The sequence below is a fragment of the Schistocerca cancellata genome, chromosome 2, assembly GCF_023864275.1.
Source record: "Schistocerca cancellata isolate TAMUIC-IGC-003103 chromosome 2, iqSchCanc2.1, whole genome shotgun sequence".
Classification (NCBI taxonomy): domain Eukaryota; kingdom Metazoa; phylum Arthropoda; class Insecta; order Orthoptera; family Acrididae; genus Schistocerca; species Schistocerca cancellata.
The window spans coordinates 203,667,671-203,956,028 of NC_064627.1; the positions used below are offsets into that span (position 1 = coordinate 203,667,671).

At 43.2% G+C, this 288,358-nt stretch overlaps 2 protein-coding genes and 1 pseudogene across 2 annotated transcripts; 1 reads left to right on the plus strand and 2 right to left on the minus strand.

The window, feature by feature from the left end:
- Window positions 1-12,754: 12,754 nt before the first annotated feature.
- On the plus strand, window positions 12,755-126,276 carry LOC126161530 (UDP-glucosyltransferase 2-like). The gene is made up of 7 exons (XM_049917450.1): window positions 12,755-12,951; window positions 50,762-50,931; window positions 71,544-71,722; window positions 77,321-77,780; window positions 86,994-87,216; window positions 109,229-109,448; window positions 125,831-126,276. Exons 1-7 carry the CDS (start codon window positions 12,933-12,935, stop codon window positions 126,108-126,110), a joined length of 1,551 nt encoding a protein of 516 aa, XP_049773407.1. The 5' UTR covers window positions 12,755-12,932; the 3' UTR covers window positions 126,111-126,276.
- Window positions 52,633-52,750, minus strand: LOC126163446 (5S ribosomal RNA; annotated as a pseudogene).
- A 49,631-nt stretch (window positions 126,277-175,907) lies between the features above and the next one.
- On the minus strand, window positions 175,908-281,475 carry LOC126161529 (UDP-glucosyltransferase 2-like). Its single transcript, XM_049917449.1, has 7 exons — window positions 281,355-281,475; window positions 264,547-264,725; window positions 224,398-224,576; window positions 220,980-221,439; window positions 201,132-201,354; window positions 193,332-193,551; window positions 175,908-177,086 (listed from the first exon to the last, which is right to left on the minus strand). Exons 1-7 carry the CDS (start codon window positions 281,371-281,373, stop codon window positions 176,807-176,809), a joined length of 1,560 nt encoding a protein of 519 aa, XP_049773406.1. The 5' UTR covers window positions 281,374-281,475; the 3' UTR covers window positions 175,908-176,806.
- Between the last annotated feature and the right edge of the window lie 6,883 nt (window positions 281,476-288,358).

Genomic DNA, 288,358 nt, shown 5'->3' on the forward strand with positions numbered 1-288,358 from the left:
TCACAAATTTGTTAATTTGTAAAGAAAACAAAATTATGATTATATGCTGTTAAATAAACAGGGCCGGCCGGTGTGGCCGTGCGGTTGTAGCCGCTTCAGTCTGGAACCGCGTGACCTCTACGGTCGCAGGTTCGAATCCTGCCTCGGGCATGGTTGTGTGTGATGTCCTTAGGTTAGTTACGTTTAATTAGTTCTAAGTTCTAGGCGACTGATGACCTCAGAAGTTAAGTCGCATAGTGCTCTGAGCCATTTGAACCAACCAAATAAACAGGTTGTGTGAAAAATGTTACATTCGTGGGTCCTCCCCTCGAAGTTTTTCTTAATACCAGTAAATATCACGTCTCTTCGACTTCAAGTCGTTTTTGACTGATTAAAAATGCCTATTTTGCATCAGGAGCACTATCTGTAATCACGTGAGTTGACAGTGTTAATAGAACAAAAATTATTTAATCTTTATCTTCGGAATGTCGTTGCTAAATATTAGCTTTGGAATTACCACAAAGTAGCGAAGTAATAGAAAACCAACGTCCTCTGCATAAATCGTTACGTCAACACACTTTGTTATGTAAAACTACGTAAAGTTCTGATATCGATCTAGTCTCTTACTGTCAAATGTAATTTCCATTTGATGTGTTACTAGAGGACAACTGTTAAACCGTAAGTCGAAAACTAATTGGAGCCTATGTAACGCTCTTTAACAGTATTTGTCATTTGGAGTTTGTGTTGATGCTCCACAGCAGTGAAATGTCGGTTGGCAGTCGACAGTGAAATTGCAAAGATGTGTATTCTACAGCTTCCTACCTAAGACAACTGCTCCAAGATCTCTGGTGCCGAGGCTCCGTTGTCTCGATGATCGCTGACTTGGCGGCAATATGGCGATGAAAATCTAATGACTAAGAGAAAATTATGCTGAAAATTAAATAACGCTCATTGCGTCTGCTCCGAAGTGTCACACTGTCAAAATAAACCATAAAATAAACTTTCGCTGTTCGAAACGCAACGGGAGGGGACAGATCGGTTTAACTGAATATTATGAACAATGATAAAATTTTCTCGCGCTCCCAGCCGCGTCCAGTGGTTTAAGAATCACGAGATTTCGGCCGAGTTCTCCTCGGCCATTGTCAATGGCCGAGGAGAACTCGGCCGAAAGCTTGTGGATTTTAAAGCACTGGACGCGGCTGCAAGCCCGAGAAAATTTTATCAGTATATATCGCAGCGAAACTATGCATCCGTGTACTATGACCATTGCTTTTCATAAACAGCAGTGGACGGCTAGTTGAGTATGAACTTTGTCGTGCAGTTTGCCCATTTATTTACACATCACAAAATTAAATTGTTTAGAAGCTCGGCCCACACACATATTTAGATACAATTTTGAGGATTCTGGATCAGACAATACACAGTTCACTGCTACAAATGACGACAGTCCGTTTTACCCGTAGTAGTCTGTTTCACTCGTAGCTGCAACGCAAAGTATCTAAAAGTCTGTCTAATTAACAATAACATGTAGACAACTTTTACTAGACTGCTCGTAATGAACTGTAGTGCAGCACAATTTTCAAAGCTCGCTTGCTGTTGTCTTTGAAGAGTTCTGTTTCTGTGATATATTGTAAGTCTCCTTGGTGTGTTCTATGATAAATATTCCAGAGTCTTCTTTCTTTCAAACTTCTCTCATCTCCTTCTCCCATCTTCTTGTATTACATTCTCCGCCTTACAAATTCAATGACCAATATTCCTCAGAAAAGTTCTACTCCTTCTACCACTAATAAACAGCTCTTTCTCAGAACTTTTCGACAGCTTAATTCTGCAAACACTACCGCGACATTAGCACAAGTCCTCGTCTCTCCTTGAACTCAGTTGCTCCTCAAATGTCTCTCCGTTCATAAAGCTATGCAAAGATATTAATTTTCCTACAGGACCGAAACTCCTAGAGTAACACCATGGAGGTAAAAAAAGAAGGGAAGTGTCATTATGTCACAAACTTGAAGCCGATGTCCGCCATGTTAAATAGCCCAACTGCGGTGATTGGGTACTTCCCGTGACGTCACTGACGTGCCCGTGCCCCATTACGACAGTGTTGGGTGGTGCTTTGACTGTATGCAGACGTAGCTGTTTCATCAAAAATGCCAGCCTGCGGTGTTTATGGGTGCACTAATCGAACCGATCGTAATATAAAGTTTAAAAGAATCACATTTCATTCGTAAGGGTACATTCATTATTGCTGCACTGTTTACTTTTTTTTAATGGTTTTATTTCTGTCATTAGATTTTAGGTTTGTCTTACTTTCCTCAGTGTCCTTTCTATCCCTTCTTTCCTGTGTTATTCATTTCCTTTGTAATGCGCCACACCGGCTTCAGCCAGAAAAAAAGCGCATCACTTGGAACACCTCAACTTGTTATCGATTTTTGTGTGCTAGAAGAATGAAGAAATTAAGTTGTTTGTATAGTTTTCTTATATTTTTATGAAGCAGTTATTTAGAAACACATTATCGGCTGGTGTAGAAAATGATTATTTCGCCCAATTTGGTATAGTGTAGATATAGGAAAATCTCCAACTTATTGAAGTGTGAGATTAATGTTGCGTTGCGCTGCTTAACTGCCACGCGATGGTAGGCTTAGATGGTGTATGTGAAAAGACGCGTTCACGTGCGGTCGTTTAGTTATTTTGTGGTTCAGGATTAAAACACGCACTGAGGGATAGAAGCGTTGCATTGCATTATTGTGGTTGAAAAGGTGTACGCAAGCACCGCGGGGTAGTGACTTAGCGATATTTGGTTAGGATTGAATGTGTGACTTCGGCGTGAGCGTCGCAGTGTAGTAAACTCCGGAAATCTCATTGGACGCACTGAATGTGTAGTCTGTATTAAAGAGAACGGTCGTCCTACGTAATATTTATTTATTGAGAAACAGTCAGAAGTTTACTGAGAATATGATGGCTTTCCCCCTTGACCCTAAACGATAAATGGAGAATCATTTACAAGAGAACACGCTAACTCTTTCTGAAACTGATAATCGAGTGCTGTGTTTTGAGTTTAAAATATTAGTGGGTCGCGGAAGTCAACACCTGAAATCGTTCAGCTTTGCCTGATTATTTGAAATTCCTATAGCTGAAAAGTGGTGGTGACACTCAGGTTTTTTGTTTCTTTGTTAACTACATTTCCGCTTAGTAGGACTCAGAATAGAGAAGCAACATCAATAAAACGTTGACTCATACCTGTGGATGGTGTAATTGCAGGAAATAAAGGAACCAGTTGTAAACTGGAAAAAGTCAGTACCTGACTTGTCCTTTACCCCCAAACTATTAAAAGAAAAAAAATAACCCAAGGCTTGTTTGAAAGCAGAGTAATATCTTGAATATATCTTTTCGAAATAAAGTAAATCCAAAGGCCAATAAATTAAGACTGGAATATTGGTAAAAGCGAAGTTCAGAAAATTAAAGAGAAGGAATAGCATTTGTCAGTGATCGAGTTGCAACGAAAAGAAAGGTAATTAATCTTTAGACTGGAAAAGCAAGTTTGCGTATTATGGAAGAGTGATAAATTATAGATAAAAAGTTATTCTATTTAATTCTGAAAAGCTGAGATTAGCGAAATAGTTTATTAGGATAAAATTTCATCATAGTCAAGGATATTGTTGCAGCTAGGAGCTACTTATCGAGGTTATCGTTGATTGACAACGAGACATAAGCAGTTCACACTGATCGTGTGTATACACAATTATTAGTCGAAGCTTTAAAAAAGGAGGAACTACAAGAGCAACGGATGTTTATGACGTATTTATCGCTTATATACGAAAGCTATCGTTTCTGGTATCCACGTTGTTGAAAAAGTGTTTTGGTAGTGTTCTCAGAGTATACAGGGTAAACTTCACTGCAGATTGCTGTTATTGGCAAAGTAAATACATCAGCCCTACTCCCCGTAGGCTCTCGCATTTATTATTTTCCTGGTTATTGATACTAGCTTTGGTAGTTGTTTATCTGTCGAACCTAGTGATCCCTGATAGACGCGTTTATGTAATTAATATCCAGATAGCTACCACTGACTCATTATACCACGAAAAGTGTTAGTGTCCATTCTTTCATACATAGTGATGTCGTGTAGTGTAATTTATAGCGTGAGAAGCTGAATATCAAATCTGACGTCACATCGTAGTGTTAGTACAGACGATTATTTCGTCACACAGATAACGCTCCTACGATCGCAGGTTCGAATCCTGCCTCGGGCATGGATGTGTGTGATGTCCTTAGGTTAGTTAGGTTTAAGTAGTTCTAAGTTCTAGGGGACTGATGACCACAGAAGTTAAGTCCCACAGTGCTCAGAGCCATTTGAACAGATAACGCCGTTGAGTGTAGACAAGGTTTTGTCAGGACAACTTACTGTAGTATTACGAGAATGATCTATGTGGCATTTTCACCCACGTATTGCAGGGCTAATACAGCGTACAGTATATCTCCTACGACTTAGTGGTATCTAAAGGGTGACAGTACATCTTCAAAGTCTCAAACGCTCAGACATCCGAGCCACACTTTATCAACGGCCTCGTCTCCTACACAGGGCTACGTAACCGCTCTGATTGTTGGGGCAGCTTTTGATGCCCTAAATTCCTCTCGCCGATAATTATTATTCATTTTTCACATTTCCTCGCCCTTTGAAAAAGATCCTGACTAGGACAGCCGGAGAGAGCGGTCATATGCGCGTGAGTTTTGTGTGTATAATTGTATAAATATGTATGTGTGCTGTGCTTCCTTTCTGAAAAAGACTTTGGCTGAAAATTTATGTGAACACTCTTTTTGTCGTGCCTGCCTTGCGCTCTGCGTGTGAGTAGCAATCTATCCGTTTCACTGTATAGTTATTCCTTCATGAAGTTCGTTGTGCGCCGGCCGAAGTGGCCATGCTGTTAAAGGCGCTGCAGTCTGGAACCGCAAGACCGCTACGGTCGCAGGTTCGAATCCTGCCTCGGGCATGGATGTTTGTGATGTCCTTAGGTTAGTTAGGCTTAACTAGTTCTAAGTTCTAGGGGACTAATGACCTCAGCAGTTGAATCCCATAGTGCTCAGAGCCATTTGATCCATTTGAAGTTCGTTGTAAATAATCCACTGCGCTTCAACAGGAACGATGATGTACGTAATTACAACACCAGAAGGAAAAAATGACTTTCATTACGCCACATTAAAGTTGCCTGTAGCACAAACAGGAATTCACATTGCTGCAACCAAAATTTTTGATCACTTAACCATTGATATTAAATGGCTGACACACGGCAAAGTAAATTTTGAAACTAAACTAAAAATGTTTGTCTTTGTTAACTCCTCTTATTCCGCGGAAGACTGTTATAGCTGTAATATGTAAATGATAATGGGTAGGAATTACTAACATGTCTGTATTTAATTAAAAAACGAAAAAAACTAAAATGATCAGCGTGGAAGCATATTTAAAAAAAGTTGGCCGTATATAATGACCCGTTCCATATCATTACGATTCATCGTGCAAGTGAGACTATGGAAAACGAAACTAAGTAACTACTGGTATATCATAAAATATGGTACCGATTTATATACACGGTGATTATAATTAAACTTTCAAACCGTTGTAGAAATAACACGACTGGTCAGAATGACGTCAAATTCCAGTGAAATATTATCGGAGAAGGGGGAAAAAGTATGGCAGAAAAAAAATAGTTACAAAGTGTAGCAATAGATGGCGCTGTAAGTGTCATAATTTAATAGTAGTCGACTACAAATGAATCATAGATCAATTCCTAAGGTGTACGTTTGACGTTAAACCAGCTGTACTAATCAGTGTGGATGACTGTACAGGTGTGCTACTGTTAGTTACATAAACCTATCCATCACGGCAAGGTCGTATCACATCGGATGGGAAAACTCTGTTTTTAATTGTCCTGAGGCCAAAAACTGCATAAAAAGCATCAGTCACATCGATTTTAATAGTCCTGTGGCCAATAAGGGCATAAAAGGTATCAATCAAAATCAAATCTCATTATTAATTTCCGTGTGACTGAAGCAAAATTTGTTGAAATCGAGAAACAGCATGTTCCACAACTGATCGAAATGTTTCCGGACTCACATTCAGAATGTGAACACATCTTTCGAATATCCCCACAGCCAGAAGTCACACGGATTAAGATCAGGCGATCCGGACGGCCAAGCTGTAGGGAAATGGTGGCTCATTTCCGAAATGGCGCTTCAGCAGCTGCTTAACTGGATTTTCAGTGTGCGGAGGTGCGCCATCTGGCATAAAAATAATCCCATCCACGCTGTTAGAGAGCTGGAATGACGTGGTTGCGCAAAAGTCACTCATAGTGCTTACCAGTGACGGTACAGGTAACAGGACCGGATGCACCTATCTCTTCGAAAAAATATGTCCCTATGATAAGTGATGCCGCAAACCCGCACCAGACAGTGACCTTTTCATGATGAAGTGGTACTGTTTGATTTGCGGGTGGATTATCCGTTGCCCATATCAGACATTTCTGTATATTGACATATCCTGTCAGATGGAAGTGGGCTTCGTCTGTCCACAAAATCTTCCACGGCCAATCATTGTCCAATTCCATGCGAGAAAGAAATTCTAAAGCAAAGGTCCCTCTTGCTGGCAGGTCAACAGGAAGCAACTCGTGCACATGGGTAATTTCGAATGGATAGCAAAGAAGAATGTCCCGTAGGATTTTACGTATCGTGCTCACGGGTATGCCAATGTTTGGGCAATCCTCCGTGCACTACACGTTTGCACACCACCACTCGTCTCCTCCTGCACTGCTGTGGCCACTGCTTCCACTGACGTCCAGTCAACTCGTTTCCTCCCTCTACCAGGTTGCACACCAAAACAACCCGTCTTATCGAATTTTCGAATTATTTTCTCCAGACCCACAGAGGTCATCGGACCAACGCCTTTTTTTCAAATCCTTCAGTGTCCGGAACTTCTTCAGAGCGACGTGTGCATAGTCATCATTTTTGTGATAAAGCTTTACAAGTAGAGCGCAATCCAGTATTGAGACCGTCATGGCGAACGTCGCAGACACGAAATGAGGAAAAGCCGTGTACCTGGCGTGTTTGTACCAACTTTATCGGGTTGTGCGCATGACAACCGTTTTCATTTACGTATTCTGATACATACGGCACCACATATCGATCAATTTTCACACTATGGTTTTTTTTCTTCTGCCACACGTTTTCCTACTCCTCCTCCTCCGATAATATTCCGTTGCAATTTGACGTCATTCTGACCAGTGATGTTATTTCTACAGCGTTTTGAAAGTTTAACTTTAATTATAACACCATGTACTTTGAAAACATCAAAATGAAACTAAAAAGTAAAATCAAACAGATGACCATAGTTGATGTACATTACAACTGTGCTTTTTTTATTGTTCCTGAAAAACTGACTGTTACTGGCGAGAAATATTCCGGGAAAAGAAGCAAATAGGCTACTGCTGGAAAGGTATCCCTACATCTTATACAGGTCAGGCTATCAATACTAAAAGTTATCGAACACTTGTTAAAGCTAAATATCAATTTTAAGGGATCTTAAGCGTTTCAGACCATTCCCTTAATCGCATTTATAGTATTCCACATGCTGGAAGATCTTAAAAAGATTATATCGTTTCTTTATCCTTTAAGTTGCTATTATTGGCCTCTCATCATAGGTAAGATTTCAAAGTGAGAAGATGGGTAAACTACAGTGAGACTAATGCACTGACAATCCAATAAAACAAGAATTCTATTATACGTGGAGGTATACCTCTATGTAGTTCTGTTTCTTTGACATTTCAATAATAATTCACTTTGTTGACACGCACAAGATACGAAAGCATGCCTTGCTTCCTTCCTCATTGCACACGTGTACGGGCTATCAAAGAACACGTTGTGCATACGAGATGAAAGCTGAAAATGTAACGAACAAGAGTTTCAGAGTTCCAGTTCGTATGCTATCGATACAAATACAGTAAAAGTGGACTTAATGGATTACGAAAGAATGCTTGTCACAACACTTCCTTCTGTTCTGGTTATCCGAAATACAGTAGCAAAAAACAAGTTACGTTAACGAGGCCAAACGTTCCGTATTTCTAGAACAAATACGCATTCAAGAACAGAGAAACGTTCAAAATTGCCTTCCTGACACTATATTATTCACGAAGCTCTATAATTTTTAGTATTTAAAACAGTTGTTGTGCGCGTACGAAAGAAATAATGAACAAGAAGCAGTCGTAAACAGTAGTCTTCTAGTGTTCTGGTCTACTTAAAATGGTGGCAGGCCCCGCCCACTCTGACTTCAAAACAACGTACAGCGTAAGTCGGCAGCATAGACCGTAGACCGCGATGTCCGTATCACTGCCTTGTTAAGGGTTGAAATCACCATCTAAGTCACGTGACTCGGGCAGAAAACAGAGTTCTGTCTTTACGCGCGGTGTGAAGTGGAGCTGACAGTTACAGGCTTTCTCATTTATAGCTGAAATCAAGCACTGATTTTGGCAATCCAACGAACTGTAATACTACCGTTACACATGTAGTAGTGTAGTTAAGTTAGTTTCTCTGAAATTCCTGGTAATAATGCAATGGTTAACATTTTTAGATGTGGTCAAGTTGAAACGTATTGACAGCTCTTTTTAACAAGCGACAGAATCACTGTTCTTTAATGAATATATTTTTCCTTTTTTGCACGGTGAGTTCTTGTAGTTCACCTCTTCCACAGGAGTGGAAGACGAAACAAAATGAAATGATCGTATGGCAGTGTTGGCCGGGAGGCCCCATGCGGGGAAGTTGGGCCGCCGCATTGCAAGTCCTTTTTATTTGACGCCACTTCGGCGACTTGCGTGTCAATGATGATGAAGAACACATCACTAGGCAGAGAACATCCCTGAATCCGCCGGGAATCGAACCCGGGTCCCCGGAAGCGGGAAGCGAGAACACTACCGCAAGACCACGATCTGCGGACAGTGGAAGACGAAATAACAGTATCTCACGCACCATTAGTTTTCTAACGATTTGACAAGAATATGTGCGAAATGTTTTAGTATGCTTCTGTAAGAAAGGAAATTCCTTTATGTGCATAATGTCAGGTATTTACACAAAATTAGCGCATATATTTTCCGACTTTCTCTTAATCCAGTACAGATACCGAAAAGATATAAAAATAGGAACCGTAATGTATTACAAAACGTTGCTTATACTTGTGTATTGAGCTAGATATTAACAATATGTCATCTCAAAAATTCATCAATTTTTACATCCAAGGACCAATATCCTTCTTAACTCTCAACTCATGGAAATATATCTGCAAGAATTTTGAAATAGTTCCCTTTCACAATTGAGATTTTCTTCTGTTTGTGAATGTGTAGGGTTAAAAGAAGAGTCTCTCTGCATATATGAAGGTCATTTATTATGCTGCTTATACAAAGCACAAAATTTGATCTGTAACGAAATTAAACTATAGATGGAGAACCCTTAGAGATGTCAAATGAGTCAAGATCTACAGTAACAACAAGCAAGTTGTAGACAATCTGTATTAACATTGAAATAGCTAACTCTATATTGCATAGTTATAGTCATACCTACAACAGCTAATTAATTAAAGCAAAAAGAAAGTTACTTATATCTGCAAAAACTGAGTCTTGCTTGCAGTGCATTACTGTTTGACTTATAGCTTTACAACATACATTCGTACTCACCAAGTAACCATAAGATCGAGAACTACGATGTAATTCGTATTAAAAATGCAAGAATCCGTGGTAATGAGTATATTAATTACAAAGGGAATATTTTTCAAGCACTAAAAACAGGGACACCATGCTCGTACACTTGATTTATTTATCTTGAAATACCTTAGATCTAGACAGTTCTATAGGTTTGTGTTGTAGGTTATGCTTCAGTTTATTGCGTTTTGTTGATCTACGTGAACCCTAACTTACAATTACCCTATACCTTTAAGTCTTACATTTTTAAACTGATTTTAAGCGCAATGGGACTAACGTATTCTGCATTTTGTAGGTGCAGAATGAAATGTTTCAACAAGTTTTCTGAGCAGGACCAAATTGGCATTCTTACCAGAGGCGGAAGCTTTGCAAGCAAAGATGAACAAATTTTATAAAAGCCCATCCAGTGAAAAGTAGAACGTCTAGGTTGAAACATAATCACACAGATGACAAAGAATAGTTTGCCAAGCCTACGCATTCTATTGAACATGTGAACGGATTTACGTTTCTCGTTATGGATGGTAGACAACGAGTTAAGGTTTACAAAAAAGTGTTTCTGAGTTTTTATGCCATAGGGGATATTAAAGTTAGGAGACCGAAAAAGCTGATTTTAAAAGGTGAGTCGCTTGGAGATTTGAGAGGGCAACATAAGAACCGTAAGACTTTTCCAGAATATTATACCGACGAAATCAAAGACCACACTGTCTTTCTCCCTAAAAATTAGTCACTACTCGTCGACAGAAATACAATATTTGGAAGCAAGGCTTAACATAAAGAAAATGTACAACAAGTTGTTAGAAAAATATCACGGTGATGCAAAACATAGTCTTTATCATAAGGTGTTCAACGAACATTTTAACTGCTGGTTTGGAAGACCCAAAACTGACACTTGCTGTCAATGTGAGATGCTTAATACGCGAATCAAAAACCCTCAGCTTAATGATACAGCAAAACGAGTAGCTGTTGCACAGTTACTCGTGCACAAAAAGCGGGGTAACAACTTTTATACTTCGTTGTGTGAAACAAAACAATACTGTGCAGAACATGATAATGTTGTGCTTTTGTGTTTTGAGTACATGGCAAACATTTCTTTGCCCATAATCCCAGTTCAGGATGTCTGTAACCTTAGAAGGCTGTCAGTTTATCCATTTTGTATCCACAACAGCAGTACTGACACAACGTCCTTTTAGTTGTACCACCAACGGCTTGCAGGATATGGCAGCAATGAAGTTTGCTCTTTTATAATGAGGTATATCAATGATAATATACCACAAAATGTTGATGAATTGTACCTGTACAGTGATAACACACAATTATTAGGTTCCTACTTCCTCTTACAGACAGTGGAAGAAATGGTTCAAATGGCTCTGAGCACTAAGGGACTTAACTTCTGAGGTCATCAGTCCCCTAGAACTTAAAACTACTTAAACCTAACGACATCACACACATCCACGCCCGAGGCAGACTGTGGATGATTCAAAAAGATTGTGTACAGACCGCCCTTAAGGGGCCACTTTCATCTGCCCTGTAACAGAGTCTTTGGCTTTATCAAAAGAAAAGTAGGGAAACGTGACCGATATTACACAATAAAAGAAGTATGTAAAGTGATATTAAGGTGTACAATACAAAGTTTAGCGTTGATTTGATAGAAACAGAAAATATTTTGGATATTCACAAATAGTGGCCTCAGTTCTATAAAAGTACTGCTTCAGAAGAAACCAAATCTGAAAAGAAGGGAAAAGAGAATATTTTACTATTTCTAAGTACCATGAATTCTCGTTCCGGCAATCAAGTAAAGGAAAAGAAACAGTATCAGCTTTTGTTAATGGAATCCTCTACAAGACATTCAGACTAGCTATCCCGACACACTCATCTTTTTCTCTACCCACACACAAAGCATACACTGAAAGAATACCTATTCCTAAAAAGAAAATGGATGATCTAAAGAATCTTGTCCAGTTCGTCCCTGAGGAACATGGTTTCTTTTATGACGAAGTTGAAAAAGAACTGTGAAATTTAATTATATGAGACATTAATGTTAATCTGTGTTGAAACTTCCTGGCAGATTAAAACTGTGTGCCAGACCGAGACTCGAACTCGGGACCTTTGCCATTGTGTTTATTAAAACCCCATTCTCATGTATCTGTTACAGCCAATCTCAGTTGTGTATACAATGTTTAGTGTAAAATAAATAGCCTTCAAAAAGTCTCAATCATTCATTGCATTTTTTTTAACCTTTGTCTCTATGAATGTGCTACTGTCAGCCCTTTAGTTATGAAAGGATTCTTGTCAGACAACTTTGATAGGCACTATCATGCAATATAAACAATACAATTGTTTTTAATCATCGTAATTACTAGCGGTTTGTAGAATCAAAATAACTAGAATAAAAAACTTATCGTATTTAGTAATCTCAGGAAAAAAGTCTTTTTTTTTTAAATTTCCCAACACTTTTCTTTTAGTAACAAGAGCCCTTTCATAAATAACCGATTCAAATATGTAAATATCTATATGTATGAGTTACGTAATTTTTGTTGTTCTTAAATTGTAATGTCGTAAAATGCCCAATATTCTTGTAAAAATAATACTCGGATGAATCAAACTACTACTATTATTATTACTACTATTGCATATTGTAATTCCGCTTATATCTTTTGTCACAATCCTCTATGGACGTTGAACACTGTTACTACACCCTACTGCAAGCGTTATTTTCGGTAACAGAAGCTTAATTTCGGAGAGGATTAATTGCATATTTTCCCGTGGTTTCGTACTGCAGTCGGTAGCCTGGACTACAGCATGTAATGGAAAGTGCTGGGCATCCACTGCGATAAGACCGCCGTTCGTCTGTTCCGTATCGATGCTACGTCACGCACATGCAGCAGCAAGCGTACACAGCCGATGCGCGCCGTTATGTAAAGGTCGTTGATATCGGCCTTGTACCGATGATTATCGCGCTAGAGAGATAACTCATCGGAGACTTGCTTACAAACGTTACTCGTCTAAAACGGCGGAACGAGAAAATGTACTGTGCAGTGGAGCCAGGAGATTAGAAAGCACAAGTCATAGTGTACTGGCACGCCGCGAAAATTCCATGGAGACACGATGACCTAGCTTTCAATTAGACCACTATCTGAGACTCCTGAAGTTCAACAGAGGAAACTGCCGCGCGCCAGAAGCTTGCTGCGTGTGGCTCAGTCCGCAGTGGTATCGGAACACGCAGAAATGGGAGGTGCCTTTTCAGGTAAGAAATCCGATATCTAATTTTGTCTGACGTCACGTTACAGCATGAAAATCTCTTAACCGGCTGCGGCGTATACAGAGAATTTAAACTTCTTGACACACCAAAGGGCATTGTACGCGAAGGACAAGGGCCGCCGGTCGAATATAAGTAACGTAAACAAAGTTAATGCTTTCAAACGATGACGGTTGTTGTACTTCCTACGCTTTTTAGAGGTACAATAGCACCAAAATGTTATGTGGTACGTTTTTATATCGCGCAGTTCACAGAAAACGCGTTCAAGTCTATGTGTGACGGTTATTTCCATCAAATTTATTGTCGACAAAGAGAAGGGAATAGAGCCTATTAATGAAAACACGATGGAAGCTGCTTCAACTATCAGTATTCGTGTACATAAGGTCACGACACCGTGGCGACTGGAATCCGAAATATCTATCCCAATGAGAAATCAGAAAACGTTTAAATATAGTTTTTAACCTTACGTATAAATTGTGTTGTAAGATAGCTGTTTTACGATGCTTGATACGTAGCAACGTGGAGCATTTCGTCTTGCTATGCTACCACTCCCAGGGTAAATAAACGCCGTTTTTAGGGTAACGTAGCTCAGTCGATAAAAATAGAACTCTTATAGGATCAGTTTCTTGTTCTTCTGTTAAGACCGCTTTTTCTCAGGAACCGGTAGAGGTATCAAGTGTAAATTGGTGTCAAATATTAAAGTCTACGCCGGCCGGTGTGGCCGAGCCTTTCTAGGCGCTTTAGTCTGGAACCTCGCGACCGCTACGGTCACAGGTTCGAATCCTGCCTCGGGCATGGATGTGTGTGATGTCCTTAGGTTATTTATGTTTAAGTAGTTCTAAGTTCTAGGGGACTGATGACCTCAGATGTTAAGTCCCAAAGTGCTCAGAGCCATTTGAACCATTTGAACTAAAGTCCACCGTTGCTTGGCGGTGTAAAACATTCAAGCTTCGAAGTCAATGCAATCACAAGATAGGTCATTAATGTCACATATTTTGATAGTCGAAAACTCACTCATCAAAACCTACAGATAAGCTATCTATCTACTCGTACATAATTGTGAACGATACCCCAGAGCGCGAGCCCTTCTCGCACTCGTCCGTCTTTTTTTTCGCAATATGTTTGTTTGCAAGGCCAACATAACAGCTGATATAAATAGTCATTATTAGTTTTACTGTTTAAGCTTACTTCAATCACGATTACTTTTCATGGAACGTGTTTCACTTTTATTTATACGGCGTATTCTGTGGTCGTTTTGGAAATATGGTATACGTAGTATGTCTCTACAGCTTTGTCTTTATACATTAAAAACATTATTTATTTATAAACTTGGTGCACAATTTACTTACGGTAATTTTTGCTCTTGTTGTGCTGAAGTCCTGTACTTTTTCTTTCGTTGATAGCGTAGGTTGATATCGAAAAACGAATTACACGTGGTGACACAATCACTTACTCAGGCACGCGGGGCTCGAGAAGAGGAGTGGCTGGCAGTCGGTGAAAATAAGCTGCGTCTGGTCAAGGCCACCACGCGGCCATGGCGTACGTCCTACCAGTCATGCAGGCGGGATGAGGTTCTCCTCACTCGCCTCCGCATCGGGCACAGTCCTTTAACGCACGGTTTTTACTCCGGCGGGAGGACCCCCCAATCTGCAGTGCTTGTGGCGTCCAGATTACGGCCCGCCACATTTTACTTGACTATCCTTTATTCTCTGACCAGAAGGCGGTGGTTTCCTTGCCACCGGATTTGCCCTCTATTTTGCAAGGCGACGCAACGACTGTGGTTAAGGTCTTCCGGTTTTGTGTCCTGTCTAATTTGTTGCCTCGGATTTTAGGAAGAGGATTTTAATGTGCTGCTGTGTGACTGGCTCACCCAGGCTTTAGGTAAGAGGTCCGCCACTCACGATTACCTACTTGTTTCACTTCGATTTCTGTTCTCTTTTCCTTGTGTTTCCTTTCCTGTTTTAGTGCGTTTCTTCTCCTCTTGTTTTGCCTCTGTATGTGAGGATTTGGAACTGCGTCAGGTCCGTGTCTTTTAGCCGTTCTCCCTGTTCGGTGTCCGTCTTCATCCCTTCACTGCCTGTGTTCCTGTTTCTATGCGTTTGGGCGCTGATGACCACGCTGTTTAGCGCCCGAAAACCTCAAACCACACACACACACACACTGTCTGAGCGGACCTTTAGTTCCCTAGCTGCTCGTGGGACCACAATGGACCCTTCGACCTCTACATTTCCCCCTACCAGTGGATTGGATGGGCCACTGGTAGGAAAACACACCCCATTGAAAAAGCGACTTCGTGCTGCGAGTCCTCCAGCGCCTGGTGTTACTAGAGATTTATCAGACTGTCGTAACAGAGCACATGCTGATAACCAGAGTGTGTTTTTGATTGTCAAACGGAAGGAAGGTAGCTTTGAGAGAGTTTCTCCCTTTTACAGCCACAAGGGTCTTGAGGGAATTGCAGGAACACTGAAATCTGTGAAGCGACTGCGTAATGGGACTCTGTTAGTTGAAACTTCTAGTTCCCGTCAAGTCACTTCGATACGGAAAGCAACCTGTCTCGGAGAGTACGCTATCGAGACCGAGTTCCACTCCACTTTGATCTATAGTAAGGGTGTTGTGACATGTAGGGACTTGGTGGATATCCCCAAGAACGAGTTGAAATCTGAGTGGGCTGACGAAGGTATTGTCGACGTGCAGCATATTATGAAACGAGTCGATGGGGACCTAGTCAAATCCGTCTCGTTTATTCTCACGTTCAATTGCCCGAGACTTCCAGAGCATCTTAAAGCGGGTTTCTTACGTTTGTCAGTAGGGCCATATTTCCCCAACCCAATGCGCTGTTTTAAATGTCAGCGCTTTGGGCATACTACGTTGGGGTGCAATGGGATAGCCACTTGTGGTAAATGTGGTCAGCCTGCCCATGAAGGAACCGATTGTTCATCGCCTGTGAAGTGCGCGAATTGCTCTGGGAGTCACCCTGTCTGGAGCCGGGTCTGCCCCATCTATCTAGAGGAACGGAAGATACAGGAGATCAAAACATCTAAGCGTATCCCCTATGGTGAGGCCAAGAAGCTCTTTAAGGCCATGCAGCCTCCTGTGTTTACAACATCTTTCGCTTCCGCTCTGCAGAAACCGGTACAGTTGGCCACTGTTGCTACACAAACATAGGTTGCTAGTGTCAGCACTAATACCTGCGTTTGCCAGTGCACTTGTGCTGCTGCGGATGTTTTGCAACCTGCAGCTCTCCCCACAACGTCGGACAAGGCCGTGGTTGCTGACATTGGGGTACTTCCTGCCCCTCCTCATATGGCGCCTTCTGCCCAGGCGAGTAAAGCTCCAACTGTTGACAAGGTTCTGCATTCTAAGCCCCCCAAGACGAAGACGCCGAAGGTGAAGGTTTTGCCACCTGAGGAGACTAGTCAGGGTCAGTCCGATGCCATCGTACTGTCTGACATCTCCTTTAGGACGCTATCGGAGCTGATGGACAGTGACGTCGACCGGGGGCGATATTCTCGCCCCAGGAATAAATCTCCGGCCAGTACGGGCTCTCCTCCTAAGCACAGAGGCAGGGCGAAAATTCAGCCACCCTGATCACTGGCTCCCATATTACAGTGGAACCTGAATGGGTTCAGGACGCATGTGGCCGAATTACAACCCCTTGTACGAGAGCGCCCCTAGTGCTTATGTCTCCAAGAGACACATTTTCGGGCCACTGATGCTCCTTCTTTACGGGGCTATACCGTGTATCGAAAAGATCATCTGACGGGGAAACGGGCAAAGGGTGGTGTTGCGGTTTTTGTCCGTGAGATGCACCACTCATCTGAACTCCCTCTCGTTACGGACTTGCAAGCAGTTGCAGTTGACCTTCTTGTGCGGCGGAGGCTCACAATCTGTTCCGTTTATTTACCGCCTCAGGATGCAATAGACTCGGAGGCTCTCACAGACCTTATTAGCCAACTCCCCCGCCCATTTCTCCTTCTGGGGGACTTCAATGCTCATAATGTATTATGGGGCTCCACAACTACTTGCCCCAGGGGTCGCGTTCTGGAAAGCCTCATGGCGTCCGAAGAACTGTGCATCCTCAACTCTGGTGCTCCCACTCATTTCTGTACTGCTTCTGGGTCGTCGTCAGCTATTGACCTTTCCTTTTGCTCTCCAGCACTCGCGGATTCTGCTCTGTGGGAAGTTGCCGCTGACCTCCATTCTAGTGACCACTTCCCCCTTTGGATTCGCCTCCTGGATGAGGCTGTGGCATTACCAGTGCCGCCCAGGTGGCACCTCTGCAGAGCTGACTGGACACTTTTCAGCCATTTAGCTGTTTTGGAACACCGTGCTAGCATCCACGAATGGGTCGACCATGTTACAGCCGTGATCTCCCATGCTGCTGAATTGTCGATCCCACGGTCCTCATGTCATCCCAAGAGGCGTCATGTCCCTTGGTGGACCACTGAGTGCCGCTCAGCCATCCGAGCCCGCCGTGCAGCTCTGCGCCGCTTCAAGTGCCGTCCCTCAGCTGACAATCTCGCGGCCTTTCGGGTGGCAAGGGCCAAGGCGCGGCGAGTGATTAAAGAGAGCAAACGACGGTCATGGCAATCGTTCTTGAACTCCATCTCTCGCTCCACTAGTTCTACGAAAGTATGGGAAGCCATCAGGAGGATTTCCGGGAAACGCAGCCAACTACCTGTCACGGCATTGCTGCATCAGGGTTGTCTACTCACGGCGCCGAGAGACATTGCCCAGACACTGGCCATGCATTTTGCGGAATCTACTGCCAATATTAACTGTGATCCAGATTTCTGCCACTACCGCACTGCCAACGAGAGGGATCACTTGGACTTCCGGTCTCCAAATTCTGAACCCTACAACTGCCCCTTCACAGTGTGGGAACTGGATTCGGCGCTGTCTGTGACTCATGGTACTGCGCCAGGTGATGATCAAATCCTGTACAGCATGCTGCAGCACTTGTTGCTGCCATCCAAGGAAGTTCTCCTGAATTGTTTTAATATGATATGGTCATCCGGCACGTTCCCTGACTCGTGGAGGGAGGCGATTTTGATTCCCCTCCTCAAACCGGGAAAGGACCGAATGCATCCCAGTAGTTATCGGAGTATTGCTTTGACGAGCTGTGTTGGGAAGACATTGGAACGCATGGTCAACCGTCGCCTGGTTTGGCTGCTCGAGACCAGGCAGCTCCTTAGCCACTCTCAGTGTGGCTTTCGGAGATGTCGTTCAACTATAGACAACTTGACCCTGCTTGAGGCGGCCATCCAGCAGGCCTTTCTACGTAATCAGCATTGTCTAGGTGTATTCTTTGACATTAATAAGGCGTATGACACTACTTGGCGCCGCCTTATCCTCAATCGTGTCCATCTCCCCATCTTCATTCGGTCCTTTCTTTCCCGCCGGCTCTTTCGATATCGGGTTGGTAATGTGCTATCTGATTTGTACGTGCAGCAGAATGGTGTTCCTCAGGGCAGCGTTTTAAGTGTCACCCTCTTTGCCATCGCCATTAACAGTATCACGTCCACTATCCGGAGTCCGGCCCAGTGCTCCTCGTTTGTGGACGATTTTGCTGTTTTCGGTTTTTCCTCCAGTCTTGTCACTGCTAGTCGGCAGCTGCAGTTTACGATAAAGCGATTAGAGGCATGGACTGCGAAGACGGGTTTTACCTTTTCTGCAGACAAATGTGTGTGTGTTCATTTTAATCGTTCTCGACGTGCTTTTCCCTCCCCTGAATTGCGTCTGAGGGACACCATTCTTCCTTTTAGAGACACTATGAGGTTCCTGGGCCTCACTTTTGATTCCATGTTGTCGTGGTTGCCGCACCTTAAAGACCTCAAGGTGCGGGCCCTGAAGACACTGAATATTTTGTCCGCAGCTCGTGGTCGTGCGGTAGCGTTCTCACTTCCCATGCACGGGTTCCCGGGTTCGATTCCCGGCGGGGTCAGGGATTTTCTCAGCCTCGTGATGACTGGGTGTTGTGTGATGTCCTTAGGTTAGTTAGGTTTAAGTAGTTCTGAGTTCTAGGGGACTGATGACCATAGATGTTAAGTCCTATAGTGCTCAGAGCCATTTTTTGAACTGAATATTTTGAAGTGTCTGAGCCATCGGTCCTGGGGAGCATCGGGTGCGTCTGCTGCAGTTTTATAGTGCTTTCGTCTGGTCGCGTCTTGACTATGGATGCACCGTGTTTGGGTCAGCGAGGCCTTCGTATCTGAAGATCCTTGACGCAGTACACCATGAGGGTATCAGGCTGGCCACTGGGGCCTTCGTACCAATCCCATCCCCAACCTGTGTGCTGAGGCAGGGGAACCGCCGCTCGCCATCCGGCGGAAACTCCTCATGGTGCGACGGGTGTGTCAATTCCTTGCCTGTCCTACCTCCCCTGCGTACCCTACTGTTGCCCGACCGCCTATGGAACGTTTCTTTTTCCAGTCGTCCCAGGGCAACGAGACCATTTGGGATTCGTGCCAAGCATTTGCTCGAGTCCCTTGGTGTGGAGCGTGTGGCACCCCAACTCCAGGGTTTTACCCGTCTGCCTCCCTGGTTGCTCCAGAGGCCCAGCGTCCTTTTAGACTTGTCAGAGTACCGGAGGAGCTGCACTCCTGCCTTTGTTTTTACCTCCTTATTTTACGATATTTTAAACCAGCATCCCGACCATGTACCAGTATTTACGGATGGCTCTAAACAGGGGAACTGTGTTGGTTGTGCTGTTGTTTTCCCTGATCGAGTCCTTAAGTTACGGCTTCCAGCGGAGTTTACCATCTTTGATGCCGAATTGTTTGCGATCTTGCGGGCATTGGAGCGGATGAGATGTGTTCCCAGTCTTAAGTTTCTCATCTGTTCTGACTCCCTGAGTGCCCTTCAGACCATGCAACACTTGTACCCAGCGGATACGGTCGTCCAGAACATCCACGATGCCCTACTCCACCTGCAACGGCAGGGGAAGGAGGTTTCTTTCTGCTGGGTGCCGGGGCACGTGGGTATTAGGGGAAACGAACTGGCGGATGTGGCTGCCAAAGATGCATGTTCCCTCCCTCACGTTGTTGAATGTGCCGTCCCCCTCCACGCTGTTACCTCCCTTTTGCGTTTTCGTGTTATGCGTCAATGGGAAGAGGAGTGGCTGGCAGTCGGTGAAAATAAGCTGCGTTTGGTCAAGACCACCACACGGCCATGGCATACGTCCTACCAGTCATGCAGGCGGGATGAGGTTCTCCTCACTCGCCTCCGAATCGGACACAGTCCCTTAACGCGTGGTTTTTTACTCCGGCGGGAGGACCCCACAATCTGCAGTGCTTGTGGCGTCCAGATTACTGTCCGCCACATTCTACTTGACTGTTCTTTATTCTCTGACCAGAGGGCGGTAGTTTCCTTGCCACCGGATTTTCCCTCTATTTTGCAAGGCGACGCAACGACTGTGGTTAAGATCTTACGGTTTTGTGTCCTGTCCAATTTGTTGCCTCGGATTTTAGGGAGAGGATTTTAATGTGCTGCTGGGTGACTGGCTCACCCAGGTTTTAGGTAAGAGGTCCGCCAGTCACGGTTACCTACTTGTTTCACTTCGATTTCTGTCCTCTTTTCCTTGGGTTTCCTTTCCTTTTTTAGTGCGTTTCTTTTCCACTTGTTTTGCCTCTGTATGTGAGGATTTGGAAGTGCGTCAGGCCTGTGTCTTTTAGCCGTTCTCCTTGTTCGCTGTCCATCTTCGTCCCTTCACCGCATGTGTTCCTGTTTCTATGCGTTTGGGCGCTGATGACCACGCTGTTTAGCGCCCGAAAATCTCAAACCACACACACACACTTTTCGCAAATTTTCGCCTTTTATGAACCCACTTTTTGTTACGTTTCATTTCTCATTTTTCCATTTCAACTCACTTGTCAAATTTCACAAGAGAACACTACTGCAGTTTTTTCGTGTTCACCACTGAGCGCAGAGTTTACGTTTATTCATTTGTTTTAGATGTATATCGTGAGTAATCCTGTTGCCAACTTTAGCAATATAACTTTGTGTGTGTAGGGGGGGGGGGGGGGGGTTGTATGGAGGGGAAAGTTTGAGTCTGTAATTAGAGATGTGTAATAGTTTAACATATTTTGATATTTTGAAGGGAAATGGGGCGGGGGGGAATGGGGACACGGAAAACAGAAGAAATCGAGTTTAGAGGTTAGGGGGGGGGGGGGGAAACACTGATTATATGTTATAGATGCAGGGTCAGCAACTGAGGCGAAATGATAGGTAGGTAGAGGTGTGATCATGTTTCTTTATTTGATATTATGCTAAGTGGTCTATTAATATAAAATGTGTATATTTCATTTTAGTATTAAATTTCCATATATTTTTAGGTCATAAAAATTCGGGCCATATGGTTACAGGTGCTTTTCGATGTTCATAAACTACATTAATTCTCGCTGGGGGCCGGTGCTCTGACTCGCACCCCCACTCCCCCTGTGGGCGCATCTGTTGACAGTATTTTGTTAAATATTTGTTCTTTGCGACTCTTAAATATGTTTGCTATGGTTCCAGATACTGAGGATCCTTATAGTAATCCTTCACATTGTAAATAGAATTCGTTATTGAACTGCAAACAGTTGTGTTCTGTTATTTGCTCTAGCAGTTTGAGTGTTTCTTTGACGTGATCATATGGTAGTGCATTGCGTCTTTTAAGTTCTTGTATAGTGTGTATTGTTCCTGTTATTGCTCTATTAAAATACATGTTCTCCACATCAAATGAGAGGAAGGTGGCTGCGTCTGGAATCTGTATATCTTTTATGTGTTAAATCAATTATGAAGCGTTTATTATAGTCCTATCTTCTTGTAATTTGTAATGTTAATATTTCCAACATATGTCTTGCAAATAGTTACCTACGATCATTTCAATAGTTCTCCCAGTCAGCCGGCCACTTGTGGCCGAGCGGTTCTAGGCGCTTCAGTCTGGAACTGCGCCGCTGATGCAGCCGCAGGTTCGAATCCTGCCACGGGCATTGATGTGTGTGATGTCCTTAGGTTAGTTAGGTTTAAATAGTTCTAAGTCTAGGGGACTGATGATCACAGATGTTAAGTCCCATAGTGCTCAGAGCTGTTTGAATATTTTGAACCTTCCAGCCATACTTACAGTGAACTACAGGAATGGTCCCACATCGTGATGTAAAACTATTATATAGAATGTTTCAGTAGATTTATATACATAATATATTTTCTTAGATAAATACACTCCTGGAAAAAGAAATAAGAACACCGTGAATTCATTGTCCCAGGAAGGGGAAACTTTATTGACACATTCCTGGGGTCAGATACATCACATGATCACACTGACAGAACCACAGGCACATAGACACAGGCAACAGAGCATGCACAATGTCGGCACTAGTACAGTGTATATCCACCTTTCGCAGCAATGCAGGCTGCTATTCTCCCATGGAGACGATCGTAGAGATGCTGGATGTATTCCTGTGGAACGGCTTGCCATGCCATTTCCACCTGGCGCCTCAGTTGGACCAGCGTTCGTGCTGGACGTGCAGACCGCGTGAGACGACGCTTCATCCAGTCCCAAACATGCTCAATGGGGGACAGATACGGAGATTTTGCTGGCCAGGGTAGTTGACTTACATCTTCTAGAGCACGTTGGGTTGCACGGGATACATGCGGACGTGCATTGTCCTGTTGGAACAGCAAGTTCCCTTGCCGGTCTAGGAATGGTAGAACGATGGGTTCGATGACGGTTTGGATGTACCGTGCACTATTCAGTGTCCCCTCGACGATCACCAGTGGTGTACGGCCAGTGTAGGAGATCGCTCCCCACACCATGATGCCGGGTGTTGGCCCTGTGTGCCTCGGTCGTATGCAGTCCTGATTGTGGCGCTCACCTGCACGGCGCCAAACACGCATACGACCATCATTGGCACCAAGGCAGAAGCGACTCTCATCGCTGAAGACGACACGTCTCCATTCGTCCCTCCATTCACGCCTGTCGCGACACCATTGGAGGCGGGCTGCACGATGTTGGGGCGTGAGCGGAAGACGGCCTAACGGTGTGCGGGACCGTAGCCCAGCTTCATGGAGACGGTTGCGAATGGTCCTCGCCGATACCCCAGGAGCAACAGTGTCCCTAATTTGCTGGGAAGTGGCGGTGCGGTCCCCTACGGCACTGCGTAGGATCCTACGGTCTTGGCGTGCATCCGTGCGTCGCTGCGGTCCGGTCCCAGGTCGACGGGCACGTGCACCTTCCGCCGACCACTGGCGACAACGTCGATGTACTGTGGAGACCTCACGCCCCACGTGTTGAGCAATTCGGCGGTACGTCCACCCGGCCTCCCGCATGCCCACTATACGCCCTCGCTCAAAGTCCGTCAACTGCACATACGGTTCACGTTCACGCTGTCGCGGCATGCTACCAGTGTTAAAGACTGCGATGGAGCTCCGTATGCCACGGCAAACTGGCTGACACTGACGGCGGCGGTGCACAAATGCTGCGCAGCTAGCGCCATTCGACGGCCAACACCGCGGTTCCTGGTGTGTCCGCTGTGCCGTGCGTGTGATCATTGCTTGTACAGCCCTCTCGCAGTGTCCGGAGCAAGTATCTTGGGTCTGACACACCGGTGTCAATGTGTTCTTTTTTCCATTTCCAGGAGTGTATATGAATATATGCTAAACATTTAAAAGATTGAAAATAATGTTAATTTACATTTCATAATTACATGCAACTCCAAGGGTAAATACACACACACACACACACACACACACACACACACACACATACAAATGCTTATAGTTCTTGTATGCATTATTTGTCTAGCATTTTTAATGAAGCCATAACAGTTTGATTTGACACACAAAGACAGTGTAGGATATGCATTTTATGAATAAACGTCTGTCGAATGTCTGTGTTTCGGTTTTTATTTCCTATGTCTTTCGGAGCGAAAGCACCATCTTCTGGGTGTCGAAGTTTCACTTAAGGTTTTTGTTATTGCTTGTGAAGCAACCTGACTTGATGGAGATTGTATCGTTTCTTTTCATTTTCTCTTTCTACTTTTCTTTTCTTCCTCCCTCTTTCCTTCGCTTTTCTTTCGTTTCGTTTTCTTTCTTTACCTTTCCTCTCCATCAATGCTCGATGCTTCTGGACCGAAATTCCTTGAGTTATTGCAACATATATACTGCGTGTTATATTGAGGGTGGTTTCTGTTATGACTGCTTGTAGTCTATTGCTATCTGACATGTGTTACACATGTTTGCAAACTGGATTTGACCCTGTGCTTTCAATCAATTTGTTTGGAAAAAGTAATAATATAGGGGCGTCTCAGCAACAGTTTGAAACATGTTGTCTACGTTGATCATGTTCTCGTTACCATAATACTGGTGTTTTTAAGTAATTATTTATAACAATCCAATGCATTCACGCTAAAGGTGAAACTGTCACTTGGGAATATAAACATTAAGGAAGTCGCTGAGATACCTTAAAACATAATGTAGGCTGTAATGATTCAGAAATGTAGGTTTTAGGTTAGAAATGTATCTTAAGGGGCCTGGGCATAATCGATAGTAGGTTGATGTGCGGTGAGGACACTTTTGATATCAAACTGATATGCAGATAAATTGAATTGCTCAATAAGAAAGAAAAACATCTATGTTAATTGATTTCCTCTAGTTTGATGGATAAAATTACATGGTTTGAGAGTGTCCCTGGCTTTCAGCCCATTTCCTGAAAATAAATTGTCATAAATGTGTGTATTGCAAACATTTCAAATAATATTACAGAATACATCCTCTCACACCATTTGCTCACATATGAGAAAAAAACGATCAATTTATGTTAGGCAATAACAAGCTGTAATTCAAATTATGATCTCTTGTACACTATGACAAATCCCATTTTGTTAATGTGGCGCTATATCGCACTGGCATTTGCAAAATGTAACAAAATCAAATTGTGAAACCATGCCTTGTAATAGAATCTCCGAATGTCACCTAGTAGAGCACCCTATAAGATTCCACTGATACATTGAAAACAAATACTGTTGTTGTTGTTATGGTCTTCAGTCCTGAGACTGGTTTGATGCAGCTCTCCATGCTACTCTATCCTGTGCAAGCTTCTTCATCTCCCAGTACCTACTGCAACCTACATCCTTCTGAATCTGCTTAGTGTATTCATCTCTTGGTCTCCCCCTACGATTTTTACCCTCCACGCTGCCCTCCAATACTAAATTGGTGATCCCCTGATGTCTCAGAACATGTCCTACCAACCAATCCCTTCTTCTGGTCAAGTTGTGCCACAAACTTCTCTTCTCCCCAATCCTAATCAGTACCTCCTCATTATTTACGTGATCTACCCATCTAATCTTCAGCATTCTTCTCTAGCACCACATTTCGAAAGCTTCTATTCTCTTTTTGTCCAAAATATTTATCGTCCATGTTTCACTTCCATACATGGCTACACTCCATACAAATACTTTCAGAAATGACTTCCTGACACTTAAATCTATACTCGATGTTAACAAATTTCTCTTCTTCAGAAACGCTTTCCTAGCCATTGCCAGTCTACATTTTATATCCTCTCTACTTCGACCATCATCAGTTATTTTGCTCCCCAAATAGCAAAACTCCTTTACTACTTTAAGTGTCTCATTTCCTAATCTAATACCCTCAACATCACCCGACTTAATTCGATTACATTCCATTATCCTCGTTTTGCTTTTGTTGATGTTCATCTTATATCCTCAGTTCAAGACACCATCCATTCCATTCAACTGCTCTTCCAAGTCCTTTGCTGTCTCTGACAGAATTACAATGTCATCGGCGAACCTCAAAGTTTTTATTTCTTCTCCATGAATTTTAATACCTACTCCGAATTTTTCTTTTGTTTCCTTTATTGCTTGCTCAATATACATATTGAATAACATCGGGGAGAGGCTACAACCCTGTCTTACTCCCTTCTTAACCACTGCTTCCCTTTCATGTCCCTCGACTCTTATAACTGCCATCTGGTTTCTGTACAAATTGTAAATAGCCTTTCGCTCCCTGTATTTCACCCCTGCCACCTTTAGAATTTGAAAGAGAGTATTCCAGTCAACATTGTCAAAAGCTTTCTCTAAGTCTACAAATGCTAGAAACGTAGGTTTGCCTTTCCTTAATGTTTCTTCTAAGATAAGTCGTAAGGTCAGTATTGCCTCACGTGTTCCAACATTTCTACGGAATCCAAACTGATCTTCCCCGAGGTCGGCTTCTACCAGTTTTTCCATTCGTCTGTAAAGAATTCGTGTTAGTATTTTGCAGCTGTGGCTTATTAAACTGATTGTTCGGTAATTTTCGCATCTGTCAACACCTGCGTTCTTTGGGATTGGAATTATTATATTCTTCTTGAAGTCTGAGGGTATTTCGCCTGTTTCATACATCTTGCTCAACAGATGGTAGAGTTTTGTCAGGACTGGCTCTCCCAAGGCCATCAGTAGTTCCAATGGAATGTTGTCTACTCCGGGGGCCTTGTTTCGACTCAGGTCTTTCAGTGCTCTGTCAAACTCTTCACGCAGTATTATATCTCCCATTTCATCTTCATCTACATCCTCTTCCATTTCCATAATATTGTCCTCAAGTGCATCGCCCTTGTATAGACCCTCTACATACTCCTTCCACCTTTCTGCTTTCCCTTCTTTGCTTAGAACTGGGTTTCCATCTGAGCTCTTGATGTTCATACAAGTGGTTCTCTTATCTCCAAAGGTCTCTTTAATTTTCCTGTAGGCGGTATCTATCTTACCCCTAGTGAGATACGCCTCTACATCCTTACATTTGTCCCTGCTTAGCCATTTTGCACTTCTTGTCGATCTCATTTTTGAGACGTTTGTATTCCTTTTTGCCTGCTTCACTTACTGCATTTTTATATTTTCTCCTTTCATCAATTAAATTCAATATTTCTTCTGTTACCCAAGGATTTCTACTAGCCCTCGTCTTTTTACCTACTTGATCCTCTGCTGCCTTCACTACTTCATCCCTCAAAGCTACCCATTCTTCTTCTACTGTATTTCTTTGCCCCATTCCTGTCAATTGTTCCCTTATGCTCTCCCTGAAACTCTGTACAAGCTCTGGTTCTTTCAGTTTATCCAGGTCCCATCTTCTTAAATTCCCACTCTTTTGCAGTTTCTTCAGTTTTAATCTACAGGTCATAACCAACAGATTGTGGTCAGAGTCCACATCTGCCCCTGGAAATGTCTTACAATTTAAAACCTGGTTCCTAAATCTCTGTCTTACCATTATATAATCTATCTGATACCTTTTAGTATCTCCAGGGTTCTTCCATGTATACAACCTTCTATCATGATTCTTAAACCAAGTGTTATCTATGATTAAGTTGTGCTCTGTGCAAAATTCTACCAGGCGGCTCCCTCTTTCATTTCTTATCCCCAATCCATATTCACCTACTACGTTTCCTTCTCTCCCTTTTCCTACACTCGAATTCCAGTCACCCATGACTATTAAATTTTCGTCTCCCTTCACTATCTGAATAATTTCTTTTATTTCATCATACATTTCTTCAATTTCTTCGTCATCTGCAGAGCTAGTTGGCATATAAACTTGTACTACTGTAGTAGGTGTGGGCTTCGTATCTATCTTGGCCACAATAATGCGTTCACTATGCTGTTTGTAGTAGCTTACCCGCACTCCAATTTTCCTATTCATTATTAAACCTACTCCTGCATTACCCCCATTTGACTTTGTGTTTATAACCCTGTAGTCACCTGACCAGAAGTCTTGTTCCTCCTGCCACCGAACTTCACTAATTCCCACTATATCTAACTTTAACCTATCCATTTCCCTTTTTAAATTTTCTAACCTACCTGCCCGATTAAGGGATCTGACATTCCACGCTCCGATCCGTAGAACGCCAGTTTTCTTTCTCCTGATAACGACATCCTCTTGAGTAGTCCCCGCCCGGAGATCCGAATGGGGGACTATTTTACCTCCGGAATATTTTACCCAAGAGGACGCCATCATCATTTAATCATACAGTAGAGCTGCATGTCCTCGGGAAAAATTACGGCTGTAGTTTCCCCTTGCTTTCAGCCGTTCGCAGTACCAGCACAGCAAGGCCGTTTTGGTTATTGTTACAAGGCCAGATCAGTCAATCATCCAGACTGTTGCCCTTGCAACTACTGAAAAGGCTGCTGCCCCTCTTCAGGAACCACACGTTTGTCTGGCCTCTCAACAGATACCCCTCCGTTGTGGTTGTACCTACGGTACGGCTATCTGTATCGCTGAGGCACGCAAGCCTCCCCACCAACGGCAAGGTCCATGGTTCATGCTTGCTGATATCTGAAATTTTTGCTTCGTAACTCGCCTCTAGCGACTTGTGTGTAAAGTTCCTATCAAAATAGCATCAGATTCTTGTGTTGTAGTTTCGTAAGTAATTTGGTCATCACAGAACAGCCTCTTTCATGTACTCTACTCACATGTCTGGAAAAACACTGTCAGTTCTGGGTTCCACAAGGAACTATAATTCAAGTTGTGGCTACTTTATAATTAGAGGTTATGAAGTATGTAATAACACAGGACTTAGACATATTTTTAAACGCACAATCGATACAATAATACTAAAAGCAGTCGTCAGTACACGAGAATAGATATAGTCGATTTCTATTAGTTTTATGAGCGAAATCTGTGAATATTGTGAGCATTCCACATGTTCAGATTACAAATTGTCATCCATGAGGGCATTACATTCATTTCAGACATATAAAATACCGACAGAGATCAGCTTCTTTACAGTCATAGGAGTAGGACCATATCCCACAGACTATCAGTCACAAGAGAGGGTTCCTGCATTGGTCTTTCATAAGCAGTTTGAGACATTGCTTTTCAGCTGTAACACAACTAAGCAATGTATGACAACAGGTGTTGTGTGTCAGGTGCTACCCCGACATTAACACATTTCGATCGATTGGCTCTCACAGAAAGCTGGGCATTGCGTGGGGTAAACTATGCTGCTACTACAACATACAAGATGGTAGAAATAAAACAAACAGCCAATGTTTCTTTTTGAGAAAAATGTGGAAGACATCACAATATATGGAAACTGCAAGAGGTTGAGGCATTGTGGAGTGTTTCCAAACAGCTGTCTGAAGGTGATGACCTATACATCTAGTAACACCTTCCACAGTGACAGGGTAGCAGATGTGTTCATGTACCATTTTGAAGAGAGCAAGAGCATTGTTTCCCCAATTTGAAGTCATGTACTTGATCACAGTTCCAGCCCTGACCATTCCTGGAAGGTGCTGATCACAACACGTGCCGTAGAAATAAAAAGAGGCACTGATATCTTACTGGTGAAAAAAATTGTGGAGGGTATCACAGCATATGGAAACAGAATGACTCTGCAGCATCATGGTATTTCGCCAAACAGCTGTCTGGAGGTCATGACCCCTACATTTAATCTCAGGTTCCACAGTGACAAGTAACTTATTTCCAGTGTTCCCCCGAAGCTCTCTCCATCTCAAACAAGTGGTGTCAGTCAATCATTATGTGGTATTCATCAGAGTACCAGTGGATGGATGACATAGAAAAGACACCATCGCTATGAGACAATGTACTGTTACAAGCACTGCAACTGATAGCGTGATCAAATTTAGCAATTTTATCAGTAGTTTTGTAATTTCAACAGCACCCAGTGACACAGCACAATACTCTCTAATTTCTGTATCATCGCTAAACGACCCCTCCTATATTTTGCCAGTACCCAATACTAGACTCCAAATGCAGATAGATGACTGTGCAGTAAGTCCACTTGGCCATATACACCCAAGCATACCAGTGTTCTTTGCCTGTGCAGTAATCTACGTATTTCTAGGACATCGCACACAGTGTGGATTTTATGATAACGACTAGCCATTTTTCCCTGTGTGGACAGGAGTCAGAGAGTATTACCACATTGATAGGACAAAGTAAGAGACTGAAAGATCCCCTCGCATTCTTCTTGAGCAACCCTCTATGCAAAATGGTGGTCCATTTAATCTGCAACTGACCAGAAGTAGGAGTGTATTACGTTCACAACATTCCATATCTTGTGAAGTAACAGAGCAAACCGTGTCCGTAACTGCTGTTTGTTGAAAACTGTTCCACACTAGTCTTCCTCATGGCGCCCATCCAAGTACACAAGATCTCTCCAGATGCATGTATGTCGGGGAGGTTAGCACCCCTTATTGGAGTATAGTAGTGGTGTGGTGATACAGCAGATGGTTAAGAAGAAAAGCCCCAGAAAGATGGAGTTTGAAACATTTTACATAAATCAATTATGCTATCAGTTCTGGAGTATTAGAATAAATTTATTTTATTTCACATCTATGGTCACAAATTTGTTGGTCCTCAGACTTTCGATCAAAAATGACCACCTTCAGATCTCCTTTATAAAGATGTCATTGCTGACTGAAACCGGTAGTCCTCAGACTATCGGATTCGATCAACAATGACCATCTTCAGATCTCCTTTATAAAGACGTCACTGCTGACTGAAACCGGTAGTCTGAGGACCTAAAAGCTTGTGACCATAGACAAATTTTAAAAAATTCATTCTAGATTTTTGAGTTACTCTTTCCTTCGACACCATGTCGCAGCCTGTGAAATCTGGCGTATTATTCCAGTGCCTGGAGTCAGTAGTAAGGAGTTACTGGCACGATAGAAATGACTGTTGAGGATAAACACATACACTCCTAAGGCTACAAGATTCTCCACCTAAACACGCTATATTGTTAACGTCATATGGTTTCCAAAGTATTAGTCTTGTGGAATGCAATGCTCTTAATATTCTAATGCAGGACATAATGTATATGTCCAACATCTGACATACAACACGCTGCAAGTTTTCTACCCCAATCACTTTGGTGACAAACTTTAAGATGGTAAAACTACTACCTTCCACCCTATTCTGGTGTCTACATCTACATACACATCCATACTCCGCAGGCCACCTAACGGTGTGGCGGAGGGTACCTTGAGTACCTCTATCGGTTCTCCCTTCTATTCCAGTCTCGTATTGTTCGTGGAAAGTAAGATTGTCGGTATGCCTCTGTGTGGGCTCTAATCTCTCTGATTTTACCCTCATGGTCTCTTCGCGAGATATACGTAGGAAAGAGCAATATACAGCTTGACTCCTCGGTGAAGGTATGTTCTCGAAACTTCAACAAAAGCCCGTACCGAGCTACTGAGCGTCTCTCTTGCAGAGTCTTCCACTTGAGTTAATCTATCATCTCCGTAACGCTTTCGTAATTACTAAATGATCCTGTAACGAAGCGCGCTGCTCTCCGTTGGATCTTCTCTCTCTCTTCTATCAACCCATCTGGTTCGAATCCCACGCCAGTGACCAGTATTCAAGCAGTGGGCGAACAAGTGTACTGTAACCTACTTCCTTTGTTTTCGGACTGCATTTCCTTAAGATTCTTCCAATGAGTCTGTCTGGCATCTGCTTTACCGACAATTAATTTTAAATGGTCATTCCATTTTAAATCACTCCTAATCCCTACTCCCAGATAATTTATGAAATTAACTGATTCCAGTTGCTGACCTGCTGTATTGTAGCTAAATGATAAAGGATCTTTCTTTCTACGTATTCGCAGCACATTACCCTTGTCTACATTGAGATTCAATTGCCATTCCCTGCACCATGCGTCAATTCGCTGCAGATCCTCCTGCATTTCAGTACAATGTTCCATTGTTACAACCTCTCGATACACTACAGCATCATCCGCAAAAAGCCTCAGTGAACTTCAGATGTTATCCACAAGGCCATATACACTCCTGGAAATTGAAATAAGAACACCGTGAATTCATCGTCCCAGGAAGGGGAAACTTTATTGACACATTCCTGGGGTCAGATACATCACATGATCACACTGACAGAACCACAGGCACATAGACACAGGCAACAGAGCATGCACAATGTCGGCACTAGTACAGTGTACCTTTCGCAGCAATGCAGGCTGCTATTCTCCCATGGAGACGATCGTAGAGATGCTGGATGTAGTCCTGTGGAACGGCTTGCCATGTCATTTCCACCTGGCGCCTCAGTTGGACCAGCGTTCGTGCTGGACGTGCAGACCGCGTGAGACGACGCTTCATCCAGTCCCAAACATGCTCAATGGGGGACAGATCCGGATATCTTGCTGGCCAGGGTAGTTGACTTACACCTTGTAGAGCACGTTGGGTGGCACGGGATACATGCGGACGTGCATTGTCCTGTTGGAACAGCAAGTTCCCTTGCCGGTCTAGGAATGGTAGAACGATGGGTTCGATGACGGTTTCGATGTACCGTGCACTATTCAGTGTCCCCTCGACGATCACCAGTGGTGTACGGCCAGTGTAGGAGATCGCTCCCCACACCATGATGCCGGGTGTTGGCCCTGTGTGCCTCGGTCGTATGCAGTCCTGATTGTGGCGCTCACCTGCACGGCGCCAAACACGCATACGACCATCATTGGCACCAAGGCAGAAGCGACTCTCATCGCTGAAGACGACACGTCTCCATACGTCCCTCCATTCACGCCTGTCGCGACACCACTGGAGGCGGGCTGCACGATGTTGGGGCGTGAGCGGAAGACGGCCTAACGGTGTGCGGGACCGTAGCCCAGCTTCATGGAGACGGTTGCGAATGGTCCTCGCCGATACCCCAGGAGCAACAGTTCACACGTAGATGCCGTGTTTCTTGACTTCCGCAAGGCGTTCGATACAGTTCCCCACAGTCGTTTATTGAACAAAGTAAGAGCACATGGACTATCAGACCAATTGTGTGATTGGATTGAGGAGTTCCTAGATAACAGGACGCAGCATGTTATTATCAATGGAGAGAAGTCTTCCGAAGTAAGAGTAATTTCAGGTGTGCCGCAGGGGAGTGTCATAGGACCATTGCTATTCACAATATACATAAATGACCTGGTGGATGACATCGGAGGTTCACTGAGGCTTTTTGCAGATGATGCTGTGGTGTATCGAGAGGTTGTAACAATGGAAAATTGTACTGAAATGCAGGAGGATCTGCAGCGAATTGACGCATGGTGCAGGGAATGGCAACTGAATCTCAATGTAGACAAGTGTAATGTGCTGCGAATACACAGAAAGATAGATCTTTTATCATTTAGCTACAAAATAGCAGGTCAGCAACTGGAAGCAGTTAATACCATAAATTATCTGGGAGTACGCATTAGGAGTGATTTAAAATGGAATGATCATATAATGTTGATTGTCGGTAAAGCAGATGCCAGACTGAGATTCATTGGAAGAATCCTAAGGAAATGCAATCCGAAAACAAAGGAAGTAGGTTACAGTACGCTTGTTCGCCCACTCCTTGAATACTGCTCAGCAGTGTGGGATCCGTACCAGATAGGGTTGATACAAGACATAGAGAAGATCCAACGGAGAGCAGCGCGCTTCGTTACAGGATCATTTAGTAATTGCGAAAGCGTTACGGAGATGATAGATAAACTCCAGTGGAAGACTCTGCAGGAGAGACGCTCATAGCTCGGTACGGGCTTTTGTCAAAGTTTCGAGAACATACCTTCACCGAAGAGTCAAGCAGTATATTGCTCCCTCCTACGTATATCTCGCGAAGAGACCATGAGGATAAAATCAGAGAGATTAGAGCCCACACAGAGGCATACCGACAATCCTTCTTTCCACGAACAATACGAGACTGGAATAGAAGGGAGAACCGATAGAGGTACTGAAGGTACCCTCCGCCACACACCGTCAGGTGGCTTGCGGAGTATGGATGTAGATGTAGATGTAGATGTCCCTAATTTGCTGGGAAGTGGCGGTGCGGTCCCCTACGGCACTGCGTATGATCCTACGATCTTGGCGTGCATCCGTGCGTCGCTGCGGTCCGGTCCCAGGTCGACGGGCACGTGCACCTTCCGCCGACCACTGGCGACAACGTCGTTGTACTGTGGAGACCTCACGCCCCACGTGTTGAGCAATTCGGCGGTACGTCCACCCGGCCTCCCGCATGCCCACTATACGCCCTCGCTCAAAGTCCGTCAACTGCACATACGGTTCACGTCCACGCTGTCGCGGCATGCTACCAGTGTTAAAGACTGCGATGGAGCTCCGTATGCCACGGCAAACTGGCTGACACTGACGGCGGCGGTGCACAAATGCTGCGCAGCTAGCGCCATTCGACGGCCAACACCGCGGTTCCTGGTGTGTCCGCTGTGCCGTGCGTGTGATCATTGCTTGTACAGCCCTCTCGCAGTGTCCGGAGCAAGTATGGTGGGTCTGACACACCGGTGTCAATGTGTTCTTTTTTCCATTTCCAGGAGGGTACATATATATATATATGTAATACGTGTTCCAAAATTCTACAGCTGATCTACGTTAGAGATATAGGTCTATAGTTCTGCACATCTGTTCGACGTCCCTTCTTGAAAACGGTGATGACCTGTGCCCTTTTCCAATCTTTTGCAAACGCTACGCTCTTCTAGAGACCTGCAGTACATCGCTATACTGTGAATATCAACGGTCCTACGACACTCCCCTGCGGCACACCTGAAATCACTCTTACTTCGGAAGACTTCTTTCCATTGAGAATGACATGCTGAGTTCTGTTATCTATGGACTCTTCAATCCAATCACACAATGAGTCTGATAGTCTATATGTTCTTACTTTATTCATTAAACGACTGTGGGGAACTGTATCAAACGCCTTGCGGAAGTCAAGAAACACGGCATCTACCTGGGAACCCGTGTCTATGGCCCTCTGAGTCTCGTGGATAAATAGCGCGAGCTGGGTTTCACACGATCTTTTTTGAAACCCATGCTGATTCCTAAGGAGTAGATTTCTAGTCTCCAGAAAAGTCATTTTACTCGAACATAATACGTGTTCCAAAATTCTACAGCTGATCTACGTTAGAGATATAGGTCTATAGTTCTGCACATCTGTTCGACGTCCCTTCTTGAAAACGGTGATGACCTGTGCCCTTTTCCAATCTTTTGCAAACGCTACGCTCTTCTAGAGACCTGCAGTACATCGCTTCAAGAAGGGGGCAAGTTCCTTCACGTACTCTGTGCCAAATCGAACTGGTATCCCATCAGGTCCAGCGGCCTTTCCTCTTTAGAGCGATTTAATTGTTTTTCTATCCCTCTGTCATCTATTTCGATATGTACCATTTTGTCATTTGTGCGACAATCTAAAGAAGGAACTACAGTGCAGTCGTCCTCTGTGAAACAGCTTTGGAAAAAGACATTTAGTATTTCGGCCTTTAGTCTGTCATCCTCTGTTTCAGTACCATTTTGGTCACAGAGTGTCTGGACATTTTGTTTTGATGCACCTACTGCTTTGACATAAGACCAAAATTTCTTACGATTTTCTGCCAAGTCAGTACACAGAACTTTACTTTCGAATTTGTTGAACGCCTCTCGCATAGCCCTCCTCACACTACATTTCGCTTCGTATAATTTTTGTTTGTCTGCAAGGCTTTGGCTATGCTTGTGTTTGGTGTGAAGTTCCCTTAGCTGCCGTAGCAGTTTTCTAATTCGGTTGTTGTTCCACGGATGCTCTTTTCCATCTCTTACGATCTTACTTGACCCATGCTCATCTAATGCATATTGTAAGATGGTATTGAATTTTGTCCATTGATCCTCAACACTATCTGTACTTGAGATAAAACTTTTGTGTTGAGCCGTAAAGTACTCTTAATTCAGTTTTTTGTCACTTTCGCTAAAGGGCAAAATATTCCTACGTTTTCTAATATTTCTATTTACGGCTGAAATCACCGATTCTGTAACCGCTTTATGATCGCTTATTCCCTGTTCTGCGTTAATTGTTTCAAATAGTTCGGGTCTGTTTGTCACCAGAAGGAGTAATATGTTATCGGCACGAGTCGGTTCTCTGTTTAACTGCTGAAGGTAGTTTTCAGATAATGCACTTAAAAAAATTCACTGTATTCTTTGTCCCTGACACCCGCTACAAACGTTTGAGTCTTCCAGTCTATATCTGGTAAATTAAAATCTCCACCCATAACTATAACATGGTCGGGAAATCTACTCGAAATATTTTCCTTCAGGTGTTCTGCCACAACAGCTGCTGAGCCAGGGGACCTATAGAGACATCCAATTATCATGTCTGAGCCTGCTTTAACCGTGACCTTCACCCAAATTATTTCACATTTCGGATCTCCCTCAATTTCCTTCGATGCTATTGCACTTTTTATCGCTATAAACACGCCTCCCCCTTCACTGACCAGCCTGTTTCTGCGGTACATTCCAATCTGAGTTTAGAATTCCATTATTGTTTACATATGGTTTCAGCCAACTTTCTGTCTCTAATACTATATCGGCATTGTGACCGTTTATTAATGAGAGCAGTTCTGGGACCTTTCTATAGACGCTCCTGCAGTTTACTGTTAGCAGATTAATATTGTTATTCCCTGTTGCATTTTGCCTACTCCTACCTTGCCGCGTCTCAGGAGGCGTCTTGTCGCGCCTAGGGAGGGAATTCTCTAACCTAAAAAACCCACATGTGCACTGCTACCCTTGTAGCCGCTTCCTGCGTGTAGTGCACGCCTGACCTATTCAGGGGGACCCTACATTTCTCCACCGATAGCGGAGGTCGAGAAATTTGCACCCCAGATCTGCGCAGAATCTTCTGAGCCTCTGGGTTAAGCCTTCCACTCGGCTCCAAACCAGAGGACCGCGATCGGTTCTGGGAACGACACTACAAATAGTTAGCTCAGATTCCACCCCGCGAGCGAGGCTTTCCACCTTCACCAACTCCGCCAACCGCCTGTATGAACTGAGGATGAGCTCTGAATTCAGATGGCAGGAGTCACTGGTGCCGACATGAGGAACAATTTGCAGTCGGGTGCACCCAGTACTCTCTATCGTCACCGGCAGGGCCTCCTCCACATCTCGGATGAGACTCCCGGGCAAGCAGACAGAGTGAACACTAGCCTTCTTGCCCGACCTTTGCGCTATTTCCCTACGAGGCTCCATCACCCGCCTAACGTTGTAGCTCCCAATCACTAATAAACTCCTCCCCCGTGTGCCTGCTCGGACCTTGCTGAAGGAGCGGCCACATTTCCACTCGCAGGCACAGCGGCGATGCCACACGGCCAGCCTCCACATTGACCCTCCGCCTCGTGCGACGCGAGCGCCGTTGAACCCGCCACTCCCCTTGGGGAGAGGGTGGCCAACCGCGCCCGGTACCTGCGAAGATGTCTCGACAGCAGGGAGAGTGGGTGAAGCATGTAACACCTGGGAGGTACCATGCAACGCACCAGACTCCCCACTGCCGCAACACTCCGAGGCAGCAGCCTGAAGACGGCTGACCGCGGCCATCAACACGCTCAGCTGTTCGCGAACAGTTGCCAGCTCCTCCTGCGTTCGTACACAGCAGTCACACATCCTATCCATCCTAAGAAATCAACAATTTACTGTAGAGAGTTAAGTTGCCAACTTTTAACTAGACTGCTAATTCACTAAAGGCGGTTGATAGTTGACTAAACTGTGGTTAGTAGACTCTTCTTGTTGGAAACAATGAAAATAAGCACTAACTGTCTCTGGACTGTATTCAAAACAAACACGAAATCTGTGGATCACTATTACTAGTACTCAAAAATTAAAGCTTCCTAAAAGCAAAAACACACGGAAAAAGAAGTGACAAGTAAGAAAAACACAGTTAATACTTAAATTTACTTAGCTTGCTGCACAGGAGATGTGAAGCAGACGGCAGTTACGACGACACTGTCCTAGGAAGTGACCAAGTTGTTCCTCGGTGTATATCGACCGATCGAACAGCTTATGAACCAACTAAAGAGAAGTCGGGAGACTGCTGTTCTGTCTCTTAGGAAAGTGATGGATTTTATACATCTTTTTAAGTCAGAAGTGTACATACCCTCAATAACATTTGCCATGTCAGACAAGCTTATTAGCAATAGTAGTAACGGTTTTGGCAGATGCGGCTATGCCTTACTAGGAAACGGAGCGAGGAAAAACTGACATAAATATTGTCGATTGTTGATACGCCCTCCTGCACGAAAATACACACAAAGAAACAGCGAATTTTTACGAGAGAGAAAGCACAACGATCAGTAGCCCCAGGGGGCTGTAAACAGTCTTATTGTTGTTTACAGTAGCATTACCATGGCCATGGTAGCATTCTTCTTGCACGCAGAAGTCAGGTCTGATGTTAGGTAGTTTTGCTCTTGTGTAGGATAATTAGCAATTTCGTCCTGACACCACGTCTCTAGAGTAAATTCTTGTCACACTATTAAGGCTGAAATATGTGGCATCAGTCCACTCCCATATAGAAAAATTGAAATGAGCGTATGTCATCGTTGGTCCGGAGGCCCCATCCGGGGGAGTTCGGCCGCCAAGTGAAAATTCTTCTTATTTCAGTCGACGCCACATGGGCGGTTTGTGAACCGGAGATGATGATGAGATGATGGTTGAGACAACACAACACCTACTCCCCGAGCGGAGAAACTCTCCAACCCGGCCGGGAGTCGAACCCGGGCCCACTTGCATGGGAGGCGACCGTGGTACCATCCAGCTAAGTAGGCGGACTCTCTTACAGAACATGGTACGGAATGGCGTAAGTCTGATAAACACATTGATTCTTCTCCTTAATATTTACGGAATAACACCGCTTGTGAGGACCAACCATAATTTGGTAACATCTATATTCGAAGGAATGTTTGAGAACACAGCCCTGGATTGGGATACGTATATTTCGCCTTCTTTAATAAAGCGCTTCTGTGTAATACTTATATCACCTTTGTTGAAGTATGTGTTACAGGGGAGGAGTACATTTAAAACTGAACGCAGACAGAGCATAAATTTTAAGCTTTTCTCGTTCTTGAGTGTCTAGTTATCCCCACCTCACCTCAATTTCCCGCATTTCTTGGTCCTCTGCCAATGCACGTAATTTTGCAAGTTTTTAGCTATTTTACATATTTCGTCGTATTTCCCTCCATTTTACGCATTTACCACTAATTTTTCGCAATTATACCAGGTTTTCCTCGATTTTTGCAGAGCATATGTGATCTTTAATGTTTTTTCGATAGTTTTCCGTATGTATATGTTCATATTGCTGGCATACCCAAGTGTTGTTTAGTTTTATACCAAGATATTTGCGTGTCTTATACACCAGTCCACTAAAAAGTGTTAAGAATTCTCCTCTTCCCGGTGATCTATAGGTAAGCATTTCGGATTGGACGATCATGGAAAGCATTCGCTTCGTACCTAGATATTCAACGAGTGGTGCAGTTTCCACTCGAAGTCTGAACACAATTCTGTGCACTGCTTCGACACATCAGAAGGCTTGTCTGCAGACTCTGCAACATGCGCACAGAGCTAATTTCTGCTGCTGCTCTGATATTTTTTCCGATTAGTATACGGTCTTATTGCTTACCAGATGATCTTTGCTACTTTTGTTTATACCTTCCAAACACTGATGCGTTCCCGCAACCCTGTATGGACACCTGCAAACTGTAGATTTCGGTTTTTTTTATCCTAGTTACAAGTTTTGGTTACTTGACAGTGTGTCGACTGCACTTAGCATCCTGGACTGTAAGAGTTCCCCCTTTTCCCCACCTACAGAGTGCAGCGTAATTTATAAATGAACAGTCGTCAAGTTATGCATTTGCACCGTCCGTCGCCTACAGCTCTACAACCATACATATATAGACTATGCATGCATATTAGCAATCGCGAAGTCTCCATTTCCACCACTTGTACATTATTTTGGATAGTGCTACAGCCCTGAAAATAACGCAAAACACTTCACAAAACGAATCTGTAGAGGTTTAAGCACGTTTAAATTACTCCTGCTAAAGAACATAACGTCTTCGATGCAATTTATGTTACCGATATCTAGTAACAATATAGTCTAGATTCTCCAGTAGCAACAACAAACCAAAGCGTCCTGTTGCGCCTATCACACCTCCTTTTATACTCTTAAAGATGCACGGCGCATAATCATCCCAATTCCGCTCTTTTGTGTGCTAGATGTCTTTGGAAGGATGAAGACACTCCTTCGTAAGTATTATTGTTATGTACAACATAGAACAGCACATTAGTCGGACGGTGTAATATAGCACTGTACTCGAATGCACCCAGTCACTTACAACCATATATTCTACAGATGCAGTGCATTAGCTCTATTTTCTGTATGTCTATGTCTATGCAAGTGTCGTGGATGGCTCCCATAAACCTGACCCAGTCCTCTCGCTGCTGGATCCACCTTCGAACCCCGTCTCGCACGTAGCGGATTGTGGATCCACCTCTAGACAGCATTCTGAATATAACGCGGATTGGATCCACATTCGAACACTAACTCAGGCCTATCCTGGATCATGGTATCAATCCGCAACACAAGCATAGACATATACATGTAGAAAATAGAGCATCTGCAGAACATATGGTTGTAAGTGACTGGGTGCGTTTCTGTACAGTACTGTACTTCACTGTCCGACTAATTGATCTATTTAATTAATTTTTACATCAACTTGACATCAAAAGTGTCCTCAGAGCCCCATCATCCTACTATTGTCATGGCCTTCAGATTTTACAAGTATTTTGAAATTTAATAACTCGAACACCTTAATAGATATTGGAATGAAACTTTATTCAGGTAACTGGTATATTGTGACCCCTATGTGAAAAAAATTTAAAAATTGTGTTATGCGTAGTAGAGTGCCACCAATTTTTATCTCACGTATTGAGTTACGTATAATTTTTATTTTAGATACGCTGTGCGTCTACACTATTCAAAATAAAACGTCAAAACAAATTTTACTCTCGTAATTATTAACTTGTTTAAACAGCAAACTTGGAATATTCATCAGTTTGTTGTTTTGTGTATTTCTAAAAATTGGGTTTAACAGTCAATTTTTCTCCTAATAATTTAAGACTACATGACATTTTCCAGCTTAAAATAGTCCATTGCTGAATAATGCGGTTCACTTTGTAGGCAAGCATTGTATTATTATTTGCGTAAAATTTTGTTTTTATAATTGTAATATTGTATGAGATAACGATAACTGAATAACCAAAAACGCAGATTAGTGGAAACTGAAACTAAAGATTTCCATGTCATTTTCTTCTCAATGATCTCCATAATCTTGTTGATTCTGAGTGTAATTTCCATCTTCTTTAGTTTTCTTTGTTTGTCTGACTTCAGCGTTTTCAGCTTCAGCAACATGTTACTTTTCCACTCGTAGCAGTCCACTTTTCATTTCGTCCCCAGTTTTGATGGCCGGTGTGCTCATGATTTTTAATTTGCTTGTTACTCCGTCACCAAAACGTATTAAAACTGGCATGCCAAGAACAACAGTTTTTGGCAAATATTCCCTAATGCATTTACTGAAGCTTTCATTCGGACTCTATGTTTTACCATGTTAACGTTTTTACAGGGGCTTAGAATCTGAAAAGTCTCTATATATTGGCTTTAATTCTACCATAATAATTTCTGACGTGGTATGTGAATATGTACGTCTTTTCCCGTTTGCCTCACACCTGCTGCACTTGCACTATGAAGTGTTTCCTTTTGGGTAGACGCCACGCTATGGCTGTTCATCAGTGATACTCTGTGGAACTCTGTGGAACAGAATTTCGATCATCTTGCACCATTTTATATAGTCAAACGCTTTTTACAAGTCGACAGATACCATTAACGTATCTTGAATTTTCTTATGCCTTGCTTCTATTATCAACTGCAACGTCGGAACTGCCTCTCTGGTGCTTTTACCTTTGCTGAAGCCAAACTGCCAGTCTCATACGTTTCCAATCTCATACTCCACACACAAACGTGAATAGTAATTCTGTTGCCACTTCCCCTAATGATTTTAGAAATTCCGATGGAATGTTACTACCCCTTCTGCCTTATTTTATTTTAAGCCTTTTTTATGTCTTCCAAAGCTCCTTTAAATTACGATTCTAATACTGGATCCCCTATTTCTTCTCTGTCGACACCTGCTTTTCTTTTCTATCACGTCATCAGACAAGTCATTCCCCTCATAGAAGCCTCAGATATAATCCTTTAACCTTTCCAGTCTCTCATTTGCATTTAATAGAGGAATTCCCAGTGCATTCATAATGTCATCGCCCTTGGTTTTCATTTAGCAGAAGACTGTGTTAATTGTTCTATTTGCTGAGACAGTCCTTCCGTCAATTATGTCGTTTTCTGTTGGTTCATATTTTGCCTGCAGACATTTCACCTTATCTTCTCTGCAATTCCTGTTTATCTCATTCATAAGTGACTTGAATTTTTGTTTCTCTGAATTTCATACTACATTTTTGTACTTCCATCTTTCGTCGATCAGCTGAGGCATTTCTTTTGTTACTCATAGTTTCTTCTCAATTACCTTCCCTGATCTTAACGTTTTCTTTCCTATTTCTGCGATTGCCTTTTGTAGAGATGTTCATTCCGCTTCATCTGAACTGCCTACTGAGCTACTCATCATCGGATTATCTATAGCCTCAGAGAGCTTCTGGGGCATCTCCTCATTCCTTAGTACTTCCATACCCTGCTTCTCTGCGCACTTATTCTTCCTGACTAGTTTCTTAAACTTCAGCCGCTCTTCATTACTAGCAAATTGTGAGCTGAATCTACATCTGAAATTGGGTACGCCTTACAATCAAATATCTGATTTCGGAAACTCTCCCTGATCTTGATGTAATCTAACTGGTATCTTCACCTATTATTCGGGCTTTTCCAAGTACTCCTTCTCCTCTTGTCATTCTTGAACAAAGTATTCGCTATTACTCGCTGAAATTAATTATAGAATTCAATTAGTCTTTTTCCTCTTTCATTCCTACTACCAAGTCCATATTAGATACTAGATTTTCATCTCCCTTTACCCGTTAAGTATTCTCATAACCTTTATCTATCTCTTCATCTTGTGCTTTCTATGTCGCCATATACACTTGTGTTGTGGTTTGCTGATGATTCTGATGAGAACGACCCTATCACTGAACTCTTCCCAATAGCTCACTATGTGCCCTGTCTTCCTGTTCGTAATGAATCCTACTACTGTTGTATCAGTTTCTGCTGCGGTTGATATTATCTTGTACTCGTCTTAACAGAAATCTTTGTCTTCTTTCCATTTCATGCCATTGACCTCCACTATATCTAGATGAGCCTTAGCATTTTCTATTTCAGATTGTCTAATTTCCCTACCACGTCGAAACTTCTCAAAACCACGCCTCCACTCGTGGAATTTCATCCTTTTGTTGGTTATGCATGGGCACCACACGTTTGGCAGTCGACTACCTGAGATCCGGATGGGTGTTAGCCCGATAAAGTATGTCAATGAAGAGATCATCATTACACTTTTTGAAATTACAGGCCAAATGTCTTGTGGATACATAGTATGTGTCTTTAATTCGGTGCTTTGAGTTACCTTCTGCATCCTCACGCCGATGATCATTGCTGATTCTTTCACCTTTTAGGGACGGTTTTCAACCCCAAGGGTAAGAAAGTGTCCTGAACCTTCGTCCGTTCCTCCGTCGTTGGTGGTATACCACTGCATAGCGGAGAAGTCTTAAAGACGAACTAGATGCATTTAAGGTATTTCTAATCAGTTTTGTAGGCAAGAAAGAAGAACTGGCAAAGAGAATAACTATTGACAGTGAGAAGTGACAGTGTAATGGGACACATCTTAAGGAATCGGGGAATAACTTCCATGGCAGTAGAGGAAGGTGTAAAGCAGGGGAGGTGAAGAATTCGCGTCGTGAGCCATGCCCATGCACGAGAACCATTGCTGTTAGCGTGGCTTCACATTCTCCCCACCGCGCTGTGCGAACACGAAGAGGAGGAAGAGGGCAAAATGGCGAAAGCTCTGCATTTAAATGGAAATACAGTCGCGCTGTGTGCGACTTGGTTTTATATTTCACATTTCACAACAGCACTGATCACAAGAAAAATAAATTTTCAGATTATTTAATTATTTTTGGCATGCTGAGGACATAATATAATTTTATCTGGTACAAACTGCTAGCACAGCGACAGAAGCAGACAATTTCACAGATTTTTACCCTCAGATTACCACTTAATCGTGACTTATTTGATTTCATAACGGAAAAAGCTCCTTCACACACATATATTGATCGAAATATTTTATCGGTTTCAACCTCATGTCGAGATATCGAAACTCTTCCTGAGGAAATCGACGTAGACCTTGAGGTCAGTTTTAACGTAAAAGAATGTTCCTTGTAAACGGGAATTAGACCGAAAGTCAATCAGTTCCGTCTACACATGCACAGGGGCGCAAACGGTCTCGGTAACAGCTCGAAGACAGATGTAACATTGGTAGTGTCCTCAAAACGTTTAAAAGCTATCCTAGTTATCGTCTCAAGTCCACAATGTATTCTTCGAACCTCACGTTGTTTTTAACGCAAGTGAGCCTAGCGAACCATTAGTCAGAATGGGTCCCTTCTACAATGCGATTTTCTTTTTAAATGTATCCCCATAAGATCACAAATAAGTTGTTTCACACCTTAAAATGTCTTACAATGGGCAGGGTGCAGTGAAACCTGTTTAAATTGTGGCGTCTGGAACCCATTCCTGTTGTCCTAATTTTCGTTCCTGCCTCCTTTTTCCTTCATAAATTCAACGATGATGTGTTTTAAATTGAAAAATCGTTCCAGGCATGCCCCCTCACTTAACCAACGCACTTTGCAGTAGTATATAAAGTCTCCATACTCTTCGTTCAATTTCATCGGAAACTGTCGCAACTGGAAGTGAAATAGTGCGGGGGATTTGAGAATATTTACGCACATCAAAAATTTTTTTGCATCATCCCAGTTCCGAGAACTCCTGAAGATAGACGTTGACTGTGGATACTGTATCAAAAACACAGTCTCTTCACTGTTCAGAGATGTCGCTAAGCCCGCCCAAAGATGTAAGCAACCATGCATGAGCAGCGCCTTTTGACGGAGGGAGTCCGACAGCTTTTCAGTTCCAGTCATTCCACCAAGGAGGAGGTACACGGCTCGTGTTGTCTGTAGTTCAACCATGGCTAGACGGTCAACACTGCGGTTCGATCGCGTACGCATTGCTACTGTGTGCCACGAAGGGCTCTCAACAAGGAAACTGTCCAGGCGTTTCGGAGTGAACCAAAGCGATGTGGTTCGGACATGGAGGAGAGACAGAGAGATAGGATGACACGTCTCGTTCAGGGCTACTACACAGAGGATGACCGCTACCAACGGATTATGGCTTTGAGAAATCCTGATAGCAACGCCAACATGTTGAATAGAGCTTTTCGTGCAATCACAGGACGACGTGTTCCGAACCAAACTGTGCGCAATAGGCAGCATGATACGCAATTACACTCCCGACGTCCGTGGCGAGGTCCATCTTTGCAACCACGACATCATGCATCGCGGTTAGATGGACCCAACAACATGTCGAATGGACCGCTCAGGATTGGCATCGCGTTCTCTTCACTGATGAGTGTCGCATATGCCTTCAACCAGACAATCGTCGGAGACGTGTTTGGAGGCAACCCGGTCAGGCTGAAGGCCTTAGACACACTGCCCAGCAAGTGCAGCAAGGTGGAGGTTCCCTGCTGTTTTCGGTTCGGATTATGTGGGGCCGACGTACGCCGCTGGTGGTCATGGAAAGCGCCGTAACGGCTGTAAGATACGTGAATGCTATTCTCCGGCGGATAGTACAACCACATCGGCAGCATATTGGCGTGACATTCGTCTTCATGGGCAACAGTTAGCGCCCCGTGAACATCTTGTAAATCCTTCAGGATAATGACGTCGCTCGACTAGAATGGTCAGCATGTTCTCCAGACTTGAACCCTATCGAACATGCCTGAGATAGATTGAAAACGACTATTTACGGACGACTTGACCCACTAACCACTCTGAGGTATCTACGCCGAATCGCGGTTGAAGAGCGGGACAATTTGCACCAACAGTGCCTTGATGAATTTGTGGATAGTATGCCACGACGAATACAAGCAAGCATCAAAGCAAGAGGACGTGCTACTGAGTATTAGAGGTACCGGTGAGTAAAGCAGTCTGGACCACCACCTCTGAAGGTCTGTACGGTGGTGCAACATTCAATGTGTGGTTTTCATGAGCAAGAAAAAGTGCGAAAATGTTGATCTGTATTCTAATTTTCTGTACAGGTTCCGGAGCTCTCCGCGCCGAGGCGATGCAAAACTTTTTATGATGTGTGTATTATTGATACACTAATTTCTTCACGTACTCCATACTTGCAAGTTTAGCGCGAAGATCTAATTGACGTAGCGAACAATGCACTTTGTCTCTCGACCGTAATTTTTTGCCCTTTCATTGTCAACTAGAACATTAAATTGTTCCTGCATGGAATGGTAATATCGCCTCATAGCAAATTTGCGGTCCACGTCGATTGTGCGACAGTGTTGTAGATACTCTCTCTCTCTCTCTCTTATGTCATTCCCGTTCAGTTTTAAAGGCTTCTCATGACACATCGCTAGACTGTCTCTTTTTATGCAAACAGCCACTGGACCTACTTTGAACATCCTTAACACCACCAACAAATAGTGAAGCGTAAACAGTGCTGACACTACGACTTTGTAGAACTTAAGAGAGTTCTGCCGGCCGAAAAATGTCCCACCGCAATGGCAAATGAAATGTCGCGCTGTACCGGGTACTCACAAGCAGGACAGAGCAGAGCTGAGACAGGTGGAGCATCGGCCCGCACGCTGCCCGCACAGCCGTCTCGCGTGTTGTTTGGCGCACCGTGGCTGGCAGTGCTGCATGGGGTAAAAACTGTAGGGGAAGGCAAGAGATCCGAATACATCAAACCAATTAACTGAGGACGAAGGATGCAAGTGCTACTCTGAGATGAAGACGTTAGCACAAGAGATGAAATCGTGGCGGGGTACATCGAATAACTAAAAAAGGGGTAAGTATTTTATTTCACAATAATTGGTAGAACATATGAAAGAAATTGGTGAACAAATCGTACCAGAAGAACGAATAATTCAATGAAGCATCTGATACCATTGTTATGCTTAGAAACTTTGTGGCAGATTAAAAAAATATGCAGGACTGAAACTGGAACCCAAAAATTTACTTTTCGTGTGCAGATTCTCCTACTCTCCAAATTTCTCAGAAGTTCTCCTGCCTGTTTTGCCTCACCAACACTTCTTGAAGACTGAATATTGTGAAGAAATGGATTTTGACAGTTTTAACGTGTCAGGAAGTTCCAAACCAGCGCACACTCAACGGTAGAGCTAAAATTCATCTGGGAGCATTCGTGATTAGTTATAGTGACCATACACGAAGCTTTAGAGGAGAAAAATCACAAGTAAAGACTCTGATTTGAATAAGAAAATCTTACTCGATAATTTTTCAAAGGCTTGAGCTTAACATCAATGTTTTCCCTATAATTTAGACAAGGTATAACATTATGATGCAGCAAAATTATTTTGGGTATTAGGCAGCGTCGTTACGAAACGATAAGACACCTAAAGTACCTACTTCTCCGTGCGGATGTGTCTAGCAACAAACGAAAGACTGAAAGAATACATTTCCGTTGCTCCCTTATGTTATATGAGAGGCGTAGAGACTGCGTGTACGATGCAGGCCATGTGCTTAGCCGCAGAGGAATGAAACCAATACTCCAGAGCAGTCGCAACATCAGAAATTTGTTGCGGCCCACGATGCTCTCGACAAACTTCGATGTGAATGCGGCGAAGTGTATATCGATGAAACCAGGAGACCGATTAGCAATGGAGTGTCGAAGCATGAACGCTACGTGCGACTGGGGCAACACAGCGAATCAGCTGTAGTTGAACATCTCGAGGACTCTGACCGATCTGTTAATTTCCATGTGGTAGCTCGACAGTCGTTTATGCAGGTGCGAGAAACTGGAGACACTATTGAAATAATTAAACGCCGTAATAGCATTTACGGGGAGGATGGGTACGAGTTAATGACGGCCTGGCTGCTAGCGATCCCAGTCCATCGGGCCGCATGCATTCGCCTGCCAGTAGCTCCACATGGGGCGGCCACAACACCATCACCAAGCGGCCGTAAGACAACTGCCGTGCAGCATCTACGTCTCGCTACAGGAAAACACTATCCTTGGGTACAAGCTGCCGATTAGTTGGTGTCTACCAGTCACCAGACAGAGTAACACAGGCAGTAGCCTACTACGCAGCCGCCCACCCGTAGCAAACTTTACTTCGAACTGTCCAGTGGTATCGCAGAATGTGGCTTCTGTAGCCACCTGGCAACAGAAATAAGACACTAAATAGTGTTTCATAATGACACAGCCTGATACCCTAAATGTTTCTATTCATATTGGCACTGCCCGTGGAAGCTCACGAACTTCTACTAACATTACAGCTTTGTTCTGAACTACCCACCTATGCTCTCCGTCAACGTGAGTGGTTGCTCTCAAACAGCAGGTGGAAGCACTAGAAGGGGAGGGTATATAAAGCGTGTCGGAGAACAGTGCAGCCGTTGTCGCAATGTGCAAACGGAGCAGTTTATCTGACATTCAAACGGGCATGATCATTCCGAAACGAGTAAGTCTGTAAACCGTTCGCGTGCCGCAGTGGTAAAAGTGTACCGTCCTGGTAAAATTGCGGTATCCGAAACTGGAGCCGAGGAAATTGTGCCTTATGGGCCATAGATGACACGGGTGAAAGACGGCTTCGGAGATGTGTACGAGCTAATGGATGTGCATCTGTTGAGCAACTGACCGCCCTGATGAACCAAGGTGCTATCAACAGTGTCTCCTCAACAACCGTTCAGCGACCGTTGCTGCGTACGAGCCTCTGCAGCAGGCGGTTTGGTTCATGCAGCACGATGACTCCTGTTCATTGGCGATGAAGGCAGAAATTTCCACGCCAGTAACGCAAATGGACGTCCAGTGAGTGACGACAGATGAATAATGTTCTATCTACATCTACATCCATACTCCGCAAGCCACCTGACGGTGTGTGGCGGAGGGTACCTTCAGTACCTCTATCGGTTCTCCCTTCTATTCCAGTCTCGTATTGTTCGTGGAAAGAAGGATTGTCGGTATGCCTCTGTGTGGGCTCTAATCTCTCTGATTTTATCCTCATGGTCTCTTCGCGAGATATACGTAGGAGGGAGCAATATACTGGTTGACTCTTCGGTGAAGGTATGTTCTCGAAACTTTGACAAAAGCCCGTACCGAGGTACTGAGCGTCTCTCCTGCAGAGTCTTCCACTGGAGTTTATCTATCATCTCCGTAACGCTTTCGCGATTACTAAATAATCCTGTAACGAAGCGCGCTGCTCTCCGTTGGATCTTTTCTATGTCTTGTATCAACCCTATCTGGTACGGATCCCACACTGGTGAGCAGTATTCAAGCTGTGGGCGAACAAGCGTACTGTAAACTACTTCCTTTGTTTTCGGATTGCATTTCCTTAGGATTCTTCCAATGAATCTCAGTCTGGCATCTGCTTTACCGACAATCAACATTATATGATCATTCCATTTTAAATCACTCCTAATGCGTACTCCCATATAATTTATGGTATTAACTGATTCCAGTTCCTGACCTGCTATTTTGTAGCTAGATGATAAAGGATCTATCTTTCTGTGTATTCGAAGCACATTACACTTGTCTACATTGAGATTCAATTGCCATTCCCTGCACCATGCGTCAATTCGCTGCAGATCCACCTGCATTTCAGTACAATTTTCCATTGTTACAACCTCTCGATACACCACAGCATCATCTGCAAAAAGCCTCAGTGAAGTTCCGATGTCATCCACCAGGTCATTTTTGTATATTGTGAATAGCAACGGTCCTACGACATTCCCCTGCGGCACACCTGAAATCACTCTTACTTCGGAAGACTTCTCTCCATTGAGAATAACATGCTGCGTCCTGTTATCTAGGAACTCCTCAATCCAATCACACAATTGGTCTGATAGTCCATATGCTCTTACTTTGTTCATTAAACGACTGTGGGGAACTGTATCGAACGCCTTGCGGAAGTCAAGAAACACGGCATCTACATGTGAACCCGTGTCTATGGCCCTCTGAGTCTCGTGGACGAATAGCGCGAGCTGGGTTTCACATGACCATCTTTTTCGAAACCCATGCTGATTCCTACAGAGTAGATTTCTAGTCTCCAGAAAAGTCATTATACTCGAACACAGTGCCCCATCTGACTCAAAACAAAAACCCTGCAACAATCGTCGGAAGGATCCAGGCTCGAAGAAGGAGCGTTGTGGTCTGAGAAAAGTTTTCGTGGCATTCCCTGGGTGATCTCGTCATTCTGGAAGGCACACTGTACCAACCCAAGTGTGCATCTATCCTTGGTACCACGTCCATCACTAAATGCAGTCTGCTTTCCCTCGGCACGATGGCCTCAACCAGTAGGGCAATGCTACGTGTCACACAGCTCGCGATGTACGAGGATGTTACTCACATGGCCATCAAACCTCCGGATGGAAACCCAATCGAGAAACTGATGGACCACCTCGATCCAGATGTTCGCGCCATGGATCATCAGCCGAGAAATCTAACGTAGCTGTCCACGGCACTGGGGTCGACAAGGCTCCACATCCCTGTCGGTACGTTTCAGTACCTCACAGAGTCTCTTCCTGAACGTCTCGCGGCGGTGCACGCTACAAACGGTCTTCATTCAAGCTTTGACAGATGGTCACATTAATGTGACTGTTCTAATGTTTCGAGTCACAATAGTGCAATTGTTTGTACCATTCGAGAAGAACCTAATGGTCTCTGAACTGTTGCTTACAGTGGCGTATTCTTGTACTATGGTGTGTTATATCCACAAGTGTTTAACATGAAGATATTACAGTTCACATGTAGCCCTCTTGACGATTTGTTTCAGGAACAGTTCTTCTGGTGCTCACCATGCTGGCTAGCGGCTGCCTGGCCTACAACATACTGGTGTTGGCTCCAGCACCGTCCTACAGCCACCAGCAGCCGTTCCGGTACCTCACGAAAGCTCTGCTACGCAGGGGCCACCGGGTAACGTTCTTCACAGCAAACCCACTCAACGTAAGTCTGTTAACCGACACTTTCCACATTTAAAGGTAAACAAAATATATCCACAAAAGATGTCGGGATCTCTTTTTCCTATGTGTGAATTATTATTATTATTGTAGTTAATTCCCCGCTTAGGAAAGCATTAAAACGCAATCAATTTTCATGGCACTTCTTTTTCTCTTTCTTTTCTCTTCCCAAAAACCTCTAATTTTTCACTGTGTTTCTTCTTCCTCTCTTCTATCCACTTCTTTCCTGGTTTCTTCTCTTTTGGGGTTTTCTCGAATTTCTGTTTCCTGATTTTTTTCTCTGTATTTTTCTCCGTTGTTTCTTCTGTAGAGATGTTTAGTTTCTTGATGTCTTCCATGGTTTCCTTTCCCCAGTTAGTTTTCATCGTATTACTCATCACTATGTTAAAAATCTTCTTGATCAGCGTATTTTCGTTCATCCTACAAATGTGCCCATAGACTTTAGCCCTTCTTTTTCTGATGTTGTCTGTAATCGTCTCTGCCTGTTTGTACAGTTGTTTTGCCGCTCTTTTTATCCAGATCCCCTGTCTCTGAACTGGCCCATAGATCTTTCTTGTTTTTCCATTTCCTTGATTTTCGTTCTTCCCCTGATTACTGTCGTTTCTGAGGCATACAATGCTTCTGGTAAGAGTATTGTTTTGTAATGTCTTAATTTGGCATTAACGCAAATAATTATTTTGTTGTAACGGTTCCATGAGGTATGTAAGATTTTTGTAGCTCTGCAACTCTTTCTTGATTGGCTGTAGAATTTAGTCCTGTTTTCTGTATAATCTCTCCCAGGTATTTGAAACTTTCTGCCTGTGCTATCTTTCAATACTTTGTTACCAATGGGTTTCTGTCTATGGATTTTGTGTCCAAGTACTGGGTTTTTGTCATACGAAATTTGTAGTCCTGTTCTAGCTGCGATTTCGTGTAGTGTCTCTAGGGTTTCTTTGGCTTCTTTTCTGTTATTTTTTTATAATGGCTATATCAGCGACGAAGGCCATACTCTTTATGTTGACGGTTCTGTTTTTTGTGTCTCCCCTTCTTTACCCCATTGGCTCCTTTGTCCCATGTCCTGATTATTTTCTCTAAAATTGCGTTAAATAAAATGGGTGACAGGCCATCTCCCTTTCTCACTCCTGTCTTGATTTCGAACTCTCATGAACTTCACTTTGGATTTTGTTTTTGTTAATGTTTCCTGGATTAGTTTCCTGGTCTTGTTGTCTGCCTTCATTCCTTTCAAAGTACTGAAAAGTGTTTCTCTGTCTATGGAATCGTAGGCCATCTTGAAATCAACAAATGTTTTGTGGTGTTTCTGGACTTTCTTGTTGTTAACATTGTTCTCAGGCACCCGATCTGTTCACTGCACGATCTTCCCTTTCTTAACGCTGCTTGGTACTCTCCGATACGTGGGTCTATCCGAGGTTCTAGGCGATTTAACACAGCTATGGATAGAATTTTGTGTGTCACAGGCAGTAACCAAATTCCTCTACAGTTATTCAAGCACTCAGTCTTCAGGCCACAAGTGGCCCATCGGGACCATCCAACCGCCGTGTCATCCTCGGCTGAGGATGCAGCTAGGAGGGGCGTGTGGTCAGCACACCGCTCTCCCGGTCGTTATGATGGTTTTCTTTGACCGGAGCCGCTACTATTCGGTCGAATAGCTCCTCAATTGGCATCACGAGGCTGAATGCACCCCGAAAAATGGCAACAGCGCATGGCGGCCCGGATGGACACCCATCCAAGTGCCGGCCACGCCCGACAGCGCTTAACTTCGGTGATCTGACGGGAACCGGTGTATCCACTGCGACAAGGCCGTTGTCCTCTATAGTTATTAGGATTTGTTTTGTTTCCTTTATTGTGGAGAGAGTATTAAGACTGATTTCCACTCTTCTGGCACCTTTTGTGTTTCCCAGATGTTTTTGACTATTCTGTGTATTTTAGGTGTAATGCTTTCACGGTTTAATTTCCATATTTCTGCAATCAGTCCATCTTCTCGTGGTGCTCTGTTATTTTTCAATGATTTTATTATTTTCACTATTTCTTCGTGTGTGGGTTGTTCCGAGTCTTGGTTAGGTTCTGGTTTTGTAAACTGTAATCACTGTTTTGGTTTGTCACAGTTGAGCAATGCGTCAATGTATCGAACTAATATTTCACAAATTTTCTTCGGATTTGTCTCCAGTGTTCCATCTTGTCTTTTGAAGCATAAGTTTGGAGGTTGATATCCTATTTTCTCGGAATATTCTGTAAAAATTACATGTGTTGTTTCTGGTGAAGTCCTCTTCTATCTCCTTCAACTTGCTGTTTTCGTAACCTCTTTTTTCTCTGCGGATTATTTTTGAATTATCCTGTATCCTGTTGAATTCTCCACATTTTCCTGTGTTCTATGGCCGTTAAATTTTTTCCATGCTTGTATTCTGTCTTCTATGGCTCTGTCGCATGTCATGTTCCACCATCGATGTTTCCTTTTTCTCGGTGGTTGCCCCCGTTTTATCAGTTCTCTCCTTTTTCCGACGGTTCTGTCCAGTTATTGTTGTTGATTTTCGTAATTTCTTCTATTATTTCTTTCTTGTTTAGTTGCAGGTATTCTGGATCTGTCCTGAAAGGTCTGTTGGTTCTCTTGATTTGTCTGTTGGGTATAAATTTTGCTTTGATTTGGAGAATGTGATGATCAGACTCAAAAACTCCTTTCCTAGTTCTTACGTTCATTCTTACTCTAGCGTTTTTCATGGGTATTGCTACGTGGTCTATTTGAAATTCTCCTAGATTTCCAAGTAACTAGTTTCCTGTGTGGTTTACGGAATTGCGTTGACATGATTTTATGCTCAAAATTCCTGCAGAAATTTATCAAGTTCTCTCCTGTCGTGTCTAGGAATTTTCTTTCCTTGCCTAACTGGGCATTGAAATCCCCTAGTAACACATTTACGTGATTCTTGGGGATTTTGCTGGTAGTTTCTTCCAGATCATCTCAGAATTCCTCTATCATCTCTGGGTTCTTCTTGTTATAATTATTTGTGGGGGCATATGCACTAATTAGTGTATAGGTTTTGTTTCCAAATCGTACGTGAGTGTCGAACTTTTTTTAACTTTGAGGTGAAATCTATTACAGAGTCCAGTATCGATTTATGTAGTACAAATCCTGTTCCGAAGAGTCTGAGATTACTTCCTGGAATGGGTATGGCTGGTTTCCCCTTATATATTCTATAATTTTCCGAATCAGAGATGTTCTCATATGCGAATCGCGTATCCTGCGTGAATTAATTACCCCAATTTCGTCTTTGATAGAGCCTTCAGAAGTATATGCTAATCTTTGAAATAATAGTCTTCTACTTTTCCTTGTGAGCGGAAAATTTTAAAAGTTTCTCTTTTATTCGTGAATTTGGTAATAGCTTCTTTTTCACCACATATATTTTCCATTTCCTTTCTATTTAACTTTTAAAATCTGTCTAGTACTGAACTGGATATTTACACTGCCATAAAAATGCTACACTCTCAAGGACTGTGTTCAACGGGACCATAGTGTAATATGTGCGTACTGAGACGTTGTTGTGTTAGTGATTCATTTTTCACAGTCATCGACGATCAGATACTGCTCAGGAGGCCTGTCTGTTGGCCTTCTATTTTGACTTTGCAAGCAGTAATCGTGCTGATTTGGAGGTAAACAGTGTTTGTCTCATTCGTTATAGGATAAAACCACGCTTCACGGACTAGTGAGACCTCCTGTTGAAAGGCTTCAGCCACCTGAATGAGAACACGTTGACAGTATTCAACATTGGTCTGTGGAGCATTCCCACACCGTAGACCAGGTTGTGGATGTCCATGTAGTACAGATGCATACCAAGATCGACGCATTTTGCGACGAGTAGTGGACGACCGAACATCAGACAAGGACGACGTCTGGTCACCTGGTGAACCAGCTATTTAATCAGGGACCAATGGGAACCGTCTGCTTGCAGCAAAACTAACAACACATGCGAATCCGATCTGGCAATCACTGACACCACGACACCGCCAATCCTGGCTACTCTGGTGTCGTGAAAGAGTTCATTGGGCCTCTGTTGTCTTCAGTGATGAGAGTAGATTCTGTCTGTATGCGAGTGGTGGACGTAAACGTGTATGGCGCAGACCTGGTGAGCTGCCTATTCCACACAGCACTCACTCACGACAAAGAGTTTCTATTCCAGACTTCAGGGCGTAGGGGGCCATCAGTTACAACTCTCGGTCACATCTGGAGTCTCTGCAGGGCAAAGTAACCAGTGTCCTCTATACAGGGCTATTACAAATGATTGAAGCGACTTCATAAATTCACTGTAGCTCCATTCATTGACATATGGTCACGACACACTACAGATACGTAGAAAAACTCATAAAGTTTTGTTCGGCTGAAGCCGCACTTCAGGTTTCTTCCATCAGAGCGCTCGAGAGAGCAGTGAGACAAAATGGCGACAGGAGCCGAGAAAGCGTATGTCGTGCTTGTAATGCACTCACATCAGTCAGTCATAACAGTGCAACGACACTTCAGGACGAAGTTCAACAAAGATCCACCAACTGTTAACTCCATTTGGCGATGGTATGCGCAGTTTAAAGCTTCTGGATGCCTCTGTAAGGGGAAATCAACGGGTCGGCCTACAGTGAGCGAAGAAACGGTTGAACACGTGCGAGCAAGTTTCAAGCGTAGCCCGCGGAAAATTGGCTCATGCCACAACTGGAGACCGACAGCGCCGACTTCATCTTTCAACAGGATGGTGCTCCACCGCACTTCCATCATGATGTTCGGCATTTCTTAAACAGGAGATTGGAAAACCGATGGATCGGTCGTGGTGGAGATCATGATCAGCAATTCATGTCATGGCCTCCACGCTCTCCCGACTTAACCCCATGCGATTTCTTTCTGTAGGGTTATGTGAAAGATTCAGTGTTTAAACCTCCTCTACCAAGAAACGTGCCAGAACTGCGAGCTCGCATAAACGATGTTTTCGAACTCATTGATGGGGACATGCTGCGCCGAGTGTGGGAGGAACTTGATTATCGGCTTGATGTCTGCCAAATCAGTAAAGGGGCACATATCGAACATTTTTGAATGCCTAAAAAAACTTTTTGAGTTTTTTTATGTGTGTGCAAAGCATTTTGAAAATATCTCAAATAATAAAGCTATTGTAGAGCTGTGAAATCGCTTCAATCATTTGTAATAACCCTGTATTGCACAGGCTGCAATCCCAGTGCCGTTGCCATTTATTCGGTAGTAAAGTGGTGTGTTTTTTTCAACAGGACAAAGCACATCCACTTATAGCTTCTGCGACATAGCGTGCCCTTCCCGGTGATTAGATTAGATTAGATTGGTTTTTCGTTACATAGATCCGTGCTGAGGAGATCCTCGTGGATGTGGAACATGTCAATTTCTTAAAAAATAAAAGCTGAAGTAACAATACTAATAGTACGAGTATATACAACACATCATTTGTTTCTATCAAAAAATTCGTCAATGGAGTAGAAGGAGTTGGCTCCTTTTAAACTGATCTTTATTTGAAACTAAATTTCTTTTGTTTGCTGGCAAATTATTGAAGATGAGTGTTCCTGAGTTGTGGACACCTTTTTAAACTAAAGTAAGTGCCTTTAAGTCCTTGTGCCGATCATTTTTGTTCCTGGTATTGTATGTATGAACTGAGCTGTTTGTTGGAAAAAGAGATATATTATTTAGGACACATTTCATTAAGGAGTAAATATACTAGAGGCAGTAGTTAGTATACCCAGTTCTTAGAAGAGGTTTCTACAGGACGTCCGTGAATTTACTCCACAAATAATACGTATTACGAGCTTTTGGACTCTGAAAACTTTTGTTTGACTTGAAGAGTTACGCCAAAATATTACACCATATGACATTATGGAATGAAAGTAGGCAGAGTATGCAAGTTCTTTCATGTTTATGTCGCCTATGTCTGCTAACACTCGAATTGCAAATACAGATTTGTTAAGGCATTTCTGCAGTTCTGTGGTGTGCTCCTCCCAACTGAATTTATTATCAAGTTGTAATCCCAAGAATTTAAGACTGTCAACTTCTTCTATCTGCTCTTCTTCATACTTTATTCATATGCTGGGTGGAAACCTCTTTCAGGTTCTGAACTGCATATAGTGAGTCTTTACGAAGTTTAATGTCAGTGAGTTGGCTTTAAACCATTTATTAATATCCATGAAAATATCATTAGCAGTACTTTCTAGAACTACACTTGACATACTTTTTATTGCAATACTTGTGTCATCTGCAAACAAAACGAACTCTGCTTTTTGCAGTGTAACTGATGAGAGATCATTAATGTACACAAGAAAAAGCAATGGCCCTAAGATGGATCCTTGTGGGACACCACATGTAATTTCTTCCCATTCTGATAATGACTGATGACTTAATTCACTAGTCCCTTGCACTGACACCCTTTATTTCCTGTTAGCGAGGTATGACTTGAACCATTTTACAGCACTGCCTGTGGCACCATAGAATTTTAATTTATTTAAAAGGATGTTGTGATCACACAATCAAATGCCTTTGACAAATCACAGAAAATACCTGCTGCTTGTAATTCGTTATTTAATGAATTATGTACATTTTCACTGCATGTGTAAATAGCCTTCTCGATATCAGAACCCTTCAGAAATCCAAACTGTGTTCTTGATAATATGTTATTTGTGGTCAGATGGTTGAGAAGTTACCTGTACATTACTTTTACTAAATTTTTGAGAATGCTGGCAAAAGTGAAATCGGTCTGTAGTTTGATACTATCTCTTTATCCCCTTTCTTGAATAGAGGCTTGATATCTGCATATTTTAGCCAGTCAGGAAATGTCCCAGTTATAATTGACTGTTTACACAAGTAACTTAGAATTGTACTAAACTCACAAGAACGTGCCTTAATTAACTTTGTTGATATTTCATCATAACCACTAGAATGCTTTGTTTTTAAAGATTTTATTATGGAAGTTATTTCTTTTGGTGAAGTGAGTGACATATTCATGTACCTGAAGCTATTTGTGACAATCCCATTCTATCAGTAATGGATATAAAGTACTTGTTAAATAGATTTGCCACACTATGCCCGTCGGTTACTAATGTGTCATCCACAGTATATGCTATTTGCTCCTGTTCCTTTCTGGTTCTACCAGTCTCCTCTTTCACTATATCCCGTATTGTTTTTATTTTGTTCCCTGACATGCTATCTTCTCGTAGTTCATTTGTTTAGATGTCTGAATTACTTTTTTTAATATTTTACAGTATTCCTTGTATTTAGCTAAATCATCAGCATTGGAGCTATTCTTGGTCGACAGACACATTTTCCTTTTTGTCTTACAGGAAATCTTTATTCCTTGTGTAATCCATGGTTTTATTGTAGAATTCTGTTTAATTTGAGTAACTTTTAGAGGAAAAGTTTTCAAACATGGTACTGACATTGTTCATGAATGTGTTATATTTTGCATTCATGTCATGAGCACTATAAACATCTTTCCAGTTCGTATCTTTGAGCAGTTTTCTAAAACACTCAATTTTTGGTTGATTGACTACTCTCCTGTATCCAGATTTAGCAGTCTTGATAATCTGCTTAGACTTTACATCTAAAACAAGGAGCTGCATGTCATGATCTGATAGTCCATTTATTACAGGTTTTATGATATGATTTTGTTCCTTTGATTTGTCTATAAAATGTTATCAATGGCTGTCCTTGAGGATTTAGTGATCCTAGTTGGAAAGTTTACAGTGTGAGTTAGATTGAAAGACAGCATTACTAATTGCAATACATGTTTACTGGAATATTTCATTAGAAAATCTGTATTAAAGTCACCAGCAATCAAAATTTCTTTGTTTCTTCCTGTTAAATAACCCAAAAGAGCTTCTAGATCATTTATGAACAATTTGCTCTGGCCAGCAAGATCTCAACATCTCTCTACAATTGAACTCGTATGAGACGTGATGAAACGAGAACTTACTCGTTCTACAGTGCCTGCAAAAACCGCTGCCGAATTGCAACCAAAAGCGTAGAGTGCTTATAACTGTTCATCGCAGGAAGCCGTCCGGCACCTTTATGATCGTTTTCATGCGGGGATACACCCTGTGTGCCCCAGATAGGGTACACTGTGTACTGTTTGGGCACTCTTTACTGTGACACGTGCGTTTTATTTGGTCTGAATTTATCATATATTCCTAGAACGATGTACTGCGGTCATCTCACTTCCCAACAAAATGATGTTTTCCTAGAGGGTGTTGTATTTCTTTTCTGGCAGTGTAACGTATATAAGATATGAGGGCAGGGGTATACCAGCCAGTGACAGAGTTACGATAGTTTATTGTATTGTTCATTATACAGGGTGTTTCAAAAAGGACTTCATAATTTTGAAAATTCATGTAAGTCAATTCACAGAACTTACAGAGGTGACTGTAGTGTCAGATTGTAGGGAAATACAGTATATCAAGCTTTGTCCCGCGTAGTTGGCTAATGCCGGATCGCACCGTAAGGAGCGCCAGAGGCAGTTGCGTTAAAGATGGCTGTCGTCACTGGATCCGAGAATTCTAGCTGTGTTTTGCTTTGAAGAATCGAAGTCGGCGACAACAGTTCAGCGTAATTTCCGTACCAAGTACGCTAAAGATTCTCTTAATACGTCCATAATTTATGAGTGGCATAAATGTTTTATAGAAACAGGGTTCTCCGTAAGACACGGGAAATCATCAGGTCGCCCAAGCACATCTAACGACATCATTGATCGAGTGAGACAACGTTTCATCAACAGCCCTACGAAATCGACCCGGTGTGCATCTCGTGAACTGCAAATCCCACATACGACTGTTCGGCATGTGTTGATAAACCGTTTGCATTTGAAACCGTACAGATTGACGATTATACGAGCAATAAAATACACTGATAAAATTGCTCACAAGAACTTCTGTGCTGATATGTTAAATCGATTACGTGAGGACGAACATTTCTTGGACAAAATCATCTGTTCTGGCGAGTCGACCTTTCACTTAAGTGGCAAGGTTAACACGCACAACTGTAGGATTTGGGGCAACGAAAATCTAAATCAAACATTGCAACATCTTCGTGATAGCCCTAAACTGAACGTTTTTTGTGCATTGATAAAGAACAAACTGTGCGGCCCCTTTTTTCCGTGAGGGTGCAATTAACGGGATAGTGTATCTGGATAAGTTACAACAATTTTGATACCACAGATCGATGAGGATGACCGGGAACGAAGTTTTTACTTCATGCAAGATGATGCACCACCCCACTGCCTGGCTGACGTCAGGGATTTTCTCAGTGACCGCTTTCCAGGTCAATGGGTTGGCCACGATGCGCCAATTGTACGGCCCCCAAGTTCCCAGACCTGACATCACTCCAGTTTCTTTTATGTGGATTCATCAAGGATATCGTGTTTGTACCTCCTGTGCCGTGTACACAACCCGCACTTAGGCAAGAATTTACGCCGCCACTAAGCAAGTTATACTTGCAGTGTTACAGCGAGTTTGGGAGGAAATTTATTTCCGATGGGATGTGTGGAGGATAACCAACAAGCTACATACATCTTTAGTTTAAGGTAAAAGAACGTGATGTGGTTCCCTACAATATAACACTAAACCCAGCTCTATATCTTCTTTCAATAAATTTATATGAATTGTAAAGTCGTAAAGCCCTTTTCGAAACACCCCATAGATACCTTCAGAGTCTGCCTCTGTGGCGATTAGGCTAACGAGCTGTTTCGTCTTCACATTAGCAATTTTTCTCTGATGCTACCAATCCTTCTGTCTCTTCGTGGTACACATCTTTGTGTGTGTACACGGACTCGCATCGGGAGGACAGGTGTTCAGCCTCCAGGTTTTCCGTACGTCGATTTGCAGTACGAGTTTTGCACATACAATGTGCTCGAACATTATGAAATACCTCAAATAAAACGCTCCATTGACTCATAACCAGCACTGACTCAGAAAACATCGCTCTTGTGAAACACATGTGACTCTTTAATCACACTAAATAATGAGCGCTATCAACAGGGGATGTTAACCTAATTCCGTATTCCTAGAGTTACAGAAGGATTTCAGCACCATTCCTCATAAGTAGCTTCTATTCAAATTGCGAGCATACAGACTGTCGTCTTAGCTGTGCGTCTGACTTCGTAATGCCCTGTCAGAAAGACTACAGTCTGTAGTAATTAACAGGAAGTCATATGGTGAAAGCGAAGTGATATATGGGATACCCCAGGGAAGTGTTATAGGCCCCCTGCTGTTCTTAATCTATATAAACGATTTAAGAGACAATTTGAGCAGTCTCCTTAGATTCTTTGCAGATGTTACGGTATAGTGAAGACATTAGCAGATCAAAACGAATCGCAAACTTATTTAGATAAAATACCTGTATGGCGAGAAAATGACTATTGGCCTTGAACTAAAAAATGTTTAAGGTTCTCCACTTGCCTACTAAAAAATATTCGTCAAATTTAGGTTACACAATAAATAACACAAATTTTAAAGTTGCAGATTCAACAAATGTCTAGTGATTACCATTGCAAACGAATTAAAGTGAAACCATCACATAAAAGTTGTTATAGTGAAGGCGAACAAAGGCTGTGTTTTACTAGTCGAACACTTAGAGAATGCAACAAATTTACTAAAGAGACTGCTTGTACAATTCTTTTTCCTTCTTCTGAGCATTTCTGCGCTGTATGGGATCTTTATCTAATAGGGCTCACAAAGAACAACGTAAAAATTCAAAGAAGGGGAGTTCTTTTTGTATTATCGCGAAATAGGGGAGAGAATGTCACAAGTATCATAAACAAGCTGGAGTACCATTCACTAAACTACAAGGGTTCTTCGTTGCGGCAAGATCTTTTCGTCTTCTTTCGAAATGTAAGAACATTTCATTTGACTGCCACCTACATATAGAGAAAATGCGATGGCAAGAGAATAAGAGAAATCAGAGGTCGCACGGGAATATTTAGGAACTCAGTTTCGAGAGCGGAGAGAAATATTCTGAAAGGGTTTCGGTGATAGTCATGTAGTTATGGTTTATATTCCAATGCGTCACTGAGATCGTGCTCCTACGCTAATAAGCACGTAGTTGACGGTTCTCTGAATGTTAAATTTTCCTTCTTTTCCATATCAATATGACAAAGTTTTCGGTGGGGGGAGGGGGAGTGGGGGGGGGGGGGGCGAACTCAGAAAGGGAACATTCCTCCGGGGATGATCCCAAATATTCTCTATGAATTTCAGACCGGACGTTTTACGGACTTCTCTGTATGTTGAATCTGTTGCTACTGAAGATGTTAGTGGAACATACAAGCCCTGCCATTTGTGATCAAGCTTGGGTGTCATATTGAAAAATTACACTCTATTACACCAGTGTAAGAGAGCGTGTTAAAAGCACCATCGATGTCATCTGTGCAGAACTCCAGCCACAGTTGCAAGTGTAGTTTCAAGGGGGACTGTGGGCGTATTAGGAAAACAGCACCCTCTTCATCCTGCACCTTTCTTGTCCCCGCTTCAACGTACAGCTTACTGCACAGGCATCTGTTTCACGGTTGTTTACTGTTGTGCTTGCTAAATCATAACAAGCCTGCGTCAGCGCAAGCTAAAACAAGAATTTGTGGAAGGAGAGGTGTGCCTGACAATCGCCGCGCGCAGTGGCCGCTCGGTTATAGGCGCCATGTCACGAATCGTGCGGCCCCACCCTCCAGAGGTGCAGTCCTCCCTCGGGCATGGTTGTGTGTGTTGTTCATAGCGCAGGTTAGATTAAGTTAGTTTAAGTAGTGCGTAAGTCTAGGGAGCGATGACCTCAATAGTTTGGTCCCTTAGGAATTCACACACATTTGAACATTTGCCTGACAATCCAGTCCTCGTGCTGAACAAGTTACATAAATGAAGAACATTGACATGAACGTAACAAAAAGCTTGTTTTTACGATACAGTCAGTGTTCTGCGTATCTTCTTCAGTCCTTTAAGGATGGTACGATAGTTTACAGGAGAAGATAAACTTCCCCCTGAGAATGTCACCATTGTGTCCATTGACCTCAGCTGTAAGGGCAAGGGAAGTGTGTGACCTCCAAAGCACAGAACCGCACAAAAATGTGCTTAGAATATCAATTGCTCATCCCAAAAACAGCGGTGTGATCCACTCTCATACAAAACTGCACTTTTCACCAGGAGAGACATTTAAACGATCTCGTGTTCAAGATCTAAGAGAAGAGTTTTGGTAGTGTGAAGAAACATAATATCAATATAACTGGGCCAAAAACACATGACTTTTGCTAGTCAACACAGTCTACTATTATATTGAAATTTGATTTACTTCGGATGCATTTATGGTGCCTCATAAGTCTGCTATAGGAGCTGAAGCCAGGATGTAATAGTCTTCATAAATGTTCTCCTGTTTGTTCTCTTCAGTATCCTGTAGTATACTGATCCTAGACATTTTGACCAGCGTGGTTCCTACCGACTTCCACTTGAACGTTCCTGTTGCTCTGGCGGTGAAAGCCTGGTACTGCTGCATGAGCCAACTCCAGGTACAAGCTCTTCGTATCTTCATGCATTTTTGCGTCGTCTCGATTGTATTTATGGATGATTAACCCATATAACATATTAGTGAATTCCATAACATATAGTCCTATTACGTTTCTTATTAGCAGATCGCAACATTGGATATAACATTTTGACAACATTCAAGGGTTTAATTTGCCTCCAGATACCTCTAAACTCTCTTCTCACTCTAAACCACAAGCGAACACTCCGACAAACAGTCTCCCACTGCAGCCGTGCGATGCACAGAAGTAAAGTACCTGCTAGTTCAGATACAGCATGGCACCGTCAGATAGCGCATTATGCATGGGACTGGTTCATAACACTATTTCTGGGATGACCGATTTATATTCTGAGCACATTTTAGTAAAGTTCTTGAGCGTTCGAGCTTAGACACTTCATAGTGCAGTTCGTGTGGGGGACGCAGTTGGACCTTAACGATTCGGAAAAGAAAGCAATGTTTTGCAAGTTTTACTAACATAAGTAGTTTGTCCCGACGCAGTGATAAGCGAGGCGGCAGTTCTGGATCAGATATTGCTGTCTCAAATGGAATTATACCGTACATGACACGGATATTTAGACTTAGGCAAACAACGTTCACAACGTAGTGGGCTCACAATGATCAGCGATCTACAACTCATACTCAAGATTATTCATACATGTTCCGATAACACTTTTTTTATACACAACTATCTGTACCCGGCCCCGTGGTGCTGTGGCTCAGTCTGCTTAAGTGGAAAGGAAAACAAATACAAAAAATCGGCTCCTAATATGCACGGATATTAGATATACGTTTTAATCTCCTCCTCCCTGACTCTGCCGATCTCAAAAAAATGTTCAAATGTGTGTGAAATCTTATGGGACTTAACTGCTAAGGTCATCAGTCCCTAAGCTTACAAACTACTTAACCTAAATTATTGTAAGGACAAACACACACACCCATGCCCGAGGGAGGACTCGAACCTCCGCCGGGACCAGCCGCACAGACATTGACTGCAGCGCCATAGACCGCTCGGCTAATCCCGCGCGGCCTGCCGATCTCCCCGTACCCATCTATTTGCCCATCTCCTCTTTGCGTCTATTTGTCCATCACCGCCTCCCCCTTCATTTTCTATCTTTTTCCGCCCCCTTCCTCTGGCCATCTTCTCCATTTCCTGCTACCCTCTGTGCATCTCCTCTTCCTCCACGCTCTGACAACGAGCCTTTTTTGTTGTTACTCCAAGAACAGATTCTGTAGTATTAATCTGTCATATGCCGACAAGCCATAACACAACACCCCGTTTTCTCTGAAAATCGTCTGCAAGGAACAAAACAAATACAATTTATGTTTAAAAATATATATGAAAATGAAATGAAGTCCCATGCTTCTTGACAGAGCGTAGGGGAACGATGCGGGAGACCCGCACCGCCGTTCTAGGTAAGATCCTAACGAAGATGATTTTCCGTTGCCTTCCACCGACCGTAATGGGGATGAATAATGATGATGACGACGACACAATACCACCCTGCCGGGAATCGAAACCGGGACGCCGTGCTCGGGATTCGAGAATGCCACCGCGAGGCCACAAGCTGCGTACGAAAACATACATAATGAGAAAAAATGTATATAGCAAAAAAATTTGTCTAATGGTTTAAATGCAGCAAACTGCACATTTTTACAGTGGAGCAATATCTTTTTCGCAGTCGATTTTGCCAGATTCTTTTTTTTCCTTTTTTAGGTATGTAGGCTGTGTCTGTCTGATTTATTTAAGTGTTTTGTGCAAAAATTTGAATGGAGTAAGGCAAGAACTATTCGAGATTTTTGCAAACAACTTTTTCTATTATACGTACACAACTTTGAAAGTTTTATCAAAAATTTTTTAATCTTCTTAACCTACTGATTTCAAAAAGTACTTGACTGCTTTTTTCACGTTATTCTAATAAACATTTGGACGAATGTGGGCTACATATGTATACTATTACAATAGAGAAAAGTTCACATCAAATTTATGTTTCTTTAATATTCTGTATTTGTCCAAACGTAAAATTTCAAGTCAATCGACCGACTTCTTTTCCAGTTCTGTGAGCACAAATATACGTAGCGTGAGGCTATATATATTAAGATCATCACCAAAAACTTTACTGTTCACTAATTAGTCCGGGTCGCTCGCATACTAGCTCCATTACGCAGCCACACATCTGCCGGCATGCCACTCCGATACACATTGCCAAAACGGATCTGTTTCTGTTCGTGACAATCCAACAACGGACAAAGCGAATCAGCTAATACGTATTCTTATTTCACAAAAGTCATAGTGACAGTACTTTAATAAGTAAGAGGGACGTTAAATAAGAAATCCAACACAATTTTTTCTGAAAGAATGTTTGTTTTATTCAGCATTCCTATAAACCATATTATTCCCCACTTTTTTGGCTACTAAACCATGTTTTCATTTTGATTTATGTTCTGGAGGCCTGTATGACCGAATGGTACTACTATAATGGTCGGCGACTGAGCCAACGCCTTGCTGCCTCGATAGCCTCCCCATCATCTAACAAGGGAACCTCCCCATCGCACCCCACTCAAATTTAGTTATAAGTTGGCACAGTGGATAGGCCTTGAAAAACTGAAGACAGATCAATTGAGAAAACAGGTAGAAGTTGTGTGGAACTATGAAAAAAATAAGCAAAATATACAAACTGAGTAGTCCATGCGAAAGATGGGCAACATTAAGGAAAGAGTGAGTTCAGGAGCGTTGTGGTCCTGTGGTTAAAGTGAGCAGCTGCGGAAAGAGAGGTGCATGGTTCAAGTCTTCCCTCGACTGAAGATTTTAATTTTTTATTTTCAGAGTACTATAAAAGTTCGGGCACTCACACATAATCAACTTCGCTCTCCAAAATTCCAGGACATGTTCAGATTTGCTTGGACATATGCAGGATTTGACGATCTACACACGGAAAAATTTGAAAACGTTAAAAACATATCTTTTCACAGAGCACAGGGAAAACTGTCCGACTGTGAAACTGTTGCATTCATTTGTTGCAGTTTATGTGACAAACTCTTATGTTTTCATCACTTTTTTGGGAGTGATTATCACATCCACAAGAAAACCTAAATCGGGCAAGGTAGAAGAATCTTTTTACCCATTCGCCAAGTGTACAAGTTAGGTGGGTCGACAACATATTCCTGTCATGTGACGCACATGCCGTCACCAGTGTCGTATAGAATATATCAGACGTGTTTTCCTGTGGAGGAATCGGTTGACCTATGACCTTGCAATCAAATGTTTTCGGTTCCCATTGGAGAGGCACGTCCTTTCGCCTACTAATCGCACGGTTTTGCCGTGCAGCCGAAAAACGCAGACACTAAACTTATTACAGTTAACAGAGATGTCAATGAATGAACAGACAGATCATAACTTTGCGAAAATAAAGAAATTAAAACTTTTTAGGCGAGGTTAGACTTGAACCAAGGACCTCTCGTTCCGCAGCTGCTCACGCTAACCGCGGGACCACGACGTTCCTGAGTGCACGTTGTCCTGGGTATTACCTATGTTGCACATGGACTACTCCGTTTGTATATTTTGCTTATTTTTTTCATAGTTCCACACAACTTCTTCCATTTTTCTCGATTGATCTGTGTTCAGTTTTTCAAGGCCTACCCACTGTGCCAACTTATAACTGAATCTCAAGGGGGTGCGATGGGGAGGTTCTCTTGTGAGTACTGCTTCCTGCGGAGTGCATCCTTCGTTGGGCCAAACAGATGAAAATCGGAGGTGCGAGATCTGGGCTGTAGGGTGTAGGGTGGAAGAAGGGTCCAGTGAAGCTGTGTGAATTTCTCTCGGGTGCGCAGACTGGTGTAAGGCCTTGCGTTGTCATGGAGAAGAACAAGTTCGTTTGCATTTTTGTGGCGACGAACATGCTAAATTCCTTTCTTCGTTTGCTGTGGGTAGCATAATACACTTCGGAGTTGATCGTTGCACCGTGGTTGAGGACATCAAACGGAATAACCTCTTTAGACTCCCAGAAGACAGTTTCCATGACGTTGCTGGCTGAAGATGTAACTTTGAACTTTTATTTTGGAGGAGAAGTGGGTAGATGGTGGGGCGCCACTCCGTGGATTGTCGTTTTATTTCCGGTTCGAGGTGATGAACCCACGTTTCGTCACCTGTGGCGATGTCTGACAAAATTTGTCACGATCAGCCTCGTAGCGCGCATGAATTTCCACACAGATAATCCCTCGCTGCTCTTTAGGGTCTTCTGTGAGGCGGAAAGGAACCACGCAGACACACTTTTCAGTACGCCAACGAGGGCGCGTGTGTCAGTGTTACCAAGAGAAAGGTCCAATTGTGCAGCGAGATGTTTGTGATCAGTTGATCACCTCGAATGAGTGTGTCCACACGTTCCGACATCACAGGAGCCGCGGCTGTGTGCGGCCGGCCAGCACGCGGGAGATAAGACAGGTTTGAGTGACATTCTTGAGATGATGGCAGACGTCTCGCCCAAGACTCATCCTGCTTCTGTGCACTGTCAATTCTCCATAGACATTCCGCAAGTGCCTATGATGTTCTGATTTCCCGCCAAATGAATGTCAATGACAGCCCTATCCTTGTAAAGCCCTTCCGAGGCAGACGCCATTTTGAAGGCTACATATAACACCGGCACCTATCGGAACTTCATGAAACTATAGAGGCTGAAGGGACAATATTCCACGTTGTCCCACAGCAAATTCCGCATTTTGCAACCAAAATTGGCTCAAAAACAAAAATGTGTTTCATTAAGTACTGAACGCCCTCGTACATACTAATGAGTTCATTGAAGAGAAACGTTTTACACTCGCAGATTCTGATTGACGTCTTATGCAATTAATAAATGTACTGAAGCTACAGGTTTTGGCACGCAACCGGTACTCCAATAGATAATCAAGGCGTTGTATTCTCCGCTGTTTCCTCGTCAACCAAATGCAGCTTACTGAATCGCAATGTCGTGTGAAAACAAACGTACACTCGGCAAGTTTTCTTGGTAAGAAACAACAATCAATAGCTTTCTGCCTGGATGACTATAAAATCACCATGGCTCCAAGAACTGGAAATGTTACAGTGGATGTCCATGCATCAGATACTGATCACAATATTGTGCGCAATTTGCCTATTTACCGAGGAAGTGTCTGTAATGAGTACAACAATATTCATCCCAGCGTTCACGCCCATGCGTCCAATACTCGCCTACTGTTAAAACAATTTCTGAGCACACTAGTCGACGACATGATGATCTCCATGTCTGCAGAGAGTGCAGAGCATAATTGGGATTAGGTCCAAAATAATTCCCTCTAGCCATTAGCAACAAATATCGGTCTTCGACGTACACACATCAGAAACAGTTTTGCATCACCTCGGTTCAAAAAATGGTTCAAATGGCTCTGAGCACTATGGGATATACTTCTGAGGTCATCAGTCCCCTATAACTTAGAACTACTTAAACCTGAGTAACCTACGGACATCACAAACATCTGTGCCCGAGGCAGGATTAGAACCTGCGACCGTAAGGTCGCGCGGTTCCAAACTGAAGCGCCTAGAGCCGCTCGGCCACTCCGGCCGGCCATTGCCTCGGATTCGAGAGTTCCGGAACCTTTAAAAAAAATTGGAAAAGAGCTCAACATAAACATCATTTCCGTCCTTTCTATTGCTGATGAAAACCATACATTGCATGTTGTACCGCCATACAGCGAGACTTTCAGATTGATGTACACACCGGTGGTACCTCTAATACCCAGTAGGAAGTCCTCTTGGATTGATGCAAGCCTGTATTCGTCGTGGCATACTATCCACAAGCTCATCAAGGCACTGTTGGTCCAAATTGACCCATTCCTCAACGTCGATTCGGAGTATATCGCTCAAAATGTTTGGTTGGTCACGTCGTACATAAACAGCTCTTTTCAATCTATTCCAGGCATTTTCTATGCTGGCCACTCTAGCGACCGATGTCGTTATCTTGAAGGAAGTCATTCACAAGCAGTTCACGATGGGGGCCCGAACTGTCGTCCATGAAGACGAATGCCTCGCCAATATGCTGCCACACTATCGGTCGGAGGATGACATTCACGCATCGTACAGCCGTTACGGCGCCTTCCATGATCACCAGCGGCGTACGTCGGCCCCACATAATGCCACCCCAAAACAGAAGGAAACCTCCACCTAGCTGCATACGCTGGACTGTGTGTCTAAGGCGTTCAGCCTGACCGGGTTGCCTCCAAATAAGTCTCCGACGATTGTCTGGTTGAAGGCATATGCGACGCTCATCGGTGAAGATACCGTGATGCCAATCCTGAGCGGTCCATTCGGCATGTTGTTGAGCCCATCTGTACCGCACTGCATTATGTCGTGGTTGCAAAGATGGACCACGTCAAGGACGTTGGGAGTGAAGTTGCGCGTCATGCACACTATTGCGCACAGTTTGAGTCGTAACACAACGTCCTGTGGCTGCACTAAAAGCATTATTCAACATGGTGGCGTGGCTGTCAGGGTTCATCCGAGCCGTAATCCGTAGGTAGCGGTCATCCATTGCCCTTGGGCAGCCTGAGCGACATCGACATTCCTGTCTCTCTGTATCTCCTCCAAATCCGAACATCGCTTTGCTTCCCTTTTTGAGAGCCCTTCCTGGCGCAAAGTAACAATGCGGACGCGATCGAACTGCGGTATTGGCCATCTAGGCATGGTTTAAATACAGACAACACGAGCTGTGTACCTCCTTCCTGGTGGCATGGCTGGAACTGATCGGCTGTCGAACCCCCATCTTCTAATAGGCGCTGCTCATGCATGGTTGTTTACATCTTTGGGCGGGTTTGGTGACATCTCTGAACAGTAAAAGGGACTGTGCTGTGATACAATAACCACAGTCCACGTCTATCTTCAGGAGTTCTGGGAACCGGGATGATGCAAAACTTTTTTGATGTGTATGTCTTGGATTGTCCGTGGCTGAAATATCTAGATACTAACTCTATACTTAGAAACTATTGTAATAGTCTTTGAACAAGGAAACACGTAATATTAAATATCTGATTTGTCTCCAATATGACAACCACCCGCCACCTCAGTTCGTCCAGTGAATGACACTTCGGTGCACTGTGACCAAATTAACAGACTTCCCACACTCTGCTGCATCGATATACAGCCGTTAAGATGCAGTCGTCAACTATGTACAGACGACGCAAATAGTAAGAGTTTCATTTCAATCATTTTGTGTAATAATTAATCCTTCGCAATTTGGAAAGACTAGTGATGCCCATAGCTACAATGCTGGACAATAGAAAAAGGACCTTAGCTGTGAGTGGCTCACAACGGAGTTCAATAGGCAGCCACTAAAGTCTTCTGTGATTTGCTCAATAATGTAAAATATCTAACAAGCACACACTTTAATCTAGTGTAAAATCATTTCTTCTGGACAACTCCTGTTCAAAAATGGTTCAAATGGCTCTCAGCACTATGCGACTTAACTTCTGAGGTCATCAGTCGCCTAGAACTTAGAACTAATTAAACCTAACTAACCTAAGGACATCACACACATCCATGCCCGAGGCAGGATTCGAACCTGCGACCGTAGCGGTCGCTCGGTTCCAGACTGCAGCGCCTAGAACCGCACGGCCTGCTCCGGCCGGCTCAACTCCTTCTGTCCTGTAAGTGAATATTTAATGAGAACTGGTAGCATTTGTAGCTGAAAAGATGATATTTTGAATGTGTCGCTAGTTACATGCACTGTGTTGAAGGCTAATATATTTTCTCTTATTTAATTTTAACCAATATGCTGTTCAGTAACCAGTAAGTGGCCAGCTTGTATCGATGCCCACAAAAACAGCAAGAAACGTAGCTAGTAAACTGACTCATTCCATAACATTTCGAAAAAGTCGTACAAATTGTTTTCGAAACATGTAACTAACTAACATTACTACAATGATAAGAATCTCCGCTTTGCATAATTTTGTTTATTTTTCGAGCGAAGTTACTGCAGTTTTGTGATTATGCCTCATTTTATAGAAGCCAGTGAAGTAAACACTGTTAGGACTTTTAAATTTTGTGTCATTGTGTTTTTCTATTGCAGATATCTAACGAGAATCTAACAGAAATTGATTTGTCTGTCGGGTACAAAGTATACAAGACCATTGACCAAGTAGCACTAGCTCAACAGCCGCCAACGCAGAGCCTCTCATTGCTTCGGGATCCCCCGCCAAAATTTATTCCGTTGCTGTTTAAGGAACCGGCAGTTCTGGACTTCATGAGGTGAGTATAACGCAGATACAACATCGATGAACGAAGTATTTTTATGTAATTTTATATGAACGTCCTTCTACCACACTCCACATCCTCACATGTCTCCTACATCCATTTTCCTTTACAAGAATCCCTTCCCCCAGTCCTCATACGTTCGTCTAACTAGAAATGCCCATACAACCGAAACTCACCACACAACCACAGCAAGACGAGTTACAAGAAGAGGAGCAACGGAATGATCCCCTGAAAACACATAGACTCTACAACACTGCCGACTTGCGGAACTCTTTGAAAGCGACTCGTGCCACATGCACATAAATATTTGAGGCTAGAGCGACACAAACATCCCACTCCCCTCTCCACCTTCATCAACCACACCATCACGTCTTTTCACATCCTCAGCCTTCTCCTATCCCACAACCCATCCTATTGTCTCTACGTAGCTTATCAATCGACTCATCACCGTCAAACCTCTAAACCTATACGCCAAATATGGATAACAAAAATCAGTATCCACCTGTAGCTTCAACCTTCACTACCGGCCATTTTCTCCTCTTGTTCCACCTGGACACAACATTTGTCAACCCAAAATTTTTAGCTCAAGAAATCAGAAAGTTTATCCTGACTTCTGCCATTAAACGCATGTAAAAAGATCCGCCAAATGAAATCTCTCAACCCGTAAACTCATACGAAATATATGATTTCGCGACAGATTGTGTGGTATCTCGTAGCGGGGACTCGAATTCGTACTGCTGCAATACTCCTTGCCTTCTGCAGCCAATACTGCTGTTCACAGATCTCCGTGGGTAGACCTCGCTGTTTCACAGCTTCAATCTATCGGTCTCTTAGGTTCTGAACTCTTTATTAGCTCTCATTGCATCATTCCAGGGAGAAAGGTTGTGATCAATAATAATGGCTCGGTAACAGTCTAGGATCTGAAACTCACTGGTAGATTAAAACTGTCTGCCGGATCTGGACTTGAAAATGTAATCTCGTCTCTCGGGGAAATGCTCTTACCTAGTGAGCTATCCGGGCACGACTTACGATCCTCTCCCCTTCTCACTCCTTTAATTCCCCAATTCCTTTTTCTAATTTGCAAACATCAAAGAAGCTCTCTTGAAGGCCTACGTCTCGCCAGACCAGCCCTCTTGGAAAAAAGGAATTTTAATTTTGAAAAAATAACCATAGTGTGTGAATAAATCATTTTCTCCGCGATATCAATTCTTTTCCCTCAAGGTTTGCACGAGAACAGACTGTGAAATTCGAAAAGCAGAGGAGAGGTACTTCCTACGAATGCTGAGGTCATGTCCCGGTCCATCTCACAATTTTAATCTGCCAGGAAGATTAAAACTAGTGCACACTTCTCTGCGGAGTAGAAGAGTCATTACGGAGACTAGGGTTTGTTTCCGGGCATTATTCGGTAAGAATATTAATCCCTTCGAAAGGCAAGGGTTGAGTTTTAGTTGCCGTTTGATAGTTTTAACAGGGAGCAGCCTTCTTCAAAAAACTTCCTTGTAACATCTTTGGTCCAAATACCACATTGACGCCTATTCGCTGTCTGTAGGCAAAACAAACTCATCGCTGTCATCTGTTGTCGCAGTGTTATCATGGGGGTTACCTTGAGACTACCTCCCAGGGTAGAAATCACTAACGTCTTTCACAACATCACGTCCTACATTTGACCACGCTCACCCGCAAATTCAAAGAGTCCTTTTCACAACAGACATTTCACTTGTGATTACATAATTATCTATTCGTGTTGAAATTAAATCTAATCCTCACAAATCCATCCCTAGTGCTACTGCTGCCGAAAGTGCCATGACCAGAATTGTTACCTGACTGGTAGACTAAGAATAACCTCAAGCATATATCGTTACTGCACACCTCGCCACTTTCTAATAGTTTCCAAACTTCACTTCTCTTCCATGAAATACTTGTAACCAAATCATTTCATCAGCTTCTACAAATGCAAACCGACGACACAATTTAACAGGCCATAATTAACTGTATTTATCTGAATCATTGCTACTCCTTCTTCATCTCACTTTTGAAGATAATGTAAGATTCCTTATCAACCTCCAACAAGCATTTGTCACCCCAAAATCTTCAAATGCTGTAACAAAGTTCTCTTGATGTTCGTTTCAGATTCCGACTAAACATTTGAGCACCATTTTCATGTCAACAATTTCACATCTTTTTAAACAACTCATCTACCTAGTCTAAACGCGTCAGTTCTCACTTATATAAAATTTGATCTGTAACCATGCACCATGGTCATGCTATAGCAGTGTATTCTATTCCGCCACAATCGTTCGTACAGAACAAATGAAAGGTAATTCACATATTCCCTCTCCCATCACCATTTCCATATTGCACCTACCTATATTTATCACGACTTACGTCCTGCACCGTTCAGACGACTCACTGCCTGTAGATAGTGGGAACGTAAAGAACATCACCACTGGACCACAAATCCCTGCTCATCACTCTTAGTGAAAATCGCATCCTTATTCTTTTGTTCAAACTCTCAATTATCATATATTCTACTATATATGTGCTAACAAGCCAGGCAGAATTGATATGGGGACAGTCCCATTGGGTATCATCATCAACTGATGCGGATGCTCAGCATGGTCAAATGGTTCAAATGGCTCGGAGCACTATGAGACTTAACTTCTAAGGTCATCAGTCCCCTAGAACTTAGAACTACTTAAACCTAACTAACCTAAGGACATCACACACATCCAGGCCCGAGGCAGGATTCGAACCTGCGACCGTAGCGGTCGCGCGGTTCCAGGCTGTAGCGCCTAGAACCGCTCGGCCACCGCGGCCGGCCAGCATGGTTAAGCGTAGCTTACTGTCACTATTGCTCGTGTTGATTCTGCATTATGTTCATTGGCTACAAGTTCGCCTTGTGATTTGATTGCTCACCAAACATTTATGCCTATGCAGTCCGAAGTGGCGTCTAGAACTGATACGTCAGGGAATCTTTTTATTGATAAACCTATGTGATAAACCTAGGCTGACTTTTGCCTAGCACTTCCTAAAGTTTCTGGGTACGTTAATGAAACATTTCTCGAACCAAATCAAAGCAACCACATACCTGTCCTATCCAACCCCGACATCCAACGGAGTGTCTTCTAAGAGTATTATCAATCCAACTGGAGTCCGTGTCAGGAATTGGCTCCTAACCTATCGCTGCTTTTTTCTGTGCCACACCTTACGAGATCCCTTCCCAGCAGTGCCTATCAATTATGACTGCACCACATTTCCCCCGCAAGCTCTACGTCTTATTGTGAAACCAGGTGATTTTATTCTATAAAACTGGATAAAATGACGTGTCAGCGGCAAGTCCTAATACCCATAATTCTACGAAACACTGAGAAGCGCCAGAACGGATGTATCAAGCGTAACGCGTCATTCATATAAAATTCCTCAATAATTGGCAAGCACTCCAATTCCTCACGGTCAGTAATTATCCGCCATTCTACTCATTCTTCTACAACAGCCTCCCTCCATATTACAATCTGATCAAATCTAACGATTTTGTATCTTTCTGAACGCTTCGTATTTTCTTATAATCATCACTTTAACTTTCACTTTCGTAAAGAAGCAGTGACCACACCAACACTGCTGTCGCATGACTTATTTCTAACTTCCAATACGTGGGCAACCTCGAGAGGCAGACAGAATCACAAAAATCACACAACATGACATAAAAATTACTCTACATAAAAAACAACAGTGAGCCTAGACACGACCACAGCAATAGACATCTGAAAGAAATTATGGTTCCTTCTTGCAGTTCTTAAAGCCCTATGCAATAGTCTCATCTTAACCAGCATCTCTAATTCTTACGACGCATAATGTTCTTTGAACTTGGAAAAGACTACTAGCTATATGACATTTTGCTCTGCTCTCCGTGTTGTTGTTTTTGGGGGCGGAGGGCCGCTCAACAGCCAGGTTGTCAGCGCTGCTTTTCGAATGCATTTCCACATGTTTCTACTGAACTCTCTCTCTCTCTCTCTCTCTCTCTCTCTCTTCCTCTCTCTCTCTCTCTCTCTCTCTCTCTCTCTCTCTCTCTCTCTGTGTGTGTGTGTGTGTGTGTGTGTGTGTGTGTGTGTAATACATCATCATTTCTATCCAGTCACTCGGGTAAGTGGATAGCTATTAACAGCAGCAATTCCCATATCGTCTACTCTGTCTGTGGCATATCACAAGTGTCTTGTCTCTCGTCTACTCTGTCTGTGGCATATCACAAGTGTCTTGTCTCTATCTACTCCTGAATAGCTCTAAATTATCAACATTACAAAACCACCTCTGGCTATATGCTCATGACGTCATTTCCAAAACTTTTTGTTCTACCCTCTAGAATTTCAAACAACTTCTAAAATCCATTTCAACCGGTTTCCAGTAGACTGTGTTGATGCACTATCCTTAAGACCTGCAAAGGATTCTCCTTAAACATTGTTCCCTACATTTACGCTTCATTAAAAATGAAATGTATTCTTCCAATTCCTCGAATGTCATGCACTTCAACCTTTTCTTTCTAAGTTCATCAAACACACCTCGATCCGCACTGTACACAATTTTCTATTTCTTTGAAAACATACACCTATCTCTAATACTGATATATTGGCTAACTTTTACCAATACGTACTTCGAACTTCGCATTCGCTTATCGTTGTCCAACACAACTGAAAGCAACTGTACCAACAAATCCTACCAAGAACAAAAATTTTAGACATTTTACCCAAATCAAATTTAACTGTCTCCTTAAACAGACTGCATATATTCATCCTAACAGCTAGAATGTACAATTCCTTTACAACTAGAAATCAGGGGTCCTCTCCCCTCCATATCATTCATTAAAGTTTGCTTATGACCCATATCTAAATTATATTATTGTCTTATCATCAAAATCCTTTATGAGGATGGAAGGTTTTCGGTTAATTTCATTGATTAAATCTTCTCGGAGTACCAGCCGAATCATAACATCGTCTTGTCGTAACATTTAGACGAGTTTCCTATTTGTCAAGCAAAGTCTGAAAGTGACTGGCAGGAAACTCGTCGAAACGTTACATTACGACGCCCCGACACGGCTGATAACACGAGAGATTCCGTCAATCAAAATCCTTTTTAATTCATAATAAACACAGACTCCATTGTTGCTACACCCAATGGCATTAGAAGTATTCAACTGCTCTCGTCCATTCATCCAAGATATCCAAACGTATGATGCAAGTCCTCGACATATGACCATCTTCATCATTATTTTGAATCGTATCACCGGCTCGTGATACTGTAGTTACTGTTTATAATGTTCAATATTTGTTTCGTAAGCGCAGAATCATAATTATTATAGTTTCTTAATCGTTCATTGCTCCTTAAACAACAGAGAGCTTGTAACATTTGTCCTCAATTTTAGTGTCGGGCGCACTGGTAGGAGTGGAAGATGACGTAAGAATTCTTCTTTGGAATAACTGTTGCAAACAACAGTTTAAATATTGCAAAATTGTTCTAAGGTAGTGAAGCCTTGTAGAAAGCGTTGACAATTTGTTTCGTGTCTTAGGATGTAATTGCCCAAATTTGTTGTATTTCTTTCAGGAGGAACCACAGTTTCGATCTCGTAGTCATGGAGTGGTTTCCGTACCATGCTTTTTACGGGCTGATCCACAAGGTTGGATCGCCTCCCATGGTAGGCGTCATCACGCTGACGCCATTCGCTCCCATCTACTACGCTATGGGAAACCCGATGAACCCGGCGTACATGCCGGACGTGTGGATCGGCTACTCCCACCACATGGGTTTCTGGGAGCGCGCGTACAACGCACTCTTCTACCTCTGGATCCACTACGTGTGGTTCTACGACCTGATGGCCGGCCAGGAGGCCATCATGAGGGACGTGTTTGGGCCGGACCCACCGTCAGTGTACGAGACGGAGCGCAACTACAGCCTCCTCATCGTCAACAACCACTTCTGTCTGGAGTATCCACGCCCGCACCTGCCAAACATCATCGAGATCCCTGGCATCCACGTGAAGACTGACGTCGAACCTCTACCCAAGGTGAGTGCAGCGTACAGGGTGAAAAGTTCAAATGGTTCAAATGGCTCTGAGCACTATGGGACTTAACTGCTGTGGTCATCAGTCCCCTAGAACTTAGAACTACTTAAACCTAACAAACCTAAGAACATCACACACATCCATGCCCGAGGCAGGATTCGAACCTGCGACCGTAGCGGTCGCGCGGTTCCAGACTGTAGCGCCTACACCGCTCGGCCACTCTGGCCGGCAGGGTGAAAAGTATTTAAACCGACAAACTCTGGGAGATTGTAGGGGACATCAAAACAAATATTTTTCCCTGATGTCATTTTTTCCTATGAGGAGAATTTAAACCGGTAGAGGAAGATTTCCCTGGCGGCATATTAATTAAACCAACAAACACTTTTCCATTTTTTTATGATCAAGAGACAACACATTTACACAGCCCAATTTCAATTACAGTAGATTTTCAAAAATGCCTCCATTGACACGTAAACAAAGGTCACACCGTCGGATCACGTTCTGTCTGACGCGGGCAAAAACCCCAGGAGTATCCTGAATTGTTCCTGCTGCTGCTACTATCCGGACAACCAGATCCTCTTCTGATACAACAGGAGTTACGTAAACAGGGTTGCGCATCTCTCCCCAAACAAAAAAGCCCAGAGGGGTCATATCTGGAGATCGAGCAGGCCATGGTACAGGACCACGTCTGCCAATCCACGTTTCTGGGAACCGTCGGTCCAGGAATCGACGCACACGACGACTAAAATGTGCCGGCGTCCCGTCATGTTGGAACCACGTGCGTTGTCTTGTTGGGAGTGGGACGTCTTACAGCAATTCTGGCAATGCTCTGGCAACAAAATTGTAATAGTGCCTGCCATTTAATGGCCTAGGTAGCAAATACGGCCCAATTAAACAGTCCCCAACACCACAGACCCACACATTAACTAAGAACCGCACTTGATGAGCGCTAGTAATTGTGGCATGTGGGATATCCTGACTCCAAACATGCGAATTGTGCATGTTGAAGACTCCATAACGCCCGAACGTTGCTTCATCGGCAAACAACACAGAGGATGGAAATGTAGGATGCCTTTCATACTGCTCCAGGTACCACTGCGAAAACTGTGCTCTGGGTGGATAATCGATCGGTTCCAGATTGTGGACACGCTGGAAGTGAAATGGACGTAACAATTGCTCTCGAAGGACTGTTCTTACATTTGTCTGATTCGTCCCCATGTTACGTGCAATTGCACGAGTGCTGATTGAAGGATCCCGCTCCACATGCTGCAAGACAGCTTCCTCAAATTTCAGCGTTCTTCCCGTGCGACGGCGTCCCTGTCCAGGTAATCTGCTAAATGACCCGGTCTCACGCAGACGTTGGTACACAGCAGCAAAGGTCGTATGATGCGGGATACGGCGATTAGGATATTGTTGTTGATCAACCCGCTGTGCGGCTCGTCCGTTGTGGTGCGCTACGTAGTACGCACCAACCACATCAGTGTACTCACTCCAGGTGTATCGCTCCATTAGTAAACAGAGACAATGCAGTACTACACTGGTGGACAGCAGTTGCCTACAACAGAAGAGCTAAATACGCCCTCTAACTACTGAAGATCGTAATACGGCCTCTAACAAGTGAAGAGCGTTATACGCCCCCAGCGGTTTAAATAATCCACATAAGAAAAAATTGACATTAGGGAAAAATGTTTGTTTTGATGTTCCCTACACCCTCCCAGAGTTTGTCGGTTTAAATACTTTTCACCCTGTATAAGATCCGTAATGCTGCGATAGCAGAGAGGAAGTAATTTTGGAATGGGATCAAATTTGATATCGGTTGAAATTACATGTTAACTGTTGCCAGTTTCAATTTATTTCAACTATGCTTTTCAGAGATTGAAACCTCCTTCGTCCAGTGGATTTACGTCAATTAATATTACATGATCTGATGGGCAGGGTGAGCACCAATCTGCGATTGTTTGCTAATGATGCGGTAATGTACAGTCGTCGTTGAGCGACTGTATGAGGATATAGGATGATTATTTTTGAAAAATATGTTTGCTATAATCACTGGCAGGTTGCTTTAAATATAAAAAATGTAAGTTGATGGAGATGAGCAGCCAAAACGACCCTGTAATTTCCGAATACAGTATCAGTGGTGTGCTGCTAGTTACAGTCACGCCGATTAAATACCTAGCCGTATCGTTGCAAAGCGATATGAAATGAAATATCCACGTAAGGTCGGTAGTAAGGTAGCTGAATGTTCGACTTGGTTGTATTGAGTGAATTTTAGAGAAAGAGGAGCCGGTCAGAGTGGCCGAGCGGTTCTAGGCGCTACAGTCTGGAACCGCGCGACCGCTACGGTCGCAGGTTCGAATCCTGCCTCGGGCATGGATGTGTGTGATGTCCTTAGGTTAGTTAGGTATAAGTAATTCTAAGTCTAGGGGACTGATGACCTCAGCAGTTAAGTCCCACAGTGCTCAGAGCCATTTGAACCAGCCATATCGTAGAGGAGATCGCGCATAGAGCACAAGTGCAACCCTTTCTTGAGTACTGCACGAGTGTCTGAGATCCCCACGAGGTCGGATTAAAGGGAGACATTGAAGCACTAAGTTACAGGCGGGGTCGGACAATACGCAAATATTACGGAGATGTTTCGTGAATTCAAATGAGAATCCCCGGGATTATGACTTTCTTTTCGCGAAAAGCTATTGAGAAAGTTCACAGAATCGGCAATTGTGACTCATTGCGGAACTATTCTACTGCCATCAACGTACATCTCCCGCAAGGACCACGAAGACAAGATAGGAAAAATTCGGGCACTTACAGACGCATTTAAGTAGCAGTTTTCCCTGAACCATTTGCGAGTGGAACAGAAAGGGGAATGGCTAGCAGTGGTGCAAAGTATACTCTGCCTTGCCCGCCCGGCTAGCCGTGCAGTCAAACGCACTGATTTCCGGGTGGGAAGGCGTCCCGGTCCCCGGTACGAATCCGCCCGGCGGCTTAGTGTCGATGTCTGCTGTGGCGGCCAGTCTGTGGATGGTTTTTAAGGCGGTTTTCCATCTGCTTTTTTGGGGGGGGGGGGGGGGGGGGCGAACGGCACAATAACCCTGGGTTCGGTGAGGGGCGGCGGTGGGGTGAGTGGACTGCTGTAGCCTTGTGGGGTTGTGTACGACTGAGGGCTACGTCGGGGACGAAGCCTCTCCGACGTTTTACGTCCCCAGTTCAATACAATACAATACAATGCAAATCCTCCGCCTTGCTCCATATCATGGGTTAAAGAATATGTATGTACCTGTAGATGAAGTATTTACGACTTTGAGTAATCTGTGGCGTTGTCTCCAATGGTATCTGGTCCTCTTTCTGGCGTGTTACACCACATACACATAACATACACCTATTAACCACTGAAGTGAGCAAAGATGAATCACATAAGTTAACGAAGATGACCGCAAGTTTCCTTAAGCTGCATGCACATGTACTTATCCATATAAATCCACCTGTTAGTGAAGGTTTAGCTCTCTGAAACGCGAAGTGGAAGCAAAATAAGTTTTTATTGGTAACAGGAAAATTGATCTTTGAATCGAGGACATGACTCTATCCTCACATATACGAGAAGAAATGATACATTGTTTGTAATATAATGGTTTGTAACATTCAGAGAAACAAAAATACAGAATATTCTTAGTGTTCAAACAGTAATGTCAAAAGCTATATAGAATTTACTAACAGTCTTAAATTGATAAAGTATTTACAGGGAAGAAAACATGTAATACAGCTTGCGCTACAAGAATTTACTCTGAACACCATTGCTCATCAGCACTCATCCAGTTGATCACGTGTCGTATATCCGCAAATACGTGACTGACTCGAAAAATATTTGATTAACAGAACACACGGAGTATGTACGGCGATTGTTCCACAGAAATGAAACATTCGACCAAGTAAGTATAAGAGCACAGCTCACATTCTCAGTATACATACACGATTTACCAGGCACGATCAGCAGTGCTGTAAGATTGTTAGCCGGCGATGCCGCTTTTACAGGAAAATATCGCCGCTGGACAGTCCTAACGACGTGGATAAAATTTCCAGTTGATATGATAAAAGGTATCTCTCTTTAAACGTGGATAAATATAAGATAATGACTAAAGCTAAGCGAAAAAACTCGCTCTACTTACGTCACCCCAACTTTCTTAGCTAAGCAAGAACCGGTGAGCATTAGTTATCAGGAGACAAGCTGACGCGCCCGGGTTCCCGGGTTTGATTCCCGGCGGGGTCAGGGATTTTCTCTGCCTCGTGATGAGTGGGTGTTGTGTGATGTCCTTAGGTTAGTTAGGTTTAAGTAGTTCTAAGTTCTAGGGGACTGATGACCATAGATGTTAAGTCCCATAGTGCTCAGAGCCAAGCTGACGTGCGCAGGGCCTATCTTGCAAGCGTTGTTACGCCATTCCAAAACTTTACAAGATGAAATGAGATTACAATTATCGTTGTCCACTAATTGAGATTTGGTCGCAAGTACTGTAATATTTAACTAGCAGTCTGTATAAACAATTACGCTTCGATAATTTTCGTATAAATGGTCTGATAGTTTAGAGTAGTGGTCGTCAAACTGCAGCCCGACTCAACTATTCCAGCGGCCCACGACTCTCAACCGTATTGTACAACGTGCGTCTGAAAAATTCGTTGAATGGTCTCAAAAAATAAAGAAACAATACTTACAAACAGAATACGTTTGCTAGCCTTCGAAGTAATCAATGTTAAATAGAACACACTTCCGACAAGGGTTGTAAAGGTCTTGGCAAGCGTCAGCAAATGCTTCTTGTGGAGTCGCTCGGAGCAGCGTGGGGACGAGCAATGTCTGCGAAGCGTAAGCCTTTCAGAGGCAATTTAAGGAAGAGGAACAAAAAGAAGGTTTCCGGCGCCATACTTGGAGAATTATTAGGGTACTAAAGACCAGTTAACTTGGGCCGACTGAGACCGCTGAGAACGCAGACGTGGTGGATATCCAAGAACGGATGACCACGTGTGCTGCGAAAGATTTCGGAAGAAGCGTTTCCTGACAGTTTCCAACAACTTTACAACCGGTGACAGAAGTCTCTCCTGTCTAACGGTGATCACTGTGAAGGCCAGTAAAGATATTTTGTTTGTAATTATTGTTTCTTTTACTGTCTGAGATCATTCCCCGATCTTTTCAGACGTTGTTGTTATTGTGGTCTTCAGTCCTGAGACTGGTTTGATGCAGCTCTCCATGCTACTCTATCCTGTGCAAGCTTCTTCATCTCCCAGTACCTACTGCAACCTACATCCTTCTGAATCTGCTTAGTGTATTCATCTCTTGGTCTCCCCCTACGATTTTTACCCTCCACGCTGCCCTCCAATACTAAATTGGTGATCCCTTGATGCCTCAGAACATGTCCTACCAACCGATCTCTTCTTCTGGTCAAGTTGGGCCACAAACTTCTCTTCTCCCCAATCCTATTCAATACTTCCTCATTAGTTATGTGATCTACCCATCTAATCTTCAGCATTCTTCTGTAGCACGACATTTCGAAAGCTTCTATTCTCTTCTTGTCTAAACTATTTACCGTCCATGTTTCACTTCCATACATGGCTACACTCCATACAAATACTTTCAGAAATGACTTCCTGACACTTAAATCTATACTCGATGTTAACAAATTTCTCTTCTTCAGAAACGCTTTCCTTGCCATTGCCAGTCTACATTTTATATCCTCTCTACTTCGACCATCATCAGTTATTTTGCTCCCCAAATAGCAAAACTCCTTTACTACTTTAAGTGCCTCATTTCCTAATCTAATACCCTCAACATCAACCGACTTAATTCGACTACATTCCATTATCCTCGTTTTGCTTTTGTTGATGTTCATCTTATATCCTCCCTTCAAGACACCATCCATTCCGTTTAACTGCTCTTCCAAATCCTTTGCTGTCTCTGACAGAATTACAATGCCATCGGCGAACCTCAAAGTTTTTATTTCTTCTCCATGGATTTTAATGCCTACTCCGAACTTTTCTTTTGTTTCCTTTACTGCTTGCTCAATATACAGATTGAATAACATCGGGGAGAGGCTACAACCCTGTCTTTACTCCCTTCCCAACCGCTGCTTCCCTTTCATGTCCCTCGACTCTTATATCTGCCATCTGGTTTCTGTACAAATTGTAAATAGCCTTTCGCTCCCTTTATTTTACCCCTGCTACCTTTAGAATCTGAAAGAGAGTATTCCAGTCAACATTGTCAATAGCTTTCTCTAAGTCTACAAATGCTAGAAACGTAAGTTTGCCTTTCCTTAATCTTTCTTCTAAGATAAGTCGTAAGGTCAGTATTGCCTCACGTGTTCCAGTATTTCTACGGAATCCAAACTGATCTTCCCCGAGGTCGGCTTCTACTAGTTTTTCCATTCGTCTGTAAAGAATTCGTGTTAGTATTTTGCAGCCGTGGCTTATTAAACTGATTGTTCGGTAATTTTCACATCTGTCAACACCTGCTTTCTTTGGGATTGGAATTATTATATTCTTCTTGAAGTCTGAGGGTATTTCGCCTGTTTCATACATCTTGCTCACCAGATGGTAGAGTTTTGTCAGGACTGGCTCTCCCAAGGCTGTCAGTAGTTCCAATGGAATGTTGTCTACTCCGGGGGCCTTGTTTCGACTCAGGTCTTTCAGTGCTCTGTCAAACTCTTCACGCAGTATCATATCTCCCATTTCATCTTCATCTACATCCTCTTCCATTTCCATAATATTGTCCTCAAGTACATCGCACTTGTATAGACCCTCTATATACTCCTTCCACCTTTCTGCTTTCCCTTCTTTGCTTAGAACTGGGTTTCCATCTGAGCTCCTGATGTTCATACAAGTGGTTCACTTATCTCCAAAGGTCTCTTTAATTTTCCTGTAGGCAGTATCTATCTTACCCCTACTGAGATAAGCCTCTACATCCTTACATTTGTCCTCTAGCCATCCCTGCTTAGCCATTTTGCACTTCCTGTTGATCTCATTTTTGAGACGTTTGTATTCCTTTTTGCCTGCTTCATTTACTGCATTTTTATATTTTCTCCTTTCATCAATTAAATTCTATATTTATTCTGTTACCCAAGGATTTCTACTAGCCCTCGTCTTTTTACCTACTTGATCCTCTGCTACCTTCACTACTTCATCCCTCAAAGTTACCCATTCTTCTTCTACTGTATTTCTTTCCCCCATTCCTGTCAATTGTTCCCTTATGCTCTCCCTGAAACTCTGTACAACCTCTGGTTCTTTCAGGTTACCCAGGTCCCATCTCCTTGAATTCCCACCTTTTTGCAGTTTCTTCAGTTTTAATCTACAGGTCATAAACAATAGATTGTGGTCAGAGTCCACATCTGCCCCTGGAAATGTCTTACAATTTAAAACCTGGTTCCTAAATCTCTGTCTTAGCATTATATATTCTATCTGATACCTTTTAGGACCTCCATGGTTCTTCCATGTATACAACCTTTTCAGACGTACCTTGTGTAATAATATGATCTAGCAACCAGCAGCCGAATTCAACTACCAACGTAAAGAAATGTTTATCCCTCGCAGTACCAAGGAGGGTAGGGGAGTGAGGGTACTTTGAAACCACCTTTCGAATATATTGTAGTCTAGTCAGTTACTTCACATTTTAAAGCTTAGAAAAAACATATTTATTGTTTGTAATAATTTCTTCTTCCAAATTTCATAAATTTCTTAAATTTTTCAGTTAAATTTAACTATAAAATTTAAGTCTTAGTAGTGGTTGTCAGGTTTCCCAGTCACTGTCATATTCAACATTCTCAGGTTCAGGACGTTACTCACACATCAACATATATTTTTTGAATAAAAAATTACTGAATTTTGCATTTGTAATTATTTTAAGGCGGGCGTAGGGTACCCTAGCCCCCCCCCCCCCCCCCCATGTCGATAGTACACATTACTGGAAGTATGTTGATACTGCTCAGAGAGTGCTAAAATATATTTTCAGGTTATGAACCCTACTTAGCCATCAGTATCACTTCAAAAAACATGTTTTTAACATAAGGCAACAACAATTAACGAATTTTTTCAACTCTTTTGTAGTGTGCATGAAGTAACTATGCTTGGTAATTCGCGTTAAAGAAAATGCGTTGGTATTTCTAGAGTAAAGAGGGTAGATTTCCTATTCAGCAACAGACAAAAATACAGAGACAGTAATATTTTAAGATGTGCTTAATTTTAGTTGATGTTGACGAATTTGGTTGTAATCTAAGGACAGGTGGTCGCTAGCTCAGGAGCAGCGGCGTAAGTAGTGGTCCCGCTGGAGGTTACAGTATTTGTGAATTGGAATATTTTGTTGCTTGTCTTACTGTACTGACAGCTCACGGACGTGATTGGCTCGTAACGATCAGCTGGCATGGTATAAATATCAGATGGAGGTAACATGGATTCGTGAATGTGCATTACAGAGACGGTCATCTTCAGCTGCGCTTCATATTTGTAGCAACGAATATGCAGTAAAATTAAGGCTATTGTAGCATAACGCAATGAGTAGAAGCAAAATGACATTTAAAACATTTATCAGACATCTGTGATGGTGTCACATGTTTCATACAGCATTTAAAAATAAGTAAAATTACTGTTCTTAACCAAACAGTCGCTCCGGCAACACTTCGTCGGCAAGTATAATGTCAAAACTTTGGGGTCGCTGAGGGTGGTAGCACACTGAAACACAGAACAATAGACAAGAAGTGTTCCGCCTTTTAACAATCAGTGGCTTGGGACCGACAGCCAACTTTTCGCGCCCTTCTTATAAGTGTCCTGTTGTAGCTCATCATATATCAGTTTATGTAGGTTACAAATTAACAAGATCGGTTAATATAGGGCCGAGTTGCCGTCCTACAGTGTCAGTATTGGCACTTGAGCAAAACGATTGACGACCACTGGTCTAGAGACGTCGTCAGTGTGAAACAACCAGGAATTAAAAACATGCAAAATCGGACTACTTTGAAGAGCTGCACAGAAATTCCGTCCCACGCTCAACTAGGTAAACCATCTCCTGTACGCGATCTGAAAATTGAAAAGCTCATTCATAAGACCTTTTTCGCTTTCACTGACCATGAATTCAGTAAATTTTAATCATTCTTTAAGGCACTTTCGAACTGCTTTCGCAACATTAGAAAGACAGAATCTGTCCGTTGAGTGGCGTCTCCTGCAGGTACTGACGTGCCCTGACGATTGCAGGACATCCAGGAATTCCTGGACGGCGCTGAGCACGGGGCGGTCTACTTCAGCCTCGGATCCCTCGCCAAGAGCAGCTCTCTGCCCTGGGAGAAGGTCCAGGCCTTCGTGGAGGCCTTCCAGGAGCTGCCGCAGAGGGTCCTCTGGAAGTGGGAGAACGAGTCCCTGCCGGGGCAGTCAGCCAACGTGATGGTCAGCAAGTGGATACCTCAGCAAGACGTTCTCCGTAAGTTATCATTCTCCATTACACTAAATCTGTCTGAAGCAGGGATGATCGATTGTTTTTGTGAACTGTGCTAAAATGAAATCAACATTTTCAAACTGCGCTCTGTGCTCCGAAGCAATAACACAAATTTCAATCTCAATTTGAAATCAAAATATGGGTTTTCCAATTCGTCTAGAAGACAGGAAATATTTTTCTGAGATGTAAAATATAATTTGCTAATAAAGGAACAAATAGTGTCTACATCAATTGAAGGTGGTGCGACGGACGCCATAAAGTTGAGGGAGTTGAGGCAAACCATTTAGTTTTCATCCTTAGCGAGGAACAGGATTGGCAGTAGTGAAGGGGGATGATATAAGAGGCGCAGATTTGGCATAGAAGCGATGGTCTACAAGTGGTAGCTCTGAGCAGGACGTTGAGAATTTTTGTACATCATTGACACAAGCGGATATCCGGTTTCCGGAAACTGTAAGGTGCAATTAATTTGCGGAGACTCATCTCAGCCGAGAGAGTGAAATCGTCTAACAGTTCTCCCTGAGAATGCAAGAAAAATAAATTGGTAGAGACTAATATTTGCGACATTGCCTTTATTCTTACTTTATACAACCCGTGGTCTAGGGGTTTGCCTTGTTGGTTGGTAATCAAAAGTTCTCGGTACCTGATTCGAACCCCGCCATCGTTTAAATTTTGAACAAAAATCATCGGCAGTGGCGGCCGAAGACTTCCGGAACAAGAAGTCACCATCATTCTGCCAACGGTCTGGTCAAAGAGGGTGGAGGAGCGGACAGAATTCAGTGTACTCTCTCCCCCTTGGGATAGGAAACTGTGGAAGAATCAGCAATAATCAACGCCATGAGGATGCAGAAGACAGTGGAAACCACTGCATGGAAGACACATAATGTCTATCAACAGTACAGCTGGCCGGGGTGGCCTAGCGGTTGTAGGCGCTACAGTCTGGAACCGCGTGACTGCTACGGTCGCAGGTTCGAATCCTGCCTCGGGCATGGATTTGTGTGATGTCCTTAGGTTTAAGTAGTTCTAAGTTCTAGGGGACTGATGACCTCAGATGTTAAGTCCCATAGTGCTCTGAGTCATTTGAACCAACTGTACATATGGCCTGTAACTGAAAAATGTCATTATGATCTCTCCACTGGAAAAAGATACCGAAATAAACGGCCATACACGTCTCCAGGAGGGGCTCCCAAGGGGGAGGTGATCATGAGAAAAAAATTGAATAGTCAACGAAAACCAACGAGTCAAGGCGTACAATGTCAGAAATTTGAACGTAGTAAGGAAGCTACAAAATCTGAAAAGGGAAATGCTAAGCCTCATTCTAGAACCAATGAGGGTCAGTGAAGTGAAATGGAAAGAAGACAAGGACTTCTGGTCAGATGAGTGTAGTGTAATTTCAGTTGCAGCAGAAAATGGCATAAAGGATGTAAGATTCGTTGTAACTAGGAAGGTAGGGCAGAGAGTGAGTTACTGTAAACAGTTCAGTGATAGGGCTGTTATCATCAGAATCGACAGCAAATCATTACCAGCAATGATAGTTCAGGTACACATGCAGACGTCGCAAGCTGAAGATGAGGAGATAGAACAAGTATATGAGGATATTGAAACGGTAATTCAGTATGTAAAGGAAGATGAAAATCTAATAGTCATGGGGGATGTGAAAGCTGCTGTGAGGGCTTAGAAAAATGAATGGAAGAGGAGCAAGGCTAATTGAGTTCTGCAATAAAATTCAGCCAGTAATAAGGAATGCTCTGTGCGAGAACTGCAAGAAGAGGAGGTATACTTGGAAAAGGCCGGGAGATACGGCAAGATTTCAGTTAGATTACGTCATATTCCGGCAGAGATTACAAAATCAGATACTGGATTGTAATGTGTACCCAGGAGCAGATACAGACTCTGATCACAATAAAGTAATGATGAAGATTAGGCTGAAATTAATAGACTAGTCAGGGTTGGGTTGGGTTGTTTTTGGGGAGGAGACCAGACAGTGAGGTCATCGGTCTCTTCGGATTAGGGAACGACGGAGAAGGAAGTCGGCCGTGCCCTTTCAATGGAACCATCCCGGATTTTTGCCTGAAGCGATTTAGGGAAATCACGGAAAACCTAAATCAGGATGGCCGGACACGGGATTGGACCGTGATCCTCCCGAATACGAGTCCAGCGTGCTAGCCACTGCGCCACCTCACGCGGTAGACTAGTCAGGAGGAATCAGTGTGCAGCGAAGTGGGATACAGAAGAACTAATGAATGAAGAGATATGCTTGAAGTTCTCTGTGGCTATAGATAGTGCGATAAGGAATAGTTCAGTAGGCATTTCAGTCGAAGAGACATGGACATGTCTAAAAGCGCAACGACGGAATTTGGAAAGAAAAACGTAGATACAAGGAAGCTAACCGCGAAGAAATCATGGGTAAAAGAAGAAATACTTCAGTTGATTGACGAAAGAACGAAGTACAAAAATGTTCAGGGAAATTCTGGAATACAGAAATATAAGTCACTTAGGAATGAAATAAACAGAAAGTGCAGTGAATCTAAGACGAATGGCTGCATAAAAATGTGAAGAAATTGAAAAAGAAATGATTGTCGGAAGAACTGATTGAACGTATAGAAAAGTCAAAACAACTTTCAGTGAAATTAAAAGTAGGGGTGGTGACAGTAAAAGTACAACGGGAATCCCACAGTCAATTGCAGACGAGAGTGCGGATAGGTGGCAAGAGTACATTGAAGGCCTCTATGAAGGGGAATACTAATCTGATAAACTGATAGACGAAGAAACAGGAGTCGATATAGAAGATATAGGGAATCTAATATTGGAATCAGAAGTAAGGAGGTTTGGACGATTTAAAATCGTGTAAGGCATAAGGGGTAGATAACTTTCGATCAGAAATTCTAAAATCATTGGGAGAAGTGGCAACAAAGCGAATATTCACGTTGGTATGTAGAAAGTATGAACCTGGTGATATACCATCTGACTTTCGGAGAAACATTATTCACACAAATCTGAAGATATAAGAGCCCATAACTGCCAGAATTACCTCACAATCAGCTTAGCAGCGGATGCATCTAATTTGCTTACAAGTATAATATACAGAAGAATGGAAAAGAAAATTCAGGATGTGTTAGATGACGAGCCAAGAGGGAACAATACGAGTACGAGAACAAGAACGAAGTGCTCGGCTTAGAAAGGATGTAAGACAGGGATGTAATATTTCGCCCTTAGTTTTCAATCTATACATTGAAGAAACAGTGACGAAAATAAAAGTAAGGTTAACAAGTGGAATTAAAATTCAAAGGAAAAGTATATCAGTGATAAGATTCGCTGCTATCCTCGGTGAAAGAGAAAAAGTATTACATGATCTGCTGAATGGAATGGACAGTGTAATGAGTACAGAATATGGTCTGAGAGAAAATCGAGGAAAGACGAAAGTAATGTGAAGTAGCGGAAATGAGAACAGCGAGAAGCTTAACATTAAGATTGGTGATCACGAAGTAGATGCAGTTCAGGAATTCTGCTACCTAGCCAGCAAAATAGCGCGTGACGGAATGAGCAAGATGGACATAAAGAGCAGGCTGACACTGGCGAAAATGGCATTCCTAGCAAAGAAACGTTTACTAGTATCAAACATTCGTAGTATCAAACACTCGTCTTAATTTGAGGAAGAAATTCCTGAGGATATACGTGTAGGTCATGTGTGTTAGTGAAACATGGATTGTGGGAAAGCCAGAACAGAAGAGACTTGAAGCATTTGAGATGTGGTGCTACAGAAAAATGTTGAAAATTAGGTAAAAAGAAGGAATGAGGAGATTCTCCGGAGAATCGGCGAGGAAAGGAATGTATGGAAAACACTGAAGAAGTAGGGACAGTATGGTAGGACATCTGTTAAGAAATCATGGTTAAGAAATCCATGGTACTGAGGGCACCTGTAGAGGTAAAAACTACAGGGGAAGAGAGAGATTGGAATACATACAGCATACCAAAGAGATAGGTTGCAAGTGCCACTCTGAGATGAAGAGGTTGGCACAGGAGAGGAATTCGTGGCGGGCCGCATCAAACCAGTCAGAAGATAGCTGAGTACCCAGCATTGCCAGAGTATATATTTATTCCAGTCTTCTTTTACGTCTCCTTCTTCAGCATATCTCTGACCATTTCCTCCTTCACGTCTCTCTGTCTACCGCCTTCTGTTTTATTTCTCTGTTCATGTCATTCTCTCAGCACTCTCTGTCCATCTCATCCTCTTACCTTTCTCTATCCATTTGCTCCTCCCTCTCTCTCTCCATTCGTTTCCTCCTTCCCTGTGTCTCTGCCTATATCTGCTTCTCCCTTTCTCTTTCTATTTCCTCCTCTTTGCTTCTCTGTCCGTCTCTTCCTCTCCCCCTCTCTCTGTCCATCTCGTCGTCCCTCACCCTATTTGTATCCACCTTCTCGTTCCCCACCGCTGTCTCTCCAGCCTCTCTGTCAACTTTCTCACTCTCAACCCAGCAGGAGGCTGGTGATTCCTACACCCGTAATATTTCTGTCTAGATCGTAATTAATATGTGTACCAAACTTTGTTTCAATTATCACAGGGAGCTTTTTACGTGTGGCTTTGCCCGCGTATGCACGTGTTAAACATATTTCAAATATATTTAACTTATTTCACACGTATTTCTATACAAATTTCACCTGTATCTTACGAATTGCGCCCTGGAGTTTCATTTACACGAGTTCAATTTTTCTGACGTCTTATCGCTTGAATTATGTGGTGTACTGTGATACAATTTTGCAGGTACATCCAGTGGTATTATGGCTACTGTCTGCGAGGTATGTTGTGAATAGAATCAGTAGTAAAGAAGTAATAAATTAAAACATTATATATGACACGACACTTTTTACGCGTCTCCGTATTTGACGTCATATCTCCGGAGCTATGTGTCGTACAACGATATAATTTTGCTGGTACATTCAATGGTATATGTCAATACGGACTGCAAAATGCGTCGCGAATGCAGTTAGCAGTAAAACAAACAAACACCGTCCGGACAGGCTTTGAATGCCCAACGGTACCGGCCGTCCGCCGAGTCATCCTCAGCTCTTAGTCGTCAGCGGATGCGGACACGGAGAGGCAACTGGTCAGCACACCGCTCTCCAAGCCGTTGACAGTTTTCGTGATGGGTGGCGCTACTTCTCCTTCAAGTAGCTCCTCAATTAGCCACACAAAAGCCGAGTGCACACCCCTTGCCAACAGTACTCGACAGACCCAGACGACGATCGATCGATCGGCGGCGCTTAACTTCGGTGATACGACGAGAATCGGTGCTAGCGCTGCGACAAGGCCGTCGACTACAGTCAGTAGTGAAGAAGTAACAAATTAAGACGTCATGCTTTGTCCAGGAAGTTTTATTGCACGAACAGACGAACAGCGAAATTGTAGTAAGCGTTAATTTTTTTTTCCTTTTATCGTTATGTGGGGCTCACCGGATAGAGGAAGTTTCCCGACGATTCGAAATTATTTGTAAAGTTTGTTGTAAGACTCTAACAGCTCATATTCTGAAATACTGGTTGACTAAAGGATGGGTAATAGCGCGTCGTGAGTTGCATTGCTTTTTGACGCCCACTCCCACCCCTTTGTTAGGTACGTAGTTATGAACCGCACGGCGATGAGTTGCAGTCAGTAAGTGATATCTGTACCAAGTTTGATTGAAATCGGTCGATTGGTTTAGGAAGGATATTTGTAACATACATACACTACTGGCCATTAAATTTCTACACCAAGAAGAAATGCAGATCATAAACGGGTATTCATTGGACAAATACACACTCCTGGAAATGGAAAAAAGAACACATTGACACCGGTGTGTCAGACCCACCATACTTGCTCCGGACACTGCGAGAGGGCTGTACAAGCAATGATCACACGCACGGCACAGCAAACAAACCAGGAACCGCGGTGTTGGCCGTCGAATGGCGCTAGCTGCGCAGCATTTGTGCACCGCCGCCGTCAGTGTCAGCCAGTTTGCCGTGGCATACGGAGCTCCATCGCAGTCTTTAACACTGGTAGCATGCCGCGACAGCGTGGACGTGAACCGTATGGGCAGTTGACGGACTTTGAGCGAGGGCGTATAATGGGCATGCGGGAGGCCGGGTGGACGTACCGCCGAATTGCTCAACACGTGGGGCGTGAGGTCTCCACAGTACATCGATGTTGTCGCCAGTGGTCGGCGGAAGGTGCACGTGCCCGTCGACCTGGGACCGGACCGCAGCGACGCACGGATGCACGCCAAGACCGTAGGATCCTACGCAGTGCCGTAGGGGACCGCACCGCCACTTCCCAGCAAATTAGGGACACTGTTGCTCCTGGGGTATCGGCGAGGACCATTCGCAACCGTCTCCATGAAGCTGGGCTACGGTCCCGCACACCGTTAGGCCGTCTTCCGCTCACGCCCCAACATCGTGCAGCCCGCCTCCAGTGGTATCGAAACAGGCGTGAATGGAGGGACGAATGGAGACGTGTCGTCTTCAGCGATGAGAGTCGCTTCTGCCTTGGTGCCTATGACGGTCGTATGCGTGTTTGGCGCCGTGCAGGTGAGCGCCACAATCAGGACTGCTTACGACCGAGGCACACAGGGCCAACACCCGGCATCATGGTGTGGGGAGCGATCTCCTACACTGGCCGTACACCACTGGTGATCGTCGAGGGGACACTGAATAGTGCACGGTACATCCAAACCGTCATCGAACCCATCGTTCTACCATTCCTAGACCGGCAAGGGAACTTGCTGTTCCAACAGGACAATGCACGTCCGCATGTATCCCGTGCCACCCAACGTGCTCTAGAAGGTGTAAGTCAATGTTGGTGGTAGGGACAGAGCATCGAGTGACATTATACTGAGTGCACTATCCGAAAATTACCTCGAGCAATTAAACAGAGAACCGACTCGTGGAGATAACATCTTGGACCTACTGATAACAAACAGACCCGAACTTTTCGACTCTGTAAGTGCAGAACAGGGAATCAGTGATCATAAAGCCGTTGCAGCATCCCTGAATATGGAAGTTAATAGGAAAAAAAAAAGGGAGGAAGGTTTATCTGTTTAGCAAGAGTAATAGAAGGCAGATTTCAGACTACCCAACAGATCAAAACGAAAATTTCTGTTTAGACACTGACAATGTTGAGTGTTTATGGAAAAAGTTCAAGGCAATCGTAAAATGCGTTTTAGACAGGTACGTGCCGAGTAAAACTGTGAGGGACGGGAAAAACCCACCGTGGTACAACAACAAAGTTAGGAAACTACTGCGAAAGCAAAGAGAGCTTCACTCCAAGTTTAAACGCAGCCAAAAGCTCTCACACAAACAGAAGCTAAACGATGTCAAAGTTAGCGTAAGGAGGGCTATGCGTGAAGCGTTCAGTGAATTCGAAAGTAAAATACTAGGTGCCGACTTGACAGAAAATCCTAGGAAGTTCTGGTCTTACGTTAAATCAGTAAGTGGCTCGAAACATGATGTCCAGACACTCCGGGATGATGATGGCATTGAAACAGAGGATGACAAGCGTAAATCTGAAATACTAAACACCTTTTTCCAAAGCTGTTTCACAGAGGAAGACCGCACTGCAGTTCCTTCTCTAAATCCTCGCACCAACGAAAAAATGGCTGACATCGAAATAAGTGTCCAAGGAATAGAAAAGCAACTGGAATCACTCAACAGAGGGAAGTCCACTGGACCTGACGGGATACCAATTCGATTCTACACAGAGTACGCGAAAGAACTTGCCCCTCTTCTAACAGCCGTGTACCGCAAGTCTCTAGAGGAACAGAAGGTTCCAAATGATTGGAAAAGAGCACAGGTAGTCCCAGTCTTCAAGAAGGGTCGTCGAGCAGATGCGCAAAACTATAGACCTATATCTCTGACGTCGATCTGTTGTAGAATTTTAGAACATGTGTTTTGCTCGAGTATCATGTCGTTTTTGGAAAATCAGAATCTACTATGTAGGAATCAACATGGATTCCGGAAACAGCGATCGTGTGAAACCCAACTCGCTTTATTTGTTCATGAGACCCAGAAAATATTAGATACAGGCTCCCAGGTAGATGCTATTTTTCTTGACTTCCGGAAGGCGTTCGATACAGTTCCGCACTGTCGCCTGATAAACAAAGTAAGAGCCTACGGAATATCAGACCAGCTGTGTGGCTGGATTGAAGAGTTTTTAGCAAACAGAACACAGCATGTTGTTATCAACGGAGAGACGTCTACAGACATTAAAGTAACCTCGGGCGTGCCACAGGGGAGTGTTATGGGACCATTGCTTTTCACAATATATATAAATGACCTAGTGTCGGAAGTTCCATGCGGCTTTTCGCGGATGATGCTGTAGTATACAGAGAAGTTGCAGCATTAGAAAATTGTAGCGAAATGCAGGAAGATCTGCAGCGGATAGGCACTTGGTGCAGGGAGTGGCAACTGACCCTTAACATAGACAAATGTAATGTATTGCGAATACATAGAAAGAAGGATCCTTTATTGTATGATTATATGATAGCGGAACAAACACTGGTAGCAGTTACTTCTGTAAAATATCTGGGAGTATGCGTGCGGAACGATTTGAAGTGGAATGATCATATAAAATTAATTGTTGGTAAGGCGGGTACCAGGTTGAGATTCATTGGGAGAGTCCTTAGAAAATGTAGTCCATCAACAAAGGAGGTGGCTTACAAAACACTCGTTCGACCTATACTTGAGTATTGCTCATCAGTGTGGGATCCGTACCAGATCGGGTTGACGGAGGAGATAGAGAAGATCCAAAGAAGAGCGGCGCGTTTCGTCACAGGGTTATTTGGTAACCGTGATAGCGTTACGGAGATGTTTAACAAACTCAAGTGGCAGACTCTGCAAGAGAGGCGCTCTGCATCGCGGTGTAGCTTGCTCGCCAGGTTTCGAGAGGGTGCGTTTCTGGATGAGGTATCGAATATATTGCTTCCCCCTACTTATACCTCCCGAGGAGATCACGAATGTAAAATTAGAGAGATTAGAGCGCGCACAGAGGCTTTCAGACAGTCGTTCTTCCCGCGAACCATACGCGACTGGAACAGGAAAGGGAGGTAATGACAGTGGCACGTAAAGTGCCCTCCGCCAAACACCGTTGGGTGGCTTGCGGAGTATAAATGTAGATGTAGATGTAGATATACCCTGGCCAGCAAGATCTCCGGATCTGTCCCCCATTGAGCATGTTTGGGACTGGATGAAGCGTCGTCTCACGCAGTCTGCACGTCCAGCACGAACGCTGGTCCAACTGATGCGCCAGGTGGAAATGGCATGGCAAGCCGTTCCACAGGACTACATCCAGCATCTCTACGATCGTCTCCATGGGAGAACAGCAGCCTGCATTGCTGTGAAAGGTGGATATACACTGTACTAGTGCCGACATTGTGCATGCTCTATTGCCTGTGTCTATGTGCCTGTGGTTCTGTCAGCGTGATCATGTGATGTATCTGACCCCAGGAATGTGTCAATAAAGTTTCCCCTTCCTGGGACAATGAATTCACGGTGTTCTTATTTCAGTTTCCAGGAGTGTATTATACTAGAACTGACATGAGATTACATTTGCACACAATGTGGGTGCATAGATCCTGAGAAATCAGTACCCAGAACAACCACCTCTGGCCGTAATGACGGCCTTGATACGCCTGGGCATTGAGTCAAACAGAGCTTGGATGGCGTGTACAGGTACAGCTGCCCATGCAGCTTCAACACGATACCACAGTTCATCAAGGGTAGTGACTGGCGTTTCGTGACGAGCCAGTTGCTCGGCCACAATTGACCAGCCGTTTTAAATTGGTGAGAGATCTGTAGAATGTGCTGGCCAGGGCAGCAGTCGAACATTTTCTGTATCCAGAAAGGCCCGTACAGGACCTGCAACATGCGGTCGTGCATTATCCTGCTGAGATGTAGGGTTTCGCAGGGATCGAATGAAGGGTAGAGCCAAGGGTCGTAACACATCTGAAATGTAACGTCCACTGCTCAAAGTGCCGTCAATGCGAACAAAGAGATGACCGAGACGTGTAACCAATGGCACCCCATACCATCACGCCGTTGATGACGCGATGACGAATACACGCTTCCAATGTGCGTTACCACGATGTCGCCAAACACGGATGCGACCATCATGATGCTGTAAACAGAACCTGGACCACCCGAAAAAATGACGTTTTGCCATTCGTGCACCCAGGTTTGTCGTTGAGTACACCATCGCAGGCGCTCCTGTCTGTGATGCAGCGTCAAGGATAGCCGCAGCCATGGTGTCCGAGCTGATAGTCCATGCTGCTGCAAACGTCGTCGAACTGTTCGTGCAGATGGTTGTTGTCTTGCAAACGTCCCCATCTGTTGACTCAGGGATCGAGACGTGGCTGCACGATCCGTTACAGCCATGCGGGTAAGTTGCCTGTCATCTCGACTGCTAGTGATACAAGGCCGTTGGAATCCAGCACGGCGTTCCGTATTGCCCTCCTGAACACACCGATTCCATATTCTGCTAACAGTTATTGGATCTCGACCAACACGATCAGCAATGTCGCGATGCGATAAACCGCTTTCGCGATAGGCTACAATCCGACCTTTATCAATGTCGGAAACGTGATGGTACGCATTTCTCCTCCTTACACGAGGTATCACAACAACGTTTCACCAGGCAACGCCGGTCAACTGCTAGGAGAAATCGGTAGAAAGTTTTTACATCAGTCTCAAACTCCACCACATTACCCCTTCAAACCTTTCCGTCAAATGAATAAAAGAAATAATGATTGAACTTAATGTGTTTATACGATAACCTTCCAGCAAAGAACAAAATAATTTAACTTACTTTCCGTCTAGTGAAAAAAAGAAAGAGAATTGAACTTTTTGTGCCTTGCAGCTTTCTTGCCTGGACTTGCTTTTGACAACATGTCTGATCTGATAGTCTTTAGCATACACAATGTTCTACGCCTTCTGCCTTTATTGATAACAATATTAATGTGACTGATCAGAGGAAGATTAATTCGACGTGAACACATAAGCATACGCCCTGGCCCTTTAGTACTGGTTGTCTATGCAGCGAACCTGAAAACGTACATATACATTTTCTTGACCTTTTATTTTACTGGGTAGCCTCTGGATAAGATCATCTGACTGCATGTCGGAATATACTCACTCTGATCTATTGTTGATAATTATTTGGGTTGGCATTCATTTGCTAGAGTTGCAAACATGTTAGTTAAAACTATACTTATTACTCATTTGCCTTTTTCATTGAAGTTACTGGTGCAATATTCAATGCCGTTATTGAATTTAAAAAATTGAGAAAACTCAAAATAGTTAAATCTTGTGGTTACTGGGTTCAATGAAAAATAATACGATATTGACTGAGATAAACTGATCTATTCTGAAAATGAAACCTCCTGACAGATTAAAACTGCTTGCCGGACAGAGACTCGAACTCGGGACCTTCGCATTTCGTGGGCAAGTGCTCTACCAACTGAGCTACCCGAGCACGACTCACAAACCGTCCTCACAGCTTTAATTCCGCCAGTACCTCGTCTCCTACCTTTCAAACTTCGCAGAAGTTTTCCTGCATACGTTGCAGAACTAGCACACCTGGAAGAAAGGATATTGCCGCGAAAGGCAAAGGATCCTAGTTCGAGTCTCGGTCCAGCACCATCTTCCAGGAAGTGTTGTATCAGCGCACTCTCCGCTGCAGAGTGAAAATCTCATTCTGGAGACACTCCCCAGGCTGTGGCTAAGCCATGTCTCCGCAATATCCTTTCTTCCATGAGTGCTAGTTCTGCAAGGTATGCAGGAGGCTTCTGCGAAGTTTGGAAGGTAGGAGACGAGGTACTGGCGGAATGAAAGCTGTGAGGACGAGTCGTGAGTCGTGCTTGGGTAGCTCAGTTGGTAGAGCACTTGCCCGCGAAAGGCAAAGGTTCCGAGTTCGAATCTCGGTCCGGCACACAGTTTTAATCTGCCAGGAAGTTTCATGTCAGCGCACACTCCGCTGTGGAGTGAAAATTTCATTTTTGTATTCTGAACATGATTGAATATAAATTTTTAACTCTTTATAATGAATCAATTTATAAAACTTTAGTTTGGGGATAGTTTACATAAAATAGATTAAAAATGTAACAACGAACTTACAATATGCAGTCAGCACTTAAATACCTTTCATGTCTTCATGACGTCGATTTTTAATAAATCATGAATAATTACCAGTTATATAATTATAGTATTCCTCAAGTAATTATAGCTGTTGGCGCACAGGCACACCGCTCTGTTTCTACACACAACTTCACTGCACAAAGGTTGACTCAAGAGTGTTCTGTCGACAATGCTGCGCGCTTCTCGCCGCGCTCCCTATGTATCAATGCGTGGGCTCTCCCGCCAACAAAGAGCTTGGTGTGGATACTTCACTGTCACCATTGACATGCAAATAACTCAAATGAATTTCACAAAACGTTTTTCTTAACATTTTTCTTACACACTGTATTTGTTATTTACATATTTCTTAGCTTATAAATATTTTCAATAGTTTATTACTTTGATTATTTATGTTTTGGCCTGGTTGATTTTCTGTTGACATATTTCACTGTTGTGCACTGAAGAGCCGAAGAAACTGGTACGCCTGCCTAATATCGTGTAGGGCCCCGCGAGCTCGCAGAAGTGCCGCAACACTACGTGGCATGGACTCGACTAATGTCTAAAGTAGTGCTGGAGGGAACTGACACCATTAATCGTGCACGATTGCCCATAAATCCGTAAGAGTACGAGGAGGTGGAGATCTCTTTTGAACAGCACCTTTCAAGGCATCCCAGATATGCTCAATAATGTTCATGTCTATGGAGTTTGGTGGCCAGGCGAAGTGTTTAAACTCGAAAAGTGTTTCTGGAGCCACTCTGTAGCAATTGTATGTGTGGAATTTTCCAAGTCCGTCGGAATGCTCAATGGACATGAATGGATGCAGGTGATCAGACAGAATGCTTACGTACAAATCACATCTCAGAGTTGTATCTAGGCGTATCACGGCTTCCATATCACTCGAATTTCACACGCCCCACACCATTACAGAGCCTCCTACAGCTTGAAAAATCCCCTGCTGACATTCTGGGTCCATGGATTCATTAGGTTATCTCCATAGCCGTACACGTCCATCCACTCGATGAAATTTGAAACGATACCCGTCCGACTAGGCAACATGTTTCCAGTCATCAACAGTCAAATTTCGGTGCTCACGGGACCAGGCGAGGTGTAAAGCTTTTTGTTGTGCAATCATCAAGGGTACACAAATGGTCTTCGGTTCCGAAAGCCCATATCGATGATGTTCCGTTGAATGGTTCGCACGCTGACACTTATTGATGGCCCAGCTCTGAAATCTGCAGCAATTTGCACTTCTGCCACGTTGAACGATTCTCTTCAGTCGTCGTTGGTCTCGTTCTTGCATGATCTTTTTCCTGCGGCAGCGATGTCGGAGATTTTATGATTTACCGTATTCCTGATATTCACAGTACACTCGTGAAATGGGGGTAAGGTAAAATCCCCAATTCTTCGCTATCTCGGAGATACTGAGTCCCATCGCTCGTTGGCCAACCATAACACCACTCTTAAATCTTGATAAGCTGCCCTTGTAGCAGCAGTAACCGATCTAACAACTGTACCAGAAACTTGTTCTCGTATATTGGCGTTGCCGACCGCAGCGCCGTATTCTGCCTGTTTCCACATCACTGTGTTTGAATACTCATGCCTATACCAGTTTCTTTGGCGCTTCAGTGTATGTTGAGTGTGCTGTGGCAGATGGTTGAATACATGTGCATCCATTTCAAAATCAACCTCTCCATCATGCACAGAGACTATAACATAATGACGGACACGGCAACACGGTCTAACTGTCTATTATTTTAGTATTTGAGAATTTTAAGTATTTTATAATGTGACCTGACAATACACCCAGAAAGGTTCACACCGGACGCAGAAGCCTAGGTATTTATAACACACGTACGACGGCCAAAGTAAAAACCATACTAAATACATGCTGACAATAAGAAGGAAAGCGTTTCTCAAGAAAAAAAAATTGCCAACATAGAATACAAATTTGTTAGGAAATCTCTGCTGAAGATGATTGTATGGAATATAACCTTGTATGGAAATTCAATGTGAACGATAAACAGTGTAGAGAAGCACATGAATCGTGGTGATACAAGGGACTGTTCAAAATTAAAAATTAAATGGATACATCGAATAACAGGCGAGATACTGAACCAAACTGCAGAGAAAAAAAAAGGGATTTGCAGCACAGCTTGATAAAAAGAAAGGATCAGTTGCTGTGATCCATCCTGAGGTGTCAAACAATCATTAAGTTGGTAATGGAGGGAAGTATGGGTAGCAATGAAGGTAGAGGGAGATCATGGTCTGAGTATATGCACATCAGCAAAAGTGTCCCGTCTCCTCGATATGTGGTGCATCTGTGTTGATTTTGTGACTGCTCCTGTGCCAATCGAAGGGTCACCGCTGACGTTGTTTGTAAGCATACACATCGTCACCATAGCGCTACCTGCGGGTAGAGCGCCACACTCGAATGGATTTCAGGATTTCACTTGCAACTAAATCGTCAGTAGCGTCACATTAGAGACGTCTGTGGAACAACAGAGTGAACCCCATCATGCCATGAAGGAGAATCACATACAATGAACGAGTTCGCGTCTTCACGTTACATGCGGAACACTTGTCAAACACGGACGTCACTCGACATATGTACCGAAGTCGAAGTAATGTGGTTCTCACTTCAAATCGGTTTCCAATTGACAGATACTTTCACCGCACAGGCTTCCACGTTCGACAGGTGCACAGTATGATCGGTTTCTACGAATTTGGATTCAAAGAAATCCTGGGCTAAGTGCTTCAAATCTTAATTCAGCGTTCGAAAAGGCTACAAGAAACCATTTATCTCGTCATACTGTTAGCAGATGATTGCTAGATGTGAATCTCCATACCCGACGAGCATGGTCGTGCAGAAGAGAAGCCCCAGGACTGGCGTCGGGTGTTTACAGGCGAAACTCGTATCTGTTTGTACACTGATAAACGCAAACAACGTGTTTCGAGACAACTCGGTAAAATGGAAGAACTCCAACACCGTATCCCATACGTGTAACATGGTGGTGGTGAGTGATGTTAGGGGGTGGCATTACACGGTGCCACCGTACAACTCTCGTGGTTGCAGGGGGCAATCTCAATGCTCTGTGCTACAAGGACGAGGTTCTGCAGCCAGTAGTAGGACTGTATCCCTAACATTTTCGTAATGATTTAATGTTGATGAATAATAATTAGCGTGCTCATTATGCTGTTCTCGTGAACACACTCATTCAGCATGCTAGGATCAACGGAATGGAGTGGCCTGCCAGTTAACCGGACACTCACCCAATCGAAAATGTGTGGAATCGATTGAAACAAGCTAGTTTGGGACTTCGCAATGACCACACACCATTCGCGATATGCGTAGGATCGCCATTGGAGAGTGGGACAGTTTGCACCAGGGCTGGCTCGATAATGTGTCCGACGGTATACCACGAAGGATTCAGGCATGCATTCGAGCAAAGAGACAGTCAGAGAACGTATTTTTTTATTTTTTATTTTTAATCTGGGTGCTTCGAAAATGAACAAATGAAATTGTACGCATGGCACATAGCCAACTCTTGTATTCTGTGAGATGAATTTCAAAATAAAAGGATGATGCAAAATATTCCGAGTGTATGTAGCAGGTTCATATGGATGTAGGTTTCAGTACTTATGCAGGGATGAAGTGGCTTGTACATGACAGAGTAGCATGGAGAGCTGCATCAAACCATTCCTCGGCTGGAGCCCATAACAAAAACAATGGTGCACCCTAAAAATAAATAAATCTTTCTGAACAGGACAAAGGTCTGTATGTAACCTCACTGGCACACCCAGGAAATAGACCTCATCGTACTCCACAGGCATATACAGTATATTTCAAAGTTTATGTGAGCTTAACTGTAAAGCATCCAAAAAAATGCAGCATGCTGTCATGGCGAAGAATATAGGTAAATAAACTTGAATGAAGCTGAAAAATTGATTTATGTATTCTGTTTCTTCGTTTGTCTGTCAGTATAGGATATATGTTTGGCTCCTACAAATTGTTTGTGAGAGCGTCTTTTGGAATTGATTGAAGCATTAACATTATGCGTCCTGGAATATTAGTATATCTGCAAAATGTGTGTCTCGCTGCATTACCATCAGAAGGTATGGAGTACAGTGCATGTTCGGTGATAGTTTTGTGCTGCTTAGTCAAAAAGGTGCGCTGAAAGATCGGAGTATGTCCTCATACAGCAGACCCCCGTTTTCGAATCCTACATAGCTTTGATCGAACATCTATGTTACAATATAAAACTGTTGTGGAGACTTGTGATTTGGTCACTGATAACTACAGTCTGCTTTCTAAAAATTTGTTTACCCATTTCGGACAAAGCTTATCATCAGAACACCGGCCAAGAAGGTCATAATTTTCATGAAAGTACAAGCACAACGAACATATGTGGTAGCATACTCGAATACATTGACAAGTAAGCTACGTACCTTATAAGAGGACCTAATACATAATATTGTGTCACATGAATTCAGTCTTGAGATTGGTGCTTAACTGACCATGGACTACAGTTAAAAAAACTAGCTACAAGTACTTGCCACTAGGTGGTCCTATGGAGCGGCGTTGGAACAGCTTGCCTTTATGGAATGGCTGGCTTCATCATTTTCAGAGGGTGTCCTGGGTGAGAATGTCTATAGACTCGCTCTCTGTGGTTTGCATCCTTCCGTCTAAAATGTTCAGAAAAAAAAGCTCGATGGCTCTTTACTCGCTATGTTCGATGTTCGTTCCTTTGTCCTGACCTGCCGTATCGTATAATAAAAACTGATCAATACACATACGCACGACAACTAAAAATCCGCTGTTTTTGTATCCCTCTACGTTAAAAAATCCGATGACCATGTATGACGTTCCGGTCGTCTTTTCAAAATCCACTTCCACTTCATAATGTTCGCCTCATTCCAGCCTTACTACTTAATTGCCCATCCTTTGTCACTATTAACAATGCCAATTCCTGTACCTTCTTCTTACTGCAAGAGCGCCCCAAGGCTCCATCCTCTCTTCTCTCGTTTATCTCTGCTACACTGCCGACATGCCCAAACACCCTCCATCAGTTCACTTCCTTCAGCACGCTACTGACATCTTACTGAGGCTAATTTTGTATTCAAATGGTTTTGCCCTTCAGTAACTGAGGCTAATTTTGTATTCATATTATTCACGGTCTCCGTTAACATCTGCATCTGCCTCATGATAATGACCAATGGGTCTAATCCATGTTGCATACTGGCTGTTACATCTCCAGCCGTGTCTACCGGGCGTTCTATTGCGCTATCTGTAGCGATCGGTTCTACAACACTTCTTACTACATCATTATCATCATTCCTCACCCTTTACCATAGACTCGAAAAATTCCAATGATCCCTCCAAATTCACCTTAATCAATTTACTTCCTAGTGCCACCAATGACTCCTCCAGGTCAACTCCTCCAAAACCTACACAATAACCATAAGAAGAACCACATACAGTCGCTGCCTCCATGAATACTACCTCACGATTTAGTACCGTCCTATGCAATTAACTAAGACACTAAAATGTCTTAGACTAACACTCGAATGACAACCAAAATGGACATTTCAGGTACAAATCATCCAGCAAAAGACTACAACAGATTGAGACAGCCAACACTGCCAACTGGCTAAACTTCGGAATTATATCACCCGCTACTCTCCATGCCTATAAAACCTTGATCCGACCAGTCCTCTCCTATGCGAATGCAGCATGGACATACACTTCAACTAAGGTCTATTAGTCTATCTAAGTCTTTGAACGTCAATTTTCCGCCTCCCTTTCCGCATATCCTGTGCTATCCGCAAACTACACCATTAAAATTGCTACACCACGAAGATGTGCTACAGATACGAAATTTAACCGACAGGAAGAAGATGCTGTGATATGCAAATGATTGGCTTTTCAGAGCATTCACACAAGGTTGGCGCCGGTGATGAACCAACAACGTGCTGACATGGGGAAAGTTTCCAACCGATTTCTCATACACAAACAGCAGTTCACCGGCGTTGCCTGGTGAAACGTTGTTGTGATACCTCGTGTAAGGAGGAGAAATGCGTACCATCATGTTTCCGACTTTGATAAAGTTCGGATTGTAGCATATCGCGATTGCGGTTTATCGTATCGCGACATTGCTGCTCGCGTTGGTCGAGATCCAATGTCTGTTAGCAGAATATGGAATCGGTGGGTTCAGGAGGGCAATACGGAACGCCGTGCTGGATCCCAACGGCCTCGTATCACTAGCAGTCGAGATGACAGGCATCTTATTCGCATGGCTGTAACGGATCGTGCAGCCACGTCTCGATCCCTGAGTCAACAGATGGGGACGTTTGCAAGACAACAACCATCTGCACGAACAGTTCGACAACGTTTGCAGCAGCATGGACTATCAGCTGGGAGACCATGTCTGCGGCTACTCTTGACGCTGCATCACAGACAGGAGCGCCTGCGATGGTGTACTCAACGACGAACCTGGGTGCACGAATGGCAAAACGTCATTTTTTCGGATAAATCCAGATTCCGTTACTTCATCATGATGGTCGCATCCGTGTTTGGCGACATCTCGGTGAACGCACATTGGAAGTGTGTATTCGTCATCGCCATTCTGGCGTATCACCCGGTGTGATGGTATGGGGTGCCATTGGTTACACGTCTCGGTCACCTTGTAACGGGACTTATTAAAGGCTTTATTATAACGAAATACGCGATAACCTCCTAATTCAACCAGTTTAACTAGCAATTATGGTAATAGAAAAGTAATTGTGTATTTTAGCAATGACTGCATAACATGTCTAGATAAACAGTCAACCCATTAAAATATAATTAATAACTGACCCACACAAATGTTAGCATCACTTGAACACTGATACAGCAGATGTCATTATGTAAAAACACTATATTCAACTGAAATAATTAATATGAAATACGAATAATATTGGTCAATTTGCGTATTTTGGATCTCCTCAGATAAAAATTACCCAGTGAAACCTATTTATCCACTAGGACTGTTTTCACTCACTACTCACGTAAACACATCTATTTTAAACCACTGTAATTTTTAATAATTCAAATTATTTACTTATGTATGCAAATGAGAGAAGTCAATAGATGTACCTTTGAAATACGGCCTTTTTGCAACAAAGAATTGTTCTGACAAGTTGACAAATCTGTCTGTCATTTTAATGACCTGTTAAATGATGTCACACGATGTAAATTAATAACATTTTTGCACAAATTACGATAACAGATGGATGCCTGACTTATAAACCACATCTCTTCTTAGCAGTTCTTTGACAAGGTTATAAATGCAAGAAGCCTCGTCAGCTCAGTCTTGATAGAACTTTTGTAAAGTGTGTATGTTATTGTCTTATGTGGAAAAACAATGCAAAGATGTTGTAAAAGAAGTGTTACTCTGTACTGTGAAACGTCTTTGGGTGGTCAGCGGAGTTAAGATGGCTACCATGCCAATAAATAGTTGAAGTTCACTTATGTTGTCGTGCATTATTTATGAACAAGCACATCGATAACACGGGACCTCATCTTTTTACCCCTAGACGATACATATAGAGCCAACATTCACATCAAGATACAGCAGTGAACCAGCCAGCAGCAGCAGCAACTACTACAATACAATTTAATGGCGCCAGCCCAATTCTCTACATCAAGTGCTAACAAGCTTCGTATATTGGAGTGATATAGTGCGAATTTAGGAATATCAACGATTGGGTGACCATTGTAACCTCTTGATCGCACTGACGGCACTTTGAACAGTGGACGTTACATTTCAGATGTGTTACGAGCCGTGGCTCTACCCCTCATTCGATCACTGCGAAACCCTACATTTCAGCAGGATAATGCACGACCGCATGTTGCAGGTTCTGTACGGGCCTCTCTGGATGCAAAAAATGTTCGACTGCTGCCCTGTTCTGCACATTCTCCAGATCTCTCATCAATTGAAAACGTCTGGTCAATGGTGGCCAAGCAACTGACTCGTCACAATACGCCAGTCACTACTCTTGATGAACTGTGATATAGTGTTGAAGCTGCATGGGCAGCTCTACCTGTACACGCCATCCCATCCATATCAAGGCCGTCATTATGGCCAGAGGTGGTTGTTCTGGGTACTGATTTCTCAGGATCTATGCACCCAAATTGTGTGAAAATGTAATCACATGTCAGTTCTAGTATAATATATTTTTCCAATGAATACCCGTTTAGCATCTGCATTTATTCTTGGTGTAGCAATTTTAGTGGCCACTAGTATAGATTTCTATAACTGCGTTGTTCCCCTCTGATCACCACACCTGGTATGCTGACTTGACTTTACAAACAGATCCGACAGTCCCTGCATCTGCACACACTCCATACCCTATGCCATACCAACTTCAACCGACTCATTCTCCCAAACAATGAAATTCGCCCCAATGTTGATCCATCCTACGAACTATTACTCTCCCCAACGTGTCCCATTCCATATCAGCCCCTCCTCCTTATCTTTTCCTTCTCCATCTTGCACCATCCTTTCTCGTCTTGACAGCACAGATGTGTCCCACCCACCAGCCTCCTCTTCACTTTCTGTCTCCCCACTTTCCGCACCAACACCTACGTTCCATAGTTTCTACCTAACGGAACTCTATACTTCTTACCCGCACCCTTCAGTTCTGTAGAACAAATCTTCTCCTTCCCAAATCCTTTTTTTCCCAGGGAAAGTCCTTCAGCTTTTTGGTAAAAGTACAATACTGTGGTTAGACGAACGTCACCATTTCTGCACTGCGTTTTAAACATATACTTCTGTTTTTATTTTTTATTTATTCGTTTTTAAACAGAAGCAACAAAGGAAGATACAATTTTAATATTTTTATGTGAACACCAAAAATTCTTTACTTTAATGGTTTTAGAAACATCTGTAAACCTTCACCTTCAAATTATATTTATTTTCGTGTTTCTTTATATTTTGAGGCTGTTGGTTGAAGACCGGAATGGCATACTGCTGAAACACCAACCCCAGCCCTTGTGGGACGAGAGGGATGAAGTAACAATAAGAAAAAGAAATAAATAAAATAGTTTTCATGAAGATACTACTGCAGAATTATAGTAGGCCTGATTTTTAGGTAATATACCTGAAAAATAAACGTATTAAAAGTTCAATAAAATAGTTACATTAAAGAGTAATAAAATACGTGATTCCATTGAGTGTCGTATTGACAGTACTGGTAGCGCTAAGTCTCATCTCGTGCAACGACATTATCCAGAAAAAAATTTGTATGATTCCTCCGTAGTGAATTCCACTGTCATCACTATAGTTTCAGCATCTGCTCCGTTCGGTGGATGTTGTCTGTACGGACGCGATACATCAGTAACTTCCTGTTGATCCGGAAAGCGTGTGAGCAAGGGGTAAGGACCCTTTCTGTCCACGGTTTCAGTTCCACAGAATTATATATAGCAAATGACTCGTTAGTTTATAATAAATTATGATATTTACGCTTTACTACATTGCTGTATCAGTCATATCTTCATATTCACTATGCTCACAACTAGTAGATGACGAATCTGTGATTAGATTTGTATTTGACATTTTTCAATATGTCGTCCGGTGCTGATTCACTTTTAACACGCATTGTCGTTTAGATATTGGGCCATTCACGGAGTATTTTAGATGTTGGCCAGGAGACGTCCCTTGTAGTTCTGGTTCGGAGTGCACTCAGAACAAGAACCAGTGAAACCATGACCAACCCATTACATAGATATCATTGAATAAAACCAAGCTGCTACGGATTTTTTTACTCTCATAGAGTTTAAGTCACTGTTCTGCTGCAGCCTGAATACAGCGATGTTTCCGTTTCACAGGTCATCCAAACGTGCGTCTCTTCATCATGCAGGGAGGTCTTCAGAGCATGAACGAAGCAGCGTACCACGCAGTTCCGTTTCTGATCATCCCGTTCTTCGCTGATCAGAAGCACAACGCGGCTAAGGTGGAGGAAGCAGAGATCGGGCTGAAGCTACTACTGGAAGACATCAGCAAGGAGACCGTCTTGCAGCGCACACGGTCCATCCTTGATGATCCAAAGTAAGTACTTTCGTGTATGGAATTCAGTCAGTTTTGACACATCTATGCTAATTTATGATAATAACCAGTCATTCTCGTGACTCGGCACATATTTCATGTTTTAGCCCCTACGAGTCATCATCATCATCATCATCAGTTATCTGCTATATTAGCAGGTCCTTTGCCTCTCCATTTTCTGCGATCCATTGCTTCCTTCTTAAGGCTACTGTATGTTGTATCGTCCATCATGTCAGCCAGTATCTGGAATCTCTTCCTTCCTCGCTTCCATTTCCCTTCTACATAACCTTCTAATACTGTTTTTATCAGTCCGTCATTCTTTCTTTGTATATGCCCAATCTAATTTCTCTTTCTTCTCTTTATTACATTTAGTAACTGTCTTTTCTCTCCCATTCTTCTAAGTAACTCTTCATTTTTTTACTCTGTCCATCCAACTTATTCTTTCCATCCTCCGCCATGTCCAAATCTCAAAAGTCTCCAGCCTTTCTCTGTATTTTTTCCTCATAGTCCATGTTTCAGCGCCATATAGAAGAACACTCCATACAAGACATTTTATGAGTCTCTTTCTGAGTTCTCTGTCCAGACCGCTGCAGAAAATTCTCCTTTTCTTATAAAACGCCTCTTTTGCCATTGCTATCCAGCCGGTGTCTATCCTGCTTCCAAGATACTTAAAATTTTGCACCTGTTCTAGTATTTCTCCATTCAGCATAATTTCTATTTCCTTATTTCCTCCTAGCGCCAATACTTTTGTTTTATTTGTATTAATTTTCATTCCATATTTTTTTCCGATAGTTGCAATGGTGTCCACCAAATCCTGTAATTCTTTTTCCCCTGTGGCTAGAAGGACCATGTCATCAGCAAACCTCAAACACCCTACTCTTCTTCCTCCAATTTCTACTCCTTTGTAATCTAATGAGCATTGGTCAATCATTTTTTCCAAGTAGAGGTTGAAAAGAGTAGGTGATAGACAGCACCCTTGTCTTACTCCTTTTCCTAGTCTGATCTAGTTTGTACTTTCTCCTTTGACTTTAACTGAAACTTTTTGATTAAGATTACGAGCAATCGCATGGCAATTAGCAGTTGCACTTGACAAAATTTTGTCACCTCGCTAACGCGGTAACACACACACACACACACACACACACACACACACACATATATATATATTAAATGAAAAATATTGATATGCGTAAAAAAACTTGAACACATGAAAGATCAATTCGACATGAAAACGTAAACAAACACATTAGAAAACGATGTTACTGTGTGTGAGAGGTTCCGGCAAAGTACAGAATCACTGCAAATAATTTAAGCACCATACTTCACACTGCTTTGCCCGCTGCTCGTGGGCAACTGGTTAGAGTCGCCGCCTGTAGGTCGCGGAGCCCCGAGTTCGATTTCAGGCGGCAGCAGAGAGTTTCTTCGGTCGAGGATTGCGTATTTGTATTGTCCTCATCATTTCCCATTCATCGCAAAGACACGCAAGTTACCGGAGTGGCGTCAAATACGAAGGGCGTTTAGTAAGTAGTGCAGCACATGTTTCTTTTCGGCTAATATCAGGAGGAAAAAATGTAGAGTTCGTTGCGCGACATAGTAGAATGTTCCCGCTTCAGACCCTATAGTTTCATGAACTTCCGATAGGTGGCACTGCAGTACGTAGCCTTCAAAATGGTGTCTGCAACGGAGGTGCGTTCCAGTCAGAGTGCTGTCACTGCTGGCGGAAAACTAGAATATCGCAGACATTCATAGGCGCTTGCGGAATGTCAGCAGCGACCTGGCAGAGAACAAAAGCTCGGTGAGTCGTTGGGAGAGGCGTCTGTCCTCATCGCAACAAGGTTGCGCAAACCTGTTGATTCTCCCGTGTGCCAGCCACACCACCTCGCCTCCGAAGAAAAAGTTAAAAGACGCACTCTCAGCCGGTGAAGTCACGGTTACGGTTTTCTGGTACACTGAAGGGGTTATTCTGTTTGACGTCTTCCATCGTGGTGTCAACGATCAACTCGGAAGTGTATTGAGCTACCCTCAGGAAACGAGTTCAGCGTGTTCGACGTCACAAAAACGCAAACGAACTTCTCCATTACAACGCAAGGCCTCACACATGCCTGTGCTCCAGAGAGGAGCTCACTAAACTCCATTGGACTGTTCTTCCTTATCCACCCTACAGCCCCGAAAATTGGAAATTTGTGGCAAGTTCTATGGGAACAAACTTATGGGGTCATCAGTCCCTAGGCTTACACACTACTTAGCCTAACTTATATTAACTTAGGCTGAGGACATCACACACACACACACACACACACACACACACACACACACACATGCCCAAGGGAGGACCCGAACCCCCGAAGGAGGGAACCGCGCGAACCGCGGCAAGACGCCTTTGACCGAACGGCTACCCGGCGCGGCTACAGCCTCGATCTCGCCCCTTCCGTCTGTTTGGCCCAATTAATGATGCATCTGGCGGAAAGCAGTACGTATATGGTTGGGAGGCTATTAAAGCAGTAAGACGTTGGCTCCAACGTCGAACAGTAGAGTGATACCATGAGGGCATGCAGACCCTTCCAGTAAGGTGGAGTAAGACCGTCACAATGAACGGAGATTATGGTAAAAAATGGGATTCTACAGTCAAAAGAGTTGGAAATTTTATTATGTGTTTGAATCCTGAATAAAACCAATCTGCGTTCAGAGAAAAATGTTGCATTTCATATTGACCAACCCTCGTAGAAAAACTTGTAACAGCCGACCGGAGTGGCCGAGCGGTTCTAGGCGCTATAGTCTGGAACCGCGCGACCGCTACGGTCGCAGGTTCGAATCCTGCCTCGGGCATGGATGTGTGTGATGTCCTTAGGTTAGTTAGGTTTAAGTAGTTCTAAGTCCCACAGTGCTCAGAGCCATTTGAAGCCAAACTTGTAACAGGTGGCCGAATAACTCAAGACGGGAAGTCTGGGCCAGTACCGCCATACAACCATTTCATTTTTTTCCTTTGCTTTGATACCATATGCTACTACTACTGTAGTTTTTATTCCGTCCTCCATCTTCTTTCTACTGTTCCTATTCCTGGTGACAGCGGCGTTTGTTCCCTTAACTTCTCCTTTCTTCTGGCCAAGGTTTTTCACATATTCTTTTTACTAGCTATTCATTCTATTAATTCCTCATTTTGTACTGTTTCCATTTAATTATTATCTTCGCTCTGTTGCACCCAGTTTCTAATACTTCCAGTTTCTTCTTCAGGTTTCTTACGTTCAGCGTTTTATTTGTTCTCCGCTGTGACTGTTTTAAACCATTTCAAAGAAACTATACGGCCAGCATCACGGAAATACCCAGATTACACAATATTACCTGGAAAAGACTTTAACATACCGAGTAAAGACTGGGACGTCTATGGACTCATTGCCGGGAGTACAGTCAGACAGTGTTGCGACGTTCTTTCGAACACATTTTCCAAAAACTGTCTTGAGCAGCTAGTTCCACAGCCCCCACATGATGGATATATTTTCGATCTTGTGGTTACAAACAGGTCTGACCTAGTCGACGGCGTCAGCCTAGAGACAGGGATTAGTGACCATGATGTCATCAAGAGACTTTGGTTACTAAAGTTAATAAAACAATCAAGATAGCTAAGAGAGTATTTGTACTAGAAAGAGCAGACAAACAGTTGTTATCATCCCACTTAGACAATGAATTGATATTATTTAGTTCCAATACAACGGACGTAGAGGAATTGTGGGCAAAGTTTAAATGGATTGTAAATTATTTTCTCGAGAATTATGTACCAAGTAAGTGGATTAAGGACGGGAAACACCCACCGTGTTTTAATTACTAAATTGGAAAAATGCTGAAGAAGCAAAGGTTTTTTCTCTCTCGGTTCAGAAGAGAACGCTCAGATGACGAAAGACAAACATTAACAGAAGTTTGTGCGTCTGTAAAAAGATCGATGCGCGGAGCTTACACAATTATACCACCGTCATACCTTACCAAAAGATCTTGCCGATAACCCCAGAAAATACAGGTCCTATTTAAAATCGCTGAGTGGGTCTGGGGCTTCTATCCTCTCTTTCGTTGATGTGTTGCGGCAGTAGAAGACAGCAAAAGTTAAGCCGAAGTTTTAAATTTCGCATTTAAGAAATTATTCATGCGGGATAATTTTACCAACGTACCGTCGTTTGACCATCGCACAGACTCCCGTACGGAGGACATAGTAATAAACATCCCTGGCCTAGCTGAAAGAGTTGAAAGCGCATAAGTCGCCAGGTCATAATCCAATTTCTACTCAGTTTTACAATGAATACTCAACAGCACTGGCCCCTTACTTAGCTTGCACTGATCGTGAATCTCTCGCCCAGCGCAAAGTCCCAAGTGACCGGGAAAAAGCGCAGGTGAAGAAGGGTAAAAAACCGGAGCCGCACAATTACAGACAAGTATCCTTCACATCGGTTTCCTGCAGAATCCTTGAAAATATTCTCTGTTCGAACATAATAAATTTCCTTGAGAGGATAAAACTACTGTTCAGAAATCAGTAAGGCTTTAGAAAGCAGCGCTCGTGTAAAATTCAGCTTGTCCTTTCCTCACATGATATACTGTGAACTATGAAGGTAGGTTAGAAAATTTAAAAAGGGAAATGGATAGGTTAAAGTTAGATATAGTGGGAATTAGTGAAGTTCGGTGGCAGGAGGAACAAGACTTCTGGTCAGGCGAATACAGGGTTATAAATACAAAGTCAAATAGGGGTAATGCAGGAGTAGGTTTAATAATAAACAGGAAAATAGGAATGCGGGTAAGCTACTACAAACAGCATAGTGAACGCATTATTGTGGCCAAGATAGATACGAAGCCCACACCTACTACAGTAGTACAAGTTTATATGCCAACTAGCTATGCAGATGACGAATAAATTGAAGAAATGTATGATGAAATAAAAGAAATTATTCAGATAGTGAAGGGAGACAAAAATTTAATAGTCATGGGTGACTGGAATTCGAGTGTAGGAAAAGGGAGAGAAGGAAACGTAGTAGGTGAATATGGATTGGGGCTAAGAAATGAAAGAGGAAGCCGTCTGGTAGAATTTTGCACAGAGCACAACTTAATCATAGCTAACACTTGGTTTAAGAATCAAGATAGAAGGTTGTATACATGGAAGAACCCTGGAGATACTAAAAGATATCAGATAGATTATATAATGGTAAGACAGAGGTTTAGGAACCAGGTTTTAAATTGTAAGACATTTCCAGGGGCAGATGTGGACTATGACCACTATCTATTGGTTATGACCTGTAGATTAAAACTGAAGAAACTGCAAAAAGGTGGGAATTTAAGGAGATGGAACCTGGATAAACTGAAAGAACCAGAGTTTGTACAGAGCTTCAGGGAGAGCATAAGGGAATAATTGACAGGAATGGGGGAAAGAAATACAGTAGAAGAAGAATGGGTAGCTTTGAGGGATGAAGTAGTGAAGGCAGCAGAGGATCAAGTAGGTAAAAACACGAGGGCTAGTAGTAATCCTTGGGTAACAGAATAAATATTGAATTTAGTTGATTAAAGGAGAAAATATAAAAATTCAGTAAATGAAGCAGGAAAAAAGGAATACAAACGTCTCAAAAATGAGATCGACAGGAAGTGCAAAATGGCTAAGCAGGGATGGCTAGAGGACAAATGTAAGGATGTAGAGGCTTATATCACTAGAGTTAAGATAGATACTGCCTACGGGAAAATTAAAGAGACCTTTCGAGATAAGAGAACCACTTGTATGAACATCAAGAGCTCAGATCGAAACCCAGTTCCAAGCAAAGAAGGGAAAGCCGAAAGGTCTATACAAGGGCGATGTACTTGAGGACAATATTATGGAAATGGAAGAGGATGTAGATGAAGATGAAATGGGAGATACGATACTGCGTGAAGAGTTTGACAGAGCACTGAAAGACCTGAGTCGAAACAAGGCTCCCGGAGTAGACAACATTCCATTAGAACTACTGACGGCCTTGGGAGAGCCAGTCCTGACAAAACCCTACCATCTGGTGAGCAAGATGTATGAAACAGGCGAAATACCCTCAGACTTTAAGAAGAATATAATAATTCCAATCCCAAAGAAAGCAGGTGTTGACAGATGTGAAAATTACCGAACTGTCAGTGTAATAAGTCACAGCTGCAAAATACTAACACGAATCCTTTAGACGAATGGGAAAGCTAGTAGAAGCCGACCTCGGGGAAGATCAGTTTGGATTCCGTAGAAATACTGGAACACGTGAGGCAATACTGACTTTACGACATATCTTAGAAGAAAGATTAAGGAAAGGCAAACCTACGTTTCTAGCATTTTTAGACTTAGAAAAAGCTTTTGACAATATTGACTGGAATACTCTCTTTCAAATTCTAAAGGTGGCAGGGGTAAAATACAGGGAACGAAAGGCTATTTACAATTTGTACAGAAACCAGATGGCAGTTATAAGAGTCGAGGGACATGAAAGGGAAGCAGTGGTTGGGAAGGGAGTAACACAGGGTTGTAGCCTCTCCCCGATGTTATTCAATCTGTATATTGAGCAAGCAGTAAAGGAAACAAAAGAAAAATTCGGAGTAGGTATTAAAATCCATGGAGAAGAAATAAAAACTTTGAGGTTCGCCGATGACATTGTAATTCTGTCAGAGACAGCAAAGGACTTGGAAGAGCAGTTGAACGGAATGGATGGTGTCTTGAAGGGAGGATATAAGATGAACATCAACAAAAGCAAAACGAGGATAATGGAATGTAGTCGAATTAAGTCGGGTGATGTTGAGGGTATTAGATTAGGAAATGAGACACTTAAAGTAGTAAAGGAGTTTTTCTATTTGGGGAGCAAAATAACTGATGATGGTCGAAGTAGAGAGGATATAAAATGTAGACTGGCAATGGCAAGGAAAGCGTTTCTGAAGAAGAGAAATTTGTTAACATCGAGTATCGACTTAAGTGTCAGGAAGTCATTTCTGAAAGTATTTGTATGGAGTGTAGCCATGTATGGAAGTGAAACATGGACGGTAAATAGTTTAGACAAGAAGAGAATAGAAGCTTTCGAAATGTCGTGCTACAGAAGAATGCTGAAGATTAGATGGGTAGATCACATAACTAATGAGGAAGTATTGAATAGGATTGGGGAGAAGAGAAGTTTGTGGCCCAACTTGACCAGAAGAAGGGATTGGTTGGTAGGACATGTTCTGAGGCATCAAGGGATCTCCAATTTAGTATTGGAGGGCAGGGTGGAGGGTAAAAATCGTAGGGGGAGACCAAGAGATGAATACACTAAGCAGATTCAGAAGGATGTAGGTTGCAGTAGGTAGTGGGAGATGAAGAAGCTTGCACAGGATAGAGTAGCATGGAGAGCTGCATCAAACCAGTCTCAGGACTGAAGACCACAACAACATGAAGGGAAACAGGCAGATTCCATATTGCTAGATTTCTGGAAAACGTTTGGCATGGTGCCACACTGCCGACTGTTAACGAAGTTACAAGCACGCAGAATCGGCCCCAGCCGCGTGAGTGACTCGAATGCTTCTTAAGTGACAGGACCCAGTATTCTGCCCTCAACAGCAAATGCTCAGCAGAGCAAGGGTAGCCTGAAGAGTGTCCCAGGGAAGTGTGATAGGACCGCTGTTGTACTCTGTTTACATAAATGACGTGGCCCACAGGGTGAGTAGCAATCTGCCGTTGTTTGCTGATGATGGTGAGCTGTATGGGACAGTGCATGTGCTGAGTGACTGTAGAGGATACAAGATGACTGAGATAAAATTTCTAGTTGATGAACGGCAGCATGCTGTAAAACTATAAAAATGGAAGTTACTGCAGATGAGTAGGAATAATAAGACAATAATGTTTGAATACAGCATTAGTAGCATGCCGCTTGACACACTCACGTCGACAAAAATTCTAGGCCTCAAGTTGCAAAGCAGTAAAAAAATGGAGTGAGTAAGTAACTACTGTAATAGGGAAGGCGAATTGCGGACTTCGATTTATTGGAAGAAAAAGTATGATTCACCTCTAAGGAGACCGCATTTAGCACATTAGTGCGACACGTTGTTGGGTACTGTTTGAGTGTTCGGGATCCGCGCGAGGTAGAATTAATGGAAGAGATCGAAGCAATTCAGAGGCGGGCTGCTGCATTTGTTACCGGTAGGTTCGAACAACTTGCAACTATTGCGGAGATGCTTCGGGAACCCACATGGGACTCAGCGAACGGAAGGTGACGTTCTCTTCGAGGGACACTATTGGGGATATTTAGAGGACCGGCATTTGAAGTTGACTGCAAAACGATTATACTGCCGTCTACGTGCATTTCGCGTAAGAACCACGAAGATAAGATTAGAGAGATCAGAGCTCGTGGAAGGCTTAGAGACAGTCACTTTTCCCTCGCTCTATTCGCGAGTGGAACAGGAGAGGAAATGACCGATAGTGGTAAGAGTACCATCCGTCACGCACCATGTATGTATATATGTATACGTAGATGTACACTTTGGTGAAGACGTAGATTTCAAGAGATGTCAGTTTACTGTTTTTTGTGGAAGTAAGCTTTTTCTTCGTTTCTGCTAGCTTCATTAGGACGTCATCTTTGCTTCGGGCATCCGATGTAATGTTCTACACACATAACTGCGTCGAGACTCTATAAACCACTTTGACGTTTGTGGCAGAGAGCACTTTTCACTGTACCACGCATGAGGTTTTCCCCCGTTTCTTTCCTGTTCGGAGGATGGAAAGAAAGACTGCATAATGCCACTGTGCGCGCTGATGTAATTTAGATAAAAAGATTTGAACAATGTTAATTGAAACCGAAATCGTTTATTAACTGTACATGAAGTGTAGACTTCTAAATTAGTGAACAAAGTAAGAGAAGCTCAAGTATTATGAATCAGAGGTCTTGCTGGTAGCTGGCTTTCATGATATCTAACGAAAAGGATTGACTGTGTCGCATTAAGTAAACGAAGATGTGTACAGATCGAAACAGCATCTTCAGAATGACGAGTAATCACTACATATGTATCACAGAGATAGATGTTGGATCCGCTATTATAATTCTTAAATTCAATTAAATATCTTGTGGTATTTCTAGCTGAGATATCACACAAGGTGGCTTTAGTCGCTCAGATGGAAATGGGGTTTTTCTTCTCCACACATTGACTCCTTTCCTCGATGATACGCGAGAACTGCATTACACATGTATTTGTGCAGTGTATATACATGAGTGTAATGAATGCGTGTATAGTTTAGTGTTAAGTTTGTTTTAGATGATGACGATGATGCAAGAAGGGAGGTAGTGAAATCTGGTGCTAGTGCTTTGCCTACTCCTCTGCATAGCTCCCAGAGGGTCGCCAAGTTTAAAATCCCCATCCGAAGGACATATCACCATCAACAGTGCCACATGCCTTCATTTTACGAGGCTCTGCAGACCAGTTTGGAACTTAATCCAGTAAATAGGCGTAAAGACTAATGTTCGAAAAGTTTACGCTCCACCCACCTTCTCCCTTGCCCCACACCGCTCCTCTTGCTGGCCAAATACCGGCAGTGAAAAGTTCATCTGTCAGCAGGATTCAAACCGCTGTACATCCGGGTCGAACACCACTGTAAAGGTGTGCGTCTGCAACATCGGTTGTGGAGGGTGTATCGTTATTAAGGAAAATATTATAATCATGCCAAATCTGGAGACTTTAATACAGGGTTATTACAAATGATTGAAGCGATTTCACAGCTCTACAATAACTTTATTATTTAAGATATTTTCACAATGCTTTGCACACACATACAAAAACTCAAAAAGTTTTTTTAGGCATTCACAAATGTTCGATATGTGCCCCTTTAGTGATTCGGCAGACATCAAGCCGATAATCAAGTTCTTCCCACACTTCGGCGCAGCATGTCCCCATCAATGAGTTCGAAAGCATCGTTGATGCGAGCTCGCAGTTCTGGCACGTTTCTTGGTAGAGGAGGATTAAACACTGAATCTTTCACATAACCCCACAGAAAGAAATCGCATGGGGCTAAGTCGGGAGAGCGTGGAGGCCATGACATGAATTGCTGATCATGATCTCAACCACGACCGATCCATCGGTTTTCCAACCTACTGTTTAAGAAATGCCGAACATCATGATGGAAGTGCGGTGGAGCACCATCCTGTTGACCGTCGGCTGTGGTACGTTTAGCTCCCTGCTTGCTTTATTCGTCGACTTCCGCAGGCTACGCGTGAAACTTGCCCGCACGCGTTCAACCGTTTCTTCGCTCACTGTAGGCCGACCCGTTGATTTCCCCTTACAGAGGCATCCAGAAGCTTTAAACTGCGCATACCATCGCCGAATGGAGTTAGCAGTTGGTGGATCTTTGTTGAACTTCGTCCTGAAGTGTCGTTGCACTGTTACGACTAACTGATGTGAGTGCATTTCAAGCACAACATACGCTTTCTCGGCTCCTGTCGCCATTTTGTCTCACTGCGCTCTCGAGCGCTCTGGAGGCAGAAACCTGAAGTGCGGCTTCAGCCGAACAAAACTTTGTGAGTTTTACTACGTATCTGTAGTGTGTCGTGACCATATGTCAATGAAAGGAGCTACAGTGAATTTATGAAATCGATTCAATCATTTGTAATAGCCTTGTACTTCGATATATAAATGATATTTTCTTGAAAACTGATAACTAGGTCTCAGGAAACTGGCTGTTACTGATTTCAGATAAAACATAATAAATACAATTCAGAACAGTACAAGTCCTGAACATACCTTTAGAAATAGTACCTAATGGTAGATCAATAAATGACTCAAAATATTCTAAATTAAGATACGTGGAAAAGGTTAAGAACCTGAATTCGAAAGCATAAGGAGCACATCGCCTTAGACTAAAAATAATAGTAACATGCACAAAAATAATACGAGAAAGAGAGATGAATCAGCCTTAGAAAGTTACTGGAAGGCGTGAGGCATACAGCCACAAAAATATTTCTTCACCTGCTATGCGTGCGTGTGCACTTGTGTGTGTGTGTGTGTGTGTGTGTGTGTGTGTGTTTTTTTTTTTTTTTTTTTTTTTGTTTAAGTGAGAAAGATTGAGCATAGTTAAATATAAATCACTGTACGATAGTAAAAAGAACGTAGCTGAAGATATTCGTGTAAATGGCCAGCATTTTGTCATATTTCTGTACTGGAAATTGTAATACAATTGTAAAATAGACTCAGTTTACATCTTAGCGACAGGTCGATATTATTAACCATGAAACTTACAATTAATTAACTAACTTATCAAAATGTTATCGTTGAAAAAGGTAAGTGCTTTTACCAGCTGTAAACCCAATTCTATAAGATTCCCCTACAGGTGTCTCCTCTTTAAACATATTTTCCGTCTGCTGTCATGTCTTGTACTTTCTGGAATCGATGCTTCATCTCTTGTGCGTTTGAAAGTTTAACAATACTTCTTAGTCCTTGCATTTCAAAAAATTGTCTTGTCTCTCTTAATAGACAGGCTGCTCCACATTCGTCATATGGGAGCGTACAATAAGTAATGCAAAATATATGTTTCTTTTAAGGTAGGTTGGTTTTGCTCACGATTCCAACACACCGTATTATTCCCCACCTTTTCTTTTTTTCTACAGAAACCTAGTTTTGAACGTGTTCTTCGTGGAGCGTAGTACTACGGTACCACTGCGTGTGCTCGGTTTAACACAAAATGTTCAAATGTGTGTGAATTCCTAAGGGACCAAACTGCTAGACTTACACAGTACTTAAACTAACTTATGCTAAGAACAACACACACATCCATGCCCAAGTGAGGGCTCGAACCTCCGGCGGGAGGGGCCGCGCAATCGCTGATATGGCGCTTCAAACCGTGTGGCCACTCCGAGCGGCGGTTTAACCCATTAGGAATGGTGCGATCGTGGAGGGGTGAATTGAGAATTATTTGTTTAAAACATTTTTGAATTTATTGGACCACAAAATTATTATTATTACAAATGTGAACTGAGCACCAGGCAATTATCGTGTATTAAAGTGAGTTTAATAAGGGAATCATTCTTTCATTAGAAATAATATAAAACAAAACAATCAAAACTTTCAAGATAGTAACAGAATTTGCGTGCGCTTTCAGGAGTCTTTTAGGTTTCATCCAAATGTCCTAATAAACAGGTTTAAGATTCTGTAGTTAAGAAAATAAATAAATAAATAAAACACGCACATAGTGAACTTCACAAAGAGTAGAAGATAAAAATACCAAAGATAACGGGCAGGATAGAGAGTGGTCCCTGTAAAGCGTGACCCCTAGTAGCGTGTTCTGAAAGCGGTCGAGGCTCTCAGCCGACACGTCAACCAAAACAGGCACGCACAGGGTCCACCCAGGTCACGCAGGCACAGGCCTAAGGGACCAGATTATAACTGACTTCTGTAACACACCAAAACACTTGAACACAACCGCCATTTCTAACGCAATTATAAAAAAGGGTGCTTCCAGAAAGGTTGCAGCGTTTACCAAATTCAAACATGAAATACCAAAAGGTGACAAATAGCCAAACACCCATCAAAAAATTTACAGCGGGGCACTAGAACGGACATGATAACACATAAAGCCGGCCGCTGTGGTCGAGCGGTTCTAGGAGCTTCAGTCCGGAACCGCGCTGCTGCTACGTTCGCAGGTTCGAATCCTGCCTCGGGCACGGATGTGTGTGATGTCCTTAGGTTAGTTAGGTTTAAGTAGTTCTAAGACTAGGGGACTGATGACCCCAGATGTTAACTCCCATAGTGCTCAGAGCCATTTGAAACATTTTTGAACACCTAAAGCTCAGTCAACAGGTGAACACAATAAAGCAGAAACGCTTTGCAATAGAAGCCAAAATTACATCCAAGAGGGAGGCTGAATATGGCGTTGCTAGAGCGACATGAACACGCCACAAGGGCACTAAATAAGCAATATGAGTAAATGTCGAAATAAAGAACAAAGTGATGCACCACAACGGAGCAAACGGACAAGCTGCCGAATAATATTCCAAGAAACGTGCTAAACACTCCACTTCCCGGATCTGAGAAAAACCACCAACGCACGCGGATAATTACGGCACTCACCCAGTTTCAATAAGTCCAGGAGCAGCAAGGCTTCGTCCTCCGGGTAAACCGACTCCACCAGCGAAATCTGGAAAACAGACGTTGACACAAAGCCAGCAGGTCTGCTGGTAACGGCTTGTCCTCAGCGGAGGAACGTCCTCCTTGCCGTGCGGCTTTTCTGATTTAGGTTTTCCGTGATTTCCCTAAATCGCTCCAGGCAAATGCCGGGATGGTTCCTCTGAAAGGGCACAGCCGACTTCCATCCCCGTCCTTCCCTAATCCGATGAGACTGATGACCTCGCTGTTCGGTCCCTTCCCCCAAACATTCCAACCCAACACTTGCCGTGTTTACACTGTTTCTTCTTACTTGCCCAGAGAACTCCAACGGAATTTTTCTGTACCGAGCGCCTCGTAGCCAAACCAGACCACCAGCGACCTCTTTCATCGACAACGACCAGAAATCTAGCTCAGCCCGCGGCACCAGCCTGGTCTGTCTAAGCAACTGAAAGAGAGCCTCACATCGCAGCACCACAGACGTACTCGAGAATCACTCTGTCCTATGTCACGGCGTTAGGTCACTTTACTGGGAGTGCCTTTGACCCATATGGTACCACTCTGCTAGATGGTCTGCAGCTCGTGGTCTCGCACTCGCGTTCTCGCTTCCCGAGCACGAGGTCCCGGGTTCGATTCCCGGCGGGGTCAGGGATTTTCACCTGCCTCCAGATGACTGGGTGTTTGTGTTGTCCGCATCATTTCATCATCATTCAAGAAAGTGGCGAGTTTGGACTGAGCAAGGTTGGGAATTTGTACAGACGCTGATAACCGCGCAGTTGAGCGCCCAACAAACCAAACATCATCATCATACTCATCATCATCTGCTGGATGGCGTCGACGCCAATGTCTTGCTGCATCAGTAATCTCTCCATCCTCCAAGTACTGCTGCCCATGGAGTGCATACTTCATTCGACCAAACAGATGGTAGTCGCAAGGCGAGAGATAGCTGTAGGGTGGATGAGGTGGAACAGTCCAATGACCTTACCAGCTGAGCGTGCGGGTTGAACTTTTCCTTCGGCAGAGAGGTGGTGTTGCACCACTCCATGGATTGCCGTTTTGTTTCCAATTGTTAGTGATGAACCCATGTTTCATGATCTGTAACGATGCTCGACAATAAATTGTCACCATCAGATTCGTAATGTGCAAGCAGTTCCACACAGATGGTCTTCTGCTAGACACCAAAAAAAAAAAAAAAAAAAGCAGCGGGCACTCTCCTTTGAGTCCCCCTCCGGTCTTGGACGACTGTGTCAAGGCTACTACTAGAGATGTCCATTTCAGCAGCGAGGTGTTTGTGATCCATCGATCACCTCCAGTAAGAGTATCCGGACATTCCAACATGGCACAGCTGTGTACGAGCGGCCGACACGCGGAAAATCGGACAGGTTTATGTGATCTTCTTTCGAAAATAATACACTACTGACCATTAAAATTGCTACACCACGAAGATGACGTGCTACAGATGCGAAATTTTCCGTACAAGAAGAAGATGCTGTGATATGCAAATGATTAGCTTTTCTGAGCATTCAAACAAGGTTGGCGCCGGTGGCGACACCTACAACGTGCTGACATGAGAAAAGTTTCCAACCGATTTCTCATACACAAACACCAGTTCACCGGCGTTGCCTGGTGAAAAGCTGTTGTGATGACTCGTGTAAGGTGGAGAAATGCGTACCATCACGGTTCCGACTTTAATAAAGGTCGGATTGTAGCCTATCGCGATTGCGGTTTATCGTATCGCGACATTGCTGCTCGCGTTGGTCGAGATCCAATGACTGTTGGCTGAATATGGAATCGGTGGGTTCAGGAGGGTAATACGGAACGCCGTGCTGGATCCCAACGGCCTCGTATCACTAGCAGTCGAGATGACAGGCATCTTATCCGCATGGCTGTAACGGATCCTGCAGCCACGTATCGATCCCTGTGTCAACAGAGGGGGACGTTTGCAAGACAACAACCATCTGCACGAACAGTTCGACGACGTTTGCAGCAGCATGGACTATCAGCTCGGATACCATGGCTGGGGTTACCCTTGACGCTGCATCACTGACAGGAGCACCTGCGATGGTGTACTCAGCGACGAACCTGGGTGCACGAATGGCAAAACGTCATTTTTCGGATGAATCCATATTCTGTTTACAGCATCACGATGGTCGCATCCGTGTTTGGCGACATCGCGGTGAACGCACATTGGAAGCGAGTATTCGTCATCGCCATACTGGCGTATCTCCCGGCGTGATGGTATGGGGTGATATTGGTTACACGTCTCGGTCACCTCTTGTTCGCATTGGCGGCACTTTCAGATGTGTTTCGACCCGTGGCTCTACCCTTCATTCGATCCCTGCGAAACCCTACATTTCAGCAGGATAATGCGCGACCGCATGTTGCAGGTCCTGTGCAGGTCTTTCTGGATACAGAAAATGTTCGACTGCTGCCCTGGCCAGCACATTCTCCAGATCTCTCACCAACTGAAAACGTCTGGTCAATTGTGGCCGAGCAACTGGCTCGTCGTAATACGCCAGTCGCTCCTCTTGATGAACTGTGGTATCGTGTTGAAGCTGCATGGGCAGCTGTACCTGTACACGCCATCCAAACTGTGATTGACTCAATGCTCAGGTGTATCGAGGCCGTTATTACGGCCAGAGGTGGTTGTTCTAGGTACTGCTTTCTCAAGAGCACTGCAATTGCGTGAAAATGTAATCACATGTGAGTTCTAGTATAAGGTATTTGTCCAGTGAATACCCGTTTATCATCTGCATTTCTTCTTGGTGTAGCAATTTTAATGGCCAGTAGTGTAGAAATCACGCCCAATGACTCACCGTGCTTTTGTTCATTGACAGGTCTTCGTAGACATTCTTGCAAGCGCCTGTGATCTGTGATGCTCTCGTCTTCCGCCAAAAGAAACTCAGTGACAGCTCTCTTCTTGGAAAGCACCCCTGTTGCAGACGCCATTTTAGGGGTTACTTAAGCACCCACCTATCGGAAGTTCATGAAACTATAGGGGCTAAGCGGAAACGTCCTCTATGTCTCACAACGATTTCCGCATTTTTCTACGGAAATTATTGGAGAAAAAAAGTGCAACACTACTTATTGAATGCCCCTCGTATTTCCTTCCGGTCCCCTTGTTAATTCTAACAGTCATCTCCTCTCCCCAAGAGTGTTGCTTGTTTAGGCGATATGTGACGTCTTGCAGCGTCACTCACAGAGATAACAATCTGCCTTTGTTCCTCGGCCTCGTTACAAGTTTTAATCTTATTCAGATACTGTATCCCTCTCAATCGGTTTTACACACACTTGCATTTCATCCGCAGGTACCGAGACAACATGAGGAAACTGTCATCCATATTCCGCGAGCACAAGGCGGAGGCAGAGGAGCGCGCCGTGTGGTGGATCGAGTACGTGGTACGTCACAAGGGGGCCCCGCACATGCGCACTGCAGCTCGCGACCTGTACTGGTGGCAGCTGCTGCTGCTCGACGTCATCGCCTTCCTGCTGCTGGCAGCGGCTGCCATCTTTTGCGCCGCATTCTTCATTGTGCGGCGAATAATAGCAGCGGTGAAACGCAGTAAGCGCAAGCACAAGAAGCAATGATACTGTCATTGAGTTTAAGGTCAAGTGCATTTCAACTTACAAAAATTGTACGCAGAGTTTGAACCACGTGTTTTTGCTGTATCGACCATGTCGCATAGTTCATAACTTACACCGACACGATAGCGCAGTATTACTCTAACAGACTGTTCTTTTCTGAGACTTGCAATGAAGACTGTATTCAAAAATCAAATAAAGTCTACTGAACTGAATGTGGGTGTAATTTTTCTGCATTCGAGACCCAGCGTTTCACTGTCCAATGCGGGGATGTACTCAGAAATCAGCATTATTCACGTTGATAATTTTATTTTGTGAGTCGTACAGATTACCCTCAGTGATAAAACTTTCGCCGTTTCATCGTTATTTTATTTGGCGAGGTGGAGCAGTGGTTAGCACACTGGACTCGCTTTCGAGAGGACGACGGTTCAGTCCCGCGCCCGGCCATCCTGATTTAGGTTTTCCATGATTTCCCTAAATCACTCTAGGCAATTGCCGGGATGGTTCCTTTGAAAGGGCACGGCCGACTTTCTTCCCCGTTCTTCCCTAATCCGATGAGACCGATGACCTCGCTGTCTGGTCTCCTCCCCCAAAAACAACCCCCCCACCCTTTATTTGCTTTTGGACAATTCTGGCTTTAGAGTCATTTGCAAGTGGTTCCTTCACATGCAGTACTAATTAAAATTCTTCCTCTCATCACATTTCGCCTACATTTATTCATCATCCACAGTAATCTCACATACATTCTTTAATTACCCTTCCACGTAACTCCGTTCCTAGAAGTTCTGACTGCCCCACTGATCTGAGTCACTGAGTATAGAAACATATAGACATTTCAAGAGCAGTCAAAGGGCGTGGAAGGAAAGCGGTAGTTGAGAAGGCAGTACGGCAGACAGAATTATAGCCTCTTCTTGGTGTTGTTGGATCTGTACACTAAGCACGCACTAAAGAAAACTAAGCAGAAATTTCGAAAGAAATTAATGTTCACGGAGGAGAAGTAAAAGCCTTTCGTTTTGCCTAGTGCATTGTACGACGGCGTGCTCAAAATTAAAGCCTCCGAATTTTTTTATGGAAAAAATGTTAAAGTTATTTAAATTTAAAAAAAACGTTATTAACATTCTGCCTCTTTAGTTTCCATGTCGTCTTATTTATTTCTCAATGCAGTCACATTGGCAAGGAACACATTTCTCCCAATTCATTGATACCATCACTGTAGAATATTTGTCTTCGATAACAGCGCTACCTCCTCACCTCTGCCGTGAACCACTTCATCGCTATCGAAGTGAAGTACTCAAAGGTGTTCTTTAAATTTTGTAAACAGATGAAAACTGGATGGGGCCGAGATGGGACTGTATGAAGTATGATTGCTGACAGTGAACCCAAGGCGTCGGATTGTCGCAGATGCAGCGCTCGTGTGTCACCTGGCACTTTCATGCTTAAGGAGAGGGAGCCCCATATGAGGACAAACACTTGGAATTCGAAACTGAATTGCAGCATAATGTTTGTCACGCACTGGCATATAGTTGAGACAGTGTAAGAAGTCATCTGACAGCACGCAGCGCTGTTGCCAGCTATCAACTGTGAAATGCTGACGGCTGCAAGCGAAAACAGATGTGTCAACGCTGAGGCGTTGCCATGGGGACGTTTACAAAATAGTGTTACGTTATTGATTGAGGTATGTGCGCAAGACTGCCATGCCCAGACCACAGCAATTGTCAGAGATCATTATTCATTGGCGACTCCATGGACTGCTGTGTGCACAACGACCATATGCTGTGAGTACCGGACGTGAGTCGTGCTTCGGTAGCTCAGTTGGTAGAGCACTTGCCCGCGAAAGGCAAAGGTCCCGAGTTCGAGTCTCGGTCGGGCACACAGTTTTAATCTGCCAGGAAGTTTCATATCAGCGCACACTCCGCTGCAGAGTGAAAATCTCATTCTGGAAACATCCCCCAGGCTGTGGCTTAGCCATGTCTCCGCAATATCCTTTCTTTCAGGAGTGCTAGTTCTGCAAGGTTCGCAGGAGAGCTTCTGTAAAGTTTGGAATGTAGGAGACGAGGTACTGGCAGAAGTAAAGCTGTGAGTACCGGACGTGAGTCGTGCTTCGGTAGCTCAGTTGGTAGAGCACTTGCCCGCGAAAGGCAAAAGTCCCGAGTTCGAGTCTCGGTCGGGCACACAGTTTTAATCTGCCAGGAAGTTTCAACGACCATATATGTTAAATTAAAAGGAAGGTCAGCGTTGGCCGTAATATTGATGTTTTATTAATAGCAGAATCGATTTTCGATCACATAGTGATCAATTTCGGTGCTGTACACATTAAACTCAGACATTGGTATCAAGTTATCAGTAACCAAAACTGAGAAGCGATCACAATAACTCGCTTCTCAGTTTTGGTTACTGATAACTTGATACCAATGTCTGAGTTTAATGTGTACAGCACCGAAGATGATCACTATGTGATCGAAAATCGATTCTGCTATTAATAAAACATCAATATTACGACCAACGCTGACCTTCCTTTTAATCTGTCAGAGATCAACTTACACTATAGCTATGCAATGCACCGCCATGTTACACGCTGAAAGTCGGAGCCCCCCTAGCGGCAGAGGGCTGCAAATATGTAGACAGGAAGAATGAAGATGTAGGCCGTTAACAACATTTAAAAAGCTTTAAGAGTTTTCACATAAAATTTCGGAGTCATTACTTTTGAACACATACTCGTAATTCTGTCAGAGACGACTGAGTACTCGCGAGAGCAGCTGAACAGAATGGATACCGCCTTGAAGAGAGATTATGAGACTAAATAAATCAATGGTAATGTAACGTACTCCAATTAAATCAGGTGATGCTGATAGAATTAGATTAGAAAATGAGACCCTAAAAGCAGTCGAAGAGTTTTTCTGTTTAGGCAGCAAAATAAATGACGATGCCCACAGTAAAGACAAAATAAAATGCAGATTGGCAGCAGCAGGACAGAAGTGTTTTATGAGGGTATTTCTATGGAGTAAATCCTTGTATGGAGTGAAATGTTCAGCAAAAGTTCAGACAAAAAGAGACTTAGAGGTTTTGAAATGTGACAGCCGTGGTAAAAATTGCTGTTTTTAAGAGCGCGCCGCAGCGCGTAGTGTGAAGTAGTCGCCCTCCGTTTCTGGCGGTGGCGCCGCTGTGGCAATCGCAGCTTTGGTGTCTCCCTCTGGTGGGAAAGGGGAAAGGTGCATTTAAGAGGCGCTATGAGCTCGCCAGTCACCCATGCTCTCCCCTCCTTTTCCATCCTCTCTGACCTTTCCCTCGGCAGCTCCCACCTGGTAGTTTTATTCTTTGTCGTGTATGCTCCAACTGGGTTTTAAGTGTGTTGTTTCGGAGTGTTTTTAATACTGTGGCCAACTTTTAACCTGTGCATGGGCATCCAGTGTCTTCTCTGTGTTTTAAGAATCGCCAACTGTGTTTTTTAACTTTCTGGTGACTTTTTTAACTGTCCCCAATGAACGTCTACATGTCAGTGTATTTTTAACTCCATTTTCTCCCCTTACTCTGTTTTATGTTCCCCTTTTTTATCTCCTTATGTATGTATTATTTTATTCTTGTTTTAGTTGTCGTGTCACTCGGCTGAAGAGCGGCGGATTGTGCTGCTGACAGCCCTCCCCTGCCCATATGGGGCAGGGGAATGAAATCACAATAAAGAAAAAAAAAAAAAAACTCGCCAGTCGGTCAGTCAGCTTGCTAGTCTGTCTTTCGTCCACATTTGTGAGGCAGTATGTCTGTCGTTCGGGTAAACCTTTGAAGCAGGCAAAATGAGAGTCTTTCCACTCCGCCAGTAAGAGAACTCAGCGAGTGGTCGCCCGGTCGGGGCTTAGTATCTGAGTCTGCGCGTTAGGCCGCCAGTCTGCTCGATTTTGCTCAGGCAATGGTCATTGGCGGTTGGATCGGTCGGTTGGTCGGTCGCGCACTGAGACACAAGATGACTGGTCCGTCTTGAGCGTCGGCGCATGTGAGGTCCCCACGTGAGTCCAGTGGGCCGCGGCGTATACTTAAGAAGTAGTGGCTTCGCGGCCGGCACGAGAACAACAGGAGTCAACCCACGACACCAGTCTGTCCGGTGCGAGCTGCGACGCCGTGAGACGGGAGATCGGCGCGCCTTTCTGCGTCCGTTGAAGCGGCTGGCAGCGGACGTTTCGGGAGAGCGATTTGTGGGGTGCTGCGCCAGGTCATCTCGAGAAATCTCAGTTTATTAGAATTTAAGTGATTGGTGATATGTTGTTGATTTACTCTTGTTAAATTCTACTTGTTTTCTTGGTGAGGTCACCAGCCGTTTTCTTTGGGGTCGTCCCACCATTCTTCTCCGTTTGCCCACCCGCGGGAAGGTGGTTGTTTATAAATTGGGTGGTCCGTTTTTCCCTTGTGAAGTAGGGGCGGGTTAGAGCAATCTGCGGTTCGGGCTGTTCGGTAATCTCCCTATCAATCTACCGTACGTTAGTAGCTGCCTCTGTCATGTTTGTCGGATTTGGTGTGTTAACGAATTTATTGCTTGGAGTGTAACGGCCTAATACCTGAAATATGTTTTGATCTTTGGAAACTTTGTTATTATTCCCTACGATCTTGAGAGGCAGTATCTGTGTACTGTAGAGCATCTTAACTATTGCTTGGCCAACCTTGTAGAATTTTATATAAGATTTCATTTCATGGGCTTTTATTTAAATGATCATTTTAGTATATACAGTTGCCACCCTTTCACCATAAGACTTTTCTTAGAATTTAAAATCAGGTTGCACCTTCGGTGGCAAGGTTAATATTTTATTTGTTAGTGTTTTGTACCATTTCCGTCCCTCCTACAGGGGGGTGCATTGTTTGTGTGCTTGTGTAAATTGTTAAAACTCTCAGTTTAAAGTTATCTGGTGTGCTGCAGATTTGCACCAGAGTAGTATTTCAGAGGCTGTTGTGAGCGGTTGTAACTACGGCTGTGTCAAAAGGGAGCGTCAAGGTTCTCTGCCCAAAAGCTCATACAGTCAAAACTTGTTTCTTTCTGCCTCTGAATAAATTGTAACTTTGATATTTAGAGGGTGCTTTCTGATTATAATTTTAAATCTGTTTCTTTTTTAAAAAATGCTTTTAGGCACTTTTAAAGTTGTAATGCCGGAAATGCGTATCCTCCTATTTCCATCTATTGCAATATAATTTTTTTTCCTTGTTTTGTTAACTCAAGATATGACATTTCTGTGTCTTTGTATATTGTAATTGTTTCCCTATTTGTATATATATGCATTTATGTCGATTTATAATTGGTTTGTTTTGTGAATATTATTTGTATTTATACGCTGGGTCTGGTCTAGGGAAAACTATGCTATCGAACGAATACATCGATAGGTCGTGTAGAGAACCAAAGTGTTTAGGATCTTTGGTAGTGTTAACTCTGTCGCGTGGAGCGCGGGCAGAGGGGAGTCTGGCTGGGGTGGTGCAGTGGAGCAGGTGTGTGGTGTGACGCTCCCGCGAGTTGCCGCGCTTTCGGGGTTTGGCAGCATGTAATTGCGCTCGACTTGCGATGATAGTTTCTGACACGGTGTCGCGGACGGGAAGCATTAGCTGGCGCACATCAAGAGCCCGTTCCGCCTGGTGACCGTGTCAAGAAGGCGCGCCAACATCCAGCTTCTGCAACAGCGACGGCCGACAATGAGTGACTGTCGGTCGCCACCTCCTCGATCGACGGCTTCAAACCTTCAATCAACCAACAAGGAAGACTGGAAGCACGTAAAGTTTTAGAACTGTATGGCAGACCTCAGCTTTTCAAACTGATCCATTTTCATAACTAAATGACAGCAACGTAGCATGAACCTTTGTTGCTCATTGTCCCAATTGCATTACCAAGCAGGGTCCCTTCCTTTTCCGGAATGAACCCGAGTGTCGCTGAAATTCAAACGCCAGCATCATTCGATTTCACTGCTTTAATTTCAAAGTTCAGTTAAGGTATTCATAGCTGGCTGCAATATTTAGATTACACAAGCACAAATTATGAGAGCGAGTTTTGTTAACGTATTTTATCTTACCTGTGACTGCAGCTCAGCTTGGTATGTACTAAATTTTACTATTGTTAATTGTTCAGAAGCATTTAATTCAAGTTCAAAGTTAAATCTCTTATTTCTAAATTGCGTAGATTCAAGTAGCTTTTGAAATGATTGTTGAGGTAGTCCAAGACTAACCGTATTTTACTGAATTTCGATGGGCTTCAGAAAGAAAGCTCACTATTAACTTCAGTCACTAAATTATCTTTCAATTTTCCGGTTTTATTAATTCTTTTGCTAAATTAAGTCAGAGTGTAGCGAAATTTATTACTTCTGACAAACTTTCAGTTTTCACACTACACGTGTCAACCTTCAGTTGCCACGCTTCTAGTACTGATTATATGTGTAATAACTTTTCTTTTTCAATTACTATAGTAATTGTCCATAGGACTGGCGACCGTAATTTCCCCCAAATCTCAAATATCTAATTACCGCTAGTTAATTGTTAACGTAACGGCCGCACATTTACTTTCTTTATTAACTTTACCCCTTTTCAAAATTAATTTCCATAAGTTTCATTTGCATTCTTCCTTTCCTTTAGATGTAACCTTTTCCTCCCTCTTTACCGACAAATTAACTTCGGTGACGATTGCTTTTCCCAAATTTCCATTAGGTACACGTGGTTTAATTTTTCACTGTCATTAAGGTCGATAAGTGAGGGGGAGGTTACAAAGTGAATATAAAATTCCCATTTGTTAAAAGGAATTTGGTTATGATTTCATCAGTTACTCCCTGGCAACTATTTCCATGCTTACATAGTGTGATTAAATGTGTTAATGTTCTTGATGAATCGCTAGTAAATAAAATAAATTCTTAAGAATATTCTTTGAAAATAAATCACGGTTCAGTGACGCTACAGAGGAGTGTTGAAAATTAGATGTGTAGATCGAATAATTAATCAGGCGGAAATTAATCGAATCTGGAGAAAAAGAATACGTGGCACAACTTGAATAAAAGGAGTCAGTTGATAGGACACATGGAAGGAAATGAGGGAGCAAAAATTGTAGGAGGAGGCCACGGCCCGAATACAGGTAGCATGTGAAATGGATGCAGGCTACAGTGGGTAAGCAGAAAAAAGTTGCATTACAACTGCTTTATAGTTAGTTGGTCCAGTGAGACATGTATATTATTACTGCATGAATCTCATGCATAGCTGCTTGTCAGTTGTGCTACAATTAATTAAAAGAGAAACTTCTGAATGTTTGTTCTGTCATATGAGACCTGTCTATTAATTTTTATAACACTGTGAATGTCAGTTTTTCCTTTTATTTCCGTAAGGGTTTTCACTTCTGTGTGATTCAGTCTGACTGCAGAATGAGATATTAGTGAAGGAGCCTGCGACTTCTAGTATTTGTACTTGCGCCATGATTCCTATAGTCTGTGTTGAAAGTTTTTCGTGGTCCATCTCCTACGTATGAAAACATGGTACAGGCAGCATGTGCTTTGTTTTACCTTCAGGATGGCTGTGCGCCTTGATTGAGTGCGTTTGCTCCTGACTTGTCAATGTTTTGTGAGAAAGTTATTAAATAAAAGAAGAGACCCTACGATTGTTTGCTGTATGCCGTAAATTACTATTACACTTTGGTTGTCGGTACCAATTGGTAATATATAAAACTAGAACCGACTTAACCGCTTGGACTAACATGTCAGATGCGCTCTTAAATGTAATTATTTAAACATTTGACTTGCGACACACACATCTTTCTTGCACCATCGATATTCTATCCCAGATGCTAATTTTATCATTTTTACGCACACTTCCATACTATCTGTCGTCAATTCCTTCACTTCTACCGTCCAATCCACATTTAGGTGGCAACACTTTCCTTAGGTGCGTCCATGTGCGACACACCCCATGCTCACATGCACAGGAAGCGGGGATTAACTCCAAGCCTTTTACGTTATACTCTTAAGGACCATTTCTTTTCTTTATGGCGGTCGCGTGATCAAACAGTTGCACCGAAGAAACGCTGAGCTCAGGGTCTAATTTAATCATCTACGCATAAATAAAAATGTCAGGTCGCTGGACTGGAGCTCATAACAGCAGCATGCAACACATCCGCATGCTCGAACGTCTTGCAGTGCCACTTAGATGGCATATTAAATCAACATTAGGTTGCAACTCAATGGGTTGTGTGTTGGACTGGTTCGGCATTGGTAGCTAATGTTCGTTATACATACCATATAACTGCATAGATTGTTCACTGTGTGATCGACTGTTGAATACAATGTTCTTGAAATTATTTGTGACGAGCAATGTGCTTAATTGCCGTTGGATGACAATAAACAACATGCGAATGTCTATACAGCCAAAATGGCAATACTGCTCAAAATGTTAACTGTTGTTAACTATTGAAAGTTTCATCATTTAGACTGTTACTGAAGAAGTTTCCAGGATCTTTACGTTAGACTGCTGACACGTAAAATCCTTGGATTATCATTTCGCAGTGATGGAAAAAGTTTTTGCATTGATTACTCTATCAAACATTATTCTTAGTTTCGGTACCACCAAGTACCAACAAACTGTCATGCAGAATTATGCGGTACCGTCTATCACTTTCTTATGAAAATTTTCCTTGCCTATACAGTGTAGCTAGCCGCATTCTTCCATGAAGTAGTGATCCAAAATTCATTTTCCTTCAATAAATTATTGCAATCTATTCAAATTTACAAAAGGACACTGTTAGATTCCAACTTTATACACCATAAACAAAAGTAATCCTGAGGAGAACGCTTACTTGGTAATTACCAAGAATGATAGCCTATCGAATGTGTGGGTTTAGAAAGATTTGAGTATATATCAGACGTACGATTCTAAATCTACCACGCGGCTGTTGCCGCCCGAGTTGTGAACGCTGTTTACACCCGTCACTAAAGCAACGACAACAGAAGAACGTTTATCAACTTACAAGCAGTTACAAATGAAAGTAGTTACTGTACTTACTTCATTCGTCAGCGACGTCGTCATGAACTAGTCCATTTGTCGTGTAAGCCACCGGAAGAAATCCTTTTATATCGCAACAGGACACACTCTCGTTATAACACAGAGAAGTATCGGCAGAGTATCAGCTGCGACAACTTTTCCACGCAACCTCAATCTGTGGACACAGAGCTATTGAAACAGGTAATCTCTCTTAATCGAAGATTTTAATGGTTTCACGGCCGCTCTGTATTGTGGGTGTGGACTGACGGATCGACCGACGACTCAAATTCCACAGAACGACTCACGAACTCGTGATCAAATCCTGCTGTACGATTTGAACCCGTCTGAAATGACTTTAGTACCTGGCAGTATGAAGTACTTTATGAGACTGACAAATGTTTGCTTGCCCCTTGAATAAACTCTTGCTACGAAGCACTCGCGAGGCTCCCATTCAATAATGCGAAATAACCAAGTATGTTCCATTTAATTTTTTAACGGACGTCCTCTCTGGTTTTTTATTGTTGCTACATGGGACGCATCTACTTCTACAACCTTGTTTGGTCCACCGATGGGAACACACTCGTTGGTCACTATCACATAACACACTTCTCGGTAGAAGTCGAAATAGCGTCATACGGTTTTCGTTGATAACTGAGTTTCAAAAGCTGTCGATCGCAGCGTGTAGTCTCTAATCCAGCAAGAAATTAGTGGTATGCTTTTCTCGACTGATAACCTCGAAAAGCCAAACATCTACTTTTTTTCACAGATGTTCTCTTCCCACAGCAGTCTACACAATTTCTCTTCTCCTCGACTGGAAGTTACCCGAATTTCAAACAAAGAACTAAATTTCTCCACGTCAAAGAATCGGCGCAAGAAACGTCAATGCTATTAGACGTTTATACCCACAAACGAGATCTTTTAAGTGCGTTCCCATAACAACGCATTAAACACAGCCGCGTGGTAGATTTATAATGGCACTTACGATGTATAGGGTGTTTCAAAAAGGACTTAACAAATTTGAAACTTCATATAAATTAATTTATAGTTCCCACAGAGGTCATTGTAGTGTCAATTTGTAGGGGAATACATCAAGTGTCTCGCCTAGTTCGCTAGTGCCGAATCGCACCGTAAGGATCGCTAGCAGAACGCTGCCTTAACCGGAGCGTGCTGGCGGTGTGTTTTGCTTTGAAGAATCGAAGTCGGCGACAACAGTTCAGCGTAATTTCCATACCAAGTGCGCTAAAGATCCTCCTAGTAGGCCTACAATTTATGAGTGGCACAAATGTTTTGTAGAAACAGGGTGCTCGGTAAGACGTGGGAGATCATGACGTCATCCAAGCACATCTGACGACGTCGTTGATCGAGTGAGATAATGTTTGTCAACAGCCCTACGTGCATCCCGCGAACGGCAGATCCCACATAGGACTGTTTGACGTTTGTGTCGAGAAACGGTTTGCATTTGAAACCGTACAGTTTGAATATTGTACAAGCGATTAAAAACACTTCAAATTGCTCGCAAGAACTTCAGTGCGGACATGTTAAATCGATTTCATGAGGATGAACATTTCTTTGACAAAATCATCTTTTCTGACGAGTCGATTTTTCACTTAAGTGGCAGGGTTAACACTCACACCTGTAGGATTTGGGGCTATGAAAATCCACATCAAACATTGCAATATGTTCGTGATAGCCCTAAACTGAAGGTTTTTTGGCGCTTTAGCAAGAACAAAGTATGCGGACCCTTTTTTTCCGTGAGAGAACCATCAACGGGATAGTGTACGTGGATATGTTACAACAACTTTTGATACCACAGATCGATGAGGATGACCAAGAACGAAGTGTTTACTTCATACAAGATGGTGCACCACCCCACTATCTGGCTGACGTCCGGGATTTTCCCAGTGACCGCTTTACAGGTCAATGGACTGGCCTTGATGCGCCAATTGCATAGCCCCCACATTCCCCAGACATGACACCACCCGTATGGGGATTCATCAAGACTTCATGTTTGTACCCCCTGTGCCGGCTTCTCTATCTAGAGCAAGAATTTACGCCGCCACTGAGCAAGTTACACCTGCAATGCCATGGCAAGTTTGGGAAGAAACTGACTTCCAATGGGATGTGTGTAGGATAACCAACAGAAACCACATACAATATGTTTAGTTCAAGGTAAAGAAAACTTGATGTGTTTTCTTACAAAATAACACTAAACTCAGCTCTATATCTTCATTCAATAAATTTATATATGAAATAGAGATCCTATTGCGATAGCATTTGTCTGAAGCTATATCTCCGACAATAATAACTTTCAACAACAAGGTATAAACAACAAATTAATATCAGTAATTATTTCGCTTGAATGAACGGTCAAAATTTACGCTATGGCCACACACAAGCTGAATCATGCACGTGTATTTACTATTTCCTTTTTATTACAGTCCGGAATTCACAGTCTATACTCCGTCGTTTGCAACAAGTAATTAAATCTGAAGAATAAAGACCTAATTATCAATCCGTCAGCGATACAGCATAAATCTTTCAGTAATTTTTTAAACGGGAGAAAGTAGTATTTCCATTTATTATTCTCTTTCTTTTCACTTATCAAAGTAAATATTTCCAGACGTACCACTGCTATTAGTGTCTTTAATTCTCCTTAATGTTATTAGCTACTAGTACTACTTGCATATCAGTCTCAAAGGATGTGTCTGATTATGCTTTATTTCGAAACTAATCTCTCTTTTAGTGACATGTCATACCTTCGTCTTTCCTTTTGGTATTTTTATTGGCCTTTCGTTTCCAAATATATTAGGAGTTCGTAATTTTTTTCTTGGGGAGACAAATATATTACTGCAGTGCGTATTTTTCTCGGGACTTTTCTCTTTTTTAAATTTCCGCAACGAACGTGCTTTATTTACCATCAACAAATACATATAGTACGTAGCTGCGCATGAGTGCCCGTATTCCACCAAATACTACTAATAAGCCGGGACACAAAAAAAAAAAAAATCCACCACCACTCTAACCCTAAATTAACATGATTAATCGAAGTTCTGCCTCTTTAGATGTTGACAGATCTAGACCTTGTGAAATAAAGTGCAATCCTATGTTGAATCACAAAATCACGAATTAAAAAGTTCCAAAAATATTTATTTAGGGACTGCTCAATAAATTTACCACGTGATTCGTCCCATGATCTCATGGCTATCACACTCACAAAAATCCACAGTATTCAGATCTTTCTCTTCCCTGGGAGAGTGTTCTGTAAGGCCTCCAGTGTCGATAACTGGAACGAAGGCGGAAACTACGCCGATTCAAAATACCAAACATTCGAATCTCAGTCAAAAACGTAATATTAGTGATAATACAGCTTCACTTTTAAGGATCGCGATAGAATGCAGACCAACACTACACGCCTTTGCTTAGCTCCAAAGCCGCATAAGACCGACAACTAAGTTCCACACTTTATATGAACCTTACGGAATCTGGGTAAAATCAGAAACGGAAGCTTGTGATATCCACATGATCTCTCTCTCTCTTTACAACAATATGCATAACGCACAAGCAGAACGTCATAATAAACTATTCTACAATAACCAAGTTTCAACCATACATTTGGCTGTGAATCTGTCCGAAATGAGCATAGTAAATTTGTCCGAAGTGAGTTGAGGCGACGGCTGACCCGTAATCTACTGCACAAAATGTTATTTTGGCACGTTACAAACGCCGCATGTGAAAATACTGAGAATTTGGTTTTGCAACAGATCTTGCTCCAGTCCAATAACTGGATTTTACAACAGCTTAAAGCTCCACGTATCAGGCCACCAGTGCTCTAGAATTCCTACAAACGAGTGCCCGCAAGACCCCATACGGTGTGAAACTGCGTGAAGACTCCCTTGGTTGCCCAATGTCATTAGTGTGACTTTACGTCCTGTTACAATATATTAACACTCTACTCCAGACCGTTTTGGGTGAACTGTGAAATCGTTGTAGCATTGGCAGCGGCAACTCGAGACCCGCACAGATAGATACTGTGTGAATTGAGGATCTAGAAACAATAACAGCGCAAACCAATTTTCGCTATTATTGCAGTATCGTCTTTTTTTAAATGCCTGTAATCCCTTCTATCCGGAAATCTGGGTATTAGTCATGTATATCTCCCCTAGAAGTCAGCAGCTTACAAAATTAACAACTGTGCGTGCCACTGTTGTTGTACGGAATCAAACAATGTCGTATCTGTAGCGTTAGTTGCAGCATGTCGTGAGATGTCTGAAGATCGTGAATCCTCCACAAATGAGGGTGATTCACATAATATCAGTAAAAAGGAAGACACAGATGTTGAGACCCTGATGTTTGGAGAAGAAATATCGCAAAACGTGACAGAAACAGCGGAAAAAGTTACGTTCCTCTTACGACTGGAAATGAAGTGAAAAAGAAGAGATTCCAAAAAGTGCACAAATGCTGCACAATAAGATAAAATTGTTTCTGTTTCGATATTTTATTAGCTTTCAGTTGTAATACTAAGTGTAAAAATATATATTAGTGATAATTTTTAAATATAATCTTTTTACCTGTTTTCAGACTACTGACTGCAATCGGAAAATGAAATACTTCAAACTGTATTGGGTTACTGGGGATAAATTATAGCAAGATGCAATGTTACAGGGATGTACCAAGAAGAAAATAAAGTTTTTCAGAACAAAGAATGAAGAAAAGAGAGGGACTATTTGTGGAGTTACCCCAGCAAGTCCAAAAGGACGACAAGCCCATTTGCAGACAAATTTTACTCTCCACGTAATAAATTTCACAAATGAGACTGAGAAATATAAACAATTCTTTAAAAACGGGTTAGTCCTTTCATTATGATTATTATTATTGTTATTATTATTATTTACAGAATTAATTCTGTATATTTAAGCCAGAGGCATACTCGATTTAGCATGTACACAACAGTGAAAACATACCAAAAGAAAATAGTGTAACACAGGAATGTAAAAACAAATAAAGGGACAGTTTTGACAGTGGATTAATTTTTCTAAGTGGTTAACTGAAACGCTAAACGTTTTCAGGTGGTGTTATAAAAGAGTGCAGAGCAAAACAATGTGTTCGCTCCAGGAAAGTAACTGAATATGTTTGGCAACTTATAGAAGAACACTAGATGCAGATTCCTTCATGAAGAAGCTCGCTACATCAGATCAAAGGCGGGAAGAAAATGTTTTGAAAGTCCTGCCTTAAGTGTTGTAAAGCTATATAGCACTTCAAACATTATTTTTATTATAAAACGGGGAAGCCACTGAACATGAGTTATATGGTATGTTTCATAAACGTATCAGGGAACAGTGAGTACTCTTTTAGACAACCAAGAACGGACATTGGTGATTGGCTGCCAAAACTTTTAAAAGTAGGTGTGGAACATATTTTCCCTGACAGAGGACATTCTTACTGTCAGTGTGATAGAAACTTTGGTAAATATGGCGAACAATTAAAACAATTAGAGAATATAGAAACATATGAGGAGTATGTGAACATTACGAAACACCCTTTGTAATTCCAACACTTCATCCTTGGTTTTCCATAGTTTTTTTCGCTCTTGGTTATTGTATACATTGCATATTACCCATCTTTGCCTACGGCTTACACCTATTTCTCTGTGAATTTCGAACACCTTGCATCATTTCTCATTCTCGAACCATTTTTATAGGTCGACTAATGCTATAAGCGTGTCTTGATTTTAAGACTTCATCAGAACTGCCTTTCTAATCCAGGTACATTTCGTAATTCTTGTTAGCAACCTGGATGCCATAAAAGTTGAAATGACTGTTCAATGATTCTCGTGCTTATCTAGGAATTCTATCTTTGGGGTTGTGTGGATGATATTTTTTGTGAAAGTTCGATGGCATGTCTCCAGTTTGATAGATTCTAAAAACCAGCTTAAATATTTGATTGTCACGTCCCTGGTGTCAGAAATTGCGCAGGAAGGTTGTCTATGCCTCCTCGCTTATTTAGTAGCAAGTCTTCCTGAGCACTGTTAAACTGTGACTATAACACAGTATCTTCTACGTCTTCCACATCGACTCAGATTTCTTCTACCGTCAATCATCAGCTAGCTGTTCCCCCTCGTAAATGCCTTACACTCTATGCATTCCACCTATCCGCTATTCCCTATGAATGTAACAGTTAAATTCTCATTGCACTCTTGATGTTGGAGCATTTGCTTTTAATTTCACGGAATGGTGTTTTGTCTTATCTGTATACTGAATCAGTCGTACCAACAAGCTTTTCTTTTTACATTTCTTCGCAGTTTTTCTGCAGCCATTTCACCTGTGCACGGCAACGACCTTTTTATTTCATTCCTAAGTGATTCCAGAATTTCCATGAACACTTTCGTGTTTCCTTCTTTCGCCGAACAATAGAATCACTTCTTATGTTGTTCCAAATTTATTCACACTTATCTTCCTTGTAACTATGTTTGTCTGTCCAACCTCTGATTCTATCCTTCTTAGAGATTTTAGTTTCTCTCAACACAATTGCCTATCGCGGTATTCAATATAGCAGCACGTACAGCCCAAGTAAATTCAAATGCACCTTCAAACTCATTCCTCGGAACTGCTATGTCCCACTTCATTCCACACAGATTCTGCTTGACAATTATCTTAAACATCAGTCTATTCATCCCGGTCCATAGCGCATCCGATTGACGCTGAACATACGTGGCTGCGTTATTAAGGAAAGCACGGGCGAGCTAGCTAGCTTAACGGTTGAGTTGTGTCGCAGTATTGTGGAGTAGTTCGTGAAGGGGGCGTTGTGTCACAGCGGAATGAGCAGCTTAGATAGTAGATGTGCCGCACAGAGATTTCTCTTTGAGATGTTCCATGATGTGTAATCTCAGGATGAAGGACAATACTTAAGATCGTAAGTAGGTTGTTTAGGTTTTTATGTTGGTAACGCCACGTAGCGCTCTGTATGAAAATCACTGACTGTGCTGTGTGCAGTCTGTGGCTGGTTTGCATTGTCGGAATATTTGCTATTGTAGTGCTGGGCAGTTGGATGTGAACAGTGTCTAACGTTCCGCGGTTGGATGTGGGCCGCCAGCAGTGGTGGATGTGGGGAGAGAGATGGCAGAATTTTGAGAGCGGACGATCTGGACGTGTGTCCATCAGAATGAGTAAATTTGTAATACTGTATATCATGAACTGATATATATATGATGACTTTTGAACATTATTAAGGTAAATACATTGTTTGTTCTCTTTCAAAATCTTTCATTTGCAAACTATATCTATCAGTAGTTAGTGCCTTCAGTAGTTAGAATCTTTTATTTACCTGGCAGTATTGGCGATCGCCGTATTGCAGTAGATCGAGTAACGAAGATTTTTGTGAGGTAAGTGATTCATGAAAGTTATAGGTTATAGTTGGCCAGGGCCATTCTTTTGTAGGGATTATTGAAAGTCAGATTGCGTTGCGCTAAAAATATTGTGTGTCAGTTTAGTGTTGATCAGAATAAGTAAAGAGAGAAATGTCTGAGTGCGTTCAGTTCTGCTCAGCTGTTTGAAAATCAAATAACGTAGAGGTTATCCAGCACAGTAAAATATAATTTTTTCCAAGGGGATGTTTCAAGATGACTGGATAAACTTATATTGAGTTCCTTAGTGGCAAGCGCGATTTCGGTAATTATTGCTGTGCAAAAATTTCGTTGTGTCCAATAATATCTACGTGTTGACATTAAGGAAGAACTACAAATCCTGTGTTCATTATTCTAATTAGCCATCCCCCATGTAGTTAAGTTAAATAGTACTGCATTACGAATTAAAAAAAGTAATAGAAATTTATTTTAGGAGCAGATAATATTGATTGTGACAATGTGGAGAGAGAGAATGTCGATTGTTTGTATTAGTTGGAGTTCAAATTTATGTCATTAAAACAATTTTAGATGACTTCCTCTCGTCATTTCTCCCTGCCATTGATATTACACAAGGCATGTACCCACTGTTCGAAGAAAAAGTTTAGTAAAATTGGCATTGTCATGGCTAGCAGTTTTTCGTGAACGATAATCGATCATTTTGAAAAGACAGTCAAAAACTAATTTGCTAAACATCAACTTAAAAGAAAGTATGAATACGTAGGCAAATTGCCGCGCAGTGATTTATTTCACCTCCTAATCTGCAGTGCTACCAGAGCAGAGTCCAATCATCCGTTGCAAGGTAAAAATTTGTTGTAGATCCTAAATGAACTTTTGGCAGAATATTAGCAACAGTTTTCAATTAGCTAAATTTGATGTAAATTCAACAGATACGTTTTCGTAATACGGTACATTTAAATTAAGTAACTTAGTCAGTCTGAGATACGCTTGTAAATAATTCTTTCTGCAACCTAATTTATACGTAGTCAGATGCATTTCAGGTTAATTAATGTCACATTCCTAAAAAGTAATTTGAATAAATAAGTTCACGTTTCGAAGTAGGTTAGCTATGCTGATTCCAGATCCGAATCTGTAATCGGTATTTTTAAAAATCAGGCAGGTTTCAGATTTTTACCGAGAAATTCAGTTACACACAGTGTCATCGTACCACCCCCAGTTATACAATTACCTTTCACAAGCAGACGAGCCGACCGGTGTGGCCGAGCGGTTCTAGGCGCTTCAGTCTGGAACCGCGCGACCGCTACGGCGCAGGTTCGAATACTGCCTCGGGCATGGATGTGTGTGCTGTCCTTAGGTTTGTTAGGTTTAAGTAGTTCTAAGTTCTAGGGGACTGATGACCTCTGTAATAAGCCAAGCAGCGACCACTCTAGCTAGCCGCCTCTACAGCGTTCTATCTTTGACATCTTCTTCTCTTGCTCCAAATATCTGAAGATCGTTTGCTACCTAGTCTACCCAACTAATATTCGTTCTGTCTAAACGTCTTCGTCCTGCAGGTTTTTCCCCTAACACATCTCTTAATTCTAATCCCTCCTACCTTTTATAAAAGTGGCCAGCCCATCTCAGTCTCCTCGTCTTGGCTTCCGCAACAGTATCTGATTATTATGTATCTACCAGACCCCCTGTTCTTTCTTCTTCGCCATTCTTGTCCTTCACCAACTGGTTGAAATATCTTTAGCAGAATCTTACATTCAAGAACCTATTCTACTTATTTATGCTCCTTTTAGTAATGCTGGTATGATTACAGTTTTAGGTATCGTTAGGTTTTGTACTTTTAATAAGATTTTGTGTGACACTGATTTATTTAGTGAATATGATGCTCTGGATGCCGTTTTGGTCCTCGTCTCTATTTCTTGTTTCTCGTCAGGACCAAATGCTTAAACTGAGCTGCTTCATGAAAAACATGGTTAATAATCTGCAGGATTCCCATCACTTTCATCTTGTAATTTCTTTCTACCTTCGTGGATTTTGTTAGTCTGATGTCTTTTCTCCTAAATCAAATCATTTGCATTTTTTTAAAATGGCTTTCTATGCGATAAGCGAAAATCCAGGTTCGAGTCCCGGGCCGGCACAAATTTTCATTCTCGTCTTTCCATTATTCAGCTGATCATTGTTCGTATTCGCAACTGCGAATACTTTTCACGTATAGTAGCCGCAGTGCCTGCTGCTTCGGACATACATCCATGTTCGAAGGACCACTGCATCGGCTCTTTTTTTTTTTTTTTAACACAGACAGTGAAATACCGTAATGCTACACTATGTAAAAAAGCACGTACATTAATTTTTATTCCTACGATAATCCTTTCTATTGCTTCGCTTGCTCTGTGCGGCGTTTTCTGCATTACTGTATTGAACAAGAGTAAGTGATCTTCTCTCTCCTTGCCTGGATCCTGTTTTTATGTCATGACCTATGGAATACTCTCCTTCAATTTTGACTTCCCCTTCCGAGCCTTTCGGTGTAGTTCGTACAAAATTTGTAATCTTGTTTGGTCTTCCAAACGTCTGCTTTCTGCTCCTGTAACTTTAGTGTATGCTGTAGTAGGTATTCTTAAAATCAACAAGCAATGTTGCCACTGTTTAACTGTATTCCAAATATTATGATACTGTTTCCTTTAACACAAATATATGACCAGTGACGGATCGGTTCTTAATAAATCCCACTTTTTTCTGATCTTTTACCTCTTTTAGATATGATTCGAAACTTTCCTGGGGAATCTTGGTGAACAGTTTATAGGCTGTACTGAATAAAATGTTCTCGATTTTCCAGCCGCGTCACTTCGAATATAATGCTCGAGCTTTCGATGGCCATCTCCGCCATCGTCGTCAGAAGTTCTCTGATTGTCGGGGCTGCTACGGTTTCTCGCTTATATAGGCATGATGACATCATCGGCAACCAATCAGATCGATCCAGCGTGGCGCGCGCGCGTAAGTTGACCCGGGCAGCTAGTGGAGCTATATTGCCCGTGGCAGCACCGGTGACGTCAGGTGGCGTCAGGGGCAGGCGCCACGCTTGAAACTGCCGCTCCCGCGTCGAGCATCTGTCTCTGCTTTCTTTCGATGTCCAACGCCCGTCCCCATGCCCTGCTGAGTGTGTATCCCTGGTCTCTGTTGAAATTGTTGTTGTTTAAACGAATCTCGGCCGCTTCCTTTATAACGGAGTCCCAATATGTAGACGCATGAGCCAACACTATTGCGTCTTCAAACTGTATTTTATGTCCGTTTTCTAGGCAATGCTCCGCTATGACCGACTTGTCAAGCTCCTTTGTTTCATATGGCGCTTGTGCTCAGTACAACGCTCCACAACCGTGCGAATTGTTTGTCCAATAATCATGCTGCCACATTCACAGGGTACACCATACACACCAGACACTCGAAGAGCAATGTCGTCTTTAACAGTGCGCAACATATCTCGTATGTTGGAAGCGGGCCGGAACACTCCTAGAACATATAGTCTGTACTAATTAACAAGTATCGGGTAATATCAACAGCAGCAGAAAATGGTATAACAGGTGTAGGATTCGTTATGAATAGGAAGGTAGGGCAGAGGGTGTGTTACTGTGAACAGTTCAGTGACCGGGTTGTTCTAATCAGAATCGACAGCAGACCAACACCGACAACGATAGTTCAGGTATACATGCCGACGTCGTAAGCTGAAGATGCACAGATAGAGAAAGTGTATGAGGATATTGAAAGGGTAATGCAGTATGTAAAGGGGGACGAAAATCTAATAGTCATGGGCGACAGGAATGCAGTTGTAGGGGAAGGAGTAGAAGAAAAGGTTACAGGAGAATATGGGCTTGGGACAAGGAATGAAAGAGGAGAAAGACTGAGTTCTGTAACACGTTTCAGCTAGTAATAGCGAATACCCTGTTCAAGAATCACAAGAGGAGGAGGTATACTTGGAAAAGGCCGGGAGATACGGGAAGATTTCAATTAGATTACATCATGGTCAGACAGAGATTCCGAAATCAGATACTGGATTGTAAGGCGTACCCAGGGACAGATATAGATTCAGATCACAATATAGTAGTGATGAAGAGTAGGCTGAAGTTCAAGACATTAGTCAGGAAGAATCAATACGCAAAGAAGTGGGATACGAAAGTACTAAGGAATGACGAGATACGTTTGAAGTTCTCTAACGCTATAGATACAGCAATAAGGAATAGCGCAGTAGGCAGTACAGTTGAAGAGGAATGGACATCTCTAAAAAGGGCCATCACAGAAATTTGGAAGGAAAACATAGGTACAAAGAAGGTAGCTGCGACGAAACCATGGGTAACAGAAGAAATACTTCAGTTGATTGTGATAGGAGGAAGTACAAATATGTTCCGGGAAAATCAGGAATACAGAAATACAAGTCGCTGAGGAATGAAATAAATAGGAAGTGCAGGGAAGCTAAGACGAAATGGCTGCAGGAAAAATGTGAAGACATCGAAAAAGATATGATTGTCGGAAGGACAGACTCAGCATACAGGAAAGTCAAAACAACCTTTGGTGACATTAAAAGCAACGGTGGTAACATTAAGAGTGCAACGGGAATTCCACTGTTAAATGCAGAGGAGAGAGCAGATAGGTGGAAAGTGTTGTGGGTTGGCAAGAGAGCCAACCCGGTACTACTAGAGGAAGCCGAAAGGCACGCGTTTTAGCTCACGCAGGCTGGCGTGAGGTCTGGAACAGTACAAGGAAATTAGACTTAGAAAAAACTGACGTAGCTGGTGGAATACTTATCTTTAATCCATAAATGGTGAACGTCGCTCTTGACGATACATGTTTTACAGTTTCAATAGTAACTGATAATGGCGCCTTGCTAGGTCGTAGCAAATGACGTAGCTGAGGGCTATGCTAACTATCGTCTCGGCAAATGAGAGCGTATTTTGTCAGTGAACCATCGCTATCAAAGTCGGTTGAACAACTGGGGCGAGTGCTAGGAAGTCTCTAGACCTGCCGTGTGGCGGCGCTCGGTCTGCAATCACTGATAGTGGCGACACGCGGGTCCGGCGTATACTAACGGACCGCGGCCGATTTAAAGGCTACCACCTAGCAAGTGTAGTGTCTGGCGGTGACACTACAGAAAGAATACATTGAAAGCCTCTATGAGGGGTGAAGATTTGTCTGATGTGATAGAAGAAGAAACAGGAGTCGATTTAGAAGAGATAGCGGATCCAGTAATAGAATCGGAATTTAAAAGAACTTTGGAGGACTTAGGGTCAAATAAGGCAGAAGGGATAGATAACATTCCATCAGAATTTCTAAAATAATTGGGGGAAGTGGCAACAAAACGACTATTCACGTTGGTGTGTAGAATATATGAGTCTGGCGATATACCATCTGACTTTCGGAAAAGCATCATCCACACAATTCCGAAGACGGCAAGAGCTGACAAGTGCGAGAATTATCGCACAATCAGCTTAACAGCTCATGCATCGAAGCTGCTTACAAGAATAATATACAGAAGAATGGAAAAGAAAATTGAGAATGCGCTAGGTGACGATCAGTTTGGCTTTAGGAAAAGTAAAGGGACGAGAGAGGCAATTCTGACGTTACGACTAATAATGGAAGCAAGGCTAAAGAAAAATCAAGACACTTTCATAGGATTTGTTGACCTGGAAAAAGCGTTCGACAATATAAAATGGTGCAAGCTGTTCGAGATTCTGAAAAAAGTAGGGGTAAGCTATAGGGAGAGACGGGTCATGTACAATATGTGCAACAACCAAGAGGGAATAATAAGAGTGGACGATCAAGAACGAAGTGCTCGTATTAAGAAGGGTGTAAGACAAGGCTGTAGCCTTTCGCCCCTACTCTTCAATCTGTACATCGCGGAAGCAATGGTGGAATAAATACATGGTGAAAGGATATCAATGATACGATTCGCTGATGACATTGCTATCCTGAGTGAAAGTGAAGAAGAATTAAATGATCTGCTGAACGGAATGAACAGTCTAATGAGTACACAGTATGGTTTGAGAGTAAATCGGAGAAAGACGAAGGTAATGAGAAGTAGTAGAAATGAGAACAGCAAGAAACTTAACATCACGATTGATGGTCACGAAGTCAAGTTAAGGAATTCTGCTACCTAGGCAGTAAAATAACCAATGACGGACGGAGCAAGGAGGACATCAAAAGCAGACTCGCTATGGCAAAATAGGCATTTCTGGCCAAGAGAAGTCTACTAATATCAAATACCGGCCTTAATTTGAGGAAGAAATTTCTGAGGATGTACGTCTGGAGTACCGCATTGTATGGTAGTGAAACATGGACTGTGTGAAAACCGGAACAGAAGAGAATCGAAGCATTTGAGATGTGGTGCTATAGACGAATGTTGAAAATTAGGTGGACTGATAAGGTAAGGAATGAGGAGGTTCTACGCAGAATCGGAGAGGAAAGGAATATGTGGAAAACACTGATAAGGAGAAGGGACAGGATGATAGGACATTTGCTAAGACATGAGGGAATGACTTCCATGGTACTAGAGGGAGCTGTAGAGGGCAAAAACTGTAGAGGAAGACAGAGATTGGAATACGTCAAGCAAATAATTGAGGACGCAGGTTGCAAGTGCTACTCTGAGATGAAGAGGTTAGCACAGGAAAGGAATTTGTTTCGGGCCGCATCAAACCAGTCAGTACACTGACGACAAAAAAAAAAAAAAAAAAAAAAAAAAAATTAACAAGATGCCGCTATAATTTCCACATTCTTGTTTTTATCAGTGTTGGTGTTTTTATTATGCGACTCACTCTTTATGTACTATTTTCTGCGAAGGACTGTCGGTGAATGACGCTGTGAAGCTAGTCGCCAAAGCTGAAAGATAACAAAAATAAAATAAACAGAAACATCTGTTTCCAAAGCAGATAATTTATGATCCTGGTTCCCGAGTGTGAAATTCTTCTTTAAAAGTAATGTAGAATATCACAAAAGAATCTGATACTTTTTAAAGGGTCTAAAGGGCGCTGTTACGGGCGTGGCGGAGCGCCCTTGAACCCGCACGTGTGCCTGCTGCCATGCCTACTCTGCAAGGACGGCAAACGCTGCGTCAGTGCTCTGCAATTAGTGTCGCCAGCGTCCTCCGTCCATCAACTGAAAAAAATTCTCAAGAGACACGCAACAGATTTTAAAAAAAAATTGACAGTAATTACTTCTGATTGCATACAATTCCACTCAAGGACGTTTTGTGTAGTGGAAAATAAGAAACAGTCTGCTCTGTTTAGTCTGTAGGCACACAGCGAGGAGAAAATATCGATACATTTTCTGACAGTTACTTAACATGAGCAGGCCATCGCTCTCTACAAGAAGGATAGTAGAATTGATCCATATAACTAGGGTCGAATGAACTTGTCATTTATGTGTTTCAGAACCTCTGGGGTCAAGCGTAATGAAATATCTCGAACAGAATACCGTCTTCCATGCCAAGCGTCGTGGTTTCCGAAAACATCTGTCTTGCGAAACCCAACACATGACTTGCTGAAAGCTCTGGATCAAGGTATTCGGGTGGATACAGTAGTTCTTGAATTTCGAGAAGAGTTTAACACATACAGTTATTATAGAAAGTGGGACTGTATGGGACATCAAGCGAAATTTGGACAGGATTGAGGATTTCTTCGTAGGGGGAATGCAGCGTGTTATCTCGATTGGAGAAGGAAGGGAGGAAGATTGGGGTTTAACGTACTGTCGACAGTGAGGTCATCAGCGACGGAGCCCAAGCTCAAGAGTGTTTCAAGAGTAGAGAAGCAAATCAGCCGTTCCCTGGCAAAGGAAGACTATCAGCATTTGCCTGATGAGATTTAGGGAATTCAGGTAAAAGCTCCATCTGGATGACCAGACTGGGATTTGAACCGTCGCGCTTCTGAATGCGAGTCCAGTCTGCTGACCAATGCGCGGCGTCGCTTGTTTGAATGAAGGGTCATAAGCATATGTAGAAATTGTATATGAATGCGTGGTGTCTGTTCTTTCGGGCATGTTCGAAATATCAGACACCACGGATTCTTATATAAGTGATTTGCCTCAATGGGCAATGAATCGACCACCTCCAGTTACGATGAACAATTAAGTTCGCCCGCCTGCCATCATGGAGAAAATGGACAGGACTGCGGATAGGAGATACTTGGTGGGGTTGTGGGTCGGCCAGAAGGGGTGCTGAGACAGATGTCCTGATGGTGCAGTACTTAACGCAACTCCCTAATCAGCAGGATACACTGGGTTCGAATCCCGGTTTGGCACACATTTTCAACGTCACCACTGAGTTCCCATAAAGTCTCGATGCAGCTGACATCAACAGTTCCTCTACATAATGTGTAGAAATAACTTCGGGAGTACACCAGGAACGTGTGTTGTCGTTCGAGTTGTATATTAATGGCTATCAGAAAATATCAATAGTACTCTCAAGCATTTCCCAGATGATGCTGTTATCTGTAATGAATTACTGTACGAAAACAGCCACACAAATATTCAATCAGATCTTGACAGTGTTCCAAAGTGTTGTAAAGATTGGAATCTTGCTTCAAACGTTCAGCAATGAGTATTTGCGTGCCTCACGAAACGATAAATACGTAATATCCTATGACGGCAATATCAGTCAGTCACTACCAAAATAGGTGAACTGGTACAAATACCTGGGCGTAACTTTTTTTTTTAAGAGTGTGAAATGGAACGACCTCATATGCCTTCTCATAAGTAAGGCAGACTGCAGAATTCCGTGCTTTCGTAGGATAGTAAGAGCATATGGACTATCAGACCAATTGTGTGATTGGATTGAAAAGTTCCTAGATAACAGGACGCAGCGTGTTATTCTCAATGGAGAGAAGTCTTCCGAAGTAAGAGTGATTTCAGGTGTGCCGCAGGGGAGTGTCATAGGACCGTTGCTATTCACAATATACATAAATGACCTGGTGGATGACATCGGAAGTTCACTGAGGCTTTTTGCAGATGATGCTGTGGTGTATCGAGAGGTTGTAACAATGGAAAATTGTACTGAAATGCAGGAGGAACTGCAGCGATTTGACGCATGGTGCAGGGAATGGCAATTGAATCTCAATGTAGACAAGTGTAATGTGCTGCGAATACACAGAAAGATAGATCCTTTATCATTTAGCTACAAAATAGCAGGTCAGCAACTGGAAGCAGTTAATACCATAAATTATCTGGGAGTACGCATTAGGAGTGATTTAAAATGGAATGATCATATAAAGTTGATTGTCGGTAAAGCAGATGCGAGACTGAGATTCATTGGAAGAATCCTAAGTAAATGCAATCCGAAAACAAAGGAAGTAGGTTACAGTACGCTTGTTCGCCCACTGCTTGAATACTGCTCAGCAGTGTGGGATCCGTACCAGATAGGGTTGATACAAGACATAGAGAAGATCCAACGAAGAGCAGCGCGCTTCGTTACAGGATCATTTAGTAATCGCGAAAGCGTTACGGAGATGATAGATAAACTCCAGAGGAAGACTCTGCAGGAGAGACGCTCAGTAGCTCGGTACGGGCTTTTGTCAAAGTTTCGAGAACATACCTTCACCGAAGAGTCAAGCAGTATATTGCTCCCTCCTACGTATATCTCGCGAAGAGACCACGAGGATAAAATCAGAGAGATTAGAGCCCACACAGAGGCATACCGACAATCCTTCTTTCCACGAACAATACGAGACTGGAATAGAAGGGAGAACCGATAGAGGTACTGAAGGTACCCTCCGCCACACACCGTCAGGTGGCTTGCGGAGTATGGATGTAGATGTAGATGTAGAAATTCAGTCTACAATCTACAAAGGAGATTGTTTACAAAACACTCGTGCGATCCATCCCGCCATGTTGCTCAAGTGTGTGGGAATCGTACCAAATAGGATTAACAAGGGGTATGAAACGTATACAATGAAGGAATTCACGAATGGTGACAGTTTTATTCTCCCAATGGGATAGCCTAACGGAACTGACTGGCAAACGCTTGATGATAGAGGCTAACTTTGCCGTGAAAGCCTAGTGGTAAGTTTTCAAGATACAGCTGTAAGTGAGGAATCTAGAAATATACCACAGTCCCCTACGTAATTCTCCCGTATGCATCACGAAAATAATATTAGACTAATTACAGAGAGCACAGAAGTGTTTAAGCAATCATTCTTTCAGCACTCCATTAATGAATGGTACGGGAACAAGCCCTAATTACTGGTACAATGGAAAGTACGCACTGGCATGCGCTTCACAGAGGTTTGCAGATGTGGATGTATAAAATAATCATTGCAGTAATAGTAGAGTCATCCATTGGCTAACCTCGTATCTACTTTTTCTACGTAATATTTAACAGTAAAACATGGAAAGAAATGTCACTATTGTGTAAATACGCGTTATTCAAATTGTTTGTCATCAAATGAGCAATAAATTGTGTACCTCATAGGCAACATTTTTTTCTCAAATATGATAACTTAATTTGAACGGACAGGTACGCATTGTCGTTGTGAAACTTCAACACTGCCCTGTCAATAAGGTTAGGCCACCATACATTACACAGTTCAGTCCTCGTCCAGCTTTTAAAACTCTGGTGGGGTGCTGCATAGCAATAAATGGTTTAAAAAAACTGGCTCTGAGCACTATGGGACTCAACATCTTAGGTCATAAGTCCCCTAGAACTACTTAAACCTAACTAACTCAAGGACATCACACACACCCATGCCCGAGGCAGGATTCGAACCTGCGACCGTAGCAGTCCCGCGGTTCCGGACTGCAGCGCCAGAACCGCTAGACCACCGCGGCCGGCAAATGGTTTAAAACTAAATTCATCCAGACAACGAACAGAGCTTCAATAAGAACGAAGCACGCTGCAAATTACACGCGATTTTGCTCGTGTAAAAGCACGAGACGACGAATACTGCAGCTGTGACAGCGCGTATTGTATCACATCGATTTAGCTACCAGCATATGTAGGATATTGTTCAGAATTTTAAATACACTCCTGGAAATGGAAAAAAGAACACATTGACACCGGTGTGTCAGACCCACCATACTTGCTCCGGACACTGCGAGAGGGCTGTACAAGCAATGATCACACGCACGGCACAGCGGACACACCAGGAACCGCGGTGTTGGCCGTCGAATGGCGCTAGCTGCGCAGCATTTGTGCACCGCCGCCGTCAGTGTCAGCCAGTTTGCCGTGGCATACGGATCTCCATCGCAGTCTTTAACAGTGGTAGCATGCCGCGACAGCGTGGACGTGAACCGTATGTGCAGCTGACGGACTTTGAGCGAGGGCGTATAGTGGGCATGCGGGAGGCCGGGTGGACGTACCGCCGAATTGCTCAACACGTGGGGCGTGAGGTCTCCACAGTACATCGATGTTGTCGCCAGTGGTCGGCGGAAGGTGCACGTGCCCGTCGACCTGGGACCGGACCGCAGCGACGCACGGATGCATGCCAAGACCGTAGGATCCTACGCAGTGCCGTAGGGGACCGCACCGCCACTTCCCAGCAAATTAGGGACATTGTTGCTCCTGGTGTATCGGCGAGGACCATTCGCAACCGTCTCCATGAAGCTGGGCTACGGTCCCGCACACCGTTAGGCCGTCTTCCGCTCACGCCCCAACATCGTGCAGCCCGCCTCCAGTGGTGTCGCGACAGGCGTGAATGGAGGGACGAATGGAGACGTGTCGTCTTCAGCGATGAGAGTCGCTTCTGCCTTGGTGCCAATCTCCATTGAGCATGTTTGGGACTGGATGAAGCGTCGTCTCACGCGGTCTGCACGTCCAGCACGAACGCTGGTCCAACTGAGGCGCCAGGTGGAAATGGCATGGCAAGCCGTTCCACAGGACTACATCCAGCATCTCTACGATCGTCTCCATGGGAGAATAGCAGCCTGCATTGCTGCGAAAGGTGGATATACACTGTACTAGTGCCGACATTGTGCATGCTCTGTTGCCTGTGTCTATGTGCCTGTGGTTCTGTCAGTGGGACATGTGATGTATCTGACCCCAGGAATGTGTCAATAAAGTTTCCCCTTCCTGGGACAATGAATTCACGGTGTTCTTATTTCAATTTCCAGGAGTGTAGCTTTTAAGTTGACCATATCTACGGTAACCTCCGATGTGACCTTCCATTTCATTCACTGACAAGCAACTAACCTTTGTTTATTTGAACTGATATGTTAATTAACCATGAACTCAAACACTAGAGTATGAAGCAGTTTAATTATAAGATAGCACCACCTATGAAACTATATTACTGAAAAAGAATTACATTCAGCTTTATATAACGACGAGAAGTTTATTATAATAACTTGAAATCATCACAAATGAAGTAGGGACAGCACCCCAGGGCGTCAGCGGACAAGGTTTACTGTTGGAGAACGATGTGATGCAGAGCAGTTGAAGGCAACTGGAGACGAGAGACAGTAGGGACTGAACATCGTGAGTAGTGGCGGGTGAGGTTGAATTATGTGAAGGAATGGTATGGTAACAAACCATTTGGAGACAGAATAATGAGGTCGAAAGATAGTGCCGAATATTCAATATAAAAGTATTCAATGGTTCAAATGGCTCTGAGCACTATGCGACTGAACTTTTAGGTCATCAGTCGCCTAGAACTCAGAACTAATTAAACCTAACTGACCTAAGGACATCATCACACACATCCATGCCCGAGGCAGGATTTGAACCTGCGACCGTAGCGGTCGCTCGGTTCCAGACTGTAGCGCCTAGAACCGCACGGCCACTCAGGCCGGCTATAAATGTATTCGAACAAGTTTATTTTTGATGAATTTCACCATGTTGAAACGTTGTGCAATAGGTAATAACAGTGTATGCTAACAACTGGTTCCGTATTGTAAAAGACAAAATAATAAAGATGTGGGAAAAGGAATGAGTGCAAGTCTCTGTTATTTAAATAAATCATTCACCTACAAACTTATATGAAGAAAGGATCAATTGCACTCCAGCGCACCTCAAATCGTCTTACCGTGACAAAGAACTGCTCTCTGTTGCAGCATAGTTCTGCAGAAGAAGAAGTAGACGAACACCTGGAAATATAACTGTTGTTTTGAGTGTTGCGGACTCTATTAATAACTTTCATTGCAGGAAGATTCAATTCATGAACACAGTGAGAGTCAACAACGTCGGCAGACGTATAAATGCTGTCGCGCATAAACATTAACGTCTAACAGACAGGTAACAGTAGCCATATTATATTTGTCGGCCCATGCCACTGTAGGATAGAGGACATATTGTGCTTGTCGTACCATACCATGGTAAACAGTAGCAACGAAAGGGCATGTAGCCTAATGCGCGAATTCACTTCAGAATTTAGAAAATATCATATGCATCTCACCTGCCTCAAATAAATTGTGGGTTCGAGCTTTTATTCTGATTCAAAAAACCAAGTTCCTCAGTGGTAACTGATAACTTTATCTACAGCTAAAGTTTGATAAAAATTGTTTATGAATGCAGAATAGGTTATTAGCACTATTAATGAATTTTACAGTGGCTATTAGAAAATCCGTAACTGTTTTGAACTGCATTGCACACAGTAGGTTTTCGAGTATATGTGGGAAAACAAAATTACATTGTTCTGACAAGTTATTTATTGATCTATGTAATAATGATTAATGTGTATGAAAGGCTACTTGTAGGTAAGTTAAGCGCGTATCTGTTGATATGACTGATGAATTTTGTTACGGCATAAAGTCAGCGCCGGCAGGCCAGTCTGGAATGACAGAGAAGAGAAGGCTATGAGAAGAGGTCAGCCAGTCGCCCGCTGAACGACATCCATACAGGACGACAACGCGGCAGTAGCGGTCCCTAGGCGAAGGCGACACGAGCGCCGCGCCCGATTGGTGGCAGCCCTCTTCGATAGCAGCTTCAACATTACTCACTTCGTTAGCTGACGCATCGTGGCCTCTTCAAGAACAATCTCTACGTAGCTCAGTTAGAGATCAGCAGTCACTGTAGTTCAGTTGACAGACTGTTGTTAGTAGCGGTCGCTAGGACCAGAAGTCTTTCTTGTGTTTACCTATTCTGAAGAAAACTGATAATTTTTATGTCGCCCTTTGCTGTGTAGTTGCACTGGTGGATGATCACGTACAAAGGACTAAAAGAATTCTCATATCAGATTTAACTATTTGTATTTGTCTTGTTGTAATAAAACTCATTAATACGGGTTGCTTGATTGTTTGTCTAGCGAACCGGGTATGGAGGATTCCAAGACACAACACATTTAATTTAGTCTTTATGTCTCCACTTGTGTGAAATTTGATAGGCCTTTTATGATACGATAGCTTTGTGACAGCGCCGTAATAGCAGTGCTCTATGTTTGTGCCTGTTCCTCTGTTGATTACCTGACACTCTCAGCTATGTTGGAGGCGATCTCAGAATCTAAACACGCTTGTTCTTCTTATTATAGACGTTTATTCGCCAAGATCGCATAAAATACCCAATACTTAATAGTTTCAGCGATATGAAATCACCGTCTTCAGATCATTTGTAGAAAATTTTTTACAGTGATAATCCCTTTCGTCGTCTGTTCATATTCATTGCACAAAGCTTATAGAGATATTATTCCATAGTACGGTCTCTCGTCATACAGTAACACAGTAGCTATGTGAACAAACTTCTCTAATAAGAAGAACAACACCTTTTGTACCTATGCTGTTTCGTCAGTGTTTGTACACTTTTAAGTGCAATTTCGAGCGAAAAAAAAATTCTAACGTGAAGATTAGGTAATTACCTTTAGATGGCACTTTACCCGAAGGCACAAGTATCTGTTAAGAGACTTAATAAAAGGGTGTCGTTGGTGTGTAGTGACTGTGGCTTCCATGGGCCTACAATTTAGTTGCAGAAGGCAACAAATACAGTTGCTTATCATAAACTAGATGCTGGTATTTGCTCTGTTCCACTTTTCCGCGAGTATTTGCGGAAGGATAACTAAACGTGTAGGCCACCGTCACCACATCCTTCGGTAGGATAGCAGAGCTGGTGTCTGCTCTCTTCATAGTCAACAGGTATAATTGATTTAGCTTACCTGCTCACGCTATTAACTCCATTGTAATTGGTATTTTCCTAGTAAATACGTTTCGAAGTGGCTTCTGTATGATTTCGCCAGGTACCAACACTGTGGTTAAAATTTAAGTATTAAACCAACATTTCTTCATCTCTGACATCAGATATGTAAATATAGAGTATTAAATATTTGACGATGGCACTGTAGAATCAAACTGGTGAAATGTTAGTTGTTGTATAACTAAGAAAATAATGAAGTGCTCATCTGGATTATTCGATGAAATTCGTGATCAGTTCTCTGTCCAAAAGTTCTTAGGGGTGCGTTTATTATTGAGGTCCAGATTCTGGATATTTTCATAAAGATATAAATGTGTTCAAAATAAATTTCCATTGTATATTTGCCACTTCACCATATTCATGCGTCTCCTTCTCATTACTGACGTGCAATAAATTGTAGATCGTATATAAAACGGCCCTTTCAAAATAAACACTATCTTCATGACTGATGAATTTGTACTTCCTCTCAAAAATGATATGTACAGGATGGGAGGTTGGGAAAGCGGTGGGCGTTATGGAATGAATAGGATAATATTTAGACAAAGGCCATTTATTGGCGAAAGCATGTTAAAAAGGGGTCACATAGCGAGGCCTAGGGAGGCGAGGGTGAGCCAGAGCGTAGAGTTAGGCGGAACATAGTTCGCGAAGCTAACGAAAGTTGGCATCTGCCAATTGGACCAGTCCGAGCAGCATGCCGGCTGCGAAAGCTAAGTCCCTGACGCCGCAGCACCGGCAGAAGCGGGAGATGTCCACGGCTACACGGCTACAGGGCGGGCGTCCAAGAGAGCGAGAGGCGACGGGCGGCTGGGTATATTCGAGGCACCATGCGGCTTCCTTCGCCCTGATTGGTCAGGACTGAGAAACCCGTGGGGGCGTCAACGGAACATTCCAGATCGTTGCCTGCTAAGCGACGCCTAGGGCGGCGTTACCTCGTCGGCACATTAGGGAGGTGCATGATCAAGGTGCCCTTCCTCGATGCTTACTTCCTGTTACTAGACCGTGGGACTAAAGAATTTACAGGCAGCTACCACTACCGGCCGTGGATTGGCTGCAATGGAAAAATGAAGTTACCGTTTGGAAGCTCATATAATAAAGTGAAAACCCTTACTGTCTGGCTCATCCTTTGCAGTTATTCGCAAAAGTTGACTTCAACGTTACGTACGATCTTCATAACAGTCGGTACACAGGATAGATTTACTTTGTCTTACTTAAAGGCATATCCCAGACCCTCCTTCCCACGTCCGTTCACAGCGTTTCTACAAGGACTCCCTCTAACCAAGTGAAACAACATGACTGAGTTGTCATTTGCCAAGAAAGCTTACAAATATAAAATTCATATTTACTATAAGAATGGGTGTGTATGTGTATGTGTGTGTGTGTGTGTGTGTGTGCGTGCGTGCGTGCATGTGTGTGTGTGTGTGTGTGTGTGTGTGTGTGTGTGTGTGTGTGTTTTTCCACATCTCTTCCTAAATAGCTCTATCGATTTCAAACAAACTCAGGGCACATATTCCTTACTGTCAGGCAACAATCACTATTGTAGTTCAGGAGATATCATGTCATAAACAATGAGAAGCATGAAAAACTGCCGCAGCATGGACGACGTTTAAATGAATTACTTCTGTGCCACTAATAGCATTCGTAGTAAAATTTGCAGGCAGTGTCCACATATGGCGCTAAATGCACCTACAGATCATGGTACCACACATACTTCAGATGTATGATGTCATAAACACTGAGATGAGTGAAAAAGTTCTATATTGTGCCTTATGTTCAAATTTATCACTTAGTTTCTGCTACCTAATTTCGCCACGCATTTTCGAAACCGTATCCACACATACTGCTGAATGTACCTACAAAATTATAGCACTGTACAACACATAGTTAAAAAGGTACGGCGTAATAAACACAGATACACGAAAAAAACATATCATCTTTACTACTAACAGACGCCTTCAGTCGAGTCAAGGATATCCTGGACATCTGGCACCGCTTTTGACAGCTTCCACTGCGAAGTGCAAACGGCTGTAGGCGTCTACAGAGCTATGAAGAAGCACTGTAGAGAAGTTTACAAACTTGCGTTGTAAACATGCGAAGCAGCTGCGCCGAGCGTACAGGGACTGTACAGGACCATGTTTCTTAATTTGGATGCTGCGCTTATACATTTATATATTATGCATATTTCTTTGTACGAATGATACATAATTTCATATATGTTTTCACGAATACATGGAATTGACTTTTTTCGATACTACACTACAAACACAGTTAATTTTTTGTTTTCATTTTTAATACAAAATGGGCAAAACGAACACCTGAAGAATACCGGGTTTGTCAGCTAGTAATTAAATGTACATTCTTGAACATAATTTTGTTGTGAAGTTTTGGTCTCTAAATAATGTTAACTGTTTAAATATCTGCCAGTTACTGACGTCCGAAAATGTTGAAAAATTATAGAATAATTAACGGTATTAAAAGTTGAAAAAATGAAATAAATTATTCTTCAGAATTAATAGAACAAATGTAAAAAGGAGAGAATAAATTTCATCTAAACATTTCCAGACAACAAATAGATCCTGAAAGCACCCTTCAGGAACGTAAGTATGCTAATTTCGAAGAAACACTTAAAAAGAAAAAAAAAAGAGCACCGTTTGGTATCGGAGGGTTCATTAATCTGGAGATGTATCCTTATCTGCAACAGAACAGAATTCCCTTTGGTACAGATCCATTATACAGGTCAGGCGAACGTGCAGGTTGTGCAGGTTGAAATACGGCGTATGGAGGTGCACTATCTTGGGGTTTATAACCTCTATGTCAGAACGTAAGTGAGAGTTGCTTGGAGTAACCCTAACATTTTTTATGAAGAGTAAAATCTACATCAAGATTGGTACCGAAATCCCCTGGCGGTGTTATGATGGATGGAATATTACTGTAACCAAAGTTATTTAATCAATTCTGTGACATGCAGACAACGCTGACATTACCAGAATGTTGATGAGGTGATGTAGAGCAGCAGTCCTCATAGTAAGGGGGCGGCTCCAAATACGCATCCAGTGACGCCTGTGGGCTAAGGATGACACGGCGTTCGGTCGGTACGTTGAGCCTCCAAGGCCTGTTCGGAAGGAGTTAAGTTTATTTCACAAGAACTGACCAGTAGGTCTTGTCAGTAAGAATGCTGAGAAAAGTCGCGAATAATATTTCATCAGCTCTTGTCACCAGTCACCCACAGGATTAGCTACTTACCAAATACTTAACAACTACATATCACAACAAGCCGCTTGACAATGTTACCGCCACTTCCTTGCAACACTCACTACAAGAATAGGTTGTTAATCATAACCACTGTGACTGTTTCAGCCAGGTTTCCGGAGTCAGCTCAAAGGTAGTGAGTTACCTAGATTTTGAATTCTACTAGATATTCACTGGGAGCAATTTTACCACATTTAAAATAACGTGACAGAAGTTCACCACTTCCATGAATAAGTGATTGATTCGTGGTGGTAATAAGAGATCCCATGGATGTGATTCACCGATTATTCCTTCTCCTTCGAAAGTATGCTTCCCCTTCGAAAGTATGCAGCAGACATTAGGCTTTACCACCGATCTTTTGAATAACTGTTCTTTGTCTGCATATATGAGTGAACTTTATCTTGAAGCCTATAAAAGAAATGAGATTCCCGCGGAAGAACATCCAGACCATGTAAGTAACCCCATCCTATATTTTAAGCATCTTGAGCAACAACTAATAGGATATGTCAGTTTCCTCAAAAGAGAGGTATCTGTTTCTAAGAGAGCCTTAGAACATCCATAGACAAATCACATTTAATTGCAAAATTCATATTACCACACATTATGGGTGAGAAATAAGTTTTTCACGCGGCCTTCAAAATTGCGAAATCATGCATGGAGAAATGTTTGGCGAGAGTCAGTTGTCGATATTGCTCTCAAATGATTCCGTGACTCGTCGTGCTGAATAACTACTGACACGATCAATCAGTTGCTGCCACGTCTTCACTGTAGCTCAAAATTCACCGTGCATCTGATGAAAATACTGATAATACTGTCAATAAAGTGCTGAACGATGAAGTCAGTGTAAACTTTGTGAAAGCACGAGCTTTAAACAGAAGGCTATTTTGCATTCGTAGCGAGGAGATGAGTTCACTCATGATTCGTTTCTAGTGCACACGGAAGGACGTTAGTTGTCCCGCGATAAAGTTCTTCATCCTGTTGTGGATATGAAGGATGAACTTCATTTTTTTTCCTACAGCCCTACACTTGTGGCTTCTAATACTGTGCTACTTGGCTGACGTTTCTAAGAAACTGAACGATCTTAGCGATTCACTTCTAGGTCAAAATAGCGATATCATCTTTCCAAGTGCTTTCGTTTAAGAGAAAGATTAGTTTAATGTAAGTAAAATTAGTAGAATGGATGTAGTACATCTCTAAACACATAGTCAGAAATTTGAGGATAAATTTCCAGAAGCTTCATTTGAATATGTCTGGACCGACTATCCATTCGATACCATCGTAACAGACGGCTTGTCAACAGCAGAACAGGAGGAGTTAATAGAATGAATTTAAATCGTAGTCTCTTGGAACTTTTTGGTTGCATACGCGAAATTTATATCGCATTTTAGAGAAAATGTGGACCTATTATTACATATCGTATCGTTTTCCGCAATAGTATTAACCAAGTCAAGTGACTTCAGTTGAAAGGAGGCCTTTGAGTTGCTGTTACAATGGGCCGACCAAGAATGGATCTGCTTTCTTCAAAAATTCAAGCACACATGACACACTAAATAGTCAAATGGCAGAACATTTTCGAATTTTAAACTATGTGCATTTTCCTCTAGCTTACTTCCTTTTTTGATGATCAGTTTGGATATATGCGTTTTCAAATTGCCGTTTAAATGCTGACTATTGTTCTGTTGTCATTTTCAAGTCGTGATCTTTCAAATCCTAAAACACCCTTTATAAACTAAAAGCAGTATGGATGGAAAGAGTTAAACCTGAGCTAACCATTTTGTGAACTAATTTGTAAAAATATATGTAATGAAATACACATATTTTACAAATTACAGTAACGGCAGATGATGCCGTGGTTATTTATAAACTAGTTACAAATTACTAATTTTAACCGCCTTTGAATGATAAAAATGTACGACAATTTAAAAAAATAACTCTGGTGTGCTCTAAGGACACTCATTATTATTGTTATTGTAAATGATACTTGCAGTAAATAGACAGAAGTAAATAGATACCGTGAGCAATTTTTGTGTCAAGAATGAGAAGTGCTGACAAAGAAAAGAAAAATATGGAGGACGGGGCGGGGGCAAAATAATTTATGTTTCAGAAGGGGGACACTACGGCAAAACTTTATGAATTCCTACTCCATGACGTTCAGAACGTCTAACCCCTTTAATTTCGTGATCGCCATTTGATCCTATAGTCAGTTAAAACTGTATGCCTACCCTTTGTACTTTACCTGCCTTCTTCTGACGTTTAGTGCAGTCGAGTCGTACAACCCTCATCGACAACGAATTCAGCTTTTTTTGTGTTAACTATACTACACTGCCTGGCCGCTTCTACTCACTAAGATATTGAAATATAATTTGTGCTACGATAGCACAGCAATACTTCTTTTATTTTACTTTTTGGATAATTCCATTCAGAGGGTATGCATCCTGTAGCATCACTTGAACAAATACCGCGAATCGACACAAAGCTTCATGTGACGTACACAGGAACAACTGACTTGTTTTTAATTAGAAAAAGTCGAAAAAAGATGTTGCGCTATTTCATTCTTTACAAGATCCATCTGAAAAGAAGTCTGATTGGAAACATGATAGCACACTTAAAGGGTTAAAGGTGGACATTACGTGAAATACTCTATCAGAGGATGGAGCGAATGCAGTCAATGAAGAAACACTTATTGAGTAGGTGGATATACTTAATTGGCAATACCAAGGAGGAAGCGTTAATCCACTAGGGAAACAAGGAAAGACGAGATTCTCTGTTCTCGAACCAAATATCAGCGACAACATCTGCAGGAAGCCTATGACGGTCGGCAACTACTAGATCGTGACAAGAAATGTTATGATGCAAGGTACCACAAAAATAAACAGTAAGCATACTCATATCTTCTATAAACGATTTTTCATCATAGTTTTCTAAGTGTGAATTAAGTTACACCCTCCAAAGCAGCAATTTATGTGGCAATGAGATAGCCAGCGAGTGTTTCAGCTACAGATGATCAGAACGAAATAGAAAATTAGTGACTTTAAGGTACCACATGGCTGTTCCGTCTATTGGGTTTTACCGGCTTACCTTATGGAGCTTCTTGGGAGCTTAGGGAGCGTTTTGGAAGCAAGGCCTGCCCTGAAAATCAGTTTAAAGGTTAGGGTTCATTGCAGAAGGTCTGACTGAGGCTATCAAATGAAACAAGTTCTTGTCGAAAACGTCTGTGCCATATTAGTTTTAACGTTAAACGACCGGATGCCAAAGTCGGCCATTCCACAAGACTCTTGGCGTAAAAAGCGTATACTTGCTCGTGGTTTGTATCATCACTGTCATATAGACAGCACATTTTGTCCACAGTAGACAAGGGAAGTACAGAACTTGCGGTCAGTTGTTCAAACAACCGCAACTTTTTCCAGTCAGTAAACGGTTGGAAAGTTGGGACAATGTCAGTTTTGTATGCACGCTCAATAATACACTGTTCACCAACGTTCAGTAATCGTAAATTTCGGAACTGCGACAGCACAGAATGCCACACGGAATTATTTAGCCTGTGTGAAGGAAATCTAAAATTGTCTGAACTATACGGATCTCATCATTTTCCGAACCTCTCAGATTCTTAACGAAAACTCATTGGAATGGTACTTGAACTGAATTACGACCCAATAAGACGAGTGCAGGAAAATCTATCTGTTTTCAAAACACGCCATCGTTCCCTGATCTGATTGGCAGGAACACACTGTAGCAAATAAGCTCAACAGCTTTTCGTAGACATTATGGTGATTTTCCTCCTTGGGCAACCTCAGTTCCAAATTTATTATAATAATTTTTCGAATTTAGTAATTTCCTAAAAGAACATAAACTGAAATAACTCCACCTTCACTTTTCTTAAGGGACTCCGGAAAGGCTCAAAATCATGAAAAGTTCAATTTTTACTTTTTTGCGTTTTCTGAATCTGCAGACTATTACCTTTTAATAGATATATAATTTATTCAATTCCGAAGACTACAACTATTTTTAAATTTTTTTGGAAATGTGTTCTACATGGGCGTGACCCACTGTACCGCTGTTAAACTGCTGGCAAATGGTGTTATTTTTAACGTCCGTGTTCATCAGGTACATTTTAGTGATGTGAGATAAAGTATGTGTTGTGGCTAATCTATTTTCAGAGACTTAGCAGCACCTGAACTGTTGAAAAAGTGTATTCACGGAAAAACTCAAAACCCCAATGAAAGTGTAAATAGTGTTATATGGTCGAGAATCCCCAAGACTGTATTTGTTGGAATAGAAACACTTCTTTTTGGTGTGTATGATGCTGTTGCGACTTTCAATGATGGCAACATTGTAAGGTGCAAGGTATTTAGAAATATGGGAATGAATATAGGTTCTAACATGGTACGAGCGATGCTTGCTTTAGACAAGGAACGTCTTCGGGCTGCAGACAGGGCTGTAAAGAGTCTAGAAATACAAGCAAGAGTAAACAGGAGGAGGAACAAGAGGAAGCTGGAGGAGGAGTTTGCAGAGGATGAAGATCCTATGGACCTGGAATGCACTAAAAAGTTAATCCAATCTTTGTCGCTCGATTCCCAAAACTTTTATTTTCTCATACTAATTACATGTTTTCTAAGGATCTTCCAAACATATTTGTTTCAAACTTCCAGTAAATGTTACACAGTACCTTCTGCATAATTTAACACAGCCTTTTTCCAAAAAACTGTATATTTTTGAATATATAAATAAAATATTGCAAAAAAATGTTGTGAATTTTCATTACAATTAAAAAAAAATCATCTTTAAAAAACTGAACTCAAATTTTGTAAAATCCCTGTGTTAAGTTGTAGCCCATATTCCAATAAATAATCTGTAAATAGTTCAACTTCCTACCTCAAATACTTTGTGAGGAAAGATGTAATTTATAAGCGTTATTTTAACATTGCAAGTATAGGGCGTTCCGGAGCCCCTTAAAGGCAGAAATATAGTTTTAGCTTCCAGAATCCTTAAACTGGCTACGTTAAATTAAGTATAGTGGACCATACATGTGAGTCACACAGTGTCATTCACGGGCTCATTCATTATTAATCGGTAATAAATTTCAGGATCCATACGTCACATACATACGGAATTCGCCCCTAACTCTCTCTGACAGCATAACAAATAGTAATAATGTCAGGCAAATGAATACAATGATTATTTACGAACTTTCAGCATGCTGCAGGTGAAAAAGAAATAAATGGTTGTAGCTCCGTCATAAGCTGCACTGAGGATATTTTTTGTTTCCTGGTGGTAAATTCGGACACCTGTGTCCATTTTCAAACCATCCATATCGTAAGTGTGACAAATACAGGGATAGCCAATGTATGAAAAGTGCCCCTGTAGTGATGATCAAAGCGGCGCTATGGCCGACTCAACAACAGTAAATACGCTATATGGGACGGATACTAGAGAACTCATGGGCAGTTTTTGTACATAGGCTATATCTGTATTTATCACGCTTACGATACGAATGGTTTGGAAATGGACACATATGTCCGAAACTAGTCGGCGTCTAGAGAAAAAAATCGATACCTCTCAGTGAAACTCATGACGGAGCTACAACAGTGATTATTGCTTCAAAAGTAAAAAGTTACGTAAATTTTACTATTATACACAAAATACTAGTTAAGTATGCATTAACAGCAACGAAGTGTTTAGTTTAAGCCATCGCCTGATGTATTTACAAAAATATATTAATGCTTCACGAAGTTTTCCATGAGAACTCGTAAAATTTAGGTCTTAGGTAATTTTGAATGTCTCCGAAAATATTTCAAGTACAGAACTGAAACGTGTGCAAGACTATGTAACGTTTCATTTCGATTGCACTACGGTAAATGATTTTAAGTCACAGGTCTGTCTGTGGTTTAAACGACCTGTAAGTGGACATGCTCGTGGCTGGGCCTGCTAGTAGTGGCCACAGATAGACAGATTGCAGCTTCACAGCGGGTCACTGAACAGCAGCAAGAGGGGTCTTACACACTCCTAACGGTCAATTATATCGCTTTACCGCAATGTGGTGCAGACCAACTCTTCTTCTTCTTTTCTTATTCATCTTCTTCTCCTCCTTTGCCTTTCCCCGTATCATCTACTGGATCGGCCTTGCTGTATGAGTTGAGGCAGTGTTGTGGTTGGTGGCCGGATGCCCATCCTAACACCATAGAGAAAAATAAACTCTACTTGCAAGGCAGTAATTCGATTTAACAGAGGTTTGACGTTGCAGTTTTTTGGATTACCTCAACTCAGTCATTAGTGTGCTCTGGTTTCTTGTCATCACTTTTTGATAGAAAATATCGCAAACATGCCTTAGTGTTGCATAATGGTCTATTTTACGTAGTCCAACAGTAACTTGAACGGAAACGACGCGATTATCTGTCGGTTGACCTTTTGACGGATCAGCCTGTAATCTACGATTTACGATATCAGTCATGGCGTAACGCATCGTAATGGAGGATAAAATGCCCCAAGGCACATCCACAACAATGAATGCGTCATTTAATTACTCATTAAGCGTATAACGTCCAGCCAAATAATCAAATTTTGCAAAATGAATTCTTTTTATAAGAACTGAGAACAACGACTGGAGAGTTTCTTTACCACAGGTATGAAATATCAGATAGAAAAAAAGACATATAAATTATTGAAATATGACGTTATAGGGAAAATATTCATGAACGTCACAATGGAATCGAGGCTACTCCACAGTTTAAGAAGCATTCCAAGACAAGAGACGCAAACAAATATGACGAGAGAGCTGCGGAACAGTTGTCATTCAGAAGGTTCTACCATGATCTATCAGATGCAATAACTCATAAAACCATCTTACCTTTCTGAGACAAGAATTAAATGTCGATTAATGGTTTGCTTTTGGAAGTTCAGTCAAGTTGCTGATCCCATATTTTCGCACCATATTTCCACCAAGGACCTACCGCTCTCCTTCGGGTGCGGAAAGCTGTAGTTTTATGCGTGCTCCCTGCCTGTGATCCAATAGCTTTTGTTTTCCTTTTCAAGGTTCCATACCTAAATCACTAAAAATAGAACCCTTCCAGAATCACTTTGTCGTTCATTCGTCTGTCTTTCTGTCTGTCAGAATATTAAAGATCATTTTCATATTCACAAACTGACTCATAAAAACCTTTAAGGTGCTTCCCGTTGAAGCAGAATGGTGAAATTTGGCAAGAAGCAAGTTTTCACAGTACAACTACAGGAAAAAAATCAGACAATTTTTAATTTATGATTATATCATACCAAAAATTTTTTTGTCATTTGTTATCTTTCTGTTAAGATACCTTTAGTCAGGAATGATATCATGTTGAAATTTGTCACATCCTGAATTTATGGCCCTTTACCAATTTAATAAACTTAACCTTCTCAGTCAATGTTATCCAAAGACACGGCCATTTATGTCACATATTTCGATACTTGCAAACTGACTGATTGAAGCCTATAAGGTACTTACTGACGCCCTAAAAAGATGAAATTTGGTAAGAAGCAAGGATTCACAATTCAGTGAAGGAAAATATTCGAAATTTGTTAATTTGAAACAATGTCAGACGATCTTTTTATCAGAATTTCTGTTTGTCCTTACGCGGGTTAAAAGCTTTTCTTCTCCCGAACGGCTAGTTGTATCAAGTTGAAATTTATGTCACGAAATAAGGTCAACCGTTCCCTAGCGGTGTAAAGAAGTTATGCTTCTAAGCAAATGTAATCATAAGACAAGACAGTTTCTGTCACATGTTTTGGCACTCGCAAACTCACTCATTTGAAACTATAGGGTACTTCCTGTTGACCTAAAATCATGAAATTTGACAAGAAGCAAGATTTCAAAGTAAAAGTAAAGGAATACACAGAAAATTGTTAATTTGGAATTGTAGTACACGAAAAACATGTTTGATCTGTCATTTGCTATCCGAGTTGAAACTTAAACTTCTCGAAAGTCTTGTAATTTCCGGGACAGATATCTTACCAGCGTCAATAACAAGCAAAAATCGTCAAGATTCCCAGTCCCTGGGATGGATGAACTGTCTGTATACGTAATTACGTTTTTACGGAACCCTCACACCGTGAGTCCTGTTCGCACTTGGCCACTCTTTTAATTTGTGCCCAGTTAATTATTTAATTTTTGTTTTTCGTCCCCTACTCATAGAGAACTTGACGGAATGTTCTAGAATATTATTATTTTCAGCCAAAAACACAGTAGGTCAAATACAAAAAAAGTCCAAATGTGTGTGAAATCTTATGGGACTTAACTGCTAACGTCATCATTCCTTAAGCTTAAACACTACTTAACCGAAATTATCCTAAGGACAAACACACACACCCATGCCCGAGGGAGGACTCGAACCTCCGCCGGGACCAGCCGCACAGTCCATTACCGCAGCGCCCTAGACCGCACGGCTAATCTCGCACGGCAGGTCAAATACATAGCTTGTCGTTACACAAAGAATGTTCAAATTATTTTTGGGGACGTTTCGTCATCTCGGGTGTGTATTCCAGAAACACTTTCTCATTTTATGTTTTTCAGGGACTTGGTTGAGTAAATGGGGTTGATACCTGTCTCGTATCACCGTAAGTTATTTTTCTCTCTCATTTCTTTCCCCCAAACCCACTGCATTGAGATGTTGGCTAATATAGCGTAAGTAATGAGTACAGTGCAAATTTTTTTTATTGTCTCTGCAGTACAGTAAGCTAACAGCAATGCTACTGTAAAGTAGACGCAGAATGAACTTTTGTTGCAACTTTTTAAACAGGCATTTCGGGTACTGCCTTATAGCGCTTTTGCAAACTGAAAAACTATGAATGGCGCAATTGACAATTTTCCTCACGTAAACTTGGACGTGATCCTTTAGTGACAATCAGATAAATACAGAAACTGTGTGTTGCTTTGTCTCGAGCAACTTATTAAACGAGGAGCGTGTTCTGTTCCAAACGTCTGCGAGCATAATAGCATGAATGTAGGAGATGGTAAGTTCATTATCCGATCTAAAGTATCCGGGCAGCTACCAGTGAGCATTACGAGTGTATGGGGTGGGTATAAACTTAGTCTTAATGACGGCTTGAACTATTCTGCCGACACTTTCTATGTGGTGTCCGAATGTTTTTGGAGGAATTACAACCCCGTTCCCATAAGCTGAAACCAGAGAAGTGATCGCTGGGATCTGGAGCGAAGTCATGTTCTAACTCATCTCGAAGGAGCTTCATTGGGGTGTACCGTGAGGTGCGGCATTTTTAAAATCTCCATGGCTAGGGTCGGGGTATTGATAGGTTTTGTATGGAGTGCTACGCTAGAAGACTCGCTTTGTACACGGAATTCAACGCCAGTGCCTCCCGGGCCAGGCTGGAGGCACAGAGCGACGCGGAGAGCAGAAGTTGGTTGGTGACCAGCAGCAAAGAGGGAGTCAGTTGTGACATAGTGTGCCATGGAGCTGGGCAGTCTGTAGTGGCGGCGGCCGACGTGGTGCATGGCAGAGCTGTTGAGGATGTCGCTTACTTTTAGGGCCGTCGGTGTCTTTTCCTGGTGGCCGAGAAGACGGCAAACTCAGCCAGATATGGAGAAGAATGGTTTGGTTTTCACCGTAAAAACAGAGCGTTAGGAGTGTTCTTTAGCGGCCTTTCACAGTGAAGTGTATAATGTATGTATGTCGTAGTACAGAGTGTTCTTTGCCAACTGTCTTGCCGCCGTGGTAACACCGGTTCCCGTCAAATCGCTGAAGTTAAGCGCTGCCGGGCTGGGCTAGCACTTGAATGGGTGACCATCTCGCCTTCCGAGCGCTTTTGGCAAGCGGGGTGCACTCAGCTCTTGTGAGGCAAACTGAGGAACTACTTGACTGAGAAGTAGCGGCTCTGGTCTCGTAAACTGACATATTGCCGGGAGAGCGGTATGCTGACGACCTGCCCCTCCATATCCGCATCCAGTGACGCCTGTGGGCTGAGGATGGCACGACGGCCGGTCGGTACCGTTAGGCCTTCATGGCCTGTTGGGGCGGAATTTAGTTTTTACAGTCGCAATTCTCACGGCGTGGCCGTGGGGGCAGAGCAGTGTACAATGTATTGTACTGTGTAATATTACTTGCTGTGGGGGTGAGTTACTGCTGTACAAAGGAGGAAGTTCTGTAAATTGTTTCTTTTAATTACATTGAGAGCACATCCAATATTGCACAAAACTATAAGTTATTAAATTTCTGTTGTTGCTGTAGCTCGGTAGCCCTGTTGTCTATAGTACTATCAAGCTGACGGAGGATCTTGGTAGCAGAAATAGAGTCCATTGCGATTTTATTTAGTTATTGTACTCTACTGAATTGGTCCCAGGGTTCAATCGATTAGAGTTATATTTACGATATTTCGGAAATATTCTTTGTTTATCCAATTACTGTCTGACGCCCACGTCATACATATACGCAAATGTTAGCTCTGACCAATATACTTGTACTATTGTTTTCTTATTACTGTTCAATATTGTGGTCATGTCACTAGGTTTGTGGAGAAATATTCATGTTGTTAATAACTTTAAAAAAAAAAATAAGTCCTCCCTTACAGAACCACCAGTCCAAACCGCACTTCACCCAAGGCCTTCGCTGAAGAATTAGGGTAGGGACTCTGGGTAAGGCCAGTCCATTTCACGTATCTTATTGTCCACAAACTTGTGTCTCACAGATGCTACTTTATTAACAGGCTACATTGTCATGGCAATACAAAAAATCACAGTCTACGAATTGATCCTGACAATATGCAGTACACAACACTGTATGGTGTGTTGGTAACCTTCTGCATTTCGCGTTTCCTCGAATGTTTTGAGGGTATCAATTCCTAACCACGAAAAACATCTCTATACCGTAGCTCCAATTCCTCTGATGTTTCAAGTTGGCACTACACATGTCAGCACGTAACGATCCCCAAAGCATTCACCAAAACTAAAGCCTTCCGTCAGATTGCCACGGGATGTACCGAGATCATCGCTCCGAATCACTCGCTCCAAGTTGTCCGCTGTCCAGTGGCGTCGCTTTATACACGACCTCAAGCAACGCTGAGCAACGACTGTAGAAATAAAAAGTTTTCGATTGTGTTGAGACGCTGTCATGCAATACTTTTTAAAAGAATAAACAGCCAATTGAGTGTGGACTACTACTAGGTCTACAACTTTGCTTCCGCCGTTTTTTTCTCGAAGTTCGGTGCTTGATTGTGGAAAACTTACCAAAAAATTATGATTCACAGTATTGCCCATCGCTGGACACTAATTCTCCCATCTTTCGGATAGCATACGAATCCCGTGGCGGAAGAACTGGGCGTCTTTTGTGGGGATCCATGACTCGAGTCAATTTTGCTCTTGACATCTCGTGGAAATCGGTTTTCTGCCGGATATCAGCGTCTTCCAAACACGAGGAGGAAGTTGAGTGAGCCCACCATCCTCTCTTTGCGTTGTCGCAGCTTGTCCAGTTTCTTCATATTGCAGCACATTTCCTCCCTGTAGTGATGAATTACGTTTTACCTTGTGGCAAACAAATGGAAGGGTTGGGGATTATGGGGTTGGCGAACTGCTGTACAACGTTACCTGGCGAAGAGTGAAGTATCGAGGAGCCGGCCTTGCGGTATAGGGGTGACTTGCATGGTCTGGTTGTGGACTCCTTACTGATCTTAAGAAAACAGTAAATGCAGAAGGATGTGGACACATTTTACAGCATTTTGTACAGTAGAGGAACGGTTTGCAGACAACGATTCTATCAGTATAATGCACCCTGTCATAACGCAGTAACAGTGAAGGAATGGTTTGTGGACGGTCATATACCTGAAATGGACTGACCTACGCACAGACCCGACGTGAACCCAATGGAACACCTTTGGGATAAGAATGTCGACTTTGCGCCAGACCCCAGTGTCCAACATGAGTACCTTCTCTAATTTCGGCTCTTGCTGCATGGACATTCAGACACCTCGTTGAGAGTGTTCCCAGCAGAGTTCAGGTCATCGTAAAGGCGAAAGGTTGACACACCTAATGTGCACCAATACTTTGATTCGATAACGTAATTTCTGAGATCAGCAGTGTGCTCCTGGGGAGGTTACAGTGTCAGCCAGGGCAAATATCTGGGGAAAGGAGACGTTCTCCAATCCAGACAGGATGAGGCAGTCACCCTCATCCAACTAAATGGGTTGCTTCTGGAGCCTTTACAGGTGTTTTAAAGTTTTATGATTTCCCGTAATTGACAATGTCTTCTGACACCCACTGAAGAAAGAGTTCAGTAATTTCACCCAGGAAACAGTCACAGAAGCTCTGTAAATGGGAGGGGATAATAGCCAGTGAGAAAGCCTATGTTGTGCTCCTGATTCTCAACTGCTGAAAGGCGGAAGTGTTGAATAACTTCGTGGGGTGGTTTGAAGCTCATGATATCTATTAGTTAGCCATCAAGCATCTCAAGTCTAGGATGAGAGTCGTGAGGCCACTGGGGTGGAGCTAAGGTTTTAAAAGACTTGCACGTACAAAGTCGGAAGTAACTGGTCTGCAGCGGCCAATAAAGATGTATTCTGGATTCTGGTTTTTGTTAGAAAAGGAGCAACTACTGAGTGAGAATTTGCTAGGTCGACAGTCTAATGTTAGAACATGAAGACATAACGATGCGGTGGACTTGGGCAGGTCTAATGAAAGGCAATAAATTCCGCTTGTTCCAGTGTTTTTTTGTCTCCTGCTCTCTTCTAACTTTAGATTGATATCCTGAGCTGTGTGTGTATGTGTGTGTGTGTGTGTGTGTGTGTGTGTGTGTGTGTGGATGGGTGTGGGGTGGGTGGGTGGGTTTGTGTAGTCTAATGTTTTTGTTGTATGATGACGATGATGATGAAAGAAGGGAGGGGGTGAAACCCAGTGCCAGCACATAGCCTGCTCCTCACACACAGCAGCAAGGCGGGCCTTGAAGTCTAATGTCCCCATCCAATAAACAAACTACCATCAACAGTGTCACATGCCCTGACTTGATGAGACACTGTGGAGAGTTATGGTATTTAAACCAGGACATTGGCGTAACTTCTGGTGGTCAAGAACTAGACCCCACCACCTCTCCTCCCCTTGCTGGCCAAATACTGGCAGTGAAAATCTTTTCCACCACTATGATTTGAATTTGCTTACCCTGGCTTGAGTGCCACCCCACAAGCATGCGTTAGTGATCTCGCCCAGGGAGGCATGTGGATTTAGGAGTAATTTTAACGTAGTTTGGTTGGTGGTATAAAAGCAGTGACTGTTTAACTCTGTGAACTAATACTTCATGTGTCCTAGTTTGATGGGCCTTCTCCCAGAAAGAAGCCACAGTTATGGTGGGGCGAAGGCACTTTCGTCTCGTCACACAAACTACGACCTCAAGAGACTGAAGTTTCCCACCTCTGGTTTTGTATGGATTTCCCAGTGGCTCACAGCCGAATGTTGGAGGAAACAAACTTTTTCCAGCATACAACAATTCCATTATCAGTCTCGAGTATATTGAGAAGAACAAAATATTTTCAATATATAGTTTAGGAAGAAATGCAATAAAAGCAAGTTTTAGTCATACAAATATATATTTCTGCTGGTTATGGTTTCTAAAAACTTGAATAATTTTACTTGCTTTTGTTTTGTGAATGAGTATCAAGTAAGCAATTTTCTGTTTTTATGTAAATATAAACTTATAAACTTTTTAAAGTTTGTGTTATATCTTTTATTAACCAGTGATTAAACCTTCCACCTAATCTTTTTTAACTGGCATAATTTCATGTTCTGTTCGTATAGCAGAGAAATCTCATTTATTGTTATCACTTTGTCTGAAAGTTATTCTTGTGTTTTATTGGGTTAAAAAATTCTTGCTCACAGACTTCATGATATTCATACAATTAACCAAGTTTGAAACTCCTTACCTTCAGTTTGGAACATTGTAAAATAATCATATTTGCTACAACAGAAAATTTTAATGTTGAATCATATATCTGCAGGAAGCTGTCTAGTGTAGCTTGTATCGTGTATGTCGGTTGTCTGTTGATACTTCTTTTTAAAGAACTCTTTCCTATAAGTGGATCTGTCCACAAATCCATTGCAACCCATCCGTTCCTATTCCACAGTAATATTCCATGTTACAGTTATCTGTCTACATCAACAAATTGCTGCAAAGTAATAGTGATCAAAAATCCATAAATGGACAAACTAAATAAAAGTATGAATCAGGAATGACGGCAGTTTTGATCTTTTAGAGATCTGCCACTGTTTCAGGCATGCAGTATCATTTAGATGTCATAATATCATTTTAATTCAAGTTTGACTCCAATATTTAAGTAATCAGTCAGTGATATAATTTACTGCACACATCCTGAGATTCAAAGAGGAAATTATCAGCATTAAGAATGTTGCTGCATAATATTTTTATATTGTTCATCAGTTAACAGAAACTGGCTTGTACTGAAACATAGAATAAAATAGAATTACACACACACACACACACACACACACACAAACATATATATATATATATATATATATATATATATGTGTGTGTGTGTGTGTGTGTGTGTGTGTGTGTGTGTGTGTGTGTGTGTGTGTGTGTATTAAAACTATAATTACTTCTCATGGTAATAGATCAAACAGAGAAAATTAGCTTGAAAGTCAAGTATCTCCATTTACATGTTATACTGTGAGGCACAACCATTGTTTTAGATTGATGGATTGCACCAATCACACTATTAGAATTATATTCAATAAGAAGTTTTCATGGTCTAAAATAAAATAAAACCAGCTATCATAAATGTAACTGTTCATTTTGCTGTGAAACAGCTAATCAATTATTATAGAGAAGTGCCATTTACTTAAGTAATTATGCATTCCTCTAACCATGTGGATTTCAGCCAATTTCATTTACTTCTTCTTTGTCCAAAGAAAGGGATCTTAGTTCTTCCTGCGAGCTTGCTATGTCCACTACAGTTCAAAACTTGTAATCTTTATTTGATTTTTGTGTTGTACACCCATTAACATTACTGATATATTTCGTACAAAAGGATGTTAGATGTTTGTATCACTGAAACTTTAGTAATGTTTTGACTTACATCCACTTATTCAGGATGTATTACAGTAGTTTTTTAGTGTTCTGTTTTCTTTAAAGTAATATAGGAACGATGGAATTGAGTGAAATGAAGATATCTTTTTATGTTGTGTATATTCGCCCACACATCTCAATATAAATACAGTGAAGAAGGAAATCCTCACATAGTTGACTACCTCAGTTACTAATACTCATTTTAGGTGCAGAGATCATGTCCTTTACCAGAAATTCCACAGTTTATGCGTGGGTGTGACCGCAACAACAATTAATAAACGTCTGCCTGTAAGTATAAGTTTGCAATAAGCTGCCTTGTAATCGTAAATAATAGTAATATTACAAATCATATGAATGAGATGATGAATATGAGTTGATGTTACAGCATGGCTTTTAGTATTCTAGTTACCAACTGAGAATTCTATATTAGAAAACTGCCATAATGATTGATCATTTGATCTCTTGCTTCATGTCATTAAAATGCAGCAAAAAATATGACAAAACTTAACTAGATTTAGTGAATAACAAAATTACATTAACAAAGGAAAGTATTATTTTACTTAGTAAAAATTAAATTATTACAGAATTTGTTTCTCCATGCAATAAAACAAATCAAATTGATAGACAGATGTACATATATTTTCACATTTGTCCAAGTAAATCGATCTTAGTTCTTACTGCTAGCCTGCTATGTCAACTTCAGTTCGAAACTTTTTATATTTTTGTTAATTTTTGTGTTGTACACCCAGTAGTGTTTGTCAATACTGACGCCCATATCTCCAGTTGAACAGCTTGCTTGTGTACTGACATATGTGGTAGATAATAGGTGTAGTGGACTGTGCCTCAAGTGCTTAGTCAGAACGAGAGCCATAATCATGTAAACGATTTTAGAGAATACGTCCCAAACAATGGTATATGTACATGTCCTTGATTCTCAGTACCAGTGTATGTGGACAACGAGTTCGCCTTAAAGTGTACTTCTCACTGCACTGAGTACACATTAACTTTTCTTCTGCTTCAGCTTACTGCTTCTCAGCATGACAAATAATCGGCGAACCAGATACAAGATGGCGCCACCAGTCACAATCACTGCGAGCAGCATGAAGGCAACGACGTCGAGCAGCATCTGCTGCCACCAGTGCAGATCGAGGGCTGCACTGCGCATGTGCGGGGCCCCCTTGTGACGTATCACGTACTCCACCCACCACACGGCGCGCTCCACAGAGTCTGCTTGGTGCTCGCGAAATATCGATGACAAAGTCTTCATGTTCTCTCTGTACCTGTGAAAAATTAAGAATACCAGTATGGCTCCTGATGCAAAAGTCTCTTGAACTGAAGTTTGAACTACATGACAATAAGAAACAAACAAGTAAGGTAAAGTGTCTGGAATTCGTCCCCTGTCCCAAAATCGCCCTCCAATTTGATTTCTACACATGATGTAGGTAGTGTAGAGAGCTCTTTAGCACAATTCAGTTGACTATTGACAGTGAGGCTGTTGATTTACCCACTGTGACTTTCAAACCCCGTATTCGTGGTAGATGCTGTAGTGTGTAATCAGTGTTAAAGAATTCTATTGATATGTATGGTATGTTTTTCGTTGGTTAACTAGTGATAATTAAAGACTAGCATTTGAATATTTCATTTTAATTGTGGCAGAGATTCAACTGCATTCGTTTCGTTTGGAGTAGGTACAACTAGAGCTCTAAATCCAACACCTTACAGAGTCTTCAGTCCATCCCAGGTACGAATTTATGACAACCATTGTACAATGCATTCAACGCGCCCATACCTCATAGATAAAAAGATCAGATATCTCTAAGAGTATCCAAGAAAATGGAAAAATGTCAAACAACGACAGAAGGAGAAAGAATAGTGCCATTATTGAAGGTCAGCTAGGACTGACAAACTGAAGATATAGGGACATAATTCAAGTTCAAATTCATTCAAGTACGAAATACAAGCTCCACTGATGGCAAGGATAGTACAATTGACGAATATCAACTATTTACTGAAAGTCTTACTCCCAAAATAAGATAGGGAAAAATGAACAGTGTTCTAAATGCTTCAAGTGGTCTTATAGAATGTTATTCACAAGAAAAGTAAAAATCTTTGCTTCCAAATAGCTGCATGAGTGTATGTAATTAGTATAAAAGCATGTGTAAACAGGTTTTCATCTCAATAATTTATCCTAAGAGGCCTTATCATTGTTTTGCTAGTGTTCCTACCAAAATAAATGAGCTGTTAATAGCTGGAAAGGGTGGCAGAATTACCACTTTTTTATTGAAGAACGAAGATATGCAATTCCATTAAATCTTTTTTGTTTATATAGGCCTTTTTAGTGGAATCACACTAGCTGCACTGCCAAGTATGGAGTTCATTTGTTGAAATCAGTTAATTTACGTTAAATCAGTCTATATACTGTTAACCAAAATCAAAATATAGGATTTCGAGATTTTACTGTGTGATGAAATATATTTACACTTGACCTTATAGCTTTCCTAACAAGTCTGGAAATACTGGGTACAGTTCGCAGGCAATAAGAAGCATTTTTATTTCATATGGAATGTTCTAGTCTCACAATGATATTAAAAGCCAAGGTAATGAAACATTTATTGGCATTCTGCAAAGAAAAAATACTTTTTATGGCTATTATTTCTGTACATTTTTCAGTTTTCCTGATATTACGTTTTGAAACCCCTATTTATTTTGTACTGATGGCAGTCGTATTTCATTCCGCACAGCGCTAGCACCTCTGTTCAAACATACACCAATGGTCATTTAAATTTCAACATAAGGGAACATATCATACAATACAGTTATATTTACTGAGTGTTTACGGTTCAGTCGGTAGAATACATGACTGATCTTCACGGGTGATTCCATTCCGTACCAGTCAATCGTAATCGCTGGATGCCAGTCTTTGGCAACTCATGACCAGATGATTTAAATGGTGAAATATCTATGAAACGCTCTGGGCAGTGTAGCAGTCGAATACACTCCAGATCGAGGTAGGACAGCACAGAGCGGGTAACACGTGGTCTTACATTATACTGTTGAAAGACATCATCACGAAAACCTAGAAGACAGTGCACAGCCTTCGGCCTCAACATGGATGAAATATAAATCCTACTGTCGAAGGCAACGTTCCCCAGTTCGAATCTCTGTCTGGCACACAGTTTTAATCTGCTAAGAAGTCTCATATCACCGCGCACTCTGCTGCAGCGCGAAACTTTCATTCTCTCAACATACGCAGACGTGAGCATTTGAGGGATAACGTGTACTTGGGCTCAAAATAAGACGTTTTGAGCAGTCGACGAATAGCTCGATATTTGAATAGGAGAGATGCTACTATTCGGCGATTTGGCAGCGGTGGGTAGACCACGACCGAACATAGCGTCAAGATTTCCGTCCCATTCGAAGAAATATGTATTAGAATGCGTATGTTTGGTCGTGCAGGATCGTACAGCCAGTGCATGTATCTAGGCTCAGAAAATTCTCTTGCTTCATGCAAAAGCTGTATCGACAGTGCTACCATTTTTGCGGCTTACTTGACGCTGTATTAGATAGAGACGCGTCGACAGCAGAGCCCCCAGTAACACCGATCTGGACTGTGCGGCTGGTCCCGGCGGAGGTTCAAGTCCTCCCTCGGGCATGGGTGTGTGTGTGTTCGTCCTTAGGATAATTTAGGTTAAGTAGTGTGTAAGCTTAGGGACTGATGACCTTAGCAGTTAAGTCCCATAAGATTTCACACAACACCGATCTGAAGTGGCACCATATCGTCTTTTCAGTCGAATCACGTTGCTGCGTATAAAATCACTGTGGATGTATTTGCGTGTGGGGCCAGGGCCCATTTAAGTCCCAGCGACACAAGCCACAAGATTTCTTTACAGGACGTATCGCAATTAGTAGCGGGAGCTTGGGGCGACAGGCTGTGAGGGATGCCAAAAGCAGGATTTGTATACACTGCGTATTACAATTGAGAGTGTAAATTGACTCGGTGAAATTGTAGGAGAGAAAAGGGGTGAGGGAGGGGGCAGTAATGATAAGTCTCTTGTGGGGAAGTTTGTTCTCGAACCAGCCCTGTGTGGAGGCATCGAGCAGAATAAACGTCGTCGGACTGCATTCGTTAATCTTACGGGCCCATCACCTGGCGTCCTGATATGTTGTATCAATGAGTACGCAATGTAAGCACTACTGGATCAGGTAACCGTTTTCTCGGGCAAGTGCTCTAGTGACTGAGTTACCCAAGCACGTCTTGCCACCTGTGCTCAACAGCCTTAAATCCGCCAGTACCTTGTCTCCTTCATCCTGGACACATCTCGCAGGCTGCGGCTAAGCCAAGTCTCCGCAATATCCTTTCTTCCAGGACTGCTAGCCTTGCAACTTTCGCAGAAGAGCTTCTGTGAATTTTCGAAGGTAGAAGATTACATAGTGGTGGAAGTAAAGCTGTGAGGAAGGGTCGTGAGCCGTGTTTGGGTAGCTCAGTCGGTAGAGGACCAGCCCGCGGCTCCCGAGTTCGAACCGAGCGAAATGGCGCAGCGGTTAGCACACTAGACTCGCACTCTGCTTGAAACACGGACCCGGCCATCCATATTTAACATCTGCGTGATAATTCCTCTAGGCAAATGCTGGAATGGTTCCTTGGAAATGGCACGGTCAATTCTCTTCCTCATCCTTGACACAATCCGAGCTTGTGCTCCGACGCGACGTAAACCCAGTCTTCCTTCCGCGATCGAGTCTCGGTCCGGCACACAGTTTTAATCTGTCAGGAAGTTCCATCTGTGTATATTGTTCACGCGCCTGTCTGTAAGGCATGGTAATGTCCAACTTAGTAGACGGAGTGAAATTCACAAAGACCTAATGCCCTGGTATCGGCATGTCCCGCGTTTCTTATCAGTGCCAGCTGCGCAGTGAAATTGTATTGTAGCGTCACACATTTGTCAATCGGCCGCCTAAGTTTACAGTTCTGCATTTTCCGTCGGTACTTGCATGAATATCAATTTGTGACCAATTTGCATAGCTCCTTCGTGGTGTGTCGAATTTTGTTTTCCTAGATTGTAGGGCGCTAATAGCGTGGGGCCGTTGGGGTCCTGCACTGCGTTGAGCGGTGTCCTCCTGAACCCATCATTTCCATTGCTGGCAACGTGAGCAGCAGTATCGCGGAACGAGGAACCACTGTCTCGATAGACCATGATCCTGCCGCTGTCGACTTTCTACACGTGCTGGTAGGAGATTCTCCTTCTCATGCGAGGCGTAACACAATTTTCGCACAACCAATCAACATTGAAACATGCCAGAATGAGATCTGCAGCGGAGTGTGCGCTGATATGAAACTTACTGGCAGATTAAAACTCTGTGCCTGACCGAGATTCGAACTCGGGACCTTTGCCTTTCGCGGGAAAATGTTCTACCAACTGAGCTACCAAAGCACGACTCACGCCCCGTCCTCACAGCTTTACTTCTGCCAGTACCTCGTCTCCTACCTTTCAAACTTTACAGAAGCTCTCCTGCGAAACTTGCAGAACTAGCACTCCGGAAAGAAAGGATACTGCGGAGACATGGCTTAGCCACAGCCTGGGGGATGTTTCCAGAATGAGATTTTCACTCTGCAGCGGAGTGTGCGCTGATATGAAACTTCCTGGCAGATTAAAACTGTGTGTCGGACCGAGACTCGAACTCGGGACCTTTGCCTTTCGCCGAGTCTCGGTCCGGCACACAGTTTTAATCTGCCAGGAAGTTTCACTGAAAATTGATTTCTGAATTAGAAACTTGCTGCGAAATCTTTCCTTACATAAAAAATTTGGATTGGCTTACTCCTACTCTGTGCCGTCACTCTGGATAGCTCATCACTTACATAAGCAAAGACGTAGTACACTTGGTGCCGATTTGACGTTTATTCTTGCCCCCTACATGGTGCTGCAATTTTAGTAGCCTGCACAGTAATTCTAGTATCAACACTGTCAATAACCTGTCCTTGTGTGTACACTCAAGCTGCGACTTTCTTCAAATAACACTCGTGTGGCCACTATAAGTCAAATAATTCGGCGTGTCACAGGATGGGATGTCACCAGCCATTTTACTGGCCGTCTGGGGCACAGACGCGGCCAAGACGTGCCACACGTTCTGCTGATTTGACTGAAGCAGAAGCAAGGGTGCCCAACGAAGTGAGCACTCCACCTCCGACTGATACATAGAGATCATCCTTCTGAAACGACAGGTGTAAATAAATCACCTACTACTCAACTGCTACCGCAACACCAAAGAGCAGGCCAAAATCTGTGAAGACAATCGTCAGACTAAGAATTCCCCTACCCGTAAGCGTGACAAACCATACCCTAAAGCCAAAAATCTTATGTCCAAATTGCATGATATTTTCAAAAAGCAATGTAAGCTGCCACTGGCGTTATGGGAGGGAATACGCGTTCGTATTAAGTCAGTGATCAGTATCAAGCATCCCCTATCGATATGCAGATTCCGCCACTATAATACAGACGTATAATGATGAGGTATGCAGAAGGAAACTGGAAAGGTGGGTGGCACTGACAAATGGACATTAGCTATGCATCTTGTATTAAATTAATAACTGTGGGTGTGGGGGGGGGGGGGGGGAGGGGGAGGTACGTCTGTCTACTGAAATTAAAGAGGAGTCATTGAAATCATGATTTATTGACAAAGTTTGACTATATGTAAAACGACACGAGACGTGAAATTACAAATCGGACTATCTCACAAATTATAGATGAGTAAAGGACATAATCTAAATCCGTACGAATTAGTTCCTTACGATATATCCAAGGGAAGAATGGGAGAAACTCTGGTAATAAAACTGCGACCAACCTGACTAAACAGCAAATAGAGTTTCCTTTAATTTATGTCTATGGTCACAAACTTTTTGTTAACAGATTACCGGTTTCGGTCTTTAATGACCATCATCAGATCTGTTTCATAAAAACAAAGTCCTAATGTACTGCAGCCATAGTGGCATCGTCAAATGTTAGATGCGGAATCAGCACCAGCATCGTCAAATACATATAAATAATATCACATGCACGAGTCATGTTGTCAGTAGTACTACTGTTTAAGACAAACTGCCGTACAGTAGCCACAAGACGTTTGTGTTGTAAGTTCACCAGATGTCGCTAATGCCGGCATACACTAGCTTTCAATAATTAATTGAAACAGCGAAAATAAAGGGGGATACAAAAGTTGAAGTCTGTAATAAGCTTGTACCGTATAAAAGGCATCACAGTAATAAAAACGAATAAAAAGAAGAACACGACAAAAGTAATATTGTTAAAAAGAGGAAGTGTTAAACAGTGGTGGACATGTGCTCTAGTGCCAATATTCTACACTCCAGGAAATGGAAAAAAGAACACATTGACACCGGTGTGTCAGACCCACCATACTTGCTCCGGACACTGCGAGAGGGCTGTACAAGCAATGATCACACGCACGGCACAGCGGACACACCAGGAACCGCGGTGTTGGCCGTCGAATGGCGCTAGCTGCGCAGCATTTGTGCACCGCCGCCGTCAGTGTCAGCCAGTTTGCCGTGGCATACGGAGCTCCATCGCAGTCTTTAACACTGGTAGCATGCCGCGACAGCGTGGACGTGAACCGTATGTGCAGTTGACGGACTTTGAGCGAGGGCGTATAGTGGGCATGCGGGAGGCCGGGTGGACGTACCGCCGAATTGCTCAACACGTGGGGCGTGAGGTCTCCACAGTACATCGATGTTGTCGCCAGTGGTCGGCGGAAGGTGCACGTGCCCGTCGACCTGGGACCGGACCGCAGCGACGCACGGATGCACGCCAAGACCGTAGGATCCTACGCAGTGCCGTAGGGGACCGCACCGCCACTTCCCAGCAAATTAGGGACACTGTTGCTCCTGGGGTATCGGCGAGGACCATTCGCAACCGTCTCCATGAAGCTGGGCTACGGTCCCGCACACCGTTAGGCCGTCTTCCGCTCACGCCCCAACATCGTGCAGCCCGCCTCCAGTGGTGTCGCGACAGGCGTGAATGGAGGGACGAATGGAGACTTGTCGTCTTCAGCGATGAGAGTCGCTTCTGCCTTGGTGCCAATGATGGTCGTATGCGTGTTTGGCGCGGTGCAGGTGAGCGCCACAATCAGGACTGCATACGACCGAGGCACACAGGGCCAACACCCGGCATCATGGTGTGGGGAGCGATCTCCTACACTGGCCGTACACCACTGGTGATCGTCGAGGGGACACTGAATAGTGCACGGTACATGCAAACCGTCATCGAACCCATCGTTCTACCATTCCTAGACCGGCAAGGGAACTTGCTGTTCCAACAGGACAATGCACGTCCGCATGTATCCCGTGCCACCCAACGTGCTCTAGAAGGTGTAAGTCAACTACCCTGGCCAGCAAGATCTCCGGATCTGTCCCCCATTGAGCATGTTTGGGACTGGATGAAGCGTCGTCTCACGCGGTCTGCACGTCCAGCACGAACGCTGGTCCAACTGAGGCGCGAGGTTGAAATGGCATAGCAAGCCGTTCCAGAGGACTACATCCAGCATCTCTACGATCGTCTCCATGGGAGAATAGCAGCCTGCATTGCTGCGAAAGGTGGATATACACTGTACTAGTGCCGACATTGTGCATGCTCTGTTGCCTGTGTCTATGTGCCTGTGGTTCTGTCAGTGTGATCATGTGATGTATCTGGCCCCAGGAATGTGTCAATAAAGTTTCCCCTTCCTGGGACAATGAATTCACGGTGTTCTTATTTCAATTTCCAGGAGTGTAGATAATGACATAAATATTAAACACCGTTGATCACGTACCGGGTAATATTAAACAACCATAAAACAAATCGCTAAAGGAGCCACAAATGAAAGAAAACATAGTGCTGCACATAATCAGCGCCCTCTGTTGGCGCTAACGCCAGAATTCCGCAGAGCGAGAAGTGGGTGGAGCAACGTGACCGGCAGAGGGACCCTCGTACTCTGCGGCACTCCGTTGCAAGAAAAGAATGATAAAATTCCATAACAGTGGATGAACCACATTATCTGATTAATGCAGTCTATGAAATGAATACAGAAGAAACAAGAACATACCAAAGTCATGCGTAAAACCTATGAAAGCGAAGTAAACATGTGATGCACTCAGTACTATGTCGCAGCTTGTGAAGCAAATAGAGTATCGCATTGGTCATAATGACTGCGTCTATTCGAAAAATGTGAAGAGGTCAAGCATGTATGAAGACCAAATACGTAGTTTGGAACTTAAATAGTGGCAACTATTTATACACAACCGATACAAAAGAGTCACATGTTTGCACCTGTTACTGTCCTTCAAGGTAGTCACCAGTGTAGAGCCCGTTGCCAACGATGTGAAAGGCATAGTATACCGTTAGCAGAGCCTGTTCTGTTGATGGTGCGAATGGAGCGGTCTACTGCCTGTCTAATCTCTGGAACAGTACATCTTCGAAATCAACTCGAAGTCACAAGGATTTAAGTCCGGGGAGTATGGTGGATGGTACAGTTCTTCCCAGTCACATCGACCGAACTGAGCAGCTACAGCTTGCGCCGTATGCGCCCGAGCATTGTCGTGCAAAATGATGGGTGGGTTGCGCAGGAAGTGTCGCCGCTTCTTTCGCAAAGCTGGTCGTTTTTGGAGCACCACCTGCAACCAGCTTTGCGAAAGAACGAAAAGTTCGAAACTAGTAACTAATAAATTATTTGCAACTCTGAAGGCAACCTTAATTAACAAATAACGAATATGTAAGTTGTAAACATACTAAATAACAATGCAGCTAGCTAAATCCCCCTGGCTGCAAGAAGGCGAATAAATACAATTAAAAACTCACTTATGTTGGTGGAAACCGGGACAAAGTGCGCAGTTTTATATATCTCTATGTAATCTGATTGCTACTCGAGTCAGTCACAATACCTATTGACGTACTAAGCAGATTAACGCCGTATTTAAGAAAAGCAATAGCACGGTTGCGCAGACTTTTAGAGATTATTATAATCTCAATCATAATGCGTATTCTAAAGAGAAAAGCTTGAGTCCATAAATCAGCAGGACTTAAGAAATAGTCCGTCGTAAGAAATGCGGGCCGACTTGTCATACACAATGTCCAGCGAACAATGCGTGTAGTCTCATTCATGTTCTGTATTCCAGTAGTTTCGTGAAGCATTCGACGCTACACCACTGTACCAGACAGTTAACATGATATTTCCGAGCATATAGGACAGATTTTGAATGTGTGATGCTGTAAGGCAGCCTTTTGCTATAAAGGTTTTATATTGTTTCTGTCTGTTAAAATCCTGGGACGGAAAGTCTAGTATAACGTGCCTGCTACTGGATTTTTACTGTTTTCGAGCTTTTGAGTGGTAGTTTTTAACAGTGTATTGTGTGACGGATTTTTATATCCGTTCATAAGACGTAATTTGACTGCTGTACAATGTTCGTGAAAGAACCTGCAACACGTAAATTTTAATCTGGATCACTGAAATTCCCGAGTCCTTATTTTAAAACTGTGTTTTGCTATACATGCGCATGATCTACTTTTCGTCACCGTTAAGGTGATTGCAATCTCAGATTGAGGGTGTCGATCTTTTCTAGATACGTGATTAAATGAAATAATAGACATACAGTTATTCCTTTTGAGTTATCACTTATCATTCCAAGTTCGTTTTTGACGCCGCTTGTTATCGTATAACCTTACTAGAGATTGCGCCACATTTTTTCGCTCTGTTCGTCACTTTTTTTAAAAATAAAACTTCTTCGATAATTTTGCTGTTCAAGTGTCACAACTATTTTGTGTCCTCAGTACTCTGTTTCCAATACAGGGTGTCCCATAATTATGTATATGATGTTTCAAGCACTGCAGCAAGGAAACTAGCAACATAAATTGAAAATAAACACGATACCTCACATGCAGCATGTAATCAAATTGTGTGCCTGTGGAATACCGTCTCAGTTACATGACTGGATTTGGGATTTCCTGTCAGAGAGGTCACAGTTCGTAGTAACTGACGGAAAGTCATCGAGTAAAACAGAGTGATTTCTGGCGTTCCCCAATGTAATGTTATAGCCCCTCTGCCGTTCCTTATCTACATAAACGATTTAGAAGACAATCTGAGCAGTCGTCTTAAGCTGCTTGCTGTCGTTCATCGTCTAGTAATCATAAGCTCAAAACAAATTGCAAAACGATTTAGAGAAAATATCTGTATGGTGCGAAATTTGGTAATTGATCTTAAATAATGAACAGTGTGAGGTCATTCACATGAGTGCTAAAAGGAATCCGTTAAACTTCGGTTACACGATAAAGCAATCAAATCTGAAGGCCGTGAATCCAACTAAATTCCTAAGAATCACAATTAAGAGCAACATAAATTGGAAAGAACACATAGCAAATGTTGTAGGAAGGTGATCTAAAGACTGCGTTTTATTGGCAGAAAACTTAGACGTTGCAACAGGTCTACTAAAGAGACCGCCTGCACTATACTTGTCCGTCTTCTTACGGAATACTGCACTCTGTGGGATTCTTACCAGATAGGATTAACTGAGTACATCGAGAAAGTTCAAAGAAGAGCAGCACGTTTTGTATTATTGAGAAATAATGGAGAGAGTGTCATGGACATGATACGCATGATACGGGATTTGGGGTGGAGATCATTAAAACAAAGGGACCTTCTATCACCAACTGTTTCCTCCGCATATGATTATCATAATGAAATAAGGGAAATCAAAGGTCACACGGAAAAATTAGGTGTTCGTTTTTCCTCGTGCTGTTCGAGAGTGGAATAATAAAGATTTATTGTGAAGCTGGTTCACTGAACCCTTTGCCATGCACTGAAGTGTGATATGCAGAGTATCGATGTAGATGTAGGTTCTTTTCGTTACAAGTATTTTAATCTAATACGTTCTGCTCTCCGTGGTGTAGTCCACCAGAGCACCATCCAAATCGATACACGTCTGGAGAAGGACAGGAACGTTGCCACAAGCACCTTGCATGGACCGGTACCCTGTGGACTCTACTGTCAAAACATCCCGTAGTTTGGCCAAATTGTGTATTTGACGTCGATACACTTTGTCCTTTCAACCACCTCGATGCCTTCTTCCAAACGTCGATTAACCTTCATAATTCCCAACCATTTCTCTGTACACTCCAAGTTCTATCCTATCATTTATCAGACGAGTGTGAAATGGCTTTATTTCAGATCCTTCATTATTCCGTACAATGTTGTGCGTGAAATGCTCAGATCACTGGATGTAGACCTTTGAGATTTAACGGCTTCTAACAAGCGACTCGACTATCATCCCTTCTCAACCCCTCGCTTGCAAAACACTACCAGTAGCGTCAGATTTATTGTTTATTTTGGCGATTGTTAACCCAGAGGCACCATTTCCTTCAAATTCGGCTGGTGTCCCCTGTCTCATCCCCCCTTAAATGTTTTTTGTAGAGTACAAACGCACGCCACACACGCGCTGTTCCAGAGACAACGTTTCGTCATGTTTCCTGTCGTACACTAATCATTTTTAAGTCCAGTGGCCGCTAGCGCCACTCTCAGACTGTATCGTAACTCTTCTCCAAAATTAAAAATACCACAGTAAATCAAACAGTTGATACATAATTGTGGGCCACCCTGTTAACTACAAGACTCCCACATCTTTCGCCCTCGTCACTCTTATGTCGAACGCTCTGGACGCCCTAAGTCTCTCCTTTCTGTTCTGACGCTACTGATGCTGCTCTCGTGTCTGCTTTCCGTGGTTTAGCGTCCTGGTGTCACATGACACACTTTTCAGACACTTTGATGACTTGCTTTATATGATTTACTGATGCTGCAATGTTGTAACAAACGATTTATTTCCGTTACAAGTGCTTTATCTTATCAAACTTCTACATACACTACTGGCCATTAAAATTGCTACACCAAGAAGAAATGCAGATGATAAACGGGTATTCATTGGACAGATATACTATACTAGAACTGACATGTGATTATATTTTCACGCAATTTGGGTGCATAGATCCTGAGAAATCAGTACCCAGAACAACCACCTCTGGCCGTAATAACGGCCTTGATACGCCTCGGCATTGAGTCAAACAGAGCTTGGATGGCGTGTACAGGTATAGCTGCCCATGCAGCTTCAACACGATACCACAGTTCATCAAGAGTAGTGACTGGCGTATTGTGACGAGCCAGTTGCTCGGCCACCATTGACCAGACATTTTCAATTGGTGAGCGATCTGTAGAATGTGCTGGCCAGGGCAGCAGTCGAACATTTTCTGTATCCAGAAAGGCCCGTATAGGACCTGCAACATGCGGTCGTGCATTATCCTGCTGAAATGGAGGGTTTCGCACGGATCGAATGAAGGGTAGAGGCACGGGTCGTAACACATCTGAACTGTTCAAAGAGCCGTCAATGCGAAGAAGAGGTGACCGAGACGTGTAACCAATGGCGCCCCATACCATCACGCCAGGTGATGCGCCAGTATGGCGATGACGAATACACGCTTCCAATGTGCGTTCAACAGCGATGTCGCCAAACACGGATGCGACCATCATGATGCTATAAACAGAACCTGGATTCATCCGAAAAAATTACGTTTTGCCATTCGTGCACCCAAGTTCGTCTTCGAGTACACCATCGCAGGCGCTCCTGTCTGTGATGCAGCGTCAAGGGTAACCGCAGCCATGGTCTCCGAGCTGATAGTCCATGCTGCTGCAAACGTCGTCGAACTGTTGGTGCAGATGGTTGTTGTCTTGCAAACGTCCCCATCTGTTGACTCAAGGATCGAGACGTGGCTGGACGATCCGTTATAGCCATGCGGATAAGATGCCTGTCATCTCGACTGCTAGTGATACGAGGCCGTTGGGATCCAGCACGGCGTTCCGTATTACCCTCATGAACCCACCGATTCCATATTCTGCTAACAGTCATTGGATCTCGACCAACGCGAGCAGCAATGTCGCGATACGATAAACCGCAATCGCGACAGGCTACAATCCGACCTTTATCAAAGTCTTAAACGTGATGGTACGCATTTCTGCACCTTACACGAGGCATCACAACAACATTTCACCAGGTAACGCTGGTCAACTGCTGTTTGTGTATGAGAAATCGGCTGAAGAAGCGAGCAGGTGCGATCTGGTCACGTAGGCACACATCATAACAACAGCCGGTCCAGAGACGGTGCTTTGGTGAGCGAAACGTAGAAAGTAAGTCTTCTTAGAAATAAAACGCGCGCAGCAAATAAGATCGAAATGTGCAGTGAGAACCATTCAGGCTACCTGTGTGAGCGTGAGTACCGCTAGGACCCAAGCTCTGCGAAAAACCGAATGTTCAACACAATGTAAGAGATGCCAGGTCTGGCAAACGCAAATATCTTAGCAGTTACAAACAGACGGCTAAGCTGTCGAGGACCATTTCATTCGCTGTAGAAAAAGACAGAAAGACCAGGGCGCTATTTTTCAGCACCAAATACTAGGAAACGCTTTACTAGTTAACCACCTGAAATCAGAGGCAGAGAGGGACCAGTTTCCTGAAAGGCACCTTTCGGATGGTCAGTGCTGAGAATATCGGTACCTCAGCCAACTAAAACGACGTAAAGAACGAAACCGTGAAAATCAGAAACGTCCTTTCCGGCAGTAGACGAACAAAATCACTTCATCGCCAGGGCCCTACGCTGCCAGACTACTTCTCCGCCCATCATCAGCCAAGCACATGAGCGCCTGTTCGAGCAGATAAGCTGGCGACCTAGAAATACTTCTGGCTGAGTTGCTCAGCAGAATTGTTGGTGCGAAACCAATAACTGATTTTTTTAGCCGCCTCAGCATCCGCTGGCATTTCTAGCCGCTACAGCAAGGCGAATCGTAGGGACAAATTATTTTCACTAAGTAATTTTCAAGCTTAACTCTGAAGATTTAATTGCGGATTTTTATGCTTTCCGTTCTGGCCACAGACGGAAATGCCTATCCATCTATTGCTTTATTTATTACTATTTCAGGAATCGCGGTACGACTTAGCGAACATTATTGTTTTATACTGGAACACGACTGTCAGAACCTGAGCGCCGACACTTTATCCAAATATGCTAACGTAATAGTTCGATATTTCCAATGTTTGTAACATGTTTTATTGCACATCTTAATGCAATAAACTCAGTTAATTACCATTCTTGTTTAACATCGTAAGTTACTAATTGGCTGTTCATAATTTTGGAGGGGCTACGATATGCTTTTGTCAGATGACAAGGCCAATTTATATGGGATATTAGGGGCATTGGTACAGATATTGTATCTTACTATGTACCAACTTCAGTGTGTATTGCTTTTTGTATTTTTTATTTTTATTTATTTATTTATTCTTTTGCATTTAACAGTCGTCCCGCCAACACATCGCTTGATTTACTGTCTGATGTTGTCCGCGCGGTCGCAACTGCATGGCAATGCGGACTACGACTGCCTCCGTGCATCCATACTTCAGTACCTGCCCTGCAACCCAGGGTAAAATAAACGGTAATGGCTTAGGCCCACATTCGAATCAACCTAAAACACACTACTAGTAACTAGAGATGGGGGATGCGCTCTTGAACTAATTCATAGAGTTGAATCTTTCAAAGGAGTGAACAATCAGTGATTCAGAAAAAAAGAACGGTATCTCCAAACGTTTCCCACGGCAGAGAGAGAGAGAGAGAGAGAGAGAGAGAGACGGAGCATATCAGCAGCGCCTCTGCTGGTCACAGCACAGTGCACGCCACACAACACAGCCGGCACCGGCCTCTGCCCTGCTTCTGCCTTGGCTGCCTGCATTGTGCAGTGTCCCATTGGATTTTGTGTTTCACATATGCCGTGCCGTCTCTGTGCGTCCTCTGTCGCGTGCAGTGAGTGTCTGGCGCAGCTTAACTTCGCATCGCACTCTGTCACCGATCGTTTCAGTCGCACGTCCTGCCCTCTGGGCAGTTGATGCGAGCAACAGGACAGAGAGCCACCTAGCGGATAACATAGGAACTACTTGCAACAACCTGCTCGCAAGGGAACGGACGATTTGTCTCGGAGCGGGTGAGTTCACCGCTCCCCCACCCTCGGAACTCGCCCGCTCAACCCTCACCCCACCGTCTCGACTCTAGCCAGAGCATCGAGCAAAGCGACTCAGGTGTCACTCTGGTCTCTGCGGTCTCAGCTCACGCAGTAATACAGCTCGCGGTTCGACTTGCTCGACTCAGCGCCTCTGCATCGGAGTTCGTCCCTACTGGATATTGTTCTTCGTAATAATACCGCTATGTATATTACATTATTATGTTATGTATACATCAATTGTTTTTATTTTATATTTATTTGTTTAAACTGATCAGATTAGGTTCCTGACGACTCCTCTTACTATAGGATTTTTATTATGGACACTCGAATTTACGCTTTAATTACGAGCGAACCGATATACGTATCGCAAAATGTGATACACCAATATTTTCCTTGTTTTATTCTACGTAAGGCTATATGCAGCACTTTCGTTTTACAGTCAAATTTATATTTTTTTTTCTTTTTCTGGTACGGATTTTGCGATTTTAGGCGTCTTTGGAAGGAAACGTTCACTTTAAAAATATATGGCTTGCGATGTATTTGTATGAGGTTAATGAAATTTTAATACATTGTAGCCAAATATATTGTTAATGTAAATCTCAAGTTACAACATTTTCTGATCACCCAAAAAACCACGATAGTGCAAAATAAATCAATAATCAAAAACTTTGTCATATCGTGGAAATTTCAATAAACAATACAAAATTCTTACTCATTATCTGTGTTACTTCAAAATAGGATCAAATAAGATCAAAATACAGGTATGGTACTGGAATAAACCAAGTTTAAAGGGCAATGTGCCTTCCATTTATTTTCTATTGTAAATGAGTGGTGAGTCATGAAAAAGAGCTAATTCATTTCAGGGAGTGAACAGTTCTGATCCGATCTCTGAAAAGAACAGTTTTGCCCATCTCTACTAGTAACAGCTGTAATTATTAGTCTGCGCCGGCCGGTGTGACCGAGCGGTTGTAGGCGCTTCAGTCGGAAACCGCGCGACCGCTACGGTTGCAGGTTCGAATCCTGCCTCGGGCATGGATGTGTGTGATGTCCTTAGTTTAGTTAGATTTAAGTAGTTTTGAGCTCTAGGGAACTGATAACCTCAGCTGTGAAGTACCACAGTGCTCAGAACCATTTGAATCATTTTATTAGTCTGCAAACGAACTAAATACTGATGCAGTATTGTTCAGTACACTGTCCTCACTCATCACTAGAAATACCTCGACTAAGACCCCTAACACCACTTGTGGTATAGAAGCTCTATGATTGCACTTCTGTATACAAATATTTTAGCACAAGTATTTGTAAAAGAAGAAAGAGCAGAAAGTAGTTCACGAAATAACTTTATCTGGCTTATGTTAGAGCATAAAATTTTCGTTGATATGAAGCTTTGTTACTGTAACTGTTATACTATGACGAAAATATATTCTCATTTAACACGCCTTTTTCGTCTGTTAAAGACTTACTTTGAATCCTGCAAAACAGCACGTATACTGTGTAACACAGTATCCTTTGTAACGTCATGGAACTGCAACCTGAGGCCAAGCTCCGCCTGCTGTATCTTGGCGGCATTGTGCGCCTGGTCAGAGAAGAATGGGATCACGAGGAACGGGACACCGTGGTAAGTGGCCTCGTTCATGCTCTGGAGCCCTCCCTGCATGACGAACAGGACCACCTTAGGGTGAGCTGAGGACAGAACAAGTAACATTCACAACATTTTTTCCACAGCATTTCCAACAATTCCTACCAATATTAATCAAATAGAAATGTTTATTTATGAATAATTCTGTACGGAGAAAAATTATATAAAATCGGTTACACAGCTGGTCATTAAAATTTCAACACTGTGCTGGACAGCAAATATTGAAATTTGTAAATTATGGGGGAAAAATACAAAATTTAAGTGTTTAGTTGATTTTAGGTTATTTGGGTTATTACACAGAAGTGAAAATGGTTCTGATGGGCCTAAGCATCCAGCTGAACTTGGATCACAGGTATGGAAATAATGTTCCATGTTGCTTCAGCTCTATGATACAGTTCTTAAATCGTAATGCATGGAAGTCCCACCCTATGTCTTGGGTTTTAGCCAGCACCGTAGATCAGCGTTTCCAATCAGAGTGCTGGCTGCCCTCTGTAATATTATGAATTGAAAAATTCCTTGTGATACTGTGAGAGATTGGAGGGCACCATCACTTCTGACTTGCTGTCATGCCACTTAATGTTCTTAGGGAAAATGATCTTTACTACAATCTGACTTCACAAATCACAATGAAATGGTGGGCAGTAGTTAACGCTCTTGCTTGTGTACTCTAGTGAAGGAGCAGCGGTAAGCTTTAAATGCATTCAAAGGAATAGGGCGCCAATTTAAATGACTCCAGTAAAGGCATACGACGACTGAGGACCGAGGGGAGCGATTTTTCTGCGGAACCTGGATGAAAACATTTCAGGACGGCCGAGTTCTGTAGCCTCGTTGTGCAGACACGTTGGATGGCACCAGTCAGTCAGGGGCCACATCCAGGTGGGCTGACCAGCGCTGAAGAGACGCCACTGCAATGGGCAAAGCATTTAAGACCAGCAATATGGCAGAGCATGGGCCCTTGTTAGGCAGGAAGCCGACGAGAAAACTGTGACCTTTCTGCGAATTTCTGTGGCACAGGTCACAGATGTCCAGACTCTGTTACAAAACATATTTGTGAAGGTACGAGGCTTTTAGCAAGTTTATGGCCGTACTTTGGAAACTTCGAAATGGACGCAACAGGGGAGATAACGATCTTTTTATGGAGGGCTGTGGTTCAATCCTGGTCATGTCGTTAGCAAAGGACGTGTCATAAACACATGGGAAAGAGGCTGCAAAGCTGAATCTTTTTTCTTTTCTCCCCATTATATTTAAAGTCTCTGATTGGTCAAATCTGTGAATGCAGAGCAAGGGGCAGTCTCCCATCTTCGAATGTGGCACTAGAGCTCATGACTGGCATGTGCTAAAGTGGGAGTAGTCTAAGATGTAAATTTGCTTTGCTGCCAAGCTGGTGAGCAAAGCAGAGAGAAGGAGAAGTGGTGTCTTGTACTGACACTTCACTAGTAAAGAACTGAAGGTCTCTACCTAAATGGTGAGACTTGTGCCCTTGCTAGTTTGCCACTTATAGCCTGTGCCAGTCACCTTCTGAACCATGCTTCTAGCATAAAGCACACAACAAATAATGCGTGGGTGTATTTATTTGTCTTGAGTCAGCCGTCTAAACATTTGACTTATTCCGTCATGCATAGTCGTGGGACGGAGTCAGGTTGGTTTGGCAGACCACTAAACAGGTCCACCTGCACACTAGAATCCACCGGGCTTTCAGAGGCTCGTAGGGAAGTACCTTCATTCCGAATTAGCCGAACACGAGACCGCGTACTTCCATTTTTCGGGCACGCGCCATTAATAACAGATTGCTGCCGTGAATTACTTCAGTCGCCGAACGCATCGTGGTTAGCCGCCTGGACCAGGAGAAGGGTAAAGTATTCGCTGCTATGGCGTAGGGCTCCTATATGTGTTTCTCAGCTCCCTGTTCTTTCGAACCATATTTTTCTTTTTGGAGTAGTGTAGATGCTTGATGATGGTGTAGTTTTTGTGCCACACCCCGGATTCACGTGTATGAAGTCAGATAAACCGATTAGTGTTCTGGTTAGTGTCGTGTATCGATCCCCAGCTGATCACTTTGTCCACCATAGACCCCATAATTGTGAAAGCGTTTGTCAAAAATTCATTAACTTCTTTTTGTCTTGTGATGTTAAGAATGAATAAATCTATTTTTATTTAGATCACTACTCCTCCCTGTGTTCTGATTAACATTACCTTTGCCATTTTTAATAAAGTCCTGATTACAAAAGTAAGTAGGAAGTTTGCAACTGAACAGCATCTTCGTTAGTGACTATAGTATCGATTGATTGGTATTCCATATGTTGTTCTATTACGTTTTCCTAAGTGCCCTGCTATTGTACTTAAACTGACTTTTATCCTACTAAATCACATGCTTTTGTACGGTTTTTTAACTAGTACACTCGTTCATATAGGAAGTGTTAGAGAACTTAATTTTACTTGCTGCCTTTAGTGAGTAAATGTTCACGTACGACTAAATTCCATAGTTTAAACTTGCACATAAAAATGGCCCTCGATTGGCACAAAAAGGTCACCACACTTGATACTCGATGCTGGGTTCTACATTTTTCTTTAACACCACTTAGAACACATCTGATTTTAACTAACACTGAGTACTTTATTGGAGAAACAGAAAGGTACCCATCACAATTGTCCTGAAGCTTTTTCCTCTGACTCATTCTCTGTTAGCACAACAATGATCATTGGCTATTGAAAAATTGTTTTTTTTTTCTTCTATTTCCTGATCTATGTCACTGACATCTTTCTCCATCCACCGAATATTAACTTCATTAAATTTGGGAACGTTCCTGTGACATATTTTGTGCTATACTGAAGAGAATAGGTACACAGTTCAAGAGGCGCGGTCTAGGAGATGACAACACATGTTAGTAAGACGTGTTAGCGAGAAACAAAGAAGACGATAACGGAACCGACGACAAAACTTTGTAGGGTTGATGGTTTAAGGAGGTTAGGAGGTACTGTGCAAGCATTCCGCTGGTACAGACCTTGGAGAGCAAGTTCCAAAATTTTCGAGCGGTCTGAGAGACCACATCTTGTTATGTTAAGAGTTTATTAGAGTAAATTGTAAGAATTTGAAGTCAATCGGCCAAGGACATTTTAAGTGTTTTGATAATAACGTGTTCGCCTTATATACTAGTACAGATAATGCTGCAAACTCAATTTGTATATAACTGCGCTAACGTGTATAAAAGTCATTAGTGCTACGATTAATGTCAATAATTTACCTTTATTTCAGAAAGTTCTGTTCCGGCGTTATTACCCATTTACTTAGCCGTACATCAGTGTGACTGAGCTTGTTCTGTTAGCGTCTATGTTTTAGTTCTTTTTAGGAGTTGGAAATTCATCACAACTTCCAGTTCGTTTGCTGCACTGTACAACGTGCATTACGTGTTTGTTCTGCACCGTCTAGTGGTCTCAACATGCAAATGGAAACATGTTTCGTTGTTTTACCTGTTTCAATTTTATGTACCGCATATTACATTGCCTAACACGTCCAGAGAAGATAGTATTATGGAGAGGAGTTGCTTAAAACTTTCCACAGTACAATTACTGACTTATCTGTTGATAGGCATCTGCTTTGGATTTAATATATTCTACGCTTTACTCCCTGATAGCTATTTGGTCAGTTTTCTGTTTCGCCGGGGCACGAGAAGATAATCAAAATCATCGTGCCAATTACATTTAAATAATTCTGGCAGGTTAAACCAAGAATCATCTTCTTATGGTCACTGTCTGAAATGATCGCAACGGAGATTTTATAACTGTTTATGTTATTTAATCTGACTGTTTTATATTAAATCTGACTCATTTTATGATCTGAATTTAACTGTAAATGAAAGGTACGTATAGCTTCTGCGCCGTACAAACAATATTGATATAATCAAAGATTGTGGGGTTGTGGTAACTCCTCTAAAATTACAGTCCGTTAATTAGTTACTTTTCACTGGGAGCTGTGATACGTTGCGTGAATTGTGTCTGTAAATTTCTTGTGAAAAGATTTCATTGAAATAAGAAATCTCTTCTATTTATTATTCTCATTCACATTTCACTGTTGTAGTGACGCTAATTAATTAGCAAACAACCCTTTCCTGATTGCACCATGTTTCGTCATGCAGAGAAAATAAACTTGTTCACGCAATTGTAATCAGACATCAGTTCTTTATTATGCTCATCTTGTGCTGCCTCCCCTCCATTAATTAAAGCATTTGTACAAATCAGCCTAGCCACTATTAATCCGCTGCTGCAGTCTCTGCTGGTGTCTGCCGCCGTCCATCACTTTTACATACCCTGTCGAGTCTGTGAAACCTTCTGTCCGTGACTGCTAGTATCCGGACACCTTTTCGTCGTCTCTGGGTGTCTACAGCATCTATCGAATGACGCAGCTGGGTAGCGTCCTGACGCTAGCCATGCCGCTTACGAGGTTTTTCACAATACTTGTTACGTGTTGTAACGACATTTTCAGTCCCCAACAATTGTCCTTTCAAATTCGTACATTATTATAGATCAACTTCTACCTAGTCTGGGGTTTGATTTCAAATTGTTTCACATCGAACTATGCATACGCAAATTTCTATTGGTTTTCAGTGTAAAAGTGTAACGAGACATCGGAGTTGAGCATAGAATCGTTGCACAACTGAGACAAAGGACAGATACAAAATTTTGGAAAAAAGTCTGAAAATCAGATTTGTTGGCAAAACACGACTGTCATACGTTTGCCTAACTTTTTAACCAAGTCGCAACATCTTACATTTCCTATGAAAGAATCATGCACCCACTTTGTGCCATGAAATTTTATTTAATGTTTAGCGTAATTAGTGTTAATGTCAATCTACAAATCATACTTTTGTACGTTAGTGGCAATACTGTCTCTTTCAGCGTTATGTCTTTTTTAATTAACGTGAAGCTAAAGTCAGAATATAAAGAACAGATACTAAACGCAGTACACAAACTGCTATTATCTATTCCACCATATTCATTAAGGACACTCTCTGGCTTGAGATTCACATAAAAGTATTCTTCTTGAGTACAAAATATAGCAGTTTTGTTAAGTCTATGCGTTTTGAGTTTGATATAGTAGTTTTCTTAAGTCTTTGTGTTTCAAGGTCGATGTTTGCTTTCCATCTGCTTGTTTGGGCACTAGACTGTGCAAGACATCCACACACTGTGGGAAAATAGCACACTGTGGTCGCCCATTATTCCACTTGAAGAAACTGGTGATCTGCCATGACTCCAACGAAGACTGTGTCACTTTAAACAACAGTTCACGGCAATCTGTAGAAAACACAGTCATCGGAATATTTTTGAAGTGTACTCTTACGTTGTTACCACGAACATCAACTTTTAGTTTGATAGTGAGGTCAGTAACACTCTTAAGTTTCCTGAAATCCTCAGGGTCCATTTCAGAGACTACAGTGCTGAAGCCGTGGAATGTGAGGTTATGGTGGGGCATTACTTCTAGAACTTTTTGCTTTAATGAAGAAATGGGCGTCATTGTAGCCAATGAGTGTTCCTAGAGCAGTGAAAATTTGTGCTTTGGGTGCTTATGGATGTGAACATCAGAGAAATCGGCGAGAGAGCTTTTCGCAAATGTTCATATACAAAATGTTTGGGTACAGCACTGATAAAGCTGGTTAACCGTAAGATCAGCAGATGTCAGCAACATATAAACGTGCTTCAGTCTCAAAATCTACGACGGTGTGTTTTAGGCCCTTGTGGCTCTCAGCACCTCATTTACTTACGTCTGAGTAGAATTGTGGATCAAACGTGGTACGCAGAGGTTAACACAGTGGACACTACTTCTGGAGGATACCGCGTTATATCCCATTTAGGTCATCCCGATAACCGTTATTCGTGGCTTCCCAAGATCACTTATGGAAAGTAACTGACCAGTTGCTTTGAAAAGGGTACGGCCGATTTCGTTTCTCTTCGTTTCTCAGTATGGCCTGTGCCTTTTCTCTAATGGCCTCATCACTGACGGGACATTAACTTCTAATTTTTGTTCCTTCTACTCAGGAGATAAGTCTTCGTCTTGAAACGGTACAGTAGTTTCCGCTCCATAAGCAGCAGGTTTCACTGCTCGCTCGTACCGAGAAATACAAACAGAGGCAGCTCCACCGCCAATTTTATTGCACGACGCGGCTGGCCGCGGGTGCAACAGAACCCATGTGGACGGGTGGAAAGAAATGTGTCAGGCTTCATAATACGTATTTATATGTGACGCGTATTATGCATTTGTTGTACGTGAATGTGAATCTGCACATGAACTTTCCTAATACTCCTCACACCTTTCCGTAATGCGTGGCCAAATCTTAGTTGGGAAGTAGTTCTGTAGAATAGTATTGCCAACCTCACTCCTGGGTAGGGGATCAGAGAGACATCACAGGCAGGTACAAGTCAAAGACGTTCCAGTGTCACAAGATTTTGAGTGGAGAGGTTGGTCACGGTCAAGCGGTTCGACCATCTCCTCCACCGAGGCCCAGGAAGACCTCTGGGTGCCCGCGATATTCTGGGAGTGTTACAGAGGACGGGTAAGTGAACGGACGTGCCCTCTGTGCGTCTATCTCAATGTTCACGCATGGATAGAAGTATTTGAATATTTGTACTAATTCTTTTATTTTGTATTGTGTATTGTGTAAGGAAATGATGTTCTCGTTTAATTTCGGAAATTTGACCCCCTGTGTTAATGTATCTGGTCCCCAGTTTGCCCGTTATCCTCCTCACATGGTGGATGTCTTATGTAAAATATTGGGAGACTTTGGTGGTATACATTTGGCCAACGCAATACCGTCTTGCCCGTAGAAATGTGCGTGCAGATTAGTATATAATATACCCGAGCTTTAAGTTGTAAAATTGTAATATCTGTAAACTGGAACAATTGCTGAAATCGCTGTAAAATCGAGTGATAATGACATCTTGGGTTGTCGGGTGTTCTGCCGGATATCAGCGTCGTACTTGCACGATATTTCGGTCACGTAGCTCGTGACCTTCATCAGGTGCGACCTGATGAAGGTCACGAGCTACGTGACCGAAATATCGTGCAAGTACGACGCTGATATCCGGCAGAACACCCGACAACCCAAGATGTCATTAGATCGCCGGAAAAGCCTGAAGAGTTACATCGAGTAATAATGTTTAAAATAAATAGGTAATCAGTTGTCATCAATCTTTAACATACCTTAAAAATCACAAAGAAGTCAAGTTAAAGGAATTCATGTAAATAAAATATATAGAATGCAGGGACCCACACATCAGCGTGTGAGCCCTCCAGCCCCTTGCCTAGTATCGTACAGAAAGGGCACGCTCTATAGGTAGCGCTCTCAAGCTCCCCTCCCCAGTTATCCGTTGCGCAATTTTCATTCAGGGCTTGACGACATCAACTTTCATCTGGCGTCCCTAGGCAAGGAGGTTAGACGGGAATCTTTCAGACTGTACCAGCCATATCGGCCTGAGATAAGCTCCATTAACATAACTTCAAGAAGCCCCCACGAAGGTGTCAGATACTCGTATTGCATAAGAGGGACTTGTTTACCTGTAATACATGGTACTTACTGAGACGTGATAAATTCTTTATGTGGAAAAAGAAGAAATGCGGTGGTCGAGAGCTTACCGAGAACATCCTGCTGCGGCAGCCACTTGCTGACCATCACGTTATGTGGCTGTCCAGGCAGCGATTTATTCTCCCATTTCCAGAGGACGCGCTGTGGCAGCTCCCGGAAGGCATCCAGGAAGGCCTTGGCCTTCTCCCACGGCAAAGCGCTGCTTTTGACATTGGAGCCCAGACTGAAGTAGATCACTCCGTGTTCTGCCCCGTCCATAAACTCCCGGATGCGCTGCAACAATGGACGTAGTGAAAACCAGATTTTATTTGTGGAAGATTTTTTTCAGTATCCTCCCTGTTATCCGAATTTTGCATCAACCTACTTCTATCTTTTGCCAATATGAAGGCCTGCTTGGCTATTAACAATCGACAATCAGATTAAGGATGCTGTCAACAACTGGCTAAAGCGTCTGGAGGCACCGTTATTTAATGAAGCGTTAAAGAAGCTCATGTCGCCATATGATAAATGTTTAAATTTGTATGGCGACTATGTGAAGAAATAAAACAAACATGTAAGTACAGATGGTATATAATAAAAATATCTGCTTTTGTAATAGCAATTAAGGTTAATGTACGAATACGACTTGCATGAATACGTCAGTGCCAGTCACTTGAGTCTGTTTTCATAAAGAGATTACTGTTCTATCACATCCTATGAATGGAAAATCTTCCTCATTTCTAAGAATTCAATGTATGTTTTCTTGTTTTTCATAAACCGCCCTCCGTTATTAACTGTTATACTAAAATAGTTTCTCGAATACCTCTGGTCCTCTCAAGTTCTAACTGATCCCCTTCTAATCTGCTTTCGATACCCCCCACCCTGTTTTCAATTCCTTCACAAAGTGCCCTCGTGAATGTTTTCGATGTATGAAATATCAGACTGCTTACTCAGTAACCTATCTGCTTTTGTTTTCTTCGGAAAGGCAATAAAGTACAACATTTCGAAAATCTGTGTAGTTCGAACAGTTACATACATTTCATCCACGAGCCTATACAAAGTGTCCCATTCTCTGTAACTTACAAAATACGAGTAACAGGTGAAAGGAATATTTATTTAGACTCCCGCCGGACAACATCCCTTTGTACAGTGTGGTGTCACTGGTTGCATAATCAACAGGTGTGGTCGTTGGAAAAGGCTGACAGCGACGGCTGTCTACGAAAATACTTTGGCATTCGTTCTGCACACGTCAATCAGCTGCCGTGTGACATCACGTTACTTGGAGAGCCAACGTGTAAACAGCTCGTCATCTTGGCTGACGGCAGCCAATAACGCGGACTGTGTGCTGTGGCCTTCTCCACCAGACATCACGGCGCCTACATTATCAGCAACCAAACTGACAACCTGCAGCCACGGATTGCCCGCTCGCAGGCACACTAATCACTACACAACCGACAGGCAATAATGATGAACGGCCACAACAACAACAACAACACTGCAAAGACACCAGCGGCCACCAGGGGCCACTACCGGCCTACATAAAGATAAGGAAGAGGTCGCTGCAGATCCCGGAACTATTTTCACACGTCAAACCACGTGATGGAAAATAGTTTCGAGGCACTCATCCACCGAAGCGCTATAAAGGCCGGCGCTCGGGCGCACATAGGGACTCGCACACGCTCTGTGAACATTCGCGCGCCGGAGATCATCGCCATCAGTGTCTCGTGTGTGTGCCTTCGTTTGTGTTCAGTGTTCTTTCGTCGTCACGCCTCCACTGTTCACGTGTTCCGTCGCAGTCGTCCGTGTTTTGTGCGCCGTGTCAACTAGTGTCAGTGATGTTTTTTCGTCAGGCGTGAACGGCTCCGTGTTTTTTTTTTTTTGTTTTTTGGTGTCTACATTGTTATGCCCACCATTTTTGATTGTATTCTCTGTGTCCCCTCTATTTATTACTTATTGTATGATGATGATGATGTTTGGTTTGTGGGGCGCTCAACAGCGTGGTTATCAGCGCCCGTACAATTACCCAATCTTTGCTCAGTCCAATTGCGCCACTTTCCTGGATGATGATGAAATGATGAGGACAACACAAACACCCAGTCATCTCGAGGCAGGTGAAAATCCCTGACCCCGCCGGGAATCGAACCCGGGACCCCGTGCTCGGTACTTATTGTAAATCTCAAGGCTGAAGAGCGGCGTACTCAGCTGCTGACAGCCCGCCTTGTGTAAGGTGATAAAAATTCCAATAAAGAAGAAAAAAAAAAGCGCACATAGGCAGTTCATCGACCGCCAGCAGACGTGGATAGCTGCTGCCCGGGCAGCCCGGCTTGTATCTTCTCGCTGATTTCTGGATTAGGCTTGGTATATCGGAGAAGTCTCTGGCGGAGACTAGTTTGAAATTATTTATGTTGTTTTCTATATTATTCATGTATGTAGTTGTGATTCTAAGACGGATCTCTATTTTGCGTTGGTGTTATACTTAGAGAATTTGTTTTGGTTAATTGAACAGTATAATAAATAGTTTTCGGACTTTGATCGTTAGTTTCTTCTGCTTACGCAGACATAGCACTGAGTGCATTCATTTGCATAATAACATAAGCAACTCTGCGTAGCCTCTACAGTCAATTCACAGTAGCTCACGGCACAGTCAGACCACTATTGGTGTCCATCCTAAGAGGCCAGCTACGGCAATATTTAGTCAGCGGTATCGCCGCCAATACAGTGGACCCAAAGGAAGTCATCTTGGAAGATAACTTTGTAGATATGGACTTGCTAGAGAAACTACCAGACTTTTGTATGTCAAGTTGCGGTCTCCGTTATTGGAAGTTACCTTTCCCACAAAGTGCTGCTCTATAATTATACGTAGGTTCTACATTCCTTTTGAGTGTTCGAACTGCAGTTATTGTAACTGGATTACTTATTTGTGTAAATGTCTCTGAGATTATACTAGTGCAGTCGTTAACAGACGTTCCTAATCAACGTAAGCGTGCCGAGAATAGAGGACTGGCGGGCTATATCGGTGGCATTGTCAAGGAACATAGAGCAGTGGCACAGTAGACACATACAGAAAATCTGACTGAAGTTTCGTAAAACGAGATAGGAGAAAGAACGATTTGTATGTACTTTAAAGAAATTTTATTAGCCAAGAGCGTGTTCAAAATTACTTTACCTGTGTATATTTTACGTGTGATAAGTTGACCAACCTATGTGGAAATATACAGTATACTCTCCACTAAGATGTTAACATAGCATGAATAACGAACGCACATTAGAGCATGACTTCCACAAAAAAAGATTTGAAGATCTGAAGATACCAGTCTTAGCTGTTGAAACTGGTCAATAAAAAAATTATTTTGAACGCGATGTTGGCTATAAAAATTTTCTTCTAAGTACGTACAGAACAACAGAAAAACGTAACAAAGGTTACACTTTCTTCGTAATTATGATTATATTTTATTTATATTCCAGGGAGTTACAACAACGAGTTGTAATTTTTTAAATACAACTTCGCTTTTTATCATGCAACTCATGTATATAATCCAACTGTGTACAAATATATTTAAATCATATTTGTATGAATTTTAGTTAGGGAACTAGAACTGGTGAATCGTTTAGAGATCGATGCAACATGCTGTACATAATTATCTATTTTCAGATGGCGGCAGATCACGGTCCAGCTCAGTGTGGTCGGTCAGGGGATGGCCGTCATAAAAAAAACTGAGTGAAGTTCTCATCGATGGAATTGAGAGATGTCAAGTGGCGATTGCACAGAACTGCAGAAGAAAATCGACGAGGAAACAGACGGACAAAAAGAATAATAAAAAACGATTGGGTCGGAGATTTTCTGCGCTCGGGGACTGGGTGTTTGTGCTGCCCCAATCGTTTTCTCTCATCTTCATCGATTCTCTGAGGTGGCGTCAAATAGAAAGATTTGCACGAGCTTCAACGATGCACTGTTTGAATCATGTCCAGTTAAATTGTAGAATGCACCCTTACACATCCTTGCACAAGTTAGTTCGGAATGCTCCGTCACACGAGGTTCAGTCTGCGACGGATGTTGACGTGGAATAAACATGACATACGTATCCAATGAGTAAGCTGAAAAATCTCTGACGCTCGGCTTCTGCCATAGATCATGGCGTGAGATATTCTGGTCGAAAAAGGTCTGTCACGCATTACGTTCTGAACAATGACTTCAAGGAGCAAGCAGTTTGAGAAGGAGCGCCGGTAATAGACGGAGACTAGCAAGAACTGAGGATATGGAAGTTTCTGTCGTAGCAACAGTACACGACGATCCTTACGTCAGCTTACGAGACACTGCCTCTCTCACTAGTATCAAGTTAACATCTGTGCAGCCAATAGTACACTGTTACAGTTTTCACCTGTACCAGCTGTCTTTGACACAGCAGCTACATGGGAACAATTAGAATCGGATAGTTACTTCCTGCGAATAAGCACTGAATAACCTCACTCTGGACGCTTTAAAAAGTGTAATGTTCTCTGACGAATCAACGTTTACAGATCATGGTGCAATTAATGAGTCACTGAGCCACAGAAAATCCTACACGGATACGCGACGTTTGTTGTTAAAGTAGTTAGTCCTTTAATGTGTGGTGCGGAATCCTTGGAGCTGAAACCATGGGCCCACACTACATCGCACGTACTCTCACAGCTGAAATGTATCGAACTTTTATCGTCAACAACTTAGATGAAAGTCACCCTAGACTCTAGACGGCGTATGTGCACGATGGACACGCAAAACATTCTGCTAGTGGTGTACGACAACATGTTTTTTAGAAGATGGTTCCAAATGGCTCTGAGCACTGAGACTTCTGAGGTCATCAGTCCCCTAGAACTTAGAACTACTTAAACCTAACTAACCTAAGGACATCACACACATCCATGCCCGAAGCAGGATTCAAACCTGCGACCGTAGCGGTCAAGCGGTTCCAGACTGTAGCGCCTAGAACCGCTCGGCCATCCCGGCCGGCTTAGAAGATGGTTAGAATACCGTCGTTCTCAGCAATGGCCCGTACAGTCGATCGATGAAGACTTGTAGCTTTCTTTTTCTAGGGTACGGATGATGATGATGAGGTTTGGTTTCTGGTGCGCTCAACTGCGCGGTTATCAGCCTCCGTACAAATTACCAGTCTTTACACAGTCCAATCTCGCTACTTTCATGAATGATGATAAAATGGTGAAAATACAAACACCCAGTCCCCTAGCCGGGAATCGAACCCGGGACCCCGTGAGCCAGAGGCAGCAACGCTAGCCACTAGATCACAAGCTGCGGATTAGGGGTACGGGGTGTTTAGAATCTATGAGCCTGGCGACATCAGACTTTCCAAAAAATATCATCCACACAATTCTAAAGATAGTAGGGGCAGATAGGTGCGAAACCTATTGCACAGTCAAGTTAATATCTTACGCAGCCAAGTTGTTGACAAAAACAATACACAAAAGATTCGAAAAGAAAATTTAGGGTTCGTTAGATGACGATCAGTTTGGATTTAGGAAAGGGAAAGGCACCAGAGACGCAGTTCTGACTTCGCTCTTGGTAACAGAAGCCGGACTGGAAACATATTTAGATATGCTCATAGGATTTGTCGTTGTAGGAAGAATACTCGACATTTTAAAATGATTCAAAATGTTCGAAATTCTAAGAAAAACTGCAGTAAGCTGTAGAAAAAAACGGGTAATATACAATGTGAGCAAGAACCAAGTGGTAATACACTCCTGCAAATGGAAAAAAGAACACATTGACACCGGTGTGTCAGACCCACCATACTTGCTCCGGACACTGCGAGAGGGCTGTACAAGCAATGATCACACGCACGGCACAGCGGACACACCAGGAACTGCGGTGTTGGCCGTCGAATGGCGCTAGCTGCGCAGCATTTGTGCACCGCCGCCGTCAGTGTCAGCCAGTTTGCCGTGGCATACGGAGCTCCATCGCAGTCTTTAACACTGGTAGCATGCCGCGACAGCGTGGACGTGAACCGTACGTGCAGTTGACGGACTTTGAGCGAGGGCGTATAGTGGGCATGCGGGAGGCCGGGTGGACGTACCGCCGAATTGCTCAACACGTGGGGCGTGAGGTCTCCACAGTACATCGATGTTGTCGCCAGTGGTCGGCGGAAGGTGCACGTGCCCGTCGACCTGGGACCGGACCGCAGCGACGCACGGATGCACGCCAAGACCGTAGGATCCTACGCAGTGCCGTAGGGGACCGCACCGCCACTTCCCAGCAAATTAGGGACACTGTTGCTCCTGGGGTATCGGCGAGGACCATTCGCAACCGTCTCCATGAAGTTGGGCTACGGTCCCGCACACCGTTAGGCCGTCTTCCGCTCACGCCCCAACATCGTGCAGCCCGCCTCCAGTGGTGTCGCGACAGGCGTGAATGGGGGGACGAATGGAGACGTGTCGTCTTCAGCGATGAGAGTCGCTTCTGCCTTGGTGCCAATGATGGTCGTATGCGTGTTTGGCGCCGTGCAGGTGAGCGCCACAATCAGGACTGCATACGACCGAGGCACACAGGGCCAACACCCGGCATCATGGTGTGGGGAGCGATCTCCTACACTGGCCGTACACCACTGGTGATCGTCGAGGGGACACTGAATAGTGCACAGTACATCCAAACCGTCATCGAACCCATCGTTCTACCATTCCTAGACCGGCAAGGGAACTTGCTGTTCCAACAGGACAATGCACGTCCGCATGTATCCCGTGCCACCCAACGTGCTCTAGAAGGTGTAAGTCAACTACCCTGGCCAGCAAGATCACCGGATCTGTCCCCCATTGAGCATGTTTGGGACTGGATGAAGCGTCGTCTCACGCGGTCTGCACGTCCAGCACGAACGCTGGTCCAACTGAGGCGCCAGGTGGAAATGGCATGGCAAGCCGTTCCACAGGACTACATCCAGCATCTCTACGATCGTCTCCATGGGAGAATAGCAGCCTGCATTGCTGCGAAAGGTGGATATACACTGTACTAGTGCCGACATTGTGCATGCTCTGTTGCCTGTGTCTATGTGCCTGTGGTTCTGTCAGGATGATCATGTGACGTATCTGACCCCAGGAATGTGTCAATAAAGTTTCCCCTTCCTGGGACAATGAATTCACGGTGTTCTTATTTCAGTTTCCAGGAGTGTAGTAAGACTGCAAGACAAAGAACGAAGTTCTCGGACTAAGAAGGTTGTAAGACGTGGTTATAGTCTTTGGCCCCTACTGTTCAATCTACACATCGAAGAAGCAACGACAGAAATAAATGAAATGTTCAAGAGTGGGATTAAAATTCAAGGTGAGGGATACCAACGATAAGATTCTCTAATGACAGTGCTATCCTCAGTGAAAGTGAAGCAGGACTACAGGATCTGTTGAATGGAATGAACAATCTAATGAGAACAGAACATGGAGTGAGAGTAAACCGGAAAAAGACGAAAGTAACGAGATGTAGCACAAACGACAGTAGCCAGAAACTTATCAAAATTCGCCGTCACGAAATAGTCGAAGAAATTAAGGAATCGTACTACACTCGAAACAAAACAACCAGTGACGAACGACCCGAGGCCGACACGTTTAGTACAGGCAAAGACGGCACTCCAGGAAAAGAGAAGTCTACCGATACCTTAGGCCTTCATTTGAGGAAGAAATTTCTGGGAATGTTCGTTCGAAGTACAACACTGTATGGTACTGAATCTTAAATAGTTTAAAAATCGGAACAGAGGAGAATCGAAGCGTTGGAGGTATGGTGTTGCACAAATACAGGGTGGCGCATGAAATATTTTTGAATATAAACTTTATTGTCAACACAATCTGAAAGGAACATATACTACAATGAAGAGCCGTCCATGGAGATTTGTTCTAACTCAGCACATGCTCAATATGTCCGTTTCGTTTCCTAACTTCCTTCAAACGAACACTGAAGTTAGTGATTACCCTACGGCACATGTCTTCCGTAATTTCACTGCAAGCTTGAAGAATAAATCTTCTGAGCTCCATTAAATCACGTGGACGTTTCGGGAAAATTTTTTCCTTTAGGTACCCCGAAAGAAAAAATGTCACGTGGGTTGAGGTCTGGACTATTGGGGGGTGGGGGGGGGGGTTGTCCGTCATTCAAGCGACCTGGAAACCTGAGTGAAATGATCCGCATGTCGAAATGCTCGTGTAAAAACTCCAACAGAGTGTTTGCAGTATGTGGCCTTGCTCCATCTCGCATGAACCACTGCGTGTTGAAGGGCAAGGCAGTAGCAAGAAGCCGTGGAATGAAGGTATTGCGAAGCATGTTCAACTAACGCTCGCTGTTCAGTCAGTTCAGTTTCACAGGATCCAATAAGTCCGTGACTGGAAATTGCTGCCCACGCTGTAATCCTCGGAGCATAATGTTGTCGTTTATGAAGCACTTGTGGGTTTTCATTGCCCCAAAAGCGTACATTTTGTTTGTTAACCACGCCGTCTCAATGAAAATGCGACTCGTCTGAAAACCAAACGTTGTTGAGAGTTTCTTCCCTATCCTCCACCCGCTGAGTAAACAGTGGTCTCTGCTGCTTGTGTTCTTCGCTTCGATGAGCTTCTGTGCGCACGTTATCTTGTATGTGTACATATGGAGGTCACTTTTAACAATGCGTTGAACGGAGCGTCTGGATATTCCCAGTTGCACTGCTGCCTTACTACACAATTTCCCGGGACTTCTCTGTACAGCAACTCGTACCGCTTCAATATTATCCGGCGAACAAACAGCCTTAGGCCGAGGTCGCTTCGCTTCCAATACTGTTCCTTCCTGTACAAATTTATCGAACAACCTGTGGATGGTCTTCTTGCAAGGGACCCATCGTGTGTAAAACTGTTGTCGAAAACGCCTCTGAGTCACAACAAGGCTTTTCGTTTCATGAAAAAGTAACACAATTGCCGATCGTTGCTGTGTCGTCAGTCTTCCATTGTCAGCCATTGCTGCTTACTAGTCTCTTAGCTGCAGTATCGTGAATTACACGTCATTTCGTGACTCATTTGTTTTTCCAAGCTCTGCTGGTACTACTGTACAGATCCCAGCGGGATATCTAATGTGCGTCGTAAATTGTGAAAGAAACAATTGGTAACATTTCGTGCGCCGCTCTGTAGATGTCTGAATTTCAAAGGGACCAAACTGCTAAGGTCATCGGTCCCTAGACTTACACACTACTTAACTAACTGTTGCTAATAACGATAAACACACCCATGCCCGAGGGAGGACTCGAACTTACGGCGGGAGGGGACACGCAGTCCGCGACATGGCGCCTAAAACCGCGCGGCCACTCCGCGCGGCGGACTGATAAGGTAAGAAATGAGGAGGTTCTTCCCAGAATCGGCGAAGAAATGGGCGTATGGGAAACAACGACAAGAAGTGACAGTATGATAAGACATGTGTTAAGATATCAGGGAGCAACCTCCATGGGTCTAGAGGGTACTGCAGAGGATAAAAACTGTAGACCAAAAGAAAAATTGGACCACATCTAGTAAATAATTTAGGCCGTAGGGTCGTGTGCCTGGTCGCCGTCCAGTGCAAGTCGTTTTACGTGATGCCATTTAGGGAACTTTCACGTCGATGATAATGAAACGGTGATGAAGACAACACAACACCCAGCCCCCGATCAGAGAACATCTCCGACCCGGCCGGGAATCAAACGCGCACCCCTTCGGTTGGCATTCGGCCACGCTGATCAGGAAGCTACTGGGGCGACAGGACGTATGGTGCCAACCGCTACTCTGATATGAAGAAATAGGCACAGGAGAGGAATTCGTTTGCCGGCTGGTGTGGCCGAGCGGTTCTAGGCGCTTCAGTCTGGAACCGCACGACCACTAAGGTCGCAGGTTCGAATTCTGCCTCGGGCATGGATGTGCGTGATGTCCTTAGGTTAGTTAGGTTTAAGTAATGATGACTGATGACCTCAGGAGTTAAGTCCCATAGAGCTCAGAGCCATTTGAACCATTTGAGGAATTCGTTTATTTTTATTTTATTTACACGTCAAGTTCCGTAGGACCAAATTGAGGAACAAATCTCCAAGGTCATGGAACGTGTGAGTACATGAAATTACAACATCAGAGTAATAACAGATAAAAATAAATGTTCATGAACCTGAAAAAAGTCAGTCCATAAGTTTAAGTAAACTCTATCAGCAATACAATAAGAATCAGCTTAATTTTTCAAGGAACTCCTCGACAGAATAGAAGTGACCCATGAGGAAACTCTTCAGTTTCGATCTGAAAGCGCGTGGATTACTGCTAAGATTTGTGAACTCGAGTGGCACCTTATTGAAAATGGATGCAGCAGTATACTGCACACCTTTTTGCACGAGAGTTAAGGAAGTCCGATCCAAATGCAGGTTTGATTTCTGCCGAGTATTAACCGAGTGAAAGCTGCTTATTCTTGGAAATAAACTAATATTGGTAACAAGAAACGACAATAAGGAATATACATATTGAGATGCCAATGTCAAAATACCCAGACTCGTGAGCAGAGGTCGAAAAGAGGTTCGTGAACTCAAACCACCTATTATTGACCGACCCGCCCGTTTCTGAGCCAAAAATGTCCTTGTAGAATGGGAAGAGTTCCCCCAAAATATAATACCATACGACATAAGCGAATGAAATTAAGCCAAGTAGACTAATTTTCGTGTCAAAGTATCACTCACTTTTGATACCGTTCGAATAGTAAAAATGGCAGTATTAAGTCTTTGAACAAGATCTTGAACGTGGGCTTTCCACGACAGCTTACTATCTATCTGGAAACCTAGAAATTTGAACTGTTCAGATTCACTAATCATATGCCCGTTCTGTAAAATTAAAACGTCAGGGTTTGTTGAATTGTGTGTTAGAAACTGTAAAAACTGAGTCTTACTGTGATTAGTTTATTTTCTATAAGCCATGAACTGAGGTCATGTACAGCACTATTTGAAACCGAGGCAATGTTGCACACAACATCCTTTACCACCAAGCTAGTGTCATCAGCAGACATAAATATTTTGGAGCTGCCCGTAATACTAGAGGGCATATCATTCATATAAATAAGGAACAGGAGCGGCCCCAACACTGATCGCTGGGGCACTCCCCACGTGACATTACCCCACTCAGATCCCACATCACAGCTGTTATCAACATTATGAATAATCTTTTGCTGCCTGTTGCTAAAGTAAGAGGTGAACCAATTGTGAGCCACTCCCCGTATTCCGTAATTGTCCAACTTCTGGAGCAGTATTTTGTGATCGACACAATGAAATGCCTTAGTTAAATCAAAAAATACGCCAAGCATTCAAAACTTTGACTGTTCAGAGATGTCACTAAACCCGTCCAAAGATATAAACAACCATGCATGAGCAGCGCCTATTAGACGGAGGGGGTCCGACAGCCGATCAGTTCCAGTCATTCCACCAGGAAGGAGGTACACAGCTCGTGTTGTCTGTAGTTCAACCATGCCTAGACGGTCAATACCGCGGTTCGATCGCGACCGCGTTGTTACTTTGTGCCAGGAAGGGCTCTCAACAAGGGAAGTGTCCAGGCGTCTCCGAGTGAACCAAAGCGATGTTGTTCAGACATGGAGGAGATACAGAGAGACAGGAACTGTCGATGATATGCCTCGCTATGGTCACCCAAGGACTACTACTGCAGTAGATGACCGCTACCTACGGATGATGGCTCGGAGGAGCCCTGACAGCAACGCCATGTTGAATAATGCTTTTCGTGCAGCCACAGGACATCCTGTTACGACTCAAACTGAGCAATAGGCACATCATACGCAACTTCACTCACGACGTCCATGCCTAGGTTCATCTTTTCAACCACGACACCATGCAGCGCGGTAAAATTGGGCCCAGCAACATGCCGAATGGACCGCTCAGGGTTGGCATCACGTTCCCTTCACAGATGAGCGTCGCATATGCCTTTAACCAGACAATCGTCGGTGATATGTTTGGAGGCAATATGGTCAGGCTGAACGCCTTAGACACACTGCCCAGCGAGTGCAGCAAGATGGAGGTTCCCTTGCTGTTTTCAGGTGGCATTATGTGGGGCCGACGTACGCCACTGGTGGTCATGGAAGGCGCTGTAACGGCTGTACGATATGTGAATACCATCCTCCGACCCGTAGTGCAGCCATATCCGCAACATATTGGCGAGCCATTCGTCTTCATGGACGACAATTCAAGCCCCCATCGTGCACATCTTGTGAATGACTTCCTTCAGGATAACTGCATCGCTCGACTAACCAGCATGTTCTCCAGACATGAACCCTATCTGACATACCTGGGATAGATTGAAAAGGGCTGTTTATGGACGACCTGACCCACCAACTACTCTGAGGGATCTTCGCCGTTGAGGAGTGGGACAATATGGACCAACAGCGCCTTGATGAACTTGTGGATAGTAAGCCACGACGAATACAGGAATGCATCAATGCAAGTGGACGTGCTTCTGGGTATTAGAGGTGCAGCAATCTCGACCACCAGCTCTGAAGGCCTCTCTGTATGGTGGCACGACATGCAATGTGTGGTTTCCATGAGCATTAAAAAGGGTGTAAATGATGTTTATGTTGATATTTATTCCAGTTTTCAGTACAGGTTCCGGAACCGAGGTGATGCTAATTTTTTTTTCATTTGTGTATAAAAATACGCAACTGAGGCTGTGAAATATACGATGGAAAAAATGATCCAGGAATATTGAAATTAGCCATAGTATAAAAACGTGCAACAGAGACTGGAAATTAAACAATAGACATATTTTTAAGCATCAGTTTAGTTGCTAAAATATCTCACGATCAGATGTCAGCTGGAATGAATACCTATCTGTAGCTCGCTGAGTGTGAGGACCTATTTTACCTCCAGAATATTTTATCCAGGAAGGAATCACGAAACTTTTAGCAGACAACTACCTCTACTATGGAGGGGTAATGCGGTGGTGCCTACCACGACGCAATAATGAATCCGCTAAAGTCTTCCTCACACGTTTGCAAGTTGTATCACAGTTGCAATATCAATCACCTGAAATTCCTGGAACAATTGCTGTCTTCCTGCTTCCTCCATGTATCACCTGCAACTGAGAGAGCTCTTTCTTCTAGATAAAGGCCCTCACGAGGTACTACTAGTTGGGTCAGTTAGACCAAGGTTTTTCAAGGAGATGTTACTTCTTCATCACTCCCACTTTATAGCGGCTCATGGCAGGAAGAGCCCAGCATCCCAAGGAGGAGGTCAGGATGACAGGTTTAGGAATGAATACAAGTTTCTCTACACATACATGGTGTTAGGAGTACAAATGCGGATATTGTGGTCATTGGTACCCATTTCAGTGTATTAATTTTTCCCTCTCCCTCTCCACGTTTAGCAGTCTTCCCTCAAACAGATAATTACCACCTGATGTTTTCTGCACAAACGTAACTGCACTACTAACACTGGACACCTTTGACCTCGAACACTCGGAACAGCACGAGACCATGCTTACACTAACACTTGATCATCGAAACAACAGTGATATGTGTCATTTCCATCAAAAACTTCACACTTGTTTGCAAGCGCCATCAAACGGTGGCATGTTGTAGCAGCACTAACAAGTGCCCGAGTTCCGGTGAATGGTACACATGCAGTGTGAATGTAGCTCTTGGAAGGTTCGCTTGTGGACTACTGTGTAAACTGAGTACAGTGGTATCATTAAAAGAATTACTCCTACGAATGTGGTCCAGATATTAGGGACGAAGTAGTGACGTGTTGAATGTGGAAATGAAATCGGGGTCGACATAACAGAGTTCACAAATATGTTATATAATAATTCAGTAATATATTGGGGATGACACAGAAATACTTGATGCTACGTTGAATAGATACACTGGTTTTGAAGGACAGGAAAAACCTGAACCTGAAGATGGCTGTTCAAGCAGTACACGACGTCCATCTCCAGACCAACAGCAACACTCTAGACAAAGTGAGTATGAGCTGTCTCCACCCAAACAGTCGAGGGCCAGTGTATTAGCAGATACTAACCGTACTAGAGGACATTTATGAATACTATTACAGTCGTGGCATCAAATTCCTATAATAAACTACTGACGCGATGTAAGTGCATTAAACGCAAATCAAACTCCAGATTAACTCTAAATTACGTGCCGAGCAAAAGCGAGCAGAAACTCTTTTCAAAAGAAACAGATTGTAGCAATTACAAACTACAAAAGAGCATTTACACAGAAGAGCCAAAGAAACTGGTACACCTGCCTAACAACATGTACGGCCCCCGCGAGCACGCAGAAGTGCCGCAACAAGACGTGGAATGAACTCTACTAATGTCTGAAGTAGTGCTGGAGGGGAATGACACCATCAATCTTGCAGGGCTGTCCATAAATCCGTAAGAGTACGAGCGGGTGGAGATCTCTTCTGAATGGCACGTTGCAAGGCATCCCAGATATGCTCAATAATTTTCATGTGTGGGGAGTTTAGTGGCCAGCGGAAGTGCTTAAACTCAGAAGAGTGCTCGCAGAGCCACTCTGTAGCAATTCTACACGCGCAGGGTGTCGCATTGTCCTGTTGGAATTGCCCAAGTCCGTCGGAATGCCCTATGGACATGAATGGAGGCAGGTGGTCAGACAGGATGCTTACGTACATGTCATCTGTCAGAGTCGTATGTAGGCGTATCAGGAGTCCCATATCACTCCAACTGCGCACGCCCCACATCATTACATAGCCTCCATCAGCTCGATGACATGCAGGGATTCAGGGATTCAAGCGGCAGTCTCCATACCCGTACACGTCCACCTTCTCGATATAATCTGAAACGAGACTCGTCTGACGAGGCAACATGCATCCAGTCACCAACAGTCCAATGTCGGTGTTGACGGGCCCAGTCGAGGCGTAAAACTTTGTCTCGTGCAGTCATCAAGGGCACACAGGTGGACCTTCGATTCCAAAAGCCCATATCGATGATGTTTCGTTGAATGGCTCGACCGTTGACAATTGTTGATGGCCCAGCACTGAAATCTGCAGCAATTTGCGGAAGTTTTGCACTTGTGCGACGTTGAACGATTCTCTCCAGTTGTCGTTGGTCTCGTCCTTTCAGGATCTCTATCCGGCAGCAGCGATGTCGGAGATTTGATGTTTTACCGGATTCCTGGTATTCATAGTACACTCGTCAAATGGTCGTACGGAAAAATCTTCACTTCATCAGCATCTCGGAGATGCTGTGTCCCATAGCTCGTGCGACGACTATAACGCCATGTTCAAACTCACTTAAATCTTGATAACTTGCCATTGTAGCAGCAGTAACCGATGTAACAACTGCGCCAGACACTTCTTGTCTTAGATCGGCGTTGCCGACCGTAGCGCTGTAGTCTCCTGTTTACATAATTCTGTATTTCAATACCTATGCCAATACCAGTTTCTTTTGCTCTTCAGTGTAATATGGCAATTTGATGAAGAAAGGTCGTTAGGATCTACAGTTCACTATCTACATGTGCAAATATTGGCACTAGAAGTGTCTAAAATGGTTGGCATAGAAAATTTCAAAAATTCGATTTTTTTATCGAGAATCTTAAGGCTGAATATGGCATTTCATTCAGGCATATTACTGCATTTATCACACATAAGGACATAGAAGACAATAATAGTAAACGGCAGAAGCACAACAGTTTGTGGAGAAAGTGAACAAGTTTATGACAGAACAGGGTGTGGATAAAGAAAATGTTTAGAACTGTGATCAGAGTCAAGTCCTCATTATCAACATTGTCTCACAGAGGAGAGAAGACTACAGCTAGTGGGTTGCAGTCTGAATACAGATCTAAAGCTGCACAATTGATATGACTTTATCAATGACAAATAGATTAGCAAACAAGTTGTACGTCTGTTTTCGAGAGGCGAAAGGGACTTTCGGTCCACAAATTTCAAAGGATCTTACAAAACAACGTGCCTACGAAACATTCATATGAAGGCAAACAAAAATGGAAAAATGACTAAAGAACAGATCAAACGTTTTCTGACTTCAGTCTTTCGCAAACTTGTAACAAGTGGAAAGAACCTACTACTATGTGACTCACGGTAAGTTTTCCAAACAAAGATGTTATGCTGAAGATACTGCCATTGAAAACCATAAAATATTGCCAACCCCTTGATGTTTGCTTCTTTCGGCAATGTAAGCTCTATATCAGAATGATTGTTGCTTTTATACGACTACGATGTGCCAAACCACAAGTGATCATTAGTTCACCATCAGACATCACTCTGTGATTTAAAATCAATTTTCTGCACCAAAGTATGCGCCTATGTTGCAATACGCTAGGCGAAAAGTAGGTTATGATATTGACATACCCACATCACGATTTGAACATACACTCCTGGAAATTGAAATAAGAACACCGTGAATTCATTGTCCCAGGAAGGGGAAACTTTATTGACACATTCCTGGGGTCAGATACATCACATGATCACACTGACAGAACCACAGGCACATAGACACAGGCAACAGAGCATGCACAATGTCGGCACTAGTACAGTGTATATCCACCTTTCGCAGCAATGCAGGTTGCTATTCTCCCATGGAGACGATCGTAGAGATGCTGGATGTAGTCCTGTGGAACGGCTTGCCATGCCATTTCCACCTGGCGCCTCAGTTGGACCAGCGTTCGTGCTGGACGTGCAGACCGCGTGAGACGACGCTTCATCCAGTCCCAAACATGCTCAATGGGGGACAGATCCGGAGATCTTGCTGGCCAGGGTAGTTGACTTACACCTTCTAGAGCACGTTGGGTGGCACGGGATACATGCGGACGTGCATTGTCCTGTTGGAACAGCAAGTTCCCTTGCCGGTCTAGGAATGGTAGAACGATGGGTTCGATGACGGTTTGCATGTACCGTGCACTATTCAGTGTCCCCTCGACGATCACCAGTGGTGTACAGCCAGTGTAGGAGATCGCTCCCCACACCATGATGCCGGGTGTTGGCCCTGTGTGCCTCGGTCGTATGCAGTCCTGATTGTGGCGCTCACCTGCATGGCGCCAAACACGCATACGACCATCATTGGCACCAAGGCAGAAGCGACTCTCATCGCTGAAGACGACACGTCTCCATTCGTCCCTCCATTCACGCCTGTCGCGACACCACTGGAGGCGGGCTGCACGATGTTGGGGCGTGAGCGGAAGACGGCCTAACGGTGTGCGGGACCGTAGCCCAGCTTCATGGAGACGGTTGCGAATGGTCCTCGCCGATACCCCAGGAGCAACAGTGTCCCTAATTTGCTGGGAAGTGGCGGTGCGGTCCCCTACGGCACTGCGTAGGATCCTGCGGTCTTGGCGTGCATCCGTGCGTCGCTGCGGTCCGGTCCCAGGTCGACGGGCACGTGCACCTTCCGCCGACCACTGGTGACAACATCGATGTACTGTGGAGACCTCAAGCCCCACGTGTTGAGCAATTCGGCGGCACGTCCACCCGGCCTCCCGCATGCCCACTATACGTCCTCGCTCAAAGTCCGTCAACTGCACATACGGTTCACGTCCACGCTGTCGCGGCATGCTACCAGTGTTAAAGACTGCGATGGAGCTCCGTATGCCACGGCAAACTGGCTGACACTGACGGCGGCGGTGTACAAATGCTGCGCAGCTAGCGCCATTCGACGGCCAACACCGCGGTTCCTGGTGTGTCCGCTGTGCCGTGCGTGTGATCATTGCTTGTACAGCCCTCTCGCAGTGTCCGGAGCAAGTATGGTGGGTCTGACACACCGGTGTCAATGTGTTCTTTTTTCCATTTCCAGGAGTGTATGATTAGCGTGGCTTTTGGTATTGGATTATGTGAATGCGAAAGTGATTTTGAATGTAAAAACGTAGCTCTAGTGAGGTGCGCACATTGTTCTCGTCCACTTTTTTTAACCACTTTATCGAAATCCCGCGTCTGCAATATCAAGACTAAAATACGCACTATGAGGTATGTAGGAGATGTGTGTTTTGCGCTATTTGAATTATTTTAGGCAGAGGATTTTTGGCACTGTTGATTGAAAATGTAATGATACACTGACGTCCTTGAATTACTGTTTGTTTCCCTACTATGGTATTGGTATCTTATTATGTTGTTTCTTTCTATTAAAATGTAGCTTGTGGTAGAATGCAGCGTTTTGCATAGAAATGACACAGACCTTTGTTTCCTTATGATCATTATTCTACAAGTATGCATGATTTTGTGTGGTTCCGAACTTCTGAAGTCAAACGTGTACCTTCTAAGTGGACTACGCCTGTCAGTATACACGCATTCCACGCAGTCATACATCAACAGTTGAACTGCTGCCCAGGGGAAATTAAGCATTGTTAAATTCCAGATGCTACATTTAATAGCTATAATTATTAGATTGAAAACGAGGTACACTACTGGCCATTAAAATTGGTACACCACGAAGATGACTTGTTACAGACGCGAAATTTAACCGGCAGGAAGAAGATGCTGTGATATGCAAATGATTAGCTTTTTAGAGCATTCCCACAAGGTTGCCGTCGGTGGCGACACCTACAACGTGCTGACATGAGGAAAGTTCCCAACCGATTTCTCATACACAAACAGCAGTTGACCGGCGTTGCCTGATGAAACGTTGTTGTGATGCCTCGTCTAAGGAGGAGAAATGCGTACCATCACGTTTCCGACTTTGATAAAGGTCGGATTGTAGCCTATCGCGATTGCGGTTTATCGTATCGCGACATTGCTGCTCGTGTTGGTCGAGATCCAATGACTGTTAGCAGAATATGGAATCGGTGGGTTCAGGAGGGTAATACGGAACGCCGTGCTGGATCCCAACGGCCTCGTATCACTAGCAGTCGAGATGACAGGCATCTCATCCACATGGCTGTAACGGATCGTGCAGCCACCTCTCAATTCCTGAGTCAACAGATGGGGACGTTTGCAAGACAAAAACCATTTGCACGAACAGTTCGACGACGTTTGCAGGAACATGGACTATCAGTTCGGAGACCATGGCTGCGGTTACTCTTCAGGCTGCATCACAGACAGGAGCGCCTGCGATAGTGTACTCAACGACGAACCTGGGTGCACGAATGGCAAAATGTCATTTTTTCGGATGAATCCAGGTTCTGTTTACAGCATCATCATGGTCGCATCCGTGTTTGGCGACATCGCTGTGAACGCACATTGGAAGCGTGTATTCGTCATCGCCACATTGGCGTATCACCCGGCGTGATGGTATGGGGTGCCATTGGTTACACGTCTTCGTCACCTCTTGTTCGCATTAATGGCACTTTGAACAGTGGACGTTACATTTCAGATGTGTCACGACCCGTGGCTCTACCCTTCATTCGATCCCTGCGGAACCCCACATTTCAGCAGGTTAACGCACGACCGCATGTTGAAGGTCCTGTACGGGCCTTTCTAGATACAGAAAATGTTCGACTGCTGCCCTGGCCAGCACGTTCTCCAGATCTCTCTTCAATTGTAAACGTCTGGTCAATGGTGGCTGAGCAACTGGCTCGTCGCAATACGCCAGTCACTACTCTTGATGGACTGTGGTATCGTGTTAAGCTGTATGGACAGCTGTACATGTACACGCCATCCAATCTCTGTTTGACTCAATGCCCAGGCGTATCAATGCCATTATTACGGCCAGAGGTGGTTGTTGTGGGTACTAATTTCTCAGGATCTATACACCCAAATTGCGTGAAAATGTAATCACATGACAGTTCTAGTATAATATATTAGTCCAATGAATACCCGTTTATCATCTGCATTTATTCTTGGTGTAGCAATTTTAATGGCCAGTAGTGTAAATACTGATGTAATGTTGTTCAGCACACTGTCCTTAGTCACTAAAAAAAATCTTTACTTATGCAACTAACACCTTGTATAGGGTGTTTGGTCAGTGTATACATTCCGATTAAAGCGAAACTACTTGTTGTATGACATGAAGAACTGTAATTTCTGACTCACCTTTGGCAGTGGCTTGGTCTGCGTCTCTACGTGAACACCGGTGATCTCTATGACGTTGGGCAAGTGCGGACGAGGGTACTCCATAGTAAAGTGGTTGTTTATGATGAGGAGGCTGAAGTTGCGTTCCGTCTCGTACACCGAAGGTGGTTCAGGACCGAAGTACTGTCTCATGAAGACCTCCTGCTCTGGCAAATTTTCCCAGTACCACAGCAAATAGCATCTGAGGTAGAAGAGCGCGTTGTACGCGCGTTCCCAGAAGGTCATGTGGTCCGAGAATCCCACCCATACATCGGGTATGTATGCAGGGTTCATGGGATTTCCCATTGAATAGTACACAGGCGAAAACGCCGACAGTGTGATCATGCCTATGAGAGGCGGGGAACCGACTCTGTGTACCAGTCCGTAGTAGCCTTGGTAAGCTATCCATTCCATGATGACTACGTCGAAGGTGTGGTTCCTCCTGCAACAGGTTATCATAGTTCAGTGTACACGGTCACCAATGGTACCCTACGAATATGTGTAATGTACGCATCGTATTACAGAAACATAAAACTGTTGTATGTACGCACAAGTTTTCCCCTTGTATGGTAACTTACTTCAACATCTCTGACGTACCTGCTTATTTTCACATTCATATGATCCTTGTTGTTGGCTTCTTCTGTAAATCCATTAACTTAGCCAATTAAGTGCGAGTCATACGAACCAGAAACATTTTCTCTCCTACTCAGATAAGCGGTTTATTTAGAGTGCGGCTAGTACGTGAGAAAGAAATTAATTTATGTGGCCACAATAGACGTTGGGTAACATAAGGAGTATTGTCATAGTCTTAATTATCACCTAAAAATATAAAAAATAGAAATGCAAAATAAATATATTGCTTGTTTGAATGTACGACCACAGTTCGAATCTTTCTTTTTCTTAAGTTTTAATTTACTTGCGCACTCCATTAGAGCCCATTTTCAGAGTAATGAGCCGTCACTTGGCACGATAACCAAGAGGCTGCAATAATAGCAAGACGAATTCAACAGGCGTGGCTAGCTGTTAATCAAATTTTCGTGCAAGAAGTGGACGTTATGAACGTGCGGATTAAATTAACGGATAGAGGTGATTAATCTAGCGACTGATACCGAGCGAGATGGCGCAGTGGTTAGACACTGGACTCGCATTCGGGAGGACGACGGTTCAATCCCGCGTCCTGCCATCCTGATTTAGGTTTTCCGTGATTTCCCTAAATCACTCCAGGCAAATGCCGGGATGGTTCCTCCGAAAGGGCACGGCCGACTTTCTTCCCCATCCTTCCATAATTCGATGAGACCGATGACCAAGCTGTCTGGTCTCCTTCCCCAAACAACCAACCAATCTAGCGACTGATAACCCTTTTGAATGTAACTTGAGGGAATTTATTGCTAATATGTGATGATGATTTTGTGGTCTTGGTAAAAATGGTTCTAATTCCATGCGTCTAAATTAATTTTGGTTGTGGTAGTATGTGACTTTTATTGAAATAATGAACAACAACAGCAAATAATCTTAAATAATTTGAGCAGTTTAAGGATTTAAATATAATTGTAAATGACTGACAGTGTATTTGTTATGTACACATTCTAGAATGTATACACATTGGTAAACAAAACTACTTTTGGATATGGTATTGTCAGGGTGCTATTTAGGATTTCGTCTGCTAGAAGCATTTTCAATTCCCCTAAAATAATTGACGGGGAAAAGATGTCGACAGTTTTCAATATGTATTTGACAAAGAGAGAAGGAGAGAAACAAGAAAAGTACGCGCGAAAGGAAAAGGAGAAACAGGAGGGAACAGGGATAATGAAAGAATTATTAGAAGATATGAAAAGCAGACTGTAAGAACAAATCAAAAAAAAATGGCTCTGAGCACTATGGGACTCAACATCTGTGATCATAAGTCCCCTAGAACTTAGAACTACTCAAACCTATCTAACCTAAGGACATCACACACATCCATGCCCGAGGCAGGATTCGAACCTGCGACCGGAGCGGTCCCGCGGTTCCAGACTGAAGTGCCTAGACCGCACGGCCACACCGGCCGGCTAAGAACAAATCCACCAAAACCTTTAAGCATGTTTTTCGGAATAGTCAGCTGCTATCAGCAATAGTATAAGGCGTTTACACGGACCTGTTTTGAAACAAGATGTCAAAGAAAGTGACACTGAAGAAGCTGCGAGCTGTGCATCTCCAGCAGGCGCTAAATTCCGTCAAGGAGAGCGAAACGACATTAGATGCTCAAGTGAAAAGTGAAACCGGTGAAGCGATCAACTGAGCGATTGGATAACTTAGATATTATAAACCACCTTTGGAAAAAGTGAGTTTACAAATTTTGAATTTTTTTGACGAAGACATATAATGTAAAACTACGTCGTTTGAGGCTGTTGAAATATCACTACTACGAAGTGAAAGGGAGGAAAAATATCAACCCCTGGAAAAAGTTATGTAGAGATCCAGGAAACACAGAAGAGAGTTCACGGCGCTTGAACTATCTTAGAGAGATGCCTTCCACAACCGTAACAGGTATTGGGTTTAGAGACCAACCATGAGAGAAGACGAGGGACGCACCAAGCAGTGACAAATTCTCAGTATGGAAAAGTTTGAAACCTGTGGATATTTTAAAAAGAAACTTAAAGCAAAGAATTGATCAGAGGGAGCACAGAAAATGTCGTGGCTACAATTCCTAGGACCTGTAATGGCTACCGAAATTTTGTGATCTGTCACATAAAGGAAGCAAAGTATTTCGACGAAGACATGAATGAAGCCCATTCGATAGAGGTAATCCTTAGTAAATGCCGGCCAGAGCTACAGAGTAACTCAAGGTCAAACGCGAGAAGTTTCCCAGTTGCTGCTTGAGTTTCAACACCAGTTGTTTTGTTTGAACACAGTGTAATAAATGATAATCGAGCTGGGAGAGGTCAGCTGTTCTATCCCAGACGCATAGCAGAGAGCGACAGTGTTAGTAAGATCCACCAAGTGAACAATGGATGCGTTGACAAAATCTTACCGAACCAGAGGAATAATGTTGCGGAATGCAAAGAGAGGTACCGAGCCACGTCAAGCTAGTAAGAGTTCTTCATAGAGGCGGCAGTAAACTTTGCAGAACAATAGTGAAATAAAATGGATATATAGAGCATAAATGCTGCAACTGATCTCGTGAGAGGATCTAACAGAAACTCCATCTACATTTACACTACCCGTGGTTTCCCTCAGCTGCTCCAGGTGTATTATGGGATTATTCACTTGTAAAAACAGCGGGGCACCCCTGCCCTTTCCGTTATAGTCCAGTTCGAGCTTGTGCTTTGTCTCGTCGACGGTACCCGAACTGTTTCTCCTATTTTTAATACACAACACTATACACTTAAATATTATCTTTGGCTTAGAGAAAAACACTCACCTGATGAAGTCCTGTACCGCGGGATCGCTGAGCTCCACTGGAACTATTGTTTTTGCGTAATGTCGAACGAATGGAATGTTCTCCAGAGGTGATTGTGACGCCATTGAAACGAAGTCTAACTCGCCGTGTATTTTGTATCCCACAGACACGTCGACTTCCGTAAGGTTCTCGTGAGAAATCTGAAGGTCAAACACAAGAATAGGACATTTAATCGCCGGTTAGTGTACATGCAGCGCAACCAGCGCCTTACTGGGTAGGTGGTACATCAAGGAAAAGAGCATATAATACTGTCGATGGGCTCCTATCCTGATACAAGTCTTCTAATTTGACGCCGCTTCAAGGACCTGCATTTCCGTCACAGAATTCCTGGTATTAACTGCCGGTGGCACCTGTGTGCCTCTGTGCTATGCGTGAGCTGTAGTATTGTCTCTGGAGGTGGAGGTTAGTATCGATATAGCGGCAGGCTGTAACATTTGCGCAGGATGGCCGGACACGAGCGGCGAGGACGCCTGGAGGAGACAGGACCGTTAGGCCGTTCATGTAAGTGACTCTTATGTACTCCTAACCGTCTATTATACTGATTGTTTGATGTGATTTGAGTCAGTTTAAAGCCCAGTCCTGTTTAGATTTTCATTACATAAGTAAATTCAAGATTTGTCTTAATGATGTCTAGTAATCCTGGAAGTTCTTTCTTCTGGATCTGAAACGGCCCTCTGGCAAATACAACAGTTAACCGTTACTTGAGATACATGACTAGAAATTCTTTTTTTTTTAATTTCTTTATTTTGATACCTTTGATAAGGTCCGTGGGGTCGTGGCAGCAGCGGTGTAGCTGCGTTATCCCGACTTGTTTCATTTACTAATGTGGTGTCACCGCCAGACACCACACTTGCTAGGTGGTAGCCTTTAAATCGGCCGCGGTCCGTTAGTATTTGTCAGACCCGCGTGTCGCCACTATCAGTGATTGCAGACCGAGCACTCGCCACAGTTGGACAGCCGACTTTGCTAACGATGGTTCACTGACTACATACGCTCTCATTTGCAGAGACGACAGTTTAGCACAGCCTTCAGCTAGTCATTCGCTACGACCTAGCAAGGCGCCATATTCAGTTACTATGAATGTATTCTGAACAGATAATATTGTGAATCATGTACCGTCAAGAGCGACGTTCATCATTAATGGATTAAAGTTAAGTATCAACTAATTACGCCCGCTTTCTGAATTCTAATTCCTTGTCATGTTCCAGACCTCACGTCAGTATAGTCCTTCCCTCCTCACGCCAGCCTGCGTGAGCTAAAACGCGTGCATTTCGGCCTCCACTAGTAACACGGTGTTGGCTCTTCTGCCAACACAACAACTACATTGTATCTGAATATGATTAACTGTCGTGGTATTGTATTTAAAACTTGTTAAAGGTCCGTCAGTCTAAAAACAGAGTTGCATGACCGTGAGAGTTGCAATGTTTCTTGAATCTGTACCTTAACACTCTAACCCTTTGCCTAATGACTTCTGAAATAATTACTTCCAAGATTTTGATATTGATAGAGGCTATATAGTAATTGTTCTCAGTTTTCCATCTTGATTACTCCCGTATCGCATTGGATTAAGTGTACTATATTAATGTTTTGTTAAGGTTCTGAAACTATGTTTTTTTTATTTAATGTGCCCAGCACCTTACCACTCACTTCACTCGTTCCATATCTGATTAACCTAGGACTTTTATAAGGTGAAAAGATTTGGAATTATTCTTTGGGTCGGTGATATTTAATGTAAATGTCAAGATAATACTGTTACTGAGTCGTATCTACTTTACAGGCAGCACTCTAACAAGTTTTTTTTATAGAGTAGGATTCGCCAATAGAAAAAAGTCTTCTAGATTCTCCTGGTTTTTGGATAGGCATCAAGAAGTTATTGTGTTTCTACTACAGTGCTTTTCTTCTTCTCATTACGATATCAATAATTTTAAATAAATCACTACTATTCGTGCCTTGTCTCTGTAACAGGCGTTCCATCTTGCAGCCTATTAAGAATAGAGAGCTCCGTGCTGGCAAGGCGTTATTCGATTCTCCCCCTCCCCTAGCAACGTATTCGTTCCATAGAATAAAATAACTTTGTGGTTGACAGAGCAGAGGTCAGTGGCGGCAAGGTTCTGTAGGAACCTTCGAAACAGGAGACACAGTGAGCCTGCGACGCACGAGAAAGAGCTGCGATTGGTTGATGCGTGACTCCCACCACCTGACTCACTGACACACCAATCGCAGGACAGGAAATGAACTTTAGTACATTAAGTGCATAAGGAAGGTGATAAGATAAGCCCCTCGAACAACGAGGACGTATATCTTCTTCTAGGCACATACAAAGTTCTTTCAAATGCTCTCTTACAGCATTTGGAGCAACGGACTGACCACCTGATTGATGACTACCAAGCAAGTTTCACGCAGGGTCGGTCGTACGCAGAACAGTTATGGCATGTGAAAATGTTAAGGATCGGCCGATGAGCACGCAAGACGGATTCCTTTCCGGACTTCAACATCTTTGACTGTCAACAGATAGTGTTTTACGCTCTAGGCGAGCAGAGTGGAGAGAACCAACAAAGAACCAATCTCATAGACTCTTATAAAAACAGCATCATTAGCAAAATTCTTCGGTTAAATTTCTGAGCTTTTTCCCCGCCCATACAGATGTTCGAGCATGGGACGCTCTCTCCCGCATCCATCGCCCCCTCCTCCCTCTTCACCTGTTGTTCATTTTACTCTGTAGCAAGTCATGGGAAAAGCAAAATACTTCAAAGGTATGAATATCAGAAATACTGGATAAGAAATCACCATTAAATGTTTAGCCCTTGCTGATTATTTAGCAGTGATCACAAAGAGTAATAAGCAAAAAATATCGCTTAAAAGGTATGCAAGGTGACAGCAACGGCAGATCCTAAAATTTGCTTCAAAATAACGGGAAAGTTCCACTAAAACTGGAAAATGCAACGGTTTTACAGGTATCCTGCCTCAGTTACCTTGAAGACATCCTACTGCCATCAGGGCTGGACAGCAACACAAACGTAAAAAGAGATATGCAGCTATAGCGACATTCAAAATCACTTGAAACCATTATACGAAAAAAGTGATATCGTGCAATGCATAAATGCGACATTACAAGACAGTTCTTTTACCCAAACCACTATATGCATCAGAGACAGTAACAGCTGGAGAAGACTGAAGGTGTAGAAATTAACAGGAAGATGTGTGGCCCCTCACAAGAAATGGACTTTGGATGATGAGAACATCTAATCTCTAGGCGCACACAGATAAGTTCACAATCATCGTGAGCTAGAGACGGCCATATTTGTAGAATGGACAACATATTTCCAAAAGAATATTTGATATAAGTAACTTAAATAAGGTGAAAATCAAACGCTTACAAGACACTAGGAAAGATTTATGTCAGAGAAGAAATCACAATAAAAGCACAGACTTTGGAAAGCCAGCATAGGGAAAGAAGAAAGGTAAGAAGAACGCGAGGAAAATCATTGTGAATATGGAAGAGTAAGAAGGCTGTAACTATCCAGGAAGCTATAAGGTTCAAACGCGCTCCTAAACTGGGAAAAACGACGGAAGAAGATAAATCGAAATACACCCTTTCAGTCCAGAAGACTTTGAGACTGGATTTACCCAAAATAGAGAAAAGCTGAGATGGTGCTTTTAATGCTTCAGGTATTATGAACAGTCTCCGCTCATTTGAGTTCAAGGCACATAAACTTGAAACAACGTGAACCTGTCAGAGAAGTCCTTCTTTCGAATGTTGTTCAAATTGCACGTCATATTCGCACCTTCTTCAGTCCCAGGGAACCATCAGATACGTATTCTTCCCATCGTCGTGTTGTGGTAAGTTCGTATTGATAACACCAACTCTTGTTACCCGTGACGAATTTTATCGGGAGGAATTGTCCGCGTTTTTCACTTCAACCGAGTTGCGGCAGGCGCCCATGCATCGTCACTTTTTGTTCAGGAGTCAAGGTTTACGGGGCAAACTTTGCACACTCTTCTTCAAAACAATGTGGAGAATGTCTTAAACATCTGATTTAGATATGTTCGGTTCGTTCCTCCATTGCGATTTGCGACGCAACAACGTTGACACACAACTGTCGCATGTCCACTACTTAACACTGCCTACCCATTATTGACCAAATGCAGATCAGCTATTTACAGTTGTTAATCCAAACTACCACATGGTTATTGCGCTGACGTCATTGATACGTCAGTAATAAAAGAGTTTCGGAACTTTTTGAATGGGCGATGTACATCGCAGCATTTACGCAGGGCAGCTGTGTATCCGAAATATACTGCCATCAACAACAAAAACTGACTTTCGCGAAAGCCTGTAATTGTCTTCCATTGAGAAACTCAAGTTCGAAATTTGGCTCATTAGGCGCCAACAATGTTCACTGACATGTGTCCAAATAAAACGGCACAGGTCCCTCTAAGAACCCACAGTTCTGCAACACCCTCGTGCAATACACGCTTTTTTTTTTAGCACATTATAGTGTATCCATCAGAGACTTCGACACCCATTCATCTGTAATTTGCCTCGTGACCTGCTCTAGTGCCTGATGGCCGGCAACCCCACCTAACGGGAGTCGAAAAGGTTGCCTGCCCCCTGGCGTTAGAGATGCTGAATGGATGTCGAAGTCTCTGATGGATACATTTTCAACGTGCTCAAGAAAGGTGCACGAGTGGCTTCGAGAGTGTCGCCGAACTGAGAGGTCTTAAAGGAACCCAGTTCTGACCTTCATGACAGAGGTGTCAAAGGGAGTGAAATGTGGGTAACAGGAGTGCCTCTCGTTGTGTGCTTGTGTGTGATTAACACCACGGAATAAAAGATAGAAATCTAATTGTGGTGTTATTCGCTCCAAAAGAAGAAGGTAATGAAACTGCACGTTACGATGTTTACGGTCCCACATTATGTTTTAAAACGACTTTAAGTTACCTGATAAAACAACTGGATCGAAAGCATCCAGAAATAAATTTTCAATTCACAATGACCACCTTGCTTGTTTAAGCACGGACTTGAATAAAGGACTATGTATTTGTTATTTGTTTAAGGAAGCACAAATACATAATATAGAACCTCAAATATGTCAAAAGGCAAAGTGACTTTCTTATTCACGTAGAACAGGAAGCATTGTTACAGTAATTCAAATTATTTCACGGCCTATGTGCAACCAATTAAACAGTTAATAGGTGTTTCCGTATTTCCAACATGAAATCTGGACTTAGATAACATCAGGATTTGGATAACATGAATTCTTTATTGTAATTCTGTCACAGTTGAGGTTATTTATGCCCTCGACTAATTTCGAACTACAAAGTTCATTTTGAAGCCAGGTCTATTTAAGCTGCACTAACAATGCTTTGTTAGGTGACAGACAGTACATAGGCAATATACACATAATACATACTCATATGGAACGTCAGACCAATTTCACGCTGTAGATGAATTCACAATGTGTATTTGAACTAGACTGACGACTGCTGTGTTTCGTGTATTACATATGCGTAAGCTGACCGTCAAACAGGTGTATGGAACCTCCTACTGTTGCATCTGAACTGGAACACTAATCTATTGCTCACTGTAACTAGCCGGTTTCTATGCCCAAAGACGTAATACCTGATCTACCGTAAAAGATTATTGGCAACAAATACATATTTTTCTTTGTGTACTTGACGTAAGGTTCTTGCTGAAATAGTATAAATAACTACATTTAAAACACATTGTTTGGCTTATTTATATTATTTTACAAGTGCTAGTTTTCGGGTCCAATGTTCATTTTCTGGTGTCACTGTTACGAAGATATGATTCTTGTCATCTAGCTTACTACTAAATAAATCTATAATAAATAAAGAAAATAACTGGGAATTCTAAATACATCCAAGTCACTCAGCATGATATAAAGAAATTAAATGATACGAGACACTGATGAAGTACTACGTAGCAGGTTCATGTTTAGAGACTGAATAGAAAGTTTCTTTCTACATAATACTGACGATGTGTTAAGTAGATTATAGGTTAATCCTTGAGTTTCTTAGAGATACTGATAGTAGGTCCTACTAACTTATTTCACAACTGAGTGTACTGTTTTTTCAGTAATTTTGGCATTTTTTAAGGATGCAAGTTTGGATACAAATTAGGTAATAAGCCAAACTGAGAGCTCAGTCTGATTTTCCTTTATCTATTCTAGTGACACGCAAAAGTCGTGATAAAGTAACATTTGGTTGGTCATTCAGTACCAGTTCTAAATAGCTCTACCAATGTACTCTAACACAATTGCCCCGCATCCCTGGATGAAAGAGAAGTGTATTAGATCACTTGCCAAGCGTGTGGTTCGTTTTAAGGAGATTATTTTACGCAAGGCTAAAGTAACATCACAAGGGAGATTCTGCTTTGCACGGGGTTGTTTACATACCAACAACAAATATTCTCTAAAAGTCGAAAACTGAACTCAGGACAGAGGGTACTGACACTGTCAGTTCTTGATATATTAGAAGTTAACAAAACCTAAATCTAAAATACATATTAATCAGTACATAGATATTACACTAGCTGCTTATCAGAAAATCCAACGATTCGTATAGAAATTCTCCGTTTGAGTAGACACTCATAGGCACTGGTTACAATTTATAGAAAGTTTGTGATGCTTCTGTGAGTTGTGTCATTGTACAGCATGTACTGACAATGAGAAAAGTGCCACAAAATTACTACAACATACCCATTACTTACGACAGGAAGATAGTAGCCATTCACAGATAAATCACCCCATTTTGAATCGAGTCACAGCTGAATCGATGTTTGACAGTGCTTACTTGTTGAAACAGATTCATTCTAAGACCTTGTGCGGTCATGAGAGTTTGTTCGATGCAGTGCCGCTGGTGCAGATTATAGTTTATGGGCTTCAGGAGTCAAATTGCATATAATGCTTCCAGCAACTGCGCAGAAAGATTTTTTTCACGTAATTTCCGCATCACGGAATTGGAACTTCACGGCTCTGAACTGTTACAGTACATGCCAATCGTTTCCATGGAGATGTACGTTAGTGGCAATTAGAAACTGCTGCTGTTATTTTCATCATTAGTATTTGTGTGTTAACGACATATCTGCCCCTCCAAGTGAACCATGGACCATCTTGTACCGTTAGTGCAACCTCGACGGAGAGGTTTCTATTGAGAGGGCAGGCAAACGAGTGGTTCCTGAAAAGGGGCTGAAACGCCCACTAAATCACGCAGGGCTAACAGGTAATTAGGGTTGTGGAAAGGGCCAAAGGAGTTGCGGTCGGATTTATTTCACAATTGTAATTTATTATCATTTAGTTCACAAATACACTTTTGAAAGAATTAAATTTGCTTCGCGGCTGAAGGCCTCCGTGCAGATGCTTTAGAATAAGTTAGATTTTGATAAGACATGACACACAGTTAAATTTACGAATATGATAAATGGTATACATATATGAGGTCAGCACGCGGAGCGGCTGAAAGCCGCCGGATAAAATTCTTCAAAATTCCAAATATATCATGATGATTACTGAAGGCAGAATGCAACAATGTTTTAAGATACTAAAAGGGCTGATGGCCCGCAAGGTGCACAGAAAGAGATAAACGCAATAAGATGACCGAAGGCCGCAAAGCTAAATTCTGAAAATTAAGGAAATATATATTGCAACAATCGGTAAAACAATACATTAAGTTTACAAATTTCCTTTTGCTACATCAACGGCGGAAGGCCCAGAATAACTTGTAAAATCTTTCAGAGGAAACTACAATAATCTTTCAGGAGCAGAAGGCAATAATGTTTGGACTTGGAGGAAACTCTGAGAACATGTCTCCAGGGCCGAAGGCCCTCAATTATCTTTGCCCAATTGAAAATACAAAATACAGTAAAGTCCCGAAAAACCTAAAGTAAATTACAACAACACTACCACTGCCAAAGAATAATCAAGGGAACAGCATTCAGGAGCCTCCAAGGGATCGGTCTGCCCTCCTTCACTTAGGCGAGACAGGCGGTGAGCCCAACTACACTCGATTCGTCCGAACCCAACCAAGGGACATTGACGGACCGACCGACCATCCGCTCGCATGCCACGACGGAGTACACGAGAGTTCAAGGCCCCCATAAGGTTACAGGTATCACTATCCCCAAACAAACGCGTATGTGAACTGAGCTGCCAAAACTACACACCACGTTGGGCAGCAACAACGGGTGAGGAAAAGACACTGCCTAACAATTACGTTAGCGGCCAGGGCAGGTAACCAGAACACTAACGGCCACAAGGCAGAAAATTCCTCTGGTGGACTTGACTATGGATAAATTAATTTGATCAATTCCACCTGACGGCGGCTGTCTCGTTGTTGCTCACAGGAAAACCTCCACAACAGCAACGCCGGAACCAACAACGTAATGTTCAAAACCACTCAACCTTCACGTCCTGTGTCGGCGAGCGACGATGCTCGTACCGATCGGACAGCTCCAGCCAGACTCCGACACTGCGCAGAGGCCGCCAGCGGCCTAGTCGACTACGCCGCACGGAGATGTCCTCGGACCAACCGACCGACCAACCATCCACCAAAAGTCAGGCCCGGCTTAAGTGATGCGTGGCGGCAACGGTCGGACGGGCGATGTCCACGCAGGGCTCACTGCTGCTGCAAGCCGGCGACTGGCTGGCCCGGGCTGCGCTCCAGACGCGTTGCAACTGACTGCCAGGGCCCAACTCACGACCCGAACTGCCGCCGTGAACTCTCCTCCTCGCACGTTCCGACTCACTCCACGACAGATGACAACCGGGAAGTCATAGCAGCCGAGCAAAGATCCTATCAGAGGGGATATATCGATACGCGCTACTAGCGCCGATGACGGTCAGGCAAAACAGCAACTCACTAACGCCAGTAATTTAAATCAACGTGATGAGATGGAAATACGTTAAAACAGGGTGTAAAGTACCAAATGGTAGGACGGCGAGCCATGCACGGCTCAGGAGCAGCAGCCTTTTCAGTGGTCGCAGAGGCAACAGTCTAAATGAGTGATTTGGCCTTGTAACATCAACCAAAACGGTCTTGCTATGCTGGTATTCCGAATGGCTGAAAGCAAGGGGAAACTACAGCCGAGAGCATGCAGCTCTACTGTATGGTTTAATGATGATGGTATCCTCTTGCGTAGGTAAGATAACCCCCGTTCGGATATCCGAGAGAAGACTGCTAAGGATAACGTTGTCATCAGGATGCACAAAACTTGCAACGTGAAAGTGAGATCCCTGCAGTCGGGTAGGCAGGTTAGAGTATTTAAAAAGAGAACAGGATAGATTGAAGTTGGTTAGAGTGAGAATTAGTGATGTTCTGTGGCAGGAGGAAAAGTACTTCTGGTCAGGTGAATACAGGATTTTAAATACAAAATCTAATGGGGGTGACGCAGAAATGGGCTTAATAATGAATAAGAAAATAGGAATGCGGGTAAGCTGCTATGTACATCATAGTCAACGCATTATCGTAGCCAAGACAGAAAAGAAGCCCACGCCCACGACAGCAGTAGAAGTTTATATGATGCCAAGTACTTACAGAGATGAGTAACAGAGCGAGAGATAACAGACATTGTTCAGATACTTAAGGAAGACGAAAATTTAATTGTAATGAGGGCCTGGAGCTCAATAGCAGGAAAAGGAAGAGAGAGCAAAATGTCAGTTCAATATGGACTGAGGCAGAAGAATTGAAGAGGAAGCCGCCTAGTAGAATTTTACACAGAGCATAATTTAATCAACGCTAAAGCTTGGTTTAAGTAATATGGAAGAAGGTTGTGTATGTGAAAGAGACCTAGAGACACAGGAAGGTTTCATATTGATTATGTAATGGCAAGACAGAGATTTAGGAACCATATTTTAAATAGTAAGACATTTCCAGTGGCAAATATGGACTCTGACCACGATTTATTGGTTATAAAATGTGGATTAAACTGAAGAAACTGCAAAAAAGTACGAATTTAAGGAGATAGTATCTGAATGAGATGAAACAATCTGAGGATGTTGAGAGTCTCAGAGGGAGCATTGGGCAACAGTTGACAAGAACAGGCGAAAAGAATACAATAAAAGATGCATGGGTAGCTTTCAGACAGGAAATAGTGAAGACAGCAGAGGACTAAATATAAGAAACAACAAGGCCTAGCAGAAATCTTTGGATAATACAAGAGATATTGAATTTGATAGACGAAAGGGGAAAACATAAAATTGGAGCAAATGAAGCAGGTGAAAGAGAATACAAACGTCTAAAAATGAAACTGACAGGTAGTGCAAAATAGCTAAGCAGGAATGGCTAGAGGATTTAGAGGATGGCCAGGATTTAGAAGCATATATCGCTAGGCGACAGACAGACATGGCTTACAGGAAAATTAGAGGAGCGTTTGGAGAAAAGAGAAGAGATTATCAAGAGCTCAGATGGCTCATGGCTCTGAGCACTATGGGACTTAACATCTGAGGTCATCAGTCCCCTAGAACTTAGAACTACTTAAACCTAACTAACCTAAGGACATCACACACATCCATGCCCGAGCCAGGATTCGAGCCTGCGAACGTAGCGGTCGCGCGGTTCCAGACTGAAGCGCCTAGATCCGCTCGGCCACAACGACGAGGATGGGAAACAAGCCCTAAGCAAAGAAGGGAAAGCTGAAAGTGGAAGTAGTATATAGAGAGTCTATACAAGAGAGATGAACTTGAAGGCAATATTGTGGAAATGAAAGAGGACATAGATGAAAATAAGCTAGAGAGAATTTATCAGTTCACTGGAAGACCTGAGTCAAAAAAAAGCTCCGGGAATAGACATTCCGTCAGAACTACTGATAGCCTTGGGAGAGCCAGCGATGACAAAACTCCATCAGGTATGTAAATGAAATGAGCATATGGCATCGTTGGCAGGGAGGCCCATAGTCGGGGAAGTTCGGCCGCCAAGTGAAAGTCTTGTTTCATTCGACGCCACACTGGGCGACTTGTGCGCCGGTGATGAGGATGAAATTATGATGAGGACAACACAACACCCAGTCCTCGAGCGGAGAAAGTCTCCAACCCGGCCGGGAATCGAACCCAGACACGCTTGCATGGGAGGCGGGCACGTTACCACCCAGCTAAGTAGGTGGACACTCCATTAGCAGTATGACACAGGTGCAATACCCACAAACGTAGAGAAAAATACAATAATTTCAATCCCAAAGACAGCGGATACTGACAAGTGTGAATATTAACGAACTATATGTTTAATAAATCATGGTCACAAAATACTAACACAAATTCCTTAAAGAAGAATGGAAAAACTGATAGAAGCCGACCTCGGGGAAGACCAGTTTGGATTCCGGAGAAATGTACAGGTAATACTGACCCTACGACGTATCTTAGACGGTAGGTTAAGGAAAGGAAAACCTGGGTTTATAGCATTTGTAGACTTAGAAAAGCTTTTGACAATGTTGATTTAATACTCTCTTCGAAATTCTAAAAGTTTCAGGCATATATTTAGTGAGAAGGGCTATTCACAACTTGCACAGAAACCAAGAGGGAGTTATAAGAGTCGAAGGCCATGAATGGGAAGCAGTGGTTGAGAAGGGAGCGTGACAGGGTTGTAAGTTATCCCCGAAATTACTCAATCTGAACTTTGAGCAAGCAACAAATGAAACCACAGAAAAATTTGTAAGGGGTATTAGAGTTGAGAGAGAAGAAATAAAAACACGGAGGCTTGCCGATGACGATGTAATTCTGTCAGAGACAGTAAAGGACTTGGAACAACAGTTGAACGGAATGGGTAGTGTCTTGGAAGGAGAATATAAGATCAACATTGACAAAACAAAAGCGAGGATAATGAAACAAATTCTAATTAAATCAAGTGATGCTGATGGAATTAGATTGGGAAATGAGACACTGAACCTAGTAGATGAGTTTTACTATATGGGCAGCAAAATAACTGATGATGGCCGAAGTAGAGAGGATATAAATTGTAGAATGGCAATGGCAAGGAAAGCATTTCTAAAGAAATGTTTTTTAACAACGAGTATTGATTTGTTAGGAAGTCTATTCTGAAAGTATTTGGGCGGAGTGTAGCTATGTATGGAAGTGAATCTTGGACAATAAACAGCTTAGACAAGAAGAACATAGTAACTTTTGAAATGTGGTGCTACAAAAGAATGCTGAATATTAGATGGGTAGGTCACGTAACTAATGAGCAGGTACTGAACAGAACTGGGTAGAAAAGAAATTTGTGGCACAATTTGGCCAGAAGTGTGGATCGGTTGATAGTACACTTTCTGAGACATCAAGGGATCACCAAGTTAGCATTGGAGTGAAGTGGGGGGGGGGGGGGGGGAGCGGGCTGATAAAAATCGTAGAGGAAGACCAAAACATGAATACAGTAAGCGGATTCAGAAAGATGTAGGTTGCAGAATTAATTCAGAGATGAAGTTGCTTGCACAGGACGGAGTAGTATGGAGAGCAGCATCAGACGAGTCTTCGGACTGAAGACCAAACACACAATGCACATTGCCTGGAATGACTGAGAAGCCTGACTAGTACCACTGAATGAGAAATGACTCTGCACAATAAAAACTGTATCCTTCAGCTAAAGCATCAATCATAGCACTCCACTGATATTACACTCAAATTTTCACCATGCGGTTAAATGCTGTTGCCTCTTAACTACTTTTTGCGCCAGAGGGAGAGGTATAACATGAAAATAAATAATCAGGAACTAATTTATAGGTGGACTAATTGCTGTCATTGATACAGCGCCAAGCAAGAATGTTGTTGTTTAATGCTGTATCTCCAAGGTCCAGATGTAAGGTCCGGGTGACGTCTATACCAGCTGATAAGTGTGTGAGCTCATGGAACACAGCTAGCCCACATTATCAGAAACGTTACAAGGTCGATGGTATAAAAAGTATGTCTCTGAGTCATTCATAATAGTGTTGGTTTCAGTTTTCCTTGGGGCGTCAGTTGCTCAGCAACCATTTGAATACAAGGTGTTTTCTGACTTATGCTGTTATTGGATATAACTCAACACAATGGGTGAAAATGAAATTATTCAGTTTTTTTTTATAATAGATGCAAAATACACTCCTGGAAATTGAAATAAGAACACCGTGAATTCATTGTCCCAGGAAGGGGAAACTTTATTGACACATTCCTGGGGTCAGATACATCACATGATCACACTGACAGAACCACAGGCACATAGACACAGGCAACAGAGCATGCACAATGTCGGCACTAGTACAGTGTATATCCACCTTTCGCAGCAATGCAGGCTGCTGTTCTCCCATGGAGACGATCGTAGAGATGCTGGATGTAGTCCTGTGGAACGGCTTGCCATGCCATTTCCACCTGGCGCCTCAGTTGGACCAGCGTTCGTGCTGGACGTGCAGACCGCGTGAGACGACGCTTCATCCAGTCCCAAACATGCTCAATGGGGGACAGATCCGGAGATTTTGCTGGCCAGGGTAGTTGACTTACACCTTCTAGAGCACGTTGGGTGGCACGGGATACATGCGGACGTGCATTGTCCTGTTGGAACAGCAAGTTCCCTTGCCGGTCTAGGAATGGTAGAACGATGGGTTCGATGACGGTTTGGATGTACCGTGCACTATTCAGTGTCCCCTCGACGATCACCAGTGGTGTACGGCCAGTGTAGGAGATCGCTCCCCACACCATGATGCCGGGTGTTGGCCCTGTGTGCCTCGGTCGTATGCAGTCCTGATTGTGGCGCTCACCTGCACGGCGCCAAACACGCATACGACCATCATTGGCACCAAGGCAGAAGCGACTCTCATCGCTGAAGACGACACGTCTCCATTCGTCCCTCCATTCACGCCTGTCGCGACACCACTGGAGGCGGGCTGCACGATGTTGGGGCGTGAGCGGAAGACGGCCTAACGGTGTGCGGGACCGTAGCCCAGCTTCATGGAGACGGTTGCGAATGGTCCTCGCCGATACCCCAGGAGCAACAGTGTCCCTAATTTGCTGGGAAGTGGCGGTGCGGTCCCCTACGGCACTGCGTAGGATCCTACGGTCTTGGCGTGCATCCGTGCGTCACTGCGGTCCGGTCCCAGGTCGACGGGCACGTGCACCTTCCGCCGACCACTGGCGACAACATCGATGTACTGTGGAGACCTTACGCCCCACGTGTTGAGCAATTCGGCGGTACGTCCACCCGGCCTCCCGCATGCCCACTATACGCCCTCGCTCAAAGCCCGTCAACTGCACATACGGTTCACGTCCACGCTGTCGCGGCATGCTACCAGTGTTAAAGACTGCGATGGAGCTCCGTATGCCACGGCAAACTGGCTGACACTGACGGCGGCGGTGCACAAATGCTGCGCAGCTAGCGCCATTCGACGGCCAACACCGCGGTTCCTGGTGTGTCCGCTGTGCCGTGCGTGTGATCATTGCTTGTACAGCCCTCTCGCAGTGTCCGGAGCAAGTATGGTGGGTCTGACACACCGGTGTCAATGTGTTCTTTTTTCCATTTCCAGGAGTGTATATTCATCTGTCATTATTCAAAACAACAGTACTTTCAGTATAATGGGTTGCGTTGATGAAATAAGCTCCTCCTTTTAATGCAATTCACTGTAGTGCAAGCCTGTAGACATTTCGCAAGTAGCACTGCAAAACGCATGGCTATGGATAACTACATCCACAGCTACAGTCCGCAAGCCACCTTACGATGCGTGGTGGAGAGCACGAGTACTTTGTGTACCAGTGTCCCTTCCCACTATTCCTGTTTCAGTCGCGAATGGTTCACGGGAAGAATGATTGCTGGGAATCCTGTGTGAGGGTTCCATTTCTCTGATTTTCTCTTCATGGTCTTTTCGCGAGTTAAGCCTAGGAGGAAGCAATATATTCATTGTTCAAATAACTTACGGGTTTGCTGCCGGGTGACGTCGTCGGACACCGCCGATATTTCGACAGGAGCACACCCTGCCATGCTCAAGGCACAAATGAAAGGAAGAAGAAATGTGAACCGAGGTATTAAATTTGCTTGCACATTTCTTCTTCCTTACATTTGTGCCTTGAGAATGGCAGGGTGCGCTCCTGTCGAAATATCGGCGGTGTTCGACGATGTCACCCGGCAGCAAACCCGTAAGTTATTTGAACATTCAATTCGCCGGGAAAAGTTAAGGTCTCACAATATATTCATTGATTCTTCTAGGAAACTACGCTCTTGGAACTGAAATAGTAAACCAACGCTTGATGCAGAACTCCTCTATTCCGGCATCTGCCACAGGAGTTCACTGAGTATCTGCGTGACACTTTACTGCTCGCTAAATGAACCTGTAACGAAGGGTGCTGCTCTTCTTTTGATCTTCCGTATTTCCTCTATTAATTCTATCTGATATGGATACTGTACTGCGGAGCAATATTCAAGTATTTGTGGAATGATGGTTTTGTAAGCTATCTACTTTGGTAGACTACATTTCCTAACGATTCTTCCGCTGAATCTCAGTCTGGCATCTTCCTTACCCGCTATTAATTTTATGTGGTCGTTGCACTTCAAATCTCTCCGTACACATACTCCTGAATATTTTATGAAAGTAACTGCTCCTAGTGATTGTTCTGTAATTGTGTAGTCGTACAGTAGTAGGTTTTGTGTGTACCTACATGCAATACGTTACATTTGTTTGGTGGTCCATTGATAGTGACCGGGCCAAATATCTCATGATATAAGCATCAAACGAAAAAACTACAAAGAACGAAACTTGTCTAGCTTGAAGGGGGAAACGAGTTGGCGCTATGGTTGGCCCGCTAGATGGCGCTGCCATAGGTCAAACGGATATCAACAGCGTTTTTTAAAATAGGAACAGCCATTTTTATTACATATTCGTGTAGTACGTAAAGAAGTATGAATGTTTTAGTTGGACCACTTTTTTCGCTTTGCGATAGATGGCGTTGTAATAGTCACAAACGTTTAAGTACGTGGTATCACGTAACATTCCGCCAGTGCGGACGGTATTTGCTTCGTGACACATTACAAGTGTTAAAATGGACCGTTTACCAATTGCGGAAAAGGTCGATATCGTGTTGATATATGGCTATTGTGATCAAAATGCCCAGCGGGCGTGTGCTATGTATGCTGCTCGGTATCCTGGACGACATCATCCAAGTGTCCGGACCGTTCGCCGGATAGTTACGTTATTTAAGGAAACAGGAAGGGTTCAGGCACATGTGAAACGTCAACCACGACCTGCAACAAATGAGGATGCCCAAGTCGGTGTTTTAGCTGCTGTCGCGGCTAATCCGCACATCAGTAGCAGACAAATTGCGCGAGAATCGGGAATCTCAAAAACGTAGGTGTTGAGAATGCTACATCAACATCTATTGCACCCGAACCATTTTTCTATTCACCAGGAAAATTACGGGACGATGACAGATTTTTTGCACGCGTTTTATTTAGCGACGAAGCGTTATTCACCAACAGCGGTAACGTAAACCGGCATAATATGCACTATTGGGCAACGGAAAATCCACGATGGCTGCGACAAGTGGAACATCAGTGACCTTGGCTGGTTAATATATGATGCTGCATTATGGGAGGAAGGATAACGTCGCCATTTTATCGATGGCAATCTAAATGGTGCAGTGTATGCTGATTTCCTACGTAATGTTCTACCGATGTTACTACAAGATGTTTCACTGCATGACAGAATGGCGATGTACTTCCAACATGTGGATGTCCGGCACATAGCTCGCGTGCGGTTGAAGTGGTATTGCATAGCGTATTTCATGACAGGTGGATTGGTCGTCGAAGCACCATACCATGGCCCGAATGTTCACCGGATCTGACGTCCGCGGATTTCTTTCTGTGGAGAAAGTTGAAGGATATTTGCTATCGTGATCCACCGACAACGCCTGACAACATGCGTCAGCGCATTGTCAATGCATGTGCGAACATTACTCGCTGTTGAGAGCAATGTCGTTACAAGTATTGCCAAATGCATTGGGGTTGACGGACATCATTTTGAGCATTTATTGCATTAATGTGGTATTTACAGATAATGTCGCTGTAACAGCATGCGTCCTCAGAAATGATAAGTTCACAAAGGTACATGTATCACATTGGAACAACCGAAATAAAATGTTCAAACGCACTACGTTATGTATTTTAATTTAAAAAACCTACCTGTTACCAACTGCTCGTCTAAAATTGTGAGCCATATGTTTGTGACTATTACAGCGCCATCTACACAAAGCGGAAAAAGTGGTCCAACTAAAAGATTCATATTTCTTTACGTACTACAGGAATATGTAATAAAAATGGGGTTCCTATTTTTAAAAAACGCAGTTGTTCTCCGTTTGACTTACGGCAGCGCCATCTAGCGGGCCAACCATAGCGCCGTCTGGTTTCCCCCTTCAAGCTAGACAAGTTGCGTTCTTTGTATTTTTTCGTTTGACACTTATTTCGTGAGATATTTGGCCCGGTCATGATCAATATAATGGTTTTATGACACTTCCTTTGGTACACCCTGAAGATTTGTTAAGAGTGAACAAGCTGTATTCTGTCTGCTAGAAATTCTTCAATCTTACCACCCAGTTACTCTGATGTTTCGCATGCTTGTATTTTGTTCATCAGGAGGCATTGCGGAACTGTGTCTAACACTACAGAACTGTACTGAACGACTTCCGGAAGTCAAGGAACACGGCATCTACCTGGGCACCTGTATCTACTCCTTTCTGGGTGTCGTGGACGTACAAAATGAGCTGTGTTTCTCGTGATCGTAGTTTTCGGAACCCAAGTTGGTTCCTGCAGAGGATATTTTCCATCTTTAGAAATATCGTAATTCGCGAGCATAAAGCATGTTCGAAATTTCTACAGATATAAGTCAGAAATGTAGGCCTACAGTTTTTGCGTCTGTTCGACGACCCTTCTTGGAAACGGAATTACCTTTGCTCTCTTCTAAACACTAGGGAAGGCTCAGCACTCAGGGACCTACAGAACATTGCTGCTAGATGAGGGACAAGTTCTTTAGCATAATCTGTGTAGAATCGTAATGGTACACAGTCAGGTCTATTCAGTTATTATAGCTTTTTAGCACATGGTCAATTATTTCAATATCGTTCTTCAATGATTTAAAGGCGGAACTGCAGTGTAATTTTCCTCTGTGAATCAATTTTGGAAAAATTTTGGCTTCAGTAAATCCATTTGGAGGACAAAATAAAGGGCTCAGAAACTAGATGACATAACGTTATAAATGAATTCAGTGAAAATACTCACAAGGGACGTTTCTCGGTTCCAACAGAAATCGGTATTTAAACGTTCGTTACACAGACCCATCTCACATTTCTAAGCACGCCTGCGACGGCATGTCGTGTTTGTTGTGTTGGTTTGTACACAACGACGTTTGCCGTCTTAGAGGAGGGAGGTTAATATGCCACTCGATCTGTGACCTCGGCAAGTAGTTAACGTGTTTGGTATACATTTGTCAGTATTGTCATGCATATACAGCAAAAATAAACGCTATTAATGTTTGGAACGTTTTAAATATTGTGGCATCTTAGCTAAGAAGGCGTTATCCTACGGAAGAGAGTGTATGGCGTGATGATGACACTTTCGCAATATTTTTGGAGGAGCTGGTTATTCAGAAACATGAATAATCAATAACTGCTCAACTGAAGTTACACTGGATGCGGTAGTGACTAAGGCGATAATGAGGTTAATAGTGTTCAAGACTGAAATGAAAAAAAGACGTGCTGAACATCCATTTCGAGGAAACAAGGCAATCAAAGAATTAGAGATAAACAACACATTCCCCTTTGACAGAGCAAGAAATGAAGGAAAATTTGTCCATTACTGGCACTTGAAATTTTGGGTAATGCAGAATGTAAAGGAAATTGGGCATATACAGTTGTCTTCAGCCCTCATAGCAAGTTTCAAGAAAGAATATAGGATGTATCGTAGACACATCGCTGTTTTCATGACAGCCAGAGATGTACAAAAAATGGTTCAAATGGCTTTGAGCACTATGGGACTTAACTGCTGTGGTCATCAGTCCCCTAGAACTTAGAACTACTTAAACCTAACTAATCTAAGGACATCACACACATCCTTGCCCGAGGCAGGATTCGAACCTGCGACCGTAGCGGTCGCGCGGTTCCAGACTGTAGCGCCTAGAACCACTCGTCCTCCCCGGCCGGCCCAGAGATGTACAGGAAGACCAAGATTTTCCCAGTCTTGGATCCGTTTTGTTGAAGAAGTAAATCAGAAAACTGCAAGCTTCCACATGCCGCCACACTGCACTAGGCGCTACAGTCTGGAACCGCGCGACCACTACGGTCGCGGGTTCGAATCCTGACTCGGGCATGGATGTGTGTGATGTACTTAGGTTAGTTAGGTTTAAGTAGTTCTAGGGGACTGATGACCTCAGACGTTAAATCCCATAGTGCTCAGAGCCATTTGAACTTTTTTTTGTATTCTACAACGATGCAAATTGTGTTAACTGATATTTCGTTTTGTTAGAACCTTCTGATATGAGCGACTTATCGCTGGCGATACTACCAGCAACATCGCAGCAATCGTTCTCTAGCTTCGATCCCACTGCACTCGAATGATTTAGTCTGGTATTTTCTGTCAGAATTTCAAACACACCTGCGTCACGAATTAGTATACTGCTATGGAAAATGAACTGCTACGTTCAGCGGCAGTTGATCTCCGATTGCCAATTAAGATTTGAGAAAAAATAAAAATAACAAACGCAACTGGAATTTACTAAACTTTTTCAACGCCTTTCTCAGGAACTGTAGTTTATGTAGGAGAATTCATTACATCTACTAATTCCGTATTCTGCAATTTTAAACTCTTCATCCCCTTTTCATTTATTAGTCTTGTAGTTACACAGTGGCTTCACAATATCTACGGGTCTATAGAAATGTTATCAATAAAATCACTTCTGATATCCACAACTCTCGTTGTAATTTGTATGAGGGTCAGTTAGATATAAGAAATGGTAAGGGACTTGAGTATAGCTATAAAGCAGATTTGTCCAAAAAAAAAATCAAATTAAAATGCCGCTTAATATTACCTCATTACTTTATGAAGTTAAAAACTTTAATAATGAGTCTAGTTATTTCATAAATAATTCAGAATTATCAGATGGAGCCCAGGAGCACGTCAAATATTGAGCGGCCCCTAGCGGTTCCACCCCGTATACCATAGCAAAAATTGCGGTCGCAGTCCGCTCCACCCCACTCAGATAACGTTCAATGGCGTCGCAGCCCCACGACGCCCCCAAAGTAGAGTCGAAACTCCCATGGGGCGGCAGCAGTGTCTCGTGTTGTCAAGAACGTCGTTGTGTTGCTCCCTACCCTGTTAACTGAAGTTTTCGATAGCGAAATGTGTGGGAATCAACGCCCCATGAGTGGAGGTGATTTGATTGAGTTCATCTATGCTACCCCGCGGGGCTCTTTTCGTATCGATTCTGAGCGGTGATCTGTCTGAAACGTTTTCCTTGGCCGCCCATAAGAAAATCGTGTAATTACGATGCTGGTTGTTACATTCCTGTCCTCCATCGCAGAGGCGTTTGGTAGAATTGTGTTGAAATTTGGTGCCAATGTGTCATCATTAAGCCACCTTCAATGCTACCCTGGGGTGCAATGTGATATATTGGTAGCACACGGCAATAGTATGTGTGATGGCTGTCAATGTTATGTTCGCAATGGAATGGTCACACCTAAAAGTCAGTTAAATTAGCACTGCCATTGTTATCCTGCAACTGCTGTTATGATACAGTAAATCGGGAATTCCACTGTTAAATGCCGAGGAGAGAGCAGATAGGTGGAAATAATACATTGAAAGTCTCTATGAGGGTGAAGATTTGTCTGATGTTATAGAAGAAGAAACAGGAGTCGATTTAGAAGAGATAGCGGATCCAGTATTAGAATCGGAATTTAAAAGAGCTTTGGAGGACTTACGGTCAAATAAGGCAGAAGGGATGGATAACATTCCATCAGAATTTCTAAAATCATTGGGGGAAGTGACAACAAAACGACTATTCACGTTGGTGTGTAGAATATATGAGTCTGGCGATATACCATCTGACTTTCGGAAAAGCATCATCCACACAATTCCGAAGACGGCACCGAGCGAGGTGGCGCAGTGGTTAGCACACTGGACTCGCATTCGGGAGGACGACGGTTCAATCCCGTCTCCGGCCATCCTGATTTAGGTTTTCCGCGATTTCCCTAAATCGTTTCAGGCAAATGCCGAGATGGTTCCTTTGCAAGGGCACGGCCGATTTCCTTCCACATCCTTCCGTAACCCGAGCTTGCGCTCCGTCTCTAATGACCTCGTTGTCGACGGGACGTTAAACACTAATCACCCCCCACCACCGAAGACGGCAAGAGCTGACAAGTGCTAGAACTATCGCACAACCACCTTAACAGCTCATGCATCGAAGCTGCTTACAAGAATAATATACAGAAGAATGGAAAAGAAAATTGAGAATGAGCTAGGTGACGATCAGTTTGGCTTTAGGAAAAGTAAAGGGACGAGAGAGGCAATTCTGACGTTACGGCTAATAATGGAAGCAAGGCTAAAGAAAAATCAAGACACTTTCATAGGATTTGTCGACCTGGAAAAAGCGTTCGACAATATAAAATGGTGCAAGCTGTTTGAGATTCAGAAAAAAGTAGGGGTAAGCTATAGGGAGAGGCGGGTCATATACAATATGTACAACAACCGAGAGGGAATAATAAGAGTGGACGATCAAGAACGAAGTGCTCGTATTAAGAAGGGTGTAAGACAAGGCTGTAGCCTTTTGCCCCTACTCTTCAATCTGTACATCGAGGAAGCAATGATGGAAATAAAAGAAAGGTTCAGGAGTGGAATTAAAATACAAGGTGAAAGGATATCAGTGATACGATTCGCTGATGACATTGCTATCCTGAGTGAAAGTGAAGAAGAATTAAATGATCTGCTGAACGGAATGAACAGTATAATGAGTACACAGTATGGTTTGAGAGTAAATCGGAGAAAGACGAAGGTAATGAGAAGTAGTAGAAATGAGAACAGCGAGAAACTTAACATCAGGATTGATGGTCACGAAGTCAATGAAGTTCACGAATTCTGCTACCTAGGCAGTAAAATAACCAATGACGGACGGAGCAAAGAGGACATCAAAAGCAGACTCGCTATGGCAAAAAAGGCATTTCTGGCCAAGAGAAGTCTACTAATATCAAATACCGGCCTTAATTTGAGGAAGAAATTTCTGAGGATGTACGTCTGGAGTACAGCATTGTATGGTAGTGAAACATGGACTGTGGAAAACCGGAACAGAAGAGAATCGAAGCATTTGAGATGTGGTGCTATCGACGAATGTTGAAAATTAGGTGGACTGATAAGGTAAGGAATGAGGAGGTTCTACGCAGAATCGGAGAGGAAATGAATATGTGGAAAACACTGATAAGGAGAAGGGACAGGATGATAGGACATCTGCTAAGACATGAGGGAATGACTTCCATGGTACTAGAGGGAGCTGTAGAGGGCAAAAACTGTAGAGGAAGACAGAGATTGGAATACGTCAAGCAAATAATTGAGGACGTAGGTTGCAAGTGCTACTCTGAGATGAAGAGGTTAGCACAGGAAAGGAATTCGTGGCGGGCCGCATCAAATCAGTCAGTAGACGGACGACCAAAAAAAAAAAAATCGGGGTCAGTATTTGGCAAATAATCCTAGGAAAAGTAAAAACAACACTCAAAGAAAAATATGCAAATTGAGCAAGTACTGATTTACAATGTTAATTCCTGTTCATTAATCTAAATTTGGAATCGGCAAAACATCAATGACTCGAGCCGAAACCGCGTCCCGTTTATTCGACGGTAACGCTAAATGGTTGATACTGATTAGCATCGAAGTTACGCAAAGCCTTCACTCTGACTGGCACTGACAGTAGACAGCTCTGTGATCAAATCGACAGAACATAACACATTTACTGTTAAATATTCAAAAATGGCTCTGAGCACTATGGGACTTAACTTCTGAGGTCATCAGTCCCCTCAGAACTACTTAAACCTAACTAACCTAAGGACATCACACACATCCATGCCCGAGGCAGGATTCCAACCTGCGACCGTAGCGGTCGCGCGGTTCCGGACTGAAGCGCCTAGAATCGCTCGGCCACTCCGGCCGGCGTTAAGTATTCCCTATCTGTCGAACCGTGGTGCATATATCACTGGATTCAGTGCTGGGCTAGGCAGTTATGCATCGTTGACGTGCACAGTGCTGCCGGCTTTCGTCCATACGAGATGCTTTTTGTAACTGTAAATTCCGACTACAAAGAGGACGTCAAATGGCGTCCGCAAACTCATAGGGGAGAAACTACATCAATACATTGCTGGATACGAATCAAGAATTATACTTCCCCATAAGCCAGGAGTAGAAACTTGACTCAAGTCCGCTGACATAAAAAAACACTTTGTAATGCCTTAGTCTCCACAAAGAAGTACAGATTCCTTTCTCTGCTCACAGAAACGAATGATGCCGTTCCTAGTTGTGAAATCAGCACTTTATCAAATCTAATAGTGAGACTATTCACTGGGGCTTTGCCTTCAACATCTCGCAGCGGTATCCAGCGATTTGTGTCCTCTCGACACCCGCCAGAGGATTTCTCGCCACGCTGTGCTCAGTGTAGAGCAAACCTCGCCTCGTTAGCATGCACTCTCTATGCAGGTAATCACCGCGCCCGTTCCAAATGAAATACCTTCCACTCTACAAATCATGAAGCTGTCAGCCAACCGCCGTCGGCTCATACTCAGTTCGATAAAAACCTCCGGTACAAATTATGACTCCTCCGACTATAGATTCAGCCAACCAGATTCGTTTCTTCGCCTTGTGGCCGGCACTGGCCTTAGCGTCTGGCATGAGAACTTCTTAGCTTGCATCTGCAGCAGGCATTCCTCGCACATACCTACACGCTAAAGGATTGGTGGTGGCCGTAAGCTGCTATCTCCACGTTTCTTAAGCTTTTAAGCATCACCTCGCCCACAACTCTTTCTTAGCAAAGGCACAGCCACCTTGAGGCGCCCATACCCCGGTTTCTCGATGTGGCGGCAGTACTAGGCAGTAAACGCCCTCCCTTGACCCATTCTTTCCACAGCCAGCCCTCGCCCTTGTTGCTTTTGAAGACCAATGCGGCCCTTGTTCTCCCTGCTATCAGAGCTAGCGCGAAACTATCCTCAAAGATGCAGCTCTATACAAATGTTAGTATGAATCTACCGAGTATCAATCAACACACGATTGTTACCCGATAGCTGCACATAAAAATGCGATCCCATACAAAGTAAACATGAAACCTGAAATGTTAAAATTGGTCATGTTTGGTGGCAAAATCTTTCCACCATACCTTCCCTACAACTCACACGAATTTCTGAGCTGTGGCCTGTTTTTTCACACGTGTTGACACCATGGTGTCTGAGGCGTCGCTGAGCCCATGGGTGAAGACGTAAGGTTTCTCCGTTGCAGAGGATGAGTATAGGCACCTTTGAGCCAAATTTCAATTTATGCGTCGCAGTGGGAGTCCATTATAGAGTTTCGAAAAACTGATCCTATGAGTTAGTTGTGCAGTACAGTTTGCATTCAAGGAAACGTTATGGCCGAATTTTACATGTTTAATTTCTTTGGACTGAACAAGGAGCTATTAGTAACATCCTTGACTGCAAGAAGCTCTGTTCGCAAAGTTTCGACTTGATGGCAGTAGCCATACATTCATTCACTGAAATCCACAAGTAGGCTGCTAATGAGGTGCAGCCGTTGCTCGTTTGACTTGTCCCATGCACAGTAGGTAACAACCAGATTCTGTTTCAACAGACCCTTCTGGATAAGGAGGGTTCGCTGTAGACGCTGGCGTCATCGGTGCTAGAAGGTTGGTAATACGCCGACTTGGGCACTCTCTTGTTTTTAGAAAACCGAGCTAATAAAACTGTGAGCGCACCCAACCCCACACTGACCCTGCGCCCGTGCTACGTTCGAATTAGAACTTGGTGACTACGAGTCGTCCATGTGAGTTTTCATCCTCACTATTTCTAGCCTTGCTCTTTCTAACTACTTTCCAATAATTCGGCCATGGGAATTACACCTACTGAATGTCGAAGTGTTCTTCAGGTCAGAGATAGACTACGGTCTGAAACGATGATTGCTGCACAAACTATCTTACTAGACGCTATTTTCAATATACACTCCTGGAATTGGAAAAAAGAACACATTGACACCGGTGTGTCAGACCCACCATACTTGCTCCGGACACTGCGAGAGGGCTGTACAAGCAATGATCACACGCACGGCACAGCGGACACACCAGGAACCGCGGTGTTGGCCGTCGAATGGCGCTAGCTGCGCAGCATTTGTGCACCGCCGCCGTCAGTGTCAGCCAGTTTGCCGTGGCATACGGAGCTCCATCGCAGTCTTTAACACTGGTAGCATGCCGCGACAGCGTGGACGTGAACCGTATGTGCAGTTGACGGACTTTGAGCGAGGGCGTATAGTGGGCATGCGGGAGGCCGGGTGGACGTACCGCCGAATTGCTCAACACGTGGGGCGTGAGGTCTCCACAGTACATCGATGTTGTCGCCAGTGGTCGGCGGAAGGTGCACGTGCCCGTCGACCTGGGACCGGACCACAGCGACGCACGGATGCACGCCAAGATCCTACGCAGTGCCGTAGGGGACCGCACCGTCACTTCCCAGCAAATTAGGGACACTGTTGCTCCTGGGGTATCGGCGAGGACCATTCGCAACCGTCTCCATGAAGCTGGGCTACGGTCCCGCACACCGTTAGGCCGTCTTCCGCTCACGCCCCAACATCGTGCAGCCCGCCTCCAGTGGTGTCGCGACAGGCGTGAATGGAGGGACGAATGGAGACGTGTCGTCTTCAGCGATGAGAGTCGCTTCTGTCTTGGTGCCAATGATGGTCGTATGCGTGTTTGGCGCCGTGCAGGTGAGCGCCACAATCAGGACTGCATACGACCGAGGCACACAGGGCCAACACCCGGCATCATGGTGTGGGGAGCGATCTCCTACACTGGCCGTACACCACTGGTGATCGTCGAGGGGACACTGAATAGTGCACGGTACATCCAAACCGTCATCGAACCCATCGTTCTACCATTCCTAGACCGGCAAGGGAACTTGCTGTTCCAACAGGACAATGCACGTCCGCATGTATCCCGTGCTACCCAACGTGCTCTAGAAGGTGTAAGTCAACTACCCTGGCCAGCAAGATCTCCGGATCTGTCCCCCATTGAGCATGTTTGGGACTGGATGAAGCGTCGTCTCACGCGGTCTGCACGTCCAGCACGAACGCTGGTCCAACAGAGGCGCGAGGTGGAAATGGCATGGCAAGCCGTTCCACAGGACTACATCCAGCATCTCTACGATCGTCTACATGGGAGAATAGCAGCCTGCATTGCTGCGAAAGGTGGATATACACTGTACTAGTGCCGACATTGTGCATGCTCTGTTGCCTGTGTCTATGTGCCTGTGGTTCTGTCAATGTGATCATGTGATATATCTGACCCCAGGAATGTGTCAATAAAGTTTCCCCTTCCTGGGACAATGAATTCACGGTGTTCTTATTTCAATTTCCAGGAGTGTATGAATATATTTTTTGTTAAAGATTGCCATGAATTATTAAGCAGCAGTATTTACAGTGAATGATACTATACTTTGTCACTATATCACTTTCAGGACCAGTCTGATTGTTTATTGAAGAATACAAACCTTGTTTTTCTCTATATGTCTGGGTTCTTATTATGTCAATTTCTTGAAGAAGCTATCCTCGTGCTTCATTCTTTTCTGCTTTGCACTTGTCCCACCTAAGATCATTTTCTGAAACAAAATCTCCATGCCTATAACTGATGGATCTGATTGCCAGTTTCCAGCGGTTTTAGGAAAGAGCCAGTTTGTTTTCATTTGCAGTTCCTTTCGTTGGCGTGGGTAAACAGAAACATAAGGGGAGCATTTCACCTGGCCGGCACAGTGAAAGTGACCACTTGCTTGTCTTCCCTTCCTGGGAAGCAGCAGATTCTATCCAGGGTGGGCACTGTTATTGACCCCACAACCGCCAGTCGAGCAAGTACATATACAGTGTTTTAGGGGTGTAAGTGCAGATATTGTCATCATTAGGACCTTGATATGTACCCTTTTTAGTGTGTTAGTTGTTTTTTCTCTACGTTAAACAGTCTTCCCAAAAACACTTCCCTTAGTTTACAACCAGATGTTTCCTGCATGGCCGTAACTGCACCACATAGTGGACTACGCTTGTCAACGTAGAGTAACCGTTTTGCGTCCACGTGTCCACACTTCAACACTTGACCGGTTGCACAGGGAACAATAAACGTTAGTGACCTGCTCTTTCCACATCTTCGGTAGTAGCCAACCTAAAAACATACTACTATTAATAGCTATTATTCTGCAAATTAAGTAAATACTAATGTAATGTAGGTCAGAAAATTGTCCCACATCACCTATAAAAATATCTACACTTACTGCCCTAACACCCTGTATAATAATACGTAATCATTCATTTCATAATACAGCAGCAAGTTCCCATCAATTGCTGCTGGACTGTCTAGGGACTGGAAGTGAGAGTGGAAGCGCTAAACCAAGGAAATTTCTGTACCAAGGTATCAACTAATTCTATATTTTTAAATGGAGTGCTTCACCAAAATAAAAACTGTGTCAGTTTATAGCCTTAGACTTAACAATAAACTCAAGTGAGGCTCAGATAATCCATAACAAAAATACTGTTCAGGCAGTTTACGATTGGGAGCTGCGCTGTCTGACCCAGTGTGGACGTGCACTCCACCTGGTAAATTTTAGAATTTCAGACAGTAAACTGACCGCATATGTTAACTACAATATGGAAAATGCAATTCTCAATAAACGTGGCAATGAACAAAATACACACAAAAACAAAAAATTATTGAAACAAATATCCGCTAATATCAGGGAGCATGTCAATCCCACCATTGTCTCAGATCTAAACAATTATTTTAAAAAATCTGATTATGTTAAATAAAAGAACTATAAATATTCCAAATTTATACTGCAGGTAATTTTTTGTGATGCCAATTCCAAATGATTATTATGATATACACTCCTGGAAATTGAAATAAGAACACCGTGAATTCATTGTCCCAGGAAGGGGAAACTTTATTGACACATTCCTGGGGTCAGATACATCACATGATCACACTGACAGAACCACAGGCACATAGACACAGGCAACAGAGCATGCACAATGTCGGCACTAGTACAGTGTATATCCACCTTTCGCAGCAATGCAGGCTGCTATTCTCCCATGGAGACGATCGTAGAGATGCTGGATGTAGTCCTGTGGAACGGCTTGCCATGCCATTTCCACCTGGCGCCTCAGTTGGACCAGCGATCGTGCTGGACGTGCAGACCGCGTGAGACGACGCTTCATCCAGTCCCAAACATGCTCAATGGGGGACAGATCCGGAGATCTTGCTGGCCAGGGTAGTTGACTTACACCTTCTAGAGCACGTTGGGTGGCACGGGATACATGCGGATGTGCATTGTCCTGTTGGAACAGCAAGTTCCCTTGCCGGTCTAGGAATGGTAGAACGATGGGTTCGATGACGGTTTGGATGTACCGTGCACTATTCAGTGTCCCCTCGACGATCACCAGTGGTGTACGGCCAGTGTAGGAGATCGCTCCCCACACCATGATGCCGGGTGTTGGCCCTGTGTGCTTCGGTCGTATGCAGTCCTGATTGTGGCGCTCACCTGCACGGCGCCAAACACGCATACGACCATCATTGGCACCAAGGCAGAAGCGACTCTCATCGCTGAAGACGACACGTCTCCATTCGTCCCTCCATTCACGCCTGTCGCGACACCACTGGAGGCGGGCTGCACGATGTTGGGGCGTGAGCGGAAGACGGCCTAACGGTGTGCGGGACCGTAGCCCAGCTTCATGGAGACGGTTGCGAATGGTCCTCGCCGATACCCCAGGAGCAACAGTGACCCTAATTTGCTGGGAAGTGGCGGTGCGGTCCCCTACGGCACTGCGTAGGGTCCAACGGTCTTGGCGTGCATCCGTGCGTCGCTGCGGTCCGGTCCCAGGTCGACGTGCACGTGCACCTTCCGCCGACCACTGGCGACAACATCGATGTACTGTGGAGACCTCACGCCCCACGTGTTGAGCAATTCGGCGGTACGTCCACCCGGCCTCCCGCATGCCCACTATACGCCCTCGCTCAAAGTCCGTCAACTGCACATACGGTTCACGTCCACGCTGTCGCGGCATGCTACCAGTGTTAAAGACTGCGATGGAGCTCCGTATGCCACGGCAAACTGGCTGACACTGACGGCGGCGGTGCACAAATGCTGCGCAGCTAGCGCCATTCGACGGCCAACACCGCGGTTCCTGGTGTGTCCGCTGTGCCGTGCGTGTGATCATTGCTTGTACAGCCCTCTCGCAGTGTCCGGAGCAAGTATGGTGGGTCTGACACACCGGTGTCAATGTGTTCTTTTTTCCATTTCCAGGAGTTTATTTATCTAGGGCGGATATACCGAGTGGATGTAATTAAACTTTCACCTCTCGAGTCAATGTAGATAGAAAATTATTTACGATATGGGTACACAACGTTATGGGAATGATGATCAGATTGTGTGCTGCTGGATTTCTTGTCAATTGTGTTAGTGTCATGACTGACGAAGGGCGCCGGTACCGGTACGTCGACGTAGAGTGGAAACATAAGCATCTGTGTGCATTACAGTTGCAGACAGTCAACATGATTCCGGACATGGTGAGCAGTGTTTTTACTCGTAAAGCTGTGTTATCAAAACAACAGCAACAGTGCTGCTGCTCTCCGCGTGTATCGACACATCAAAGGAATACGGAGAGGCCCTCTTCCTAGACCGAAGATGGAGAACGTGATTGGGAAGTGCGAATTAAACGACGATTTGGAAACTGCTCCTGGGGGAGAGCGGCGGACAATTGCACCACAAATCGTTGAAGGAGTTACTGTTGTCATGGCTATCGTGGATGCAAACGGTCGTCACACTGAACATCGTTTGTAACCTGGAATGAAAACATGGTATGAAATTAACAAATGTTACTCTCTCATGTGAAAAGTAAAATGTGTTTCTTCAGTAGTTTACTCGTTTTACTCTTCCGCATGTTCTTACGAATGTTTACACACAGTTTCATTGTCATATGATCACTCATTTTTCAAGGACGGCCTCTCAAGCAGCGAAAGTTTAATTCTAACCATCCTGTACATACATCAAACCGAATGACAGATTTTCTCTTTACCAATTGTTACTGGAGACGCAACTAGCTGCTCTGTTCTGACCCAAGGAAGCCAATTAAGTTTGAATACTAGCTTTCAGCTGTTCAGTACGAGTATTCTCAAAACAGCAACTGCCAGAACCTAACCTAAAGCTATTTGTTTTTCGCGTTCCCTCACAAGATCAACTGTCTTCAGTGATCCGCTGGTGGTGCAGTGGATGAAGTCGCCAACAGCTAGTTCATTAGATGCAGCTTGCCTCAGACCGTCACTACCCCGACATTTCCGGCTGCAGAATCTCTCTTCAAATCCCGTAAAGCGAGTGCGTCTCCACCAGTGAGCTTGTGTGATAGGGCTATAGTTGAAGTAAAGTGTCAGTCGAGTTTAGGCTCGTTCTGCACACCAGCTAATGAGTACCCAGTAGTGTTTTGAACGCTCTACTGTGAAAATTGTAGCCAGTAAGAGCATTTAATGTTATTGTCATCGAGTTATTTACTGAATTTTTACTCAATTTGCTACGAGTTGTCAAGGTTGATGATGACGGTGAGCGAAAAATTCTACATAAACAAGAGAGAGACATGATTTGCAGGATACATGCTTTCTTCACACACAAAAGACCGCTACGCAGGTACGGCAACTGTCGCCTGGAACCGGCAATGCTGCAATCCCCGTCCGTGCCTCTACCTGGCTGACTGCCATCATTCGTGAATCAGACTATAGTGTGAGCAGTGTGACACAGGCGTACTGTGGCAGCTCGATGTGACCTATCTCCACTGGTCAGCTGTAGCAAGAAAAATCCAAGACAGAGAGAGAGAGCTTGCACAGACAGCACTCTAGAAGAAGGCAGACAGTGCAAGTTTTATGCTCTAGTGGGATGGCATAGCACTCATTGCTAGGTACAAAATTAAGACAGAGAGAAAAACTTTATTGATATGAGCTAACACATGGCTCAGCTGCCTCTACAATGCAAGCTTCAAAATGATGTGCCCTGCAAAATCTAAAAGTACCGTTATGGTTATCCATGTATCCCTTCTTAATGTAGTGGGAAGAGGTAGAAGGCACCATATTAAGACTCTTGCGAGCTTTCCATATGATTTACACTCCTGGAAATTGAAATAAGAACACCGTGAATTCATTGTCCCAGGAAGGGGAAACTTTATTGACACATTCCTGGGGTCAGATACATCACATGATCACACTGACAGAACCACAGGCACATAGACACAGGCAACAGAGCATGGACAATGTCGGCACTAGTACAGTGTATATCCACCTTTCGCAGCAATGCAGGCTGCTATTCTCCCATGGAGACGATCGTAGAGATGCTGGATGTAGTCCTGTGGAACGGCTTGCCATGCCATTTCCACCTGGCGCCTCAGTTGGACCAGCGTTCGTGCTGGACGTGCAGACCGCGTGAGACGACGCTTCATCCAGTCCCAAACATGCTCAATGGGGGACAGATCCGGAGATCTTGCTGGCCAGGGTAGTTGACTTACACCTTCTAGAGCACGTTGGGTGGCACGGGATACATGCGGACGTGCATTGTCCTGTTGGAACAGCAAGTTCCCTTGCCGGTCTAGGAATGGTAGAACGATGGGTTCGATGACGGTTTGGATGTACCGTGCACTATTCAGTGTCCCCTCGACGATCACCAGTGGTGTACGGCCAGTGTAGGAGATCGCTCCCCACACCATGATGCCGGGTGTTGGCCCTGTGTGCCTCGGTCGTATGCAGTCCTGATTGTGGCGCTCACCTGCACGGCGCCAAACACGCATACGACCATCATTGGCACCAAGGCAGAAGCGACTCTCATCGCTGAAGACGACACGTCTCCATTCGTCCCTCCATTCACGCCTGTCGCGACACCACTGGAGGCGGGCTGCACGATGTTGGGACGTGAGCGGAAGACGGCCTAACGGGGTGCGGGACCGTAGCCCAGCTTCATGGAGACGGTTGCGAATGGTCCTCGCCGATACCCCAGGAGCAACAGTGTCCCTAATTTGCTGGGAATTGGCGGTGCGGTCCCCTACGGCACTGCGTAGGATCCTACGGTCTTGGCGTGCATCCGTGCGTCACTGCGGTCCGGTCCCAGGTCGACGGGCACGTGCACCTTCCGCCGACCACTGGCGTCAACATCGATGTACTGTGGAGACCTCACGCCCCACGTGTTGAGCAATTCGGCGGTACGTCCACCCGGCCTCCCGCATGCCCACTATACGCCCTCGCTCAAAGTCCGTCAACTGCACATACGGTTCACGTCCACGCTGTCGCGGCATGCTACCAGTGTTAAAGACTGCGATGGAGCTCCGTATGCCACGGCAAACTGGCTGACACTGACGGCGGCGGTGCACAAATGCTGCGCAGCTAGCACCATTCGACGGCCAACACCGCGGTTCCTGGTGTGTCCGCTGTGCCGTGCGTGTGATCATTGCTTGTACAGTCCTCTCGCAGTGTCCGGAGCAAGTATGGTGGGTCTGACACACCGGTGTCAATGTGTTCTTTTTTCCATTTCCAGGAGTGTATTTGTTTCTACTACACTGCCCTCTTCACCTTCGTCCATGTCACAGGGTACCACAATGCTGAGGCCACCGCCCCAGCGACCCGGTGCAATGTGCTGCTGTGTGTCGACCTTGTACAGTAGGACCGCATCGCCAGGGCTCCGCCGGCAGCCGGCTCAGTGGTCTTTTTCCCCATTGACTCAGCACTTCTCCGCTGGAAGCCGGCTAGCGGCCCGCTGCTTCCTTCCTCGCTGGCGTAGCTGAGGTCATGGCAACCACAAGTGCCCACGATCCAGTGACCGAATCTTCGGCCCTCTCGTTGGGATGCCTCCGGCATGTGTTGGAAGCTAGGATGACTGCCCGCGCCGGCCGGAGTGGCCGTGCGGTTCTGGGCGCTACAGTCTGGAGCCGAGAGACCCCTACGGTCGCAGGTTCGAATCCTGCCCCGGGCACGGATGAGTGTGATGTCCTTAGGTTAGTTAGGTTTAATTAGTTCTAAGTTCTAGGCGACTGATGACCTCAGAAGTTGAGTCGCATAGTGCTCAGAGCCATTTGACTGCCCGCGGCAGCGAACTGTGGAATGGCCCACCGCTGGCTGCCCGATGTTGGCCTCAGAGGGTCGAACCAGCGACCCGCCATGTACTGGAACGCTGGCGCCCCATCTGCTGCTACGTCTAGCTGGTGGTGTGACACGCCCCGCCATCCAGGGCAGCTGCCACACTTGAATGACTCTTGTTAGAAAACAGCACCTATTTATACTCGGCTGTGTGCCCCTGTTTTGCTGCCGTGCCGCTCCAAGTCACGTACTCACAACATCTAGGTTGCACCAGTGGGCCCCTTCTGCCTGTAACTTACACCATACATATAGCTGCGTTTACTCTTTCAGTGGTTCGACGTCCATGTGGCCTCCATTCTGCTTCACAACCGCTGGTCAGCGTAACTTACGGCTACAGGCCGGTGCCTGGCTGTAACTTGTGTGCTTAGAAATGTTGCGCCAAATCTAACTTTCTATCTTAAATTGTGGTGCCGATACATTAATATTAGACCAATTTCAAAATCGTCTTCTTCATACGATATAATGTACCCTAAAATTACGTTAGTGACTATTAAAATATGTTAAACAGAATGCAGTAACAAATGTAGCCAAAAGATTGTATGATAAGGGCACTCACTTATTACATCACATTATTAAGTACACTGAATTAAGCCAAACATCTCTTGACACATGAGACATCCATCTTAAGAACACAATCACACACCATGACTTACAGGGGAACCTCCCCATCGCACCCCCCTCAGATTTAATTATAAGTTGGCACAGTGGGTAGGCCTTGAAAAACTGAACACAGATCAATCGAGAAAACAGGAAGAAGTTGTGTGAAACTATGAAAAAAATAAGCAAAATATACAAACTGAGTAGTCCATGCGAAGATAGGCAACATCAAGGATAGTGGGCATTGAGGAGCGCTGTGGTCCCGTGGTTAGCGTGAGCAATTGCGGAACGAGAGGCCGTTGGTTCAAGTCTTCCCTCGAGTGAAAAGTTTACTTTCTTTATTTTCGCAAAGTTATGATATGTCCGTTCGTTCGTTCACGTCTCTATTCACTGTAATAAGTTTAGTGTCTGTGTTTTGCGACCGCACCGCAAAAACGTGCGGCTAGTAGACGAAAGGACGTGCCTCTCCAATGGGAACCGAAAACATTTGATCGCAAGGTAATAGGTCAACCGATTTCTCCACAGGAAAACACGTCTGATATATTCTATACGACACTGGTGACGCCATGTGCGTCACATGACAGGAATATGTTGTCGACCCACCTATCTTGTACACTTGGCGAATGGGTAAAAAGATTCTTCTATCTTGCCCGATTTAGGTTTTCTTGTGGATGTCAGTTACCTCGCATCGGTCGGACGGACGGACAGATAATAATTGTCTGAAAATAAAAAATTAAACTTTTCACTCGAGGGAAGGCTGGAACAAACGACCCCTCGTTCCGCAGTTGCTCACGCTAACCACGGGACCACAGCGCTCCTGAGCTCAGACTCTCCTTGTTGTTGCCTATCTTGCGCGTGGACTACTCAATTTGTATATTTTGCTTATTTTTTTCATAGTTCCACACAACTTCTTCCTGTTTTCTCGATTGATCTGTGTTCAGTTTTTCAAGGCCTATCCACTGCGCCAACGTATAACTAAATCTGAGGAGGGTGCGATGGGGAGGTTCCCCTGTTAGTATTGCAACACTGTAGTATAACAGGTGTGCAGATCAAATGCCTAGTGCACTGGTCCATTGACATAGGGCTGTTGTCGATGTAAAAGTTGTTTACAATAAAGTACAATGATGGAATCCAGACTACAGCAGCAGGTATATGACAAATACTAGAAGTCAATTATCTAAGTATGTAGGTTCTAGCATTAAGGAAAGCTAGCTGCAGGAGTTCCTAAATGTGTGCACTTTGAGTGCTCAATGCAGTCTAGGCACATTACTTACACACACTCATTTACCGCCCTCTGCAACTAGCTATTCTTGACGCTAGAGCCCAAGAATTTGGGCAGTTGACTTTTGCTATTTGTCATATACAAACGTCTGTAATTCAGATGCCATCACCGTGTACTACTATACACAAGTCAACTCCTACATCGACAACAGCATTATGTTAATTGGGCACTACACTTGGCATATAATCTGCACATCTGTAGTACTATAGTGCTGCAATCCCAAGTCAAGGTTTGTGATTATTTGTTTTCTTAAGACGTATGTCACAAATGACAAGTGCCACTTGACGTTATTCAATAGACTTAATCAATATATGATGAAATAAGTGAATACGCATGTCTTACAAACTTACGCTTGTCTTACAAACTTTTGGCTACAGTTGATTCTTTGTTGCGTATAAAATATTTTTGTAACTACTAAAGTAATTCTATGGTCCATTACATCTTGTGAAGAAGCCAATTTTAAAATTGAAACCTATGTCACAGGTTACAACAAACCTTGATTTTTTCAACATCTCAAACGTTACTGTCATGTAGTTGCTGAAGTTGCAGCCATGTTTGAAACTTTAATATTAGAAAACTTTACTTTTCCGAATGATTCGTGTTTCTTCAATAACATTAAGCTCGAAAGTAGGGTTCCTACTCCATGTGCGCATTGTGAAATTAAACTGAAATGCACAACTACGCTTGTGAACTGGATAAAGGATTAACAGCCTTGCAGCCGTATTGTCACACATGGCATGCTATTCACCCCACCCGATTGTTCGGGAATTTCGACTGACCAAATCACGATTCTGGCGATATGCGATTTGATCACACATGATCGATCTGCGGACAGATCGTGAACCTGACGATGGATTGTTGTGCTCTGTCACTCGTGTGTCTCTGTGTAATACAAAATCCAGAGAGCATATCACTCTCGCTCATGACGATCTTTGTGAAAGTCTGACGTGAACCGCAGCTGGGTGCATCTGAATCAGATTTGGCGCTATTTCTAGTGAAGCCATAATAATGTATTACTTGAAATAAGCGTGCTGTGAGTAGACCAGTAGTGCAATGTGACTGGCACTTTTTCACGTTACCTGCTGTGTCCACGTGTGAACATGAAAGGGCGCTAAGATAATTTTCGGAGACGAATCTCAACTGACATGAACGCCAGTGCTCTATTCAGCACAATAGAGAAGTAAGCCGGCACTGCCAGCAAATGAAATAGTATCTTTCACGAATATTTCGGTGAGCCTTATATATACACTAATGGCCATTACAATTGCTACACCACGAAGAGGACGTGCTACAGACGCGAAATTTAACCGACAGGAAGAAGATGCTGTGATACGCAAATGTTTAGATTTTAAGAGGATTCACACAAGGTTGGCGCCGGTGGCGACACCTACAACGTGCTGACATGAGGAAAGTTTCCAACCGATTTCTCATACACAAACAGCAGTTTAGCGGCGGTGCCTGGTGAAACGTTGTTGTGATGCTTCGTGCAAGGAGAAGAAATGCGTACCATCACGTTTCCGACTTTGGTAAAGGTCGGATTGTAGCCTGTCGCGATTGCGGTTTATCGTATCACGACATTGCTGCTCGCGTTGGTCGAGATCCAATGACTGTTATCAGAATATGGAATCGGTGGGTTCAGGAGGGTAATACGGAACGCCGTGCTGGATCCCAACGGCCTCGTATCACTAGCAGTCGAGATGACAGGCATATTATCCGCATGGCTGTAACGGATCGTGCAGCCAAGTCTCGGACCCTGAGTCAACAGATGGGGACGTTTGCAAGACAACAACCATTTGCACGAACAGTTCGACGACGTTTGCAGCAGCATGGACTATCTGCTCGGAGGCCATGGCTGCGGATACCCTTGACGCTGCATCACAGGCAGAAACGCCTGCAGTGGTGTACTCAACGACGAACCTGGGTGCACGAATGGCAAAACGGAATTTTTTCGGATGAATCCTGGTCCTGATTACAACATCATGATGGTCACATCCGTGTTTGGTGACGTCCCGGTGAACGCACATTGGAAGCGTGTATTCGTCATCGCCATACTGGCGTATCACCCGGCGTGATAGTATGGGGTGCCATTGGTTACATGCCTCGCTCACCTCTTGTTCGCATTGACGGAACTTTGAACAATGGACGTTACATTTCAGATGTTTTACGACCCGTGGCTATACCCTTCATTCGATCCCTGCGAAACGCTACATTTCGGCAGGCTAATGCACGACCGCATGTTGCAGGTCCTGTACGGGCCTTTCTGATACAGAAAATGTTCGACTGCTGCCCTGGCCAGCACATTCTTCAGATCTGTCACCAACTGAAAACGTCTGGTCAATGGTGGCCGAGCAACTGACTCGTCACAATACGCCAGTCACTACTCTTGATGAACTGTGGTATCATGTTGAAGCTGCATGGGCAGCTGTACCTGTACACGCCATCCAAGCTCTGTTTAACTCAATGCCCAGGCGTATGAAGGCCGAGGTGGTTGTTCTGGGTGCTGATTTCTCAGGATCTATGCACCCAAAGTGCGTGAAAATGTAATCACATGACAGTTCTAGTATAATATATTTGTCCAATGAATACCCGTTTATCATCTGCATTTCTTCGTGGTTTAGCAATTTTAATGGCCTGTAGTACGATTGCGTAAGCCAGCCGCCGAGAGCGGAGGTCAACAAGGTCAAATGATAAGAATGTATATAAACAAACTGTTGCCTCCTTGAGCCCCCGGTTCTAGATGTACTATTTCAAATAAAGTTCAAGCAGGAGATAAGTTTGAACAAAACATTTATTTATGAAAATACAGTGTACAGTCACCAACAAACTTTACATATTCACATACACCTTTACCTTTCACCCAAATGAAGACAGATTCATTTACATGTCCATTATAATTATCCGGGCTGTTATGCCGTGGTCGGTTGATGAATGCTGTGGTGATTCACCACAGCATTCATCAACCGACCACGGGGGAATCACCACAGCATTCATCAACCGACCACGGGGGAATCACCACAGCATTCATCAACCGACCACGGCATAACAGCCCGGATAATTATAATGGACATGATATTTCCGGCCGTGAAAGTTTACAGTTTAGTATCAGATTCATTTACAGATATTTTTCTCTTACTACGAGTGTACAAAGACAGTGCAGATGTTGACGTATACGCTGATTTACCAAAGTCTTTATTTGCAAGTTCTGCCACATGATAGGTACGATACGCAATTATGTCTCTATCAACAATACTTTCAAGTCCACCAACACTCGGTACACCACTACCACCGCGTACAACAGCTACTGTGAGCCAACCATTCCCGTGTGAAAATGTCAATACTAAAATTAAGTTTACAACCACAGAAAACACAAGGTCCGTCGACAAGTGCGGTGGCAGCGACACTCTTGACTGGTATGCGGTTTTTCTTGTCCCCAGCTGCTGTAGCGAAATCTATGTATAAGAATTACTTACTAAGAGGCGTCTGATAAACATACTTTTCTTTCCACAGCTCACGATAGCATAGATAGAACATACACAATACACAGGCAAAGAATGTAAGTTTAGTTGCCTATTTCAAGGTGTATGAAATACACTGTGCTAAACAGTGAAGTATCACTTTTTCGAAACCACGAATTTACCTCCTATTGCGACGCAAAAGTTTGAAATTTGGCTCAAACGTGTCCTCAACCTACCTCTGTAATGACGCAAAAACTGGCGTCCTGCAACATCACCCTAGGGCTCGACGAAGCTTGAAACAGCCAGCTGTCGAGACACAGAGCTCAGAGGTTCATGTGAATTGTCAGGACGGCTAACGATGTCACACATCCTGTTACCCATATTTCACCCCTCCTCTTGACGCCTGTGCAGTGGAAGTCAGAAACGTGACGCTCAACATTTAAATTACGCGGCTTTCTTATGAGTGACCAAGGAAACATTTCAGGCACACCAGTACTCAGAATGGACAAGAAAAAGCCTCAGGTGGTTGGGTAAAGGGCGTCAATAAAAACACCTCTTCTCTTGGAGCATTGATTCTCACACATGTCGCAGTGCAATGGTCAACAGAACGACGTTCTTGACATTGCTGACACTGTCCGGACGATTCAGTTCTTCGGTAAGTACCTCGTTTGATTGTAACCACAATACACATGATCGCACGTGCACAAAGTGTAGCACAGCCTCCAAATTTGTTTTTATATACAGGGTGGAAGGACTAGAATTACTCAAAACCATTCCTCAAAATTCGAATGTGTTCCGAAACAGCAAAGTGTTCGCACCCTTCTGTGATGAAGGGCGGGGAAACATGGGAGGGGGGGGGGGGGGTAGGGGGAGTGCAGAACAATACTGACACATGCGTTAATAAAGCGGCAAAGGATCCCTTAACAAGATCTCCCAGTTCGAGAATACCTTCGTTGTCACCTACACACCTTTACTGCACTCTCTAAAAACGTACCTGTGCAGGATGTTCGTCACCCACTTACTTGAGTGGCGCTCCAACGCTGCTGTCACACCTGAGGGCAGGAAACCCCTTCGAAGTGATTCTGAACTCCATCGCAGAGACGTCAAAGGAAGGGGTGATGTGTTGACTAGAGTGAGTTTGACGACTTTCCCATTATGTGTCACGCATTTGCGCCATCACGGAGGGAGGTTGTAGACATCTTTCAGCCAAATTTGAAACTTACGTTCCGCAATGACAATTATGGGGTTTGAAAAATGATTCTTTAATTCTGTTGCGCTGTATACATGCCGGGGCAGTTTTATTTTCCTCACTTTATGGTCGTTTACAGCTACATAGCGTGCTCTTAGAGGAGAACGTAACTATAGACAAATTGAATATTAGACTGCCTGGCGAGACTTACCGTGAGTGGATTTGTGGTGAAGAGTGTGACTTCATGTCCTCTCTGAAGCAGAGCTTTAGTTAAGATGTGGAAAGGCTTCTGGTGGCTGATGGACGCCGTTGGAACCACCACCAATATCTTTGAGGCATGACACAATTTGGCCAGCATCGATAGTACAACAAACGTGGAAAACAATTTCTCTAGAAGAAAAAAGTGTATGAGGATACACATTAATAGTAAAGATATAAAGACATTTCAAGCAAACAGTGAATATTTTTAATGAGACAGTGAAATCAGTTACTGAAATATGTGTTGATGAAAAGATATTTGTCCAGTTTGCTATAGTACTTAATTTTAAGTATCTCTCTACATGGAAATTATTACTGTGTTCAAGAAAACAAAAAGTCACTTGTGTAGTATTTTAAGTAAAAGTTGTTTGATAGTGAGCATATCTCAAACTGGGGGAGCTGATTTTCTATTGACTTCGTCTGAAGAGATAGAAAGTGTGGATTTGCATCGTGTGGTACATTCTCAAGAGTGCTGTGTGTGGAGCAAACATCGCTTACGCTTCATTTCATCACGTAGACACAATGATCGTCAGTATACATCAGAAGGTCTCGCGCATTTGGAATTTTATAAAGTGACGGGATTTTGTTAGTTGGAAGAGTATGGAAATACATACTTTACACTTGTTGATTCCTCTGATGAGCAAACGATCTGATCCCAAAACATACAACAATAAACTCTACATAAATTTGACAAAATAAGGGTCGCAACTCATCAACCAGTAACTCAGAAATAATAATGCCTGATTGGAATAATACACTCATTCGTTTCTGTATAAATGAGCGAGACAAAGGAAAGCACAAGCGTCTGGTTGATATTACACTTGGTCGAATGAATAGATCAACGAAGCCCGTACAAGTAGAACACACATCGTCAAAGGATAAAACAATAATTACGAATAAACACATGAATTAGCATCACATATCACTACAGACCGGATTGTATGCATTTGCATGTTGCATATGAATTTGCATATTTGGCTCTTTTTCAGCGGTTATTGCATATTTTAACTAAAAACTTGTGAAGATGCAATTTTCGCTCTTTGTTTACAATATTTTAAAAATTTAGACGGGTGGTCTCTATCTCGATCTAGTTTTGATGTCTCACAGATTGACCGCGACCTAGAAGTGCGTGCAATCGCTAACCGATAGGCCACTTCCCAGCGACATCATTGGAGACGAGGAACAGGAACAGGCAGACAGAGTCAATGCCCCTGCGCCCGCGCCGCCGCTTAATGCTCTCCGCTGTCGTACCGTACGCGTCGGCAACAATTAAATTAAACTACGCAAGCTTTAAGTCGCACGTCCTTTGCTTCAGTTTAGTTTTCTATTTACTTGTGCACAGTTGAACGTGTTTACGACGTGTGAAACGTGTTGTGCGCCAATAGCAAGTTGCAGTGACAGGGATTTGTCCAAAAGCAACAAAAAAAGTCGGTTTAACATGGGTCTACGTGAAGCATTCATTGCAAGCAGTATTCCTCTTCACAAACTTACAATCCCTATTCTCAAAGACTTCCTGCGCAAATATTGCGTAAATCGAAATATACCAGATGAATCAACATTGCGTAAAAATTACATACCGACATTTCACGTAAATGTTCTGAAAGCAATACGCAATGAACTCGAGGACAGCATTATCTGGATTTCAGTTGACGAAACTACAGGCACTTGAGGCCGTTACATTGCAAATTTAATTGTTGGTGCTTTAAAAGAAGAAATTTCTTCTTCGTATTTAGCGGCCTGCAAAGAACTTGAAAAAGTAAATCACTCTACGATCGCCACATTTGTGAATGAGGGTATTAGAAAAATATTTCCAGAATCTTCTGCATATTAAAGGGTGCTTGTGTTTATTTCAGTTGCCGCTCACTATATGATCAAAGCAGGGAAAGCCCACGGAGTATTTTATTCCAATTTGATTCGTATGATGCGCTTTGCTCACGGAGAACACCACCTTGCTGAAGATGTATGTCCCACGTTTGTGAATGTAAACAGACTGATTTCATACACAAAGAAAGTGTTTCTAAACGCTCCTACTCGCATCAAGACCTACAAAGTAAATCTACCAAACGTGCCTTTACCTCCTGAACTATTGGTAACTCGTTGGGGTACGTGGGTCGAATCTGTGTTGTTTTACAATGAACATATCGAGGCCATTAGAGGGGTAGTAAACGACTTAGATAGTGCAGAGGCTTCGGCAGTTTGCCAGTGCAAGGAAGCTTTTGATGATCCCTGTATTAAAAAAGACAGTGCTGTGATTAGCACTAATTTTTCCCATATACCTTCAAGTATTAAAAAGCTTGAAACTAAAGGTTTGGTGTTGAATGGATCTAGTCAGTTAATGAGTAAAATTATTCCAGTGAACTCCTCATTGCCAGAGGTATTCCCAAAAAAACTTAAAGAAAAGTTTGAAAAGAACTTTTACCAGAAACAATAAGTTCCGGTCCTTTTCTGCTTATAAAAATATTTTGAGTGATCGAAGACACAATCTCACTACCGAACATTAGGAACAGTAGTTGGTCGTTTATGTTTACAATAGTAGGAAACTGTAAAACAAATTGTAAATGATGCTTTGGTCCAATAGTATTAATTAAAAGTTAATGCTGTTCAAAAAAATCATGATTGTATGTTATTTTTTAAATAAAATATTGCGGAGTTTTTGAGCATGCTCCTCTGAGTGCGATATATCTCGAAGTTGGTCTTGTAAATATCGTTTGCTTCGCTGCGACTCACTCGCATCGAATCCGCTTGTTACAGACAACAATAGAAAAGAAGGAGCAATTCTTGAAAAGAGGTATGCGTCACCATTTTGCAAATTTTTAGAAAATAATCCCAGAAAGGCTCCCTTCATAACCTCTACCAGAGAGTATTCCGAAAATAATATCATAATTCTAAATGGAGCGAATTTTCGCGTGGCCAGCACTCTTCCCCGTAATTGATATGCAAAGGTTCGACTTTGAGAAATAATGCACGCAGTAACTACCATGTTTTTTTTAATATTTGATCTTGCATATTTCGACACTTTTCATGCATTTTTAAGCATATTTCATGCATATATTAAGGTTTTTCTGGTGCATATAATCCGGTCTCTACTTATCATTCATATGTGGATTAAGTGCACTTTAATCCTCACTATAAAATTACAAAATACGAAAAGAAATTGGTTTTTACATCTAAAATATGTAGAACTAATATGGTTGCAGACAGGCAAAATTAAAGGACACTTACATAAAGCTTTTTGGCACAGCCTTCATCGGCAAAAGAGAAACACACACATTCATACACACAAGCAAGCGCACACAACGCACACATGACCGCCAGTCATCTCGGTCTGTGATGCTGGAGCCGGCGATCACGACTGCATGTGACGTCCTTGCTTGTGTGTTTGAATGGTGTCTGTTTTGCTGATGAAGGCTTTATGTAAGTGTCTTTTAACTATGCCTGTCTACAACTTAACGTGTCTTCTTTACGTCAAGTAGCAATCAGTCTTTTCCTACACTGTTGATGTTCCTACTGGAGTTTCCATTGTTAAAAAAATATGGGGGTGAACTTCGTAAGCCAGTTGAGAGTTAACAAATGAGGCCCAATTGTGTTTTATACGATGCATGGTCAGGCCGAGAGAACGCAAGTGCTGAGCACTGTATGTAGTTTCTTCTTCGCATATGAAAAGCTCTGCAGGAAGCCCAGGGCTAGCTGCGACGGCAGACGATAGCATCTTCGTGTCCTCGAAGTCTTTCGCAGTGAGACGCTTCAATGAAATCTTTTAGTTTACTAGCTGCGTCATTTCGAAATAAAACAATCGAGCTTTCAATAGCTGTCTCCGCTATCGTCATCAGGAGTTATAGAAGGCTCGAGCGTTACAGGGTTATTACAAATGATTGAAGCGATTTCACAGCTCGACAATAACTTTATTATTTGAGATATTTTCACAATGCTTTGCACACACATACAAAAACTCAAAAAGTTTTTTTAGGCATTCACAAATGTTCGATATGTGCCCCTTTAGTGATTCGGCAGACATCAAGCCGACAATCAAGTTCCTCCTACACTCGGCGCAGCATGTCCCCATCAATGAGTTCGAAAGCATCGTTGATGCGAGCTCGCAGTTCTGGCACGTTTTTTGGTAGAGGAGGTTCAAACACTGAATCTTTCACATAACCCCACAGAAAGAAATCGCATGGGGTTAAGTCGGGAGAGTGTGGAGGCCATGACATGAATTGCTGATCATGATCTCCTCCACGACCGATCCATCGGTTTTCCAATCTCCTGTTTAAGAAATGCCGAACATCATGATGGAAGTGCGGTGGAGCACTATCCTGTTGAAAGATGAAGTCGGTGCTGTCGGTCTCCAGTTGTGGCATGAGCCAATTTTCCAGCATGTCCAGATACACGTGTCCTGTAACGTTTTTTTCTCAGAAGAAAAAGGGGCCGTAGACTTTAAACCGTGAGATTGCACAAAACACGTTAACTTTTGGTGAATAGCGAATTTGCTGCACGAATGCGTGAGGATTCTCTACCGCCCAGATTCGCATATTGTGTCTGTTCACTTCACCATTAAGAAAAAATGTTGCTTCATCACTGAAAACAAGTTTCGCACTGAACGCTTCCTATTCCATGAGCTGTTGCAACCGCGCCGAAAATTCAAAGCGTTTGACTTTGTCATCGGGTGTCAGGGCTTGTAGCAATTGTGAACGGTAAGGCTTCTGCTTTAGCCTCTTCCGTAAGATTTTCCAATCCGTCGACTGTGGTACGTTTAGCTCCCTGCTTGCTTTATTCGTCGACTTCCGCGGGCTACGCGTGAAACTTGCCCGCACGCGTTCAACCGTTTCTTCGCTCACTGCAGGCCGACCCGTTGATCTCCCCTTACAGAGGCATCCAGAAGCTTTAAACTGCGCATACCATCGCCGAATGGAGTTAGCAGTTGGTGGATCTTTGTTGAACTTCGTCCTGAAGTGTCGTTGCACTGTTATGACTGACTGATGTGAGTGCATTTCAAGCACGACATACGATTTCTCGGCTCCTGTCGCCAATTTGTCTCACTGCGCTCTCGAGCGCTCTGGCGGCAGAAACCTGAAGTGCGGCTTCAGCCGAACAAAACTTTATGAGTTTTCCTACGTATCTGTAGTGTGTCGTGACCATATGTCAATGAATGGAGCTACAGTGAATTTATGAAATCGCTTCAATCATTTCTAATAGCCCTGTATATTCGAATTAACGCGGCTGATCTCAGATCCTGATGACGATGGCGAAGAGAACTGTCAAAAGCTCGAGTGGTTTATTCAAAATGACGCGACTTGTAAACCGAGAAGATTTTATTGATGGTGGTGTCTTCGGTTCACACGCTGTTTTGCGACAGGACGCCTACGGAACTGAATGCGACGCAGGTGGGCCGGAAGAGAAAGTAGCAGTGTTGCACGCCTGCGTATTTTGTAAAAGCCGTACTCTGTTCATAAAGCCCGCATCTCGTGGTCGTGCGGTAGCGTTCTCGCTTCCCACCCCGGGTTCCCAGGTTCGATTCCCGGCGAGGTTAGGGATTTTCTCTGCCTCGTGATGGCTGGGTTTGTGTGCTGTCCTTAGGTTAGTTAGGTTTAAGTAGTTCTAAGTTCTAGGGGACTGATGACCATAGATGTTACGTCCCATAGTGCTCAGAGCCATTTTTTTCTGTTCATAAAAACATGTCCTAATGTACTGCAGCCACTATGTTTTTATAGAACAGATCTGAAGATGGTCGTTATAGACCGAAAGCGGTAAACTGATGACAATTTTTTTTTTACCACAAATGTAAAGTAAAGGAAATTTATTCTATATTCGGGTAACTGTTTTATTCGCAACCACGCCGCAGCTTGTGATAACCAAGATAGCCCCTGTCACATGAAATCGTACCCCAGACCATAACACCTGATACAGGTCCAGTATGTCTAGCTCGCAGACAGTTTGGCTGCAGTCTCTCAACTAGCCTCCTTCTAACCACCATGCGGCCATCACTGGCACCGAGGCAGAACCAGCTTTCATCGGAAAACACAACAGGCCTCCACCATGCCATCCAATGAGCTCTCGCTTAACACCATTGAAGTCGTAAATGGCGTTGGTTCGAGGTCAGTGGAATGCACGATACAGGGCGTCCGACCGACACCCCCGGGATAACAAGGCCGCCCAGCAGTGTTAGTGACGTCACACTAAGCGCCCCATAGCCACGCAGCAGTCCACGGACACCTCCGTACAGACGCGCCTGGTGCTAACGATCTTCTGTACGTCATACAGAAAGGAGCGAACTATAATTCGAACCAAAGACCAAATTATACATATTCTTGTAAACAGCATAAAGGTTCATAACGAAATACCGATTACATATACGGGCAGGAATAGGTTCTAGAACTCCTGTGAAAAGTGTTTATCTTCAGTACCAGAATGAACATCAAATTGTCAGGTTTTCTAAATAGAAAAGCACTTTGTTAGTAACAGACAGCAATAATGAGACTTGCAGTTGGTGATTTCTACGTGGAAAAGGAAATAAGCTGTAGAGAGATTGAAAATGGTAAGTAAAGAGAGCCTCAGCCTTTTGCTCACATTCTTACATGTAATGCACTTGATTGTTTTTCATTTCCTTACCTTTCATAACATTTTTAATATTGTTTCAAGAAGTGTATCTTCAATAGCCGAGTGAACTTCAAATTGTCAGGCTTTTCTTAAAGGAAAGAGCAGTCCCTTAGTATCACAGTGCAAGACCGAATCTTGTCTTCAGTGATGTCTATGTTAAAAGGAGAATATTTGATATCTATCTTTTGTTTCCATTCTTTATTACTGGGGATACACTTGTAAAAATTCTTGAAAAGAGCTGTCACCATGAACATATGAGTAAATTCACCATAGTCATGTGTTTTATGAGATAAAGCGAACTCTTGTTACCTTATTGTAAACGAAAGTTGTGAGGGTTTTGCTATGTATGACAGTGTTTAAGATAATTTACTTTCAGTGTAATAGCTTGAAAATGTTAAGTCCTGCTGTCAGTTGGCATTAGTCACCACCTGTATGCGAGTTGTAAAGCTAAATAGTGTTCTGACAATTATAAAATAGTGGCAAAGTTCCTCAATCGATTAAACTTATTCCTGCCCGTATAAGTAATCGGTATTTCGTTATGAACCTTTATGTTGTTTACAAGAATATATATAATTTGGTCTTTGGTTCGAATTATAGTTCGCTCCTTTCTGTATGACGGACAGAAGATCGTTAGCACCAGGCGCGTCTGTACGGAGGTGTCCGTGGACTGCTGCGTCGGCTATGGGGCGCTTAGTGTGACGTCACTAACACTGCTGGGCGGCCTTGTTATCCCGGGGGTGTCGGTCCGACACGGAGCAGTCCTCGAAGTAACCAATTTCTAATAGTTCGCTGCGTCATTGTGGTGCCAACTGCTGTCCAAATAGCTGCTTCAGATGCAGTACGATGGGCCAGAGATACAGGCGGAACAAGGTGGTCTTCTCTCTCGGTAGTACCACGTAGCCGTCCGGAACCCGGTCCTCTTCTACCGTACGTTCTCGTGACCACTGCTGGCAGCAGCCATGTACAGTGGCTACATTCCTGTCACGTCTCTCTGCAGTATCGCAGAAGGAACATTCACTTCCTCGGTAGCCCTATCACACATCCTCGTTCAAACTCAGTGAGGTGTTGATAAGGCCTGTTTGTCGCGCTAAAGGCATTCTTAGCATCCACCTACAATGTCCAGTCTCAAAGGTAACTAACGATCACTACCGTTACAGCGTCTGTTGAAAGCAAACCCAATTTACATCCTCATAGTGGCGCTTCTAGCGCCAATCGCATGTGACGCGAAAAATTGAAATACACATCATGTTTCTGATGTAGAAACACGCCTACCGACTTTCGTTTACGTCGCATAACTGCTCCTCGGTGCTGCGATTTTTTTTCTGTCTTTCTATTAGAATAATCTATTCAGAATCATCTGGTAAGTGTGAAGAACTGGAAAATGAAACACAGAGATTATGGTGGTGATAACGAAGTAAATTTTGTAAATAAAAATTTCTACTTCAGGAAAGACAAAGCGAGAAAATGGATGAAGAACCTTCACCAAGAAATGTGACGACACCCTCAAAGAACTATATTATTCAACTGTCAGGTGTGAGAGGTGCAGCCGGAATTGCGAAATCGATCTTACAATGCTTCCTTTAGTTTACCGATGAACATATAGTCGAGAATAAGTGTGGATATAAGGGGAGCGTTCAATACGCAATGCCACATTTTTTTCTCTGCCACTTTGAGTTGAAAAATGCGGACTGTGTTGTGTGACATCATGATATATTCCCGCTTCAGTCCCTACAGTTTCATGTAATTCCGATAGGCGTCGGGGCTGTGCAGAACCTTCAAAACGGCGCCTGTAAGGAAATTGCGCACGAAGCAGAGAACTCTATTGAGTTTCTTTTGCCAGAAAACCAGATCATCGCAGATATTCATAGACCCCTGCAGAATACAGAAATCTGGAATTAAACAAAAACACGGTGAGCCGTTGGGCGAAGCGTTGTTGTCATTGCATTAAGACAGCACAACCTGCTAACCGGCCAGCCGCACACAGCTGAGACTCCTACAGTGTCTGTACATGCGGACACTCTCATTCGAGGTGATCACAAACACCACACGGCTCAACCGGATATCTCTGTTGGTAGTACTGACATATTCGTCCAACTGTTGGAGCACTCAAAGGCATGCGCCGGCTAGGTACCTCGCCGCCTAATAGAGGACCATGAAGAGAAATGAAGGACCATGTGTGAGGAATTACTTGCTAGTCACGAATCCGATTGTGACAATTTTTTGTCGACGATGGAACGTAAGTTCATCACTGTGAACCGGAAACCGAACAACAACCCACAGTGTGGCGCCACACCACCTCTCCTCCGAAAAAAAAGTTCAAAGCTGCACCTTCAGCCGGTAAAGTTATGGCGACAATCTTGTGGGACTCTGAAGGGGTTATTCTGTTCGAAGTCCTCCTTCATGGTGCAAAGACCGACTGAACTGTATTGTGATACCCTAAGAGGCCAGACAAACGAGTGGTTCCTGAAGAGGGGCAGCAGCCTTTTCAATAGTTGCAGAGTTGCAGCGACGACAGTCTTGATGATTGATTGACATAGCCTTGAAACATCAATCAAAGTAGCTCTGTTGTGATGGTACTGACTCTGGCTGAAAGCAAGGGAAAACTACAGCCGGAATTTTTCCCGAGGACATGCAGCTCTATAGTATCGTTAAATGATGGTGACATCCTCTTGGGTAAAATATTCCGAAGGTAAAGTAGTCCTTCAGTCGGATTTTCGTGCGGGGACTATTCAGGAGCATACCGTCCTCAGGAGAAACAAAACTGGCATTCTGCGGATTGGAGTAGATACCTTAATCGGGCATGTAGGTTAGAAAATTTAAAAAGGGAAGTGGATAGATTGAAATTCGATATAGTGGGAATTATCGAAGTTCGGTGGTAGAAGGAATAGGACTTCTGATCAAGCGAATACAGGGTTATAAATACGAAGTCAAATGGGAGTAATGCAGTAAAGAGTTTAATAATCAATAAGAAAACAAGAATGTGGGTGAGCTACTATGAACAGCATAGAAAACGCTTTATAGAAGCCTAGATGGACACGAAGCCCACGCCTACCGCACTAGCACCAGTTTATATGCCAACTAGCTCCGCAGATATCGAAGAGATTCAAGTACGATGAGATAAAAGAAATTATTCAGATACTTAAAGGAGATGAAAATTTAACTGTGATGGGGAACTGTAATTCGATAGTACAACAAGGAATAGAATAAAAAACTGTAGGTGAGTATGGACTGGGGGAAAGGAATGAAAGAGAAAGCCTCTTTATAGAAATTAGTACAGAGTAGAATTTAATCATCGCTAACACTTGGTTGTATATGTGCATGAGACCTGGAGACACCGGAAGGTTTTAGCTTGATTATATTATGCTTAGACAGAGATTTAGGAACCACGCCTTAAATTCTAAAACATTTCCAGGAGCAGATATGAACTCTGATCACAATTTATTGTTTACGAACTGTAGATTAAAACTGAAGAAATGGCAAAAAAGTAGGAAATTAAGAAGAAACGACCTGTGTGGACGATGTGGCCTATTCTACACCTTATTTTAGATCTATGTGACGATGCTGTGCTGTATATTTTTATATGTTTTGACGATGCCATTACGGCCTTATCACTTTAGGACATGGTGCAGAAAGAGATCTGAGGATGGTCATTACTGACTGAAACCGGTCATCGTCAAAATAAAAACTGAAAAGCAGCTACAATCGCTTAGTAGTGGAAAGGTGTCAGGATCAGATGAGATACCTATAAGATTATGAGAAAGAACTTGCTCCCCATCTAGCAGTAATTTATCGTAGATCGCTTGAGCAACGAAAGGTACCTAACGACTGGAGAAAAGCGCAGGTCATTCCCGTTTTTGAGAAAGGCCGTAAGACAGATCCACACAATTATAGGCCTATAGCGTTGACGCCAATCTGTTATAGAATTATGGAACATGTTTTATGTTCAGGAATTATGATGTTTTGGAAAATGAACGTCACCTCTGAAAAAATCGACATGAATTCCGCAAACAGAGATCGTGCGAAACTCAGCTCGCTGTGTTCCTTCATGAGATCCACAGCGCAGTGGACAACGGCACTCAGGTTGATGGTGTGCTCCTTGATTTCAGTAAGGCATCTGACAACGTCCCGCATTGCTGTTTAATGAAAAAATACGAGCTTACGGAGTATCGGAGCAGACTTGCGATTGGATTCAAGACTTTCTTGCAGATAGAACTCAACACGTCGCTCTTAACGGACAAAATCGACAGACGCTAAGGTAATGTCCGGAGTACCACAGGGAAGTGTGATAGGACCGTTGCTGTTTACAACAAATTTAAATGATCTAGTAAAAAGCGTCGGATGCTCTTTAAGGCTATTCGCAGATGATGCAGTTGTCTATACCAAAGTAGCAACGCCAGAAGATAGTAAGAATTTGCAGAACGACCTACAGACAATTGATGAATGGTGCAGACTCTGGCAGTTGACCCTGAACGTAAATAAATGTAACATATTGCGCATACATAGGAAAAGGAGTTCACTATTGTGCAGCTACACTATTGATGACGAACAGCTGGAGACAGCGCCTGCCGCAAAATATCTAGGTGTAACTATTCAGAGCTATTTTAAATGGAATGACCATACAAAACGGACAGTGGGAAAAGGAGAAACCAGACTCACTTTCATCGGAAGAATCTTAAGGAAATGTTACTTATCCAGAAAAGAAGTGGCTTATAAGGCGATTGTTCGCCCGATTCCGGAGTATTATTTATCTATCTGGGATCCCTATCAGGTGAGACCGATAGAGGAGATAGAGAAGAAGCAACGAAGAGCGGCGCGTTTCGTCACTGGATCGCTTAGCTGGTGTGTGAGCGTTACGGAGATGCTAAGAAAACTCCACTGACAGACGTTACAAGAGAGGCGTTGTGCATTACGGAGAGAGTTACTATTGAAATTTCGGAACAGCTGTTTTCAGGAGGAGTCGAACAAAATATTACTTCCCCCCACATATATCTCGCGTATGATCACGACGAGAAAACCCGAGAAATTAGAGCCAATACAGAGGCTCACCGGCAATCATTATTCCCGTTATTCCCACGCACAGTTCGCGAGTGGAACAGGGTTGGAGGGATCAGATGGTGGTAGCGAAAGTACCCTCCGCCACACACCATTATGTTGCTTGCTGAGTATGATATACACTCCTGGAAATTGAAATAAGAACACCGTGAATTCATTGTCCCAGGAAGGGGAAACTTTATTGACACATTCCTGGGGTCAGATACATCACATGATCACACTGACAGAACCACAGGCACATAGACACAGGCAACAGAGCATGCACAATGTCGGCACTACTACAGTGTATATCCACCTTTCGCAGCAATGCAGGCTGCTATTCTCCCATGGAGATGATCGTAGAGATGCTGGATGTAGTCCTGTGGAACGGCTTGCCATGCCATTTCCACCTGGCGCCTCAGTTGGACCAGCGTTCGTGCTGGACGTGCAGACCGCGTGAAACGACGCTTCATCCAGTCCCAAACATGCTCAATGGGGGACAGATCCGGAGATCTTGCTGGCCAGGGTAGTTGACTTACACCTTCTAGAGCACGTTGGGTGGCACGGGATACATGCGGACGTGCATTGTCCTGTTGGAACAGCAAGTTCCCTTGCCGGTCTAGGAATGGTAGAACGATGGGTTCGATGACGGTTTGGATGTACCGTGCACTATTCAGTGTCCCCTCGACGATCACCAGTGGTGTACGGCCAGTGTAGGAGATCGCTCCCCACACCATGATGCCGGGTGTTGGCCCTGTGTGCCTCGGTCGTATGCAGTCCTGATTGTGGCGCTCACCTGCACGGCGCCAAACACGCATACGACCATCATTGGCACCAAGGCAGAAGCGACTCTCATCGCTGAAGACGACACGTGTCCATTCGTCCCTCCATTCACGCCTGTCGCGACACCACTGAAGCGGGCTGCACGATGTTGGGGCGTGAGCGGAAGACGGCCTAACGGTGTGTGGGACCGTAGCCCAGCTTCATGGAGACGGTTGCGAATGGTCCTCGCCGATACCCCAGGAGCAACAGTGTCCCTAATTTGCTGGGAAGTGGCGGTGCGGTCCCCTACGGCACTGCGTAGGATCCTACGGTCTTGGCGTGCATCCGTGCGTCGCTGCGGTCCGGTCCCAGGTCGACGGGCACGTGCACCTTCCGCCGACCACTGGCGACAACATCGATGTACTGTGGAGACCTCACGCCCCACGTGTTGAGCAATTCGGCGGTACGTCCACCCGGCCTCCCGCATGCCCACTATACGCCCTTGCTCAAAGTCCGTCAACTGCACATACGGTTCACGTCCACGCTGTCGCGGCATGCTACCAGTGTTAAAGACTGCGATGGAGCTCCGTATGCCACGGCAAACTGGCTGACACTGACGGCGGCGGTGCACAAATGCTGCGCAGCTAGCGCCATTCGACGGCCAACACCGCGGTTCCTGGTGTGTCCGCTGTGCCGTGCGTGTGATCATTGCTTGTACAGCCCTCTCGCAGTGTCCGGAGCAAGTATGGTGGGTCTGACACACCGGTGTCAATGTGTTCTTTTTTCCATTTCCAGGAGTGTAGATGAAGAGCGTGATTCCAACGCTGGACGTAGCAGTTCTGATTTTCAACGCAGAAGCGCCAAGGTTAGTGGTGAAGAGTGGGCAATGGGGGGGGGGGGGGGGCGTCCTTTCGTCCTTTCGATCGTGTGACCCGTGAACGGTGGCGTTGGCCAGAATTGTGGTGAAATTCGTGTTAGTGTCAAGTCATTAACCCAACTTACACATCACATACACTTCTGAGCTCTGTTTTTTCTGTTTTTTTTTTTACTTTTGTTTCTTTTTTCTTTTTTTTCTTCTGCATTCCAAGGGAAGACAAGGAAGACAATAACTCTATTTTAGAAAAGTGACTCTTTAATTACGTTTCGCAGTGTATATCAGTTGAAAATGGAAAGAAAGAAATATTACTATTTTTATTACTAGTTGTAGTGTTAACGTTTAAATTAATGTTACCAGTGCACGCAAAGTGGATAAACCGGTCGAAGGATTTAAAAGATCAACACAATCGCATTACAACATCGATTTTGCCCACTATAATATTACTTAAGCTCCTAAGCCTCCCCCTTTAACCAGCCCCATTAACAGAAATCTAGTGGGGTTATGTCTAGTGATTTGGCAGACCAGTTAATGGGTCCGCCACAGCCAATCCACCGCTGAGGAAATGTGTTATTCAGACACTGGGATACATTCGTGGAGTGAATCAGTGATCCATTACGTTGCAGGTACATTTGCCCTCGTTGCTCTAATGTCACGTCTTCCAAGTGTAGGTAGGTCTTTTGTCAGGAAATGTGCGTATGCTGTGGTTGCCATGCGATTTTGCGGGAACACAGGCCCTGTCACCAGATCTACATCTACATCTATGTGATTACTCTGCTATTCACAATAAAGTGCCTGGTAGAGGGTTCAATGAACCACCTTCAAGCTGCGTCTCTACCGTTCCACTCTCGAACGGCACGCGGGAAAAACGAGCACTTAAATTTTTCTGTGCGAGCCCTGATTTCTCTTATTTTACCTTGATGATCATTTCTCCCTATGTAGGTGGGTGCCAACAGAATGTTTTCGCAATCGGAGGAGAAAACTGGTGATTGAAATTTCATGAGCAGATCCCGTCGCAACGAAAAACGCCTTTGTTTTAATGATTGCCACTCCAATTCACGTATCATGTTTGTGACACTATCTCCCCTAATTCGCGATAATACAAAACTAGCTGCCCTTCTTTGTACTTTTTCGATGTCATTCGTCAGTCCCACCTAATGCGGATCCCACACCGCACAGCAATACTCCAGAATAGGGCGGACAAGCGTGGTGTACGCAGTCTCTTTAGTAGACCTGTTGCATCTTCTAAGTGTTCTGCAAAAGAATCGTCGTCTTTGGTTTGCTCTACCTACAATATAATCTATGTGATCGTTCTACTTTAGGTTATTTGTAAATGTAATCCCTAAGTATTTAGTTGAATTCATAACCTTCAGGTTTGTGTAACTTATCGCGTAATCGAAATTTAGCTGATTTCTTTTAGTACTCATGTGAATAACTTCACACTTTTCGTTATTCAGGGTCAATTGCCACTTTTCGCACCACAGAGATATCCTATCCAAATCATTTTGCGAGTCGTTTTCATCGTCTGATGACTTTACAAGACGGTAAATGACAGCATCATCTGAAAACAATCTAAGACGGTTATTCAGATTGTCTCCTATGTCGTTAATATAGATCAGGAACAATAGAGGCCCTATAGCTCTTCCTTGGGGAACGCCGGATGTTACTTCTGTTTTACTCGATGACTTGCCGTCTGTTACTACAAACTGTGACCTTTCTGACAGGAAATCACTAATCCAGTCGCACAACTGAGGCGATACTCCGTAGGCACGCAGTTTGGTTAGAAGACGGTTGTGAGGAACGGTGTCGAAAGCCTTCTGGAAATCTAAAAATATGGAATAAGTCATATCACACAAGACGCTCACCGAGAACCTAACCTGTAATTATCTAATGACATTGGGGTCCCCATCGCTCATGTATGAGAATTTCGGGTGATCATGGTACCACTGCAAGTAAATGTAGCTTCATCTGTGAATAAAGTGTGTTGTATGACGTCTCTGTGCACAGCCAAGCATTCACGAAATAGTTATCTGCTTACTGAATCACCTGTATGTAGATGTTGCATGGGCTGCACATGGAGTGGGTACCAGCCCTCGGAACGTAATGTACGCTACACTCACCTTTTTGGAATATCGAGCTGACAGCTAATGTGCCATGTACTGGTGGTGCGATTCCACTGTACCATTTCAACAATGTCTTCCCTTTACTCTGCTGACTGGAGCCCTCACGTTCTGATGTTACATGTATATCTGGTAGTGTTCTGAATTCACGTAATGTTTGAAAACTGGGGAATACGATGACACAGGGGATCCATCGATCAGGGACACGTCTCTGGCATTCTTTCATAGCCACACGCGAACTGTCGTTACAGTACCTGTATACAAACAATATGCTTGTGTATTCTGTATGGCAGGCCGGTGTGGCCGTGCGGTTCTAGGCGCTTCAGTTTGGAACCGCGTGACCGCTACGGTCGCAGGTTCGAATCCTGCCTCGGGCATGGATGTGTGTGATGTCCTTAGGTCAGTTAGGTTTAAGTAGTTCTAAGTTCTAGGGGACTGATGACCACAGATGTTAAGCCCCATAGTGCTCAGAGCCATTTGAACCATTTTTATTCCGTATGGGCGAACACATCTGGCACGTTGGTATTCACGGACACAATGGACTTGCCCAATTAAACAACACTCAGGCACGACACGCCCACGGCTTCACGACTGCTCACTAATCCAACACACGATTGTGCACTGTGTATACTTGCAGCTGTTGCCTCGGTGCGTCGTAACAGAGCTGCCTTCTGTTGGAGTATACTCACAGGATGGATCAGTCATCTGTCCCACCAATTTATTTATTCCTGTAGAAGTGCAAGATGAGACCATTCCCGCTATTTATTTGCTACGGATTGTTTTCTTATTTTGAAGACAATCTGATGATGCCCCAAATGGGCGAAACACGCTACATAAATCAAATATCCTTGCAACCCATACTGCTTTTCAATTCGAAATAATTCACAACGGCCGGCCGCTGTGGCCGATAGGTTCTAGGCACTTCATTCCGGAACTACGCGGCTGCTTCGTTCTCACGTTCGAATCCTGCCTCGGGAATGGATGTCTGTGATGTCCTTAGGTTAGTTAGGTTTAAGTAGTTCTAAGTTCTAGGGGACTGATGACCTCAGATGTTAAGTCCCATAGTGCTTAGAGCCAATTCAGAACGTTTTCTGTACCAGCCAGCCAGAATGGAACGGAATAAATTTTATGGGATTTTTGATGTCAGGACCCTTTTTATAGACGGTTAACCCAATCCACAATAGTAGAATTTACGTTTTATATACTAAACGAGGTCTCAGGAAATGGAGTTTGGAAAAATCGATTTTGCAGCCAGTCTTTGACAGCACTGAATAAGAGAATAGCTACTAGGTCGTTCGATTATGAAATGATATGGACAAAAGTGTAACACAATTGTAACGAAATCGAGCGCTAATAATAAAATTAAGAGTGTGATTTCCTTACTTCTTCCGCAGGCTGTCATCTTCGAGCCGGTAGCAAGGCGGTGCAATAGCTGCCTACCACGAACCTCGGCAGGCGGCAGCTACTGTTGCGACTGTCGGAGACAAAAGTATTCTCAGAAGGGTTCATACTCGCCAGTGTGGAGTGGGGCGATGTTACGCGAGCAAGTCTGCACGTGTCCTTGATAGCAATGTCTTGTCCTGCTGCTCTTGCTTACTTAACCTTCATGCGCTCGCGCTAGAAATAGTCACGCGAGCGTTCGCTTGGGCGGTCGGCCGACCGTCCGAGGGTTTTCATCAATCTCTTGAGGTTTTCCGTTTTTAAAGGTCATATTTGCATAAAATATCGACATAGGATATCTCACACAATATTTCAAACACATTTGTAATCAAAATTATTTATTTAACAATAAAATATACAATGGAATACAAAAAGGAAGCCAAATACCCAAATGAAATATAAGAACATTTTTTTAATTGTAATGTTTTGGGACTATATAATGTAATACTTAAGACTAGAATTATTCACTGTCTTAACTCGTCACAAGAAAAGCTAATTTTGCTTTTAAAAAAGAATTTTTGATTGAAAACGTCTCAAACGTTTCTGTCAGATGAAAAATGCTGATCAGTCTGTATGCATTTCATTTTCGTTTTGAAACTGACAACAATTATTGCACGTAACTGTCGTGGTTGAATGTCGTAGACAGACGTTTCTTCCACATTCACCGCATTCTCGCTTTGTTTTTATATTCTTTTTTGAGCCACACAAATAACATATTCCTCTCCTTGTAGGCGGTGATACAGCTGGATAAACTACGTCACTCTCTCTGTAATTTTCCAAAAATACTAACAAATTTTATGTAAATGCTTCAATTTAGCTCTTTCTTTCAGGTTTTCGCTCATCAGTTCCAAAGATAACGTATGTAAGAATTGTCTTCTCGTTTCTTCTTTCATATTACCTGTGTTGAATCGAAAAATGCGTAACGAATTTCCTCCTGCCAAGTCAAGGAAGCGGAAAAATATACATGCAGACCACCTTTGTGTTCTTCTTTATGTTGACATTGTGGAGCACATGCACATTCACTAGAGAATTGGAAGAGTCTATAAAATTGAGGAATTATAGGGGAATTACAAAAAGAAATACTTAAATTCCGAAGTAGACGAGTAGAACAAAGTCTCGTAAGCGCTCGCAAGGCGGTAACTGACCGTTTTTGTAAGTGCCGTAAGCGCTTGCAAGGCGGTAAACTGACCGTGTTTGTAAGTGCAGTAAGCGCTCGCAAGGCGGTAAACTGACCGCCGAACGTGTTCGGATCTATTTGAACTTTCCCTGAGAGGCAGAGAGGTGCGACTTGGACGAACTTTGAGCAGCATCTGTCGGAAAAAGGTGCCACTAGAGAATACATGTCCCTCCCGCCGCCTCGTTACCTTTGTGGAGTAAGTATGGCGCGAAATTGCAAAAAGGCGGTCACTTCACCGCCCCCACGAGCGCGTGAAGTTTAATGAGGTAGCTGCAGCACATGCGGCAGGCATCCCATTAACCCGAGTACCAACGTTTTGCTGAATCAGTGGCCTCTCGAACAAAGATCAGCGACACCCAATTCATATTACTGAGAGCGCTGTGTTTCCTTGTTGCTTCATAAACGTGACACTGCCTAGCGAAGTTCCAGTACCACATTCGATGTGATATGCGGCGTCGATGTAAATCCTAAAATTGCACCGATAGCTCGGTATTACCGGATCAAAGGTATTGCTAGCGACAGTCACTGCGTTTGTATGAAGCACCCAAAGTCGGATTTCGTTTCCGGTTGGTCACGCAAATACTCCAATATCAATTCTGGAAATGCGATTCTAGCTGAGGAATTTCCATTTCCGTCATCGATTTTCGCCCCATGTAGGTGCACAGCAGCTTTAGAAATGGGCTTGGGTTGTGAGATTAGGTTTTAAAAAGATTTACGCAGTGCATTGAAGTAGAAGTACAAATATTAGCCTGAGAATGAAACTGTCTTCTTCCGACATCTCATTGAAAAGAAATAGCCATTTTCGTAACTAAATCAGAAAGCAGAACAGCTGATTTCCAGCAGCCATTTGTGTAAAATAGCTATCAGAATTGTATTATTATTCACCTCGTATATTGTAAAGACGACACTGATGGCTTTAACGTATTACAAAGGAAGGTTGTATCACGTCCTTGGCAGGTGCCGGACACATGCTTTATAACTCAAAGCGTTGGAAAAGCGGCACGCCCTACTAGTTACAAGCTGGTTGCTTTCCTACAAAACGGACCTGAAATTCTTGGACGCTGGAGGATGGCAGGATGGCAATGCGCTTCCAAAGATGGTCCCTCGATATCTTGGCCCATGGGTGGAAATCTAGCCATGTTAATTAGTTATATAGGCGATTGTTTTTGCTAAGCGCCACCTTAGAGAGAGTCACTTTCGAAAGATTCATTGTGTGGTCGACAGCGACCTACCATTTAAGAGTAAGAAATGTCACCACAAGTAGCATCAGACTGGCTGTTCCCCTTTCTGTTTCCAGTCAACTGTTGTATCAAATGAAAACATGAATGACAGTGTCTATCATCGAAATGCAGGGAACGTTACTGTATGGAATTCTACGACAAAGTTAATAAGCGGTTCAGGAATAATTCAGATTAAAGCTTTCTGAGAGATTACAGTAAAAAATAGTGTCTCTTGTCATTAAAACAAACATACAAGTGTGATTTAGAATATAATGTCTATTTAATAATACTCGTAAAGGTCGGATAATTGGGTCATAGTCGTATAACATTGTATCTTACGGCAAGGCATGACTAGGAAACGGAATGGCGATAGGTTCACAGAAGTGATCAGCTAATAGCAGACAAACTGTAGCTTATAGAGGGGAGATTAAAAGTTTAATTGGGAAGTGATGTTAAGAGGATTGGTAGAATTCAGTCTCAGACTGGAACGTCCTCTTTGAAAAATTATACACGTCTGTGCTTAAACTGACACACAATATTTTTAGCGCAACGCAATCTGACTTTCAAAAATCCCTGCAAAAGAATGGCCCTGACTAACATTAATCTCTACCTTTCACAAATCACTTACCTCACCAAAAATCTCCGTTACTCGAACTACTGCAATACAGCGAGCGCCACTACTGCCAGCTAAATAAAAGATTCAAACTACAGACGGCACTAACTACTGATAGGCATAGTTAGCAAATGAAAGATTTTGATAGAGAACAAACAATGTATTTACCTTAATAGTGTTGAAAAATCATAATATACATAGCAGTTCATAATATCCAGTATAACAAATTTCAAAACTCCGCCATCTCTCTCCCCACATCCACCACTGCTGGCGGCTCACCTCCAACTGCGCAACGCTACGCGCTGTTCACATCCAGCTGCCGCTGCCCAACACTACAATGGCAGACAACAATGCAAACTAGCTACAGACTGCACACAGCACAGCCAGCGATTTTCGTACAGAGCGCTACGTAACGTTGCCAATAAGAAAACATAAACAGCCTACTTACACAGCCCCCACTTACATAGCCCCCATGCTCCCCACAAAAAATTTTACAAATTGTTTTCGGCAGTGGCCAATAATGATTTGATAAAATTTTTCTTAATTACAATAACTAAGATATCAAATGCACACACTTATTGATACAATGTTGGTCAAAAGCTAAAATTTTCTCACAGTGCATTAAGATAGTCCTGATCATTCATCATAATAGTAATTACAGTTATTTTTCTCAAAGTGTCATTAGTAGAAGAAATTGCACACAGAAGTAATGGATTTCCATGCAGTCTTGAAGAAGTAGTGTTGTCTTCCAACGGAAAGACAGTGCTGACTCTTGACATGCAGACAGGTAATGGGTCACAACAGAGCAAACCCACAGCAGAGTCATTCGACGTTTTGAAGAAGATTGGTAGGTAGGTCATCACAGAGTAGACCCACTGCAGTCCTGGTAGAGATTACGGTATTGGTGGGCCACAAGAGGTGCAGACCCACTGCAGTCCTTGTAGAAATAATGGTATTGATGGATCATCAAAGGTGTAGACCCACTGTAGTCCTTGTAGAGATAATGGTATTGGTGGGTCATCAAAGGTGCAGACCCACGGCAGTCCTTGTAGAGATGGCCAGCAGCCATCTGTTGCGACTGTGCAGGTGCACAATCACCATCGAAGAGTCTTGCGGAGAATATAGCAAGTCCATAACCACCACTTGTGCACTCACAAAGTTTTTGGAATTGTCCTTAGAACCAGCAATGCCGTTATCCAGTCCCTTGCTGAATTATTAACACACATGTAAACACTAAGAGCCCCAACTTCTCACATATTGTCCATATACTATGACCAACAGAAATGTGATCAGTGAAATGTAACTAACAAGTTAATAATATGATGAACTGGTATCAATTACAATTTTATAACATAAGAATACAATTACAAAGGTACAAAATACATCATTAAAGAACATAACAATACAGATAACATTTGTAGTACAGGCTTTACAACAGAATAGAAATAAACATATACATCAGTGTTACAGGAACTATGACATAAGTAAATACATAAAAGTTCAGAATAATTATTGAAACATCAACTTCACACATGAGCATTAAAACAAAACAGAATAAATAATGTCTAAGCATATTTACAAGGTAAATAACATATTATTAATGCCAATTATATTTTAGGATAACAGTATTCCTCATCATAGTGAATGTAGCTTAGTATTAGAAGAAAAAAAAATTCTATGAAACTACACAGAGACACAAAGAAAACAAAAACACAAGGGTACACAAACACATAGTGGGATAACACAAAAGGAAAGGACAGGGATCGTTTTCAGTGTAACATTTGGTACTGCAGTCCAACCCAAAACTTCATTCCATAGATTTTTCGTCTCATTTCAACCTTTGTTTCCACCAAAAAAATCCTATCCAAGCATGCTTTCTGTATTTTTCTCGTATAACCTCTCAGTGCATTTCTTCCAATTAATCGCAACTCATTCTCTTATAGTCTACCCCTTCTTAAGCTAACTTAAATCTACTGAGCTCAGATGCTAAACTAAGGGACGAGGCAATGCAGAAGTACAAAACAATTAACACAAACATCACTGACAAAAAATTCAAATTGGCAAAGTAAGCAACAATATTACAACTAATAAAAGGCAATGAGCAGCAAACAAGAAAAATAAATCAGTAGTAAACTGGCTTAGCAGAGTAACACAAAGTCAAATTCAGTAACACTATGCCTGGCAAACAGCAGTAACTTATACCTAAACATGACATAGCTCAAGCAGAAAAAATAGTACACTAAAGACAACAATGCAGATAAAGGAAATGTATAATCACATCTTAATGTCTATGTAATTAAAGTGGTGCACCACAAAAACTAATTCTACAAAAAATTACCAGTACTTGAAAAGAAAATTATATATGCAGTTATTGTTATCAGTCCCTTCTTATTGTTCTTTCCATTCCAAGAGCTCCTTTTTTGAAGAATGTGGATCATAAAATAATTATTTAATAGATCTGTTGACAGAAAGCGTTCACATTAGCAAATGCATCTAAGTTTATTTTATAAAACTAATGCTGCAACACAGCTGGAAACCAGATATTAAACAAAATGAGCAATCTCTCAACTACAAACACAATAGATGTAAAATGTTCATTAGGCATTTTAGTAAATATCATAAATTACGAGCTCCACAGTATGCTTTCAACAAGGAAATGTCAATAGCGAGGATAATGGCCTCCCCTTTATTTTTTTCTACCTGTACCTCTGACGAGGCACTCACTAATGACTTGTTCTCCCGGCATCTGACACAGCTGGGTGCCCACGACGCATTACATGCAGGTGGTCACTTAACTTACTTACGCAAATATTTACGACATTTTTCCGCTACAGTGACAGTCTCATATACAAAATTTCATGGGTCGAGAATTTGCTTTGCAAATGTGTAGAAACAAAATCTTATGAATATAAAAGTGTCCAAAAAATTTTCGACGGCATTGTGATACATTCACGCATTTACACACATTTCATAACTCTTAAAGTACGATTCTTGGTTTCCAACATCCTTTTCATAAATCAGAGTCCCTAACCACTACTCATTATTCCTTACCTTATTCGTCGACACTTCTTCAATATTTCATCTTAATGAATATGTAGCATAATCAAATTCCTCATATAGCATCAGCTTATTGATCATAAACATACCTGAGCAGCATAATACACATCGTCATCATAATAATAACATCATAACACCTCAGTCAACCCTCAAAATCGTCGTAGCTTCCTCCAATAATTAAAAAAATTCTCTGCTCATGTCAAAAGTGTCATCTGCCTCAAACGTACTTTAAAAATCGTGATCCCATACCAAATATATCATTCAAAGCTCTCATAATATCACAATGGTTCCGAAAAAATATGAAGAGTTCACACAGTACAGACAAATACAATTTTATAAGTGTGAAGTTATCCAATGGGGTAATTGCGTAAACATCTGTCACTGATGTAGTAAAATAAATGTTTGTCTCTGCCAGTTAAATGATCAGAAAGCTGTGTAATTCTGTTTTAGAGGAATATGGTACCGATGTGTAAAGTTGTATAAGCAAATACCATATTAGCTAGGGCTCCTTGTGCTTGCCAAACACATGGTACACAAAGTAAGCGTGTACCCCCCTGAGGATTAATGTAATTATACCCTCAGGTGTTACAGATTACAGCAATGGAATGAAATGTATCACGGAAAACTTTCTTTGTAATTCAAAAATCTTTAAAAATAAATGTTTTAAGTACAAAATTAATCACTCAAATACGTGTCCTGTAGCGCTAAATGTGCGTCTTGCTGTAAGATAATCTCTGTGGAAGTGTCGTAGTTATCGTCCTCCAAAAGCTAAGTTCTGCAGAAGTCAATGTACTTACCTCATGATAAACAAAAGTGAAATGCTTTGCGTATAGATATCTTACTTATTACGCTTATTGCCGTGATGAAGAAAGTACTGTGC

What these genes read in the sequence shown, in the direction of transcription:
- LOC126161529 (XM_049917449.1), bottom strand. An exon ending in GCCGCAGCAGGATGTTCTCG is followed by an intron (nt 193,552 to 201,131) that starts GTAAGCTCTCGA and finishes TTCTGTCCTCAG; the next exon opens with CTCACCCTAAGGTGGTCCTG. An exon ending in GCTGTTTTGCAGGATTCAAA is followed by an intron (nt 177,087 to 193,331) that starts GTAAGTCTTTAA and finishes AATTTTTCACAG; the next exon opens with GTACAGAGAGAACATGAAGA.
- LOC126161530 (XM_049917450.1), top strand. An exon ending in TCACAGCAAACCCACTCAAC is followed by an intron (nt 50,932 to 71,543) that starts GTAAGTCTGTTA and finishes TTTCTATTGCAG; the next exon opens with ATATCTAACGAGAATCTAAC. An exon ending in TCCATCCTTGATGATCCAAA is followed by an intron (nt 109,449 to 125,830) that starts GTAAGTACTTTC and finishes TTTCATCCGCAG; the next exon opens with GTACCGAGACAACATGAGGA.